General features: G+C 37.2%; 10 protein-coding genes and 2 pseudogenes across 22 annotated transcripts; 5 read left to right on the top strand and 7 right to left on the bottom strand.

Annotated features, from left to right (window-relative positions):
* The first annotated feature begins 64511 nt into the window (after nt 1-64511).
* On the top strand, nt 64512-72012 carry LOC306886189 (coiled-coil domain-containing protein 175-like). The gene is made up of 19 exons (XM_079443120.1): nt 64512-64788; nt 64978-65063; nt 65810-65921; nt 66068-66203; nt 66469-66697; nt 66776-66898; nt 66991-67100; nt 67190-67271; nt 68566-68702; nt 68806-68916; nt 69005-69076; nt 69599-69734; nt 69815-69943; nt 70049-70187; nt 70470-70549; nt 70626-70778; nt 70866-70968; nt 71064-71107; nt 71507-72012. Exons 1-19 carry the CDS (start codon nt 64722-64724, stop codon nt 71666-71668), a joined length of 2211 nt encoding a protein of 736 aa, XP_079299246.1. The 5' UTR covers nt 64512-64721; the 3' UTR covers nt 71669-72012.
* LOC306886190 (JNK1/MAPK8-associated membrane protein-like) lies at nt 71858-77616 on the bottom strand. The gene is made up of 7 exons (XM_079443121.1): nt 77477-77616; nt 77214-77293; nt 76066-76220; nt 74690-74896; nt 74427-74608; nt 73050-73126; nt 71858-72956 (listed from the first exon to the last, which is right to left on the bottom strand). The coding sequence occupies exons 1-7, from the start codon at nt 77478-77480 to the stop codon at nt 72738-72740; spliced, it is 924 nt and encodes a 307-aa protein (XP_079299247.1). The 5' UTR covers nt 77481-77616; the 3' UTR covers nt 71858-72737.
* An 899-nt stretch (nt 77617-78515) lies between these two features.
* Nucleotides 78516-82217, top strand: LOC306886151 (G-protein coupled receptor 135-like). The gene has a single exon (XM_079443050.1). The coding sequence runs from the start codon at nt 78661-78663 to the stop codon at nt 80008-80010; it is 1350 nt and encodes a 449-aa protein (XP_079299176.1). The 5' UTR covers nt 78516-78660; the 3' UTR covers nt 80011-82217.
* A 149-nt stretch (nt 82218-82366) lies between these two features.
* Nucleotides 82367-118653, bottom strand: LOC306886150 (disheveled-associated activator of morphogenesis 1-like; annotated as a pseudogene). Its single transcript, XR_013785948.1, has 25 exons — nt 118323-118653; nt 104279-104512; nt 101371-101460; nt 98674-98745; nt 98172-98266; nt 96921-97254; nt 96568-96678; nt 96378-96481; nt 96215-96281; nt 96016-96133; nt 95054-95192; nt 94066-94124; nt 93695-93882; nt 92867-93146; nt 92501-92608; nt 90994-91091; nt 90014-90098; nt 89109-89215; nt 87310-87398; nt 87029-87197; nt 86835-86942; nt 85524-85584; nt 85122-85253; nt 84510-84680; nt 82367-83718 (listed from the first exon to the last, which is right to left on the bottom strand). The product of XR_013785948.1 is annotated as a disheveled-associated activator of morphogenesis 1-like (transcript).
* Nucleotides 118654-133375: 14722 nt separating this feature from the next.
* On the bottom strand, nt 133376-135128 carry LOC306885985 (serine dehydratase-like; annotated as a pseudogene). Its single transcript has 7 exons — nt 134974-135128; nt 134682-134724; nt 134372-134488; nt 134185-134291; nt 133860-134087; nt 133654-133778; nt 133376-133566 (listed from the first exon to the last, which is right to left on the bottom strand). The product of its transcript is annotated as a serine dehydratase-like (transcript).
* On the bottom strand, nt 134826-181544 carry LOC306885983 (apoptosis-stimulating of p53 protein 1-like). Of its 5 annotated transcripts, none has more exons than XM_079442823.1 (18): nt 181344-181544; nt 169105-169252; nt 166853-166972; nt 164172-164239; nt 147009-147110; nt 143665-143839; nt 142379-142575; nt 141721-141861; nt 141329-141521; nt 140574-140705; nt 139493-139602; nt 138959-139391; nt 138101-138852; nt 137726-137863; nt 137495-137628; nt 137210-137376; nt 136899-137098; nt 134826-136770 (listed from the first exon to the last, which is right to left on the bottom strand). In XM_079442823.1, exons 1-18 carry the CDS (start codon nt 181350-181352, stop codon nt 136729-136731), a joined length of 3261 nt encoding a protein of 1086 aa, XP_079298949.1. In that variant the 5' UTR covers nt 181353-181544; the 3' UTR covers nt 134826-136728. The 5 variants fall into 5 exon arrangements, with proteins under 5 accessions (XP_079298949.1, XP_079298948.1, XP_079298950.1 ...); XM_079442822.1 differs by lacking the exon at nt 181344-181544 and adding an exon at nt 171749-172017; XM_079442824.1 differs by lacking the exons at nt 140574-140705; nt 181344-181544 and adding an exon at nt 171749-172017.
* A 1351-nt stretch (nt 181545-182895) lies between these two features.
* Nucleotides 182896-186769, bottom strand: LOC306886404 (protein tyrosine phosphatase type IVA 2-like). 5 transcript variants are annotated; one of them, XM_079443486.1, is made up of 9 exons: nt 186623-186722; nt 186104-186137; nt 185657-185733; nt 185122-185384; nt 184809-184958; nt 184638-184730; nt 184398-184528; nt 184042-184116; nt 183238-183954 (listed from the first exon to the last, which is right to left on the bottom strand). In XM_079443486.1, the coding sequence occupies exons 5-9, from the start codon at nt 184902-184904 to the stop codon at nt 183843-183845; spliced, it is 507 nt and encodes a 168-aa protein (XP_079299612.1). In that variant the 5' UTR covers nt 184905-184958; nt 185122-185384; nt 185657-185733; nt 186104-186137; nt 186623-186722; the 3' UTR covers nt 183238-183842. The 5 variants fall into 5 exon arrangements, with proteins under 5 accessions (XP_079299608.1, XP_079299612.1, XP_079299609.1 ...); XM_079443483.1 differs by having other exon boundaries at nt 184809-185384; nt 186623-186769; XM_079443484.1 differs by having other exon boundaries at nt 184809-185384; nt 186104-186140; nt 186623-186732.
* Nucleotides 186770-189361: 2592 nt separating this feature from the next.
* On the top strand, nt 189362-191932 carry LOC306886536 (gap junction beta-4 protein-like). Its single transcript, XM_079443722.1, has 2 exons — nt 189362-189483; nt 190642-191932. The coding sequence occupies exon 2, from the start codon at nt 190667-190669 to the stop codon at nt 191426-191428; it is 762 nt and encodes a 253-aa protein (XP_079299848.1). The 5' UTR covers nt 189362-189483; nt 190642-190666; the 3' UTR covers nt 191429-191932.
* Nucleotides 191933-200404: 8472 nt separating this feature from the next.
* On the bottom strand, nt 200405-225736 carry LOC306886503 (zinc finger MYM-type protein 4-like). Of its 2 annotated transcripts, XM_079443654.1 has the most exons (29): nt 225575-225736; nt 219530-219577; nt 219176-219388; nt 218616-218717; nt 218405-218460; nt 217841-218002; nt 217674-217749; nt 216183-216594; nt 215130-215292; nt 214296-214502; nt 213906-214053; nt 213157-213272; nt 212495-212836; nt 212185-212335; nt 211373-211545; nt 211016-211160; nt 210697-210813; nt 210565-210608; nt 209798-209945; nt 209560-209690; nt 209342-209474; nt 209037-209228; nt 206185-206279; nt 203813-203957; nt 203504-203655; nt 203244-203358; nt 202000-202248; nt 201755-201878; nt 200405-200946 (listed from the first exon to the last, which is right to left on the bottom strand). In XM_079443654.1, exons 2-29 carry the CDS (start codon nt 219543-219545, stop codon nt 200736-200738), a joined length of 4338 nt encoding a protein of 1445 aa, XP_079299780.1. In that variant the 5' UTR covers nt 219546-219577; nt 225575-225736; the 3' UTR covers nt 200405-200735. The 2 variants fall into 2 exon arrangements, with proteins under 2 accessions (XP_079299780.1, XP_079299781.1); XM_079443655.1 differs by lacking the exon at nt 200405-200946 and having other exon boundaries at nt 201789-201862; nt 201991-202248.
* Nucleotides 225737-231923: 6187 nt separating this feature from the next.
* Nucleotides 231924-238433, top strand: LOC306886538 (RNA transcription, translation and transport factor protein-like). Its single transcript, XM_079443724.1, has 8 exons — nt 231924-232276; nt 232517-232641; nt 232756-232855; nt 235310-235390; nt 236257-236345; nt 236431-236499; nt 236720-236768; nt 236910-238433. The coding sequence occupies exons 1-8, from the start codon at nt 232216-232218 to the stop codon at nt 237062-237064; spliced, it is 729 nt and encodes a 242-aa protein (XP_079299850.1). The 5' UTR covers nt 231924-232215; the 3' UTR covers nt 237065-238433.
* Nucleotides 237521-278540, bottom strand: LOC306886499 (nidogen-2-like). 2 transcript variants are annotated; one of them, XM_079443642.1, is made up of 28 exons: nt 278285-278497; nt 277629-277931; nt 273123-273364; nt 271645-272126; nt 271090-271239; nt 269847-270092; nt 269253-269453; nt 267899-268126; nt 262316-262462; nt 259555-259683; nt 254616-254741; nt 254299-254526; nt 253613-253849; nt 252595-252822; nt 251903-252139; nt 250860-251087; nt 250167-250403; nt 249138-249365; nt 248101-248328; nt 247412-247648; nt 246234-246458; nt 245874-246043; nt 245659-245788; nt 245423-245594; nt 242637-242794; nt 242321-242444; nt 241999-242108; nt 237521-238014 (listed from the first exon to the last, which is right to left on the bottom strand). In XM_079443642.1, exons 1-27 carry the CDS (start codon nt 278486-278488, stop codon nt 242000-242002), a joined length of 5634 nt encoding a protein of 1877 aa, XP_079299768.1. In that variant the 5' UTR covers nt 278489-278497; the 3' UTR covers nt 237521-238014; nt 241999. The 2 variants fall into 2 exon arrangements, with proteins under 2 accessions (XP_079299768.1, XP_079299769.1); XM_079443643.1 differs by lacking the exon at nt 251903-252139 and having other exon boundaries at nt 237523-238014; nt 278285-278540.
* Nucleotides 278541-282819: 4279 nt separating this feature from the next.
* Nucleotides 282820-287170, top strand: LOC306886530 (prostaglandin E2 receptor EP2 subtype-like; the record flags this gene model as incomplete). Its single annotated transcript, XM_079443716.1, has 2 exons — nt 282820-283626; nt 286871-287170. The coding sequence occupies 2 exons, from the start codon at nt 282820-282822 to the stop codon at nt 287168-287170; spliced, it is 1107 nt and encodes a 368-aa protein (XP_079299842.1).
* Between the last annotated feature and the right edge of the window lie 1188 nt (nt 287171-288358).

Below are 288358 nucleotides of genomic sequence, written 5' to 3'. Positions count from 1 at the left end.
CCTCCTCTTAGCTTAAACTATATCTAGCTATATCACCTCTTCATCAGTTCACATGCAAGTTCAGTCTTACTGTCTCAGTGATATAAGACCTCAGAGCCTCAGAGCAGAACTGTAAGAGAGCATGGCGGCATTGGCAAAGGAAGGTCAGAGGCCTCTACACAGCATGACCTATTTAGCATGGTGCTAATGAGCCTCGCTGACACCAAATGAATAATTCTAGGTGGTGTGAGGGGCCTCTTACCACGACCCTTCCTACTTTATACATATCAACAGCACCTGGTTGAAAATTAGTGGTCTTTCCCATCTACTGCCCTTGCTCCCTAGGCCTCTCCATGCCTGAAAGAGAGTCAGGCCTGTACCTGCCCTTCTCATCCCTGACGTACACCATGACCCATACAGCCCCCAAAGGCTCTGTTTAGCCCAATGACAATAATGTCAGGAATTACTGGAGACCGCAAAGAAGAGGTCATTAATTCATATGAGATTGCTTTAAGTGTCGCTTTCAATAGTCTAGAGAGCACTATCCAACATGAAGGTCAAATTAGAAGTGTCTGGCTATAAGAAACTGAATAAAGCATGTAAATGAACTCCAAAAGCTGGAAATCAGACTGGAAAAAGGTCACTCCTATTGCTTAACTAGTGAGTTCAAGTAGCAACATATTTACCATATAGCTATGCTATGCTCCACTCCCTTTGGATATTATTGTCAACTCAAAAAGTTTACACTGCAATATTAAAATTTTATTTAGTCATTTTCCAGTAGAAATATCTAAATATTCTTAAATTAAGATATATTTACTAGAGAGGTTAATGACTTAAGTTAAATAGAATAAATATTACATTAAATAGAAGTCAGAATCAAACAAGATAAATATTTGCAAAAACAAAATTAAAAATACGAAAAATATATGAAAAAAGTATTTTTCATACTTTCATAACAAGACTATTTTTCATATTTTATAGGTTGATTTAAAAAATTTGGTGAGCAAAAACCAATGATACATTTTTTCACAAAAGAAGACTTAAAGGGGTCATCGGATACCCATTTTCCACAAGTTGATATCATTCTTTAGGGTCTTAATGAAAAGCCTATAACATACTTTGGTTAAAATTTCTCAATGGTAGTGTAAAAAACACCTTCTTTACCCTGTCATTACTACGTCATTCTTACAGGAACCGCAGAACAGCCTGATTTGAGAAAGGGGATTTTAAAATAGGGATTTTAAAAAAACCACTGGGTGGATTTTTATCATTTTACCATTTTATCATTTGTCAAACATGACAAATCATTAACCTCTGAGCGCCACAAACCAGAAATGTCATTTCCAAACTGCACTGCTACGTACAAAAGATAAACCTTGTCAGATTCACATTCATCTGTTTCAGACGAAACTGAACATGATTTTAGCACCACTCACTGGATATTTCACTTTAAAAGTGTTGCGAAACAAGCAAGAAGTGGCCTAATATAATTTAGCATAAATTCTGCCACAGGCACATTTTTCCAATGAGCCTGAGTTTGTTTTGACATATTTGACATTTATATATAAATAAACATACTGTAAAATTCTCCAAACACACAGATCCTGTATATTTGAAAAAGAGCTGAGAAAATGAAAAATGCTAACAGCTGTATTGTAAGTAAGATATAAAGACTCATTTTCAGATTTAAAGGTATATTTCATCTTATGGCACTGACAACTTTTATGCTTGCTTTAAGTATAAACAAATTAAAAACAAGTGAAAAAAATATGACAGCGCAGTAAGACAAATTACACTAAAATCTGTGAAAACAAGTCTTAATAATGCAGTATTTCCTAAATAAACTGAACCTATGATTTCTTTTACTTATAGAAGTTTTAAGTGTTCCCATGATAATTGCTATGCTAGTCAAAGAAAGCCAGAGCAGATTCATCTACACTTAATGCTTACTTGCCTGTTTGTCACAGACACACATTTGAGAGCAAGACAGCAGCTTAGCCTGTTAAAAATAAAAATAAAATATAGATTCCAGATAACGCTTTAAAGCATTGAGGTCAAAACGGATCACTACTGCCCCGAGACAAAGCATTGCACCAGCTCTAACCATTTCATATACATCCTGTGTCCTTTAGCAGTTTACTATAGTGACTTTGCTTTCAATAATTGATGAGGAGTTTGAATGAGCCAATTTCCTTTTCCCTTGCTCTTTATTTTCTCTCTCTCTCTCCTCGTCCCTCACGCTAGAAGCAAAGTGTTCATGTTGGCATGTGGTGTCGAGTGAGGAAACTCTGCTTATACTGATGCTCTGATATCTCCATTACTGAGACAGTGATGACTTAGAGATATGTGATGTAAACAGAGCTGGCGAGGGAGCGAACACACACATTTTTCCACAGCCATTTATAATGTGGGTGCCGGGAATAGCCGAAGGCACTTTAACAGTGCCTGTCATTCCCGCTCCATCCCAGAGTTTTGCTTTATGATTAAGATGCAATCACGGCTCTTTTGGCAGACTGTGAAAGTGAAGTAAGCAGGCGTAAATGGATGGCGAGATAAGCAGCGTTTAGTGCCCGGAGTCAGCGGGGTGCACCGTGGACCTAATAGCCCCCTCTTACAGACACAGATCATATCACGAGCTTATGCTCGGGCCAATGAGGTATGGCCAATTTGGCCATGCTGCATCGTTCGGTTGCGAGGTTTGCTGAAAATGTATCCGAGCTGCAATTTTTGCAGACTGTGAATCTCTGATCTGAATCAGCACAGGTCAGGAATGACCATCACGATCAAATGCTGGGGCAACTAGGCGACAAACAAACAGAAAACAAAATATCAGAGCAAACACTTTTCTCAGTATTATGAAAGGAAAATATATATTGTTCTAAACCCATATGACTACACAAACCCATATGACGCTATATTCCAAGCCTTTTGATATGTGAATATAGGCAAATTCGAATGGGATTTGAGCTATGCAGTAGAGAAGGATTTTATGGCAATAACATTTCTCAAACAAAGATATTTTGAAGCCAACTTTCTTTATTCAATGGTTTGGAACAATATAAAGGCAAGTAAATAATGACAGAATATAGCTTTTAGGGGTGAACTATCCCTTCAGAGACATTGTGAAATTAAAACTGACGATATTTACTTTCTTTAAAAAATGAATGTTTAGAATTCATCGGTACATATTTATCTATAGACAAATGACTTTTGACATAAGTATTTTCATAATATTATATATGCATAAATATCATATATGCCCTTTCACAAAATAAATATAATAACAACATCAATAAATAATGATCAGAAATATTATAACTGTATACATTTCAAATATTCTCCAAACAAATAAATAAATACAATTATAAATGTTATAATTGTATACATATCATAATCATATTATTGCCTAATCAAAAAAATGTATATAAAATAAACAAAGCAATCAGTATAATATTATAACTGTATACATTTCTTAAATCACTAAATGAATAAATATAAATACAGCTATTTAGTAATAAATAATGTTATAATTATATAAATATTATTGCTTAATCACAAAATAAATAAAATAAAATAAATTACTAATTAAAAAGACTTTTCACGGTCTAATTCATGCAATTAATAATATAATTATGTTCCGCTAAAATATGTCTGAATCTAAAAAACATCACAACATGGCAAGCACTGCAGACAACCTAACAAAACATTGTTGACATGTTAAATCAACCCCAATGAGGACAAACTCCATCCTCTCTAGGTATCAAACACTTGTAGCCTATTTGTCTTAACAATACACATGATTTTAAGACGGATCTCTCACATCAACATGAAACATAACACTGCTGACTAACACAGCTGCCAACACACACCAAAGACACCACTGAAGATTACAGGTGACATTCCAGTATGTGTCCTTTCCAACTCACTTCCCCACTTGTAATCCTGAGAACAACAAAGGAAATCTTTGATGCTTCATTTGACGCAAACTCTTTTGATCAGCACTCACTTGTAAAAGTCAGAGCCAAAGGACACAAATTAAGCAGCGAGAAAATTAGCAATGGGTATTTTATGCACGTTTTTATATCGCTTTATTTTGAGAAAAATTCACACATTAGTGCATGAAAAATCAGTCCATTTTCCTCTGAAAGCTTTCATGAGCCATTTAGCGAAATTCCTTTACCAATGCACAGCGAGAAACCTACACAAAAGGAGCAGACCCATAATCCTCCATTTACTGTGAATTAACTACACGTAATAGCTCTCTAATAAGAATAATATATCATAGCAATTAGACTATAATCATCTAAATTTGGGCACTACCTTGGTGTTTAGTTGAGCCTCCATCCTAATTGCTCTTAACTCTTGATGTTTAATGGGAGTAAAGCAACTTAGGCAGCACCGTTTCATCTGAGGAAGGTGTTGTATCCTCAACATCTGTTCTCCTCTCTTCACTGTGCACCAGTCCATGATAAGCACTGTCAGAATGAACTACATGGTTAACCACGTCATATTTATCGGCAGCACAGCACATTTCTGCATGAAATGCCTCTCCACTTATTTAGTGGACCATATGCTGCTCTGGCTCACATTTTCTTGTGGTCCTAGTGGAGATGCAATGCAAGGAATACCAAAACAAGCTTTAGAAGATTGACAGGGGAGGGAAAATGGAGCATTCCGGCTGAGAAAACGAAACCACGGCTTGTCTCTTTTCCCAGAAGTCTCAGTAGACATGATCAAACCAGAAAAAAACACTCTGACATATTACTCCTCGTGCATGGGAGCATCAAACAAGTCACTGTTTCTGGCCAATTTCAGAATGTACCGCATAACGGTTCAAATGCACTAGCAGCGCTGGAAAAATATTTTTTGCTTTTTCCATGTCAGGCAACCAGCCAACAAACAAGTAAAAAGTGTCTGGCATATCTAAGAGTTCAGCTAATAGTAATGTTTTAGTCTTGCCAAACACAAGCAATGTGCACAATGGCAAAAGTTTTTGGCTAGATTTATTTTCGGACTCGCAAAATAAATCAATATTTAATACAGCGCATTTGTTTATTGTGGCAATAGGTCAAAAGCTGCAATAGCAAATCAGCAAAGTTTGAAAAAACTCTCCAGGCAAAAAAAAGGTCAAAATATCCAGAATTAGTAGAAAAGCAGTAAGTAGTCCAACTGACTTAAAGGGATAGTTCACCCAAAAATGAAAATTTACCCCCAGGGCATCCAAGATATAGGTGACTTTGTTTCTTCAGTAGAAAACAAACAAAGATTTTTAACTCAAACCGTTGCAGTCTGTCAGTCATATAATGGCAGTCAATGGGACTCATGGCTTTGACATGTCAATGTCCTCTGGCATAGTAGATGCATGCGTGTAAACGATCTAATCTATTCGATCTGATCTAAAACGTTCATCTATGCCAGAGAACGTTAACTCATCACGGGCCGGATGTTGTGAACGCGCTCAGGACAGTTGGACATTGCGGTGGATCAGAGGTACAAAATTATATAAATACTGTTCGGTTTCTTGCACAGACCGATTGTTCCGTGTCTTAAGACCTCAATGTGTCGTCATGAGCCGCAGAGTTTAATTTGGTTTTGCCTATGTGGTTTTTTTTTTGACTCCCTAAGCCGTGAGTCCCATTGACTGCCATTATACTGTATGACTGACAGACTGCAACGGTTTGAGTAAAAAAAATAAATACAAATCTTTGTTTGTGTTCTACTGAAGAAACAAAGTCACCTACATTTTGGATGCCCTGTGGATAAGCGGATAATATCAAATTTTCATTTTTGGGTGAACTATCCCTTTAAAGAACTATGAAATCTTGTCTCCACCACAGGATAACAAAAATAAAATAAAAAAAGTAATTGCAACTTTTTCGCAATCACACAATTTTGACTATGTGTCACAATTATGACTTTATTTTGAGATATAAACAGAGATATTCATGTATTATTCTTTAGTGAGATTGCAAAACATAAACTCACAATTTATAACTTGGATGTAAACTCAGAAAAAAAGTCAGAATCGTGAGATATAAACTGATTTGCAAGAAAAATAGTCTAAATTTCTGAGATATAAACTCATAATTACAAGGAAAAAGTCAGAATTGTGTGATGAAATCCATAGGGGAAACAGGCTCCCAAATAGAACCTGTTTTCAGTTATTCTACAAATGCTAAAAAGTTCAATTTAGTCTGGTGTTTCTGAAGACCACAAGCTATCCAAATCGTTTTACCTTTTCCTATGTGACATACAGTTGCGATTTTATAGCTCTTATATAAAGAGGTTTGGTACTGCGGAAACCCACAAAGCCAAGAACACAACTTGGTGATCTTATCAACTCTGAACAAATGAGGATGGTTGTTGGACTAAATTACTACTGTATAGTGCTGGGATATTTCTCAACAGTGTATTTTTGAAAGCTAGCAGTTTGGTCCCAGAGATCATTGTACATAATTTACTCATATGGCACCTGTCAAAGCTGCTGCTAAATAAATCAGTTTTTTATTTACGGGACTTTTTTTGCCTTTCTAATGTATAGATATAGAGAAGACAGTGGAGGAAAACAGAGGAATGGACTCAGGACTTGACCGGACTTGAACCTACAGTGGGTCAATGTGAACACAAAGTATAAGACATTCTCAGAAAACGTTTACTTCTACTCTATGCAATCCACACTACTGCAAACCAGAGATTTTTTGCTGCAGCATAAAAATAAATATGAGATCACTGAAACAACCATATTTGCACAGAGGCCAATAAAGCATTCTGATAGCAAACATATTGAGCGTTCAGCTACATGAGAAAAAAAAAGTCAGAAGATACTACGATGTAATATTTAATATTTTGGACCATTTAGAGGTAATTAAATTAAATGGATTTTTATACATAACATGGTGCTTTCAATGTAATACATTTGAACTGATAATTATTTTAAACAGGTTATTCAATTCTTAATTAAAATCATTTAGATTTTATTTCAAAATAAAATCAATTTGAATTATAAAGAAATATTCTGATTGTAAACTGACAAACAAAACAGCTAAATGGATTGCTGTGGACTGTAGGCGTGTGCTAGATATCTATTTCTATACAGTAATTAAACAATCAATATATACGTCTTTCAGAGCCACTTATTTGTCTGTTCAGTTCTTCACTGGTCTGCCAAAATAATGTCTTTGAATTTCTTTGGACTATCATAATTTGTAGGCTTTTCTCATAGGATGGAATTAAATGTGATTAATTTGTTTAATTAATCAGCATATCATGCTAATTAATTCAAATAAAACTGAATTGATTAAACGTGATAAAAGAAGTGTATTTTAAAAAGTGGCCACAATGAGGCAGTGCAAATAATATTAACTGCATGCATGCAGGCACAAAATCAATGGATTGTCCTGAAATTTCCCGTCCCAAGCCAAGTACCAGGTGAAGTGTCACAGTAAATGGGATATAAATTAGTGTTTTAACAACAAATAATGTGCATTCGTATACACCCATAAAATCCAAGGACTGTTTCAATGAAGCAATCAGTGGCTTTTATACAAACACGTCAAGGCTAAGCAAATGTTATCTTCTCTTCTGACAGGGAAACAAATGCACTCTCCACATTTCATCCGCATGATGGATGTGCAGAAGAGAAGGGGACAGACGGATTTTCCACTAACAGGCAGAAGATAATAACCAAAATGATTTAGAAGTGTCTACATCGTCTTGTTTCCGGGCAGGTTTTGCTAAGCAGTTAAAAAAATCATTGATTTATTGTGACTGACTGATAGACAGAAGAGAAGGAGCACGTCATTATGATATGTCACAGGGTTGCGTCATTTTGTTGTATATGGCTAAGCTCAAAGACATGCTAACAGAATTGTCTAAATGTCCATAAGCTTTGATTAGCAAGCTAGTAACTTTTTTCTATTCTGCATTCTTTCCTTTCAATAGCCTTCACACTGTCTTACTCTTTGACCTTCCTTCAATGACAATCATGTTATCAAAAGTCCTACTTTATATGTGTATAGGTTGATATAGCAGTATCAATGGATCGAAAAACAAATGGACAGAGCAAAAGATAGATAGAATGACATACAGACAAAAAGAGAGTAAAAGATAGATAGAATGATAGAACAATAGATCGATAGAAGGATAGATAGAAAGACAGAACAACAGATAGATAGAACGATAGATAGATAGGGAAGTGGTGTGTGGCCAAGCATGGTGACCCATACTCTGAATTTGTGCTCTGCATTTAACCCATCCAAGTGTACACACAGTAGTGAACATACACCCGGAGCAGTGGGCAGCCAATGCTGCGGCGCCCCGGGTAGCAGTTGGGGGTTCGGTGCCTTGCTCAAGGGTCTCACCTCAGTCGTGGTATTGAAGGTGGAGAGAGTGTTGGTTATTCACTCCCCCAGCTACAATCCCTGCCGGACCTGAGACTCAAACCCACGACCTTCGGGTTACAAGTCCAACTCTCTATCCATTAGGCCACGACTGCCCTAGATAGATAGATGGATAGATAGACAGACAGACAGATAGAACAACAGAACAATTTATATAATGATAGATGGATAGAACGATAGAACGATAGAACGATAGAACGATAGATAGATAGATAGATAGATAGATAGATAGATAGATAGATAGATAGATAGATAGATAGATAGATAGATAGATAGATAGATAGATAGATAGATAGATAGATAGATAGATAGATAGATAGATAGAATAACATTTACTGTATGGTCTTTGCACTACATTTTATAATCACATTGTGTCTGACTGTATTTGATCAATAAAGTCAAAAAAGCGGGTCCACAGCTGCCGTCCCTACAAGGGCTTTTGGCAGAGGCGTCTCATCATTAATAACCATCTAATGAAGATGTCACAGCACACTCAGTGCTGCTGGGAAAGCTTGTCATTGTGACTGCTATCCATAGTGGGCCTTTTCCCCATCAGCTCACATACATTTTTATCAGCACCATTTATTTTCTACGCGTGTCAAATAGAGATTTTGTAGTGTTAACACTGTTGGAGTAAGATTGTGGGCAGCTCCCAGGAACCATCAAGTTATTATCGTAGTCTTCATTCTAAAGAACTCAAAGTTCCCAAGAACCTCTCCTGAATACTAAACTGTCTTCTGTACCAATGCTGTACACTATAGACTCTCTAGAGAATACAAGACGTTCAAAGACAAATAATAAGGAATGGGCACCATGCCGGACTCAGCCTTTTAAATTCCTATTCAATACTTTATTTTGGACTGATGTAAGAATTCAGAATTCATATTCAAATGTTAAAAATAACTAAAAATAGAAGTGTATTTAAAAAAAAAGGATAAGATCAAGATAAATTACCTATAAACACACAACACATACATAGTGAACCTAAATGCATGCATATACACTCACCTAAAGGATTATTAGGAACACCTGTTCAATTTCTCATTAATGCAATTATCTAATCAATCAATCACATGGCAGTTGCTTCAATGCATTTAGGGGTGTGGTCCTGGTCAAGACAATCTCCTGAACTCCAAACTGAATGTCAGAATGGGAAAGAAAGGTGATTTAAGCAATTTTGAGCGTGGCATGGTTATTGGTGCCAGACGGGCCGGTCTGAGTATTTCACAATCTGCTCAGTTACTGGGATTTTCACGCACAACCATTTCTAGGGTTTACAAAGAATGGTGTGAAAAGGGAAAAACATCCAGTATGCGGCAGTCTTGTGGGCGAAAATGCCTTGTTGATGCTAGAGGTCAGAGGAGAATGGGCCGACTGATTCAAGCTGATAGAAGAGCAACTTTGACTGAAATAACCACTCGTTACAACCGAGGCATGCAGCAAAGCATTTGTGAAGCCACAACACGCACAACCTTGAGGCGGATGGGCTACAACAGCAGGAGACCCCACCGGGTACCACTCATCTCCACTACAAATAGGAAAAAGAGGCTACAATTTGCACGAGCTCACCAAAATTGGACGGTTGAAGACTGAAAAAATGTTGCCTGGTCTGATGAGTCTCGATTTCTGTTGAGACATTCAGATGGTAGAGTCAGAATTTGGCGTAAACAGAATGAGAACATGGATCCATCATGCCTTGTTACCACTGTGCAGGCTGCTGGTGGTGGTGTAATGGTGTGGGGGATGTTTTCTTGGCACACTTTAGGCCCCTTAGTGCCAATTGGGCATCGTTTAAATGCCACGGCCTACCTGAGCATTGTTTCTGACCATGTCCATCCCTTTGTGACCACCATGTACCCATCCTCTGATGGCTACTTCCAGCAGGATAATGCACCATGTCACAAAACTCGAATCATTTCAAATTGGTTTCTTGAACATAACAACTAAAATGGCCCCCACAGTCACCAGATCTCAACCCAATAGAGCATCTTTGGGATGTGGTGGAACGGGAGCTTCGTGCCCTGGATGTGCATCCCACAAATCTCCATCAACTCCAAGATGCTATCCTATCAATATGGGCCAACATTTCTAAAGAATGCTTTCAGCACCTTGTTGAATCAATGCCACGTAGAATTAAGGCAGTTCTGAAGGCAAAAGGGGGTCAAACACAGTATTAGTATGGTGTTCCTAATAATCCTTTAGGTGAGTGTATATATATACATATAGATAGAGATAGAGATAGAGATAGAGATAGATAGATAGATAGATAGATAGATAGATAGATAGATAGATAGATAGATAGATAGATAGATAGATAGATAGATAGATAGATAGATAGATAGATAGATAGATAGATAGATTTTGTAACATTATTAATGCCCTAACTGTTACTTTGAGAAATTTAATGTGTTCTTGCTGAATAAAAGCAAAATATAAAAAATAAAAAATCTTAATGATCTCAAGCTTTTGAACAGTAGTGTATACAGAAATATGTCTTAATGAGTTATGAAGAGAAATTACAGTATTCAGGAAACAAATAGGCATAATAAGTTATAAGTTATTATGCTAATTATGTCATTTTTAAGTATGAAACTAAAAATGTGAAATTCCTCTTCCTCTCAGTCTAATTCAGCATCTTGTGGGACAAGCCTAAATCAATTCAATGCAAGCCTATGAACTGAAAGAGAGCCAATTCTTACGTTTTGAATTTGCCTGAATGCTCCAAATAATACAGTGTGAAAGCACACCCTCAGGACAAGTGAAAGGGGACTGAACTGAACTTTGGTTTCAAGCAAGAAATCCAATCAATGTGAAAACAGCCTGAAAACAAATAGTTTTTGTCCTGGCACAAGCCCTAGAGCTCTCAAGACCTGAATAGACCTGTTAGTGGGGTGTGTGGAGAGCTGGAGCCCGGCTGAGCTGGAACTCTTGCATTCTGATTCTCTGGGGGCTGGATGGTCTCCTTTGAAGTGCATTTGAGTGACATTGACTGAAATGCACTCTGGTGTGAAGAGAGCAGCTAAAGCCTCTTTCTCTCATTCCCTCAGAAGAAGAAAGAAAATGGAGGGATGGAGGGGTGTCAGCAGCAGCTGAAGGCAAAAGAAAACACTCCCCTTGGGTTTGCCTGCACTCCGGTTTCGGCCTGTGTGTGTGTTTTGGACTCCTGATGCCCAGGGAGAAGGAAGGCAGGGGCAACACTCAATTCGGCCAATGGGACGTGAGCATCCTCTGATGAAATACCTCAGGAGTGTCTTTTATCTGTCCACTGCAGACTCTGCTTCCTACCTAGCATAGTTTTATCTCATTGACATATCGAGTGGACCTTGACAGGGCCTGGACTAGAAAACATATTATACCATTACTCCAGGCCACATGCTGGGCTCATCGCCTTTCCTTTCCCCTTTCCTCCCCAAATCTCTCTCTCTTTTTCCCTCCATACCCAGAAAGAAAGTTCAGGAAGCACAACCCATGGTGAGACAAACAGGTTTGATACAACAATTGCAGATCCCACAGTTATGAGGTAAAATAATGGCCCCAAAACCAATTTGGACATTTAAGACGCACTTAAAAATATAATATATTTTTATGTGCATATTAAATATGAAATTTATATCATACCAAGTGGGAATTATTATAAAGAAATAAAGCACAAGCTAAATTTTATACACGCCCTCAATTTTGTACACATTTTTTTTCACCAAGGCTGCAATTATTTGATCAAAAATACAGTATAAGAGAATTATTAATAAAAACAGTAATCTTAATCAATCTTATTACAATTTGAAATAACTGTTATACTTTAATATTTCAAATGTAATTTATTCCTGTGATGCAAAGCTGAATATTCATAATCATTACTCCATTCACATGATCCTTCAGAAATCATTCTAATACAGTCTGATTAATTTGTGCTCAAGAAACACTTTTATTATTAACAGTGTTGAAAATAGTATCTTACTGACCCCAGCATTTTGAAGAACAGTGTATATTATATTCATAATAAAAAAAAATTCTACTTTTTGATTGTCAAATTTGAAAATAAAATATAAAAATGTTTTTTTTACTTGCAGATGGCAATTGGTTTGATGTTTTGCATCTAATGCAATGATATTCATACATAACTGTGGCTTCAGTGTCAAAGGCATTTTTGGGATCTGTATAGGCCTTTATTGACTGTATAGATTTTTAACTGATTATAACACACAAAGTTAAAATGTAGAGGCAAAACTCCAGACAGAAGCTTAAAATAACCCTTAGGGCATTATTGTTAATATATGGCACTATTACAGTCAATAATATTTTTATGATACTTCAATTCATGGCAGACCTGCAACACCACAAATGCCCAAACTAACAACAAAAAAACCAACTGGCTATTTTTTAAGAGGAGCATACTAACTCAATTATTAAATATTACATTATTTATGGCTAAACTAATCAATATTCATGAGCTAAGCCCCTACATGAAACAACCACATTCATGTGTTCGTCTGTATGACAGTTCTTTACTCTCTGTAATAAGTGGCCAAAACCACTCACACATCGACCGCCAGAGTCCCTCTTTGAGCTTCATTCGATGCCCCTCCAGATAGCAGATAACCTTCTCAAACCTCTGAAATAAAGATACAGGTCAAAGCAACCTTTAAAGGCCAATTGTCATATAGCAAACTGCAGTGCAACACCAGAGCTTCCCCAGCATCCCGATGAGACCGCCTGGTCCCCAAACTCCACTGAGTGTCATGAAGAAACGAGTACAATAACGACTGCTGAAAAACATGTCTAGCTAGGTTTCTTGCTTATTGGCCCACAAATACCTTAATACATAGACATGGTTTATGAGAATATTGTCATCATTCAGGTTATAGCTAACAATAATTTTGTGATGATATCTAATACAGTAAATCAGAGTCATTGAAACGGTACAGGGAAAGGTCAGAACTATGTAGGTGTCATCTTGGTTAGTTAATTAATCTGATTTCCTAGTTGATTATAATAGAGCGGAGTTTAACCTGACTAAATGACTGGAGAAATTGATTCATTCATTCATTGATTCTTTTCTTTCTTTGTATTTTTCTTTCTTTATCTCGTTCAAAATCCTGAACTTCCTTCGGAACGTCCTTCCTTCATAATTTCCTTCCTTCTGAACCTCCTACCGAACTTCCGTCCTACTGCATTTCCTTCCTTCCTTCCTTCCTTCCTTCCTTCTGAACTTCCTTTCTTCCAACGAAACTTCCTTCCTTCCGAACTTCTTTCAGAACTTCCTTCCCATCAAATATCCTTACTTCTAAACTTCCTTCCTTCCAAGCTTCCTTCTGAACATCCTTCTTTCCGAATTTTTCCGAAGGAAATTCAATGTATCCAGTATCTTATACTACAAAAATATCATACAACAATAGAAAATCAGTGATTATAATTCAGTATCACATTCAAGTATACATGACCCAAAACTTTGACCCCAAAGTTTGGTCTCAAACTTCTGAACAGTAGTTTACATTATTGCTTTAGTCAGTGTATATGGCTATTATCCAAAATAATACAAGCAAACACACTACTTTCATCACTTAGAAGTTGTTTCAAAGAATAGCAGCAAAATAGGACAAAAAATTTCATTACAAACTTTCCAGAGAGCAACGGTAACAACATTTCATTTTAGCACTGGACCAGCACATCCAGGTCTGTGTGGGCAAATTGGCAATTTTTTTCTCCGTGACCATGACTTTATCTAAACCCGTCCAGCCTTTCTCTCTGTTTCTTTCTTTTCCTGATGCCACCCAGCCAACTTTTCACTGTCTCCTGGTTTCATGAGTTTCCTGCTGCCAAAGAGGGTTGGCACTGGTTAAAAAGCATCAGTTTTGTCCCAGTCTGGATGGAGGTCCAGGTGGGACTGTTCGCTTGCAGGGTCTGGCACAGATTCTAGGCGTCTCTTTTTCACTTCTCTAACCTTGTTTACCACCTCTCCTCTAACCAATCAGTTTTGAACAGCTGAATCAGATGTACCATTGATCAATTTCACTGAGTCATTGAACGTTACACCTTGATCTGGAGCTTTTAGAATAAATAGAAATTTCAGCATACTTTCATATACATTCAACTTGATTATGAATTATTCATTGTGATTACCAAACACTCCGAAATTGTCTGTTGAGCCACATTTGATGCATATATAAATATACACCATACAATATACACAGACTATAAACTGATAAATACTGTGTATACTCCATATATTCAATAAATGTTATATTAAAGAAAGTTGTATTGTTTTGTAACCATAAACAGCTAAACTCCACCTAACAACAACCTACCAGGCAAATGACGTCAAACAGGCCAGCACTAATAAAATCAAAGCAGAAAAATGCAACCGTTTAACAAGCACCTCAAAGTTTCCACTGCTTGAGCAAGCCTTGAATGTTGTCATCCCTCACCAGCATGTGTTTGTCTCACAGGTGACCTCCCTCCACCTCAGAGGTCAGAGAGCCAGAGAAGTAAGGATGTCTCAGCCAGAATGCCATTAACCTCATGAGCCTGGACAAATGGAGGCACTGTGATCTCACCGGTCTGCTGGACCCTGCGCCTGATTGCTGCAGCAGTACTCTCTGGGATACTGATGCTGAGCTGACCATTAAACCAGACATGGCCTTTCCCTTCCTGGACCTCAACTTATACGAGTGTACCTCTATTCCTGCATCGCTACGGTACAACTCTAGAGATCTCATACTGTGTGCCATTAAATAGAAACATATGGACACACTGAGGTAAATTCAATAAAGTCTGGGGTTGCATGACTGACTTTCTTCTGTGGATATATATATACACAGTATATATTGTACACACACACACACACACACAAATATTCAAAAACTTGAGGTCGAGATTTTCTTAATGTTCACCAAGGCTATAACTGAGCTAAAAAATAAAATAAATAAATATATAAAATAATAATAATACAATTTTTTAAACCATATAACAGTAATATTCTGACATAGTATTGCAACTTAAAATAAATGTTTTCTATTTGAACTTGAAAATGTAATTTAGTTACATGATCCTTCAAAAATCATTCTTACATGCTGATGTGCTGCTCAAGAAAAAATAAATTTCTTATCATCACTGTTGGAAACAGATTGAACTGCTTAATATTTGTGTGGAAATCATGATAAATTTTTTCAAGATTTCTTGATGAATAGAATGATTAAAAAAACAGCATTTATTTGAAACATTATAAATGGTATGCTGTATCTTTCAAACAATTTAATGAGAATAAAAATATTAACAAACATTACTGACCTCAAAACTTGTGGAAAATATGATATTTATATTTATGATTATCTTACACTGCAACAATTAATACATGCATTGCAAATATTATACATAAAATGTTTTTGAGCCGCAATTGTAAAGAAGTGTTCACTCATTTTCTTTGATTTAACAGTCTTTGTGATTTGAAAACTATAGCAATCATTTTCTCACCATTTCAAGTGTGTGCTGAACAGATGCACAAAGAAAAAAGAAATCCATTGCCTGAATCATTCCATGACAAACTTGTTGTTCTCAATTGGCTTTGAGATTATTCAGTGTTGGTTGTGGTTGTGTGTGTGTGTGTGTGTGTGTGTGTGTGTGTGTGTGTGTGTGTGTGTGTGTGTGTGTGTGTGTGTGTGTGCACCTGGTATTCATCACGTCCTGGGGACCAAATGTCCCCACAAGGATAGTAATACCAGTAAATCTTAATCTTGTGGGGACATTTTTTGGTCCCCATGAGGAAACAAGCTTATAAATCATACAGCATAAAGTTTTTTGAAAATCTAAAAATGCAGCATGTTTCCTGTGAGGGCTAAGTTTAGGTGTAGGGTTGGTGTAGGGCAATAGCACATACAGATTGTACAGTATAAAAACCATTACGCCTATGGGATGTCCCCATAAAACATGGAAACCCAACATGTGTGTGTGTGTGTGTGTGTGTGTGTGTGTGAGAGAAGATGTCAGGTTCAGGCATCTGGTAACAGGCCTTGGAGCCAGTCAAAAAGTACTGCTCTATTTTCTGTGCTGAATCAATGCGCTCAACCCTAAACCCAGATTAAAGTCAACTCTGATCAGATCCCAGCCTACGCCGAGAAGGAAATACAATCTGGCCACATAGATTCCTTTCAACAAATCTTGCTGTGTTAATGTGTCACAGTGGAGGCCAAAGATTCAGGGAAATGGGCGAAGAGAGCCAGGAAATGGGATTTTCTCCACTGCTATGTGCTGGCATGTGAGCTCTTCCCCTCACTGCCCTGATCTCTACTCAGGAAATTGAAATTTTAATTCTGTTAAGGCAAAGCTGTGAGGCAAGGTGCATCTGTGCTTGTGACTTATATTGCCGTGTAAATGGCATGTCAACCAGATCTAAACTCAACCTACAAAATCAAAGCAGATTAGAGAGAAAGGTCTCAAACCTACCCCATCGGTCCCTTCAGTCTATTTCTTTTCTCTTCCTTCTTACAATTTGATTTAAAAAAAAAAAAAAAAAAAATATTTAAATATTAAAATTAAAAAGTTGAAAAAGAAACTTTTATATCTATCTATCTGTCTGTCAATCTGTCTGTCTATCCATCTATATATCTATCTATCTGTCTGTCTGTCAATCAATCTTACTATCTATCTGTCTGTCTATATATCCAATCATTCACATGCTGTAAATGTTCATCACTTTCCACTAGTATTCATTTTTCTATTTCAGTAGTTTATTTATGGTTCTGTGGTGTAAGAAATTAATGTTAAGTACTAATATTTCATAGCTAATAGTTAGTGTTGATTGTTTCTCTATTAATATGAATTCATGAAAACTAATCATTATAATATTAAAAAACACATTTTAAATTTAGCTTATTTTAAACATATTAAATCTGCATATTTCTTGCCTTTTATCTTTCCCTCTTCTTAACTTAAAAGCATAAATAATGACTGACTCTTGTTGAGGCCCTGATTACCACAATTTAAAAGATATTTTCCAACAAGATGTAAAAAAAATATATATTTTGTGAGCATGTATGAGTTTTTCAACAAATTTGTCAAGCAGAGACAAACAAAGCATGTAAACAAGCTGTTCAGACACACTGCATAATTTTCATTTTGTGATCCACTCATTACCTGCTCTTGTAAATGACTTGTCACAGGAACGACAAGCACTATCAGAACCAATACTCACCCGGCAAGCTAGCTTACATTAAACAAAAGAAGGAAAGCAATAACGAAATGAGAAACCGCAGGATCAACAAGCCATTTCTGTGCAAAATCTGACATTTTAATGACAGCGACAACAAAATTCAGTCACTCTCGCTCTCGGCACTCTGCAAACAAAACAATTAATTAGGACACTTTACGTAGCTATTACAAGATGTGAGACACTTGGTCGACAACTACAGACACACCTGAGTGAAAATGAGAGCCGTTTTCTTTTCCTCCACCTAGAGTGTTGAACTTTACATTAGGTGATTGTGTGTTTGTCAAAGCAAATCTATGACAGTCTGCCAAAACAATATTCCACTTTAATAAGGGCTCTGACATTCGGTGAGGAAAAAACTAAACAATATTACACAGAGTAACAGGCTATAAATGTCTGATTAGATCAAATTAATGAGTGCTAACAGTCCCAAATCGATAACCAGTCAACAATGGCACCATGCTGACAGTTAAACTCCATATCAAAACTAAATACTTCTCCCTCAACAACAGTATAATGACCTGTCTTTGTTGTAAATCTGATTTTAATGCAGAAAGACAGGAGCGCTGACAGGCTCCAGCTGTGTGCTGCGCAAAAGCAGAGAGGAAAGCATATTTCTGTCACAGAAAATAGAAGCCGAGAATAATTTTGTAGCGTTTATACTGCTGTTGATCAGAGGCATGACCTTTATGCGTCTACAATGACCTTGATATCATTTACACAGAGAAAAATTGTGCAAACCAGGGCTGCCTTTTCTTAAAATAGACCTTTTTATTGGTGAGTAAAAATTATGTAAAATTATATAATATCGATGCATTCGTACTTCAACCTCTTAATGGCTATTCACATAAGAGTCTCATATGATGGGCAAACGTTACATAAAGATAAGCTCATTTGCATAGCATATCTGAGCAGAGAATTATGGGTAGGCGTCTGAATTGTATGTGGCTCAATTAGAAGTCATGCAGGCCTGAAATGTTGACTTTATAATACAGGAAAACAACGCTGGCCCAAGGTGAACAATCATGATATGAAAGAGCCTCGGAAGACGAGGGATAATTATGATGATGGATAAAAAGAGAGAGAGAGAAATTTTTTTTAATATATTTTTGCAAATATATATTGTGAAATACTATTATAACTTAAAATAACTGTTTTCTAAATTAATATATTAAAATGTAATATATCCCTGTGATGAAAAGCTGAATTTTCAGCATCATTACTCCAGTCTTCAGTGTCACATGATCCTTCAGAAATCATTCTAATATGCTGATTTAGTTAATATTCTCAATGCCACTTAATAATTTCATGGAAACCTACTTTTTTCATGATTCTTTGATGAATTCTTTTAAAACAGCATTTAAAAAAAAAAAAAAAAAGTGTAACATTATAAATGTATTTACTGTTACTTTGAATCAATTTAATGCATCCATGCTCAATAAAAGTATTAATTTCTATTGAAAAATAATAATAATAACCACAAAATTTTGAACAGTAGTGTAGGTATGAAGAGAATCATATCTATTGTTCCATTTCAGAGTAAAACTTCAGGTTAAGTTCATTTTAGTTCCTCTTTTACATGAAGAGATGAGAAATACACAGCTAATAAGCTGCTCATGTTCACTTCTCTAAATCATAAAGTGCCCTTTCAAAGTTCGTCTGACCTACAACACAGACCTCTGATCTTTTCTGGGGAGGAACTGTTGCTGCAAGTATCTGTATCGCATAAAAAGTGATCTTTGAAATTCCCAGCGCTCTAAAATGTTCATTAGCATTCAGTTACATGCAACAGCTATAGATTAATAGACAAGCATGCTAATACAGTGATTTGAGTGGGATCAAATGCAGCCTCTGCTGTCATACCTCTAGGACAAGCACATTTGATGCCTCATTAAAAGTTATCATTTGCTTTTAAAGTTAAAAGTTAATTAATTTACTTAAGTTAAAGGTGAATGGTGTAATGTTTTACGGCACTAGCATCACCAAACAAATCTGCAAAAATAATGAAAGACACTTCCCCTGTCTGCTATTGGTCAGCCAAACATATAGTTACGCCCTAAAATCACACCAGTGGATAAGTCAGTGCTGCTGTGTCAAGGTGATTAGGATGTTCAAACAAACAAATACATTAAAAAGAAGAAAACATTTTTTTTCATGGGAATCATGTTTTAAGCTGAGATCAAAACAAGCAATTTAACAAAAAAATGCATGCTTTATCGTTACATAAATTTAAAGGAATAAAACCGTAAATTTACTCACCCTCAGGCCATCCAAGATGTAAATGAGTTTGTTTGTTCATTGAAACAGATTTGGGTAAACTTAGCATTACATCAATTGCTTACCAATGGATCATTTGCAGTAAATGGGTGCCATGAAACATATTTCTTTGTTATAGACAGTTTTCGCTTGCAAACAGTGCTCGATCTGTGCATATTTCTCTCCTGATTCAGATAAGACAACTTTTTCAGTGTAGAAAGCAATATTTTGGAGAGTGGACTTGTATTTTATTCAGAAGCAATGAATTGAAGTCTAAATGGATTAGTTTCTTACAAACACACAGCTTTTCACTTTACAAGACATCAATTGATGGAGTCATGTAGATTACTTGTGGATTATTGTAATGTTTTTGTCAAATGTTTGGACTCTTATTCTGACAGCACCCATTCACTGCAGAGGATCCAAGTGAGCAAGTGATGCTAAAAATCTGTTCCGATGAAGAAACAAACCCATCTATATCTTGGATTGCCAGAGGGTGAGTATATTTTCAGCAGTTTAATTTTGGGTGAATTATTTATTTTCCCTTTAGGGAACGCTATATAAAAATCTATCAATAATTTGATGCATTTACTTTTGCTGTTTTAATATATGTTTGTTTCTGTTTCCTGTAGCAAAGGTGAAATCCATTTATGAAGCCGATTTAAAGCTCTGAGCCAAACATGCAGTCCACATTACCAGTTTTCCAAAGGGCTTTTCCCCCATGTCCTTTTTTTCACCGGCTCGGTGAAGCTTTAGTGTGCAGCTGGACTCATGCTGAGCTTGTCAAGAAAATCCAGTCCTCTGTTTCCATACACCACATACGCTTAACATGTCACTTCTGAGCCCATTATCCCCATGGCTGCACTGAAACTAAGACTAAGTGGAATAATGGAGGAGTACAGTCTCCACACGCCATGTGACACATTTTGAGGTTCAATCAAACACTGCAGCTCCAGAGACAATGCAAAGGTTTATACGAATTTGCACTCGATTCCAGTTTTTCAATAGATAATAAATAATAATTGGCTACAAGTATGAATCACTGCAAGATCAATATTGTGATTCATACAGAAAATTGTGTTCTTCATTAGAATTGTTACTTTAACAATAATGAAATAAATGAAATATCTACTGGATTTAGCCACAGACAAATTAACTCTAGACAGGAATTACCAAAGAGCCTACATGTGTCGAATAGTTGTTTATATTGAACTTAATTAAAAAAAGTCCTTAATATTTCAAATAAATAAATACAATATATTCATATATTTAATCAATATAATACAAGTATTTTAATACAATATAATATGCACACATAGTATATATATTGTGTGTGTCTGTGTGCGTAATACATATTGTTTCTCATCTGCACAGCCTTCAGTGAATAAATACAAATTTATTCAAACACAATTTTTTAATTAATTTTAATTATGCACACAGCTATAGTATATTTACAAATTGATATAAAATACTGTATATTTTTGAGCAATTTATTTATTGTAATACAACCCGAATTCCAGAAATGTTGGGATGTTTTTTTAAATTTGAACTAAAAGACTTTCAAATTACATGAACCAATATTTTTGTCACAATAGAACATAGAGAACATAACAAATGTTTAAACTGAGAAATTTTACACTTTTATTCACTACATGAGCTAATTTCAAATTTGATGCCTGCTACAGGTCTCAAAAAAGTTGGCACGCACGGCAACAAAGGGCTGAAAAAGCAAGAAACTTTGAAAATATTCAGCTGGAAGAACATCTAGCAACTAATTAAGCTAATTGAAATCAGGTCTGTAACACGATTAGCTATAAAATGGATATCTTAGAGAGGCAGAGTCTCTCAGAAGTAAAGATGGGCAGAGGCTCTCAAATCTGTGATAGAGTGCATAAAAAGATTGTGGAACCTGCTTTCAAATGGAGCGGCATTTATTACACGGATCCGTAGTTCACTGACAAGCTACATTATCGAAGGCGATTTATCTGCGATAATGAACGCGATATTCGCATGATCATCGCGTTCGATATATCCCCCAGCCCTACTCAGAAGATACTGCATAACTCATGGGCATGATTCTGTCATTGACATTACTAAATGGGCCCAGGAATACTTCCAGAAACCACTGTTGGTAAACGCAATCCGCTGTGACATCTGCAGATGCCAACTAAAGCTCTATCACGCAAAAAGGAAGCCATATGTAAACATGGTCCAGAAGCGCCGTCATGTCCTGTGGGCCAAGGCTCATTTAAAATGGACTGTTTCAAAGAAAAGGGATCTACGGTCAGACGAATCCAAATTTGACATTCTTGTTGAAAAACCCGGACACCGTGTCCTCTGGGCTAAAGAGGAGGGAGCATGTCCAGCGTTCAGTTCAAAAGCCAGCTTCTCTGATGGTATGGGGGTGCACAAGTGCATACGGTATGGGCAGCTTGCATGTTTTGGAAGGCACTATGAATGCTGAAATTTATATTAAAGGTTTTAGAGCAACATATGCTCCCCTCCAGATGACGTCTTCAAACTGTTTTGAAAAGAAGAGGAGATGCTACACCATGGTAAACATGCCCCTGTCCCAACTGTTTTGAGACCTGTAGCAAGCATCAAATTTGTTATGAGCTCATTTTTTGCATAAAATTGTAAAATTTCTCAGTTTAAAAAATGTATGTTATCCATGTTCTATTGTGAAAAAAATATTGGCTCATGTGATTTGAAATTCTTTTAGTTTTCATTTTATTAAAATTTATAAAACGTCCCATTTCCGGAATTCGGGTTGTGCATAGTTTATCTCACCTGTTGTAATTAATTAAAACAAAATCGAATATTATAATAGAATTATCATATATAATAATAATAATATATAAACATAATTTTCATATATAATATATAAATATAATATATAATAATCAAAATACATTTCAGTCTATTTTGTGTACATCTATGTTAAAATGCTGTATATATTTGAGTACATTATTTTTGTAATAATACATCTCAACTGCGCAGCAGTAAATAAATGTATAAATATATTCAAATATACTTTTCTTCAATCACTGAACCAACTGGAGTTATTGAGTCTGTATAGCAAGCAATGATTCGAATCAAGTCAGTTTCCTAAGACAAAAAGGTAGGGGAAGGAAGGGAAAGTGGTGTGTGGCCAAGTATGGTGACCCATACTCAGAATTTGTGCTCTGCATTTAACCCATCCAAGTGTACACACAGTAGTGAACATACACCCGGAGCAGTGGGCAGCCAATGCTGTGGTGCCCGGGGGAAAGGGGTATTTGGCAGAAAAGAAGCAACAGAACCTTTACACCTGAGCTCTTAATCATGAGAATCTTTACAACAGGTGTTTGATGTGAAAGGAAAAAAGGACTGACTGTGCTCAACATCTTTATGTTTTGAAAATGAAAAACGACACGGATGGACCGCTCTCTCACCCAAGCTGCTGGATCTAAGACAGGGCCCTGGGGTAAAGAAAGGGTGTTCAGCGATAACGATGTTGTTAGTCTTCGCTCCCCACATTTCACTTCTCCAGTAGAGTTCAGTTCTGATGTGTTATTTTGTTCTGTTTCTGATCCTGTGAAATCATGTGATACTGGCAGTAAGAGCGGTGCCTTTGAGAAGTCATCAGAATGCATCGTGAACGGTAGTCAGGCTGCAAATGGCAAACGCAAAAGTGCCTTTCTTTTACAAATTACCAAAGCAGAAAGCAGAGAGAACTCTGTCACGCCTGTCCTCTCGCTCAAGCCCCCTTGATCTCTCGCAAACTCATTCTCACTTTCTAAATAAAACTTATCCAGACACCTGAGTCATTCCGTCTGTGGAGAGAAGGGAGAGGCACAGATCTTGTGTCAGCAGTTTGCTGAAATTAAACAACTTTCCATGCTCTTTTTTCAAAATTTACAATCGCTAAGAATCAGTGCTCTTAACCAGCATTCCGGGGCTCCTTCAGGCCCTGTTTTGTTTAAAGCATTAGACCCAAAATCCTAATTATGATAAATGAGAACGAAATGCCTAGAGAAATGCCACAAGACTAGGAAGCAGAGACTGGGGTAAACTCACAATTCAGATGAATAAAAAAGTCATTTTATTGTAAATAAAGATAGATAGGGTAGAACTTTTAAAAAGAATCAAAGTTGGCTTAAAAAAAAAACTGCACACAAATCCAATCTTTAGGACTGACTGTGTGCAATATTTTGTAATTGATGAAATCCAATCCAGTTGCATTTCTTAACTCATGAGAAAACAACTGAAATGGTAGTTGTTATTGTCAACAAAAGTGTTGTTATTGTAATTAACTGAAATAAAAATACTATATAAATATCAGATGAAATTAAACAGTAGAAATCTTGCTTTGACAACTAACTGTACAAAAAACAACCTAAAAGTTAAAATAATTTGTGACCCCCCCCCCCCCCCCCCCCCCCAAAAAAAAACCAACAACAACAATTTTTGAAAGAATTTTCCCTCAGAAATAGTACATTTAAAGAAAAATTACAAACAAATTGAAAGTAACCGTGAATTTTTAGTAAAAAGATAAACGTCTTTTTCATTTTAATTAAAATTTAAAAAAAAAATTATTTCATATATGCGACATGCCAGGGTTTTTTTTCATATCACTACTTGAAATCATACATTTATGGTTTGGGTTTTCATAATGTCACTAAATGGCATTGCAAAAATAATGACATGTAACTTAATAAAACACACACACACACACACACAAAATACTCCCTGCCTGCAATTCGCTACACAAACAGATACTCACACGACTTGTTAGATTTTGGGGGAAATGTTTTAGTTGACTCTGCATAAAGTATTTTAGCAGAAAAAAGATCATATTCTTATTGTTGACAATTTGTTAAATAAAAAATACCATTGATATCTTTCAGAAGAAAACATTTACTGATATTTTAATACATTATATAGGCAAAAGCTGCCATTCTTTGAAATCTCTCAAGGAAATACCTGTATTAGTAGCACTTTAGGAGTATAATACACCTCAGCTGGTATCCCACTTCATCAACACATTTGTGATTCCGTTCACGCACAGTGAAGGTAATATATTCATGGACAGACAAAGAAAAATCCCTGACTACACATGAATATGCATTAAGTGAACATCTGAAGGAAGGAGGAGGGAGGTGGAATGATGTTGTACAGCCATGGCAGATATATAGAATATGACATTCCACACATGGCTAACACTTCAATGCCATTAATTTGCTCATGAGGATTCGCCTCTCCTGTTAGCCTGTTTTCATTTCCCTGACATACTTATGTGTACAGGTACATCTAAAAAAAAAATAATATCCTGAAAAAGGTCAATATTTTTTGTCACTCATTTCAGAAAGTGAAACCCATATATTATACAGATATACATATACAGACCCATATACAGACCTCAGCCTAAACTCCTCACTCCCACAATTTGGCCAGTTCACCTCAAACTCCATCACCCTGAACATAGGAGCCCCACAGGGCTGTGTCCTGGGTCCCCTGCTTTACTCTCTCTACACGCATGACTGCGTGTCCTCTCACAGCTCCACATCTATTATCAAATTCACTGATGATACTGTGGTTCTAGGCCTCATTTCCAACAATGATGAGACCGCATACTTGGATGAGGTAGAGAGACTCACATCATGGTGCCAGGACAACTGTCTCTCTCTGAATGTGAGAAAAACTAAAGAGCTGATCATGGACTTTAGGAAGAGACAGCAGCGGCCCTATACTCCTCTTATGATCAGTGGGACCCCTGTGGAGAGGGTGAGTAGCTACAAGTACCTCGGTGTATCTCCGAGAACCTGACTTGGACTACACAAATCCAAACACAGGTTAAGAAAGCCAGGCAAAGACTGTACCATCTGCGACAGCTGAGGAAATTCAGGGTCTCACCAGCAATCCTGAAAACTTTCTATTCAGGGACCATAGAAAGTGTATTGACTCAGTGCATCTCAGTGTGGTATGGAAACAGCTCCAATCAGGACTGCAAAGCTCTACAGAGAGTGGTGCGCCTAGCTGAGCGCATCTCAGGGTCTGCTCTCCCCTCTCTGCAGGACATCTACCTCAAACGCTGCAAAAGTAGAGCTGTCAAAATCATCAAGGACTCTAATCACCCTGGTACCCATATTTTCACTTTGCTACCATCTGGTAAGCGCTTCCGTTGCCTGATGGCAAAAACTGAGAGACTTAGGAGGAGCTTCTTCCCCCAGGCCATCAGAACTATAACGCTGTCTCATAACATCACATGACTCCATTTAAATATCACTAATATCAGTTATTCATAATTTTTTTCTACCTCGTATTGCTGCTATGTAAATACCCTGTACTACTATAACTTTTTTGTACATTCTTTTGCACATTCCTGCTTATATTATTATTATTGTTTAAATCAACAACATACTGACCTGCACATTTATATTTTTTATCTTTTCTTTTCTTTTATTCTTTTTATTTTTTTCTACTTTTCTTTTTTTTATATTTATGTATATTTTGTGTGTTTGTATTCTTTATAATTGCACTGTCCTTGGAGCGGACCTAACCTACATTTCACTGCTGGTTATACTCTGTATAATTGTGTATGTGACAAATAAAAATCTTGAATCTTGAATATAGGAAAGTTTCACTTTTTGAAATAAGTTACAAGATAAAATGAACTTTTTCACAATATTCAAATTTTTTGAGATGTACCTACAGTATATGCATAATTAGAGCATGCAAGTTCATTATTCTTTACTGTAAAAATTTTTGTTTTTGCAAGCAAAAGCCATCAATTACAGTATAATTTACAGTTTAAATAAATGGCAAAAAGACTGAATTCTCTGTAGGGCTGTTGGCATGAATTGTACTCGGGATGGAGCAGTGGTGGAACGAATGAAAACCAAGACGCTCCAACTTGTAAAAATATCCACTACTCGCTTCATTCAAAATCACACGCTCCGCTCACATACTCTGATTGAGAGTAACTGTTGCGGTCATGACAATTCTATTTCAGAACCAGCCGCTGTTAAAATAATCTGGCTGGGGGCGCGGGCCAGATATTATTGCTGGCGGGCCAGTTTTGGCCCGCGGGTCGCCTGTTGCCGACCACTGCCCTATAGGCATGATGGGAAATGTGTCAGTCTGGAGGGAAAGCATATAAGTGCTGCCACTATTCTATACAAGTTATTAAAACACTGTGACCGGGGCTTTCTCAAGACAAATTGAAAATATAAAAAATGTTAACTTTATAGTTTACATCTACCATCATTATCCAGTTATGTTAATGTTTTGTTTAGAATTTCAAGTAGGATACAATTTGTTAAAATTATCCTAATTTAGATGCCTGACACCAAAAAAAAAAAAAAATCAGACCATTACTGATAATTGTATTTACTCATAAAATCTATCTATCTATCTATCTATCTATCATCTATCTATCTATCTATCTATCTATCTATCATCTATCTATCTATCTATCTATCTATCTATCTATCTATCTATCTATCTATCTATCTATCTATTCTATTCCGTCTGTATGTCTGCCTGCCTGTTTGTATGTTCATCCATCCATCCATATACATAAATATAAAAAATAAAAAATCAATAAAAACATGTGACATAACCATGGCCTACCATATAAGCATTGTTCTAAAAGCACTTTATACCTTTCCACTTTTTAAGAAATAATTTGTATTGCAAATGTAACAAATCTTCTATACATTGTGCAGTTTTGTCAGGTCTGCAGAGTCTGCATAGTCCTAGAAAACTATAAAAATGTCATCCCATTTGATTCATACGCATCAATGCTATAGATATAATTTTAGAGTAAATTGCAGTTTACTATTCTTTAAAAGGTTCTGAAACTGTATACCATCTGAAAGGTTGTGCTACAACTAAAAAAAAAAAGCTTTCATATGCCCAAGCAGCTGCACCATAAAAAGCATGCTTGTTTTACAGCATCTGTTTGTTTTAGTGCAACATTTCCAGGACATTATTTCGAGGTCTACTGAGTTGGCAGCACTACTCTTTTATATCAGGCTTGGATAGCAGGCTCCCTATAAAACTCATTTGAATACTGCAGCGTTCTCCCATTCAGAGTTTAATTTATCACTGTGTGCCTGCCCAGCATCAAATATTTGCATTCTGACAGTTTTTAAATAACCAAGGCACTTCTATCAAAACAAAACTGTCAGTGTGATATGTAAATAAGAGACTAAAATCTACTTATGTGAACCATAAACATAAATATGTGCAACAATTTCTACTGCTTGGAAAAGGCATTTCTTAGATTTTTTATTAGATTTCATCTAAAGCCTTTATCTTTCAGCATCCTTACAAGCGACCCAAAACCATTAAAGGAATAGTTTACCTAAAAATGCAAGTTTGCTTAAAAATTTACCCTCCAGGCCATTCAGAATATAGATGAGTTTGTTTCTTCATCAGAACAGATTTGGAAAAATGTAGCACCACATCACTTCACCAATGAATTCTCTGCACTGTGAATGGGTGCCGTCAGAATGAGAGTCCAACAGCTGATAAAAACATCAGAAGTAATCCACGCAACTCCATCAAATAACGTCTTGTGGAGTGAAAAGCTGTGTGTCTGTAAAAAAACGAATTTATCATTAAGATAGATTTGATGACCATTGCTTCCAGTCCTCTATCCATAATATTGTTTTCTACAGTACAAGTCAACTCGTCTCAATCAGGAGAGAATTGTGCACAGATAAAGCACCGTTTACAAGCAAAAACAGTCCAAATCAGTTCTAAAAATATATATATACACATCAGTGGATTTTCATGTGAGAGGATGACAGGGGATGGACTTTTTCACTGGAGGAAGCGTTATTAAAGATTATGGACTTGGTTAAAATGTTAAAAAGTTAAAATGCCTTAATGATATATTTGTTTACATGAAGCTTTTCATTTCACATGAATTCTTGTGATGTTTTGATCAGCTGTTTGGCTCTCATTCTGACGGCACCCATTCACTGCAGAGGATCCATTAGTGAGCAAGTGATGTAATGCAACATCTCTCCACCAAATCTGTTCCAATGAAGAAATCTTGGATGACCTGAGGGTGAGTACATTTTTAGCAAATTTTCAATTTTGGGCAGATTATTTCTTTAAACCTTCGTCAGTTAGATCAAATGTTTTCAAAAGCTTTTTAATGACAAACAGCAAAGTATGTGAGGGACCCCTTTCCTATGTATTTTCATGTTTAAAGTCCAATTTGCATTGTGTTTGAAAAATGAAGCGTGATATAAAAGAAACATGCTTTTTCCTCAATGAAATAATTGGTTTCTGTTTTGTCATTGTAGAGTACAAAAGCCAAAACAAATTGAAATGTGATCTGCAACATACTTCATTTGTTTCAAGGTAAGATTACTTTTTTCTGTGAAATATTTGATATTGAATATTAGAACACAAACTTTAAGTTGAATTATGTATTAAAATATGCATATGCATTGCTGAATTCACAAACGGTGTAGGCATTTCATCTTGAATAACTCAATGCCATTCAGAACATCCAGTCATATTAGTCTGATTTGCCGTCCACAAGCCCAAAAGCTCCAATGCTACTGATGAGAAGACATACAAAGGAAACCCTCAAGGGATCCAAAAAGAGTTCAAAGTATTTTGAGGTAATTCAAATGTTTTCTTCTGTATCCCCGCTGCCAATTACTGGCTCTCCATGGCTGTGTGTAATTTCTTCAAAGGCATTACTGGTAAAATTTGCCTTTGTTTATTTGCAGTGGACTCATTTAAAATCCATTATTCTTCCCAGTTTCTCTGTCCTCTACTCTCTGTGTCTTCAATGTCACTAGCAAGTGTGGCCAACCAAGAGATAAACATCATTAAAAGAGCCAGTATCTCTGTATAAAATGAATATTTCAAACCAAAGCCTTCAAATTAGGGACAAAAACTGGCACTGAATACCGTGGACAGAAACCTCACGCTGGAGAGCAAATAGTTCTAATCACAAATACAAATTAACCGCATGCAGAGACCGCTGGCTGTTCGTAATTTCACTAAAGTCCAGGGGGCCTTTCTAAAGAGCAAATCTAATTAGAGCAATATGTTGTCTGATATTAGTACTGTTGATTTAATATATATATATATATATATATTGTGCAAAAAGATTTTGCGATAAAAACCATTAATCATGCACACTGACCATTCACTAAATTCCAAAAAAAAAACATTTTAATTGAAAGATATCTAAAGAGGAGGGTAATATATTATAACACTGCTGGTAACACTTTAGCATATAGGGACCATTTATCAGTAGTTGCTTATTAGCATGCCTATTATTAACATAATACCTGTTCATTAGTACTTATGAAGCACATATTCTACATCCCTAATCATACACAATACCTAAACTTAACAAATACCTTACTAACTATTAATAAACAGCAAATTAGGAGTTTATTGAGGCACATGTCATAGTTAATGGTATGTTAATAGCGAGATTTGGACCTTAAAATAAAGTGTGACCAAAAGGTTTGTTTCCACTACGGGATTTAAAGAAGAAAAAAAAAGGCAACTGCCTTTTATCACAAAGAAAAAAAGTAAAAAATCCAAGCTATAAAGTGAGAATGTGTGATATAAACTGTGATTCTGATCAATTCTGATAATTGAGAGATGCTAACTCGCAATTCCGAGATATAAACTTAAAATTCTTGTGAGAACTGAGATATAAAATCACAGTTGCAAGAACAAAAGTCAGAACTGTGAGATAAAAAAAAAAATTATAATAATAAAATCAATTACCCTTTATATTTTTATAGAAACTCAGAATTCAGAGGGGAAAAAATGCAAGATTTAAACTCAAACTTGCGAGATGAACTTCACTCTTAAAAATAAAGGTGCTTCAAGCGATGCCATAGAAGAACCTTTTTTATGGTTCCACAAAGAACCATTCAATCAAAGGTTCTTTAAAGAACCATCTCTTCCTTACCTTTTTATAATCTGAAGAACCTTCTTTTACTACAAAGAACCTTTTGTGAAACAGAAAGGTTCTTCAGATGTTAAAGGTTCTTTATGGAACCATTTAGACAAAGTTATTCTATGGCATCGTGAAGCACCTTTATTTTTAAGAGTGTTGAAGAAAAAGTCAAAAATTTGCAATAGAAATTACCTTCACAATTACTTTTTTTTTATTCCGTGAAATGAAATCCATAGCATATGGCTGATTTAATGCCAACGTATAAATTATGCTTTTAAATGGCATCACATTTGATCTACACAAAAGTGCATCTTTAGACTGGGACAATAGAAAGCATTTTAACATCAAAAAGAAAAAGGACACAAATCACTTTCAAGTAGACATGCAAGCTTGTCCTCAGCCATCTGGTTTGCTTTGAGCATTGTGCCATTAGAAAAAATATCTGGTGGTGAACAAGCAGAAAACCAGATTACAGAAACGTATGTAGTGTACATACAGCTCAAAATTGCAAAAATACATCAAAGCAGCTTTAAAAAAACACTATACTCTTGCCGCGTCATTACTTTTTCATTGCATCAATTTATGTCTCCATAATACTCATGAATAATGCAAAGAAACTAACATAAAGATGCAGTGTAAATATTGTTTCATTTCAGTCGGAAGAGATAGCATTCTTTAATCTTAATTAGACGTGAAGTGATCTATATCTGATTCATGAATAACCTTTTGCCTTTTCTTAGCACATTAGCCCAGACCTGCAGTGAGGAGCAGCAGAAGAATGACCTTAATTTCTAAGAAATATCATCCTTGTGAATAGCACCGCATGAGGTGTCGTCATATAGTCTAGTATACAGACACCACATAATAAATTGTCTGTTCGTCTGCTACATAACTGGATAGTTAATTAGAGAACGTCCTTGCCTGAGTAAGTACATAGTACGCTGCCATAAATTGTGTCCACGGTGCACTTTTCTCATATTAGACTACAGGAAATGGTGGCATTTGAGTATTCAAAGTCTAACTGAAAGTGCTGGCCTCTAAACTTTATACTTCCTCCACATTCTCTCCGGTCACATTGATCAGAAGTTTTCAAACTGAGTCTGGGAAAAGTTTGTGGTTGTTTTTTTTGTTTAAAATACAGTGAAAACAGTAGTATTACAATAACTGTTTTCTATTTAATATATTTTAAAATGAATTAATTCTAGTGATGGCAAATCTGAATTTTTAGCAGTAATAATTGAAATGTTAAAATTACAAAATGTCTTTGATGTATCTTTGCTAAATAAAAGTATTAATTCTTTTTTTTTTTAAGTCTTGCCGAGCATAAACGTTTGTGAATTCTTTTTTCTTTTCTTTTACGCAATATCATACATGTATATGAGTAGAAAATGTCAAATACATATCATAAACATTTTATACATTAGGAATTGGGTCCCTCAAAGGGGGATCATAATAACTGGGGGTCCTTGGCAAAAGTACCTTAAAAACTCCTGACTTAGATCATAGCCCACATAAGTCTATTGTATTTTAACGACTCCATTCTCCCCGTGCAGATAAATATAATAACCCAGTCTTTGATTTCATGCTTATGCTGCTGAGCAGCTCTTGCATTGCAGCGGTACAAAGAAAACTCATATCTCAGCCGTTCTGCTCGCAATCGATACACAAGTGTTGAGTGGAGACACAGACAGATCAATGCAGCAACTGCGGCTGTCCGTTTTTTTGAAGAGAATCCAGCAGGGCCGGTTCTGATGGATGAAACTGCATTTTTGGGGGTGCTTTCTTCCACTTCAAGAACTCTGTCATTCGTCATGTCGAACCTCCAGGGGTCATGAGGATGGAGATATTTTGCAGTTCATTTAAAAAGCCATCAGAACCCATCTCGGCCAATTAAGTTGTAAAGCAATCAAAGTAGATGAAGGACGCCGTGTTTTGCTACCGACAGACCTGAACAACGTACGTAAACGCTAGATCAATCTTAACACCATAACGCGATGCATTACCACCACATCGATATTTTGTGGGCCTTTCTGCTTCTTCGATCGCCGACCTTGATTTTTAGCAGCGTAATCATAAGTACACGAGAATGAAGATGCACTGTCCAGGATGCTGAGCACGGTTCCTCCAGGGCACAGTGGCATCTGGCCGTAGAGGTGAGGCAGTCGGGCTTGGGTTTGTGCTGGCTGAGCAACTTTCCATTATAACACAGAGGCCCCAAAGGAACACGGGAAGCTCATACAATACAGCACAATGTCCAGTTACAGCACAGGCTTCATTACTCATTTGGAAGAACTAGACTTAAAATAGAGGCAGGCTAGTTTAGGGCACTTACATTGCTCATCTGAGGACATAATCACCTCAGCAACTTTTCACTAATTAAATGCGTTTTGTTTCTGCGGCATTATAAGCTCATGATGGCTGTAATTCAGACAGACAGCCAAATTTCATTTCATGGCATATGGCAAATCAGTTTTTCAGATTTGTTTAGTTGCTTTGTAGTCTCAGCAGCAAATAAAGTGTGAAAACCAATTTTTACAGAAAATCTGATTTCTGGAAATGCAAAAATGTTCAGGGCACCATTTCATGTCATGCACAAAAACAGTAATGCCGTCACTTATGTTGTTTTGTGCACTTCGTGTGCTTAGCTTCACAGTTCAGGACAGCATGTAACTACACTATTAAAACTAGTGTATACAACAGTGTGATTGGTATATTACTTACTTCAGTATGTAACAGCACACTAAACTGAGTAACAGATTCCACAATGCAATGCTCTCAGCTTTAGCTTCAATTTACTGCATAGCAAATGAACCAGAAGCAATATCTTATAATATCTTGTTTGGTTTACATCTTATATCTTATAGTCTTTTAAATCCATATAGAAAAAAAGCAGCTGAGACAGTGTTGCACTTTATTTCTTGTGAAGTTTTGAACAATTAGCCTTAAAAGAGAAGTTAACATGAACAAATTTAATGCAGTGTGAACAAAGCCAAAAATAAATCGACCCCAAATCCATGGAATCCATGAATGGCCCGCATCCTGTTTTCTGAATTGACCCTAAATAAGAGATTTCCACCACACAAAACAAAACACTTCAGAAAGATATGCCTCAAAAAACACCATAATGCCATGGCCTTTAGCACTCACATGTCCCCAAATACGGTAGTCAGGACATCAAACTCACCTACTACGCTTTAAAGAAGCTAAACTACAGCTTAAATGTCAAGTAAGTCTTGGGTGTTGGCCTGCTGTAGTACTGACCACAATTATATTGACTATTGATCAATTAAATGATGTCTCATATAACACACTGATGAATCAGAGTCGGCAGCATTTTACTCTTGACCTAATGTGACTTAAAAAGGTCACTAACATCGGTTTCGGAAACTCTCTCCTCTCTACCTTTTCATGCCAAAAGATATCCATCAAAAGCCAGGCTGGCTTATCTCTTCCCAACACCATTCATTCCAGAGCGATCCGTCTCTTTAGTGTGAAGAAAATCCTCACCATCGGAGGCTTTAAAAGCTCCTTCTCTGTTTGTGTTTCTGAAGAAGAGAGACGATTTTAATCACAGCAATTCATCTTAGTGCCCTCTCTCTATCTCACGGGGCCGTTGGTACCTTCATATCCAACATACGACATCCAACCCTTGCTAAAATGGGTCATCAACCTTTCCGCCCTAATGTCTTTTTATAGAAACACAAAAGCCATTCTTTCAGACTCAGCCTTTGTTTTGTAGCTTTTTTTCCTTTAACAGAAAGATGCACTTTTCCTCAGCAATAAAAGCATGCATTTTTCAAACCTGTAAACCACTTTCATGAAGAAAAATGGGCCGAATGCAGTAATGGAGTTGGTTCTCAAAGCATCTCAGCTTCCTTTTCCCCTGTTAAGGGTCCAGGTATTGAATTAATAAGCATTCGAGAGTACTTATAATGAGAGGTGAGTGAGTGGATAGCCTATATCAAAGGGCACTTTGTCTGTCTATACCGCAAGAATTTCAGTAGTATTTGAATTCACAGGCAGCCTGCAAGGAAAACACAACTCATCTGTCAGCATGACCAGATTCTACATTCCCACACGCCACAGGGGAGGACATGAACAAACAAGAATATGCTAAAAATTCTGCCTGTTGATGGTGGTTTTAAAATGCACTATAGTAGCTTAATGCAAGCTTGACTGTAATGATTCCTTCAATTAAGCGTGATATTATGATAAAAAATTTATAAATCTTTGGCTGAGGCCTATTGTATGGGTGACAGGGGCAAGTTGTCACACAGGAAGTTGTCACAAGGGCTGTGCATCAGTAACTAGACTGTTTTGAGTCAACAGTTTTTCTGTAGAAGTCATTTTAATAGCTGGTTTCAAATACCTTTTAAAAAAAAGCTTTAATTTCATTTGAATATTTTTAATAGATCTTATTCTTCAAACCTATGGAGGCTCGTTTCCACTGAAAATGTAAAAAAAAAAAAAAAATTTAAAAAAGGTAGTTTCGATTTTTTTTTTTTTTTCTCTCACAATTCTGACTTTTGCCTCATAATTGCAAGTTTATATTTCACAATTGGCTTTTTTTTCTCAGAATTCCGAGATATAAACTTGCAATACTGACATTTTTTCTCAGAATTGCGAGATATGAACTCGCAAATGCAAGTTACAAATTCAGAATTGCAGGATATAAACTCGCAATTGTGAGAAATAAATGAAGAATCATGAGATATAAAGTCGCAATTGCCTTTTTTACCTTTTATTTAGTGGCAGAAACGGCCTTCCATACAAACCAGTGCTGTTATTAACTAATTCCAAAACTACCAAAAATCATTTTTGGTAATTGAAATAAAATAACTTAAAAAGATTGAAATGTTGTCTTGGCAACTAACTAAAATAAAAAAGTTGTAAAGTACTAAAATTACTAAAACTGAAATAAAATAATTGAACAATTAAAAATAATGTAAGTTTTAGTCCTTTTATGTTTTTGCCATTTTTATTATAGGCAAATGACAAAAATAAAATTACTAAAACAAACTAAAATTAAAATGAAACTTAAAATACACAAAAAAAACACTATACTCATGCACTAAAATTAAAAGTTCATGGTTTGGTAACACTTTACAATAAGGATACATTTGTTTTTAGGTATTATTAACTAACAATTATCAATACGTTTATAGCATTCATTGTATAAAATACCAGTAGTACATTTATTATTAAATACAAATACACAGTTTTTTAGTTTTTTTACATTAATCAAACCTTAAGTGATATCTATATTTGCTGGAAACTCAAAAAAAAGCAAAAAACACCAGGCTACATTACAGCAATGCTAAACTAAAACAATAATAATAATAATAATAATAATAATTTACTGCTTATAGCTGAAAAGCCATTAAATATCATATAGCATATGGCTCCCATTGTAACAAAAGGCCCCAACAGCTGGGCAGAAAAGTTCAACATGAGTTAAATTACTTTTTGTCTTGAGAAAAAATTGTGGAAATGTTATGTGAAGTCACCACAAAAATAAGACTGAAATTACAAAATAGGCTTTGGCTGTACAATAAGATTTTTTAAGCTTGACACGAAAAACACAGCTTGGTTTCTTTGTGCCATATGACTCATCCATGAATGACTCTTCTGAATCGAGTCTAAATAAGAGATTTTTATCATAGAGCACAGAGCACTTCAGAGACATGGCCTTTAGCATTCAGATGTCCTCAAGCATGGCAGTCTGGACATCAAACTCACCTATCACACTTTAGAGAAGCTATTAAACCTACTACTGCAGCTTAAATGCCAAGTGCATCATTGTGTTTGCCTGTTGTAGTACTGACCACATCATCTTGACTTTCAGCAATGAAGTGATGTTTACCTGATTTCTAGCAGTCAACAAGCTGAATCGGGCACCTATTTAAATGGATTCCCTACCTTATATGCTTTAAAAGTAGTCTTTGCTATCAACGTTATCTATTTACGCATTCATTTACCGCAATGCAATTTTAATGATTGGGAAGTGCACCTGTTATATGCTATTATCTACATTGCAGGTGATGCATCGGCATGCTCCCATAATAACAAAAAGCTGTCTGAACCATAAGAACACAAAGTTCATGATGTAGACAGCTTTATTGACTTTAATGGGAGCAATTTAGTTTTGTTGCATCCCGTCAAACTGCATACTTGCACTGTTGAATGGCTCTTGTTTCAGGACCTCATAATTTACAAATTAAGCACTGGTGTCTAGTAAAGTTGTTTGCTTTGAGCAATAATAAATGCTTGCTGTGTAGTTGTACATATTATTCATTAAATTTGAATTCAGTTTTAGTAAGTTTTTCTTTTTTATTACATCAAGTAAACTAAACAACGAAATATGTCAGCTTGGCAAGAAATCAAATATTTTGTGTTTTTTTATTAGTGCTGTCAAACGATTGATCGCAATTAATCACATACAAAATAAAAGTTTTTGTTTACATAATATACAGGTACATCTCAAAAAATTTGAATATCGTGAAAAACTGCATTTTTTTGTAACATTTCAAAAAGTGAAACTTTCATATATACTTTACATGTAATGAATCTAAAATAAGACATTTCAAAAGTTTTTTTGTTTTAATTTTGATGATTAGAGCTTACAGCTCATGGAAGTCAAAATCCAGTATCTCAAAATATTAGAATATTTCCTAAGATAAATCAAAAAAAGGATTTGCAAAACAGAAAAGATCAAGTTCTTTAAAGTATGTTCATTTATGCACTCAATACTTGGTCGGGGCTCCTTTAGCACAAACTCTCATCATCAGTGAGGAATGGCATGGAAGCGATCAGCCTGTGGCTCTGCTGAGGCACTATTGAGCCTTCAGCTCGTCTGTATTGTTGGATTCTCATCTTTCTCTTGAAAATATCTCATAGATTCCATATGAGGTTCAGGTCAGGCATGTTGGCTGGCCAATCAAGCACAGTAATATCATGGTCAGCAAAGCACTTGGAAGTGGTTTTGGCACTGTGGGCAGGAAGCTAAATTCCTGCTGGAAAAGCAAATCAGCATCTCCATAAAGCTTGTCAGCAGATGGAAGCATAAAGTGCTCCAAAATCTCCTGGTAGACGGCTGCATCGACTCTGGACTTGATAAAACACAATGGACCAACACCAGCAGACGTCACGGCACCCCAAATCATCACTGACTGTGGAAACTTCAAACTGGACTTCAAGCAGCTTGGGTTCTGTGCCTCTCCAGTCTTCCTCCAGACTCCAGATATTGATTTCCAAATGAAATGCAAAATTTTAATTTATCTGAAAAGATCATTTAAAGGAGAAAACTTTGGGTGCTTGGGTCCTAATTATCGAATCACAAATGGCTGATACACTCAAAGATTTCACCAATACCATGAGGAACTACCTGAGCATAAAGTTATGCTCAGGCAGTTCCTCATGGCAAGCTGAAGATGAACTAGTGCATCAGTTAAAAATTGATCTTCTGTTGGAAGCCACCACCTACCTGCTTGCTTTCTTATCTGTCCACAGGAGAGGAAGGAGGATTTTTTTAAAACCTATTCTCCAGCAATACACCCGGGGAAACGGCAGAGTTTGGCACATATACCGCAACACTTAGCTTTCATTACACCCTGCTGCTAGGCCAGGTGTAAACATGGGTATTAATTGTCAGAAGGCAGACTGTTATTGGAGATGGCGTTTCTGTTCCATCCTGTTAAAGGCTGGGTGAATTAATGATTCTTTCTGTTCTCGCTTGCTATTGGTGATAGTACAGTGTTAATACAAGTTAATACAAGTTTTTCCCAGACCTATCGTAGGGAACGACGGTAAAGCTGATGATACTTCTAGTCTTTCCCAAGAATTCCCGTCTACATTTCCTGTGTGTGCAGTGACCCGAGCACAGTTCAAAAAGTTTTGAAGACGTAAATCTTACTGACTCATTCTTACAAGTGCCCTTTGAAACTCTCAAATGTGAGTTAATGGGGGAAGGTGTTGATGTAAATAACCCACATGAGACTCTTGGTGTTGGCTGAGATCAGCTAATTGCTGCGCGAAAGGCAGACCCTATTATTTTATGTTTTGATGCTGCCCTTGACTGTAAGAAAGTGCACAAAGCTAGAATTGCCTACTACTGTGATAACGGGGTGTTAATGAGGAAATGGAAGCCATTTTGACTGCCGTGAACCGTTTGAACAGTTGATATTAGATTGTGTAGGTCCACTGCCTAAAACCAAAAGTGGTTTACCAGTATGTGTTGACCATCGTGTGCACCGCAACCAGGTTCCCTGAAGCAGTTCCTTTGCGCACAATTAAATCTCCTGCTGTGATTAAGGCTGTTGTGAAGTTTTGTACTACGTTTGGGTTACCCAAAGAGATACAAACAGATCAAGGATCAAACTTTACCTCAAAGAAATTCACGCAAATGTTAGTTGAAATGGGAGTGTCGCACCACATATCAAGTGCATATCATCCTGAGTCACAGGGGGCCCTGGAGCGGTATCATCGGATCTTAAAAGCCATGATTCGTGCATACTGTGTTGAAACTGGGAGAGAGTGGGATGAGGGGCTTCCTTTCCTTTCTGTTTGCCACTCGTGAGTCTGTGCAGGAATCAACCGGGTTTATTCCTGCTGACCTTGTGTTTGGCCACACGGTTCGCGGCCCGATGAAAATGCTCAGTGAACAGCTGCTTTCTGAGAATCGTTCGCCTGTGTCAGTGTCAGAATATGTCAGTTCTTTCAAAGAACGCCGGCATCGTGCCTGGGACATTGCAAAAAGGCATTTAAATGCTACCCAAGTAAAAATGAAGTCACACTTCGACATGAAGAGTGTTAACCGCAAGTTCAACCCTGGTGATCTTGTCCTTTTACCAGTTCCAGGTTCTGTGTTTGCAGCAAAGTTTTCAGGCCCATATACTGTTGAAAGAAACCTGAGTGACACTGATTATGTGATTGCCACCACAGACCGTAACAAGACGTAAATGCGTCTGTCACATAAATATGTTGAAAAGATATCTGAAACGTGGCGAGGAAACGTACAACTCTACTGCAAGTGTTACCTCTGTAGCTGCGGTCTCGACTGCCAGTTATTGTCTTGCCGAAGATGGATTGCTAGACAAAGTTCCTGTCAGCTCATGTGAAAGGCTTAAAAATTCAGTAATTCTGCAAAACTTGCCTAACACTCTTCCCTATCTTACAGTCTGCCAACGTAAAGAACTTCTGCAGCTAATAACCAAGTACCCTTCACTGTTTGCTGATGTGCCAGGCAGAACTTCAGTGCTGACCCATGATATTGATGTGGGTGATTCTCTGCCAGTTAAATAGCATGCCTACAGAGTGAGCCCAAATAAACGTGCAATAATGAAGGAGGAGGTGGAGTACATGCCCGTGGAGTTCCCCCTGTTTACTGGTGCCCAAGCCAGACTCATCTTTTCGGTCCTGCACAGACTATCGCAAGGTGAATAAAATCACCAAGGCTGACTCGTTCCCGTTGCCACGAGTGGAGGATTGTGTAGACCGGGTGGGCTCTGGATGTTTAATGAAACTCAAATATAAATATTCTAATATATCGAGATACTGGATTTTGACTTTCATGAGCTGTAAGCTCTAATCATCAAAATTAAAACAAAAAAACTTTTAAAATGTCTTACTTTACATGTTATGAATGTAAAATATATATGAAAGTTTCACTTTTTGAAATGTTACAAAACAATGCATTTTTTCACGATATTCTAATTTTTTTTAGATGTACCTGTATGTGTGTGTACTGTGTACATTTATGTATATATAAATACACATACATGTGTATATATTTTTTTAAATGTTACGTTAATTTATTAAATATATTTATATATGATATAATTTATATGAATATAAATATATACATGTAAATATCAAAATATATGCTGCATGTGTGTCTTTATATATACACATGATAAATATACACAGTACACACATATTATGTAAACTAAATATTTTATTTTGGATGCGATTAATCGCGATTAATCGTTTGACAGCACTATATTTTTTATTTAATATCAGTTATAGTTTATTTTATCTCAAGTAACATTTTATTGGCAACTAATCGGAATCAAATAAATTCTATTTTTTATATATATATATATATATTATTTTATTCCGAGTAAAGAAAATATATTTTTTTAAATAAAAAGTTTTAGTTAACTATTATAACCATAATGTGCATTGACTCAAAATGGTGGAAAAATTGTGTGTGGGGGGGACTCTAAAAATTTATTATAGTATTCTACATATTTCTAAACAAACATTGAGCAAAACAACATGACTCTAGACCTTATTTACAGCAGAATATTTTGATAATGTTTTATGCCATAGTGACAGTAACCCATTACGCATTCAATGAAGCATCGCAAAGATATGAACTCATGCCGTGTCATTGTTTATTCGTTGATGATACATGCAAACTGTATGGTATTTATCAAAAATATTTAATAACTATTATGCAGCACTGCCTCAAGAATACATTTGTTTAAGATGCACGTTAGCAAATATTAGAGATCAAATTAGATTGCCATATGGTTCTAGGGGCTGCCAGTTGGAATAGGCAGGAAAATAAGGAGAAAACTTTGGGTGCTTGGGTCCTAATTATCGAATCACAAATGACTGATACGCTCATAAAGATTTCACCAATACCCACTTTATGCTCAGGCAGTTCCTCATGGCAAGCTGAAGATGAACTAGTGCATCAGTTAAAAATTGATCTTCTGTTGGAAGCCACCACCTACCTGCTTGCTTTCTTATCTGTCCACAGGAGAGGAAGGAGGATTTTTTAAAAACCTATTCTCCGACAATACACCCGGGGAAACAGCAGAGTTTGACACATATGCCGCAACACTTAGCTTTCATTACATCCTGCTGCTAGTTCCAGGTGTAAACATGGGTATTAATTGTCAGAAGGCAGACTGTTATTGGAGATGGCGTTTCTGTTCCATCCTGTTAAAGGCTGGGTGAATTAATGATTCTTTCTGTTCTCGCTTGCTATTGGTGATCTCGTAGAATCCTCTCCCTCCACCGAATTTACCTTGATCTCCTCGGCCTACTCTTCCAAGGGTCTGGCTTCCAGATCAAAGATCGTGGACCTGTCATTAAAACTTCAATTACACTAAAACTGTGCTCTTTACCTACTTCAATGGGGATGCCCATCTGACTGTTACCTATTTCCGCTTACAACATGAAAAGCATAACATTTATTTTCTCTGTGCCGATCAAATCCACAAAACCTTTTATCTTTTATTGGACATTTCTAATGTAAGCCTCTTTTCCTGCCAACTTCTGCCCAGTAAAGGTACTAGATTTTCTACCTCGGTGTTCTCTTATAGTGTTAAATGTAATACTCTTAAAACAATTTTGTTTTCATAAAATAATCACTAGTCATTTCAGTGGCAGTCTAGAATAATTTGGCACCCCAGGGTATGAAGTGTAAGATGTGGGATCTAGTGGCGTAAGTTTCATTTAGCAAAGAGACCCTGCACGGGTTAAAAACAAAATAATATTTTAATGTTAAAATATATTTTCATGCATTAAAATATTAACATTTCATTATATCAATGAATAAAATAAAACAAAAATGTAGCATTACCAAATGGAATTTCAAAAATGTATCCAAAGTGTCTTCGTTTTCCAGTATTTTTGTGCATCTCCCAAATGGTATACATTTTGTCAGGCAACTGACATCTAACCATCCTGTTTAGCAGTTATGACAATCCTCCAATAATAAATGTCAAAATGATAATAATAAATGTGTTTAATTTATATCACTATTTAGTAGCCTCTATTAAAAATAAGGGTGCTAATCTAATTGTAGGTCTGTTGCTGTAGGTCATATTTAGGGGAATTCTTCCAGCTACAGAAGAATTACACTGTCTGTGACCATTTGCTCACCATCATATTGTTTCAAACCAGTAGGATTTCCTTACTTTCAAGGTACTGAGGACTGTGCTGGTCATTTTTTACTCAAAGCAATTACAATGATTAAGGACAGGAGCTTTCAAGCTTCATAATGGACCCAAAATACCATGGACTTCATGAATCTGAAGTCATAAAATAGGGTTTTGTGAGAAACACACTGAAATTTCCTGATAATCTTCCCCTCTAGTGAGCTTCAGCTGCTGGGACATTGAGTCAGTGAATTGAACCTGAGAACCAGATCAGTTTGAATTGTGAATAAATCATGGAAAAAGATCTTGTTAACTGATCTGGTTAAAAGACCTGACCCAAAAGAACAAACCATTCATTGCAACCACTGAGAGCTGAGGTAGACCTCAGCATTTTGAGGAAATAAAATCTAGTATTTTGATGTTCATCACACAAAGCTATCATATGACTCTATTACTTTGCATCCTTTTTAAAGCTCCAAAATATAGAAAATAAATATATTTGCATTGCATTTCTTCAGTCTCCAAATCTTTCTATGATCCATGGATGAATGTCATACAAAACAACATGAAGGTGAATAAATGATAACAGGATGAATAAGTGAATTATTCTGATGACTATGCAAAAACTGTAGCAGCATGTATAGAAATGTTAAATGCTTCTATCGGTCATTGTCTTATCATGGCGTTCTATATGCAGAGCGCTCAATTTAGAGGACACCTTGGGCACCAGAGATAGTCCTCTTGATCATATCATAAGTCTGGGTGACATTTCCAAACTCAGACTGGTGATCTCTCTGTCTCAAGGCCCTCCTTTCATTATGTCTGCCTAACTGCTAGAGTCAAGCTGGTTTTATGAGTTTCATAATTCCCAAGCCTAACAGTGGCCTGGGGGTCCATAAATGTCTGGCTCTCCATCAGCTATGCTACGTGACAAGTGCACACCCTCTCAATGAGCCTATTTCGCAATAGCAAAACTGAAAATAAACCTGATGGGGAGCAAAAATAACAATATAGATGCAACACTGACATTTTTCCCCCACTCCTGCAAACCAGACTAGGTGTTTTATCCAGGCTGCCTAAATTTGTAGTAATAATGTGGCTGGTCCCTACTGAGAATAGTCTTGAAAGGCGCAGTCGAGAGAGGTCAGGCCATCAGCAACAACCTGAAACAGTTACTTCGTCTAAATGACCGATATCTCGAAACACGTTCTGGATTGCTCTGAAAACCGGCCTTGTCAGAGCACATTTGCGCTTACATTTTTTTGCTTTTTCACTCAGCAGGATAAATTGACAGCCACTAAACTAAAGGTCATCCGCAAAATTGTCTCGGCAATATAGACGCTTTCCATTCCTCCATACCTCCCATAAAAAGCCAAGACAGGTTGTTTATGCTGACACAAATCCTAAATGATGGCTTTACGACAAGCTTCATAAAAGAACCGGGGCCCGAGTTCATCGATTTACGCATTTGCTTATTCATCTTCGACATTATGCGTCTGTCCCTCGGCTTCTCGCCGCCACACACGTCACATCATCAAAAGCAACCTCTTCTCATAGACAGAGTAAAATTATGCCTTTCTTTTCCTCTGGCACACAAACAAATGAGTGGCCCTGACTGTGGTTCCAAAAGACTAGCGACTTTTTTTTTTTTTCAACAATGCATTATTTATCATTTCTTTGTAATTGTTTGTAAACATGTACTAGCGATTTCTGAGTGAAAATTGTTTTAAAATAAATCCTGCAACAATTTATTCAATGTATGTGGTTAGTTGCATTTTAATATACTGAATTTTCTATACCCGCAACCCAAAATAGGTCTCAACAGATGAGAAACAATGTTTTTGGAAAATGGGTCATGCTTGGAATTGGTTAACATTCCACTGCAAAAAAAAAATAAAAAATTAAAAGTTGTCAATAAAACAAAGATTACTGGAGTATGTTTTGCTAAGATGTAGTACGTATGTAATGCTACGAAAATAGCATTTTAGTTCTTCAGCTTCAACAAAATTTCACATTTAATTCACTGCATTATTTATTTACCATTTCTTTGTAATTGTTTGTCAAATTTAATAGCAACTTCTGAGCGAAGATCCTACACCCATTTTTTTCAGCGTATGTGGTTACTTGATTTTTATTACACTGTAATTTCCACACCTGCAACACAAAAAGTGGGTCTTGTGATATTCAATGTACTCAAAGAACATTTATAGCTTAGTTGCTTGGATAAAATTGTATGGGTGCTCAAGAGCAAAGATGACAATCACATTGTGTACTTATGTGGGATCTATGAAACCAAGGAGTTATTCCAGTCCTCCTTGATTCTCCCAGCTCTCTTATAGTCCTATAAACAAAGACTTTTGGCAATACCCTGCAGGAGAAGAATGTAGCTTCTGTTCTCGTATCTAAATGTGTCATAGTCATAGATTTGTTTACTACAGCCACTCCAGACATTGTCTGGGAAAACACTGTGAAAAATGAGCCAGTTTCTTATAGTGATCCTGCCAGCCAGCACAATTAGATTAGCACCATCGTCATTATAATGCTTGTCCCTCCTACTCATCCTCTATTGTTTGGAGGCTCATGGGAAAATTCACAGAGGAGTAAAGCTGCCTTTGCCAACTAGTGCACTGACTGTCTGCAATATTACAGTAACAGTATCATGTAATCACATTCATAAAGTGCACTTTGTGGGGACTGCAGCAAAGGAAAATGATCAAATCAATATGGTCACAAACTGAAGTCATGAGATCTATAACCAAGAAAAGATAAGGCCATAATTAACAGTGCTGTCCAGTTTATGCATTGAACTGCATTGACAATTTCCTTTCAGCCCATGCCTGATGCTATTAATATTATTATTCAAACGACACTCAACTGCTAAATAAATCCATGTTGCTAGACTAACTTTGAGTTATCAGAGGATCTACAGCAAGAATACAATACAATTATAATTAATCTGGCCTAATCAATGCCGTCTAGACTTTTTTTTAATTGCACAGAAGCGATAGCAACACCAATGCCACGGGCTTGATTGCAAAGAAATAGCTAAATATATTTGCAAATATAAATGCAATTTAAGTCGCTTTGAATAAAAGCATCTACCAAATGCATAAATGTAAAATGACAAAAACAAGGAAGTTTATTGAACACTTCTGCATGTCATCACTACTTGTGGGCGGAGCTCCCAAGAACTGTGTTACACCACTGAGCAATCAATCAATTAAATTCACTGCACTGTCCAAAAATATGCTATATTACTATATGATTATTTAATACATAAAATCTTTGTTGAATTTCCAAAAGCAAAAATAAGTACACTCTGATAAATAACATTACCATGACATAAAATGACTCATACTTTGATATAATATTTAATGAGTATGCCCACTCATTGCATAGAGTAAGAAAACAGCCTCTGATTTGTAATCTCCTCATGATGATACGTGTGTGCGTCTTTGCAAGTGTTAAGTATGAAGATCTAAACCTGCAATGCAACGTGTGGGTGGATCACAACTGGCATTAAAACAGTGTGAATCATAAAATGAATCACTCAAAGAATGCTATCTTTAACAAGCACACATCTGTGCCTGGCCCATAAAATGTTAGTCATTCATTTTAAAGATACATTTAGCCTTAATTACACAGAATTTGTGATTCACTTTACTCATTAACCCTTGTGCCTTCCATAATTACCAAATTAAAATTAAGATATAACAAAAGACCAAAAAAAAAAACACAATAAAAGTATCATAAATGCATCAAACTTTAAGTCAGATCCTTTACATTCACAGTTTATTTGTTTTTTTTATCCATTTATGAATGAATCATTCAGACTAATTTGATTCTCAAATTCAACTCACTAACACAAATATCTTAATTAATAAGGCCCTATGATTTCCACAATGTGGAAAATGCAGACAGAATCGCGTAATCCATTCATAAAATTGGAATTTACTGTATAATGTGGAATTTGCCAAATTTTGGATGAATAAATCAAAAGTAGGTCAGTACACTTCAATCAAAATGCGATATGAACTAGTGTCCATTGATATTAAACCGTAAAAATACTATTTAAATATGAATCCTGCATCTTCTGTATATAAACATAACCTCTAGAACTGCTCTGAGAGTCACTTCATGAGCATTTTACTTTTTCTTTTGAGAAAAACTATCAACATATCATATTCAAACAGAAATTTAAAGGTCTTCACAGCAGCCCATCATGATAAAAGTTTGGTTGAACTTGAAGAAAGTGTAACAGAATATTACTTTATGTAATGATAGTACTACTACTATTAATACAATTATTAATAAAACATTATTTTTAAGGAAAATTTACCAGAAAAAGTATTTACCTGAATTTATTTATCAGAAAAAAGGAAATACACAACACAGTATTTATGAAAAATAATAAATATTTATTTTATAAAATCAATTAATTAGTTATGCTTTTGATTATTAAAATGAAATGAAACCATTAAAATAAAAAAAATAAAAAATAAAAGTTAATGGAAAAAAACGAATTTGCTAAAAAATAAAACTTGAACATTTGAGAATTTTTTTTTAACAGATTTCATTAGGGCCTTAATGTAATTTGTTAAGCTTTTAATAAACTGCTGTTAAATTGTTTAAGTTTCATGATTTCAATTAATTAGACATATATATATATATTTTAAATTTCACCAATCAAGCAGAGTCTAGAAAAATTAAAATGGAAAAAAAAAGGAATCCAGAAACAAAATCCACAGAAGAAACAGTCAAAAAAGTTTGCAAGGACAAGAAGGTGAGTAAATGATTAACAAAAATGTTTTTTTTTTAAATTACACTTTTTAGGTGATCTATCCCTTTAACCTTTCTGCTGTGCTGAAAATCCTTTACTTAGTTTGGTGTTCTGGGTCAAAAATAACCAGACTGCTTGAAAATCTCTCATGCTATATTATCACCAAATCTTGAATTATTTGTGGATAATTTTGGCAATCATCACTCAAAAAATGAGGAATATGAGCTCAGATCAATGAGGCCTTCGATCATTCAGTTCCAAAAAAATACAAAACCTGTGCTAATTGAAAGAAATCAAGATGACAAAATGGTTGAATATCAATAACAAGATAAGAATTTATGAGGGGGTTTTTTTGTTTTTTTTTTAAGTCATATTTGACTGGAATCACCACAAGTGTAACAAGGCAGAAGAAAAAAATTTAAAAGTACAAAAATTATCACCTTTTCTGGGGGGCTAAAAGCTGTATGAGCCAAGTCAGTAAGTTTTAGTCCAATGCAATAACATTAACAAGCATTAACAATCCTCTCCGGGCCAGAATGAACGGAACACAACATGAGGGTAAACCTTTTTTTACGCATTTGCATTACTCATTACGACATTTTCTCTCAGGTCAGTGACAGGCTATCCTCAGTCCAGCAGCAATGAGCTACAGTGCGAAACATGGGCTATCCAGGGCCTACATTATGCTCTCAACTCCCCTGAGGATTTGGCTAGAGAAAGTCATCCATCAAGAGGCGATCAGATAGCGTTCTCAATGACTGTATGGCCAAGAACTGCTCTGCATTGTTCCTCAGACACAAAGCCAACGAGTAGGGCAGGGACTCCTAGATCTCAGGAGAGCTCATTATTTCATTAAGAAGAGGGCACAGTTCATCTCATTCAACACTACTGGGGATATTTTTCATTAATAGAGTTACAAATACAAAGGGAAATGTTTGGAGTCAGTTATCCTTCAGAGACTATTATGAGCAGTTTAAGCACTGTACACTTCAGCAATCAATATGTCAGAATAAATGCACATGGGCTTCATGTCATATTTGGGAATGGCCATTTCTCATGCGCATGGTACAGGTTGCACTCGCTGTGATTCCTTAATGTGTCTCTTTGCGGTCATTTCTAAGCATGTTATATCCAAATTGTGCACAGCAAAAAAATAAATAAAAAAAAGTTTTAAAGAAGCCTCTTATTTATTTGATCAAAAATACAGTAAAACTGAAAGAAAAACAAACAAAACTGTAAATTTACAATAACTTCTTTCTATTTGAATATATTAATAAAATGTGATTTATTCCTGTGATGAAAGCTGAATTTCCAGCATTATTACTCCAGTTGTCACATGATTATTCTGAAATCATTCTAATATGCAGATTTGTTACTCAAGAAACATGTCTTAATATTATCAATACTGACAACAGTTTTGCCACTTAATATTTTTGTGAAAACTCTTGTACTTTTTTTCAGGATAAACAGAAATGTCAAACGAACAAAATCAATTTGAAACAGAAATCTTGTCTTTACTGTCACTTTAGATATATTCATTGCATACTTGCTGACTAAAATGTTAATTTCTTTCAAAAACATGGCAAAAAAATATTAAGTTATTCAAGACACATTTTCTGAAAACAAGTCTTAATACCTTTTTGGTAGATTTATCTTGTTTTTATGTATCTTCATAAAAAAATATCTGATTAGGGATAGAACAATGCATCCACAGATACGCCAATCCAACCTGAACAAAGATTAAAGTAATTGCACAAGCGAGCAGCACAATATACTGCACCTGAAATACATTTATTACAATCCAAGATGAGTAATTTGTGTACAGCAGTGAGATTTTTTTGTGAACCTGCATAAAAATGAATATCAAGCTTTAATGTTTGTGTTTCTTTAAAACAAGAAAAATTGAGGGCTATTGTTTGCACGGCCTTGTTACTGCTGTATTACTAATGGCCTCCCAACTGCCACATTTACAGATACACTTTCTTGAAGTCCGTCCAAAATTTGAGTCATCGACGTAAATGAGAGAACGGAATTAGAACATCTTGCAGTGTGGGATTTAATGAGTCTACCTCTCACTTCCCACAGACGGATAAATAGATGACCACAGATCATGTAGGCTGCTTTTCCACACGGGAGGCTTGACAAATCAAATGGAAGTCACAAACTTTTGCTTTGGATTCGCCAGGCTTTACGACTTTTTCCTGTAATGTGTCGTACTGCCTGTGGATTTCGATTTTACTGTCCCTGAACCCTGAGAGCTTCAAAGTGGCGCAAACAGGTTTTGTATAAACAATTTAAGTCCTGACAGATATACATGTCCTCTCAAATGAGAGCAGTGGCTTCATTTGGCATACATTTCCAACACTGGTTTTGCTTCTACCCTCATTTGTGGCTAAATAGCTTCTCAACACCATTACGCTCTTACACAGCCGAGCACAAACAAACATCAACGGGAAGCCAAATGCAAGAGGGAGGCTATGATCCATTGTAGTCAACAGTACACAGGATTTACTGATCAAAACACAGAACAAAAACACTCAACTATTAAAAGGAATATGATATCATAAGCTAAAAATCAAGTGTTGAAAATCTAGTTTTGGTCACATAATGGCGAATTGAATGCACTTGGACACTTTTTTGTATCAAGTACAGTGCTGTTCAAAAGTTAATTGTAATACAAATTGTATTTATTAAAATGCAAAATACATTATTTTAATAATAAGACAATCTAAATAAAACAAACAAAAAATGTATATACAATGAAATTAAAATGCATTCATTATAAACAAAGTATAATAATCAAATAATTAAAAACAAATGAAAATACAAATTATTATTAGTAGTAGTATTAGTATTATTATACAATTATATCATTCATTTTATGTTTTTTTTTTTTTTTTGTACCCAAAACTGTGTTTATTTCCAGGTATGAATGATATTTTCAATCAATGTGCACTAAGACTTTCGGACCCCAGTGTATATGTGCCATGTTACAAGTAATAAAAAATATAATCAAAAGGAATACTGGAGGGGAAGTAAAATGAAAAGTCTTTTAACAGTTTAGATTAAAGGGATAGTTCACCCAAAAATGAAAGTTATGTCATTAATTACTCACCCTCATGTCGTTCCAAACCTGTAAGACCGTCGTTCATCTTCGGAACACAAATTAAGATATTTTTGATGAATTCCGAGAGCTCTCTGACCCTCCCATAGACAGCAAGTATCCTAACATGATCAAGGACCAGAAACAAGGTAAGGACATTGGTAAAATAATCCATGTGACATCAGTGGCTCAGCCGTAATTTTATAAAGTTACGAGAATACTTTGTGCGCAAAGAAAAAAAAATAAAAACAATTTGTCTCCTCCGTGTCACCCTGCTGCCATTTTGGAGAGTATCACATATGCAAACAACATATGCAACGTATGTTTGCGGATACGTTGTTTACGTTCAGATCAAAGTGTAAACAACGTAAAAAGCTCTCAGAATTAGGGCTGCACGATTAATCGTATGCGATAGTCATGCACATCTTGTCAGTAAAGCCGGTTCTGTGATTAGTAGTAAATCTCCATCACCTGCTTTCAGATGGAGCAGCATTTACTACACAGAACCGTAGTTCACTGACAAGCTACGCAAAATCGCGTTCATAATCACAGGCGATATAATCGCGCAATAATGAAATCGAAGAAATCGTTCTGCGATTATGAAAGCTGTTTGCGTAGCTTGTCAGTGAAATACGGCTCTGTGTAGTAAATGCTGCTTCATCTGAAAGCATGTGAAAATACCACATTTTATAACATGTTTTGGTAACACTTTATTTTAAGGTCTCTTAACTAGTTGCTTATTAGCATGCATATTACTAGAATATTAGCCATTTATTAGTAATTAAGCACATATCAATGCCTTATTCTACATCCCTAATCTTACCCAATACCTAAATTTAACAACTAAATTACCTTACTAACTAGTGAAACGGGAAAAATCCACGGAATAAGAGATAAAATGTATTGTTGTGCCTTTGGATGTCAGAATCGGAATGCAAATCATTTTTATACGTTCATTACGTTTAAACGGACAGATAATGAATGAAATCTGCGATTAATCTACCATAAATTTGATTTAAACAATTGGTCTACATAATATTCACATATGCAGTTCATTTGGGAACATTTTATATTTGCCCTACAGTTACAACCTGAAATACTATTTAAACCTATAACATTTGACATTTAACGTTACATATTTTGTATATCACAGCTCCACATCTATTATCAAATTCGCTGATGATACTGTGGTTCTGGGCCTCATCTCCAACAACGATGAGACCGCATACTTGGATGTACTTGGATGAGGTAGAGAGACTCACATCATGGTGCCAGGACAACTGTCTCTCTCTGAATGTGAGCAAAACTAAAGAGCTGATCGTGGACTTTAGGAAGAGACAGCAGCAGCCCTACACTCCTCTTATGATCAGTGGGACACCTGTGGAGAGGGTGAGTAGCTTCAAGTACCTCGGTGTAAACATCTCCGAGAACCTGACTTGGACTACACAAATCCAAACACAGGTTAAGAAAGCCAGGCAAAGACTGTACCATCTGCGACAGCTGAGGACATTCAGGGTCTCACCAGCAATCCTGAAAACTTTCTATTCAGGGACCATAGAAAGTGTATTGACTCAGTGCATCTCAGTGTGGTATGGAAACATCTCCAATCAGGACTGCAAAGCACTACAGAGAGTTGTGCGCTTAGCTGAGCGCATCTCAGGGTCTGCTCTCCCCTCTCTGCAGGACATCTACCTCAAACGCTGCAAAAATAGAGCTGTCAAAATAATCAAGGACTCTAATCACCCTGGTACCCGTATTTTCACTTTGCTTCCATCTGGTAAGCGCTTCCGTTGCCTGATGGCAAAAACTGAGAGACTTAGGAGGAGCTTCTTCCCCTAAACTCCTAAACTCTAACTCTGTGTCATAACATCACTTGACTCCATGTAAATATCACCATATCAATAAGCTTCAGAATTTATTCTACCTCATATTGCTGCTATTTACATACCCTGGACAACTTTTTGCTCATTCCTCTTATTATTATCTAAGTCAACAACATACTGACCTGCACATTTATATTTATATTTTTTATCTTTATTTTATTTAATTTTTTTCTACTTTTCTTTTTATTAATATTTGTATACTTTATAATTGCACTGTCCTTGGAGCGGACCTGACCTACATTTCACTGCTGGTTATACTCTGTATAATTGTGTATGTGACAAATAAAAATCTTGAATCTTGAATCTACTTACTATCAATAAGCAATAACTGGGAGTTTATTGTGGGAAATCTCTTAGTTAATAGTTAATAGTATTCCCTAATTTAAAGTGTTTAAATTATTGATAAATTTAAGTAATAAAATAAACTTACTAGGGATATGATGCAATGGTGAACCATTTTCCACATGTTCAGCCAGCAGGAGGTTGGCAGTTATGGTCAAAATTTGTATCCTCCTCACACACAAACACACACAGCTACTTCTATCCTACAGCCATAAGTGTAAGAGTCAATCATACTGGCCAGCAGACATCTTGATCAGAGTGACAGGGTGGCATCACCCAGGCTAAACACAGGTGTTCGCTGACAGGAAGCTCACCATATTACCTATACATTATTCAGCACTGGCAGGCCAGGCTTTTAACCACAGGCCCCCGTCAGCACAGCTGGAGGCCAAGATGAAGCTCAGGGACTCAGATGACATGAAAAGTCAGCTACTGGAGTAACCTCAGCATCACTACAGCAAGAACATCAGCACAGAGCAGCATAAAAACCATTTAACCCAAAGTAAAAGACAAAACTTCCACGAAGACACTAAGATCTGAACTATAGTACTGTTTGTGCAATGACAAGGATGAACAATACTGAATTGTACTGCTGATTGACAAGAGGTAAGCTATCATTAGCAGTCTTACATTTTTCACTTAATTAGAGGATCCATCCATTGTTATTTTAAATTGTAATAATATTTCACAATAGACTGTATTTTTGATTGAATAAATACAGCCTTGGTGACCATAAGTGACCTCTTTTAAAAACATATTTTACAGACACTAAACATTTTTTTAAAAATATTAAAAAGGAATTTGATATAATAGGCAAAAAAAAAAAAAAAAGTAAAAAATGGTTATTGGAGAATTAAAGAGACATAAATCACACAGTAAAATTAGTTTTTTTAAATTTTGCATCAAGTACAGTGTGGTCCCAAAGTTTGAGACCTCTAAATGTAATACGAATTTTATTTATTAAAATACAAAATACAAAAGTAATTATTTAAATAATAAAATAATTATAAAAAAAATTAAATATATATAATCTAAATTAAAATATATGATAAAAAAAAAATAAATAAATAAAAGAAAATAAAAGAATAAGTAACAGTAAACATTAATTATAAATATAAAAGGCATATCTAGACCTATACATTAAAGTCATGGTCACACTTTATTTTAAGCACTAATTCTCATTATTAACAAACCATTAACTACAATTTCTGTCTCATTAAACTCCTAAATTGCTGCTTATTAATAGTTAGTAAGGTAGTTGTTAAGTTTAATTATTGGGTAGAATTAGGGATGTAGAATATGGTCATGCAGAACTAAAAACAGCTAATATGTTAATAATAGGCATGCTAATAAGCAACTAGTTACTAGTGATAATTGGTCCCTATACTAAAGTATAACCCACTATAAAAATCAGTGGAAGACAACATGATTAGCTTGTACTGGTTACTGGATTCTCATTCAAGAACACTGACAGCCTTTACATCCCTGACTCACACTCTGTAAATGGACCGTGACACCTTTCTGCTTCCATCATGTCATGCGGCCTGATGGATCTCCCTGTCAGCAATTCTTATAAATGGTACCACGTCACTTTACATACGTGTAAAACACATATCGTCCGTGACAACAGGACGAGAGCAAAAATTGTAGCTGCTGTCAACTTCACACATAGATAAACATCATCTTAGCAGATGCTAAAGCGGTTTTGTTCATATGCACAAAACGCCACCAGCAAAAAAAATCACAACTCTTAAGATTGTTATATTGCACCTCCTGAAGCACCACAACAGATACTGATACAGATTGATGTATACTTTTGAATATATACATTTGGCACAACCCTGATTAAATAATGATTGCATTAAAAAAAAAAAAGTTTGGTAATGTTACTAAAACTAATAGGCCACATTTTTTTAGGGGCAATATATTCCAAAGGTCTTTCCTGTTAAGTTAAACGTAAAATTACTTATATTTGTTGGAATTAATGACAGTCATTGTACAATATCCCATAATGCTGTGCTGCAGCTAAACATGGAGGTTTCCCTTCTTTGGAAAACTGGATCTCATAGAGAAAAAAAATCATCCCTAATGCTTTCCACCATCATCACACACATACACAATCTATTCATTAATGTTATTCTGCCCCCATGTGGTACAAATAGTTCTTAACTAGTTACAGTTACAGTTAATACTGTGTGAATAACAGTATTCTAAATCAATGTAGGAAACTACACCCTGAAGAAGTTAATGGATGAGGGTCGTTATAGACTGCACTGGCAGTGATAAATATGCTTTCGTATGTAACCATCAATAAATATTTAACTTGAGTAATGAGTAATAGCTGATTTTTTTCTGTCAGAGTCTGTGCAAGTGGCCGTTACAAACAAAAAAAAAAGAAAAAAAATATTGGCGTCATGAGAAGGTATTTTGAAATATGTATGGTACTGAATAATTACCACATTATTATGATACCACAGTATTATGATACTTCAAAAGGCTACTATGGAACTACCAAGCACCAAAAATCCATAGCATTACCATATTAAAATCTGTTCTTGAGAACGCAGAGTCCACTAGTGTCAGTCTGGCACAAACAGTTGAGATGTATCCAATAGAGGACTAGCTCACTATTACCCCGGGCACCTTTGTATATAGAATTGTTGTCATTGGGTAAACAGAGAGGCCAGTGTTTCTCCAGGTTAACCAGATCTCCATGGAGTGCATGACTCTGTTCATGCTGGGAAAAGGATAGTTTAGCCCAGCAAGGTTGGAGAGAAGCAAAAAAAATAAATAAAACCCACCTCAGATTCAATGTCCCACAGAGGTCTGCATGTTTAAGGTTTATGAAGAATCAGAATGAGCTTTATTTCCAGGCATGTTCACACATACGAGGAATTTGTTTTCGTGCCAGAAGCTACCGCAGTGCAACAGAATGACAGTGACAGAACAAAAACACAGATAATAAAAGAATAAAAATAGAACAAGTAAATAGGGAATAACAATACGATCTCGACAAATCGTTTTATAGATTTCCACCGTTCTACATTCAAGTATATAGGAGCTGTACTTGTAAGACCAAACAGTTGCCTGGAGGTGTTACCAAACTAGCCACAGAGTGAACTGACCTGCCAGAGGGACTTTGAATACACTGCCAAAAAGATTTTAAGAGTACATCCTTTATTTCGTGTGCAGTGCATACTGAGCATTTCCATCGACACATTCTCCTCCGGTTGTGTCTTTGGAGACACTCAGAGAAAGGTTTTAAATCTAACACTGCACTGGTGAGGACCTTATGAGGGAAAAATCTAATAAAACCCTGCTCCATAACCAAGAGAGGAAACAGCAGCCAACACAAACTCAGTTAAGCAGGTTTGAGAAATGTTTCAGTAAGAACTATTTGAAAATACATATGCCCAATTACAACAAATATTACTTTATGCAAGATCTTGCGACTCGGCAGACACTTCAACCAGATGATCATCATGCAAACACTGTAGAAAACAAATATGATTGCTAAGAACATCAAAGAAGAGGTCTACAAAAACTGCTGATGCTCATGCACACCTGCAATTCTGATTTCATTTTTGCACACTGGATCAGCTGTGATAAAGAAAGATGGTTAATTAATCTTAGAAGAGGCAAACTCATCTCATTTACTCAGCCAATTTTAGCTGGTGGGCAACTGTACAGATTTTACAAGTAACCATCTGATTAAACATCTGGATTGTGTAATTGCAAGAACATTAGATATATAGTGACAAAGTGCAATAATAAAAAATATATATATGTAGGCGTATGTTAGACTTTTGACTTGCAGCATAAAGTCTGGTCCAATCTGAAGCTCATTCTTGAAGAAATGACCCACCTAAACAAGAATGACCCTCTTAAAAAGACCATATGAGAAGAGAATTCTAATTATGGTGTACAATAAAATATTGCTGGGTAGATTACTTACAAATTGTAATCTGTTACTTATTCCAAATTACATGATAAAAAAAATGTTAGTACCGTAATCCATTACATTACACGTTTTAGGTAATATAATCAGACTACTTTTTAATTACTTTTTATTACTTTTAACGCAACTCGTTTATCACATTGATTTGAATAGGATAATATTGTACATACTGATATTAAAAAGAAAATATATTCCATTTGTTGTTATTAATAACAATTAAGCATTACATAATGTCAAGGCTTCCCGAACTCAGGTTCATGAAAGAACTGCTGGGGGTTTGTGAGTTTAATGAAAAGCTACTAATTAATTAAGTCATAAAAATGTAAAATTAAAAAAAAAAAAATCACAATCAAATAATCAAAATAAAACACTTACTAAAAAAAATTATATTTTTTTACCTGCATGTCGTGTAGGCAATAGGCATTTTAGAAAGAAAAATGTCAAAGATGAAAAAGAGTTAGGAAGAATCAATAAATTCTGAATAATTTATTGCTATTGTGTGAATATATGTGATCAAGTAATAAATAAAAAGTAACTGTAGTCTGATACTCTGATTACGAGTATTTTAAAATGTAATTTAAACTAAGTACAATACACAGACACACACACACACACACACACACACACGGACACAGTTAAGGTCAGAGTAAGATTCTATTCAGCAAGGAAGCATTAAATTGATCAAATGTGGCAAATTCTGCCATATTCTGCCACTTTTGATCAATTCAAAAAAATCTTAAAAACATGACACATTTTTGACTAACAAAACAGTTCAAGCCAACGCATTATCTTCTCAACTAACCAACCCAGCCACCATGAGAATAATGTGCCTGTTCTTTTGAAAATGGGCCCATACAGTTACATTTCACCGTAGCGGCAAATGTAATAAAACGATGGGAAGGCCTATCAAGGCCATTAGTTTCTGTTAAACCTTTCGTTTCAAGCACATCACTGTTGAAACTCCCACAGAAAACCCCTAAATGTGAACAATTATTTTCTTCATCTCTTTTCAACACAAAATGGCAACTCTGAGAATGACAAAAGGAATTCATTTTAGGCGGATCTGTAGGGCTAGAATCAGGTAGACGATCGATTTTTAACAGCGCACGGAGGACGGAAAGGAAGAACGTGTGCAGAGGCTTTAAACGAACAGGATTTGATCTGCTTTCTCTTCCTCCCTCTAAACCCTCTGCGTCCCCCTCGAACACAATCACTCTCTCATTCTCCTTCGGTCTCTCAGGCTACGCAGTCATTCTGTGAGGCTATTAGCGCAATCAGACAGCAGCTGCACACTTGGCTGTATAACAGGTAAACACAAACAGGATTAGACTTGGCAGAACTGTTATGGCTACGCTCCTAAGGACAACTAGCTTGCCAGTTCACTTTTGACGGCCCAAGCATTTCCCTCAGAGCGCCATTGTTTGCTTGTAACAGGCTTTCAGTTGTGCAGCCACAGAAGGGTAAGACATCGATTATGGCCCATGCGCTGTCTCTCCAGTCATTCGACCATTGTTAGTTGAGCTCTGACAACCAGGTGTATTCGAGGGCTGCTATAAGAAGGAAAGAAAATCAGTTGGGGCTGATTTTGCGTTATCTACAAGCCAACATTAAAATGCCGCTTGGAGTTTGGTGTACTTTGCCATCCATCAAAAGGCTGGAGAAAAACCAAAGCAGATGAACACAAGTCAGGGGGTAAAGGTTGCCTTGATTTGGAGAGTTCTCCAGGACAGGAAGTCTAAGGACAACAGAACATTCGGTTTGAGGACAGGTACAGGACGGCATCTGCAATGTGATGAATGTGCATCTGGGGCCACCGAAGAGTCCAACATCAGCAAATCAGACCGGCGCAGTATGCGGTCAAGGTAAGGTGAGCACATGAAGGGGGTTCAAACAGAAAAACAACTTTATTTCTTCCTTCCCAAAGAGCAAAATCATTACCCACAAGAAATATTAACGTGACGCTTTAAGTTTGGTGTATTTTGCTGTCTATAATGAGGCAAGAGAAATACCAAAGCAGATAAACACAAGACGAGAATAAAGACTCCCATGATTTGTGGTGTTCTCCAGCACAGGAAGTCTAAGGAAAACAGAATAGTCGGTTTGCGAACTCTTGTGATGCAATGTGATGAATGTACATCTGGTGCCACCAAAGAGTCCAACATCAGCAAATCAGACCGGCGCAGGTTTATGTGGTCAAGGTAAGGTGAGCACATAAAAGGTGCTTAAAAAGGAAGACAACTTTGTTCCTTCTTTCCTAAAGCAGGTAATTTATTGTACCTCTGGGTGACAGGGTGTCCTGACAGAAAAAGTCCTAAAACATGTCTGATTTAGCTGCTGTAGACAAAACCTCAATGTCAGCAAGTTCCATACCTACAAGCCATTTCATAAATCTCGACGTGCACCGTGACCAAAAGCGCCGTCAAACAAACTCGTTAAGAGTGAAATTGAGTTGTGATTTTGTGACATACGTACATCAAAGTTCTGCGATCGTGTCCAGGAGGGTGAAGCCGGATTTAAGTGAGTGCAGGTTTGGCCGAAGGGACGGATCTAGAGCTGGTCAAAAGGGACGTCGGGTGAAAGGCTCTTACACGCATAAGCTCTGCTACCCAAGCAAGAGACATGATGATGTATTACCTCTGGTGCTTGGGTTCCATTGGCAGCGAGCTCGCAGAGACTTCCAACACCAATTACAATTTCGGAGCATCTCTCGCCAGCAGGGGGCTTTTCCATTCAAGCTTCTGCCGTTTTGAAATGCACACAAAGCTTTGTGTTAATGCCTCACTCCCCAATCTGTCCACTCATTCACGTGCTGTCTCACTCACCCCACTCTTTCCCCAATCGTCACCTCTCGTTCCCTTTCACCAAACAAAATGACTCTCCCTTCCCCACAGTCTAGAGTGTCTCTTCAGCAAGGAAACTGTAGTTTATTGAAGTGTGGTATTTATTACTACATCATGCATTATGCAGACCCCATTTCGGCTCAATAATGTATCAAGTGAACAGCGTATCTGGTAGCACACGGCACAGCCTGTGTAGCCGTTCCCGGAGAATGCGGTTTGGAAAGCGGAACTCGTGAGTATTGTAGTGTCTGATGTCATAAAGACGCCCTTGTGTATGTATAACTTTCCCAGAATCACATTTGCACACGGCATGCATCTGAAACAGAGGCAGATAAACAAGTCTAAAAGGGTTACCTCCCTATCCTGATAGAAAAATACTAATCAAGATCAAGCCTCAAGCAAACTGTGCAATGGTTTCACATGAAGTAGTTCAATCATGAAAAACAAATTAGCAATTTGACATGTTAACTGATGCATGCCACACACTGTCTGAGACACATAAAACTCTATTTTTTCTTTACTACGGCTGCAAGTGACACTTATTGCGATTGCTCCTACTCAGTTGCGATGAAATGCAAGTAGCAATAGATCCTTTCTTCCATATTGTGATGTACATCTGAGTGAAATGTATTACTGAAAAATAAGAAATGTATGGTGGAGACGGGTTTCTATCCATAAGCTGTTGATTGGATGGAGGTAGATGACTGGAGAAATCCTATGTCACCAGGCAGAAGTCCACCATTTCACTGGAAGATCAAGTAAATACCATTTTGATTAAGGATTACAAGGTCAAAAAAATTATCAAATGAAATGTGCATCAAGTATGGATCGATCATAGATAGGGTACATTTTCTTCTCATGCTGGCGAATTTTAAGGCATTTGAACAAAGCCCTATCCAGGGATGCATTTCCTAAAACCAACTATTGTCACAATTTCTGTCGTTATCAATAGAATAATAGAATTTGCAACCATAATTAGGCAACAATGCTTTTGGGAAATGCACCCCAGGCCTGTTTCCAGCAACAAGCAATCATTCCACATTGAATGCAAAACTGCTGCTTAAAAAGACAACCACAGCCAATCAGACGTTTTTTAAAGTACAATTATCAAAAAACACAATTTTGAACCGTCTATGGATTTTACAGGAAAAGAAACCAGTAAATTGATAAATTACCCCATTGCTTGCCGCAGTCATGACTGGTTGAGACAAAAACTCAGATTAGAAGAGCATTTTTTGCTTGTCACTTTATCGTGGTTTCACACCGTTTGTGCTAAAGACATGAAAAATACCTGCAGCCTTGTAATAGCAAACTGCGTTATTATTTTACAAAGTGATACGACTTTTATCTGGAAGACTAGAGCCGCATCTAGAGACCATAATATCAATACAATATTGACTTAGACTAGACTAGTAAGTAACAACCATCATCAAAATCACTAATAAACATGCTAGCAACCATTTAGGTACAACCTGATGCAATACATTCTCACATTGTTGTAGAAAATGTAAAAATATAACTATATTATTGAACCGTTTTAGCTGATGGATACAGGTGCACAATTAAAGAACTTTAACTGTCAGGTAGACACTACATTCAAACATATGGCGGATACACATGCTGCATGAATAAGTGTTCTGTGTGTTCTTGATAAAAGATGCATTTTAAGTGTCTAATGAATATGGTTAAAAAACAACAACAACATTCAGCAGCTTTTAAAACACTTAAGAATAATCTGCCATCTGAGAGCTGTAGAACCATAGGAGGTCTTAAACACACAGCACAGTGACGAAAACACCTGCTCACCTGCTGCACTGACATTTATGCTAATGGTTTGATCCCATCTGTGGAGCAATAGAAATTACTGATGCAAACAGTTTACTGGCAAACAATTCTGTGTTCCCAACACATCCTTGCAAGCCTTGTGTGTTAAACATCCTATAGCTCTGTGCAATTATTCTTATCGTGATGATTCTGTAGTTAATATACATAACCTCTCCACACATCCTTTCACCCAGAGTCTGAGTTCAACAACCAACCCTTCCCTACGATCTCATTAAGTATCTCATTTGAATGGCTGTATAGAAAGTCTATACGGAGAGGTAAGGGTTTTCTAATTTGCCTGCAGCGCCCTGGCACAGCAGATGGGAAACGATGACAGCTCAAGATCCCTGCACATCTCTGCTCTCTGTACTGTCTGCATCAGAGACGTGGTCGTGTTGTAATCTTTTCTTCACATCGGTCACAAATAATAGTGTGTCAGCTACAATCCAGTGCACACTGGGCATAATAGAGCTGGGCAAAATTCTGAATTTAAGAATCGCCTTTGTTTCAATCCATTAGTATGACTGTGAATTGAATGCCCCACTGGTCAAATTGGAATATGAATGGAATTGGAATGACAGGAAGAGGAACAGAGAGAATTGCACCTCAAAAAGACACAACAATCTTGGGTGCTCCGTTTTGGTATATACTGTATACCCACTTTCAAAAGTGTGTGTTTTTAAAGAAATTAATACTTTTACTCATTTAGGACATCAAAAATGACAGTAAAACTTTATACAAAATGTTACAAAAGATTTTCAATTCAAATAATTCTAATTCTTTTAAACTTCCAATTCAAAGAATCCTGCAAAAATGTTTCGCCACAAAAATATTAAGGATCATTGTTTTCAACATTGACAAAAACAAATGTTTTTTTAGCACCAAATTAAAATATAAGAATGATTTCTGAAGGATCATATGACACTGAAGACTGGAGTAATAACTGCTAAAAATTCAGCTTTGCCATCACAGGAATAAATAAAATTTTTAAATATATTAAAACATTTTATAACAAAAATTTTATATTTAACATGTTAATACTGTGTTTATATAGACAAAACCAACAGATATAACATTTAAAATAATATACTTTAAAATACTATAAAACATACAAACTGCAAATCTGCATTCTTTTTACTCTGTGAATTTAAAGGCATTCTAATCAGAAACTACAGAATATCTTAAATCACTTTAGCAGGAGATACAACTGTTTGCATGCTGATTCAACAATATCTAAATGCTTTTATAAAGACAGAATATGCAATATTGAATAAAAGGATTATGCAATATGAGTCATGTGTTTTAATACAGCCTACTGTACCATCGAGTTAATCCTCCTGCTACATTATCAGGCGGAGAATTAAGCCCCATTATAAACAACCATTACACTGTAATCTGTTTTTCCTCATTTCCTCTTCCAACCTGGAACTGCTGATTTTACACAAAATAATATTAAGAGCAGCAATTTTGGAAAACAATCCTCTGCGCTCACTTCCAGAATGGGAAACATTAAACCCACTTCACGTACTGGTATGTTAGATATCATACCATTGCAGTAGCTTTTGACCTTGAATCATAGATAAATTATGCACGTGAACCGTAACGTGACCCTAGTCTGAAGCAAAGCCAAGTGCTTTAACAGTGTAACAGCTACCTGTTCCATTATGCACAATCAAGCCCCATAATGGGCCTGTCTGCAAAACAACACAGGAGACAGCCATGTGTGACACCGAACACTTTTGGCCTGGATGTGGCACCCCAGTGATGCTTACAAGGACAGAAGGGAAGGACACACACCTGAAAAAGCATATGGAGGGATGACTGCTATTTGAGAGAAGGAGTGATGTGCTTGAACCAAGAAAAAAGCAAGCTGGAAGCAGGCCTGGTTCATTTTGCCACTGTTGCAGCTGTCAGAAATTATAAGCTGGGGCCCTTTAGAGATGTTTTGTGGCCACTGAGGTCAGAATCAAAAAGGAAGAGTTGATGTGTTCCACCAGATAGGCTTTATTACGAGTCTGTGTTTTAAAGGGCTTTACTCAAGACCTCAGTGATCCCTGTTAAAGTTCTCCTAAGAGGCTACTAGCTGCGAAGAGGCGGCAGACAGTTAGCAGCTCCCATCAGAACATAAACTATGAGCCTCGGCCCTTTCCTTTCACTCTGCTGCCCACATCAGCTAGTATGTCGACTACTGAACCGGTGTCCAATTAAAATCACTCCGCTTGGACCGCTTCCCAGTTCAACTGCATTGGCAGGGAGCTCTAACGTTCAGCCAGACTAGCATTATCGAGCTTTCATCTTTTTTAGGTTTGAAAGGAGAAGATCATTACAAATCATCTTTTCAGAAACAAATAATTTCAAGTGTTTTGCATGGAGAAATATCCTCCTTTCTCACAATAGAGTCTACGGTAGAAGCTTGTGGTTTGTTATAACAGCACTAATGCAAACATTAACTGGTAAAAATCAATTATAAAGCCAGGTGTACGCTTAATAGACTTTTCCTGATAGCATTCTGGCCTAACCGTATGAACTCAAAGACTCAAATTGCAGTATCCACAGCCAACACAGAGATAGGAACTCCATATATTGTAAAAAAAAAAAAATCCACACACTATTTTCCAGATGCTGTGGTAAGGAAATCAATAGCAACACTGCAGTTCCAGCCCATTCTAATTGTGTTTGGGATGTTGGGCTACTGTCTGCTGTTTAACAAGGACCAACAGCGCTCTCTAAAGGACGTTTTTTTAAAAAGACACCCTCTCGAGAATTGGTGAACCACATCAAACTACTTCCTCTTCTTTTACTGTCTCTGAAGATTACAAAAGGGTATCGGATTCAAACAGGCCCAGCTGCTTCTGTGATCCATCAAAGCACTTCCTGTCTTCAGTGCTGTAATACAAGATATTAACCATCATATCAATGCCTGATAGCATGACCAGCTCCCACATTCATATCACTGACAAAAAAAATATATAAAAAAATTACTATTGAACCATAGTTTAATCCACATTAATAATCACTATGTTTGTTGTTAAAAGGACAGAACAATATATGGATTTTACAAAAGCAACAAAGTATTTTGGTGGAAACTATGGTTGCCAAGTGTTGCAGACTGTATATCACTTCCCTAAAAATAAAAAAGATAGATAAGCAAATTAGAAAATTAACTGAATACACGGGGTCTCTCTCGTGCACTTGCTGTGACGGTCGTCATGCCAACATGTTTAGTACACAGATGAACTTGGAGTCAAACTGCGGCTGTGTTTTCAACTTCAGGCTAGCACTTGTTAGTTCGTCCGTTTCCAGTTTGAAGATAAAATAATTTAATAATATGGCGGCTTGTTTGGTGCCGGATTTCCCAGCTGTAAGGATTGCCTTAGAGCATTTGGGCGAGTTAGGTAAGAAACCGGCTTTGTAGCCTATTTTGTGAACGCACGAATTCATACAACTAGCGGCAAAAAAGGCCTAAGTTACTTCAAGAACACCGATTTCAATATGAAGCCATCCTTATCAATGTATATTAATTATTTAAATTGACCTCTAATTTAGCTTGTCTGTGAAGTGATAAATTCTTTGACACCTTACAGATAAACGACTGAGGGAAGAAGGGGTTTCATTTAGTCAAGAAGCAAGTCACCACCTGAGAGAGACAGCTGAAGCCATTAAAGAGCTGGTATTTTCAATCATTTACATATTTTTAACTTTAATCATAAAAAATGACTCATTTATACATTGTGGGTTGTGTCATTTCTGTTACGCAGTCATGTCCTTTAACTTTATTGTATTACATTTACATTACATTTAGTAGACGCGTAGAAAAAAAGAAAGCTAGTGTTAGTTTTACAAGAAAAGCTAGCATAATAAATATGCAATTGATAGAGGGTCAAATGTGTGTTTTTTTGTTTTGTTTTTTTAAAGAAGACAGATTGATAAAATAAAATTACAATAGAGATTGCTAGAGTTAGCGAGTCAAATAAAGATGAAAGAAATGTGTTTTTAGCTGTTTCTTGAAGATGGGTAAGGATTGAGTTGGGCAGGTCATTCCACCTGATGGAATCATTCCACTTATATATTGTATAAATTATGAAATTCAGAATTTTAAAAGATGAAAATCATATCAAATGGTTTCTTTTGTCACAGTTAAGTCAACTTTGGGGTGAACTTTTTTTTTTTAGTGCAATCCATCTAACATAAAATAAATTGATAGTTTCAGGTGTTTCTTTTTATATTCCTTTCTCTAATCAAATTGTTTCAAGCTATTTTCTTTTTTTTCTAATTTAATTTTTTGTTTTTTAACTTAAACACTCAAACCTCAATATCACTTTCTATGCTGTTAACGGTACACGTTACAGAATTCAAATAATACTACTTGATAGGAATGAGGCTATGTGTTCATTTCACTGTGGTAATCATATTTAGGAATCATCTAGAAAATTAGCACGCGAGAAACTTGAAATTGAAACTATTGAGACGAGCAAGCTTCGACGTCGATCAATGAACCAAGAGGATGACATCAGAAGTGAAATATCAGGTGAGTTCCTCCACAAATCCTTGGAAAACTGTTGAAACCATGAAGTCTATATTGGGCCATCTCTGGCAACAACTCACCTGCAGCATAATGGTGTTTGAGAAACGGCTCAAGTAACTTCTCAAAGTTGTTTGTTGTTGTTTTTGAAGCTTGTGTCACTGCAGCTAGAGAAGGCAATACTGCAGAGATGAATCGACTTCAGTCTGAGCTGAAAACTGTAGTAGATGACATACAATCCATGGAGGGGAAGCAACAACTCCTTGAACAAGAAAATGCTGCTCTGATGTGAGTATTCAAACATGTTGACTGAAGGGGGTCATGGGAAATGTAGTTCACATTGCTATTTCTACCATTTACTTCCCTCATACTCATGTGAAAAGTGCATACATCAGTGAAATTGAAAGAATTTAGGGTGGGACTATCTTTTTTTCTGCCCAATGGCAGTTGAGGGGAGTGCTTGTTTGGTACCACAGAAATTACACACAAATATGATAAAATACATGTGTATACTATAATATATATAACATATAATCCTGTAATTATATTTCAGTCAGGAGAGAGAAAACATTAAAGGAAACTATGAAGATGATGTTGACCAGATGAATCAGCAGCTGTCAGATAAAGCTAGTATACAGATGTTGTTAACAGAAAAACAGAATCAGATTCAATCATTGAAGGACAAAATTGCCCCGGTGAAATCGGCCCAACAGGACCTAAAAGAAAACATGATAAAGAAGAATAAAACATTTTCTGAAAGCAAACATTCTGTGGAAATAGAGGTAGCCTGGGCTTGTTTTTTCAAACAGGATATATTTTCACTCAAAAGCTGTGATTCAGTTCATATTTTCCCTCTTTAGATAGAGGAAATTGCTCTTAAGATTAAAGAACAAAGAAAAATCAATGCAGGAACACGCAAGGAGGTGGATATCTTTACATCAGAACTCCAAGACAAGGAGGAGACAATCACACAGTGTGAAAAAGTAAGCATCTACATACTTTCTACAGTGTCTAAACAATATTACAATAATGTTAGCATAGAATGATTGGTATGGCTTGCTTTATCTGGTTTCAGCATATATCCCAGATTGAGAAAAACATTGCAAGAATGGCAGCATCTAAAATTATGTACAAAGAATGGCTTCATGAGGAGAAAAGTCAGAAAGAGAAACTTGATCGTCAAAAGTAATCAGTGACTGGTTTTAACATCAAGCAGTTCTGTTTCCTTCACCTCTGGTCAACAGAAATCAGCTTTTGTTATTCATAATCAACAGGGAGTCTCATGAGCGTGAACTTCTTGAACTGGCAGAAGCAATTGAGCAGAAAGTTCAGGTCCTTCAGGAGCAGATGATGGAGGTAAGTAGAGGTAGACATCTTTGTGAAACTCATGACACTAAACGAATGGCTGCTCCATAATACACTCTTTTTGGACGGGATCAAAATCCTCAAATCTCTGTCTTTAGATGTCAGATCTGAAGCATCGATTTCCTGCCTCTGGCCGGTCCCGCTGAGCAGCCATGACATTGAGCTTTTAAAATGCTTTCCTTCAAAGACACAATGTGCATAGATGACCTTTAATAAAGCTGAGTGCTGGACTGCCCTTAGATGTTAGATAGTTCAAGCAGTCAATAGATGTGCACCTGGTCTGGATACATGAACATCTATCTATCTATCTAGGCTAGCGACAATATACAGTGATGCTGGATATGCAAGATACAGGAGGCGATTGCAAAACTATTTAAAAACTTAAATTATGTAAGTTGGCCAGCTATATTATAAGTACTGAATTTACTAAAATTAAAACCTAACAATAAAGGCAATTAGGAATGTAAATAAAATAAAAATGACAAGAACACATAATAAAATAAAATGGTAAAAATGAAAATATAAAAATACAAGCTATTTCAAAATATTAATAAATAATATAATAGTATATAAGCAATATTAAATAACACCGTTACCTGTGCAAAATTAAATATTGGCTAAAAGAGGAAACATTATGAATGAAGCTTGCTTAATAAAAATAGTTTCTTAGTCAATAACCTATATAGAATAGCCTTAAATAAGGTATAGTTGGCTAATAAACAGTTTGCAGCTCATTCAGTTATTTAAACAATAAAAGTATTACTACAATAAATAAAAAACCACAATCTAGTGGTGTTTCAATTAAAAATAATTCTCTATATCTGGTGTTGTAAGAGGTTTGGAGATAAACCTTTTATCTCTTAATTTAACTTTTTTCAGTTTGATTTTAAATTTTATTCATTAATTTATTCAGAAAGAAACAAAGAAATTAAATTATCTATCTATCTATTTAAACTTCAGGGTAGTATTGATTGTATTCAATATCAGGATGGTTTTCAATATCAGTGACATTTTAATGACATTTGTGGAAGGTCCTTGACTGTCATGCATAAAAACTACATTTTAAGAATGCATATTAAAATATTTCAATATGTAATATAATGCTTAATATTAATGTATTATTTAAACATTGCATCATGTTTAATGTAACAGATCTTAACTTATTTTGATTTTGGGCGATTTAATCCATCCCTTATGGCTCGTTTCCACCGAGAGATCGTGGTGAAATTTAATCTGGGTCTAAATCCGTTCCATAACACTGTAAGGAGCTGTGATTGCTTCTCAGATTGAAAATGAGATGAAGGAAGAACAGAAAGTGAAAAGTGCTCTATCAGAGCCCCTCGCTAAACTGTCAGACATCTTTAGCAGTCAGAGGAAAGAGGAAGATGACATGATTGCTGAACTGCACAGTCTGTCCAAACGGTACATACATCTCTTTAATACTCTTTCTTCTTTGCTTTGCTTTTCACGATGACTAACTTGAAATGTTTAGATTTCAAGTGATCAATGTGTTCCTTTGTTTTAGGTTAGAAGAGAATAAATTGAAACATGATGAAGACATTATATCCATTGCCAAATGTAGATTTGAAATCAAAAACATGAAAGAAGAGATGAGACAGCTTCACGACGCTAACATGTATGACCCTGTCTTTTGTTTCATGACTTTGTCTTGCTACATTACAAGTAAATGGTTTCATGCCTTTATCTGTGTGGCTGTCTCTCAGAATCAATGCAGATATGTTCAAAAAAACTCTGGAGGAACTGGAAGGTCAGTTGGCCAAACACAAGATCAGCAGGTCTGTTCAACATCTTATTTTAATCTTTTATGATGTATCTTCTTCAGGGAACTAAACTGCAAAATGTTTTTGAGAAGCAGGATTGTGCACAATAATAATAAAAAAAGAATAAATTCATATACCCCAAATAAACAGTACTGAAAACATGAAAAACAAGCAGTTTATCTTGAAAAAAGCTTTTCTTTGTTAAGCAATTGGCATTTTTTCTTTATAAATTAATTGGTATTTTTTATTATCATGCACAATTTAGCTAACAAGACAACAATACAGTTTAATTTTTTTAGAGAGAAAAATCAATTAATTAACTGAAATAATAGAATACATAAAACATAATTTTACAAATTAACAAATAAGGTTTCAGCTGGTTTAATTCATGTTTAAATGTGGTTAAATGTAAAAATAAATGAATAATGTTTAAAAAGAGTTTAACTTGATCTACATATGTCACAGTTAACCATGAGAATTGTTATTCATCCTCAAATCATTGTTTACATGGTTATTATCACATTAACATATATCCAGGGCAGCAGTTGAAGCTGAGAGAGAGAAAATACGTCAATCTCGCAAAACCCTTAAAGAGGAACATGAGGAGTATGTAAAGGAGATCAATGCAGCCATCGAACAAACAGAGAAGAGACTTGGAGAGCTGCTTGATGAGGTCTGACAGAAACACTAGACAGTAGTGGTGGACATGCAAAGAGATATCACTGTATCTAAGGCATGTTGTTGTTTTTGTAGAAGAAGAAACTCCAGAACCATATATTATTGAATTCGGTGATAAAGGATCTTACAGAAAAGCTGGGAAATTTAGAGGAAGTGGGAAAACAAATGGAAATGAACTACCAGGCTGAAATTCAACAGCTTACAGTAAAAAAGAGAATCCATATTCATACACTTATTATAGGCTCAATAAAACATTTCAAGAACTAAGCGTGCATATGAAAACTAAAAATACATGTCTTGTCTCAAAAGAGGGATGTAGAATCCATCACTCAAAATCATACGGAGAAAGAGCAGGAGCTCAAGGACCAGGAGTTGATTTTAGAGACGGTGGAGTCTCAGTTTGACATTGACCACCTCAAACATCAGACTTTAAAAAAACAAATAACAGGTACAAACTTAATTTCTATTCTCCTCATGTAGCTCAACAATACCTGAACTATGGAGTCACGAACTAGCCACCTGTTGTTTCTCAGCTAGCATTTGCTTCTTTGTGAGATATGATTAACTGGGTCATTCTATAATTGCAAATAATGAGAAAGAATAGAGATTGACATTTGCACAGTAAATGGATGTTTTTGACAGTTTTGCATTGGCAAATTCAATGGCAATTGTAGGATAACTGAACTTCAAAATGTTTTTGTAATAAATTTGTGTTTTTCTTTTTTACCAGAGCTGGTAACCCAAAGAAAACATCTTGAGATCTCCATTGAGGAGGTCACAAAACAGACTGCTGCTCTCCTACAACCAAAGGTCAACATTGACAATGCATTTCCCAATCGTGTGCTAGTTTACTTGATGGCTTTAGTGTCCATTTATATGTTTGTAGGAAGATCTGAAAAGAGAGTTAATGACTTTGAGGGCCAAGCATATGGAGATGTTAACTGCTAACGCTGCAGTGATCAGTGAAGTCGAAAAAAGCATCTATGAGAATAAGGTCATGCTGGAGCAAGTCACGATGGAAAACAGTCGCCTGCATGTGGTGAAAACTCACACTAATCAGCACACAAACACATACCCTTGATAGCATGCCGCTTGAGATGTTTTCAAGTGTTGTTGTTTTTTTCAGCGCATTGAACAAATGAAGGAGGAAATATTGGATGCAAAGAAAGACAAGGAAAAATATATGCAGGAGGCAGAGTGGATGAATGAGGAAGTGCAGTCCCTCTTTAGTGAGTCTTTTGACAATGACTTTTAACATTTTAAAAAATATTCTGCTCTTAGTATAATGATCCGAAACAAATAATGTCTCTTTTCCATTCCTTAGAGACTCTAACAGACACCTGGAATACAAATATGTTGCTTACTGAGGTACAAAAAAACATCAAAACAATACAGTTAAGGAATGTTCCTAGTTCAATATAAATGTTCAATGTCAATTATTACTCGGTTTGTCCCTCAGTATATAACAAAATACAAATACATGTGTGTAGAGTAATGCACTTACAAAAGACGTCTAATGGAAGCGCTTCCTGCTTTTAGAATTTCCTGTAAAGTGGGGGATGCCGGAAATATTTTCCATGGTAATTGGCAACAGATGTTATTCATCAAGATTAATGCAATGAATCTGGAACATTCCTTAAAATAATGAACTTGCATGTTTTCTCAGGTGGCTATTAAAAACCTTTTTCTGAACTTGATGTTTTGCTGAAGGACTTTATCAGATGTTGCTGTACAATAAATTAACTAATCTAGACTCTTTTATATTAGGAATCTGCAAATCAAGATCAAAAGATTGTGGAGAACTTATACAATCTAATAGTGAGGATTCAAGAAAGAAAACATCACATCAGCGACATCAACAACAGACTGGAGAAAGAGTTAGTTGGCATGAGCTCTGTGTTAGAGAAGCCAAACTTCAAAAACACTTAGAATTGACATTAATATGGAACAATATCTTCTGACATTTAAAAACTATTTTACAGAGACTTCAATCATTAAGAGCAGGTTTTAAATATTTTATAATTTAAAATTTATGATTATAGAAAGTAATAAGGTTTCATTTGAGAATACATGAACTATCAGTGAGCAAAATATTTTCTACATGTATTAATCATTGTTAATTATATCACAACTTTGCAAAAATCTGTCAGTTTATTCAACAAATCAAACGCAGCTGACAAACACTCATTTTCATAGATCTGATGGCCATGAATGTAAATCACCACCATGTATAACATAACATACTACATATTGAATAAAACATTGATATCCCTAACCAGTTTGTTATATTCCACACATCACTGTAGAACTTATAAATATACATCCTTAATAAGAGAAATCTTTAGTCAAGTTGAAAGGATAAGTGTCTGAGAACACTGAAAACTAATTTTATAAGATAATTATTCTCACAATACAATGTGTATGCAGATTTACATATTCAGCAGCAAAACAATCATATAATGCCACATGCAAATGTCACAACATACCTTTTATAGTGTTAAGCTTTTATCCATGCATTAAAACAAAGCGTAAAGACATACAATTATATTTGGCACAACAAAGTTTGTCATGAAAATGGTTAACATTACTTCAGGGCTCTCAGGAAATTCACAGACCAGCTGTTTCATATTTAACACATAAAAAATGCATTGTACATTACAACAAATTGTTGATTTGTATCTATTCTTGACAACAAATCACAAAAAGTACCAAAACCTAAATGAGTCATATATACTTAAGGTTCCATAAATTTACAAAAACATTGACTACTACTTTCCAAAATTCGCTTTCAAGATTCAAAGAAAAACAGTTAGGAAACGAACATTCTTCATAAAGTATTTCATTTGATCTCTGTTCAATACAAGCAAACAACAAATAATATTCATAGACGTTAAAAAAAAACGTTATGGCTCTTTGGTGTCCGTGCCAAAGGTGTCATTAAATTAAAAGTCTCTAACGTGAGTTTGAGGGAGGTGATTCTCCTACACAGGAAGTGACATCAGTGTCCATTCCCACCCTCTGACAGAATTCTGTTTGGCTCTGTGAACCTGGCCGTCAGCAGGTAGAAGAGAGCGGGTCCGGGCACCAGAGCCAACAATGGCAAATCCTGACCCAGTTTATCCAGTCGGGATATGGAAATGATACCATATGCATGGAGGAGCCAATGGCTGAAGAGAACTACGAGGCGTTTCTTCTTAGCCACAAGGTTTTTGAAAGACTGTGGGTGATAAGTCACAAACAGTTTTAACATCTTTGAAAATTTAATAAAAGGCATTATGGGGGAAAAAAAAACAGTACACAATGTATTTACCTGTATCTCTGAAGCTGACATGTAAACTGCCAACGTGACCAACGATAAGACCAAAATAATATATGGAAATGCATAATCTGATGAAATAAGAAAGGGAAATACAAAAACCATAAGTGTCAACCAGCGATATTACAATTAGCTACAACTATAACCATAAAAAAAAATTGTTACTTAAGACACTAAACTGAAATAAAAATACAAAAATAAAATGTATTTAAAGGGGTCATATGATGCGATTTCAAGTTTTCAAAGAGATATTCTTTATAAAAGTGAAGCCTTGACCCCCCCCCCCCCCCCCCCCCCCAAAACAGCTCATTTAAACACGCCCCCACATCTAAGTCATGGTGTGGGACACAACTAGAAATCAGTGGTTAAGTTGTATTTACAGTTCAACCCAAATATTAGAGTGTGTGCAGCGCATTTTACGGAGGACTATTTCCTGAGCCTGAGAGTAGCCTGTCGTTTCTATAAAGTGGGGCAATTCCAAATTTGCAAGGACAATCTGGCGCTTCTGATTCACAGCCTGTAAGTACGTTTTCTTATTTAAAGATTTCGCCACTGACGATTCAATTGCGAGTTTTGAGCAGTGTAGAGTAGTGCTTGTTCTCCGATAACAAATGCAGACATGGTAATGTTTACACGGCGCGACGCGTAAAAAGACAGTATAAGTCATTATAATCAGTAATTATGTCCCCACTGGATGCAACAAATGCCTCGTTTATAATGGGTTTTATTGTTTTTGTGTCGTCGCGCCGGGACAAGGCATCACAATACGGTAAGGGGCGTAACATTTCCATCTCACGCTTGAGGTATTGGGCCAATGCACTGGAGAGCTGGCCAATCAGAGCACGCCTCGCTTTTCAGAACGATGAGCTTCAGAAAGGTGGAGCATTGAGGAGCATCTGGGAAATAATGTGTTTTTTGAACTTTAAACCGCATAAACACATTGCATTACACCAAATACACAAAATAATGTTCTTTTTAGCAACATCATATGACCCATTTAAAAAACCCTGAAATTTAATAAAAGCTAATAAAACTGTTATTAAATTTAAAATTAAAACAATATCAAAATAATTTTGATTCAAAAATTCAGATTTTAATTTCAATTCATTTCTGATTTTCAATTAGTTTAACTTGATCTATTAAAATAACTAAAACTGAAATAAAAGTGACAAAAACTACAGACATAAAAAAAAAAAAAAATTACTCAAATTTAAAAATCAACAAAATTAAAACAGAAAGAAATGGGGAAAAAATCCAGAATCAAGATATTATTCAAATCTATAATTAGTATCTCAGTGATAGTAAAATAATTCTGATGTCAACTAGGTACACTTTCGAATATTCTTTATAAAAGTAAAGTGTAACACTCACAAAGAAGTCCTCCTCCAACTGCCTGCAGGACAGTGAGGATCGGGAAGAAGTACAGTGCTGCGTAGATGCTCTTGAAACGATCGGTCTTGCCTAATCCACACGCAATCTTTTTAACCAGAAGTGGCCGCAGAAGCATCATAAAAACCAGACAGAAAGCGTAGTAGATCAACACGATGGTGTACCTAAAAGAATAGGTCATCAGAAAGCAGCAGAAATAACGTGTCTCAAATCAAATAAAATGTCATTTTCAAAAGGCCACTCACAGAGGGAACACAGCCTCCTGCGTGCAGTGCAGAGTGGTGACGTAGTCTGGACTGGGGTTGTACAACATGGTGTACCAGTCAGAAAGCATCTTAACCTCACAGGAACGAATAGACAGTTGGCCGACAGGATCGTTGAGAAGCAGAGTTCCTATGGCAGCAGCCGTGCACTCAAACAGAGCGGTAATATGCTGGAAAAGGGCACTAGAACTGGAGATGATATTAAGAGAGCAGAGGTTAGTTTGAAGCTCACTTTAAAAATGCATTATTCAAATTTAAAGGGACAGTCCACCAAAAAATGGAAATCCTCATGTCATTCCAAACCTGTATGACCCTCCTTTTTTTCAGTCGAACATAAAAAAGATATTATGAAGAATGTGGGTAACCAAACAGTTTTGACTTCAATTGTATGGACAAAAAATACAAAGGAAGTCAACAAGAACAGAAACGGTTTGATTGCAAACGTTCTTCATACCATGCTTCTCATGTACCAGAAGAGAAAAATGATTTCTGAGAATCTTAATTCACCCTTCCACAAATTAAGGCATAAAAAGATCTTAAATCACAGCTGAAACTCTTAAATTCATAAAGCTATGGCATTAAAGGTGGCATGCTCTACAAAAAAATAAAGAATAATAATAATCTTCCTCAGTATTTTTGCTGTTTTCCAATACAAATATCTAAAAATGCATTTGCTTGAGATAACAAAAAAAAAAAAAAGTGTTGTTTTCTGAGAAACTACACAAAATTAATCAAGTTCATGCTTATTATAAGAACAAACATGTCAACGGGGTAAGAAAATAGTTTTCCTTGTAACTTAAGTTAATTCTAAAAATGCATTTGCTTGAGATAAAAAAAAAAAAAAAGTTCATGCTTATTATAAGAACAAACATGTCAACGAAATATAACGTACAAATAGTTTTCCTTGTAACTTAAGTTAATTCTTCTGAACCCATTAGCAGATATTTGTTCTTGTTTTAATCACAAACTCACTTCTTATTTTATCATTTTGCTTCTCAAGTAAATTATTTTTAAAAAACACTGAACATCACTTTTTTGCATCAAAAGTTATTTCCATATTCTAATGAATTGCTACAAGACATTTACATTTAGAGACCTATATTGTGTTCAATTCAATTTATTCCTTAAATTTTCTTTACTTGGTCTTAAATGTACCTTCATAAAACCTGCAGAAACCCTGAAGAAAGAAAAGCATAAAGGTGTGGAAAGGTGAGTAAATGATGACAGTTTTAATTTTTGGGTGAACGATCACTTTGAGGGTTAATACTGCAAAACAAATCTCAAACTAATCAGATCCGCACAATAATATTGCCACATATATCCTACTATTGTTTAGAACAAGACATTCTGCCAGCTACCTTTTCTTCCCAGAATACCACTCAATAAAGAACCAGTGCAGGACCAGAGGCAGCATCGCCATGAAGCCCAGGTACAGCCAGTCATACAGCTCAGGAGATCCGCTGCATTCCTCGCATATCTTTTCATAGTTAGTTCTCTGGCCACGAGGACAAACCTTGATAACAAGAGTGATGAAGGTTATTACACCCCAAAAGAACTTCAAAATATTTAATCAAATTAAATCCAGTCCACAAAACACCACCAACTCTCCAATCATCCATCTAAACAAACAGAACTGTTCTCGAATGACCAGGCGATTACAATTGCATTACACTCTTAAAAATATAAGTTTACAAAATGAGGTTTTTGCAAAAATGCTATTGAAGAACCATCAGGTTCTTGATGGAATCATACACCTATAAAAAGCCTTTAGTGTAACTGACAGTAGTTCTCTTAGTTGTACATATGTGTGTAGAGCCAAAATAAAACTTATAATAAGGTCTCATTTGTTATAATTATCATAGAGCATTAACTAAAGTTAACAGATTCAGTATTTGTTTCAAAAAACATTAGCAAACGTTTAAATTAATCCGAACCAAGTTCAAATAAATGCTGTATAGCTTTTGTTCTTTAAAAGTGAAAGTGAAGTGACATTCAGCCAAGTATGGTGACCCATACTCGGAATTCGTGCTCTGCATTTAACCCATCCAACGTGCACACACACAGCAGTGAACACACACACACACACACAGCAGTGAACACACACACCGTGAACACACACCCGGAGCAGTGGGCAGCCATTTATGCTGCGGCGCCCGGGGAGCAGTTGGGGGTTCGGTGCCTTGCTCAAGGGCACCTCAGTCGTGGTATTGAGTGTGGAGAGAGCGCTGGACATTCACTCCCCCCACCTACAATCCCTGCCGGCCGGAGACTTGAACCCACAACCTTTGGATTACGAGTCCAATTCTCTAACCATTAGGCCACGACTTCCCCTTTATTAGTTTGTGTTAACACATTTAGTTAACTAATATAACCTCAATGTAAATTTAAATAAACAATTGTGAACTAGTAAAATGCACATCAGAGCATATGTACATAACCTTTTGCATTAGTACACATCATCATGCATTAAACTGTGTGTGTTATTTGGCCCGATTCATGCACTTACCCCACATTCTCCTTCAACAGAGTCATTTATGAAGGTCCTTCCACAGTACAGCCCAGGACAAGTGGAGCTCATTGCTACAGCTGCATTACACCCAAAAAACATCATTAAAAATAATAACATCCTTAAATTCAACATAAAACATTTGAATAGTGTTGTCATGGCAGTTACACTGGCGACTCTTATCAACAGCAAGACGCAAATATGGATTATAATTATATATTGTCATTAGCTGCCTGCAGTTATTCGTGATTGTTTTAACATACCCATGTTTTATGCAGCATTACAAAATATTCAATCGCTCAGTTTATTGGATTAACTTAGTTGATTTCAAGCTGTATGCTCAAAACGACGCAACAGAAACCGGAAAAACAAACGCCTCCGTCTTCTTCGTGTGATGTGGGACGTGCTGCTAAAAGTGAATAGTCACACAGCGCCACTCACTGGCCAGATTTACTTCTAGATAGATAGATAGATAGATAGATAGATAGATAGATAGATAGATAGATAGATAGATAGATAGATAGATAGATAGATAGATAGATAGATAGATAGATAGATAGATAGATAGTGCGTAATTCAGCTGGAAAACATCTGGTCCGGTGTCATGGCAACGGCTTCACACGTCACGGGGAGGTGCAGGGGCCTGCATCTGTATCACAGAAATTAAATAAGCATGTAGAGCGGCGACTGCATTGAAACGGGCTGACAAACAAACACATTTTAATTCACTGGCTATTAAAGTTTCACCGTGTCAGTAGTATTAAAGCCGTAAGGAAAATTGCGTCGCGAGTCACGTGATAATTGCTAGTTTTTACAGTGAATCAATCAGTTGTGTAGTAGCCTACTTTAATTCGCTTATATGTTAATGGGGCAGAAAAAGTAGTCATAGCTAATAAGCTTCGACAAATCATCTGAAAAAGACTTTTTTGTTTCAGCGGAGAGTTTGATGCTTTCAGGTACCTGTTACTTTTCTCAGCGCTTGTTAGAATGGACCAATCACAGTCGCTGATGCTCACTCGATTTGTACTTTTAAATAATAAATTAATGCTCTAAACTATGGGACAATTCCATTTGCGTTTCCGGTATTAATTCATTATATTATAAAACTTAAAAAATATTAGGGCGAAAGTATCTACAATCAATACAAAACGTCCTGATGTCTAAATGCGTCTCAATGGACAATTGGCTTTCTGGGCCTCCAAGCGCCCCCTCGCGGAATAACCGGGTTTCGTCTCGTGCAAGCAGTAACCCAGCAGCATTGTCCGCTCAGTCATCTGTAACAGGGGAACATTCTTTACTCCAAGCACAGTGTATGGCATCAAAGGACTACATAGGGGCCATCTGTGACACCGTAGCGCATACTCATTTTTACTGTGATACGGACACGGGAGACACTGACAAGGGATGAATTCTCTTCCACCCCGTGGATGCGCCCTAAACGTGTCCAATGGATCTCCCCGGCATCAGCAACGCGACCGCGGACAACATGTCGGGCTCGGGCTTCATGTTAGAGATTGTGACCATCAAACCCGTTGTAAACAGCATGAGCACTCAGGCCAGCAACTATACAGCCGGGGGCGAGATGCCCAGCGACACCCCAGTGAGGAGTTCGGAGGGGAACTCGGTTCTCCAGGGCATCGCGGTGGCCGCGCAGGCGCTGCTGCTCCTGGCCATCTTCTTACTGTCCAGTCTGGGTAATTCAGCAGTCGTGGTGGTTATAATCAAACACAGGCAGTTGAGAACGGTCACTAACGCGTTCATCATGTCCCTGTCCCTCTCCGACTTCCTCACGGCTGTTCTTTGTTTACCCTTCTCCTTCATGATGCTCTTCAGCAAGGATGGCAGGTGGCTGTTTGGGGAGCCCTTCTGCGTCGCCAACGGCTTCTTCAACACCTGCTTCGGCATCATCTCCACCCTGACCATGACTCTAATCTCATTCGACCGCTATTATGCCATCGTCAGGCAGCCGCAAGCCAAAATCGGCCGGAGGAGAGCGATCCAGCTCCTGGCGGCCGTTTGGGTCTCCGCGGTGGTCTTCTCGTTTCCTTGGTACCTGCTTATGGAGACCTCCAGGCGCTTGGTGGTGCACAAACAGGGCTTTTGCCATTGCATGTACGTGTTCCACTCTGGCACCTCCAGGATGGGCACTGCATACAGCGTAGCTTTAATAGTAGCGTGTTACCTGCTTCCCTTCGCCCTCATGTGCTTCTGCCACTACAACATCTGCAAAACCGTCCGGCTGTCGGAGATCAGGGTGCGGCCGGTGACCACTTACGCGCACCTGTTGCGCTTCTACAGCGAGATGCGCACCGCCACCACCGTGCTCATCATGATCGTGTTCATCATCTTCTGCTGGGGGCCCTACTGCCTGATGGGCATCATCACCGCGCTCGGGAGCTACTCCTTCAGTCCTGCTATGGATACCGTGGCAATCTGGATGGCGTGGGCTAACGGTGCCATCAACCCGTTGATTTACGCTATAAGGAATCCGAATATATCCATGCTGTTGGGTCGGAGCAGAGAGGAGGGATACAGGACTAGAAACATCGCTGCGTACCTGTCCACGCAGACGCAGCGCAGGGACGCGGTCCGGAACCGCGCGGACCGGATTAGAGATCGGTACGTGAGCCACCACGGCGCAAACAGCCGTCTGTCCTCCTCCAGCCCGGCCAACGGCGGAGATGTGGCCATGTGGGCCTGTAAAAACCCGGCGGTGTTCTTCTGTAGAGATGCGCATCCGGATACGATCACTAAACCAGCGGTGCCCAAAGTTGAGACTGCTGACACCAGTTTGTAACGCGGTCACACTTTATGATGACGATGGGAGGTGCTACAGGTGGACAGTGGCACCCAAAATAACTTGGGTCGCACTTAAAAATGTAACATTTCGTTTATTGCATTGGATAACAAAATGTCAAGTCAGGTTTAAACATTTAACACAAACTTTGCTAATACAATGATACTAATAGTACGTAAAGTGTAAGTATAACAATTTTTTTCAATTCCTTTACTTTCAAACTCATTTTGACATAGCCTATATATTTTTTAATAATTTTATGACATTCACATTGTTTGCATATACATGTTTAGCCTATTGATATTTTGCTCATACAATAAACATATAGCCTATTTTATTACAGACCCTTAATATCATTTTCTTGTTAAGTGATATTTATGCTGGCACTTTATAGTTTTTTATCTTTATTTCCTTTGGCCATTTAAGAGCAAACATATTTAATAAAATATTCTGTTAAATAATTAAGCTTTTGACAAAAGGAGCTGACAATCACCAACCTAAGTTGTTGATCACATTAAATAAAAATCTTTTCTGTAGGCTCTCACTTTTACTATATATAGTTAATGTGCAAATATGTACATATTTAATTAGATTTAATTTGCAGATTATTTTTGCATTTGTTGTTGTTGTTGTTGTTTACGTTTTCCGGCATTTTTTGCAAGTAAAAATTGACCTGTAGTACCTCCCTTCAGGTTTCAGTAAATCATATGCATTTAAATAAATTGGAACACTAATCAGTTTCATGTCAGTTCCAAATATTTGATTGCACATTACCTTATAATATTATTATGTTATATGATGTTTAAAGAAGCATTATTTTGTGTGTATTTTTTAAAGCTGAAGTATGTAGACTAATATAGACGTCACTAGCCAACTCTGAAAGTGATGCCCCCAGCTCACGCCATTGATCGAGCCAGTATTAGTGTACTGTAGAGCTAGGCTCGCTCTTTTCATAACACCACATTTACATTCTTCAGCTTTAAATATAAATAGGCCTATAAGTAAAAATATCAAAGTTCGAATTTAAGATGCATTATTATGCATTGTATTCTTTATTAATGATTAAGTATTTTTTACATTTAATCTTTTGATACCATTAACTTATATTTGAAACTAAACTCTCCAAGCATGAGTTTATTAATGTAATGAATCAGCAGGTGTAGTGTGTGTCTGTGTGTGTGCAAAGTGCCAAGATGAAAGTCAGTCTTGAGCCTAATGCAAATGCTTTCCAGCACTGTGAATGAACTGAAGGGTTTACAGAAATCTCTCTCACAGCCTAAAACCATATCCATGCTGTTCATCATCTACACTGACCTGGAATATTAACAGTGCAACGGATGAGAGTTGAGAGGATTTTATAACTCTTTAATTGAACAATCGGTCATAATGACATGGTCGTTTAGGAAATAGGGCTAACTCTTTTTTTTTTATTATTGTAAAATGTCTTAGCTTTTATACCCTTCACAGAACCATACCTGCTACACTGTAATAAAAAAGACCTCAAAATCTCACAAACAAGTCAAATAAAATAGGAATAGAATATAATTTCCTTTAATTGATCTGTAAACAGCATAGTCAAATATTTTCTCTGTGAATTTGGAAGATCAGCATAAAACATGTAAATAACACAACCAACTAACTGCCTTAATTGTTGGATGTAGCATGGTTTACAGAATACACAAATACATTAATATAAATATTTTAAACAATTTCTATATCAATTTTAAGCAAGAATTTATTAAATTGATTGTAGCATCAGACTGCCATTTATTAGTTTGATGCGAGGGTTAAACGGACATTCAGTGCTTTTATGTTTTATGAAAATGTGTTTGGAATGACTTTTCTGCACACATTCATCAGTATTTATAGAAATGTAAGACCAGCTTTAGAGATCTAGAAAGCTATATAGTGTTGATAATCCAAACTAACAAAAGCACAGGGTCTTTTATGTGAAACGTTCCTTGAAACATGTATTTTAGAGACAGTATAAGCAGGCATAAAAGAGTCATAGGCCTATTAAATATCTGTTTGTTTTTACCTTGTTGTGTTCAGTCATAGGAGAGAGATGCATTATCATTTTCAAATATTCAAATCATAAATCTTTTCAAATATCAGGCACTTCAGATTTGAAACAACCTATTATGAAATAAGCATCGCCATACATTGTCTTTGACAGCGGATTGCCTGAAATAAAGTTTGAATATGTTTTATCCATTTCATGCTTTGTTTGATTCTATTCACAAATCACTCTTGCCATTATAACTAATCCTTAAGTGCAGTATTGTTGTGTTATTATGGAGCATTTTGCTAACCTTAATAATTTCAGGTCACAAAACTGAAGACAAATCAGCAGTCAAACACCAAAGCAGGGACCCTCAGGGTTTATTTATTGATTACATCTCACATCCAAATGAATTCTTAAATTAAGAAAACAAAACATCCTGCCAACAGAGGAAACTATTACAAAGTAATATTACAAAGAACTATTAGTGAAAAAGATTTAATGGCATCTGATCAACAGGGAAAAAAGTTATTAGCACAAAATAGTAGTGTCAAGGACTAAGAAAAAGCCTTGGTCAGAAGAGTTAACAATGGGTATATGTACAAATATACAACCTTAAACGCAAACGGAAGAAATTACAAGAATATACATGCACGGCAGACAGTTTGGTTTTGCATCCACTGCTTTTAATGAATGTTCTTTTTGGTAACCGCAAAAATATTGCATCCTTCTGTCATCCTCTAACATCTATCAAAGTATGACCTTAGCATATTTTTTTCACTATAGTTCCTGTCGGTACATTTAATACATGGCATCTGTACATTTATAATAAACAATTTGATTTCAATAACATTTTATACAAGATGTTGTTTTGTGGATTTAAGTTGTGCATTGTGCTTTAACAGGTCTGGAATGAACAGTTTTTAACAAACAATCGCTTGTGCTTGAGTTACAAGTGTAACAAAAGGAAATACTCATTACAAACAAACCAATTACATCGTCCAATGATATACAAGTATCACTGCATCCCACAATTTGACAAAAATCACTTTTGCTTCCAAAACACTGACTTTTAGTGTTTAGTACACCTCATATTGCAAAACAAGGCCTGTTTCTTGAAAGTGTACACCGACAATAACTCAACAAGCAGTATCTGAGCAGACAGAAATAAATGGGGTTTATGGTTGCTAGGCAAGCAAAACTGTGAAAATGGGTGTTCCTGTATTTCAGCACCAGTTTGTAGCCCTTTCTGCTCATTATTTCTGAACTACGGTGCACAAGCAGCATACAAACTCCTGTCATCTTCAGCACAAACACTGTCACAACTGATTTACATGTTTAGAAAAGACTTTATAAATCCTTAAGAAGTATTTTGGCAGTCAGCACAAAACAGGGCCTGGATATCCTCTCCAGATCTAAACTGAGGTAGAGCTGTTGCACGCGTGTGTAATGTCTCAGCTCTACCATCAGAAGGCAGCACTCGCTGCGCAGCTTCCTCAGAAGTTGAGTTTGGTGATGGGCCTCTCTCTGCTGCTCTCTGCGCTCTGCTTGACGGGACGCTTGCGGTTGTGTTTCATCTTTGAGAGGTCTTTGTCAAACACCTCCCCAGATCGGAGTGCAGACACCAGATCGTCGAATTCTCCATCCTCCTCGCAGTTCTCTTTGGCCTTCCGGGCTTTTCTTTCCTTCTCACGCTGTTCCTTGAGCTGTTCACAGAATATATTCGATTAATCAGAACTGTGAGTTTTACTTTTGTCTTAATGTCGGTCATTGTGCTGCAGGGAGGTGTTTAGTTCGCTCAATGCGTACTACACAGTGTACATTAAAGGCAGCATACTTTTTTTGGTCATTTTGAGGGACTTATTTATATGAGCTCCCCTCCTCTCAATATGTTGCATGCCTTTATTCGGATGAATTCTCAGATTGCTAAAGAACAAGGATTTTTACTGGAGAAAATGACAGAAGCTGGATTTTGTCTTGTAAATGTTTTAATATTTAGGGTCTGTTTACATATTACACTTTCTTGTGCGCTTCAGATTTTAATTTTATTTTGGAGATGGACTCTTTTTTGAACTTTAAAAAATGGGTAGAAAAAACCCCAGACTTGACAGAATAGCTAAAGATGAGCATCCGACTTGGTTTACATAGACAAGCAATCACAAGTACTGACTAGATTTTTTTCCACATAAATATTAAGCAGCACAGCGGTTTTCAACAGTGATAATAAATGTTTTTTGGGAAAAACAGCATATTAGAATGATTTCTGAAGTATCATGTGACACTGAAGACTGGGGTAATGGTGCTGGAAAATTCAGCTTTTCCATCACAGAAATAAATTACATTATAAAACATGTCAAAAAATATTGAAATTGTAATAATATTTATAATATTACTGTTTTACTGTATTTTTGGTCATATAAATGCAGCATTGGTCTAGCAAGGGGATGCATGTGGATGTGTTTGAGATGGACACAATGCATGCTTGTTGACACATTACCTGCGCCTCCATGCGGGCTCTGCGCTCTTCCTCCTCCTTGCGTCGTCGCATGTTCTCATTGTCCTGTTTAGCTTCACTGAAGGCCTGTAGGAACTGATCAAAGATGCCAAAGAGCTCATCGGGCTGCATGCGTGTGGCGTCCTCACCGAAGTGCTTCACAGCCTTCTCAAACTGTGTAGAATGAAAGACAAAGACATTTAGGAGGGTGATCCCATCAAATCCATCCCATGTGCAGCTTCATGAGCAGGATCAGACTGGAAGAACCTGGCTTTTATACTGATCTTCAGCCTATGGCAGTTAAAGATTAAAGTCAATGTTTCCAGCGGTTCCAATGTCCACACAGACGGACAGAAGCCCATTAAACTCCAGTGAAAGCAGTGATTTAACATCTACAAGGCTGAGTTACATGTGCCAGCATGGAGCGGGGGAAAAATCTGGCACTTCAGATGCTTAACAGAGACTTCAAAGCTGCAGTGGAGCTACTTTATGTGAGCTCTCATATTTAAGTGACCAGATAGAGTGACAAGCCTCGCAATGTTCAAGCCTCTCATAAACCTTTAACATCTATTAGCTCCTCAGGCTCAGTGAACTGTGGTGCGCTTTCGTTCTTACCAAATCCTTGGCATCTTGAAGAGAGTCTTCCGCCTCAGAGAAACTGAAACCAGCCACAGTGATGAACTGACTCACAACAGACACAAACTTATCGCCGTGGATCTGAGGCTGACTCTTCTGGTACTCCAGCTCCTGTTGAGAGAGAGACAGAATTAAATAATAAATATTAAATAGGAAAAAGTGCATTTAATTCAGAGGAATCTCAAGAAAACACCTTAGAAACCTAGCAGGGGCTTCAAACTTCAAATCTCAAAGTTCTTTCTAGTTTTCATGTGTTGTAACCATAAATAATGTTTTCGCCAATGATACTATTGTTTAAATGGATATATTTGCTACACTGGATGACCTCGCAAGCTGTAGAGCGTGTTGTAATTGTAGACAAAATGAGAGAATGTCGCTTACCGTCTCCACGCTTTTTAGGCCAATGCGCAGATTGTTAATGTCTTTCTCCAGTTCAGTCATGCTGGGAAAAAAGGAAGAAAAATAAGTTGGAGAGAGAGAGATAATGAGAGATAATATTTCACTGGACTATTTGCAGACCCTTTAATCTCATTTCGAATGGCTGAGGAATGAATCACATCAAACAGTATCTTCACACAGTGACTATGGTTTTGCCAAATAGGACGTGTTCCTGGATCAACAACGTTTGTTGGTGCTGGAACAACTAACCCCATCCCAAACTATAAACTACCCCTAAAATGAGAGCGAAATGATAGGCTGAAACTGTTCAGGCTCTCAGCACTAACCTTATTCCTAACATCTGATTGGTTGTTAAAGGAATATTCCAGGGTTCAATACAACGTTCTGTTGAAAAGCTGGGTGTTAAGTATTTTATGATATATGTACAAAAATGGTAATACTGTGAAATATTATAATAATAATTTTCTTTTAATACATTTCCAAATGTAATCTATTCCTGTGATGCAAAACTGAATTTATCATCATCATTACTCCAGTGTCACATGATCTTTCAGAAATCATTCTAACATGCTGACTTGCTGCTCAAGAAACATTTCTTCTTATCAATGTTGAAAACAGTTGTGTTGCTTAAAGGGTTACTCCACGCCAAAATGAAAATTTTGTTATTAATCGCTTATCCCCCATGTTGTTCCAAACCCATAAAAACTTCATTCGTCTTCGGAACACAATTTAAGATATTTTGGATGAAAACGATCTGCCAGGTAATTACCACTGTCAAGGCCCAGAAAAGTATGAAAAGCATCGTCAGGATAGTCCATCTGCCATCAGTGGTTCAATCGGAACTTTATGATGCGACGAGAATACTTTTTGTACGCAGAGAAAATAAAAATAACGACTTTTTTTTCAACAACAATTTGTGTCACTACAAATTTGATAAAGCTTTATACAGAAAAGGTCAGTAAGTGAGTTTTTCATATTAAAATTATGCTAATAATGCATATTGTTTATGTAATTTGTTGCTGTAGTGTCGAGACAGTGAGTATTTTAACGTTTACAGACTGGCCCTTTTCACTTCCATTTTAAGTGCTACACTATTTTAGCAAAACAAGGGAAAAGTGGAAATTAATTTGTATGCTAATCAACATTGTGCCACAAAGTTTTGTCGATTAAGCTTATACTTAACACAGAATACTCCTTTAAAAGTGTTGTTCCTACATTTTTGTCTATTACATACACTCTTTTGGAGACACAGAAACTCTTAAGTGGGTGTAACAGTGAAACTTTGTCGCATACTTGACTTTGGCTGCTTCTGGCACATTGTGCAGATCCTCATGAATCAGGCTGACTTTAGGGTACTTCTGCTCAAGAATGGTAATCAGGTAGTGCAGTAGAGTGACGTTCCTATTGAGAAACACACAGCTTGTGTAACTGCATGGCTGGTAGAAGTTTAATATACAGAACTTGCACAAACAGAAGCCCTGTCTTACTTGTCGATGCTGGACTTGGTGTCAGCGATCTTGTTGAGAGAGGACACTTTGAAGCCAAAGGCATTGCCCCTCTGGCCTTTGTTCATGTAGTTACCAAAGGCCAGCACCACCTCCAGAAGCTGTCGAAGATTCTTGCTCTGAAGAACCTCCTTAGAGGCTTTACTGAGAGCTGAGGGAGAAAAATTGCATTTTTAATATTACACCTACACCTTGCATGACCTACAAGGTGTGTATATGCTTAATTTTAGTCTACTAGAGAACATAACTGTATACAAACTTACCTTCCACTTTCGGCTTGAGTTCTGCTATTCTTTCTGCAAACTTCTTTTTGAAGTAAAGAGACTGCAGTCTTTGCTGGTAGTGGTTGATTCTTGGTTTAAAAAGAGAATTTAAATAAAACACCACAAATTATATGATAATATTTCATTTCCAATTCCAGACAAAAGTCTGGATACAGTGTCTTGTGATTTTAAAACCTAAAGGTTTCTGCTTAAATTAAATTTGTTTTGGTGGTAAAAACAACAAATGGTCTAAATTTTATGCTAATGCTAATGTTTTGATTCATTTAACATAAAAAATATTTTTAATGACTTTCATGTTAAAATGTGGAAAAATTTTAAAATAATGTAATGAAAGAAAACTGACTGAGTCAGTTTACTAACAAGGGGTGTACGCATAATGCACTGCTAGAAAACATCTGAAACATTAACAGCCAAATATTCTTCTGTGGCTTTTCATTGCTCTGGTAAAGCATGCCTGTTCAATAGACATGCGTCCTGTTTGCTGTATTAAAATAATAATACAAAAATACACCTGCTACTTGTTTATTTTTTATTAATAAATGGAGCCGCCCATTCTTCATGGCTATTAATATTCTTTCTATTTAATAATAATAATAAACTTTATATAGCGCCTTTAAAAGTAGCGTCTCAAAGCGGTTTACATACAAATACAAATATGAAGTAAAAAAGATACACACAAAAGTTTAAAAATATAAAAAACACAAAGTAATTACATAAATCACAAAAGCTACCCTAAAAGTTTTAAGGGACGATTTAAAAACATTACGGGACTCTGCATTTCTAATCTTAGAGGGTAGGGAATTCCACAATTTAGGAGCCAATGAAGAGAAAGCCCAATCACCCATAGTTTTAAGTCGAGTTGATTGAACATTTAAAAGACCAGCTTCAGAGGAGCGTAAAACATGTGTAGGTGTGTAGGGGGTTAAAAGCTCTGACTAATATTGAGGAGCCAGATTATTCAAGGCCTTTATAAGTAAGCATGAGCATTTTAAAATCGATACGAAAACTAACAGGAAGCCAGTGCAATTTTTCCAAGACGGGTGTAATGTGCTCCCTTCCACTGGTCCTAGTCAGTGTTCTGGCAGCTGAATTTTGTACCAACTGTAATTTACTCAGGGTAGCTTTTGAAACTCCAGCCAGCAAAACATTACAATAATCAAAAAGCGAAAACACAAAAGTGTTGATTAATTTTTCAGCCACAGAAAAAGTCAACATGGGACGTAATTTGACAATGTTCCAGAGATGAAAAAAAGATGTTTTGACTGTATTACGAACATGCGGATCAAAAGTTACGTTGGCGTCAAATATCACCCCCAGATTTTTTTTATTTAGTTTGAAACTGTAAAGCAGAGCCATCCAGACCTAAAGATGTGGACTTTGCGCAACTGTTGAGGGGAACCAATAAGCATTTTAGGTCATTTATGTCCTTGTGGGCTGACATTGTACAGAGATTAAGGACAATGCACAATGAAGAGGTCAAAAAAATGACGACATGTTTCCAGCCAATTTCAGGCTTTATGCCAAACTGAGGAAACTGCATTTGGTAACTGAAGTCAAAGATTATTATAGCATGAAACTAAACAGACCAAGATAAGAACGTCATTCTGTAATACAGTTTATTTTCCACATACGGACCTCTACACCACCTTTAGCTTTGTGCGGAAACACCATTTATTAGATATTGTGTGTTTTGATGGCTCTGTCCAGTCTGATGAACGTTATCTCTATTTAATATGTCCCAAACTAAGTGGCTTTTCGTGACCTTATTTGATGGTTACCTGCTCATCTCATAAAGGAAGCGATCTGCCTTCGCCATCCGCTCCAACTCATGTTTGTGTTCCTCCAGAAGGTCCACATCACTTTTTTCTGGCACGAACTTCAACAGCTGCAGGGGAAGAAAACAAGCATACTAATGACTAAATTGGGCCAACCAATCAGAAATCATTTTGAAAGAGATGTCTTAAAAGGTACAGTACCAAAACAGCTTGTTTGTTCATAAAATAAAATTCAAGGATAAATTATGAAAAAAGATATCCTGGCCCTTTTACGTGATTTGAATGCGATGTGGCCCCATTAATAGAATACACATCCTCGTCACACTACAATAACTGTTTGATTAAACTATTTGATACTGTTAAGATTAAAACAACAGCAATCAGAGGAGTTATAAAACCTGATTGCCATTATATTGCTTTTCAAGTGCATTTGGAAAATGTTACAAACATTTACGTGCTGCTCTTATTTGGTGATTTGCTTTAAAGTTTAAACAAGGCGAGGTATACAAAGCTGCATTGTATTACTAATACAGCTAGGTTTTAATTACACTACAAAAAGCCACATTAATGTGCTTCACTCGCAGGATACACACAACTGACTTTATTCAGACACGTGAAAAGCTGGTGCAATATTAAAAGGCTTTGGTATGTTTTATATTTTTACAAACTACAGCAAATTTCACCATCAGACAGAATGACAAAAATGCAAGGATGATATGGTGTCTTGCCAAAATTGCTTCTGCAAAACAATAATTACATGCTGGCTAGGCTTATGTAATTACACTTGCAGACGCTGTATCAGCTAATCACAGTTCTGAAATATTTGACGTCAATCCACTGCAGTAAAACAGGTTTGTTTTAAGTTAAAGTGTGAGCTAAGTGATGGAGTATGTGGTGATGCATCTCACCAGCTCCAGCATATCCTTAGGTAGGTCTTCCTGTTCATCCATGGTCAGTATGGCTCTCTTGATCTCCTCATTGGAGAGTTTTAACCTGCAATAAGAACATTTGAGCGAATCAGTGCATGTGGTGTCCTCATTTTTTGAGTGAACCGTACATAGAAATAATCTGGTCATATTTCCATATCGTTTCTCTTTTGAATTTGGAGGGATATGACAGGTTCCTAGAGATTCACCTTTTTGACATCTAATACAACTTCAGCAAAAAACAAACAAAACAACACCACACACACGCAAAAAGATAGATAGATAGACAGACTTCAAAACAGATAAAATAAATAAAACAAAATAAATAAATGAGGCCAAACAAAAAGTAAAAAATAAATAAAGTAAATAAAAATAATAAATAAATACAGTAAATAAATAAATAAATACATACATAAACTAAAAGGTCAAACAAATAAAATAAATAAATATATACACCAATAAATATAAAAATAATTATATACACTAATAAACAAACAAATTGATTAATAAATAAACCAAATAAATAAAAACAATTAAAATCATACATAAACCAAAATAAATAGACAAATGCAGAGTGAACAAAAAACAATGTTCTGAAATAACTGAACTAACGTTTCTTGGTGCAGTAAATGTTTAAAATTGCTGAATTCCAGGTTTTATTAACATCTGTACATTTTAATCAAACACATAAAGTGAGCTTATGGGAGAGATCACAGGCGTCTCTGTTTATTGCCGCTGCTATGGCGACTTGTGATGCAACATAAAAAAAGCCTGGCTAGGATCATCTTATAAATAAAACGCTTGGCTGCAATTGGGTTTTAAACACGTCGTCAACCGTCAACAAAATGGCTTAAGTAAACAAAGAATTGTTCTATAGTGAGTCATGCAGGAAGGTTTATTACTGTGAATGAATCTTAAATGGTCAAAGATGGTGGCTGTGGGTTCCTAATTTACAGACTCACTTGGAAAGAAGAATGTTGCAGTTTTGTGCACGCCGTCCATCGATGACAGACAATTCTCTGACCTTTTTAGAAGTGACGGTGTCATCCTCTGATTCTTTCTGCAAAGAAAGGAATGCATTGAAGGTCAATATCAAACTGAAATGAAGAGCAAAATACTGAGAGAGCAAGCTAGTGATGATTTCACACTTGAGGGTTTTAGTGCGAATCGGTCAAAAAGTTTGAGTGCTTATCAGGTGTGAAACTTAGAGACTAAAACGTTTGCAAATATAGCGTGGTTCAGAACACCATAAAAGTCAAACAGCAGAACCATAGTGATTAGAAACAATCAAATGCAGGTTTGGACTCCAGCAAAAACACCGAATGCGAAAACAAAAAGAAGCCTGCCGTCTCAAAAGTAAGCCAAACAGAGTAATTTTTCAAATACAGGACAACATGCTCATGACACAACCAGACATCCACAACAACAGAGGACGAAAATAGTCATCTCTTCCTCTTTAGTGCCAGCTGGGGAGCAGACAGCGAGAAATTGAGTGTTTAGATGATGGCACGTTGGGTTTTATTTGGAGGAGGAAGAGGGTGAAAGGGAATGTGTCTAAAAACAGGGGGATATTTGTTTTTTAGTTGGTGGAAATCTGTCTCCTTCAATGTTGCATAAACTCCAGATGCATGAAAAACCAACTGCTTGCCTCATAACCAACTTGGCTAATTACGAACAGAGACATCTTGAAATGCTGGCTAATAAACTGAAATGGGTCTTTTGGTTCATTGAGTTTTAAACTATGCTACAAAAGGCAACAATTTGGTGATTATCTGCATAAAGAATGCACTTAACATTACATAAAAAGCACTATGCAATAGATGGTACTTTGACACCAAATTACTATTGATTACAATATTTATGTATGGTATTTGGGTAAATCTCACAGAAATGCAAGAAAATGTCATATTTCATTTCAAATGAAAATAGATATAGAACAAAACAAAAATAATCAAGATTAATATTTTTTTTTTTACATTGTGACATTTAAGCACAGACAGTTTAATGCAAAAACTCTTTTTAATCTATCAAATATGATTTTAATGGTGATTTTAGGGTGAAACATGACCAGAAAATTTATTTGTAAGATTCAACCATTTAAATGTCACTACAACAAAAGTACTCCAAAGAATACCATGTAGCTACATGTCCGAAAAGCATGGCATTACACTGGTATCATCACCAAACTAAAGACCGAAGACCACTTACCCGTCTAAAAATATTCAACAGAGAGTCCTTTATGGCAAGCGAGAAGCAGGAAAGTGTTAGTTAGATCAGGAAATATAGAAAAGGGCAGGAGTAAACACCATGCAGAAAAAAAGGGTGATACAATACAGAGGGATGGATAGAAACTGCCTGACACCGCAGTATTTCTCATAGAATGCATTTGGAACAATGTGTGAGATGTTTATAATAAAGGAGCAGATGTGTAAGGATTCTCATCGTTCCTTTATGTCACTGATGAGTTACCTGCTGTCTCTGGTAAGCAGAGAATGTTTTCTCAATATCCTCCAAGTCCAATTGTTTGAAAACTGTGACGTCGTCCAGGTCCAGCCACACAGTCCCTTCCAGTTTATTCTGCGATACAGAAATTGAAACAAAATAGAATAAAAATTAATATATTTTTTAAAAATAATAATTAATTAAATTATAATTAAAGAGTTTAATTACAATTAATAAGAAGAATTTTAAAAATATGTATAAATAAACACACATTTCACACACACTGCAGTGTTGTAGTATTAAACTGTTTTTTTTTAATAGATTGTTTCAATCAATCGTTTCGATTCGAACTTTGTGTGAGTAGGTCTTTAGCAACAAACTTTATGTACTCACTTCACTGAGTTTGGTCCAGTTGAAAGACTTGAGCGGATTGGACGGCTGAGGGATGTTCTTTTTCTTAAGCGTGGAGCCCAGAAGTCCTCCAAGGGGAGGAGGAGCACCAAAGCCGGGTAGGCCTGGTGGAGGTGGTGGTCCACCGGGGGGAGGGGGGTGGTGGCGGAGGTGCTCCACCTGGAGGTGGTGGAGGAGGAATGCTAGCCAGACCAGGTGGTGGAGGTGGGATATTACCAGGGGCCAATGGGACGAGTGGGGGGCCTCCTGGGATATTTGTCCTCTAAAAATACAAGACACAATAGGATTGTGAAGCAAAACTGTTGAGAGGCTTTGAATATGAAGAAAAACAATGCAAAACCACATTTCGGTCTGATCCAAAACCCTGTTGATAATGCATTTTTAGGCCCTGCTGAAAAGTGTTCCCAGACTCTAGTCTAGACATTAGGCTGTTTCAGTTATGCTGCCACAAACTAGTAAGTACTACTGGAACTACCATGATTATTCTGGATATGATATATGCAACTATATTTTATTCAGAACCAAAATGTATGAAAAACAAGTTCAAACTAATTAGAAATCAACAATTTCACACCAATTGTAAAAAAGTAAACCATCCTATAGTGGTTTTCTGGTCTTAGTTGGTTTAAGATGGTCTGATCTCCCAAACTGGCCAAGCTAGGGTTCAGCTGGATTATCTTCTTTAATCTTCTAAAGATTAGTGCTTGTTCCAGTTCAAACTCTTATAAGTTTCCATTCCAGTTAGGTTGCTGTAGAGAGAAAACAATTCACTGGGTTTTGAAAGAGGCACATTGTGCGTATGTAACATACATTACTCATCTCATGTAGCCGGGCAGAAAGGTCAGCAACTTGCTGCTTAACAAGCTTATGTTCGCTGCTTTCCTTCTCCAGCTTCTCTTTCATCTTATTGAGAGTTTGCATCATTTCTTCCTTCTCTTGGGCTTTTGCATCACACTCCCTTTCTTTCTTCTCAAGCTTCTGCTGAAGTTCATTATGTTCTACGATTCAAGCCAGAGAAAACAGAAAAAAAGTTGAAATCAAAATGCACAAACACTTTAGTATTTGACAACATCAGCAATGTCATCGCTGATTCCCATGCAGATGAAGGCACATGTAAACACATTCAAGGCCTCCTGAGGGTAAACAGTCACTTATATTCAGCTCATAGAAGAGTAATGTACCTTTTCTCATTTTTTCTGCTTGCTCTTTCCATTGTTTCACCTCGTTCTCGTTTACCAACCTGTAAAAGCAAACAAGAGAACAGTATTGGGCACTTCTGAATGGTAAAAGCGATAGTTCACATAAAAATGAAAATCCTGTCATCATTAACTCAGCTTCATATCATTACAAACCCATATGATATTCTTTTTTCAGCAGAAGACAAAAGGAGAAATTTGTGTTCCACACAAGAAAGTCAGTGTTTTTTCCAACATGAGAGAGCAAAAGATCACAATTTTCATTTTTGGGTGAACTATCATTTTCTATGTGTCCCTAAACCACAAAACTTCATTCATAATTCATAAAAAGCACAACGATGACTTCATATTAGTCGGGTAGGACCAGCAGGAAACCAAGGAACCTCGGTGCGAAATGTTGAGCGATCAGAGATGCCCCTTAAAATGAGAGTCAAACTTCAGCTCTGTAACATTTGATCAAACCACCAAATGTTTTCCATATGCATTCTGCATATTTGTTTTTATTTGACTGAAACTGTCCCAGACCGTCTCTCAGCTTTCGACTTGTTTGAACTAGAGTGAAGTTGTGTCTCACTTCTAATTAATCCCATGCAGAAAGATGACACAAAGATGTGTTTATTTTAACTCTTGTACCACCAAAAGGAAGCAACTTTCAGTCTGTACACACAGTTCTGCGACTGTCCTGTTCAAACATATTCTGGATGGGTCTTGGTTTATAAACATCAAGCAACAAAATCTGAGGTTTGGTGCTTTCCTAAAATGTGATTAGATGCAGGTGAATGGTTACATGCTTAAAATTATTTTGGGTCTGGATTATGGATTTGGGATTATATTTTTCTGAGCTAAATTACTTGAATCAAAAAATTATAATGACAGTTTTGGACAGTATTAAAAACTCAGGATATTAATAAATGAGAAATAATGAGGACACCACGGTACAGTTTTGTTATATGTAAAGACATTTCGCACTCACATTCGCACTACATTCTTCACGTCGAAGTTCTCAAGGGGAGCCACATCGGGGTCATGACCCTTGTCATTCTGTAGGACAATCTGCTGGACAATTCGGTCGAGGAGGAGCCAATACTGCACAGTATTTCCATTTCTTTTGTCTGAGCAAAGAGAAGAGATGATGGTCAACACTTCCAAGCAGACTACACAACATTTACTATAGTGACTGATATAATGCATATATACTGTATACACTACCATTCAAAGTTTTGGGGTCTGTAAGATTAATTTTTTTTTATTGCTTTTGAAAGAAATCTCTTGCATTCACCAAAGCCGCATTTATTTGATCCAAAATACAGTAAAAACTGCAGTATTGTGAAATATTATTACAATATAAAATAACTAACTTCTATTTTTAGTATATTTTAAAATGTAATTTATTCTTGTGATGCCAAAGCTGAAATTTAGTGTCACATGATACTTCAGAAATCATTCTAATGTGCTGATTTGAACATATTTCTTATTTTTAATCAATGCTGAAAACAGTTCTACTGCTTAATATCTTTGTGGAAACTGATTTTTTTTTTTCAGGATTCTTTAATGAACAGAAAAAAATATTAATCTTTTGTATAAATGTCTTTACTGTCATCAATTTAATGCATTCCTGCTGAATAAAAGTATAGATTCCTTTAAAAAAAAAAAATAATAATAATAATAATAATATCTTATTGACCCCAAACTTTCGAATGGTAAATGTACAATGAAATTTAATGCTGACTAAAAAACTATTGCTTTTTCATTTAAAAAAAAAAAAAAAAAACCTTGTCCATGTCCAAAACACATGGTATTACTATAGGGCCATGTTCAAAACTATATACCATGAATTTATTTTGTATTCTTTAGTGGCACTAGTTGCAATGCGGTAATATGATGTGTGTTTGTTTACACTGTTATGGAGGGGTTAGGGGAAGTGGCATCACTCACAAGGCATATGAAGACAGTGCTGTAAGACGGACATAAAGTGTGGGAAGGCGTCCGAGTGGTTTATCCTCTTCCGGATAAGGTCAAACACCTGAGTAGCACTTTTAGTGTCTATATGAACCTGACCCAAACAAAGAGACAATGAAATTACTATTGAAAAAAAGCACCTGTATTTAGAGGCAAATTAAGACAGCAAGCATACATTTTCAAACCGCTTAGCGAGGGCTAATTCATCTTCATTTCGTAGCATCTCAAAGAAGTCCAAATGCCTGAAAAGTAAAAAAAAAAAAAAAAGACTGCATGTTAAGCTCAACAAAACCCAGCCAAGTACTTGAGGATGATGTGTCTCAAAATACAGCACTTACCGATCTAACGTGGAGTTTTCATGGGACCGTAATTTATCAATCACTGGTTGGATGCCCAGCATTAGAAATTCATACCGCAAATGAATTCTGAACTCCAAACTGGTCTGTAAATGAAACGTTGGAAGTCATGGAGAAACTCTTGGATGATTTGAATCTAATGAGGTGCAGATGTAGAGAAAGTAGCGCTAACCTCCCCTGCTCCTTGACTGAGGACAGCGTTGATGAAGGACATGATTGCCGTCTTGAGGTTCACCTCATCTCTGTAGCGGCCCGTACTCTTGTCCAAGTCATTTAGAAGGGTCTGTGTGAAAACCGAGAAGATGGGGAGAAAGAATGAGAACAACAAAGGCGAAAGACCTCTTAATATTTCATTCATAAGTCTCAATAGCCTTATTTGTGAAACAATAGCAGAACGAATTTCTGTGTAAATCGTTGCATTCATTTCAAAGGAACGATTTATGAACAACTGGTTTCATGAATGATTTATGTTTAAAGAATGAGGCCCAGTGAGGGAAACCACCAAGTCTTGATTTTTCCTCCCACCTGAAATCGCGTCCGCTCGCAAGTGAACTTCTGATAGTGCAACATGGCTTCCAGGATTTTCTTGTGTCCTCCGGGCACCAAGCAAACAGCACCCATGATCTCCAGAACGGCCACTTTGGTCTTGATGTTCTCGGTGGCCAAGCTCTGAGCGATGATGTTGATGCTTTCTGAATGTGCGAGCACATGGGCACGTCCCTGAGAGTTGTTCATCAGGGCTTTAATGCAGCCGATCAGCGAGGTGTGGATCTGAGATTCGGTGGTCTCGTAGTCCATCGTTTTCAGGAAGTTCAAGATGCACGTCAGTCCATCGAGGTCTATAAAGCGTGTCACAAACCTAGAGGAGCACCACAGAGGTCAGGCCAAGCAGATGAAAACAAATATGACTCAGGTAAAAGAACGCATGGAATATTTAAACTTAATGTCCTGAATTTTAAATGCAATTTCTGCTGTGGCTTCAGAGACGTTTGCATGAGAAAAGTTGCTGAGGCCTTTACCACCATGATGGTCGGCCAAGCAAAATTAAGTCGCTGGCCTTGTAAATGGTCTCTGGGGCACAGCGATACAAATTCGTAATCATTTTAGCAGCTGTCACGGTGCCTTTAAAAGCGCATGTTATTTTACTAAACTTGGAATTAATCTAAATAATTCAGTAAAATATGCTCAAAAGTTAAAATTAACATCTTTTGTACAAGCTTCTTTTAAATTTCAATTTTACTATTGAGATGACAAATTTTACATTTGTAGTGCTGAAGCATTTTCATACAGATATGCTAATCACCAGAATCACCAGAAGTTAACTGAATATTTTGTGCGAAAACTGAAGAAAAAAAAAAGGAAAAAGATAACTGAATAGTGAAGAAACAAAGAAATGAACGACTATTAATGAAAATGTATGTTTTTTTTATTTTTTCCTACTGATTTTGGTGAGTTATCAGAATTATTTGTGAGATGCACTTCATATTATTATGCAAAGAGCATAAACGAATCAGTCTCAGCACAAGAGGAATAGAGCAATAGATCTAATACTCTGCAAAGACAAAGTACTGTGTGCAATTTAATGAAGCACTTAGTGAAAGAGAGACGCTCCATTTGCACACAGCCATGTGTAAGGCAATGTGCTTAATCAGAGTAATCAAAAAGAATTATACTGTCATGGAATGACCCATAGATTGTGTGTGTGTGTGTGTGTATGTGTGTGTGTGTGTGTGTGTGTGTGTGTGTGTGAGAGAGAGAGAGAGAGACAGGCAGTACCTCATTGGCTGTGTGCGGAGAGCAGTTTTCAAGCTCTCTATGGTCTTATTCCTCTCCTCCTCATCCTCCTTGTCTAGGGCCAGCAGGGACTTCCTCTGGTGGTGATATTTAACATAGAGGCAAATAATTAATGGACTGTCCAAAGTTTGCCATGTAAGTGTTTTGTTAAATTATCTAACTGCATATAAACTGAAAAAAAAAAAAAAAAAACACAAAAACAGTTTTAACTGTAATACAAAAGGAAAAGTATTCTATAACATGTGAATGAATTTATAGTTTCACCAATTATCTGAGCATCAACACTCTTTGCCCTATGAAATATTTATAGTTGTTTACCACTCGATAAACACCTACATCCCCAACAACTTCCTTAAGGGCAACATATGTGAGTTTAATGACTCACTCTTGACTAAGAGATTTTATGTCCTCAGGGCACAGACGGAAATGAGTGTGGTCAGGGAAGTGTTCATTATTTGCTGTCTAGTTTGTTAGTCATACTTACAGCGGCCATAGAATTGATCTGATCGATGTAGAATTCAGGCCAGCTGGTCGCCCCCTTATTCTCTTCCTGTTCCTATAAAAAAAAAAAAAAAAAAGATTAGCCTGGATACGATAGACAGACAGACAGAACGATAGTCACTGTCCTGTCCTCCACACAACACAGATCTCTTTGTACTGCCAGGTTCTCAAGCACTTCCACAGCCGCAATGTGTGAGAACATAGCTTATCTAACCACTGCGACACCCACAAAATCGCACCCAACAATCCAAAAGCGCTTGTGAACTGATATATTTTATGTGTGTGAGTGTCCACAGCTGACACCTTGCTTGAGATGCTTCTTGTTACCTGAAAACAGACACAAGGCACTGAGCTTCGGCACTACTCCACTCCTAATGTTGAGTTAAACACTCTGGCAGTGTTAAAAGGCTACAATTCAGTCCAAAACATGCCTTTTCCCAGAGTAACTGATTCTTTAAAGCTTTTAATACAAAGCCTGGGGTTGGGAAACAATACCACAGTGTTTTGTGCTATGCTCAAGTGTCTATAATATAGCAGCTGCTTGCTCTTTCAGGTTAAGATTGACTTGTGCTGGCCAGGGTAAGTTTGGAATTGGGAATTGGGGTTGTTTTGGGGGTTTCACGCACCACATGAGCCGACAAGCTTCCAGGAATCCTATTTAACAAGTCCCCCCATTGTTTTATAACCACAGTCTGCAATTATACAATTGAACTAAACTATTTTGGACTATAGGGGTTTAGAGATTAATAAAAATATAGCTTGAAACCAAAACGCAGGGTGAGAAAGATCTCATTTTGGTTATTATGAACACAAATACTTCATACCAGACATTCACATGTACTTTGGCCTCAACATCTTGACGGTAGTTTTAGCACTCATTATATTGCACGGTGCCGGTTCCACATGTTGCTCAGACCCCAAAACTCCACTGGGAGGAGATTTGATTCAGGCCTTGCAGGTGTAGTTGGCTGACATGCTGCATTCAGTGTTTTATGGAGCTGGGATAATGTAGCATACTCGTTTTTCTGAGACAGGTTGGGTGTAAAATAAAATAAAAATAATAAAATAAAATACAGTGAAAGTTATGGAAGTTTTTTTCCACCATGGAATAAAAAATAAAAAAGGTAATTGACAATAGATCTCACAAAATTAAGACTTTTCTTCTCAGAACTTTGAATTTAAAACAAAAAAATGTTAGTTCTAAAAAGTTGTATATTTGAGTTAACATTTTTTTCTCTGAGTTGTGAGTTTATATCTCACAATTTCGAATTATACACTCACAATTGTAAGTTAAGTGAGTTGTAAACTCAAAATTGTGAGAAAGTCAAATAAGTCAAAAAAGTTTGAATTGTGAGATATGCACTTGTAATTGGGAGTAAAAAAAAGTCAGAATTATGAGAAAGTCAGAATTGTGAGTTGATATCTCGCAATTTGGATTTTATTTTTTCAGAATTGCAAAATATAAACTTGCAACTGTGAGATTTAAACTCACAAATGGGAGATATAAATTACAATTCTGAGAAGAAAAGTCTCACAGAATCTCACAATTGGCAAGAAAAAAATAATTGTGAAATGTCGCAATTACCTTTTAATTTTTTTTCTTCTGTGGTTGAAACTGGCTTTCATAGAAGTATATGAAAATTAGTAAAACATTTTTTTTTTTTTTTTTACCATTTATTTGTTGCATTACAAATACGATTTGCCAGTAGCCGTGTTTCCATTACCCCTCAAATTGCACAAATTGAAATTGCAAATTGAAAATACGGCTAATGGAAACATAATTTCGCAAAAAAAAGTCCCATATCTCACAAAAAATCTGAACCCTACTGACTTTCACTCTATGACTAAAAATACTCTTTATTTTTTTATATCTTTTGTGCTCCATGGAAGAACCAAAATCATACAGGTTTGGATGGACATGAGGGTGAGTAAATGATGCCAGAATATAACATTTTTGAGGTGAACTATCCCTTTAAGCCAGACATAAGCTATAAAAGTTTGAACTGAATTCCATCTCTACCAGTGTATAAGCTTACAAAGCCTTGATCCATCACACAGAACATCAACATTTGCTTTAATATATGAATAAGAATAAAAGTTCATTCCTAACATCATAATGATTGACAGTATTATTTTTTAAGTGTTTTAGAGGACAATAGGTCAGCAGCTGTAGAGCGCTCCCCTGGTGGGTCGTGACCAGGTAACTGGTCATACACTCCAGCAGCTGTAGAGAAACCTCAGACCACTGCGGTGTGGTTTGCTCTTTAGTTCCACTGGTGTAAATGCCTCCTATAAACGAGGGTTTACAGAGTGTGTCAGGACAGCCTGGGTTCTGTTACCGCTCACTCCTCAGACCCAAATCACACGTACTGTGAAAATAAACCCTTGCACTCAACACCACTTCTCTATCCCAAACCCAAGCCTGTGCTAGAGCAGCAGCGTTTACATTAGGTCCTTTTTTGGATGTACAGTACTGTTCATACATTTAGCTGTTCAGTTTCAAACTCCACGGTCATGCCAGATAAAATGTCTCCGCAGGAAACAAGTTGTTTTAGGAAACTGCTATGCATGGTCAATGCCAGGCTATATGTTCAGGTCTTTCAGAAAATGGAAAAGGTCCATTTTGGACCCATCTGTGATGGGAGTCCCTGCCCAGTCCCATCTAGTGTCAATTGCTTACCTTTTTCTTGCTACAGTAGATTTGCCATTTCTTCTCGGCAGGAAGGGCAAACATGGCCTCTCTATGTTTTTCTGTGAGATCCAGTTCATCCTGTGGGAGAAGGAGATGACAGGTTTTAAAATAATGCATTCTTCGTCATTTCAAATCCAATGAACTCCAACACCAAATAGCAAAAAACATTTTTTGACACTTTAGGTTGCTTATTTGGAATATAATACTATTACAATAATAATACAAACATTAATATAATATAATGGTACTGAATATGTATTATATTTATGCAAATAAATAAATAAAAGGTATTAAATAAATACATAAATTCCTTACAAACTATGATTGCACAATTTTTTAGACAGACAGACAGAGAGAGACAGAGAGAGAGAGAGACAGACAGACAGACAGACAGATAGGAGAATGAAAAATGAATGAATGAACTGTATTGACTGCACAAAAGAAAATATATAATACATAATAATATTTGATTTTGACAGTAACGCACACAGGCATCCTATCCAGTCAGTTATAAGGCCTGACAAAACCAACAAATTCTGGCATCAGCCTCTGGATATCACTGACCCTAAAGCGGGGGTTAATTTCCCACAATTCTGTATGAGATAGAGAGTCCTTGTTTCCTCACGGCAAAGAAAAGATTTAGTCATGTAAACCATCAATTAATGCCTGTACACTCCTATGACCTCCGTGCATTCCCATGATGCAGTTCTGGCCTGAGTTGGTCATATTCAGTCCAGATGTTCGGGCACAAGTTAATTAACATCATGTGAGAGACACATACAACGAGCAGGTCCCGAGACCACTTTAACAGGCTGCATAAGGAAATAATGAGGATAAAAAGAATGAAAAATACAGGAAAATCGTATAATCCAATGTATATTTGAGCAGAGATTCCAGAGAGAGAACATCACATGCAGACACCACATCTATTGCAGAAGCAGGCAGGTCAAAATCTGATCTTGTTCAGACTGTTCTCTCATAGTTTCTCCCTCTTTATGTCTCTGTAGGAAAAACCTGAACCTGAAATTTTGTTCTGCTATCCCTCACACTCACTAAAAGTTATTTAGATGGAAGCAGCTATCTTTCAACTTCATGATTAGGACTGCTTTCTCACCTTAAATCGACACATAATCAAAAGCCTGCTAGAAGCATTTTCCTGTTAAATCAAGTCAACATGACACTGATTGATGTCTCGGTTGTGGCTCACTGTGAGTCCTCAAAGACTCGGCAGGGGACAGGCTGCGTTTGGGATGGAGTCTGGCGCATGTAAGTCATCCATGAGCCCATCTGTGCCAAATGCCTACTGGTCACGCGCTGGTGGGCATGAGACATACAGACATTTACTCAATGGCGTCTGCAGAGCTAATGAGGGAACATGCATTGTCTAACACTCTTTACTGGACCATTAGCAGAGAATGCTTGGATTCCCCATATTACGGAGTCCAAGACAAGCACTGATTCACTCCACAAATGGAGGGATGGTAGAGCAAAGTAGTGCTCAACCGAAGAACAAGCATTTTTCTAACTATTTTGATGGGATTATTGTGAATGAACCCACTTAACAGGCTCCATTTGTGATTTTTGGCCATGTGGGCTTGCGTGCTTATGAACTCTGTATGTTCTGTCCCAGCAAAAAATGCAATGGTGGAAAATCACAGGATACAAAGACAAGTGTTGTTTTAATAAGTTATCCTTAACATGCCTGCCAATACAATGTTTGACAAAACCAAAGACCAGATTTGACTTTCAAAGTAGCTTGTGTCCGAAGATCTACACTGTAACAAAAAAGCTGTCGTTTCAACTTAAAGAAAGTGTATGTGCTGCCTTCAAATATTAAGTTTAGTCAACTTGAAATGTTAAGTTGTACTAAGTGACAACTTGGATATTTGAGTTGACAAATTAAAAACACTTATATTTTTAAGTTGAAACAACTATTCCTTTTACAGCAACTAGACCGTTGAATAAAATACATAAACCAAAAGAAAATTAGACTATAATGAGTGCTCTATATACCATCCATCTGTCCGTCTACCCACTCATCCATCTATTCCTCTACCTAAGTGGTTCCCAACCTTTTTTTCCAGGGGATCCCTTTTTTAACATTCAATTTTTTCTTAAGACAGTCGTTCCCTTCAGAGATACAGTCATATAATTCATTCTAGGGGTGGGCGATATGGAAAAAATATCATATCACGATTTTGTTTTGTTTTTTAGAAATATCACGATTCACTATTTTATCACGATTCTTTGTCATGTTGGTTTTACTATTTTGGACAGCAAATTTACACTGTTATACAACCTGTACACTCACTACTTTACATATAATAAAATATTTACAAAAATGTGAGGGGTGTACTCACTTCTGTGAGATATATATACCTACCCATCCATCTACCTACCTATCTATTCATCCATCTATGTATTTATCTATCCATCTAACCATTTACATACCCATTCATCCATCTATCTGTCTGTCGAACCATCTACCTATCACCAATCTATTCATGCATCCATTTACCTACACTTTCATCTACATATCCGTCTATCTACTATCCATCCATCATCTACCTGCTCATTCAGCAATCTATCTACAGCAGGGGTAGGCAACGTCGGTCCTGAAGTGCCGATGTCCTGCAGAGTTTAGCTCCAACCCTGAAAAAAACCTCACCTGCTTGTAGCCCTAGTAATTCTGAAGACCATGATTAGCTTGTTCAAGTGTGTTTGATTAGGGTTGGAGCTAAACTCTACAGAACAGCTGTACTCCAGGACTGACGTTGCCTACCCTTAATCTACAGTATCTACCTCATCCATCCATCCAGTTAAGAGTTTGGGAAATAAATAAAACAAAAGAAGGAAAACAAAAGAAAGAGTATGGAGGTCATGGTACAACACATACCACCAGTTCAGTGAACATGGCATCCAGTTCCTCGGTGGGGGGCATGGGCAGGGTGGGCTCCATGGTTTGCAGAGTGAAGTTGCTGTCATGGCGGAGGCGGTAGGTGATCTCGGGATGGTCGCTCTTCTTTAGACAGCAACAGAGAAATGACAGGCCCCGCCCTCCTCGCTTACGTGGGGCCATCATGGCCAGAGGTCCAGCCAGTCAAATGTGTCTCGCTTTAGCTACGACCCCCTGTGCAAGAGAAAACAAAAAGAGACAATTAGGATGGGTGACACTGAAGCTACAAATGTACAGTTTATAATTTCTTAGTTCAGTGAAAATGTGGGTGGCTATGCTGGGACAGAGCTCAACGCAAAACAACATGACATCACAAACTGAAAATCATACCGCCACCCAGGGCTATTTGCAGCCATATGTTACATGAGATGTGTGATGTATTCAAACTAAAATGTTAATGTATTAAGTACACTCCTGACTAACAGGTTACAATGTACCTCCCACTGAAGACCAGTAGCGATATGCAAAGTATCTGTACTGGTGCACAGAATCTCCCAGAAATGAATCACAATCAAGGCTTTGATTTACAATTACACTAGCACTCGTAAGTTTTGGTTCATTCATTTTTTTTAAAGAAATAAAAACCTTTATTCAGCAAGGATGCATTACATTGATTTAAAAAAAGCAACAGTAAAAACTTTCACACTGTTACAAATAAAAAGTACTCTTTAGTGACACTAAAGAGTAATTCCTACTGAAAATTCAGCTGTCATCACAGGAATAAAATACATTTTACAATATATTTAGATGAGTAGTTTTAAACTGTAGTAAAATTTCAACATTGTTTTTACTGTATATTTTATTTATACTTGTTTAAAATGCAGCCTTAGAAAGGATAATAAATTATTCTAAAAAAATATAGAAATGTTAGCATCCCCAAACTGTATTTACTACAACAAATGAGAAGTGGGATTATCAATGTGTTTGTGCAGTAAGACTCATAATGCCAGCACTGTATGATCTTATAACCCATTACAACACTCACATAAGCCTCATAAACTCCAGGAATACACAACGGCATGATTCAACATGCAAATAGTCATGCAAATAGATAAAACCGCCATAAAAGCAATGAGCTATCACATTAAACTAGGTTATTTTATATGTGAATCACTTTACAGAGAGAAAACAAAACCTTGCTGGTAATGTGCATTACGAGTGATATCATTCAATATTTAAGTGGATCTGTATCTATCAGTGAAAGGCAACTGCAAAGGAATATTGCATTTTAATAGTGGAAAAACAGAGATGCTCTTCACAAGGACTAAGCCATACTGCTAAAACAACAAACTTAGTCAAATCTAAAATCAGAATCTGATGAACTTTTCTTTTTACTCTCAAGAGTACACAGTTGTTTTTACAAAAACCAAAGTGTGGTGGTGTAGTATGAAAAGATCTAGGATGGGAACCAAAAGGTTGTTGGTTTAAACACCAAAAAGTCCAATCCATGAGCTATAACCAATGTGAAAGAAGAAAATTAAAAATGCTCAAACAGTTCCTTTACATGCAGTGAAACCAAATCAATGAAGGCATGAGAAGTTACAAAAAGCACCATAAAGGTAATGCAGCACTGTAGGTCTTCTAAAGCCATTTGATAGCTATGAAGAACAGACCAAAGTGTAAAGTTTCTGCACAACAAAATATATGGTATGTTCTTCACACAAAGCTATTGTGTGGCATAAGATGACTTGAAAGACCCCCCCAGGTTACTCCAAAGGACTGTCCTTGTAATCTGTTTCTCTTCATAATAAAAGCGTCTGCCAAATAACTACTTATTACTCAGCCACAACATCGTTTTGTTTGATCTACATCCCCAGATGTCCCAGATTTCATAAAACAAAAGACACACACACAGATATGTCTGTCTATAGTCTTTCTCCTCAGACCTCACACAATGGAACTGGCCCTGACCTCTCAAAAGACTGAACCGTGTTTATCTCCCCTTTCTCCATATTAGGAATAACGGAGAAAGTTACCGTGCCCAACTTTATCTTCATCCAGTTCTGTTTTAATGAGTACACCAGCCTGAGCTCCAGTGCTAAGGCCATCACGACCCCGAAGAAGTCAAACATAAACTTCACTCTGAATTTATGATCAGTCCCAGAAGCTCAAAGTGACCAGATGTTTCCCTTTAGAAGAACAGGGACATAAAGGTTTAAATGGCTTGAGGATTAGGCTGGAGTTTATAGTACGTGTGTTTGTGTAAAATCTGCTCAGTGTACTTGACCCTGCAGAGCAGGTTTATGGTGCCATCATACCCAAACACAGACTTAAACAGTGATGTCCAAAATGATCTGACCTCTGAACGTTTGTCTGCAGCTCATCTGATAAAAGAAAATGCTGAAAATGATTCCATCAATTTAAAGTTACACTTTGTTTACTTTGTAATTATACAAACATCAGAATCCAATTATTATGTAATTTTTGGAGGCTTTTGTCTCTTTTATTTAGAAGACGATGGAGAATTGACAGAAATTGTGAGGATAAAGAAGGGATGGATTAAAAAAAAATGTCCCGAGCTGTACTCAAAACTCAAATTTAAATTAAACTCAAAGAAACTAAATACATACGAAAACTATTTATCGAACTGAATTTAACATAATACACAACCGTATTTAACTGCATGCTTATTTACAAAACAAATGCAATGTCACACTTTCATAATTCAATTGAATCAGAGAATCATTTCTGTTGAACTGGTTCTTTGAGAGGGATCTTCAGAATGATTTGCTGAAAATCAAAGAGCATTCCAATACTTTGAAATGAAGAAACGATATTCTTATTAAGATATAATTAGTGGTCGACCGATATTGTTTTTTGTTTTTTTTTTGACAGCCGATGCCGATATCTTAGAAAACATGGTGTTCAACATTAATTTTAATTAAAATAAATTTTATTTATTTTAATATTTAAGAAATTTTAAATCATTTGAAAATGGATTAAAATATAAGTGTAAAATAAAGGTAAAAAAGTATTTTTCACAAATAAATAAATAAAAATAATATTAAAAATTATAATAATATTAAATATTTTTTTTTATAAGAATATAATTTAAAAAGGAAGTAAACACTGTAACCAACAGGGCACTCAGTATTCTGGGATGTTTGTGTGCATTGGGAATTATATTTTTTCAAATAAAGCCAAGGTAACACTCATTTTACATACAGCACACAGTGAAAATGACATGAATATGACAGTGGGCAAAAGCATAAAGGGCAGCATAATTTGAAATCACAAGTTTAAAGTTTGTTAATCGCGCGTTTCCAGTGAAGCTGAACGCTCCTCCTGTCCGCATTCAAATCGCACGGACCGCCCATCATGCAAAGAACATGCGATCATGCAGGATACAAATGCACATTTTATAAGATCTCACAGCTGGATTCGACTAGTCAGCAAGGTTTGTGAAATTAAATGTTCATTAGTCATTCAAGGATTTGTTTAAATTATATAAATGTCCATTTGCTGAATGCTGAAGGCAAACAAGTATTATACTGTTTGCCTTTCTATTACTAATAATATAAAAGCAATTGTTATAATACTTTTTTGCATACCTTTTAATTCCTCTGTTTAACGGTTCTATCTCATTATTAGACAGACTTCTATCCATATTAGATAGAACTGTTAACGACGACAGTGAACTATGAGAATGTGAGCGCTGTGTGCTCAGGCCCTGCCGTTCTCAGTGCCATCAAAATAAAAGTCAGAAAATTCCCGCCTCGAATGCATCGGCCAAACAGGAAAACCTATCAGCCGAAAAAGAGATACTAGATATGAGATACTAGATACCACCACTAGATATAAGGCTGCATGCGCAGTATGCATTAAAACAGTTTTGTCAGCATTGTGTTACACTATATCTATACCACATACTTTTAATTTAGTTAATCTTCAACTCTTTTCTCAAGGAAACTCATTCAGCTCAAACTAAATTCAAAGGTAGAACTATGACTCACATCCAGATGAGAAAGAGAAAAAAAGAAAGGAAGGAAACAGAGAAGGAAGACAAAGAGAAAGCAAAATTGCAGAGGAAACACTGTGTTTTTCTAAGCGCTGAAACGAATGATTCACTCGGCCATGTCAACAATCCAAATGTTCACACTAACATGGTCTTGTGTGAACGCGGAAGAGAATCTCGATTCTCACACTATAACTATTTAGCAGCGATAACCCAGCAGAGCAGACACAGCTGTTCTCCTGAGCAAGGCTGGGAATTTTCTCACCACTGGGTTTATATCATGGTGTGAAAATAGCTCCAGCCTGGCTAGTTGGTCCAACGATCAGTGGGCAGAGACCACACACTTCACACCATAAGAATGGATTCCACGTCTATTATTAGATCAACTTGACAACTTGAACTGCATTAGGTTGCTCTTTTTTGAATTTGTACCATAAGAGCAGGATTTGAGAATGAAGATGTTCTCAGCAACATTACCATTTTTTAATTTAGCAGATGAGTGAATTTCACTAAAACAGGTCACATTTCGTCTTTTTTTATTTTTTGGTGAATTTTTTTCAAGGGAATAATGCAAGTGCGCAGTGTGCCAGTAAATAATTCACAAGCTGAAGATTTTAATCGATGTCCTTGTTCACAAGGTCTGATCCAATCTGACCCACAAACACCGCTAAGCAAATATTCTCCTCCTTTATTCAAACCGCATACAATGCAGGAGCTTATCTGACAAATGTCAAAATAAAAACGGGTAATCCAAATCCACATCTTGTCCAAACGAAGCACTGGGATCGCCTGGGAGTTAAATAATCTTTAGATCCTGGGAAACCCCTGAAATGTAAGCATCTTTAAAAAAAGACTAGCATAGGAAAGTTATTATTACAAAACCAAAAAATGTGTGAACGTATAAAAAAAAAACACTAAAAACTACAGTCTGCCCCTCATCTTTCAGCTCATGTGCTCATGGGATACCACAGTCTGTACCGAGACAGGTGACTCAAAATATTTACAACTAAAATAGTAAAAGAATCAGCAGCTAGCCTAAATGAAAGCAAACATGTGCTATGAACGGAGCATAACATTTTATCCCTAATAAAAAATGATATCTTTCCCGAAGCCCAAATGAAATGAGAGTCTCGCTGTGCTTGTAAAACACATAAAACAGACAGTTTGTTCATGTATAAGCTTGTCTTTTCTGAATGGACGTCTGTTAACTGAAAAAAAGCATGTTCAACAAATTCTGACCTCTACAGCTCTGCCGTTGTTCAAGTCAATTTAATTTGACATGCATCCTTGAGAGGGTCGTTGTTGTTGTTAACTACAACTAAAACCATTAATAAAATGTTTGGTTACACTTTATATTAAGTGGCCTTAACTACTATGTACCTGCATCAAAAAATATGTACAATGTACTTATTGTGTTCATATTGTATTGCAAAACACTTTTGCTGCTGTTGAGGTGGGATACAGGTGAGGTTAGGGTAGGTTTAAGGGTGGGTTAAGGTGTAAGGCATGGTTCAACCGTGTAATTATAAATGTAATTACATAAATTAATTACAGATGTAATTACATATAGGTATTTTTAAAAATATAAGTAAAATGTAAAAACATGTATGTACTCAACAAGTGCTTTGTACCAAATGATTAATTTAAATGTAAGTACATAGTAGTTAACGGGGACCTAACACACAGTTTCACCCAATCTCATGAGTACCTATAGAGTAGTACTGCATCCTTCATATCTCCAAAAAGTCTTTAGTTTTATCATATTAATAAAAGAAAGATACAGCTTTATGATTCTCTCCGGAAAAAGCGGAGCTCCTGGAGGCGTGCCGTGTGGGCGGAGCTAAAGAGTGACGAGCACTTGCGCCGATCGCCATCAAAACAAAGACATTTGATGCCGTTTTATAGCTGGGACTGCTCCATCTTTCAGTATTAAAATATGTGCAAATCCAGTGTCGAACTGGTCCTTGTTTATAAAACGTTCGTCAACAAACACACTTGAGAAACTCCATTGCTGCCCCGAAAGAACAAACTGTATCCACTGTTCACGTAACGGTGGGTTCTTTTGGGAAGCTGAACAAGGTTATCTTTCCCTCACAACCAACAACACACTTCTTTAGAGACACTCTTCCCGAGCGAGTCCCATGCAGTGCTGCTGAATGAAATGCGTTGATGAGCGCACTCTCACTCTCGCTCTGGTCGATGCATGCACGGTCGCGTTCTTCAGGGAGAAATGTCCATATAAGGAGTTCCACCGTCGTTTACGTCAGCAAGAACCACGATAAAAAAAAAAACTCTCCGAAACTTGTCCTAACCCAGAAGTGAGATTTTTGGCACAGAAACTCTGTGTTATACGTCCAAATAGTTTTTTGAAACTTTGTCCATGCTTAGCATGCGAATCCAACTCTTTAAAAGTGTAAACAACTCTGAATGCATGAAACAGCATTGCACCCCCCCTTTAAGGCCACCTAATATAAAGTGGGACCAAATGTTTTTGTTAATTGAAATAAAGCTGAAATAAAATAAAAAAATGAAATGCATTTAAATACATTACCTTGGCAACTAAAATAAGTAGAAGTGCTGAAAACAAATAAAATATTAGTTATATACAGTAAAAAAAAAAAAAAAAAAAAAAAAAAAAAAAATCACAAGCACATAAAATGACTAAATCTTAACACTAAAATTAAAACTAAAACTAAAAACATAAAAAGAAAAGCTTATTTAAAATATTAATAAATACTAACTATAATTGGCATATAAAACAAAAATACCAAAATAACACTCTCCTTGAAAATAGTTAACACACACTCACAGCATTAAGTACTAGTCCAGATACTCCCAGACTACTCTTCCAAAGCAATTCAGATAAATTGTTGGAGGAGAATGGTATCAAATTCTGCAAACCTTGTACTGTCTCTATTAGGAGGTCAGTCTCAGGAGACTAAAATCAAGGTCTACCCATGACAAGACTGATATTTTGCTACAAAAAACATGCACGCAAGGGTTATAAGTGTATAGAGAGTATAAAAGGGAATACTGACAACAAGCACATTGAAGAAAAGTGGGAGGGAACACCTGAAGGAAGGTAAATCTCAGGTAATGTGCATGTCTGTGCAGCAACTGGCATGAAAATGCCTCCATAACACTCTTGTCATACACCAGTGGAGTTAATCCACGAGACACCAGCCCGCGTATCACCATGCTCCACCCAGGTGGCCAGGCCTCTTTATGTAAGCAAAGTTCGGTCTTTGCATATAGCATTTGTTTTAAAAGACAAATAGTATACTTTTCATGCAAAACACTTCACAAAAAAGAAGCTTGTGAAAATATATTTGAATTAAACAATACATAAATGTTCAGAATTAAGACAATTATTTGGACACATTCTGCTTGGTCAAACGTCCATACATAATCTGACTTTATACATCCGCTATAATCACCTTGAGACCATTTGGTTAAAAGTTAATTGCAAAAAATGGCTTAGAAAAGTGATGTTGCTTCTAAGGAAAGCTCTAGCAGCATTTGTTTGTAGATACCACTTGGTTTGTGACTTGAGATGCAATGACATTCAGACATTTTAAATCTGATTTCACTGTTCAAAAGTGACCTTTTGGGGCCACTGTAGATTTTTTCTTTCTCTGAAAAGCATTTTGGCATGTTGTGAGCATCTGTAGAGCTGCATGCGGCTTCTATACCAACAGTCATTCAAATCAGGATATCTGGTGACTAGAACTTGAACAATGGCAGGATGTTAATTGTTTTTATACGCTCTGACAGAAGGGTTTTATTTGCCTTAGAGAGCTATAAAATGAACGTTCTTATTATCTTCAATCCACATACAGATCTTAGGAGAAATAAACTAAAAGAAGCAACTAACATTTTTGCCAGTCTTGCACAAAATATTGGTTAATTGTGGTCATGAACACTTCCACCGCTTCAGCTCACAGAGCGCTTTGTCTTCAGTTGTCGACAAAATGTGTTGTTGGTTTTAACTGCAAACAGCTGAATGTGAAGACAGAATCACTATTTGCTTATCGGTCAATCGCCAATGGAATGAACAAATATGATATGCATATCTTGCAAGCAAATTATTCTAAATATTATTAAAAAGTGTGCATTCTTCAAATACAGTACATGGAAAGACAAGTGTGCCTGTTTCAGCTTTGTATGCTTAAACTAAAGAGTTGTAATCGCTTTCATTAACAGTCTCACCACATGTAGGCACCGACTAAATAGTTTGGGCGGTTGGATTTGTAAAAGAGCGTTCTCAAAGAGGCACACAGCTCAAGTGATGTCATGGGAAATGTACTGCTCATGGGCAATTTGCATTTTCTTTATTTGCTGGTGCAACGGTTGTAACAGGAATACGATATTTGAATATGTAGTCTTAAAATCATTTTAAATTGTGTAAATTTGAAACGTCAACAACTGTAAATAATTTTTTTTTTTTTACTACACTGCTGATTTAAATAAAACTACCCAGAAGGCCTTCTATATGGTTGGCTTAAAATGAACCTAAAATAGGCTGTAAATTAAAAATCAGACAAAAAAAAAAGCAATTAAAAAAATAAGCAATTGAAAAAATATATTTATTTAGTATTATTCAACTTATTAATAGATGTTCATTCATTGAACATTAATAAATGTTAATTTCCAACTTATTTTGGGTTCAATTTGAGCAAGAAATATAGTAATTTATAAGGAATATTTGAGTTAAAGGGGACCTATTATGCAAAAATCACTTTTATAAGGTGTTTGAACACAGTTATGTGGCTGCAGTGTGTGAAAACAACCAGCCTATAATGTTAAAAATCCACCAACTAATTTTTTTTATAAAACCAATAAATCATGAACAGTCTCTCCAAACGAGCTGCTTCAGATTCTCCCTCTGTTCACGTCACAGAGTGAAAAAAGTCCCACCCATTTGTGACGGTCTCTGCCCTATTAGCATAAACACAGCCCTGAGTGAGAAGCTGCGGTCCGCCATTACTGGAGACAGATACAATGTCAGCACCAAAGAGGCATTACAAGCATTGTGCTTTGGGATGCACTAATAAACATAGGAGTCGGCATAAACTCCCCCATCTGAGCCAAGGACAATGTTGTTAAATTTCATTTTCGAAGTAAATATCCTAGAAAAAAATCTGTAACGTCCCCTAAATGTTTAGGAATCACTACCAACGCGTTGTGTACGAACGTCAGCTCCAGACAAAGTAAATATCACGTGTTTGTTTTCCAAATTTCCTTTCTGAAAAGCCTCGTTCAGACTGTCAGCCCAAATCCGATTTTGTGCATATCCGGATGGAATCTGATTTGAATAACTGACTGTCCACACAGCATATTGCAACTGTTCATATTCCATTTGTGTGTCCATAAGTGCTCTTTTGTTTTTACAAAATGTGCATTGGTTTCTATGGTAATGCCATTGCCATGTTATGCCTACGCTAACAGCAATACAGATGTCTTACCGTCGCAATTGCGCAGTAGTATTATATTTCATCTTGTGAGGCAGCAGCAGAAATGCAGGAAGCTGTGCGGCTTTATTCCGTGCTGCCGTCTCCGCTATTTTTCTTTTTTTTTTTTTGTCTCCGCTACTTTCAATACACAAAGAGGTGCGTGTACTAGCGGTATATTGTTTTTTCCCACTTGACTTGCACTTCGCAACGACACAAGCTTGTTTCTGCAAAGATGTTCAGCATGTTTTCTGCAAAAACGTCTGACGTATTTATGTTTTACGTGGAGTGAGGATGTGAAAAAGCTACGCTAAATCCGATCTGACCGGTCAGACTGAAACGGTTTTCCAGAAATGCGATTTGAATAGGATTCAAAGCCACATACGAATGTAGCTCGAAACAGATTTGCACAAATCGGATTTCATGTAATTTGTTGCCATTCAGACTATCTAAATATGATCAGACTTCAATTGGATTTGCACAAAAATCGGATTTGGGCTGACAGTCTGAACAAGGCTAAAGAGCTTCTTGGCACTCTGTAAGGCTAATTGCTCTCTGTCTGTTTTCACTGATGCTGCATTCAAGTGCTACCAGAATGATCGTGAATAGGAATGTGGTTGCTCAAAGTTGCATACGAAAGCAATGTGAGTCGATCGCTTGAAGTTGTCGAGCTCATAATCAGAAGTGGGACTTATAAAGTTTGTGATAGCATGTGACCAGCTATTGTTATTTTTATCCCGCCGTGCTCCCAGTCTTTGTAATTCATAAATTCATAAATTTATTATGCACAGTATAATCAGATGACAGACTTTGAAACGGAGTATGTTTTCTGTAAAGATAACAGGCTTATACTACTAGTGAAATGTTTATTTGTAAAGGCTAGCACTGCTAACTCTTGAAGCTCCGCCCTCTTCTCTGGGAGCAACAGCTCATTTGCATTTAAAGCAACATACTCCAAATTAAGGCGTTTTGGCTCACACCCTAAAAGTGGCAATTTTAACAAGCTATAAAAATTTATCTGTGGGGTATTTTAAGCCAAAACTTCACATATAGGCTCTGGGGACATCATAGACTTATTTTACATCTTGTAAAAAGGGGCATAATAGGTCCCCTTTAAATAAAACTACTCAAAAGGTTGGGTCAAAACAACCCAGTCGCTGGGTTTGTCCATATTGTTTTTAACCCAGCATTTTTTTTTTTTAAATGTAAGAAATCGCATTTTAGGTTGTAAGAACGTACAAATGTAGGCCTATGTATTAAACACAGCACCAGTTAAAGTAACAATATTAAAATTGTCAATGCCAAATATATATTTATCTCAAATCATTATTTTAGTCATCAAGTATGTATTAAATTGATCAAAAGTGACAGTAAAGGCATTGTTATATCAATACAAATTATAATAATAAATGTGTTTGTTTCATTTTGTTTTTTAACACCACATCAGCATTTCTGAAGGATCATGACTCCGAAAACTGGAGTAATGGCTGCTGAAAGTCAGCTTTGCAATCAGAGAAATAAAAAACATTTTAATTCTTATTAGAATAGATATTTTAAATTGTATTAATATTGCACAATATTACAACCCCAAACTTTTGAACAGTGCATGATCGCAAAGAGCACAATCGAGGCCTGCAAAGACAATCCAAAGATACTGTGCCTTTAAACCAAACCAACATTAATGCATACATCCCAGAGCAAACATCACTCAAGCACTGGAGCTCCATAACAACATAATTGAACAGCAATTGTGTGGACAGATGAAGCAGGATTTTGAGGTCCCATGATGTAGCCAGCAGTCATATCTCTTCCAGGATATGACCTAAAGAGCTCTTTCCCTGGGGAAGACAACAGCACTTCAACACCAGACCTCACTGAATAATCTAATGAGCGTGTGGCTGTTAGTCTGTCTTTCCTTATTTCCTCTGTGACATTTTCTCCCGCAGTGCCATTAATTTTGTGTGTCATCTGCGTGGAAAAAATCCATCATCATCAGTGCTCTGACATGAAACGCAGTCTTGAAACTAACACTAAACCAACAGCTCCACAGGCTTGTGACATTGTCTGTAATTTTCTGCCTCTCTCATTAAAAGCTAATCCATAACTCTGGAAGCCTTGGCCAGTGGGCCTGCGGAAGAGCGAATGGGTTTCCATTTTAGAGTTTACATAATGGAGGTCATCCAGTGCAGCTCTCAGGCCAGTCTAGAAAACAAACTCTGGCCTTTGGTCTGTCATCCAGCAGTCACAAGCCAATGTTCCTAATGGCAAGTTACAGTATTGATCCCTGCTGAACTAATCAAAGCGATGTTAAGTCTGTTATTGACATGTGCAACCACGAGATTCATCCAGCATGCAAGTAAACAAGATGGAAAAAGCTAATGAGAGCTTTTAGTAAACAAATGCTTTGAAAGAATGCTTAAAAAGAGTAATCGCATTACATGTAACAATAAAATTAAATATGAAACAAATGAAATAACAAGAAGCAAGAAAACAATAAAGGAAGATATATGCAAACACAAATGAAAAAAGTCATTAAATGTCAAAACTTAACATGTGCATGCATGTGTGTGTGCGCACGTGTATGCGTGTGTGTGCGCGTGTTTGATTTTGATCTGATAAATTACAAAATATATGTCATATCGATTTCCTAGATTAAATTAAGATCAAATGTCTAAATTATTACATTCATTAATGATTTTCATAAAATTCATATTTATTAATTTAAAGCCATTTTAAATTCAATCAAATTCAATAAAACAAAACTAATGTAACTGTTTGTTGTGTAGCTGTTTACATATATTTAGTTGTATTTTTCATGGATTTACAAAACATAAATTTAAAAAAATTATTAAATAAATATTACCCCTTCAAATGTATACATTTTGTATATTCAGATTTAATTACGATGCAAGTTTTAATTATTATAGAAGTTTGTTAATATTTAACAGAGAAAGAGATTAAGACTCTTATCTATGCATGAATAAATTCATGTAAGATAACCTAAAAATGTCCAAAAACAAGTCATTTTATTCACCCACATGTGAACATTATCTATGTTCCTGTTAAGTCAGATAAATAGTAACCTTGTTGTGTATAACGGATGCCGCATAGCCACATTTAAGCTCAACTGGACTATATGTGTGATCAATAACATCAGGACAGTAGCAACGGTGTCCCACAGGGGTCACAGACCGCACCCCTCGGGGATCCGAGCACTTAGACAAAACAAGAAGGGCAACTAGAGAGGAAAGATGCAAAAATGTTGTCCATCAGGCAGACGAGTCAAATTGTTTTTAACACAGACCCCTGACCCACATTAACTATATCCCAAAGCCACATTAAAGCCTGATTCCCCAGAGTCAGTCTCCTCCAGAGTCCAGAGAACTAGTATTATCCAGCACATGCACACGGTCTGCTGTTGCCAGGCGCATTTGTGATTCAGCAGCCTGCATTACATGTGCTAATCCCGTGGCTTCAATACTGGGGATAGCAGTCAAGCTGAGTATATAATGACTTTCTCCGAGTTCAACTGGGATTGGACGAGAGAACACCAAATCACGCATGCTGATACTGGTTATTAATTATTACTGGAGGGTCATCAACAGGTAACGGTGGTTATCAGAAAGTAAACCACCATCCAAATGGGTTTCCAAAAGAGCAGTTCTTAAAAGAACCATTTTTTTTCTCAATGTCAAGAAGATTTGAAAAATCTAAAGAACCTTTTTCCACTATAAAGTACCTGTTGTCCACAGGAATGCTAAAGGTTGTTCATGCACTCTTAAAAATAAACGTTCTTTATTGGAATTTATGGTTTAGAACCTTTAACATCAATTAAAACGTTCCATTTAGCAAAAGGTTCTTTATAATGGAAAAATGTCCTTAAGAGTTTTAAAATGTCCTTTACACTCTCTTATGAACTGTTAACTAAAAGGTTTAGTGGGGAAGCAAAATCTTGGTTCCTCTTTTTCTTATTTTTGCAGTGATGCCATTAAAGAATCATTTTTGGTCCCCCAAAGAGCCTTTGATTTGACAGTTAAAGTGTTATTAATATTTTAACAATCTAAAGAACTTTTTCCCTAATAAAGAACCTCTAATGGTTTTATTTGTTGTTAAAGATTGATGTTAAAGGTTCTTCATGGAACCAGAACATTCAAAATGGACACACACATAAATAAAAAAGGACAGTAACAAATTAGATGAATAAATCATCGACAGGCTGTTTATGTATAGCTGATTAAGTATGTCATTATGCCACTAGGCACACCCACAGGAAATTGCACACAGTCTCATTCCATTCATAAAACTTCCACAGCTGAGGTCAGAACTTTTCGGCTGTTTCACCTGACTCACTTAGCTAGGGGCCTGGGATGAAAAAAAGACAAAAGCACACACACCAGTTCATCTGAGGCCAAAGGGTAAGTATGCATAAAGCTTATCGGCAGCGATCCATGTATCTTCACATGTCAACCCACACAACAAACTCTAACAGAGCTACGCTAGCAGAGACAAACATCCTCAAACATCAATGTTAAAGTGACTTCACATTTTGATTTCTCTAAATCAAAGACAGCACGCTCACCTCTCAGAAAGGCACGTCAAGAGCACATCGTCGCGTGAAATCCAGGCAGCGAGAGCTGTGTTGATCTCAGCCCTAAATGCTGCGGTGTGGGAAGCACGCAGACCGCAACGGCTCATACATCTCTCACCATCAAATCTGCTCCTGAAATAGCAGGCGAAACTCCCTCTACTCCACAAGATCAACATAAAATGAGTCTTCTAAATAGCACAGCCTCGGGTTTAATTCTCCACTGGATTTACAGTATAAGCAGACTGAATATATGACTACAACTGTAAGCTTGAGCTCGGAGTCTGAATAAGTGCACCGTCCACACACACACCGTCAGACAGATGTTCCCCGTCTGACTGGGACTGCCCTCTTCCTGTATGCCACACCTCCTTTCTGCACTGTCCAATGGGAGGGCAATAAGAGAGATTGCATTGAGTTTGACAGAACTGACAAATGTAGAGTAACAAATAGATCTGAGATGTTAGAGTGAACAAAAACAAAAAGAATAACAACAACACGGATTACCGAACAAATCACCAGTCTAGTATTGTGCTTACAAAGCATTTTTTTATTTGAGACATACACACATATATATATATACACACACATATGTATGTATGTATGTATGTATGTATGTATGTATGTATGTATGTGTGTGTGTGTGTGTGTGTGTGTGTAAAAATTACAAAAGCCCATTACAAAATGTCAAAAACTAAAATTTAAAATAAAAACTGAAAGTACAAGAAATAAAAGCCAAAGATTAATAAATACTACAATAATAAAATAATATATAAATATTACCAAGATCAAACTGAGGCAACTATCACTTTGACTGAACAATTATTGTGATAGACATGAATAATACCTTAAATCTCACTTAGGATTTTCAACTAGTGGCCATAAAATGACCAAAAAACAAAACAAAAACACCATAAACATAAATATCTTAAAGACTTGGACAAGCACACAGCAATGTGCCAAAACAAATTCAGAACAACTTAGAAACCACATAGCAACACACATTTTATGCAAACAAGCACCACACATATTCTTCAGAAAACATAAAATGTAGGCCTAGTTTAAACTGTTTAAACCATTTATAAACATAATAAACTAGCTTACACATGCCAAAAAAGTACAAATCCCCACAAACAAAGATGTTTTCTTTACTAGCTTTCTCTGCGGGCCTACAAATAAAGCTTGCTTTTGTTAAAGTGGGTGCAGTGAAGATAGTAAACAAGTTAAAGCAGATTTTGCAAGACTTGATTTGAAATGCTCATAATTCTGAATGCCTTCTGTCTATTAACAGTTTACAAAGCTTTGGCTTCAAAACACAGCTGGAGAGGACGATTAAAAAGCGGAACAGCTGTCACAGAACATCTTTACTGCAGATATGTTAGTGATTATTTCCATTTTTTGGAAATATTTCTGACCTTCTGTAGCAAAGCACTATAAGCTCTCAGGCATTTTAGGCAAATAGGCCCTTTCAGGCAAATAAATAAATCAAACGTTTTTGGTACTGATTTCAAAAACACATTAAATTTGAAAAGATACGGCATCTGCAACTAATTTTATTTCTGTAATGGCTTTTTTGAGTTAAAATGGACTGATTAAAGTGTGAAAAACAATCACTTCATACCAAAATGCAGCCTAGGCCTGGATGAGAATGCTGTCGATATTGGTTATAGACATTGAAAAGCTATTGGTTAACATTCAACAGCTGAAAAAGGAAGTGGTTTCAGAGCCTGACCAAGTTAACAGCGTGCACTGCAAAAATAATCCAAAATAAGACCAGTAAAGTGTGACTTATGTTGACTTAAACTGACATTCACACAGAAGATGTCTGGTCACATATTGCATCTTAACAAACACTGATTGATCATTCACCGATTTAACATCAGCCATATCACTCAGCAACTGATTAATCACTCGTTAACGTCACTCAATTGATCTCCATCATCCAATCAGCTGTACTTACACACAGACACACACAAAAACACGAACACAATGTCTGGTTGCATTCCTAGAGCACTCTGTTTCAGATATGAAATGCCATTATTTTCCCAGAATACTACTTGGAAGAAATAATGATAGCCTTGGTTTCCAAGAGAAGATCAAATTTCCTGTGTTTAAAGGACACGAACCAGAGTGCATCTGGCTCTTTCCTCTTCTGTGCTGAGCACAGGTCACCGAGGTCCGGTTAGGGTCATCGGCAGGAAGTGTGGGCACTGCTAATGGTGATGTATGTCTGTCGACAGCAATTATTGATCACGAACTTTGCTCTTTGCATCAGTGGAGCAGGCAAATACATTCACTTCCCTGCATCAGCACAACAACCGCTACCATCTGAGGTCAGAGTCTATGCCAATTTTGTAAACATTAATGTTTTTAATAGAACAATCTGTAATATCTTGGTTCTATATTGGAACGTCTCTATTTACTGACTACAACTGCATTTCCTGAAAGAAACAGCAGTGCTGTCAAAGCAACAAAATATGCTCATTAATGCACTGGCTGAAAAGCCACAGAGACACATCTCTTTATCTATCAGCCGTTCATTAACACATAATGTGTTTTTATGCCTATGCAGTGTAGATGGCATTCTGTATGCAAAAACATGTAAGAAATATCAACTGCAATTCAGAATGCAATATTACTATGATATCATATAAATTATTCTAATAATGGGAATTTAAAATGTAAATAATAAATTAAGTGGTGCAAATTCATAATTAAATTAATTTTTTTTTAAGTATAAAAGTTATTTAAAAAAAAGATAATGATGAAACATTATGAGCTTATCTAAAAAAATAAATAAAATTAATTTAGATGAGATTTTAAAATTGCCAGGTGTTTGAATGCTTACATGCAACACTGTAATTTAACTATATTTATTTTAATGTCATATCAGCATTAAATGCTATTATTCATTGCAAAATAAAATAATTTGCTGACCTTTTGCACTTCCACAACACATCACCAGCCTTTCATTACCCCTCAACATACCTGAACTCCGGCACCTTGACAAGGGGAAACTATTTCAATGTTTTCACTTTCTTTCTTCTATCTGTGTGGTGCAAAATGCAAAGCATCTGATCAGATTCAAACACACAAACCTGATATGATTGTTCAAGCGTAAGGTGCGTCTCGAGTAAACTTTCAGTGAGAAAACATACAGCCGTCTCCTCTCTTAGGGATTTCTCACACCCTCAGACTGTCAGGTAAAGAGACGGGTGTGGGAAAAGGGTGTGCCTGATGACAGGATGTACATCACGACCCATGGGCCTATGGGAAAGAGTTTATAGCATGACCACACATTAGAGGATTATTCCACCACCCACCACTGACCTTCCCTCAGATTATCCCAGAACAACCTCCACGCTCCTTTCAAAATACTGGAACAAAGTGAAGAAATATCACTGTTCCCTTTGGCCCGAAAACCTCTTATGATGGAATGGATAAAAGCTTGAGAATAAATCAGAATTGGAAAACTATAAAGGCTACAAAAGCCCAGAAGAAATCACTCATCTCATTTACACGAGTCATATCAACACACCCACTCATTACACAGCTAAATAAGAAGGGATATCCTGTTTCCTCAAAATAGAAATAAGCACAAAGTCACTGTCCAAACAGAAGTCAAAATTCTAATAGAAAAATGTTCCAGAAAGATTTTGGAAGATGCAGCAGCCAGTCCAAACCAGTGAAAGTGTCCTGTCCTCTTTATATGATTCGATCCAACTCTAATCCAAAGCAGTCAGAGCCTTACATTCAAATAAATCCCAACTTTATTTCCTAAAAGTCAAAGGTCTAAAGTTTTATGGACAATATAGTCAATGTTTTGGTCCATGAAGGAAAAATTTTTTTCATTATAGGCGTCCCACACACAGGCAGATGAATTCAAGGTGTGACAACTCAAAACCTCGCCCTTTAGAAACAACCTGTAATTTATTTAAACATATAGCTGTATATGACAGCCAGTGTTGACAAGCACCATTTAACCATCAAGTCTGACAGCTAGTGGTAGCTAACATGGAAATAATTAAGTTAGAGACATGACCCAGCATTCCCTTACCCTACCGCAACTATTATCGGCCTCATTAAATACGGCAGAAAGTGAATAAATCGTTTTTTTCAAAAACAGTTCTGGCAAGAATGGCAGCACAAACACTCGTGCTTTTGTCTGTAGTCGAGGGGATGAAGCTGAGAGCTCTGCGCCCTTTCTTCCACGCCGCAGGACAAATGTAGTCAGTTTTCCCCACCATTATTGCTCTAATGTGCGCCCCGAAGGACTTCTAGTCATTGCCAAACCCGAAGCGGCATACTGGTTCACCCTGGTAACAAAAAGGGCAATAAAATTCCCCCTGCCACTGGCTTCTGTTTGGAAACGCCCTACCGCATGTGCCGGCACCAACCCAGAGCCAATTAGAGACCTTCAGACTTGATTGCATTTTCAGCCTCAGCGGTCTTGTTGAGAACGTGCATCTCCACTTAAGCTAAACCCACATTTGCACACATTTCATGGCCCACTGAAATGTTTAGTTAATGCTGGCAGGTCGCAGGCATTCCCTTCTGCAAAGCTACCTAGCGCCCTCAGTTCTCAAATACAATGACCTCCAAAACATCTTTGTTTCAATCCCCAAGCGTATTAATTGTCAGCCTGTCTTCCTGGTGCAAGTGGAGTTCAAGGCTACATTGTTTCTGCTGCTACAGTAAACTACTCGAGCCTCTGATGTGGATTCAAAGGACAACGGCTGTTGGACGCCACCTTCTCCATCTGCTGAATCCATTACTAAAAACCCATTTTGTAACTACGTCACGCTTCCCCATGTGTCACTGAAGCTAAAGGACAGGGGTTTTCTAACTGGATAAAAATAGTGCAGAAATAAAATTTAAAAAATCTCTTGGCTGTCCTAACAATGGATCAAAAAAGTGAACAATCGAAATAAGTTTTTTTTTTTTTTTAAACTCACTTACTTTTACCTGCTCCCACAGAAAATAAAATAAAAAACTCTCAGCTATATAAACAGTATCAATAGGTCTTTATGCAATGGGTCTCTGAGGGGTTTTGGCATCAAAAAGCTTGAAAACCCCTGGCATAGGATAATAATTCAGTATTAAATGGCTACTTATTTTTTACAAAAGCAAAATGAATGGTTTCATGGTTGAATTGTATAAAATATCACTATGAATACTACATGCTCTGAAAACTTATATGTTCAACACCTGTCCTGTGTAAATATTAGATTGGCCCTTGCCATTTTTGCCTAATTTGGAAATGGTCTAGGATTTTGTTTATCTAAACTGGCACCATTCCACCCTCCGTCAAGCTCAAAGTCTACATACTGTATCTGGGAATACTTATACAGCAAGCAACCTTCATGAATGCCAGTCAAACCGCACCGTCAAAGGCAGACAATTAGTTGATCTCCATTATGGAATGTTAGCTCCTGCATCAGTTGTAGATTGCAACAGGATGCCATGGGCTGTGGCAATGCTCGATACTACCGGAAACTGAAAAAAGGACGGATTGGTTCAATGGTATGTGTGTCCCATGCCGATCCTGAGAGCCCCCTACCAATGCTTGTTGGAGCACTGGGGTGCCAAGCAAGACTGTAACATGAATAACATGAGATCAGAGCATTGTCTGAGTTTTATCCAGGAGAGAATGGCAAATTTAAACAGCTACACTGGGCTTTTGTTCCGCTACACTGGACAGAGCTGGGATAGGCCTCCCAGAACACCTCCTTTATCCGAGTCGCACAAACCCTGAGGCACGTCCACACACACGCACACACACAGTCAACTACTTCTGCAGGCTTGTGCAGTGCAGTACAAGTCAAACACCACCTGACGAAGAAGAAGCTGGCACCAGCACTAAACGACAATCAAGACACCACTGATAAAACCGATCGAAAGGAAAACAAACAGAGGGTGTCTTTACAGTGACAATATATAAAGTTTGCTCATAATGAAACTGAAGTGGGTGAAATGAAAATACGGGTCATATTTAACCACTAAATAAAAAAAATAAAAAATATTGTATTTGCATTAATTTGATTATTTTATGACTATTAAGCCCTTTTTCTTATAAATAAATAAATACCAAGATTGTAATAGTAATGTAAAAATTCTAATATAGAATATTTAAAAAAACATCATGGATAATATAAAATTCTAATATGAAATAAATAAAAATGTATTTAAATTAATTAAAATATCATCATTGCATTATGCTGTATAAATCACCAATGTTTGTTTGGTTATTTATTTATGTTTTAACGCTATATCAGCAACAATGGCTATATTCATGGCAACGTTAACAGTATCATCTAAACACATCATTTACAATAATATAACATTTGCTTAAGAAACAAATCACTATACAAAAAGTAATAACAGTACTAATAAATATATCAATATATAATTAATCAATATAATCGACAAAAATTCAAAAATTCAGGAGAGACTCACCAATGATTATATTAAATGAAATGCGATATACTCATACATTATACAGCATAATTCAATGATATTCTAATATAATATTTTAGAATATATTGTTTTTTATAATATAATATTATAACATAATTTAGTATAATATATTTTTTAAAATACAATATTTTCCCCCTCCACTGTTATATCATTTAGATATATGTGGCAAATAGAGAATATCAAACTGGGAAAAAAATAAAAAAAATAAAAGGTGTACAGCATAGCACTTTAGACAAACTAGAGACATCCTTCACAGTGCTTTAAAGACATCTCTGTTGCCATGGATACAACAGAGGGGTTGTCATGGGCTTGAGGGTTTTGGGTGTTGTCTTCAAACTTGAAACAAGAGTACTGTTTCTCTATCTTATCAAAGCAGCAAGAGCATGTGATAATCAGACCAGAATATCCTAACCGACTCGTCCTTCTCTTACTTTCAATTCTGTACACACAGCAAAACTAAAACAGCTCCAAACCCCACAAAAGCAGACATATTACGTGTCTTTCTATTTACAACATATTTCATCATACATTATGCACTCGGGAGACACAGAAGGCTCAGAGGCAGAGCCCATGGGAGGGTGGAGTCTTGCGTCTGGTATCGGTTGCACTCCCGGTATCAAGTCTTGGCGATACTTTGAAATTCTCTAGCACTGAGATACTGCAGATGTGTCAATGTGACCCCACCTCGGTAATTAAAGACATCTCCCACACGTCTAATGTCAGCATCTCTACCAGCCTCCCCAATTAGGCAAAACAAACTCTCGTTGCTGTGCACGACACTCACACACACACCCTTCACATAAACTGTCAACCCTCTCCCAAAAAAAAGACCAAGGGCTGGGACTGCAGGCATGCAATTCTGGGCTATGCTGGAGGGATTTGGCTTATCGCCCAGCATGTTAAGCACTAGAGGTGTGACTAAACGTGAGACGCTGAACACTGCACGGTGCAACAAATTAATAAGGTCAAACAGCCCCAGATGGATCAAAACAGTCGAGGATATAAAGGAATGTGGCAATGATTTTCGATGCGAACGAACCTACATTACATCCATGAGTGAGCAGTAAGTTCAGTCAGATCAGAGACGCTTCTTTGCTTTAATACTTACACTGTCGCTGCAAGTCTGTGCTTGTGAGCTTGATCATAGAAGAATGCTATAACTACTTGTTATTGCGATAATTTAAAATGTTGAGGTGGATTGCGTGCAAACGTTACCAAATGCATAATTGTTCAACTTTGAGTGAAATTAATGACAAAGGAGAAAATAATCACATATATCCCTAGAGGATTATTTCAATCATCCAAACCATCAGGAAACAGACCCCACACAGCTTCAGTATCAGTCTATGATCTTTGTGGTGAAGCTACGGCATGTAAAAGACCCCATGAAATTGCTTGACAAGCAGTCTTTCTTGCCAAATTTACATATTTCCTTTTGAAGAAAGGAAGAACGTTAGAACCAGGGAGATGATTTAAAGGAATAACCCAGAAATTTAATTTTGCTGAAAATTTACTCACCCTCAGGTCATCCAAGATGTAGATAAGTTTGTTTCTTCATTGGAACAGATTTAGCATTACATCACTTGCTCACCAATGGATCCTCTGCAGTGAATGGGTGCCGTCAGAATGAGAATATTTTAACCAAAAGCAACAGTTTAAAGTTATAACACCTTAATAATGGATGTTTCTTACAAACACACAGCTTTTCGCTTCACAAGGCAATAACCAATGGACTGAAATTGTGTGGATTATTGTGATGTTTTTATCAGCTGTTCTGACGGCACCCATTCACTGCTGAGGATCTACTTGTGAGCGAATGAGGTAATGCATAATTTCTCCAAATTTGTTCTAATGAAGAAACAAATTAAATAACAAATACATTTTCAGCAAATTTTCATTTTTGGGTAAACAATTCCTTTTACTGGACGAAAACTTGGATAGTAGAAATATTTGTGCTCCTTTTTCCAAAAAAAGAAAGACAAAGTTTAGATGCATACATCTACTAAATGTGAACTTTTACAATTTTTTTTTAGGAGAACACAAACACATTACTACATGACCTCAAATCTAGAAGTCCAAATGCCATAAAATCCATAAGGTCTTCATGGATCAGATCATATTCCAAAGAACACCATGGCCTCAGTTTTGTCCTCAACAACCACAGAATCAACCCAGGAGAAAAACTACAACAAATGCGCCCAAAACCAATACATACTCCATCAAGACCACAAGTTACTAACAATCACTGTGCTCCAGTGCACTAAACTTCTGTTGTGAATAAACACCATCTTGCTCCTGATATTTTAGGTCTCACTTCGTAAAACATTTCATTTTTTTCAATAAGCATTTCTACTGCCGTGCATGAAAAGTAGATCTTCATTTGGTTACTCATTAACTTCCCTTTGTCCTTCATGAACTGTAGCAAAACAGTGACAACTACTGTCTGAATTAAACTGAAGTAAATCTAGCGTGTAAATTAGTTTTAAATGGCAACATTGTATCAAACTGTCATGAGTTGGTAAGTAGACTAAAGTAAAACACTATGAAGTGAACTAGATCAAATAATCACAAACAGACTGTGTTTCGATACAAACAAACGCATCGAAAAAGAAACATGTTTTTCATTTGTTTTATAAATTAGACGAGAATCATTCGCCCATTGAACCGCCGAACTCTGTCCCACCCTATAAAGCCAAATCACTTCAAAAGAAGTCCAAAGTCGGCTGAATTTATACTTTTTCTGGACGTGTCATGTACTTGCCAGTTTGAGGTCTGAGATTGAGAAGTTACCTTGTAAACAGTCCCATCCTCCCCGAGACCACTCTGGGCTCGTGCGCTCTCACTCCGCTGTGCAACAATACAGCACGATCCGACAGGCGGATGACGTCATCCCATTAAGGCTTGGGGCTTGGCGTCAGTGCGCATGCGCAAACCTTGGAGCGCATATTTATATGGGAAATGTAGTTAGAAAACGACGATGAGCGAAAACTGTTTGAACATTTAAACCACAATGAAATAAATATTTATGGACATGCAATTCCCATAGATAGATTAAAAAAAATAGACAGGCTGTACATTTTTATTATTTATTTATTTATTTTTAATTGTAAAATAAAATATTAAAATATCGATGAGTAATTTACTCAACTCATAAATTCTTCTCCATTCTGTAACATTGAATTACTATGATCATTTCTGTTCTAATATGAACACCTGGAAGTCCTCTCAGTGGTTGATTTGAGTAGAAAAACACGAAATTAATTCACAACAACACACAATTATGTGACCATTAAAATAATGAACACTAATTAGCAAGCAAATCTTACATTTTAGACCAGTTTGCATTATTATATAGGGCTGGATGAATACATCACTTCAATTTCTTTCTTTCTTTCTTTCATTCATTTATTACAGTTAAGAATTAAAACATTCTAGAAAAATCATACAAAACAAACCAAAAAAAAGTATTTATACAATAAGGTGTAAATTCTAATGCAATGATCAGAAGCATGGTGTGCAATGAGTCAAGAAGTAAACGTCATAACATATAAAACAATACAAATGAAGAATATTAACTTATTTTTTTATGCATGGAATAACAATTGAACACTGATGTCCCATTAACAGACTTTCCCAAAACTCTTTGTATACATCACATGAGGCTCAATGTAGCACTCATTGCACTTAAAAGCAATTGAGGGAAGAGATCCATAGGATTTGTTTAGGCAAAAGCAGGCCACAGACAGACTTACAGAGGATTATGGGAACGATTGTTCATGGTGGGCTGTCTGGTGGAATTACAGACATGGCAGCAGCTGGTGGGGCCACACTTTAATTCCCAAAAACTACAGTACAATAGCAGAAATACTGCCTGGTCTTGTTTCCAGGATTCAATGTTACTAAAAAAAAAATGAGGGCTCACCAGAGTTCCTCTCTAAACATGAGAGTCAATGCTCGATTATTATTTTTAATTAAAGTGTTGTCTTATTGTTATTTATTATTATTATCACTATATGTCCTGGGGCCTGTACCATGATGGTAGATGAACAAATTCAGAGTTATAGGATAAGTTTTGAGTTGACAAATCCAAACCACTCCAATCTGGCTTTGTCGGTACCATGAAGCTGATCATCAACTTTCTCTGTCAACTCAGGCTTAATCCTGAGTTAATGGAGCGCGTGCACATGAATGTGTGACATCAGCGGCGAACAGCCAATCACACCACAGCGCAAGTGTGATTTACTTCTCGCGAGAGCCAGCGAGATTCAGAACTATTTTGTTAAAGGTTAAGAGATTAAAGAATATGAGGAATTTAAACGTATTTCCACTGAAGTACTTGTCCATGAAAGAGGACAAATAAAGTAAATTATCTTGCTCTATAAGTGCAGTCACAAGTTAAACTTGTGAAGTTAGTTTATATAGTTGATAATATATAGTGATAGAGACTCAAACATGTAAGGTCACATTTTAAAGCATTATCTATTGATTCTACCACTTATTTATATTACATATGATCTGTATATATTAATATTTATTTAAAATGAATGCTTTATAATAATTGTTAAACTAAAGGTGCTTGTGTGTAATGGAGTAATAATAATATAAATCTTATAATAATTATATAAATCATACGTAAATTGTAATTATCAGTGAAGCCAGACAATTTTGTTGTATCTTTTTTAAGGTACTTCATAGTGACCTTTAATTTGTAGAAAGAGAAACTGGGGGAGTGACTTTTTTTGTGTCATACATGTGTCACTTTGCTCACATCTGATTGGTCCAATTTCAGTTTGCAATCTCTAACTCAGAACATAACCTGCCCCAGAGCAGGTTAGCCGTGGAGTGTAAATTACTATGGCAATGAACGCAGCTAAAAGCCAAGCCACTTTCATGGTATCTAAAACCCAGGATTGGTGCAAACTAAACTGAAACTTACCTGGCTAGCCAGCTAATCCGGCTTCATGGTACAGGCCCCTGGTGACTGATATAGCTAATACACTGTGTATATATTATTGTTGTTGTTATATTGGGGGTAAATAATGTAATAATACTGAGTATTAACTTGTAAGTTTCATAAGAATATCTCATATTTCATAGAAATATTTTTAACTCAGCATGTTTAGCAAAGTCTACATACAGTATGCATCAGAGAAACAAGTGTGCAGCCACCTTTCGAATTTTGCCTTTGAACTTCCATTTTTGCGGCTGCGATAGCATCACTGTTAAAGTGTAATTAGCTGGTGAAGAAGATTTCATTATTTTAGAGTTAACGAAAGTTATCATGAGCACTGCAATGTCCAAAGTGGATGTCATAATCGATGTCAACAGACCGGCAGTCTGGCAAGATATTAATAAGATTGGTTCATTAATTATGATGATGTGGTAATACATACGGAAGACAGAAGACAAGGGGATTGTCATCATGATGTTTTGACTATGGCAACCAGAATAAGAACTCAACAATCCTCCATTCTCACTTCTCTAGGCAAACTTTCCACATCTTTTATTTATATTTTTATTGAAACAAAAGAGTCATACTGTTTCTGTCTCCACTCCCTGCTACAACTGTACATAATGACTACATCTCCTTCAGCTATTTTGGCAAAAGATCTTTAGTCCTAAAAACTCACTAAGGACACGTAACTTGGCTTTCAAAATGCCTCATTGTCTTGGCAGTCAGTAAATGTCTTTTCAGAAGCCAAAGCTGTTCCTTTCACTTCAGCTCAGAGTCAGTACGCCAGACTAGAGCCGTCATGGTTGGAAGGACAGTCTGTTTAATGTATAGAGGGCAGCACTTCTAAAGACTGAGGTGTGTAAATATTTAAGCAGCCCAGGTCTGCATATCGTTACTTGCACAGAAACTAATGGGAACAAGTCTATGCTCTCTATAAGCAGCTCAAAAATAAACTGCCTAAGCCAGAAGGATTCGATCCAAATTCTGTCTGGATTACATGATTTATCTATATAACACCTGTTTGACCCTTAAACTAACACTGTAATTACTGATTCTGAGCATAATTCGTTACAAAATCCCTGTAAATTGCAACAAATTATACTGAGACATTTTGGATCAGTGTATTTTTTAAAGAAATCTCTTATGGTCACAAAGGCTGCATTTACTTGACAAAAATACAGTAAAAATGTATTGTAAAATCTAACTGTTTTCTATTGTAATGTGTTTTAAAATGTAATTTTTTCCTGTGATGTCAATGGTGAATGTCCAGGCTGCTCTTTTCCATTCAATGAAAGTGAAAGGAGGCTGTTGAGCTCCAAAAATGATATAAAGCACAATAAAAGTATCTACAAGTAATCTATACATTTTGTGCACTATATATATATTCTATGCCTTGTGAAGCCATTATGTTAAGAACAGACCAAAAAAATGCAAACGTAATTTGCTCCAAAAACGTTGCCTGTTGAAACTTTTGCCACATTGAAATAAGCTAGATCAAAACAGGTTACACCAAGTTTGCCATTAACAATGAGACATGCAAGAAAAATTGGCATCTGACATCAAACCTGGGTTTATATACATCATCTTTTCCTGTGATGTTTTAGGCTGTGACAGTCTCATCCTTCATTGTATGGAAAAGAGCAGCCAGGATTTTCTGCTTTGGGGTCCACAAAAGAAATAAAATCACATGGGTTTGGAACGGTATTCATTCATTTAACTCCTCACAGAGAGCACAAAAATTCATTACTAAGGCATCAACTTCAAGGATTAACTTCCTCTGCAGTATATCATTGCCTTGTGTATTTAACAACAAGCTACTCTTGCTGTTGTGTTTGTTTCAACCTGAAATCAACCTTAAGAGTACAGATGAAAGGAGCCAGAAGTAGAGTAGATTATGGGCCCTCTGTGGGACTCAAAATCAATCTCGTAGCTTTGATCTGCATTTAACCCTTAAGACTGAGAACTGTGAGAAGCTTAAACGCACTCTCATCGCAAAGCCGTTTACGTCTGTTTAATCTTGGCAGAAACTTTTATACCCACAAAGAACTGGTTCCCTAAAAGGTTCTCTTATTCAAGCTATTCAATAATGTATAACTAGATAAACATTCTCATATAGCAGTCATTTCAAACAATCATCAATCAATGCAAAAAGAACGTTGCTCATGTCAGAAACAGTACAATATCTTAACCACAGTAAAGTATCTTGAATGCTGCCCGGCATTCCCAGTGCACCATAAAGCATTTACTGTAGCTACTACAATCACAGTCTTTGTTCTAACACAATTACCTACCTTTTTCCAATCACATGACAAAGTACTTGGTAATTTCTTCGCTATTAACATGGATCATGAAGTCCATTTACAGCAGCCTTAGGAAACAAAGCGGCTCCTGAGGTACAGCCGGCGGTTTGCATTCTACTGTTGCATGTGCAATTTTCTGTTCCAAAATCTGATATGGAAGCTTATTTCTGGCACGAAATAAAAAATGGTAATTGTGCCTTTTTATCTCACAAATATGACTTTTTGTCGCAATTCTGACTTTTTTCTCATAATTGAGACACAACTCACAATTGCCAGAAAACTTGCCAGAGAATTACGACAAGCTTGCTTGCACAAATGAATTAAACAAATCTCACAATCGTGAATTTGTATCTCACAGTTTCGATTTTTTTTAACAATTCTGAGTTTGCATCACAATAATTCAGACATTTGTTCACAGAGTTGCAAGTTTATGTCTCGCAGTTCCACTTTTTTTCTCAGAAGTGTGAGATATGAACGCGCAATTGCCAGAAAAAAGAGCATTGTGATAATTGTCATAATTGTTTCCGCCAATAATTATTATTTTTTTTAATTGCAATATCTCACAAATCAGACATTTTTCACAATTCAGAGTTTATATATAAAGATAAGATATAAGATATAAGCTTAGAATGGCAAGAAAAAAGTTTTGAATTGAGATAAGTCACAATTGTCTTATTTATTTATTTATTTTAAATTCTGTGGCTAAAATGAGTTTCATTAATCTGAAGACTTTGCATGAGCACAAGAAAGTTCTCGAGCGAACAAGAGAAATGTATTTTCTGCATGTCACTTTCACTTTTACACACAGGTAATAGTTTAATGTATCTGTCTTAGATAATAAAATCTGTTTTATTATGTAGCCACGTAATTATCATGCAAGATAGTTGAGTCAAGTCCTTATGATTTGATTTATGTTGCGATAATGACCAGATTACAGTTAATTTTTCCTTGCATACTTTATTGTTTACTTATTGTAGTGTGAACACTAGGACATGAATATCAAAACAACAGACATTAGCACCACCTGCTGGTTACAGGTGGTAAGTGACAAGATTCTGAGATTTAGATTCTTTACATTCTAAAGGATTTTATTACACTATTTCACTAAAACAAGATGTTACAGAAAATCTTAAGATTTTGTCAAGTTCTGAATGTTTGCTCAAAACAGACTTCTCTGATAGACCGTTTGCTCTCAGCTGTTTGAAATACAGTAGATTATCCATATTATCTTTTGATTTACATAACACAACATGTCAGCGCAACTCAAAGCAGATGCTTTGACCATTTATCTCAGATGTGAGAATCTACAGATGTGGTCATTTCCGTATGACTGCCTGTAGATGCTGCAGCTGAGCCAGGTTCACGCTGCCACCCCCACACACGATCATTACCAGTGAGTCGAGCGGTTTAGGGAGGCGTCCCTCTTCCTGTAGCCTCTGGATGACACCGCTGTACACTGCAGCCAATGACGCTCCGCAGGCCAACTCCACCTACACACGCTCCTCATCTGAATACAGTACACAGTGATCAACTGCAAAGCAAGCTTTGTTGTTATTGAGCTGTTTGATGGCCTTAATCACAGTGATGAACTTACCCAGGAACAGTTCCACTGCCTCCAGTGCCTGTAGATCTGTCACCACCTCTGAAATGACTTTGGGCCGTTTGCTGTACTCAAACGCTTGCTGGCATGCCGTTTTTGCTCCCAAACACGTTGCTTCACTAGCAAGCGGAGATATGCAGAAACATTCAAACATTTAGTGCCAATTGTTCATGGATTCAAGATGATTTCTTAATTCGTACCTTGTAATGTCAGGCAGTGTAACCAGATCTCTGGCTTTCTGAGCAACATTGAGACAGTCAGCACCCACGGTCTCCATGCACAGGACAGGCACATCTCCCCAGCCCACCTAATCCAGACCTTCCATTATTCCACAAAACAGACCTCCACCTCCTACGGACACCACTATCGATCCAGGTTTGGATGGCAGTGAGGCCTTGAGTTCATGCACAATACTGGAATGACCTTTCCTAAACGATTTGAACAGCTTTTCCTTCTTGTGAAGCCCAAAAATATGAAAGAAATTTAAGGTGGTACAGTTTTAAGGTGCTATATGTACAAACTCACCAGACTAGAGGATGGTTGAAGGGGTGTATTACAGTAAGACCTTCACTTTCAGCCAAACGTAGGGCCTCAGCATTTGCATCATCCCATATACAATATCAGATAAAGATCTATATGATTTAGACCTGGATAAGATAATGTAACTGCGTCACATCTAGAATAAAGGTATTTAGGATAACTGTGGTGGTACTTTGCTCTTGCCTTGCCCACAACTTTGACCGTAGCACAGTTGCCGAGGGCAAAACAATGGTGGCTGGCAGGTTGAGTTTTCTTGCTGCATATGCTGTGGCCATACCAGCATTACCACCTATACACACAAAGACAAGAAATGTAATTTTAATCCAAGAATGCTGTTAAACACAATGAACAATTTGATATGTCCATGTTAAACTGGTGAGAGTGTGAAAATTGCATTTTAGATTTGTCTTTAGAGCCCCATGGTCAAAAGAGCCTGTACTTGTATGGAATAGCTACAATTAAATGTTTACCATTTCACTCACCTGAAGAACAAATGACACCTTTTGACTTGTTTGAACTTGCAACCTTATAAAGGAATAAAAATACATTTGAATGTCGTCCTTTAATGAGCGCTAGATGGCAGTGCGAACGCACAATATACTGTACTGGAGGCAAACGTTTGTTTTAAAACTTGATTTAATAATTGATATACAATCCATGGTAAGCTTGAAATGCAACTTACTGCGTTACAACATTTACGAGCTATATATGTTAAGTCAAAAATAATTATGGCTATTCATTCATTTTAAGAAACGCAGCCATATTTTTCCTCACATTTTGACACATGTATCCTATTCCACGGATTTTGAAGGAACCGGTGGGTTGTGAGCTCTCCATCTTCAGATACACGGTGGTCCCGATCCGCTTAGACATGCCGGTGCTTTCGATAAGTGGGGGGTAACGACGTGAAATCCATTTTGCGTTGACATTTTTCTCCAAATTTTCTGAAATGCATACAGTTGGTAAGGAAATGTGGACAACAGTATCCGGTCACGGTGGGTAATGCACTAAACGCAAGCAATTGCAAGTTTTTGATAGGTTTCCCGCGTTTTAAAGTAGGTTACCTCAGGTTTTCTTTTGTCTTAGGCAATCATATTCAGTTAAAACAAAATATACAGGCAAACCATTTCATAGTCTACTAAGACAGCTTGCAAAATTATAATGTAGGTTAAACTTTTGAGCAAGTTATTCATTCATGAGAAAAAGTGTGCAATGATATCCTGAAAGTGAGAAACTGTTAAAAGACAGGCTAAAATATTAAATACCATATGGACATTTTTGTAAACGTACACAACTACTTGCTAACAGCTTGCTATTTATTTATTTATTTTTTACTTTGAAGGTTATAAGCATTTTGTTCTCAAGCTAAAATTAAGCAAAATAAAACAATACAGTACACATTAAAACACTTAAGGATTTTCATGTACGAACTTCACAACAAGGCATCAGTATTTATTGATATTTGTCAATATGAATTTTTCATCTGTGCAGCACACAGCATATTCCTGTACAGAACACAGAATGTGAAAAATCCAGTGAATACAACATGTGACTTTGTCCCAATGTGGAAACTTTATTGTGCACATATACATGACTTTGCATAAATGGCTCTTTTATAGCAGCACAAACACTAGGCAGATCCTGCCGGTTTTGACAGCCATATAAGCCTATATCAAGCTGTTTAAAGAATTCATTTATTTTATTTCAATTAAATAAACATCATGTAGCATAAAAAAAAATAAAGCCTGACTTAAATTAAGCATAGGAATATAGGTTTGTGATATATTGTCAATATCCCCTGTTTGATGGAAAACAGCCACTGCATTAGTTTTTATGGCATCAGTTTTCCGCATCCTTTTAAAACTCAGTTCCTTGTAGACGACTACACAATTTCACTTCCTCAAGCCACATAATCCTCCACACTTAAACATATACATGTTTCCAGACCAGGCCACTTTCTTATTATCCATCAGTAGCTTGACCAGCCTCAAGGCCTCTTCTAAACACTTTCCAGCACCTTCCTTCCTTTCCCCTGAATCAGCCACTTCTTAACCATGGGAAATTAAACATCAGTCCCTTCGGTTTCCTTTTTGCCTGATAAAAGCCACAGAGCACGAAACACTGGAATCCAAGACTGCATTCTCTGTCACCACCTCTTATTATCACATCCACGTCCCATTCTGACAGTCACATCCCACACTGAAACACTCATACACGCACATATTCTCAGGAGGTTTGCACTGTGGATGAGGATAGAAAAGCTAACATGTTCCTCAACAGAGAAATTGGTAAGAGGGACACTGCAAAAACAACACATCATAGTGACGAATAAAATCTGGGATGCAAACAGAAGACCACTGAATTCCCCACTGTTGGTTAAATCCATCTTGTCTGACACCAGACGTGCTCCATCATCTTGCCACCCCTGTGGGCTCTGTGTTGTGGTGACGGCAAAGACAGGGCAGAGCGCCATCCCGTAGCTTCATGCCAAGTGCTGTTATAGGAGCTTGCGCTGTCTCTCCTGGCCACCTATGCCAGGGAACGTTGCCTGGGTTTGATCCTTGGGTACAGCTACAATGACAACAGATTACAGATTTACAGGATTTGATTTTTCTCACTTTTCAATTTATATTTAAACAAAATATTTTAATGCAAAACAGTGCCGTCTAAAAATAAATGTGCCTATACAGATATCCTACCCCTAACAAGTTGCGTGGTACGTAGCCTTCCTTGTCATTAAGTCTGGCCCACCACCACTCTGTCTCGCTGTCATCCCTACGGCTCATGATGGTGACAGCATCGCCCTCATGGAAGGACAGCTCATCTGCACTCTGAGCTTCATAGTCCCACAGGGCATATACTGTCCCTTTATTCATTACACCCAGTTTCTCCTGCACACCTGGAAGGGAAACAAAGCAGAGTAGGCTTTCAGAATCATTTACAGCCATTATTCGAGAAACACACTCTTAACAATAAAAATAACAACACCAGTGATTGCTATTGACATTACCATATAGAAACTGAGAACACTGGACATAACCCTCCTCCATTTCTTCACACTTGTCTGCTGCAGTCTCCACGTCACTGATAGTGGTGGCAAAAATGGCAGCTCCAGACTCCACCAGCAACTTGCAAAGATGAACATTGTTGCATGACGCTGCACAGTGCAGGGGCGTCCTGATCACAAGTGAGAAAGAGTTAACAACTGCAAACATCACTTGATAAGTAAGATTTGGTGTTATTCCCTAATGCAGACAAGAGAGATAAACCATCAGACAAAAGTGATAGTCCTCACCATCCATCACTATCTGCTGCGTTGACATTGACCCCAAAATCCAGCAGGAATTTCACAATATGGTGGTGACCTGCACATACTGCATTATGGAGAGGCGTGATACCTTCATCATTTGGAATACTAGGATTGTTCACCTGAGGATGGAGACACAAGTTGAGGAGAAAAACTCCTACCGAGTCCAGTTCAAGCGTACAAAGTAAGTGTAAGGGGCGTATGGCAGCCGAATTGTACCTCATAAATAATCCTTTGGACCAAATCAAACTCGCCCTCCAAAGATGCATCCAAAAGCAGTGCAAGAGGATTGAACTTGACCCTCAAGCCATGACCTGTCCTCTCAGAGCCGGGCTTCTTCAAGTTGGTGCGCTTAAGCTGTAATGTGAAAAATTCTATTAGCCTTCATAATTTGAAGAATAACATGTCTTTTGAGCAAAAAAGTCGAACAATGAATGCATTCATATGCAGAGTAGAGTACTGTCTAGATGTTACCAAGGTTAGGGTTAAGGCTTGCTGCAGGACTCTTTAAATGAATTTTGCTTGTAAAGAATTTTTCAGAATAAGAGGCTACATCTAGACATAACCCTAGCAAAAAAGCTAGTGCCAACTCACCGTAGATACACCAGGAGGAGTGCCTGGGTGTGCTGTGGTGTCCTGCTCTGTAGGGAAATGAGGTTCTGGTACTGGGCTAGGTTGTGTGTCTGTAACATTTGTGTGGTTGTTGTTATGATTGTCCTCATTGGTGTCCTTAAAAGAATGGTCTGAGGCATCAGCAGACTGGGCACTCCCTGAGTCACTAGATAGATGTGTCAGCTGGTTCTCATTATCATCAGCTGTCGGTGACACGGAAGAGGTGGGAGGAGGGATTGGGATTTTTGGCTCTGCTGAAGGTTCAGCTAAAATGCTTGATTCCATCAGGTTCCCATTGGCAGTGTCCACATCGCCCAGGGTTGTGGCCATGTATTTCAGAGGACTGTCAGGCTGGTAGAAGGGTGTACCACCTACTCCACTCTCAATTCCTCCTGCAAGGGTGTTGAATCGCTGATAAAGGAGCTTCTGGATGTTAGGTCCACTGGGACCTTCTGGTTCTGTGATGGAACTTCGCTTCTTTAAAGGTCGGGGAGCATTGGCTAACTTCCTTCTCAGCACCTCCAGGTCGATGTCACTTTGGTAACGGAGAGGGGAGTGGGCCACAGGGGTCAGTTTAGTAGGACTGAGAGGGCGAGGAATGTTCTCCACACTGGGTGGAGGTAAGGGAGTGCTTTCTTGGGCCGCCTCTCTGTCGACCTCATCTGTGGAGGAGTGCTGGTAGAGTGGAACTGGAGAAGGAGAGGTGGAGCCTGGTAGGACTGGTTTTCCATATACTGGAGGCCAATGAAGAAAAATAAAGTTTAAAAGAAGGGACCATATATAATCAAAGCTATACCTATGTCTGGAACCAATTCAACATTCAACAATTCAATTTCTTACCTGCTTTAACTGCAGCTCTGCTGCTGCTGGAGTAGTTTTTGGCTGTAGGCTGCTGCAGGTACATATTGTAGATTGAGCTGGAGTTCATAGTGGCAGGGCCCTTCCTTGGAGACTGGGGCCGGGACCCCCTGTCCGGAATAAAGGGACGTACTGCCACAGCAAGAGGAGGCTCGGTCCTCTCACCCTGTGGGAACAGGGCTGACCCGGAGTATGGTGTAGGACTGGGAGGCACTGTTATCCGCTGTTGGATCTGCTGTGAAGAGGAACCAGAGGCAGGGGGTGCTCTCTGCCAGCCTAAGTTGCCAGGAGCAGAGCGAGGCAAAGAGCTGGTGGCACAGACTGTGGAGTGATGGCCTGCACTGGGATAGGTTCCATAGATGGGTGGAGGCTGCTTAGACAATGCTGTTACTGTCCCTAACAGCTTAGGGGCTTCCTGTAAAGAGACAAAACCACGAGTTAAACATGAACAAGACTCAAAGATGTCTTTCACAAGAACACGTGTGCTTAAGCACTAAGGAGACTGTTTAATCTCACCTTGTCTGAGGTACCCATCTTGCTCGTATGATCTTGACTTGTGTCCTTCCAGTCTGGAGGTTTTAGAGGAACCCTATTATTGCTGAAGGAGGGCCAGATTGCATCATTAGCTGTGGGAAGCGCAGAAGTATGAGTTAGATGGAAAGAGACAAAGACGTATATGCTCTTTCTCCTGTCAGGCTCATTATGGCACAGATTGACCTGCTCAATGGGTCATTAAAGCAGGAGATGAGTCTCAAATGGGACTACACTCACATCTCTGACCCCTATGACATCAGGACACTTCTAATCATGGGTTTGAGTGAGGAATATTTTTGTCCTGTCCTCTGCACAGATCCAGCTCCGTTTGGGTTAAATGGATTACTAAGCCTATGTGTCCAAGTCCACTGCTCTGCTTGTCAAAGCCATGGGCGATGACGCATGTTTATCCCATTCGTCTGACAGACACGCCATCAAACTCACTGGCAAGTCGACTGCCAAGTGCCACAATGGAAAAATGCAGTTAAACAAAGGATTAAACTACATCAAATATGGGGTTTTCTTCTCTCTAAATAGGTCAAATTCTGCTAGTGATTAAATATTCTAAATGATAAATACACACTTTTGTTATGCATTCGCAAAGCCAGCCTTGCATCTTCATGACTACTTACAAAAATAAACATTACATAATTGCTACTTTTTCCACCAGTTCAGTTCAGGGTTTTAAGAGTCCTGTGGATCCAACTTCACTGACTACTAGGCTATGGTAAGTGTACTGCTTTTTAAGATGAATAATGGGTGGGGTTTAATTCACATTTTATGCACTTGGTTTGTCAGTACCTATGAGGTAAGACATTACAGTATGTACAGGACTTACGTCATCGGTACTGACAAACTAAGTGCAAGCTAGTGTAGATCGATTATCTCAGTGTTTGTGAATAATTTATGACTAAAACAATTCACAATGTCTTTATATATTATTTAGCTACAACTGAAAATAAAACATGTTTTTAAAACCGTTTTCAAATGGCAAACAGTTTGCATTCTGTTTTATGCATTCTGATCAAAACTTTCTTCTTGATATCATGCCCAAAAAACTCACTAGAAGCACAGTCGGAGTCTGTGGGGGCCTCTGGCCCCTCTCTAGGCTCTGAGGATGGCACCAGAGGGTCCACTATGATGTCTAAGTCTGAGACCTTCCATGGGCCTGCAGGCATCCTCACCCTCTCTTCCTCTGTCCCGCCGCCCCCACATATGTGACACACAAGCATGACAAACGAATAGGGGGAGGAGTAGAAAAGGTGACAGACATGAGAAAATGGAAAAGCATGTTAGCAATAAAGGCTGGAAAAAACAAACAAAAAGATGTTTTAGTGTGACGTTAATGGGAGTATCTGAATAAAGATATGTTTCAAAAACTTGGTGTTCAGGAGCTGCCCCTTTTAGATGGAAAGTGATACTGACATCAGGAAAATGAGAGAAGCATAGAAAGAAATCTGAACTGATCTGAATGAATGATTTTACAGCAGTGGTGAGAAAGAAGATTCATTTTCAGAGCCAGCTTTCTGCTCTCGAGTGATAGCTATACGCAGCCTTCAAGATGCAAACATAATGATCTGATACGTCTTTCATCATATATGTAGTAGTATCTTCCTGAATGGGGTCATGAACCTTGTAAACCCATTTGATACTCATCATTTTTACCACAGCGAGCTTTTGTATGAATGTTTTCTGTGTGAGAGTACCAAGAGTGTTCTCAACGATGAATTCTTTGGACAAATCTCCAGAATTCCTGCAGTATTTTTGATTACAGTCCTGGAAAGCAGCAAATGCAAAAGTAGAGGATAAAAGACTGACCTGACTTGGAACGAGCATGGTTGACTGTAGCAGAGGTGGAGAGAGACTGTGGCTTCAGGGGATCAGGCGGTAAACTGTAGCATCCTTCTTGTCCCCCGGGCACCGGGACCTGGATGTAGGGACAGACTGCTGCCACTCGCCCGGAACTGCCTGGGGTGGGCTGAGGGGAGGGAGGACCACTCATTCGCCCCAGCTGTAGAGAAGAGGATTATTTAATTAAACCCCATACAGACAAGGGGGTCAAACTTTTTGCTTAAATTGCAGGGTTTAATGAATTCTAGGGTATCTTTAAAAAACAATTAAGCAATGATTTACAATCCAGCTCAATGTAATATTACAGATCTAGTGCACTAACTGTACGTGGCAATTTAGTTCCAAGCTGTTTGACTTGCCTCTGCTTTTTTCTTGTAGAGACGCTCTCTGAGGTCCCCAATACGCTTGTCCATCATGGTCACCTCCATGTTACGCTTGTTAAGCATATCCTTGTGTTGCTGTAGCTTGCTGTTCTGTTCCTGATTTAGCTTGTTCCGGATCTAAATGTTAATACAAACATACATGTGTCATACACACGCATACAGAACCGATGATTTTGCATCTGAATATTTTGCCATCTCATCAAATGTCACAAGTTTATGCAACTAATATCTTTGGAGTTTGAAAACACGCTTGATAATCTGAATGTTTTATGCATTATCACTGTGGGGCACAAAATGTACCACAAACAACTTCAGAGAGGATTGAGGAAAGAATAAACGAAGTGTGGCAAAACAGGAAAGCGCATTAAAATCAAAGTCTTTCAAAAATTCACTGGGGAATGAAATAGTTTTTGATGATCAAACAGCGTTAATGGATTAAAAGAAAGTTTATTTCCTATTATATTTCCCAAGTGAGACCAATATATTTAACAAACTGAGTTGAATTTTTTTCAGAAAAACTGTGGCTAGTTTTTGGTCATTAGAGTTATCATGAGTTGACTCCAATTGAACAAAACCAACAAACATCATCACCACCAACAAATAGTGTCTATCTCTCTTTGCAGAAAATGCCTACCTGCAGTTCCTGGTAGAGTTTGCGTAGTTCTAGTGCAGCATTGCCGGTCACCGGTCCCCCCAGAGGCTGCAATCCATTGAGACGCCCCCGTCGCAGATCATCTAGCTGTTGCGTGAGCTGGTCCACCTTTACCATGGCTGACTGCAACTCTGCCTGCTTTTCCTGGAACAGGCTGCTAACATGCTCAATTTCTGCAGCTGAAAGACACACATGAAGCATTCCTATTATAAAAGCACTATCTTTGTGTGCAAATGGATGCACGATTGTTGATACACTTCATACATGTGTCTGGATTTTTCAAGTGGGTGTGTGTTCGAGCAAGTGTGTAGGAGTGAGGACCAGTGCAAATTGCTGCTTGGCCAGATGTCCATTCCCCAAGTCCACATGTCATAAGACAAATTCTAAATAGAGAGGAATGGTATTGTGATCTTTGTTTTATCTTATGAATGTCATGAGGGGGTGAAATCCACCCCAGGCTCTTCCACACCCCAACCAGAACTCCTCGTTCTACAGTTCAGAGATGTTCTTACTGACTGATCCACTGCCAGGAACACAGAGGGAGTGGATAGCAAAAGCAACTGGAGCAAGGGATGAAATTCCACTGTGTGGTCTAACAATAGTAAAAACTGTTAGCTTCAGAAGTTTGATTTCTTTAGAGTAACTTTCTTGTGCACAGTTGCCTTGGAATGGTGATATGAACATATTACAGGGACAATCCCCCTAACAAAATATTTCTTGCTCAAGGGCATAATAGTGATGGCTTGTGACTCGATACTTGTGGGGTCTGAACAAGCAAGTATCCAACCCTAAGACTTAAAGATGGCACAACCCAGAATCTGTGACATATATGCAAGTGAAATTCCTTCTTAAACAAGTAAAAAATGTAGGGCGAGACTTGATTTTGTCCATTGGGAATTGATAGGATCAGTGTCATTTGCAAATTGCTGCGATCGTCATGTGATTGAAAAGTAAAGGGGGAGAGGTTTAAACTTGTTTGACCGTTGGACAAATTTTTGCCCAACCCTCCTGCCGATATATATTCATAATCAGAGAAGAGTAATCAGTCATTGCAAGGGGTAAAGGACTGTGTTAACACAGTCCTTGGTTAATGGACATATCCAATACTTAAGCAAAAAACTGATATTGTACTTGGTAGTATAGTTGGTCATCCAAATAAAAAACATAATTTACCATTTATACATCATATACCAACATATAGTTAAATTAATTTGTAATGTGAGCAATCTCTAAAGCATTTTGAAATCTGTTAACATGGCTGTACATACACAGGTTGCCATTGATGAGTTTGCTGTAGTCCACTTGGCCCCTCATGGCACGGACCTTCTTGAGTTTGGCTTCTTGACTTTCCACTCTTTCCCTCAACCTCTGGAGCTTCTCACTCTCAGACACGGACTGGCCCTGATGTGGGTCCTGCTGCTTCAAATACCGCAATCGTTGCTCCTAAACACAGGGAGGAGAGGAAAAGGGAGGAAAGGACAGGAGAGGGTCAATTTCAAAATGGGAGGGAACATGCTCCAAGATCATCAAAACAAACACATCACCGATCAACAAAAGCCCTTTCACACACCTCACTACGCACAGTGGAGAGCTGTGAGAGAATGGGATGGAAACAATAAGGAAGGGCCAGGTAAGATGGTAAAATAGAGAGAGGAAATATAGAGACAGGAAATAAAAGAACATTAACTTCATTTCAGAGCCGTTACAGAATATGATCACGGATGTTTTCTATTAGCAGAGAAGAGAACAAATAAAAACACAAATAATAGTGTAATTACTCCAACTGTATGATAGTTTCAGTTATTCTGGGTTTTTGTAATATAACACCCAAAATGTGAATGTATGATGAATGAGTCTAAAATAGAAAGTGGAGGGAAACACAGGCGTTCGTGCTGACTAGCACTTTCAGGTCTGCTTCAGAATGAGCAAATACAAAGCCAGGCCTAACAGTCCCAGAGTGCTGACTCGACACAATCCAGTGTTAAATGAACAGATGAATGAACAAAGCATGTTTTTAACTGCAGAGCTACAATGTTTACAGCTACGTAGAACAGGTATGTAGAAATATGCACTTTTTTTCATATTCCCTTTTTTCACTCTACAATCTATAGTCATCTATGCACACACAAAAAAATCTATTAGCAATATAAAACCAAAATTATCCTAATAAAATGTGATCTAGGACCACAAAACCAGTCATACATAACATGGGTATATCTGTAGCAGTAGCCAACAATACATTATATGGGTCAAAAGTATAGATTTTTTTATGCCAAAAATCTTTAGGATATTAAATAAAGATCATGTTCCATTAAGATATTGTGTAAATTTCCTACTGTAAATTTGTGAACTTGATTAGTAATATGCATTGCTAAGAACTTCATTTGGACAACTTTAAAGGCTATTTTCTCAATATTTGGATTTTCTTTTTTTCTTTTTTCTAGATTTATTTTTTTCTGATTTTCCAATCCTAACAAACCATACATCAATGTAAAGCACATTTATTCAGCTTTCAGATGATGTATAAATCTCAATTTAAAAAAAAAAGACCCTTATTACTGTTTTTGTGGTCCAAGGTCACAAATAGCATTTCAACAAACACCTGAAAAGTTCAAAACAAACATGCATTATTATTTTTTTACCTTACAACAACAGATGAGTTGATGACCTCTTGATACTCATTCATGGAATACACAGTCTCATATACTTCAGAGATCTTAGCTAGGCCTCGTGTCGCTTGTCTGCAATTTCCAGAGCATTCTGGTACTTTTTCCCAAGAACTGACTACACCTTCGTGAACACACGTACATGAACACTCAATCTCCAGTGGTCTTAATGTCCTTCCTCTTCCTGACAGCTGCAGTTCAATGCTGATCTCATTTCCTATGTGAATGGAGTCTCTTTCCTGTTGTTGTTTAAGGAAAAGAACTTTGCGTCCAGGTAACATGCACAGTTCCCTCTGCTGCTGACCTAAGTGTGATACTCAAATATCGCACACTGACCTAAGACAATATATTAATCACAAAGACAAATGGTTCTCAAAACACAATATCTAGGGTGACCATACGTCCTCTTTTTGGACCTACAAAAATGCATCCAGCCGGGATTTCTTAATCGCCCAAAATGTCCGGGATTCAGCTGTTTTCTTAATCCCGCTCCCGCTGAATTTCTGACCATTGCCGCCTGCTCCCGCAACTTGTGTTTCACTCCCGCGATTTTCATGTCCACTCCTTTAAACATTCTAATATTGTATATAATTTTGGCGCATCAGGGAGCTGCTATCTGTATGAGGTGTATTTAAATTTTTTGAATGAGCATATGTGCTGTTTACTTTCACTTTCGATTTCGCGATCACTGGCACTCTGTGTAAAGGCAGCACATCTTACAAGATCAGATATTTGTCAATGAGCTCAGGATATTTTGAGCAGCAAATATTCAAGCATGGTCTTGTCAGTCATCTCTCCTTATTCTCCACCTGTGATCAGTCAAATCTGACTCCTGCAGCTATTGTTGGATGCAGGGTTGCCAAGTCTGTGTTTTTTCCCCACAGAATTGGACTACTTTTAAACTGTTGCCATGGGTTGATTTTCCCAAGTGGGTTAAAGGTTTGAAATATTGCATAAATTACATTAGACTGAAACGCTTTTGAAACATTTTGCATTCTACCTATGATAAAACTTTCACTTTCACATTAACTGTTCCCTCCTGGTGGAATGACCTGCCCAACTCAATCCAAGCAGCTGAGTCCTTAATATTTTCAAGAAATGGCTGAAAACACATCTCTTCCATCTTCATTTGACCCTCTAGAATTAGCATTAGAATAGCGAGTGCTAGAGTTAAATTTATCTGCTTTTTTATTAATTAAAAAACTTGACCCGCTAACATTTGCACTCTATTCTATTTCTATTCTAACTAAGAGCCTCTAACACTAGCATTCTCTATTCTTTCTACTTATTTTCTTTTTATTTATTATAAATAATGACCTTCTAACACTAGCATTATCTATTCTTTTTCTGTTCTATCTACTTGTTTTCTCTTTATTTATCATAAAAACAAAATAAGCAAACAAACACAAACAAAAAACCTTTCTACATACACTGTTAGGCGAAGCCCCGCTCATGTCCCGCCCCTACTGTCCTCTTTTTGGAAAACTCATCAAATATGGTCACCCAACAATATCAAAAGAGATGAATAACCAAATTATGTCAGGCTTGAGTGCACTAGCTGCAAATTTAAAATGCAAATCTTTTAAAAGGTATTTAGAAACTTCCTGAAATGGCCACATGGAACCAGGCTAGTATAATTAATCAAACATGACAGCTCATGCACTCCAGATGATATAACCATGTGTTCACGTACAGTATGCCCCTTATGCATGTGTGTACACCTGTTTATGCCGGACCACAGGGGTCTTCGTTTTAAAAGTCAGCAGACCAACAGAGCACCATTAACAGATCTGAAAATGAAAGATGCATATCCTGGCCTAAATAAAAGTGGCATTTTGGAATTTGACAGTTTCTTCTCTACTGAACAGTTCAGACATAAGAAGAGAAAAAAGATCTGAAGACATGGATAAATAAAGAGATATGAGGGTTCATATGGTGGTGCCTACCTTAGCTATCAGCATCTGCTGCTGAGCTTCGATCTGCTGCTGCTGTCGCGTTGCCATCTCCTGCAGCTCTGACAGCGTTAACTCCATACGTGGATTCCCCACCTACATAACATATGATACAAAGCATCATAGAATTAGCTTTGCACACAAACAAGCTGAACTTCACTTGTTCAAACAAGTAAAATGTGCAATTATTTAATTAAATCTTTACAATAAAATGAAAATCTTTTGAATTAAATGGTGATGAAGGTAGTTTCAAACTAGTAGTCAACAGACATAGCCGGTGCCAACAATATGTGTAATGCAGACTAATGATGACGAATGAGACACATAAAATTGCTGAAATTAAATAAAAAGGTAACATATTTACTCAAAAATATTAATATTTAAATAGGATCAATTTTGTCTGCTTAATTGTTGTTAAATTGGTTCATCACTGGATCATGTCAATTTCAACCTTTTTTTCATTTAAAAAAAAAAAAAACAGTATTCAAAATATAATCAAAGAGTCGTTTAGGTTAATTTCATAATTTATTTTTAGACACATTTTATACTGGTATTTTATACTGGTACTGTATGTCTGGTTCCATCCTAGACAAGCTAAACTGGTTCAGCCTGTGGTAAACTTCTTAAAAGATCATTATATGTTTTGTTTTGTGCATCTTCACACTAGTTTAAGCCAGCAACAGATCACCATTGTCCATTTAAAACTAGTTAAGACCAGGTTAGAATTTAAACTGGTCCAAGCTGTTACTGGTGGACCGCTGTGTGGCATTGGATAATAGAAATATCTGCAGTAAACAACAATTCAACAGGTACAGACAAACAAAAAGACACGTCTAGAAAATCACCACAGAATCACAAGGGAATGCCTAGAGAGAGTGAACAGGATGCGTATACTTATATAATGTCCTGCAATTGTTTGAACTCACCTACACACTCTATAACATTCACTCATACTTAACAATATACAGTGGGGGAAAAAATTTATTTGATCCCCTGCTGATTTTGTACGTTTGCCCACTGACAAAGAAATGATCAGTCTATAATTTTAATGGTAGGTGTATTTTAACAGTGAGAGACAGTGTTGCCTTGGCCGTGTGTTTTGGGTCATTGTCATGCTGGAATACCAATCCACGACCCATTTTCAATGCCCTGGCCCTGACGGTACATGGCCCCGTCCATCATCTCTTTAATGCGGTGCAGTTGTCCTGTCCCCTTAGCAGACTGTTTCCACCATGTTTTCCATGTTTGACGGTGGGGATGGTGTTCTTGGGGTCATAAGCAGCATTCCTCCTCCTCCAAACACGAGTTGAGTTGATGCCAAAGAGCTCGATTGTGGACTCATCTGACCACAACACTTTCACCCAGTTCTCCTCTGAATCATTGGCAAACTTCAGACGGGCCTCTACATGTGCTTTCTTGAGCAGGGGGACCTTGCGGGCGCTGCAGGATTTCAGTCCTTCACAGCGTAGTGTGTTACCAATTGTTTCTTGGTGACTATGGTCCAAGCTGCCTTGAGATCATTGACAAGATCCTCCCGTGTAGTTCTGGGCTGATTCCTCACCGTTCTCATGATCATTGAAACTCCACAAGGTGAGATCTTGCATGGAGTACCAGACCTAGGGAGATTGACAGTTATTTTGTGTTTCTTCCATTTGAGAAAATCGCACGAACTGTTGTCACCTTCTCACCAAGCTGCTTGGTGATGGTCTTGTAGCCCATTCCAACCTGATGTAGGTCTACAATCTTGTCCCTGACATCCTTAGACAGCTCTTTGGTCTTGGCCATGGTGGAGAGTTTGGAATCTGATGGACTGATTGCTTCTGTGGATAGGAATCTTTTATTCAGGTTTATTCTAGATGAGATTAGGAGCACTCCCTTTAAAAGAGTGCTCTCAACTCCTTTCCCGTATAAATGACACCTGGGAGCCAAAATGATTGATAGGGGATCAAATACTTATTTGACTCATTAAAATGAATTAATTTTTTTTAAATGCGTTTTTTCTGGATTTTTTGTTGTTATTCTGTCTCTCACTGTTCAAATAAACCTAGCATTAAATTACAGACTGATCATTTCTTTGTTAGTAGGCAAATGTACAAAATCAGCAGGGGATAAAAATTATTTTTCCACCACTGTAAGCACAACATACATACTCAAAAATGCAAGTAACAAGAGTATCAGAATATTCCTAAATTTCATAAACAAATCCAAGATTGTTTTTCTGTCTGACGCATCAGTATGGCACAAATTAAAAATAATTGAATCATTGGCTTCTCTAAATTCCCATAACTGGCTCACTGCACACGTGTTATACTTATAATGACTAAAACACATCTGACAGGCCCTAGTGAGTCATTGAGGCAACACTGAAATTTTATAAGAAAAGTCAATGTGGCAAGTCCATGTTAAAATTGGGGTTGGCCAGTTAAGATGGAATTGGCACTAGATATCCTCTGAGAGGTCTCTGTGCTGTCAGATAAAGCAGAAATGCTCAACTCTGAAAGAATTTTTCTAGTCAATATAACTGCAGTGAGGTCTATAATAACTGGACAAAGCTAAGTATTTATATGCTCATTTCATCCTAATGGCTGTTGACTGACTGACTAATGCAGGAAGTCAGTCATATGAAATCAGCCATTATTGCTCATGGGTGCTCAGTTCTGCTGACAATGAATTAAATGAATCACTTGATTAATTGATAACTGGTACATTAAAGTCCTCATGGGAAGTTTGAATTTAGTTGGGAATTCGTAATTACAATGGCAGATGTATTCAAGTCACTTGGTTTGAGCAAGATGATGATGTACCATTTTTTTTATTATTTGCACTCTACTTGTACAAAATTATGCTTTTTAATGTTTTTCTTCAATTTATGATGTTTTTAATTTATGATTTCAATTTATGGCTTCAATTTATGATTCTCTTCAAGATGGTGCAGTGTATGGCTACTGTGGTGTGGAACGTGTCCATTCTTTTATTGTTTTTGTTTGTTTGTTCTGTGTTTAGTCATTCTCTTACTATCAGTTTTACCAGAGACGAATTACTGGACATAAGGCAACACACAATTTTTTCCCGGTTTTTGATTATTCAGACGTTTTGTTGGATGTAGTCAACCACACGCTCAGACGGAATAGAGGGAAGCGCGCTGGTTAAGCTCCGCGAACGCGGCTTCCGAACAGCGCTCCCTAGTATCCATCTAGCGAATCTCCGATCCCTTCCTAACAAAACGGATGAACTATTTCTCCTCACCCGCACAAACATGGATTTTTCAAACTTTGCTGAATTGTGCTTCACTGAAACCTGGCTAAGTGAAGCCATTCCGGACAACGTGCTTCATTTGCCGGGCTACCAGCTGTTCAGAGCGGATCGCATCACAGAGTTAACGGGGAAAATGAGAAGTGGTGGACTATGTTTCTACATAAATGAAGGTTGGTGTAGAATCAGTATCAGAATGAGCTTTATTGCCAGGTATGTTTGCACATATGAGGAATTTGTTTTAGTGACAGTAGCTCCACAGTGCGACAGAATGACAGCAACAGGACAGGACACAGATAATAAAAATATAAAATTTAAGATAAAAATAAAATAAATAATGTACAAATATACAAAAATGGACAATGTGCCAAATAGCACAAACACAATATACAAAATAGACAATTCGGTATGTACAGGTATGTTAGGTGCAAATTTGAAATGTAATAAGTATGTGTGTAAAATAAAAATAAAAAAGTATGATAGTGTTGTGTGTTTCATGTTTATTGTTAAGAGTTCAAGTGTTCATGAGATGGATTGCCTGAGGGAAGAAACTGTTTCTGTGTCTGGTCGTTCTGGTGCACAGAGCTCTGTAGCATTGACCAGACGGCAACTGTTCAAAGAGGGAGTGTGCTGGATGTTGTTACATGTTGGGTTTTTCGTGACTGTTCCATGTCGGGTTTTCTGTTTTCCCCTGTGTCCTAGTTCAGTTTAATTAGTCATTGTGTACACCTGTCCTTCCCAATTATCTGCCCCTTTATAAGTTCCTGTCTTTGTTAGTCTCACCGTCGGTTATTGTTTAATTTATGGATGTGTGTGCACTCCCCTGTTTGTATCTGCTCCTGGAATCCTGATTAAAGGAAGGACAATTGTATATCCTCGTCGTGCGCTCCTTGCTCCGCACCACACCCGTAACAGAATAACCGACCGAAACAGTAAGATTGCGGCGTGTTTTTTCCCCGTTTTGTTTCCCGTTTTTTGTCAAGTTTTTTATTTTTTATTATGGATCCCGGTGTCCTCGTCCTCCTGTTGGAACAGGGGGATCGCTCTCTCGAGGACCACACCGAGGATTTTTTGTGTCTGGCCAACAAGACACACTTCCCGGACTACTGCCTCTGCACCTTCTACAAGGCTGGACTTAACATCACCACACGTAGGCAGTTGTCCGGGGACGGTCCTCGAGAGAGCCTCGCCGCCTTTATCGAGTGGGTGCTGGTGTCTTGCAAATCGCAACTCACCGTGGACCTCGCAGAGAATGACACCAGCCCCACTCGGGACCCAGCGCCCAGTCCACTACCACCCCGCAGCGCGGAGCTGCCCGAGCCCACCGCAGACGGAGAGCCAGAGCCTGCCGCGGTCGTTGAGCCATCGCCATCAGGAGCGACAGAGCTGCCGATCGTCCCGGAGCCCGAGCCCCAAACGTCTGACCAGGTGCGAGAGCCGGCAGTGCATCCGACGGTGGAGAAAGCTGTGGAGATCGCGGGGGCGATGGAACGCCCCGCCCACGGCGCCACCGCTGAGGGTGAGCATGAACTGGACCTGGGAAACCTCATTAACTTTCACACTGACACAATCATCCTGAAGCCAGCTCCTGTATTGGATTTCTGGGGAATTATCCCACCCGACCTCCCTCTCCCACCGCCTCTCATTGATCTGGTTCCTACTCCAACACCCTCATCACTGGAGTTCGTCAGCCCCTCTGCTCACCCTCAGCACACCATCTGTGGCGTGGGCTCGCCGCGGGTCTGCCGACCTCCAGCTCTGTTGGCGTTGAGTCTGGAGGACCCCTCGTCTCCGCCCTCAGCCTCCGAGACCCAGACTCCGCCTCAGTCCGGCGACCCTGCGGCTCCACCATGCCTTCAAGCTCCCTCGGCTCCACCGGATCCCGTCTGTCCACCAGCTCCACCGGGCTCCCTCGTCCTTCCGGCTCCGCATTGGTCAGTCGTCCCCCTACCTGCACCTCAGGACTACTCTCCTTGGGCTGCGCCCCGTCCCTTCGTCCCTCCGGCTCCGTTGGGCTCCTCCTTCCCTCCTGCTCCACCTATGTCCTCTGTTGCTCCGGCTCCGCCGCGGCCATCCGGATCTCCGCCTGCGCCGAGGTCGCCGAAGACATCTGCTCCGCCTTGGACCTCCGGATCTTCGGCGTCACCCTGGCTCTTCGGCTCTCTGTCTCCACCTCGGGCTCCACCACCACCTGCTCCGCCGCCGTTGGTCGGCCCCATGGAGTCGGCGGTCCCTCCTCCACCATGGCTCCTCCCTCCGTCGGCTCCCCCGTGGGCCACCATCTGGACTGTGGCCTGGGTCGTCATCTGGCTCCTCCTGTTCCTGGCTCCCCCTTGGCTCCTCCCACCCTCCACTCCCCCATAGACTTACTGTTTGGACTCTTATGTTTATTCCCTGCCACCCTCCGGTTCCACATCCTCCTCCAGATCCCCCACCCGCCCTCCTCAGTTGTTACGTTACGGCGTGAGGCCACGCCTTGCCGGGAGGGGGCGATATGTTACATGTTGGGTTTTTTGTGACTGTTCCATGTCGGGTTTTCTGTTTTCCCCTGTGTCCTAGTTCAGTTTAATTAGTCATTGTGTACACCTGTCCTTCCCAATTATCTGCCCCTTTATAAGTTCCTGTCTTTGTTAGTCTCACCGTCGGTTATTGTTTCATTTATGGATGTGTGTGCACTCCCCTGTTTGTATCTGCTCCTGGAATCCTGATTAAAGGAAGGACAATTGTATATCCTCGTCGTGCGCTCCTTGCTCCGCACCACACCCGTAACAGATGTGAGGGGTCCAGAGTGATTTTACCAGCCCTTTTGCTCACTCTGGATAAGTACAGTTCTTGGAGAGTGGGAAGAGTTGTACCAATGATTCTCTCAGCAGTCCGGACTACCCTCTGTAGTTTTCTGAGGTCAGATTTGGTAGCTGAGCTGAACCGGACAGTTATTGAAGTGCAGAGGATGGATTCAATGATGCCAGAGTAGAACTGTTTCAGCAAGTCCTGTGGCAGGTTGAACTTCCTCAGCTGGCGAAGGAAGTACAACCTCTGCTGGGCCTTTTTCACAATAGAGTCAGTGTGAATGTCCCACTTCAGGTCCTGAGAAAGAGTGGTGCCCAGGAATCTGAATGACTCCACTGCAGTCACAGTGCTGCTCATGATGGTGAGTGGGGGGAGTGCAGGGGGGTTTCTCCTGAAGTCCACAATCATCTCCACAGTTTTGAGCGTGTTGAACTCCAGGTTGTTAAGACTGCACCAGACAGCCAGCTCCTTAACCTCCTGTCTGTACGCAGACTCGTCACCGTCCTGAATGAGGCCAACAAGTGTGGTGTCGTCTGCAAATTTCAGGAGCTTGACAGAGGAGTCTTTAGAGGTGCAGTCGTTCGTGTAGAAGGAGAAGAGCAGTGGGGAGAGAACACAGCCCTGAGGAGCTCTAGTGCTGATGGTGCGGGTGCTGGATGTGTATTTTCCCAGCCACACTAGCTGCTGCCTGTCTGTCAGGAAGCTGTTGATCCACAGACAGACGGAGGTGGGCACGGAAAGCTGAGTTAGTTTGGGCAGGAGGAGGTCTGGAATGATAGTGTTAAAGGCCGTTTGAAGTGTTTGAAGACCTGGTGCACGTCATCTTCACTTATCTGCAGTTCAGGTGTGGGGGAGAGGGGGGGTTGCAGGAGGTGTGAATGGTGTTTTTCAAACCTACAATAGAACTCGAATAGAAAGATCGTCTGCCAGTTGTTGATTCTCCACAGTGCTGGGGGATGGTGTCTTGTAATTGGTGATGTCTTTCAGACATTTCCACATTGAAGCCGTGTCACTGGAAGAGAATTGGATCCTTAACTTATCGGAATAATTCCTCTTTGCCACTCTGATCTCCTTTTCCAGTGTGTATTTGACCTGTTTATACAAGACTCTGTCCCCATTCCTGTAAGCATCTTCTTTGGCCTGACGGAGCTGTCTGAGTTTTGCAGTGAACCACGGTTTGTCGTTGTTATAAGTTAGATGAGTTATAAGTTATAAGTTAGATGTACAGACGTAACAACTCTGAAGAAGATGCGTTCTCGTAATTTAGAGGCATTCTTCATCAACTATAAACCGTTCAACTCGCCGCGGGAGTTTTCCTCTTTCATTCTCGTGAATGTGTAAGTGCCTCCGGACACGTGCGTGAGCGCCGCGATGCAACAACTGGCAGAACAAATATCTGAAACGGGGGCAACGGTAACCGGATTCTCTTTTAATCATTCTTGGAGATTTTAACAAAGCAAATCTCTCCCGTGAACTGCCAAAATACAGACAGCACGTTACATTTCCCACCAGGGACAGTAATATATTAGATCACTGTTACACAACAATAAAGGTTATCACCCTGTCCCACGAGCAGCTTTGGGGCTCTCTGATCATGGTTTGGTTCATCTTATACCGACCTACAGGCAGAAACTGAAATCAGCTAAACCTGAATTAAGAACGGTTAAAAGATGGACTAATGAAACAGAGCGGGTTTTACAAACCTGTTTCCACCTCACTGATTGGAGTGTTTTTGAAGCTGCTGCCACCAATCTGGACGAGCTCACAGAGACTGTAACTTCATATATCAGTTTCTGTGAGGATATGTGCATCCCCACCAGGACATTCTTATTATTACGTCAGTATGGACTGGTCTGAGGAAAATCACCAAGTACAAGACACCACCCCCACAGTCTGTGGAGAATCAACAACTGGCTGACAATCTGAATGTGTTTTACTGCCGATTTGAAAAGACTAGACTGACACCCAGCACCCGCTCTGATCTGCACTCCACACATTCACCCCCCCCCCCCCCCCCCCCCCCCCATGCATGATGTTGTCAATATGGGACTGCATTACATCCTGCAGCACCTTGACGAACCTGGGACTTACACAAGGATCTTATTTGTGGACTTCAGCACGGCCTTCAATACCATCATGCCTGACCTTGTCTCCTCAGGGATGTGTTCTCTCCCCACTGCTCTTCTCCCTCTACACAAATGACTGCACATCTAAAGACCCCTCTGTCAAGCTCCTGAATTTTGCAGACGACACTACAGTCATCTGCCTCATCAAGGATGGAAACGAGTCTGCTTACAGACAGGAGGTTGAGCAGCTGGCTGTCTGGTGCAGTCACAACAACTTGGAGCTCAACACGCTCAAAACAGTGGAGATGATGGTAGACTTCAGGAGGAACCCCCCTGCACTCCCCCCACTCACCATCATGGACAGCACTGTGGCAGCAGTAGAGCCATTCAGGTCCCTGGGCACCACCATCGCCCAGGACTTGAAGTGGGACATTCACATTGACTATATTGTGAAAAAGGCCCAGCAGAGGCTGTATTTCCTCTGCCAGCTAAGGACGTTCAACCTGCCACAGGAGCTGCTGAAACAGTTCTACTCTGCCATCATCGAGTCTGTCCTGCATTCATGTTTGGTTTGGCTCAGCCAAAACAGACATCAGAAGACTACAATGGACAGTCAGGACTGCTGAGAGGATTATCGGTGCCCCTCTACCCAGCCTCCAAGATATATATCTCCAGAGTGAGGAAAAGGGCTAAGAAAGTCACTCTGGACACCTCACACCCAGCTCACTCTCTCTTTGAACTGTTGCCCTCTGGCCGGCGCAACAGATCACTGAGCACCAAAACAGCCAGACACAAGAACAGTTTTTTCCCCCCATATCCCACCTGAACAACACATAACACACCCCAGTACTGTACATCTGTAAATAACTCAAGCCTTTGTGCTCTTTGCAATGCGACATTGCCAACTACTGGACTGGCATGCATAACAGCATTTTTAGTAGTTTTCGGGGATCTGTGTGAACAAGGAGGATCATCGCATAAACGTACACTTAGTCTTATTGTAAACATAAAAAAATTATAATATCGCTCATTTCAACAAATTTACAGTCAATACAGATGCTGCATCTGATGTGTTTTCTCACCAACAGGTACCCAACTCAGAAACTATGGGCTTAAAGAAAGTTTAGAGTTTGACTTGTGTTGAGTGCGTTCAACTCGTAAATACAATCTTTCTGACATGACATGAACACATGAGGCAATCCTGGGAAAGCACTACTGGAAAGGAAACACTTAGCAAAGCGTCAGACAACACGTGTCAGCCAATTCTGTTTACATTGCAGATAATTTACCACCAAAAAACAAATGCCTGCACTGCCATACAAAACACACATTCTTACAAGGAAATACCTCAATTCTTTCAGGGAGTGCCGTTCTTAATAACCTTGTATGTTCACTCTGTGGAAGGATTCGCGTGAAATGTGGCTCTAGCCACAGATAATGAGGTCACCCCTGGGGCCGTTATGGTGTTGGTGAGCACCTGGTGGCTCTGAGGGAAGAGGCCCTTTTCAGAATGAGATCATACGCAAAGTATTAAACACGCTCACCCATTACATTATGAACCCACATGGCATTAACTGAAGCATGTGATAAATGTTTTGAAATTTTACAGCAGAATGAGCAAATCTATGACTAAAGCATATATGAGAAGTGTTTACATTTATAGCTAATAGTGCCTACTACAGTATTATCTACAGGAGACATAATTCTCTTATTACCTCCCTCCTTTTCACCCTTTTTCACATATGACATAGTCCATTAGGTCATCGCCTGCCCGCAGCCACTGCTATTCATATCTTGTCTGACAAATGAGCCGTAATTAGAGTACTTTTAGTTCCCCCTGTCACAAGAACAATTCTCACAAATGCACTTTTTGAGGTCTGACATGGCAGCTACTGAAAAAAAAATGTCAGTTTGCACCGAGATTCAATTCATCACACTTATTGTATCCCAATTTTATAGAAAGGAGAACCTGCTTGATTCTGGCACATCTGTAAATGGGTAGCTGACAAATAACATGTAGGGGAGAGAGAGGTTTAATAAGTTTTAGATTGTGAACTGAGCACAATTTCTATCTGTATGTGATTAAGAGATTCAAAAATGATATAGATTTTATAAAACCAACTTATTTAGGAATGCCAAAGTAAATCTTATATGTGGCAAGTAACAAGATTTAACGTCATAGCAAATGTATTATATTTTATCCAAATATATCAAGCATATTGGTGCATTTTTGATATAAAAATATGTAATCTATAGCTCATGAATTATTAAATAAAAGCATTTTCCCTAGAATGTCAGCTTTAGGGTAACCATTAGTCAACTATATGAGCTCTGATATTATAAATTAGCTACAATTGCAAAATAATGACAGTTGTGTCGTCATGGATATTTCAATAATTTTAAGTGTAATAATACAATAAGTGTTTTTTATTTTATCACCTTTTTAGAGCTGCATAAAAGGTTAAAAGCACAATATCCATTGCAGTCTCTCCACTGAGATCTGCATGTATAATGATTATACATATCAAAATGTTGTTAAAAGTAATTGCAGATTAACTATTCACACTCACTGTTTGAAATATTACGTCAACTGGCAGCATCCCTTCCCAATACAGTACATACAGCTGTGATCTATCAGCTCATGTAACTAGACAACAAAGTAACCTGATCCAACACTTTGACACTTATAACAACTGGTCAATCCTGCTTCCTATTGATCAGGCTGAAAATCTGAGTAAACCGGTTCTGTGCTTCACAAATCAATGCTACAGAGCAACGCATAAGGATCCACTTAAAAGATGAGCGCTAAAATTACCTGGTGAGAGTCCCAGGTTATTCTGCATGATCGGACCTTAATTTTGCTGCATTGTCCTTCAGCTGTGAATTCCTGCACAGTCTCGACGTGGTTCCACTCCATTTCTAACAGTGTTTCCGAGTCTCTAATGTGAAAAGCATCGGTGGTGCTGTGTGGACGGATGCAGTGCAGCTGTAGTATCTGCGGTGTTGTGCTCGTTATGAGACCCCAGAGTCACACTCACAGCCGCATTCCCCTCTCCAAAAAGCAGGAGTGAAGTCATCCAGCACATTAGCGATGAGTCAGGCTGTCATCCCCACTCAGCGCGACTGACTTTGCGTGTTTTTGTTTACTACATAATTAGTCTCGTGACTCTGATGAGCAATTACAGTACATTAAACAATAAAATGTTGGATAGAAACGCGTGACCTTTGTAAAATGTTAACGTGCATGTGTGATGATGGAGACTGCGTAAGTTTTCCCCCCCTCAAGCTCAATTTTGACGTGCAAGCACTTCTCTCGCTCTTAATGTGTGCGCGCGCTTCTCCTGCCCAGAGAGTAGACTGCAGTAGTGATGTCCGATTCCTGAACAAATCATTCGTGGGAGTCGGATCTTTTCAAAGAATCGGTTGAACAAATTCTAAAAAAAAAAAAAACATGTATAAATTATTAATTTAAGGGTCTGAGTAAATCATTCCCAGTCTGGAATCGTAAACGAGTCGAAAATAAATGCTAAATAATTACACTAAGAATTATCTCGTTCATTTCAACACTGATAAATCCTTATTTATCGATAAGATTTACATTTACGCATTTAGCAGACGCTTTTATCCAAAGCGACTTACACTACATTCAAGTTACAGTTTTTACATTTTATCAGCTCTTGCTTTCCCTGGGAATCAAACCCATGACCTTTGCGTTGCTAGCGCCATGCTCTACTGTTTGAGCTACAGGAAAGTTGACGTAAACCGACCTGAATAATTTTCTCTGAAAATATTTAAGCAAACAAGTCGTGTCAGCTGTTTAGAATCAGATCTAGCGATGCCAAATTCACCAAACTATTTTGGTCAAACGAGTTGGCAAAATGTCTGACATTAATCGCCGATTTGATTCATTTGGACAGTTCACTCACTGAATCGTTTACAGTGGATTCTCACAACGAAATTGTAAAAGGATGTTTTATAAAAACAGAAAGCAAAAAAAAAAGAGGAATGAGGATGGATAATTATACTTTAGGCTACTTACAATCCATTTTAGAAACCAAAGCTTAGAAAATGTCTTCTATCGTTTGTGAAGGAAGAGCAGCTTGGGCATCTTGTGGACGATTCTGTGACGCAGCCAGGTAAAGAAAAGATCACTCAATATCACAAAACTGTATTTTAAAAACAGTATTAAAATTTGGCAAAACGCCCCTGGAACGATTTAACAATTCATTGACTTATCGTCAATCTTGAATTTACAGAAAGAAGGAGAATTCCGATTCATTTCAGTGAATCGCTTTGCATAAATGGTTATATTAATTTCTGTAATCGCCGCAACCGGGAAAAAAACTATATCCTAATCAAGTTTATGATTTCAACGTGACATATCAATTTTCTACGCCTAAAGATCGCATTTACAGGGAATTTACAACAACAAAGCAAATCGGTTCAAATGATCCGAGTCAATCGGTTCAAATAATGATTCATTCGCGAATCGGACATCACTAGAGCACGCACACACAGACCCCTCCTCTCCCGGGGACTGCCCGTTCTGCGCCACAGCTGCCCAGCACTCACTTACTCCCAGATGCGTGACGGTCTCCAATCTGCCATTAATGTCTGCAGCTCTGCGACACAACTTACAGCATGCAGGTGCTTTCAAATGCACCATGCATTACAGTGCACAAGAGGAGGCTGATGAAATTAATGTTTAACAAGAAAACAAAAAGTACCATTGTACATTGACTATTCTTTACTTCAAATAATACCATACATGTCCAAATAAAAAGTCAATGGCCAATATAATGTCATAAAGTGCATTTGTATTAGCTAAAGTTTTTGTCATTATAGATTAAAATTCTGTCAGATTTCAATAAGTAAGCAACAAGGAGTTAAAATGCGCAATTTTGAAATGCATGTCTTTCGGCAAGAAGTGATGCTCATGGGCTAATCCATATTAGTTTTCCAACAGCGATGAGCAATTGAACAAGACCATTTTTGTGCCAGTTGGGTGAGGTATCTTGGACAGAAATGGGTACAGTCAATAAGTGCTATAATAACACTGAGACAGCCATTTAGCTCCCTTCTCATTTTAATAGCTCCTCGTACTGACCACGGTCACTCATGACTGACCTTCATATGTCCATACGCTGAAAACAGCCAGTGCCACAGGGCAAAATCTGTGCTGTCAACTTCAGTGTACACACTGAACAATATGCATTAGATAGGCATGTGCTTTAGAGCAATGATTTGATTTGGCGAAATAACAGACGTTTTAGTATCCACTATATCAATATTTATCAACTGGCGGTTAATGACAAAAAATGTGAAGGTCTGTTCTGATATAATGCAGGGATATTATTGATTATTGATATTGATGTAATAAATAAATGACATAAACATTAACTGAAATAAAAAAGAATATTTAAAAATTTTAATTATTTTTAATTTAATTATTTTATTTTTCTAGTTGCCAAGACATCATTTCTCATATAAATTTAGTTTAACTTAGATTAACTAACATACTTTTTTATAAATAACTGAAATGGAACGAATACGATCTATATATAAACATTTAAAAAAACTAATAAAAATGACAAAAACAATTAAAAAAAACAAAAACTTTCAAATGAAAACAGAAAATATACAAATAAAAACTAATTCAAAATATGAAATTATAACAGTATATATAAATGCTAAAATAACACTGGTTTTGGAAAGCACTACAACAACAAAGCATATGCTTGTACTTAAAACAATTAAACTATTTGATTTTAAGGACATAGCATAAAAGTCTTGTTCAGATTGCAGCTCATTCTGGCCAAGAATCGCCCACTTAGTCTGACTTACAGTAAAGACACCAACCACCGTTTGTTTTGCTTTTACATGCCACTTAAGGATGGATTTATTTAAAACTAAATGGCATTAAAAATTTATTTTAACATGCTGTTGTAAATAATGGTCTTAAGAATTAATATCTAATTCTCTGCCTCAAAACAAACTCTGATTTGTTCATTTGTTTGATGCAAAGTTGCATCAGATGATAGAAATTAAACATATAAAGGCATAAATTAAACATATAATTTAAAGGAAAATCTGACATTTTTGATACTTAACATTAACAAATCATAGTATACACTACCATTCAAAAGTTTGGGGACTCTTTTTTAAATTAAATTAATTATTTTATTTAGCAAAGATGCTTTCAATTGATAAAAAGTGACAGTAAAGATTTTATATTGTTAAAAAGAATTCTGTTTCAAATAAATGCTATTTCTTTTGAACGTTCTAAAATGCATTGCAGTTTCTACAAAATTATTAAGCAGCACAACTCTTTTCAACATTGATAATGACAAGAAATTATGAGTTATGGCTGCTAAAAAATAGCTTACCCATCACAGGAATGAATTACATTTTAAAATACTGTACTACTAATATTTTAAAGTGGAATAATATTTCACAATCTTACAGTTTTTACTTTATTTTTGGTCAAATAAATGCAGCCTTTTGAAAGGTAGTGTACATCCATCTTTAAAAATACACACAGATGGGCAAACAACACATGCTGACGTGCATAATGACTCAAACCATCCTGAATAAAGTCTGATATATTCTGACCCTGAGAGAAATACTATATAAAGATAATACATGGCTGTCAAATGTACACAGTCATTCTCAGCTGCTCGGCTGTATTATCAGGGGCAGGAGGAGACTTTTGGTGTTCTGAACATGTAGCTAACATTTTGCCTTCTGGCCCTTTGACCTGGTTTAAAGTGGAGCACACTTGCAGACTTGCAAATTACGCTGACAGTTTTAGAGTAAGAGTATACAATCAGGCCAGCGCAGGAGTTCAGAAGTCCTGAAGTTTATTGGCCGGATGTAATTAAAATATCATCACATGATACGGCCTGAAAGACAAGCCCCCGCTGCTTGGATTATCAGTAATAACAGCTGCATAATGGGATGCAGGGAGGGCCGCATATCGGGATGCCGCAGTGAGCGTGTCACTCATTTATAACATAACTGATGATGCTGGGAAGGTCCCAATGACCACCTGTTCAATAGCTGTGCGGCTTTATGGGTTTTATGATTACAGTCTTGTGGAATGTTAATCAGTCTGGAGATCTGGAATATATAGCTACAGACATCAATTTCCTTTTTCTTAAAATACTGACATGGATACTGGCAGAGGAATGTAGACGTGCATTTCTGAGCTCGGAAAAAGAGAACACTACCTCCTTTTTTTCTGCAAGATCGGTATCAAAGGCAGACATATGGAGTGGAGGGAGTTCGCCCAAAAAAAATGTCAATTGTTTCAAAAAAATAACTGTTTCAAACTTGTAGAACTTTCTTACTTCTGTGGAACAGAAGTAGTTTTCTTGCAATAAGAGTGTAGAGTTTTCTAAAATTACAAAAAAGTACCAAAAAGACTTTTATACACTATATATACACTGAAGCAGTGTTGAATTATTTTAAACTAAAGCTAAAACTATTAAAAATGGGGCTTATTAGGGAAAAGACTACTAAAACTACAACGGTAATAAAAATACATTCAAGTTAAATAGAATCTATTTAAAAAAAAACAACAACAATTCTAAAACCAAAAACTAAATGAATCAAATTAATTTGACAAAGAAAGTCATTTTAATTAAATTATAAAAATTAGAAGTAAATTCAAAGTCATTTGCATTTCAAATGAAAATGAAAATATAAAAAGAAAGGTTAATTCAAAATATTAATACAAATTATAGTTGTACATAAAATAACATTTAAAGTATATAAAATACATAAAATAATAAAATATTAAATAATAATAAAAATATATAAAGTCTAATTTTCTCGCAGATGACTCTAGAATCATGAAAGCTTTCTTTTAGCAAACAAGCATACAAGTAATTTTGTAATGAGTAATTTAAATTATCATGCAAATATTAAATTGCATGTTAATTTTGTAATGAGCCTGAGTTGTGTAAAGGGTAAGAGTCTATTACAGTATTACAGAAATACCTAACTGTAAGTTATCTGCACTTTCAATATCAAGAACAACAAAAAAACAACCAATCTACACTGATTACTATGTACTGTAAATTTTATTTCTATGCACTTTCAATGTTCATTGCACTAGTGTTTATATATCTTAATTTATAGCTTATTCATATCCATTTGTAATTATTTTCATAGTTTTTGCTCATAGTGTACATACATTTACTGCACAACCCATCTGTATAGTATGTTCATATCACCCATCTGTATATCATACTGATAGTATTTAAAAACTTGTAAATTATGTCCATAGTACTACTGTACATACATTTACTGCACAACCCATCTGTATAGTATGTTCATATCACCCATCTGTATATCATACTGATAGTATTTAAAAACTTGTAAATTATGTCCATAGTACTACTGTACATACATTTACTGCACAACCCATCTGTATAGTATGTGCATATCACCCATCTGTATATCATACTGATAGTATTTAAAAACTTGTAAATTATGTCCATAGTACTACTGCCTTATCTGTATATTTCTGTACATATGTAACATATTGTAGGCACTGTATATCCTGTACCTCTGCTTATTGCACTTCTGGTTAGATGCTAACTGCATTTCGTTGCCTTGTACCTTACATGTGCAATGACAATAAAGTTGAATCTAATCTAATCTAATCTAATCTAATATGACAACAGATGATCATCCAAAGTTCATTACATTGTCAAGTGTGCATGCCCAAATATAATTTAATTAAAGCTCAAATTAAGGAAAAGTGGGCCATAGAAGCCACAAAAATGAAGAAGAAAAAGGCTGACAAATAAGAGAGGTTTTCAAGTTTTTTTAAAATCATTTTATAACCTTTACAGCAGTAAAAGGAAAAACAAACGTCGTTTGCACTAAAAGTAGAGCATTGCTCAGTTAAGTGCTGAACTTGTGTTTTGTCTACACAGTTCCACCGTAATTACATGAAGCCTATAGTTGAGCAGCCCTCATTACGAGTCTCAAACAGTCCAGAAGGAAAGTGTGACTGAGAACAGCATGAATGTGAACGTACCCCATTCTCGCAAGGCTTGTCCGGGATCCCCTTGCGCTTCCTGTCGGCCTGCTCTGAAGTTTGACTTCCTGGAAATAAAACAAGATTACATCATCACCCCTGCACTCCAACAATGTCCAAACGGTTGCAGAGCTTAAAAACTCTCACTGTGGGCGAACATAATCAGTGCTACTGGACAGAGGGGCATTTTTGTATTGACGAAACATAAAATAATAAAACACCAGTCACACGTATGGCTGAAAAAATAAAGAAAAAGGGTAGCTTTGAATCTAATGAGCTTATGATCCAGAAGTGGGATTTTGGCTGGCATATTTACCCAGATCAGTCTGTGCCGAGACAGTGGGTTGCTTAACAACGTTTACCAACCTCCAGCCATTTCTCTTTTGTGAGCCTTTGTTTCACCAGCACTCCCAACTGTGCCATCTATAAATAAGCAGGTGCTTAATTCTCTAAATCCAGGGCTGTGTTATTATGTGTAATCCTGTCAGAGGCTCTGGAAATACCAAGACCTTCATGGACCGCGCTGCCTCTGATAGGCCTGTACACAATCCTACTGACCGCCCTCTGCCCTCTCAGACTAATTTAGAATGTAGTGATACGATGAACTAGAATTTCACATTTTCACATTTCAGGGCTGCTTTCCGTGCAAAAACCTACTGCCACAATGTTTCCATGGTGTTACTATGAGGCTGCTAAGGTGTTATGAGTGGCTTTAATGCATTGTTATGCAGTTGCTAAAAATTAAATAAAATAAATGCAAGCTTGATAGTTTAAGAATTATTAAGTATTAAGTATTAGTAAGTAAGTATTAGTATTATTAAGTATTGATAGGTTAACTATTTTAGTATTGTAATTTTCATGGTTATAATTAACAATCAAAAATGGAAACCATTTAAATATTGCAATAAATATTAATTGAAATAATACAGTATAATATAAATACTGACAGACAGACAGACAGACAGACAGACAGACAGATAGACAGATAGACAGATAGATAGATAGATAGATAGATAGATAGATATTTTATAGATAGATAGATAGATAGATAGATAGATAGATAGATAGATAGATAGATAGATAGATAGATAGATAGATAGATAGATAGATAGATAGATATTTTATAGATAGATAGATAGATAGATAGATAGATAGATAGATAGATAGATAGATAGATAGATAGATAGATAGATAGATATTTTATAGATAGATAGATAGATAGATAGATAGATAGATAGATAGATAGATAGATAGATAGATAGATATTTTATAGATAGATAGATAGATAGATAGATAGATAGATAGATAGATAGATAGATAGATAGATAGATAGATAGATATTTTATAGATAGATAGATAGATAGATAGATAGATAGATAGATAGATAGATAGATAGATAGATAGATAGATAGATAGATAGATAGATAGATAGATAGATAGATAGATAGATAGTTTACTTGATGTAATAAGATAACTAAAATCTAAATAAAAAGGAAAAATTTAAAAATAAAAACTGATTCAAAATATTACCAAAAACTATAGTACCTCAATGATACTAATATTTTACGGTTGTACTTCAAAATATCAAAAAATATTTATATTAACTATTTGGGTTTTTTTTTTGGTTTTTTTACAATATAATATATATTGGGTTTTTTTGCTTAATATTTTTTATTTAATAACAATAAAACCATAATTATTATTGTATAGTCATCTATAGCCATATCAAATGGGTCAAAAAATAGTGGGAATGTAGCCTATAAAACTGGAAAGAGTTTTATTTTTTTTAATACAATTTAGCCCTAAACGCATGGTTTGCACTCAAAAAGTTAAAAGTAATTTTTCAGCTGTTTAAGAAAATCTTTAAAATTTTCTGTGCAGATGCTCTCACCTACAGTTTCACCCCAATCATTCATTAATAATGTCTTCATAATAATATTTTTTTTGTTTTTTGTTTTTACTGTGCAGCCCTAATTCAAATCACTAATCCTATGTATGAGCAATATAAATAGTGATGCATTCTCTCATTTTATTTCTCTGTGGAGGTCAGACAAGCATCCGTGCTCCTCATCTCCTCTAGTCTGATGGTCTGTCTCAGGTGCAGACATGAGCGCAAGAAGGCGGGAGACCAATTAATTACACACAAAGAGGATTAGTTACATAACTGCAGAGAAAAACTCTGCAAAGCCCAACGCTCACAGGACTCTCACTTAAAACAACTGAAAGTTTTAATAGAAAGTTACTAATCACAAAACTCAACTACAGATTAGCACGTTGGTTCTGAAGGTAAATCTTTCCAGCCAGTAAGGTTTTTTTAAAGAAATTAATACTTTTATTCAGCAAAGATGCATTAAATTATTCAAAAGTGACAGTAAAGACATTTATAATGTTACGAAAGATTTATATTTCAAATAAATGCGGTTCTTTTGAACTTAATATTCACCAAAGTATCACTTTACACAGCACAACTGTTTTCAACTATGAATGATTTCAGAAGGATCATGTGACACTGAAGAAGTTGTGCTTTGGGTGTCCCGAGATCGAATCTCGCCTTGTGGACCTTTTCCCATCTCTCTCTCTCTCCCACTCGCTTCCTGACTTCTCTACTGTCCTGTCAAGGAAAAGTGCAAAAAAAAAAAAAAATTCATGGACGTGAACAATCTCGTGTAGCTTTTGCCCACCTTGAGAAATGTTTGCGATGGGAGACTCCTCATGCCGCAGGTAGAACTTCACTTCCTGTCTCCTCTGACCCCATTTCTGTAGGTGCTCGAACATCAGCTGATCAAAAGGGATCGCTCTCTCTGTGAATAAGAACACAGACACTCTTTGTTACAGTCAGGCTATAAAACCATGCAGTCTATGCTTAGCACAGAGAATGTGAATGTCAAAACTGTTATAATACTTCAAGGAAAAGATCTTGGAGCGCTACTTGCTGAAAGGACCTCCATTTAATGATCCCAGAAGGTGCTCTTTGGTTGGGTTCAAAAATATATCTATAGAAAAAACGGATCCAAGGCACTTCTTCCGGTTCCAAAATGTAAAAAGCCTTTATTCAAACATGGCTCACTCTAGGAACATTAAAAACTGCACACTGATGCATTTCGGCCTTCCTCAGAGTGTGTCAGATACAAAATTGATCACAGGTGTAGATATAATCAATTGCTCAGTAAAAAAATGAAGATACCAAAATAAAAAAATGTTTCTACTGTTATAATACTTCTGTTTTAATCTAATCCACATTGTATGAAAACTTAAAAAAAGAAAATGTCCTTTCTATTATGCAATAGCCCCGTAGCAAAACACGGTGGCGTGTCCAGATGAAAAAGGTCTGGCTATCCTTGCTGAAGGCTATCTTTACTGTCTTTGACAGTGCGGGCCGCGTGCCATGTGTGGGACACTAGAATAACAGACCCGCAGGAGCCATGTAAACAAACCTAGAGGCTGCGGCCCAGGCCCTGAGACGTTCTGACCCACATACTACCACCCACTGTCTAGGACAGACTCTGACAAGGACGTCATTGTTGTGTGATGGACAGTGTTGCTTTCTCTGTGGCATCTGGTCCATGAACGTTTCCATTCAGTGATGTAACAGAGCTAAGCAATACATCTGTATCTGTCAGCCATATTGAGCAGAGCATGAAGAAATCCGACTGCACTGTACATATGGCATGTGTCTGTATTCACTGACTAAAGAACAGGTGATTCATGAGACTCGACTAGAAAGTACTAAATCATTTTACAGTACTGTGTAATATGTTGAATCAACATTAGTCTCAGACTCATTAGTCTCGCCTACAGGCCCCCATGAACCATTTAAAGCAATGTTGTGCTGATTTATTAAAAGAAAGCTGAAATAAAATTAAATATAAAAATGATAAATAAATAAATAAATAAATATTATAATAGTATATAAATAATACGAAAATAACCTTGGTTCATGAAAGAACAGTACAGTTAACACAAAAATAGTTGTCCAAAATGTCAAGCTGTCCAAAATCCGATCTGGTTTTCTGCAAATTCTGGCATTCAGGGTGCATCGATTTCTTTTTCTTTCAGTTTTTAAAATCAGGTTGCTAAAATTAAGCAATTAATATACAGAACTAGTCACTGGATAGTTAATATAGCATCAAATTGCTGAAAAATATTCAGACTCTACATCTAAATTTGCATACTATCCATCCGAAATTTTATGGAAGATTAAATAAAGTTAAGACATAGCCAAAAGAGCTCAGACGGTGCAGATTCATGCATACTCAACATGGCCCACAATGCAATGGTTCTCTTTTGACTTTTTCAGCTAGATGAATGCATTTTAATGGATTTCATTTAGCCAGATGCTAACACGACTAACTAACACAAACAGTGAATGACAAGGGACTTGTTCAGATGACTCTTTTCCACATTAGTAAAGTGGTTCTTGGAAAGAATAAGATGAAAAGTGGACCAGACTTTATGCCAATTATCAAAAGTCTGGCTCTACAATAATAAGTCAACCATACTAGGTAAAACTGAAGAGTTTATATTGTCTAAATTAAACTAAAGCAACAGACTATTTATATTTCAACTCGCAAATTAAAATATACTACCATTAAAATGTTTGGAGTTGGTAAGATGTTGGTAAAGAAGTTTCTCATGCTCACCAATGCTGCATGTATTTGAGGAAACATTCAAGAAACATTGATTATTATCAGCAGCAATGTTTCATATTTTTGTGGAAACCGTAATGCATTTTTAAATTCAGTATTCTTTGATCAATAGAAAAAGAAATGCATTTATTTGAAATATAAATATTTTGAAACATTATAAATGTCTATACTGTCATTTTTGATCAAAGTAGTTCATCCTTGCTGAATAAAACTATTTATTTAAAAACCATCTCAATGACCCCAAACTTTTGAATATTAGTGTACAGTATGTGCCAACAGACTCATACCTTTTCCTCTCCAGACCTCAGCGAGGTGGCAGCCGCTCTCCCCAGCCTCCTTACAGAATTCCACCACATCCTTGCAGAGCGTCTCTGGGGTAATGGGCACCTCGGTCAGCAACTGTTGATTATCACTCAGGAATACAGTCAGAATCATCTGTAAAGAGGAAAGAATAACATCTTTCTTTGAGTGAACTTCCAGCCTCTCATTTTGACTGTGTGGGCTTCTCCTTAATCTATCTTGCCTGGTCATAATTCTTGAAATGTTTGTTAATTTTCCCTGTCGTCTCATCAAATGAGTGCCAACTGCACAGACAGATGAGAGCTAAATAAAAGACATTCAAAAGTTGAGCTGAAATCAAGGGAATTGCATGTTTCTTCTACACACTGCCAAGAAAAAGGCATCATTATGCCTGATCTATTATCTCCCACGTACCACAAAATATTGGCAAGGACTTTAACCACACACAAAATGGAAAATATCTAAGGTTTCTAGGAGATTTAGGAAAGAAACCTTCCAGCAAAGTCTTTGTCATACATCGACGTCAAACAAGTTATTTTATTTAGTCATTAGATGATACTCCATCATTCAGAGGGGTTTCTATCAAAGAGGATTAAACTAATGAAAACTGGATTAAGAATTGGCCAAAAAACGTATGAGAAACACTGATGAAGAACGAGACAAAAAATAAACTGTTGGTCAAATGGCATTTGTCAGATTTTGGGTGCTGCTCACCTGTGCAAAAGACACTGTGGTGAGATGTCAAGTGGCATAATAAAATAAAATAAAATAGCTTTAAGCACTCCTTATAAAAAATAAAATAATAAAATAAAATGCCTTTAAACACCCTTTTAAATAAAATAATATTTAGATTTTTTTTTGAAAAACATTAATCTGTCATTTTAAATAAACAGAGTACAGTAAGAATGATTGCAACAAATAAATCTCTTCAGGTATCTTTAGGTATACCAGGCATTTGGGAAATGCATGTATTTTATTACAGCAGTCACCAATAAAATGTAAACACATTGATGTATCCTTCATCCAGCTTCACTTCACTTACAAATTTAAAAATCTTATAAATCCATCTGAATTCAATTCCCACAGGCTTTACTCCTAAAGTGTAACACAATCCCTCCAAACAAGCAAGCAGCCGATTGAAAGAGAAATTCTGTGAGGGTTGGATTACAGGGCAGAGCTATAATAATCTGATTAGACGGGGGTGCAAACATGAGAGCGTGTGGCTAGAGAGCTAAGGAAACTGTTTCGCTGGCTGAAGCCAAACAAATCCAGAAAGGGAAATGCTGCTGTGATCTGTGAAGACAGCGGATAATCCCGACCTGGACAGCTGCCTGGAATTTTATTGTCACGAGGTTTCATATTAGAATAGCACAGGGCCAAAAAAAAAAAAAAAAAAAGTCAAATCATGCTTACACTCTATCTGAACAATTCAATTGCATGGCCAAAGACAAACATTGTAAATCAATTAGAATTAAAGGAATAGTTCATCCAAAAATGAAAATTCTGCCATCATTTACGGTCAAAACCTGTGAACCTTTCTTTCTTAAGAACACAAAAGGAGACATTCTGAAGAACTGTTTTAGTCCATACAGTGAAAGTCAATGGGAACTAAGACTACATTGGACAACTTTGTATAGACAAAAAAAAAAAAAACAGACATTTCTCAAAATATCTTCTGTGTTCCTCAGAAAAAAACAGTGGAAATGGGAATGACATGAGGGTTGATTTAATGAAAACAGAATTTAATTTCTTGGGTGAACTATCCCTTTAAACAATGAAAAGGTAACACTTTACATTAAGGTTTTATTAGTTAATAACATTAAAAACAGCTAATAATGAACAATATTCTACAGCCTTTATTAATCTAAGTTAATTTCAACATTAACCAATCAATTTCTAAAATCAAAAGTTGTATCTGTTAACTAATATTAGCGAAGATGAATACATGCTGTAAAAAGCATAATGTTCATTGTTAGTTCATGTTGTCTTGTATATTAACTAATGTTCACAAATTAAACCTCATGTAAAGTGTTACTGAAAGACAGTCTGTGAATGCTGTGAAAAACTGAAATATAGCATCATCTTTTACTGAATGAAAGTTCCATTCTATTTTTTTTAAAACACACACAAAAAAAAAACGAATTTAAACGTTCCTCAATTTGCATAAACAAACAAAAACATAGAAATTATGTACTTATAATGGATATAGGAAATACACCCCAAACTCATGTTATACTTCCATTTTAAGTAGATTTCTGTCAACATATTTTTTGTTTGTTCTAACAAATTGAGAGAATTTTCTCCTAATCAACAGCATCCCACAACTTTTCCAAACTACAAAAGTTTGCATGCAAGAAATAAACAACAAGCCTATCTCAGCATGCGACAAACATGTGCGTGAAATAGCACCCTTTGATTTAACATATCCGCGATCCGTTCCAACTTTAGCAAGACTCCATTTAACACTCCTCACTTACACATGCACTGAAAAACAAATGTCAGTCTTCTGAAATCCACCATGCCCCAGACATGTACCGCTATTTTAAGCCATACACAAGTGCCTAAACTTCTATCCTCGGCATCCCCTCGTCTGCCCCTATCTCGCTTGTCTTAAGCCCTCTGGACTTTTACCTTAGTCGCCCCGTGTGGCACCTTGAACTTCCGGTCTTCCGTCCCCTGCGTCCACGCTCTCTTTTGCAGCCAGGGCCTGGCCTTGGAGGCGCTGACCAGGCTGTGTAGCACCATACTGATGAACCTCCTCATGGAGCTCTGAGGCTGGGGTTGATGGATTGGAGGAGCTGGGCAGTCCAGGCACTGGGGAGCTGCCTGCTGCCACTGGAGTGTGTGTGTGTCTCTCTCTCTCTCTCTCTCTGGGTGCCTGGCTGTCTGTCTGACTGAGAGTGTGTGAGTGGAGATACTATAGATTGGTCAAGGAAGGGGAGGGGGTTTGGGGGCATTTTGGGAAGGGGAGGGGGGCCGGTGAGGGTGGGTGAGCTCTCTTTCCCAAAGTGCATTCCCTCAGGAACAAGCAGAGGTGCCAGGGGAAGATAAGAAGTATCTGATGACATTACACAGACCGTCCTGTGACATGTCACTGATAGAGCGGACCGAACTCCACGTCACGCTCACTCAGACCAAAACACACACTTCGGCATAGGAAGTCACACTCATGCCACTTACGTTATCGAATTAAGAAGAAAAGATAGACTATATGCACTTAATGTATACAAGGGCTTTAAAGCCTGCCGATCATCCATTCAGATGAAAGTGCTCATGAAATCAAAATTTACTTTGTTAGTGCACATTGCTAGTCTTGAGGTGAACAATTAATCTGTGCAAGTCAATCCACTTAAAAATTGTCTTGGGAATTTTTTATCAAAATCTGAACATTTACTTCAGCTCTGGAATGGCATTCCTTCTCTGATGACGTCAGTTTGACGGTTTGGCCATAAAATCCTTAACTGGAAAAATAAAACCTTGCACTCTCTTCAATATTCTGTTTCAGTTGGAAATCCGTCACAATACTGAAGTAAAGTTGGCAGCAACTTCTGGTCCACATTTAAAATACAAACCACATTTTACCAAGGTATTTCAAAATGGTTGCTAGTGTAGTTGCCAGAGTAGTTTCTGGGCAGTTTCTAGCATGTTCTGAATGGTTGCCAAAGCTTTGCTAAGCAGATGGTAGGGTGTTCTACTGTAGATGTTTACAGAGTGTTGCTAAATGGATGCAAAGGTGTTCTGGGTAGTTGCCAAGGCATTGCTAAGTGGTCGATAAAGAGTTCTGAATGGTTGCCAAGCAGTTGCTAGGGTGTTCTAGGTGGTTGCCAGGGAAAGCAGTTGCTAGTGGGTTCTAGGCCGTTTCTAGCATGTTCTGGATGGCTGAAAAGGAATTGGTGGTTGTTGCTAGGGTGTTGTAAGTGATTACAAAAACACTGCTAAGCAGCTGCTAGGATGTTCTGGATGGTTGCTTACTTGCTCATGTCAAAAGTGCCCGTACCACCAAGATATTCTGGTCTCTAAATTTGACTTGAATCCCTCCTTAAAGGGATAGTTCACACAAAAATGAAAATTCTGTCATTAATTACTCACCCTCATGTCGTTTCAAACCCATAAGACCTTCATTCATCTTCGAACACAAATTAAGATATTTTTGATGAAATCCGAGAGCTTTCTGATCCTCCATAGACAGCAATGCAACTACTACATTCAAGGCCCAGAAAAGGACATTCTTAAAATAGTCCATGTGCTGGAGTTCTGATGTAGACCCCAGATGCGTTGTGCCTTTTTTACAAGCAGAGTAATAAACATGTATACATCGTGGTACTGTTGTGAATGCGTGAGCTGACTGACAGGGAAGAGAAGAATTGTTGAATAAAGTCATTGTTGTTTTCTTTGCGTACAAAAATTACTCTCGTAGCATCATAAAATTACGGTTGAACCACTGATGTCACATGAACCGTTTTAATGATGTTCTTACTTCGTTTCTGGGCCAGTGTCAGTTGCAATGTTGTCTATGCAGGGTCAGAGAGCTCTTGGATTTCATCAAAAATATCTTAATTTGTGTACCGAAGATGAACGAAGGTCTTAAGGGTTTGGAATGACATGAGGGTGAGTAATTAATGACAGATTGTTTTGATTTTTTTTTCTTTGATGTCTATTGGATTTTTGTTGTTTTGTCTGCCAGAAAAGTTGAATATCTGATTGCTTTGAAAACTAAGCTCTGGGAAAATTAACCCTAACATTTATAAGTATGATAATCATAATAGTGATGCATGCTTTAGCATTAGCACCACTAATAATCAATATGGGCTCATCTCTGTCCACTATGATTGTGCAGTATCTACAGAAGGTTTTCTGATTCCAAAGAAGGAGCTGAAGTCGCAGCACTCAATGCTTTGTCAATAATAAATCTCAGGACACAGCCAGGCCTTGTCACTGTGGGTCTTGGGCGTCCTGACAAATAGAGCTCTGGCTGGGACACGTCTGACCGGGTAAAGCTGCCCAGTTTCCACTGTACAAACTGTTATTGCTTCCTTTAGTTTGTAACATCATTAAATAAGAAGCTTCTGTATGAAAAATCCTAAAAAAGACATCAAAACACTTCTATGAACATCATATAATACTATCCAACTGATTAACACCCAAATGTCTGAACATACAACTCAAAGCATTTTTAATTCATTTGATACAAATGGTTTATGTGCCCCTGCTTAAGCATTGTGGGATTGTTGACACTGTGAATGCTCACCTGATTTACTTTACTGAGCCATCAATAGGGTGTCCATAGCAATGACTGCATCCATGGAAACATGTCAGTTCCCCTCACTTCACTGCCGGTCAAAGACTTGCATAGTTAAATGCAGTTAACAGCAGTAAACAGCACACTCAATCTAAGAGCATTTAACGGCCCTGACAGCTCCTCGCTCTCATGAGTCTGACACCTGGACCTGTCCTGAGCTTGAAAACAGACCAGAGTATGTTTGGATTTCACATTTAATGGAAGTTTTGGCTTTGATGGCATGGAAAAAGGACTAAAAGGAAACTGAAATGAAAAATTAGGGAAAATGAGAATAAATCATCATGAATTCCAAGAAAGAATTCATAAATAACTCTCCAGCCTCTTACTCATAATCAATAATCATTAGTCACAGTTTTATTTAATTTTTTCCATGTAGACAGACAGAAACAATTGTAACTATATATAGAGAAGTATATATAGATTTAGTTATAGATAGTTACAATATTTACAACTACACAAAAATGAAATCTACAGTTATATATAGAACTACATTATATTTAAGTTTACTGAAAGAAATTAATACATTTTTAATGGTCGATATATCCAGAGAGCAGGTTGGTTGATATACACTATACCCATCAAAAGTCTGAGGTCAGTAAGATATATTTTATAAATAAATTAATATTTTTATTCAGCAAGGATACATTGAATTTATCAAAAGTGACACAAAAGACATTTCTAAAGTTACAAAATGTTCTATTTTAATAATAATAATATGGATATTTATATATTTATACAAATGTTCTGCCAAACACTATATCATGTAATAATGTGTGCTAATGATATTAATTATAAAATATATAGTTTTCGTCCTAGCTTCTGATTCGTCAATACAGCATTTCAGCAGAGCTGAAATCCACAACATAGTAATATCTATGACGTATGTTTACCTTATTGTGTTGCACCCATAGAGGACACTGACATCATATTATAACTTCATAAGTTTACTGCCCTCTCGTATTGATATATAAACAAACCTAATCACAAAATAATCTAAGTAACCATTATTGCAAAGGTGAAGCACAGGAGTCGATTCCCTCAAGAGATTTAGAGATTCAGCGATACTGTGAGGTCGTAATTTCAATAATGCGTCTCAGGGGAGATGTGAGCGACACTAGTGAGGACTAATAACTAAAGCACACACTGGCTCAGCTTCCTACTACAGTGACGTGGGACGTATTAAAGATCCTGAGCTGCCAACACTCTCTGTTCTGAGTGCAGATGAAGTTGTAATCTCACAACCAGAAAACTGCCAGCCAGAGTGTAAAGGACAGACAAAAACACACGATGAGACAGTCGAAATGTGTGTGCGTTCACCTAGGGCACAATTTGTTCAATCCATAACTGGAAATTGACAAGAAGAGACAGATTCATGTTCTCTCAGCAAATGAAAATCAGTCATGTTTCATCTAGAAGCTTTAATACTCGGTTCTATAGGAAATGAACAAGCTGTAAGGTAAACAGAGCACATCTTCCTATTTACTGCTTCAATATGCAAACGTAAACTCACTTGTCATAGCTTATAGCTGTCATAGACTTTACATTTACATTTATTCATTTAGCTGACGCTTTTTTCCAAAGCGACTTACAATTGCTATATATGTCAGAGGTTGCACGCCTCTGGAGCAACTAGGGGTTAAGTGTCTTGCTCAGGGACACATTGGTGTCTCACAGTGGATTCGAACCCGGGTCTCTCACACCAAAGGCATGTGTCTTATCCACTGCGCCATCACCACCCCACCCACTTTACACTATGGGCGGCATAGATGTTTATGAATATTCAAAATGCTGTGAGCGATTTTACATAGCAAAACAGAATAACTCTTGCTTATTGCAAGCGGCAAGCTTCTGAAAATTCTCCAGACTTTAATTAACTTAACACGAAGACATTTCTGCTTGCTTATCATATTTGATATTTTATTTATCTTGTCCCAAAGGAAGAAAATACTTCCGGCATTTCCCATCTAGCACTTCTAGAGTTATAAATATTCATATGCACGGTAAGTCAACATAAACCCCAGCTCTGAAAATAAAAGACTGATCTGGGTTAGTGATCGCAAGGATCGCAAACAAAGTTTTTTAGTAAACTGGATGAATCAGTTCACCAAATTGGACTGAATTGTCTGAAACAGTTTGCAGCTCGAGTCAGCACGACTCTATAAGTTACTCAATCAAAACTCACTCTCAGATGTGCCCAACAGACACTACAACTCAAAATGAGCCAATATCCAAGAGTATATGATCCTACTATGCCGGCTTTTCCCAACTCATTCGGTGCTCCTATGAAGGTGTGCGGTCAAGTCCAACTTACAAACTGTCTGCCGAGGGTTTAAAAAAAGTATGTTTCCACTTTATGACGTAATTGTGTGGATAAACACCACCTCCACAGAAGAAGATCAACGCCTGCTTCTACATCGCTGCCTGTTTAGCCCCGCCCACTGATTCATGCATGCAGTGTAAATAAAGATAGGGGCGAACGAAGGTCTACACAGAAACCAAATGATAAACTTTATATGATGAACTTTATTTTTAATAAAGTGCCAGACCCCGTAAGTAAGAACTTTATTCACTTTATTTTACCATGGATTTGTTTACGAACAAAGCACAATTCGACACAAGATTTTCAGAAAGATTGAAACTAATAAAATGATGCTGTGCAACTATATTGGATCCGATGTTGCACCACACAAGTGTGAGTAACTGTTTTTATTACGTAATCACTATTGCTTTGTCTGTTATTACAGATCATTTGATATGTACTGAACATTTATGAGTTTTTAACCTAAATCACAGCAGCATCCATCTGTGAAGGATGTAAGCTCTCAAACATACACAACTATTAGCTAATCGTAGCAGTAGTGATTTAATTCTGACTCTACAATCCGTCACACCTATTCAAACAGAGAGTTAAGATGAAGGGTGAAAATAGCCTATTACTTTTAAATTATGATGTTTTTGAGGTAAAAATCTTGCATTATAAGTGGACCTCAGAGAACAGTACAAAACAACAAACAAAGGCAGTTCATGACCCCTTTAATTGAAATGTGCATACGTGACATTAACTAACTGGTCAATCGGTTATTTATACCAGTTCACTGAAACAAACTGTATGAAACAACCAGTTCGTGGGAAAGAATCGGACTTCCCATCACTAATCTGTGCCTGTTGGTTGTTTGGCAGATCAGTTCTCAAGCTCGAGCAGGATTTAAAGACATCTAAGCTGTAGTACTTTTATAATTACATGTCAGTCTGAAGTCCTGAGGTTAATCGCACATGTCTGCGTTGGAGTTTGACATGTCATGGAATCCTTCCTGCGGTACTAAAGGCAAAAGAAGGAAACATGCAGCCAAAAGTGAGGGAATCTTTAATTCTCCACAGGAGAAGTGTGTAGTCCATTAGCTCTGTTAGTTAACTCTAAATCCACTCTCAGTCCAATCTGTCTGAACTCAAAATGTAACTGCCTGTGCAAAGGTGAAAGGTTAACTTCAGTACAGAGGATGCTCCTTTCATTCACCTTTGATCTTTGACCCCATCTGGCTCTCCCTGTAATCTGTGCTCTAATACGTCCTATTGTGGGACAATTCTGCCTCATGGAGAAGGAAAATAAGATGGCAGTTTCTACTCTAACAGTATTCTGTTGGAACTGCTGGAAAAAGTGCTCCAGGATTTGGGGTGTTGGGGACTTAAAAGCACACAACCCTGAGTGTGTCACAATTCAGGAATTCTGACAACTGACCCAAGCTTTCCACAGCTCACCGCACAGCGCCTTAAAATACTCCCAGCAGGCTAATGTTTCATTCAGCACAGCCACAAACTGCATCACTCTCACACAGAAACAATGACAGAACAAGAAATCTGACAGGATGAGGAATGCGAACACAACCAGAATGTAGAATAAATATCAGTAAAAGTGGAATGAATGAAAAATACATAGCATTTTATAGTAATACTAACACTTTACAATAAAGTTTAATTGGTTAATATTAGTAAATGTATTAGCAAACATGAACTAACAATGAACAATATATATTTAGCAGTTTATTAATCTTTGTTAATATTAGTTAGTAAAAATATAATTGTACACTGTTTGTTCATGTTCACAGTTCATTCATTAAAGTTAAAGGTATAGTTCACCAAAAAAATTAAATTCTGTAGTATTCTGTAGTAACTTTAACCTAAATTTGTTCCAAACTGCTAAACACAAAAGAAGATATTTTGAAGAATGTTGGTAACCAAAATGTTCTCCACACTGTGGAAGTCAATGGCTACTGGCAGCTGTATAATTACCAACATTTTTCTAAATATCTTTTTATCTTCAACAGAAGAAAGGTTTTGATCAACTTGAGGATTAATAAATGACAACAGAAGCTTCTTTTTTTGGAAGAACTATTACTTTAACAAATACAGTGTTTGATTTAAAACAAAATGTATTGTACGTTCAAATTGACTAATTTCATTGACTGATATTAATACATTTAAAAATTACTTATTGTAATGTGCTACTGACAAACCTTACAGCTACAAGGAAAATAAACCAATATTGACAGAGTGTGTGTATACACAGTGCCTTGCGAAAGTATTCATACCCCATAATTTTTCTCACGTTTTGTTATGTTGCTGCCTTATATTAAACCGCTTTAAATTACTTTTTTCCCCCCACATCAATCTACATTCCATAAACGATATGGACAAAGCAAAAACAGAACTGTCACAACTTCTTAAATTTAATCAAAATAAAAAACTGAAATAAGTACATTGCATAAGTATTAATACCTTTAACTAAATATTTAGCTGAAGCACCTTTACAGTCTCGAGTGTTTTTTTGTTTGATGTGACAAGCTTTTCTCATCAGCATTTGGCAATTATCTGCCATTCTTCTCCTCACCTCTTCACCTCTCAAGGTCTGTCAGGTTGGATGGGAGCAGATGCACATTTTCAGGTTTCTCCAGAAATATTTGACTGGGTTTAATCCCAGGCTGTTGCTGGACCACTCAAGGACATTCACAGAGTTGCCTATAAGTCACTCTTACTGTGTGTTTAGGTTCATTGTGCCATTGAAAGGTGAACCTTCTGCCCAGTCTGAGGTTCTGAATGCTTTGGATTGGGTTTTCATAAAGGCTATATCAATATTTTGGTGCATTGAGATTTTCTTCTACTCTGAAGAGTCCCTCAGTACCTGCTGCTGAAAAACAGCCCCACCGCATGAGGCTGCTACCTGCACACTTTACTTTTGAGATGGTACTCTGCAGGTGATGAGCAGAGCCTGGTTTCCTTCAAACAGGATGCATGGAATTGAGGTTCATCAGACCAGAGAATCTTGTTTCTCACAGTCTGAGGGTCCTTTAGGTGCTTTTCTGCAAATTACAAGTGTGTTTCATGCGTTTCATGAGAGGATTGAGTTTTGCCACACCGCCATAAAGCCCAGATCAGTGGAGTGTTGCAGTGATGATTGTCCTTCTGTAAGTTTCTCCCATCTGCATATATGATCACGGAGCTCAATTAGAGTTACCATCAGGTTCTTGGTCACCACACTAACCAAAGCCCTTCTCCATCAATTGCTCAGTTTGGCCAAGAGGCCAGCTCTAGGAAGAATCCTGGTTGTTGCAAACTTCTTATATTAAGGGTAACAGAGACTACATGCATTTGTGGCCCTTCAATGAAGCAGAATTTTTTTCTGAACTCTTCCCCAGATGTGTGGCTTGACACAAACCTGTTTCTCTACAGGCAGTTCTTTTGACCTCAGGGCTTGATTTTTGCTCTGAAATGCATTATCAGCTATTAGACCTTTTATTAAGACGTGTGCCTTTCCAACTCATACCCATTCAATTGAGTTTGCCACAGGTTAACTTCACTCAAAGTGTAGTAACATCTACAAGCAATATGAATGCTCCTGAGCTCAATTTAAATAGTCCCAGATAAGGGTATGAGTATTTATGCAATTGAATAATTAAAGTTCTTTTATTTTTAATACATTTGCAAAGACGTTAAAAACCTGTTTTTGCTTTACCATTATGGTGTATGTTGTGTAGGGTGACGTGGGAAAAAAAGGAATTTAAAGTAGTTTAACATAAGGCAACAACATAAAAACAATTATGGCATATGAATACTTTCGCAAGGCACTGTACATACTTTTACTTAGAAATAATTTGATGCAAAGTATAAAATAAAGCAAGGTGATGCTAGAACCTCAGTGCAAAACTTTTCTAAGCCAGTTTAAAAATCACTATTAGTATTAAGTAACTGGTGCACTTGTGTTGCGCTTCATATTAAAAATGTACATTCATACATTTTAAGAGTGGATAAAGTGTCAAAATACTTTTGTGGAATACAAAAAAAAATAAAAATAATAAAGTGTAGAAATTATTTTCAGTCAGAAATTGCCAGGTAATTTGACAAACAAAAGAAACGCCAAGTAACAAATCTTTAAAAGAAAAACTGAAATAAAACATACTCAAACGACCTTCCTTCAAAAATATAATTTATATAATCTGTAAATATAAAGAAATCATACATATTGCGCATGTAATTCACTCTAGGTGGAAGCTAACTCCATTCAACCAAAATCTGTTAAACCACAAAGGCTGCTGTTTTTTTGTACTAATGGCATATAGGCTGTGTGACCAGTAACTTATCTCTCATAACAGGCAACCCACAATTTAATATTAAAATCCATACTACACCCATTTGATTATTATATCTGGCACATGCAATGATTTCTTCAGCATGATCGCTTCTCTAACTCGATCCTTACTGTGACTGACAAGCCATAAGAACCGCATTCCTTCATGATAGTAACTGAATCCCGCAGCCCAACGCAAAGCATACACAATTTATGAATGATGTTGAGTGCGAGCTGTCAATCATGCTCCTGACCGACAGCTCTGAGTCTCAGCGGCAGTAAAGTATCATCAGCTGCTACAAACTTACCGGCATCATGATTGAAGAATGGCGAAATCAAACAGGAAGACCTGAATTAAAAAAAATAAGTCTTTAACTTTTAAAGGCGAGTGAACAAAAAGTTAAATGAATAATTCTGCTATTCAAGCCCTTTGCCCGTTATGAGTTTGATCCTGTGGATGTGGTGAAAGGATGAACTGGGTCATTTACGTCACAGCGGCGTCCCAATCCAGTGGCTTTGGTGTTTTGTGCAGGGTGTTATGGCAAGCCGTTTTCACATTTGTGTCTTTAACTCGGATTTGTTTATATTCTACTCATATTTTTAATTTACATAATATTTACAAACTGCCCATTAGATTACTGTACGGCTATATGAGAATACTGGAATTCATAGTGTCTGAAAACTCGTCCATTCATCTTGTAATAAGGAAATCCTGGAATAGATACTGGTAAATATCTGAATGATTACTAGTGATTAAAGAATAAGTACTAATGACCACAACCTCTGGACTACATACTAGTCAGAAATGAATAGCCTAATTCAGGGGTGCCCAACCCTGTTCCTGCAGAGCCGGCGCCACGGCACCTCCATCAGGGGGGCATTTAAATTTTTCTAGGGGGGGGCACAAGCCACGTTGTGTGGGGTGGGGGGAGCGCGCAATCTGTGATCGCATGCAGTTGCTGACGCTCGCTAAAGCGTGCAATCGCTTTCTTATTTGAGCTGTTTTATTGGTAATTTCGCTTTCGAAATCGATCGTGTTCAGCAGGGAGGGGAGAGGATGGAAAGTGTGGGGGGGGGGGGCACAGTAACTCGTTTGGGGGGGGGGGGGGGGGGCACGGCCCGCGAATGCCCCCCCTTGGCGCTGGCCCTGTGTTCCTGGCGATCGACTGTCCTGCAAAGTTTAGCTCCAACTCTAATCACACACACCTGCCTTTAATTTTCACACGATCCTGAAGACCTTAATTAGTTGCTTCAGGTGTGTTTGATTAGAGTTGGAGCTGAACTTTGCAGGACAGTCGATCGTCGGGAACAGGGTTGGGCACCCCTGGCCTAAATGATATCTGAACCAATGTATTTAACACTGAAAATTAAATAAGTAGGTTTACACTGGGTAAGTGATTAAGCAATAGCATGTGATGAATAAGTACAAGATATGAGTCAAAAGTGTGTTTGTATTGTACACGTATTAGTAACATAAAATAGTTGTTTTTAAGGAGCAAATGTTAATTTGGCTTGCCATAGGCGTAAAGAGTCCGAACAACGGAATTACGAAATCTACTACTGCGAAGGTTTATCTCATGAATATTAAATATATCATGCTGGGCAAAACTTCCTAAAGTATCCAGTTCAGTCATGCAACGTAATTAATATTCATAACCTAAGCCTTTACCATAGTATGATTCGCGTTCAGACAAAATCCATTTGATAACCTGTCCAGTGAATCTGCATTGCAGCGACTCGTGGTCAAGAAAAGAAAACAACACCGAAAGAGCTCTCTCTCTCTCTCACACACACACACACACACACACACACACACACAGATATATGAAAAATTCTATAAAAGAAAAAAAGGGATTTTTTAAAATCAGATTTTATATCGATAATTATGTATATTACTAAGCAGTTCAATAGATTATTTGTTATAATACAAGATGCATCATATATTATTTTCCAACAAAAAAGTACCATGGTATTGCCATGTTTTTAAACATGTCCTTTGGCAATATCATGGTATTTTGATAACTTTAGACCACACATGAATACTAAAGATATTTACAACCATGACATACTTTCTATTGTATTACAATCTGACATCTAATACATTGTTTCTTGCACATATTAGAGTGTATCAGATGTCCGTTTATGCCAAAAAAATTTCAGTTTTCCACCAGCATTAAGTGAAGAGAAAAAACAAACAAACTTGACAATAAAAATAAAATGATTTGATTTTTATTATTTGAATTTGACTCATTTCACAATCAGTTTGGAGAGGAAGTTTTGTTGATTGGACTTTCTAGGATTTCATTCATCTGTCCTTTTTACCGATGACCATAATCTAGCGTCCAACAGTGCTGTGAATCTCTTGGAATGTTTAATATCTATAACATTAGATACAGTAGTTGTGCCCATGTGACTTTGGAGAAGCTGACAGACTTCAAGAGAAGCACCAACAAAGTGAGTTTACTTACTGCAGGATGCTGATCACTGCAGGATGTTGTTACACAATCCAGAAAACTGGGAACACCTAGTCTTACATAGGGCATAAAACACTAACAACTGCAGTCAATCATTATAGCAATGTGTTTGTCACAATGAAAAACATCACTAGTGAGACCTGTGAGTTTACTATATTGGCTTGACTGTTTGGTCAAAGAAACACTAATACTGCGTAACCTGTTTGTGTGCTTGGCACTGTAGTACAGCAAAATCCTGGTCCAATATAGTAATCAAACAAAAACGGCTCATAACAACACTAACAATAATAATTATGTCAATAGTTTCCAAAGATCCTTTGGATGAATGTTTATTTACTGAATGCAGCAGTTTTGACCATTGGCATCCTTGAAGCGCAGGCGCATCTTGGGTTTGTATTTTTCAAGGTACATAAGTTGTTTGGCGTTAAAAGCCCCACGCCTTTTCCTAAAAAGAAAAATCATTCACATCACAAAATGACCAAAAAATCATGTCCCACGTAAAAAGAAAAGAAACTTAGATTGTGTGACTTACTGACGAATATACTCGACAGCATCTTCGTACATCATCCCGCATTCGATTAAGGCTATGGCCACCAGGACAGGAGCTCTGAATACAAAAAAAACTGTTCTCATTTAAAACTACTTAAAAGTCAGGTCACTGGTTATTAACCAGGAATTTCCCTGACTGATTTAGATAAATGTTGAGGTTCACACCATCACAGCACAAAATGTTCTAAAAGAATGACGTGTTTCTGCACATCAGGTCCAAGATAACTCCAAAATGACACAGAGTAATATCTCAGTGAGCTACAATCAGAAAACCACAAACCAATATTTCATATCTGTGTGTGAATCTGACTGAATTACATTTGGCCTGATAATACTTACCGTCCCAATCCAGCAACACAATGTACTGCGATGCAACAGCCTGGTTCATCTTTAAATTTACATTTGAGAAGGTTCAACCAGTCATCAACAATTTGGTCAGGGGGTGAACAACCATCATCAAAAGGCCAATCCTAAAGGACAACACATTTCTGCATTAAATCCTCTGCAATAAACGCACACAAAATACCAAATTCCGTCTGAATCTTTGGGATATTTAAAGAGGTTAATCACAAATCTCACCAAAACTTCAATGCCTTCTTTTTCCACTGGTGTTTTGTCATAAGTTGCATCACAAACCCGGACAAGCGTCTGCACTCCAAAACTCTTCAATTCCTAAAAGACATCAATATCGACTTTTACCCTATTCTTAATATTGCTATTCATATGAACTCCTCCCATCTTAATCCTTACCTCTGTAAACTTGACAAGCTGTGAATTGGTGGGATTGTGGGTGATGAGAAACCTCATGCATTCGTAGGTGATCTCAACAGGAGCAGGGCGATTCATTTTGACACTCAAATTTAATTGGACTTGATGAAAAAACAACAACTTCTGAATCTTCTATAGGGGTAGAAATAATATCGAAGAAATTTGACTTTGAGGCAAATCTCTCTCAAAAAAGGGGGGAGGGGGGCAGGAGAAGGAAACAACTTTCACGCTCCCACGGTTTTAAATTAAAAACTAAAGAAGGGAACTATCCTTCTGATTCACAATTTATAATTACCCCATTCAGGAGAGGAGAGATGATCAGTTGGCACTAGAGAGAAGGAACAACAATTTGCTCTCTAGTACCTGGATTGGCTCAAACCGATTCATACACTAACTCTGGACAAAAAAAGATGCTCCCCGAAAGTGCAGAATTTAAGACGGGCAGTCAGGTAGTATAATCTTCATATGGCAGGCCCTCTGTTCACTTGTCTACAATGACCAGGTGCTGTGCCTGGCAGAAGTCTCCACTCACACTGACAAACGCCATAAATGTACAGCCTGGAATAAGAAAAAGATGGCGACCAATAAATAACCAGGGCAGTGGATCCTAAGGCACATCACAACCAGAAGTGCAGTGAATCAAAACATGTCACCATTAACACCAAATGATTACTGGATATAGCCCACAGCTGAAGAGAGACCTCATTTCACTGCAGATATTGACTTTGGCCATTGGATGGATTATGAACTCTCATCATAAAATCATACAGGCCTTGCACAACATCATAACAGTTCAACATCAGTTTATATATTTCCCATCATGCACTTACTTTCAATAAGTGAACAGAAAACAAGTTGAGAACTCTGCATTCTATCTTCACCATTCGTGATGGTCTCTACTTTGCACCTAGAAAAGATAACCGAAATAAAACACGCAATAAACAAAACTTTTCTTCATTTCAGACTATTAATTTTTAAAGAAAGAATTCCAGAAGGGAAAATTAAAAGAGCTGATATGTGTCTATTTGTGTTAGTACAGACTTATGCTATAAAAGCTTATCTTATGTAACATTTGACATTACATTCAAATATTAATACACCCTCAGATTATCTTATAAAGGTGGATATTCACGTGTATATATATATATATATATATACTGTATGACACATATCTCAGTCACCACATCCACTGCCCATATACTGTCTATTTTTGACCATTATCTCATTCTTAAAGGGACAGTTCACACACACAAATGAAAAATATGCTATTTACTCACCTTCATGTTCCTTCAAATCCCTATAATTTTCTTTCTGCTTAGGAAAACAAAGGGAGATGTAAAGCAGCAAGACAGTCATCTTTCACTTTCATGACATGTTTTTTTCCCATACAATGAAAGCAAATAGTGACTGAGAATGTCATTCTGTCCCTTTGTATTGTTTTCCACAGAAGACAGAAAATCATATTTTGGACTGGAACGACATAAGAGGGAGTAAATAACAAAATAAAGCAGAGAAAAATCTGCATATCTATGCGTGGAACACAATGGGATCCATTTGCTGACCACACATTAATCTATATTTGTGGTGGACGATTAAACAACCATTTAATTAAAAACATAAAATATTCAATTTGTTCAAATGTTTTACGGGATTAGTTCGCTCTTGTCCGGCTAGCGTGTTATAGCTGCTAAATGCGTATATGTTTAAAGACACGCACAATTTCACAATCCATCAATAATTTGGATATTCATTACAGAAAAAGGTAACGTTAGATATGATATCGTATAGATACTTACAAAGAGCTGACGGCAGATATGAATACCGTGACAATGAGAGAAAGGATTGAGAGACGCTGCTAGCCGGCTAGCTCTCCCCGAGCATAGAGCTCCCGTAACCAGGCGACAATTCCGGTCCGCGCAGATGACCGCTGATTGGCTGGCCGCAGTCACGTGGTCGACAAACCGCACCTTTCACGGAGTGGACAGATGTTACATTTTTCATTAGCTAATCGGTCTCGACCAATCACGTTGATTCTTCTAACAACTATACTATACATTTTTAATAGTTGTTTGTGATTATTACAGCATATATAAAAAGTTTCGGTGGTAGATAAGATTTACTTTAAATAAAATAAACAGGAATTAATATAACATATTTTTTACATGAATTAAATTAGGTTAATAATGCAAACGTCTTTATAATGAAAAATAACCATCTAACCCTATCAAATAGTAACACATATCATTAAAATATTTCTTAATATAGTTTATTAATTACAGTCGGCAAGAAACACATGACAGATTTTTTAAATGAAGTTATGCCACCATCTCATGGTGAGAAAGAGTTATAGCATGAATTATTATTTTTTTCTATTCATAGCAACAATGTATACCTAGAATCTGCCTTTAAAAAATTGATCTTAAGGATTAAAAAACTACCTTTCTGAAAAATATCATGTGTTTTTATGTATTATATAATATTTGCAGATTGCTGGGTGTGGTGATGACATGAGACTGCAAGGCTTCAAAATGTATCTTGTAGGCCAACTCGCATTACAGTCCCTGTCTGTAAGATGATATTCAATTCAATTCAATCCATTTCAAGTTTATTTGTATAGCGCTTTTTACGATACAAATCGTTGCAAAGCAGCTCTACAGGAAATTAAGTTTCCACAATATATTTATATATTGCAGAACCTTAATATATTTAACTTATGGCAAGATTTGGTAATTCTGTATGTTGCCTGAGCTTTGGCATCCTCTGAGGTCCTCTGAGGGGTTGGCATCATCTTTTCTCAGGTGTTCGATCATCTCAGATCATTTAAGGGTTGGATCCAGACTGAAGCTTCTGTAATTCCTAGTTACCACGGGATGTTAATCAGAAACAGAGAAACAAATAGAGACATAATTAGTGTAGCTGCTGTTCCATCTAAGCAAAAATGATTTGTTCAACCCAAGCTAAAGAATAATAATAATGTACATTTGATCAGATATAACTGCAGCACAAGATTATAAAATGTATTATGTGAATGCTTGGCTAAAGAGATGTGTCTTTAATCTAGATTTAAACAGAGAAAGTGTGTCTGAACCCCGAACGTTATCAGGAAGGCTATTCCAGAGTTTGGGAGCCAAATGTGAAAAAGCTCTACCTCCTTTAGTGGACTTTGCTATCCTAGGTACTACCAAAAGTCCAGAGTTTTGTGACCTTAGGGAGCGGGTTGGATTGTAGCGTGGTAGAAGACAAGTTAGGTACGCAGGAGCTAAACCATTTAGGGCCTTATAGGCAAGTAATAATATTTTCTAAATGATACGGAACTGAATAGGTAGCCAGTGCAGAGACTGTAAAATTGGGGTAATATGATCATATTTTCTTGACCTGGTAAAAACTCTAGCATTTTGGACTATCTGTAGCTTGTTTATTGAAGATGCAGGACAACCACCTAGCAGTGCATTACAATAGTCCAGTCTAGACGTCATGAATGCATGAACTAGCTTTTCTGCATCAGAAACAGGTAGCATGTTTCGAAGCTTGGCAATGTTCCTGAGATGGAAGAATGCTGTTTTTGTAACATGGGAAATATGATTTTCAAAGGACAAGTTGCTGTCTAATATAACACCCAGATTTTTGACTTTAGAGGACGTAACAGTACATCCGTCTAGTTGCAAATTTTAATCCAAGAGATTTTGTGTACTGTTTTGTGGTTCAATAAGTAATATCTCTGTCTTATCTTAATTTAATAGGAGGAAATTATTGGTCAACCAATCTTTTAAATTTTTTACACAATTTATTATCTTAGTTTAGAAGTTTCACCTGGTCTTGTTGAGATATATAGTTGAGTATCATCAGCATAACAATGAAAACTAATCCCATATTTTCTAATAATATTACTAAGAGGCAACATGTATATTGAAAATAGCAGAGGACCTAGGACAGATCCTTGTGGTACTCCATACTTTACTGGTGATAATTGAGATGACTCTCCTTTTAAATGAACAAAGTGGTAGCGATCGGACAGGTAGGATCTAAACCATCTTAAAGCCTGCCCTTGAATACCAATATAGTTTTGTAATCGATCTATGAGTGTGTCATGGTCTATAGTTTCAAACGCAGCACTAAGATCAAGTAATACTAGCAATGAGATGCAGCCTTGGTCTGAAGCAAGAAGCAAGTCATTTGTAATTTTAACAAGTGCAGTTTCTGTGCTATGGTGAGGCCTGAAACCTGACTGAAATTCTTCATAGAGATAATTTTTTTGCAAGAAGGAGCACAATTGAGCAGACACAACTTTTTCTAAAATTTTAGACATAAATGGAAGATTTGAAATGGGTCTGTAATTTGCCAGTTCATTAGAATCTAGTTGTGGTTTCTTAATAAGAGGCTTAATAATCGCCAGCTTGAATGGTTTCTAATGAAAGCACGCACCACCCAGCCACACTCCAGCACCACACCCTCCTAAAGCAGCTCCATCATCACAGGTGTCTCATGTGAGTAAACCACACACACTCAGGTATGATGGCGGCCAGGCCATAGATCAGGTTGGACAGGATATCTTAAGACTTTTACTGTAGCTTCGCCCTGTCCCTCTTTCTGGTGCTTTTTGTTTTGTTCTTTTTTGTGCTTGCAGTTTCAATGTCTATCAGTTTCGCGGCAAAACACGGTAAGATCTGATTTTAGTACTTATTAGTTATTACTGATTAGCTTATTAAATAGATAGGTCTTATTAAAAATAACAATTATGCAAAACAACATGAAATTGCTACATTTTAGTTCGTATGTGTATATGTGGTTAGAAGCACAAAGTGAACTAAGAAAAATGTATTTTATTGCATGTATCATTTTGTTAATATATAGCCTAAATTTACTGTTTTTATATTCATCAAAGAATTCTGAAAACAATGTATCATCCACAAAAATATTAAGCAATAACACTGCATAATGATTTCTGAAGGATTATGTGACAGTGAAAAGTGCAGTAATGGCTGCTGAAAATTCAGCTTTACCATCACATCACAGAAATAAATTACATTTTATTAAAGTAGAAAACTGTTAATTTAAATAATATTTCACATTATTACGGTGTTTACTGCATTCTTAATTCATATATATATATATATATATATATATATATATATATATATATATATATATATTGTCATGCTGGATCACACCTGATCACACCAAAAAAAAAAAAAAAACGTATAAACATAAAGAGTGTGTGTGTGTGTGTGTGTGTGTGTGTGTTTATACTTTTTTTTTTTTTTTTCAAAAAATGTAAAAAACATGTAGGAAATCTTATGAGACATCTTAGCTGTGACAAACCCAGGTGTGATCCAGCATGACAAATCCACAATTCTGTCTGCAAAATCAAGACAGCAAGGATTCATAATGAGCAAGCTTGTCAACACAGTCTTGTTATATTTAAATGTGTCACCCTTGTGATTGCACAAACTCTTATTATAAGGTTACCTGTCATAACTTCCATTTAAAGCACTTGGAACAGAATCAGATATCGCAAACCTTTTGATGAGATCTTTGGAAACAATCTGGAGTACCTGTTATGCATGGCTGAACGCCTCCGGAGTTTAAATACTAATCGAAGGCAAAATCTCCACTGGCTAATTAAAAAAGATAATCAGCAACACAAAAAATGACATGATGAAAACCTATTAGGTTTTTGGTTAAATTTAGAGCATACTTTCATGACACCAGTTGTCAGGAGATTCACTGACCCAAACTAGAATGACCTGTTTCTGTGATTTTATCCTTGTCATTGTGCAAAAGTTTTGAGTTTCATATGTAATTGTGTTTGCTTCAGGACATCGGGACGTTTGTGATCAGCGATGAACTGGTTAGGCCTGGAGACCCTTCTTAGCGGGGTCAATAAATATTCTACAGTGTTTGGTCGAGTCTGGCTGTCTGTGGTGTTTGTGTTTCGTATTCTGGTGTTTGGGGTGGCAGCTCAACGCGTTTGGGGCGACGAGAGCAAAGACTTTGTGTGCAACACCAAGCAACCTGGCTGCAACAACGTCTGCTACGATAGCGTGTTCCCCATCTCTCACATCCGTCTGTGGGCCTTGCAGCTCATCTTTGTCACATGTCCATCACTCTTGGTCATAGCCCACGTCAAATACAGAGAGGAAAAAGACAAGAAGTACACGACCCTCCACGAGGGCACCCATTTATACGCCAACCCTGGGAAAAAGCGTGGGGGTCTTTGGTGGACCTACCTGTTAAGCTTGATCTTTAAAGCCTCAGTTGATGCTGCCTTTCTCTATATTCTTCATCACTTGTATAAAGGTTTTGATCTCCCTCGCCTCACCAAGTGCTCACTGGATCCTTGTCCAAACACGGTGGATTGTTTCATCTCCCGTCCCACGGAGAAGAAAATCTTCACTCTCTTCATGGTGGCCTCCTCTGCTCTCTGCATATTCATGTGTATCTGCGAAATGACTTATCTCATTGGAAAGCGTATATTAAAATACTGTATGATGCAAGAAGCACCACCGCAAAGATCTAAAAGACCAGACCCGACTCTGTCCAGCAGCCAAAACTTGAGTTCACAAAAATTAAAAGACACCTCAATGGACAAAACTGCTATTTAATGACAGCAGTGTGCCACCAAACCTTTACAACCTCAGTGAGTTCGGGATACAGGATAAAAAAAAGGCCCTCTTTTTCCATCATCCAAAATTGTAGCAAACAAATGCAAATGCAAATAAAGTAGTAATCTAAGAATGATAATGTTGCTTTTAAACATATTAAATATATGTTTTTATATCAAATATATTTGTATTTATTATCATGTCTAGGATGTGGTAGCCAGGATTTTCCCCAGTTTTTTTTTTTAGATATGCACTTAGAAAGTTTTGAATGAACTTTAAAACAAAATGTATTTGAAAATATGTTAAAAATCTGGGTGAGGTGAGCTGGGCTCTAAATACTTTGCAATCAATGTCAGATGGCTTCATGCAAATGTGTTATCGACCTCAAAATTGACATGTCTCCTACAGTACAATGCATTTTAAAGTTGTTTTTTTTATGATGATATCTTTTTTGTATTTGTATTCCGTGTACATATCAAAAGTATCAATTAAAAATTCATTTAGATGCAGATTTGCCTTGGTTTCTTTGGTTTTATGGAATTGACAGAGGATGCGAAAGATTAGTATTTTAATAAAAGTATCAGTCACCCAAAAATGACTTAAGTTTTAACACAAAAAGAGAAATTTATAACAGAATGTCCAAGCTGCTCTTATGCAACCTCTTTTATTTTTTAGTTTGACACCCCCACTTTCATTGTACGGAAAAAAGCAGCTCTGATATTTAGTTTAACTCCGAATTTTATCTTCCACTGAAAAAAGAATGCATACTTTAAATAAATGATGGTAGAAATTAATTTGTGGGTAACCGTTCCTTTAAAATGACTTGCATTAAAGCCAAATATGCTATATCAAATCTCTTAACAGTGTTTCAAACTCTCAGTATAATTCCTCTGATGCTCTCTGGATCTTTTCAGTCCTTATTTCTGACAGCCTACACTGCTTTTGTACCTAGAATGCATATAAAAATAAAAAAAATTAGCACACAGTGCCCAGTGCATTTTCATTTACATGTTGTATAAGAAGCACCTCTTGATCTTTTGCCTTCAGCATTCAATGATTACATCCCTCCTACCTTTTCTATCTCACTCACACACCACACACAAATATATCACACTGCACACTGAGGGCAACAAAAAACTGATTTAGTGTATACTTAATTGAATGTGTTTCAATGATAATGTGAGAACAAAACGTTATTCTTTTATCCTAAGCATTTTAAATCATCCCAAGCACTGGCAAGTCACTAACCTGCATATAATATTTCAGTCTTTAGCACATTGACCAGAAAGAATACAGCAAATGTCCTACTGTATGATTCACTCACTCTGCGCTGCTCCTCCTACACATGTGCCCTGGCTTCGGCTCAAATGCACACAGCAAACAATCCATCCCACTCACATGAGCACACCAGCTCACACACACTTTTAGAGATACCACCACAGACTCAAACACATTCAGCTGTATTCCTTCTATACTGCTATATAATGTTTTAGAATCTGACTTGTGCACCATTCAGAATTCTATCGAGAATGCTTCATATTTAACAATTTGAATTGAATCTGGATTATAGCAAACAGAAACAGAACTGTAATTTTTGTTTAAGGAAATAGTATTACATTGGATTTTTTGACAACACATACCGGATATTTTTCAGAAACATTAGATTTTAGTCTGCGAATGGGGACTTGAACTTGGGACGTCCGAAGTGCAACAGCGTTACCTGTCAGCGTGATTCCCACAAGGCTATTGGTGCCGACAGAGTCAAATAACTATTAATAAAAGTCATAATTATTCCAATGTTTCCTAGAGAAATTTGTATGTAGATTTAGAAATCGATATATTTTTTTAGAAAGGATGCCTTAAATTGATTACATTGATGACTTTTTATTTTAAATAAATGCTTTTTTTGAACGTTATAGTCATAAAAATAATCATGAAAAATATGTATCATGCTTTCCACAAAAATATTAAGCAGCACAATTGCTTTCAACATTGATAGTAGCCTATTAAGAAATGTTTTTGAGCACCAAATCAGTGTGGAGTAATTGCTACTCAAAATTCAGCTTTGCTATCATGGGAATAAATTACATTTAATAAAAAATATTGTATCAGAAGATAGTTTAACTTGTAATAATGTTTCACAGTATCACTATTTTTACTGTAATTTTGATCAAATAAGTTCTTTAAAGAGCATATTTCAAAAATATATTTTTTAAAATCATACCAACCCCATACTTTTTTAAGGGTAGTTTCCAAAAACTAAATAAATTATACAACATACGTTATATAAACAATCTAGAATTTGGTCCTTTGACCATGGTGGAAGGACACGTCATTTCTGAGAATGGTTCAGTTTACCGACAAATCTTCAAAATGAAACCAAACACGAAGCAGCTTACAAGTTTACAAGCAGCTTAGACCAACTTTCTGTTCTTGCCCATTTTGTTGTTGTGTAACTGTGACATGTTGATTTTCCCTTCCTGTCATTCCAATTCACTGTACTTTGGGGTGGGGCCAGTTATAGCCACCCCATTATTGACAAACTATTTTCCTGTTGACACTGTAAAGCTGCTTTGACACAATCAATATTGAATAAAGCACTATATAGATGGTTATATAGCACATTAGCATACTTTTTCTGCCATATATATAGATGAGTAGTATTCCATACTCATGAAATGAAAGGAAGAGTTCTTAAATTATGATTTTGCCCGAGCTTACTAAGAATTCTCAAAATCATTTTGAAACCGTTTTGAAAACCATAATAGAGACATCATTGTGCTGGGAATGCATGTCATGTGTTGCTGCAGGATATTTGGTCAAAGCCAAAAGATTCAGGTTAGACCCAGGAACAACAGTGAGGTTCTTGATGCATATTATGCATAACAGATGGAACAAAACGAGCATAATGTATAGACACCAGGATATAGTGTGTCCGCTGACACTCGACCCACTTATGTATTATGTTGGCACACAATGCATTCAGTTTGGCCTCATTTACACTGAACTAATTAATTTAACTAAAAATAGCCCATTTGGCCCCTACCAGAATTTCAGGCTCTTTCACTCTGATCCCAAATAATTCACATGAGAAATCATATATATATAGGCCATGAGACAGATGGAGAGATGGAAAGGAGGCTAAAAGGGGGGGGTGGAGCCTGAGAAGGCTATCCAAAAGCATGCTAAGTAAACAGCCAAGAATGACAAGAAATTAAGTGACAAAATGAAGACTTTGATCCTCCACATTTCATTTATTGACAACCCAGGCGAAACGCATTTCCTTTGCAATGTGTTAACAGGTGAAACAACTCTCCCTGCTGAATTTAAACTTTATAAACTGAGCTAAGCACACACATTTTTACTGCATATTAATCATTATTTGTGCTATAAACTGTGCTCCTTCATTGACGAGGTCAAAATTTCAACATCAGCCTATTCACTATTCTTCACTCAGTACTTTATCACAGTCAGTTCTTACCTCAGTAACATAAAACATTAATTATTGTTATACAGAGCACACAGCATATAGCAAATAGAGTATCTATTACTGACATAATGTAAGTGTGCAATAGATTTTAAGCTCATGTGCTTGATCTCTGATAGTCATATTGCATCCACGATCACCTATTTAATAGCCAGACTTATCAGTTAACATAAATACTTACTGGTCAACATAACATTGAAATCAATAACAACTTAATAAATCCATAAAGCTGTCCACCATGACATAATTTTTAAAACAGATGCAGCTTGAAAGAAAGACTTAAACTGTGCTTCAACAAAACTGCAATCAAAAACACATCCAAGATTTATTGTTAATACTTGTAGATGTTGGAGTCATGACTTGGAAATAATATGTACATAATGAGAAAGAAAGAAACGAAAAACTAAAATACCTGTTTATGATGTTAATAATTCTTAAATGGGCTCTAATACAATTGGTTTGCCAGTGCAGTAATAAGAGTTAGGATACAGACTTCAGCTCAGTGTGTGTCTCTGCCCCCTGTGTGTACTGTGAGGACACCTCTTCCAGCTCAGCTCTCTCCTGTACAACAATAGCAGCCAACTCCCCAGGCTGGCAGGAAATCTGCTGAGCTTGGTTGCCATGGAGCAGTTTGTCTGCATCCGATTGGTCCTCGCCGAATAGCTCCTGCAGCACCCCCTGCTCTAGCTCCTCCCAGTAGTCCCACGCAGGCTTGGAAGAGTTTGGCTCGGGTTCAGAATCAGTCAGGTCTGAGTCCCAGTCGCTATCTCCTCCTACAGCAGAGGCCAGAACAAAGTCTGCCTTAGAACCGCTGTCCTCTGATTCAGAATCTTTTGAGTCATATACGGAATGTCCCTCTGTAACCAGCAGGTGGCAGTCAGGAGCAGCCAGGTAAACAAAACTATCTGTAGAGAGGAAGTCACATTCATCAGGGTAAGGGCAAGGTTTGGCGAAGGAAGTAGGAGGCAATAGCTCCTCCAGTGCAGGTTTGGTCACGCTTTCCTGTGTGGTTGGGGGCAGCACTGACACTGCCAGGTAGACAAAACTATCTGTGGCAACGAATGGATCTGCATCACTCTTGACTAATAGCGTTTCTTTATCTTCATGTTTGGAGGGGGACAGTGGTAAAGGCACATCAGTCTTCGATGTGTTCACAGTGTTATGAATCTCTAGGGTTTGAGATCCTGTGTCCACAGGTTTCAAGCGTGCTTGTATTTCTGTAGCTTTGATTGTAATCTCTTTACAAAATGCTTGCCTTCCTAGCTCTATGCTATTAGCTCTCAGCCCAGAGGGATCTTTTTGGTTCAAAGTTGCCAATTTATTTGCTTTTGGAATCAAAGAGTATGTCCCAGTCTTTCTGACGTCGACTTTTCCCTCTTCCCCTTGGCTAAGAGATGTAATGCTTCCAAGATCTGACATAGTGATGTCCTCTCTACTGGTTTGGCTGGGATTTGACATGTAGACACCACTTGAATCTGAGTCTAGCGTCAGGTTGGAATCTGGTGACTCGCTATGGCCGTATTTGTTTCCCATTTGGGCATCAATGGTGGCGAGATCTAAACTAGTTGGGACCTTTTCATGAGCAAGTTTAAGGCTCCCTGGCTGAGTCACAATGACATTACTTTGACCTTTGCATGTTTGTAAATTGTACTGAAATTGTGGTTCGTCATCATCTTGGCTTTCCGCAGCCTCTCGGTTCATTCTCTCAATCTCCAACATATCTTCAGCACCCAGTTCTGAGCTTGTACCTGACGGAGCTTGTGAGCCACCAAACCCTGATGGAGGATGTAAAAGAGGCCAGCGCCTTAGAGAGCCAATGCTTTGCAAATCTTCATTCCTCGTCTCATCCCAAAGCGAATTAACCATCTCTAACACAGCTTCCCAGTTCTCTTCCTCACATTCAGGATTGGTATTTTCATCATTGCCTGACTCAACACTCTCCTGTATGAACACAATTTTGCTCTCTTCTTCTAAAGCTTCCTCAATCACATTCTCAATTTTGGATGCTTCAGGTTTACATTCCTCTTGCTCTCGCAAGAGCTTCCATTCCTGTAGTGAGCAATCCTTCAAATCTCTTGTTAACGTAGACTTGCCAAGCTGTCCATCCACATTCCCCTGGTGCTCGGGGAACGGTGAAAGACGAGGAATGGTCTTTTTGTTAGAGACACTCCGGATTAGCAAAGAGGGTAGTGGGGGAAGAATCGGGAGGTTATGAACTGCGCCACCTTGTCTTACCGTCCTCCTCCTCCCAATAAGTCGCCGGGGCCAGGTGGACTCCATTGGTGTTGGGGAGACGGCAGGTCTTTTTGATGTTTGGGAGCGCAGAAGGGGCGTAGTGTCTGTTTCAGGTTCTGGGGTGGTTGGTGGTGGTTCTTTCTCTGGCTCAATGTTCTGGGGTTTAAATGTCAGAAACAGGTTATCTTTTGCCATGCCCACATTGTCCCTCGTACCTTGGCCAATCTCTAGTTTGTCTTGGTCTTCTTGACCACACATCAGGGCACTTACTGATAACTCTGACAGAGGTGGTCTCGGTGAAGATGGTTGGGTTGGTAAAGACTGCCTGTTGAACTGCTGATGGTAGGGCAATGGTGAGGGAGAGAAGAACACAGAAGGTGTATGCATATCTGTGGAAAAAGGGGACCCAGAGAAGGGTGAAATCTGAGGGGAGGTGAAGCTGTTTGGAAAGAAGGCAACTCCTGGGTTTAAGTAGGTCTTTTCCCCTGGGGAGAGTTCGAATGTTTCTGGGAATTTTGGTGGAGACAAAACCTTCCAGGAGTGGCGGCAGAGGTTGTCCTTCTTGCCACTTTCTTGGTGATGATGCCTCTTGTTCATGGATCCGCTTGGAGCCGAGCTGCAGGATACGCTTGGGGACGCTGACCTCACAAACCCTCTTGGTGACTTGCTCAGTTCATCATTTGCTAATTTCAGAGAATCAAAAATGAACCTCTCATCCAGTTTTCTGCCACTACTGCCTAGCACAGAAGACCTTGTGTCAAACATGTCTCCACCTGCTCCCAGGGAACCATTACTGGAGAAGTCAGTTTCTCTACCCCTTCTTGAACCCAGAGTGCTGTGTGCTGAACTGTGGTCGATCTGTTCGTTGATGCACATTGTGTCATAAATGGAGCGTTGAGGGATGTACCCATCTTCATTGTAGCCCTCTCTGTCATCCCCTTTTTTCGAACAACAAGGGCTCTGCCGTAAGCAGCCAGGTCGACTTAATGGCTTTCCCATTGTGTCACTTCTTGACGATGGCCTCCTACACAACCTCCAATACAATACTCCAGAAGTCTATAGCATGATGTCGCCAGAGCATGTGTACCAGATCTTCTCAGAAATTATTGGAGACAGACATTTTTGATTTATTCAAAAACTTCTAGTGTCAGCAAGTGGTTAGATGCTCAAGAAATGGCTTCAGTATCTCCACTGGAAATAAAAATTCAAAAAATAAAACATGCTTCCCTTACACGTATAGTTTGACGGCAACATCAAGTGGGTAGAAACTTTGTGAGTCAGTTGGCATTACGTAAACAGATTAGCTTTTCATTCATAGACTGACAAAGAAGCTGTATGTCTGTCTATCCCCTCCGTTTAGATATAAGCAGTTCTGTTCCAAATTTAGAGCTCCCATTCTCCTGAGGCAGCATCTTTACACTTCAAAAATGCACAGCATTAGAGCAAAAACTCACATCTCTTCCTCATTCAAATGTGACATAACACTTCTCCATGGTCTCTTTGCATTGCCCATCTTCATGTTGTTAATCACTGACGTAACTCTAGCAATCAAAGCATTGCAGGATGACAGATGGTCGGTCCAAGTCCCTTGTGCTCCGGTGGTCCAGGTGTGAAAAGTGTACTGGAATCCAGGCATCCAGTCTGTATTCCAGCATTATCTTGCAGCTCTCAGACTCTTGTCCTTCGTCACACAGAAACACAGTTGGTTTGATAAATAGCCTCTTATTTCAACACCAACGGGAGCTCTTTCTCTCCCTCCTCTCTCTTACTGCCTCACTATCACTCTCTCAGCTCCCTCCTGAGTTTTGAGGCTGCTTCAGGGCTTTAGCACTTATCAGGAGCTTAGGACTTTTTTGCCTCACTCATTTCATTTCCTTTCAGTCACTTTTATCTCCATTTGGTTTGACCTCTAATAAAATGGCTTAGATTTTCATCAGATGTTATCTGCATTTGCCAATATCCTTGTCTTATGTGTGTAAATAAAAACCTCATTTAAATTAAACGTTTAGCACAAATTGCACCAACAGCATGGCTTTTAAAAAAGCAAAGTTTGACATTGTTTGTGCATTTTTCCAACGACGATTCAGTCATGCACTGCCAGATTGTCTGCCTTTGTTGTACTTCTCTCTCCCACACACTCTCCTCTCATTCTCGAATCACACCTCATCTGCCCGGAGCACACCCACACACTCTTTTTGAACAGGCAATATAAACGTGATCTGTCCCTGAGATGCGCTATCTTTCTGTCCACCATGACCAATTGTAGATGTACAAACAATTGGTAGGAGATATAGGCGAACAGCGTTTGCCCTTCAACATAGATATAAATAGTTCAGCTGCCTCACTTATATATTGCTCCCATTATGTTAGCCAGACAATGCTGAAAGTCAGTACAGGCTAAATTATAGGTCCTGATGTGGGACGTTCAGGTTAAGTAATACAATAATTGCATTACTAATGGCTGATGCATATATATGTGCTTTTCATATCTGAATTGCATGATTCTCAACAGCAGCAGCACATTCAGAATCCAGTTCGAAGCACAAGCAACAGCTCTCGTCTCTGTTACCATGGTAGCGAATGACAATTGGCTTTACATAGTAGGCTGGCGTTGCATCTATCTGTGCAAATATCAGCATAATTATGTGGCTAAACATTGCTGATTTGATTGCCCATTGTTGCCCTGTCAAGGTCCTGTCACTTGAACTAACAAAGCAGGACTGCCCTCTATTGACTGAGACACGAAACTTTGACTCCATGAATGCATCACACTTATGAATGTTGCATTAACATCTTTTGTAGAAGCAAGACATCTAATTACAGAAACCAAGCAAGGTCTTGACTGTCAGAAAGAGTACTTTTTTAAATATCTGTTTCTTAAAGAGCCAGTGAAATTAAAACTGGAGCTTTGAGGCCATCTGTACCTGTATATCTGTGGTCTAGAAAAAAAATATTTCAGCAGATATGAACATTCAAAATTGTAGTTTTCTTCCATGCATCTTATGCACATGGGAATATACAAATTTTCAAAATGGGATTTTTATCTTAACTGTCTGTCCTCTCTTAGCGGAGTGTTTTTATATTTGTAGCATCGCCAATAATTGCTCAAATCACCAATACTTAAACCGAATGATTTCTGGTTGCAAATTGTTTTCAGTGCGAATGATCCTTTACGTCAAAAGTAGCCATTGTGTAGAAAGCAGGTTAAAATCAAGGGCAACCCATATAAATCGTACGAGAAGTAAACCAGTCATACATCTGAGAATTCATATATATTTTCAAAGGTTGCCAACAATGACATGATGAATGTTTAAACTTAAAAAGCTTTCACTAAATAATACTAAATACTGAGAAACAATATCTACTGTGACTAAAAACCAAACAATTCTCTCCAAATTTCATTTTCTGTAACATTCATGATAGAATAAACGACTTAAGGAATGTCTGTTGAGCTTGTGCACAATTTCAGTTTCGTTCATTTCTGTTTGTATTCCATTCCCGCCTGAATAAAAGTAATATGATCATTAAATGATGGGTTTTTTGAGCTCTTTTTTAAAGCAAGGTCTCAAAGTTTGTAGGTTTTCATTAAGAGCTTTCTTCATCTGATGAGTCCAGGTACTTTTGCTGATGCTTAAAGTCCAGGTGAATGTCCCGTATAGCTAGGATACGTGCGAGCATGCTCTCCATCATGGTGCTATCCAGTGGCTGGGCTGAGTACCAGACAGGGCTGCTGGGATGGCAGGAGGCCTCGGGCTGCAGGTAGAAAAGATCTGGACGCTGCTTCACAGAGTTTGAGCTGTGAATATACAAGAGAAGGAACATTATAAAGTCTTCTTACTAAAAGAATTTGAATGAAGCTCATTTTGTGTGCAAAACTCAAGCTGCATCATTCAAAGATCTGCATAATTCAAATCCAGTCACAAAAAGGTGATATAAGAAGGGAGTAATAAACTACAGTAAATGAATAGTTCACTCCAAAATTTCAAATGAGTGTTATTTTCATTCCTCTGTGAAACACAAAATGAGATGGAAGGTAGAAAATCCAAGCAAAACAAATAAATAAATTAAATAAAGACGATTCAAAATTTGAAGCTCTAAATTGTAGGGTAAAAAAAGTGTCAAAAAAAAAAAAAAGAGTTATAAAAGTAGCCCATATTTTTTGCCGTTATAGTTTTTCTAAAGCCATACAACATTATGTGATTAAAACGTATGCTAATTTAGCACTAAATGCCTTCATTTCTCAATTTTTTTTGTAACCAGACATAATGAAGTCCAACCTAAACCATATTCGGCATATGCTATTTAAAAGCTTTAGCAACAGTGTTATGTTAATATTATATAATAGTATTAATTAATATTTTGAATTAGCTTTTATTTTTAAATTTGTTAGATATTTTGGTTTTAGTAATTTTGTTATAAGTGGCCATTTTTATTTGTTTTATTTTATTAGTTTTATTTTTTTGGCAGTAAAAATTACCATCCACTTTCACTGAATGCATTCTGCCTAACATTCCACTTTCATTGAAAACAAATACAAGGCTGGAATGGCAATGTTAAGTGATTCATGACAACTTGCATTTCTGAGCTAACCCTTTAACACTAACCATTTCGAGAGATAAAACTCGTAGAGTCTGACAGGACAGCGTAAAGGGTTCTCCACATTCTCAGGCATCTCCAAAAACTCCTCTTCCACCGTCTCTTCCTCTCTCCTCCTTTTACCAGCTGGTGCTTGATGTTCAATTAACACAAATCAAGAAATATTATGAGCACAGATGCACACTCTCGTGACTAAAAGCTCTGTAAAAATGTAAACACCATGTGGTCATTGCATTTTCAACACAGCCCTCACTTTTTTTGTCCTTTTCCTCTTCCTTGCTAGGTAGTCTGAAGCGAAGATAAGCGGTCGTGCCATTTTTGGTGGTCTTTGAGCAGTGGGAGACATTGGAGAACGCAAGGCGTCGATGCTCTTCAATCGTTTTGAGGTTGAGCATCTTGAGTCCAAAAAACAGCAGAGTGTTGAGTAGAACAATAGGAGACAGAGCGCCCAGCTGCTTGCATTCCCAAAGGTACTCCTCCTCAACCCGCGAATGTATATATCCTGAAGAAACAGAAAAACAGACGTCATGATCGCCTTAAAAGCCTATTCACAACAAGAGTGAATTTTTAAATCTTGTACTAGGGACAAAAAAAAAAAAAAAAAGTTTGTGGATGTAAAAGTTATTTATTTGGTCAAAATTCAGTAAAAACAGTAATATTGTGAAATATCATTACAGTTTAAAACAACTGTTTTCTATGTTAATATATTTTAAAATGTAATTTATTCCTGTGATTTCAAAGCTGAATTTTCAGCAGCTATTACTATGTTTTTTTTAATGAAGAGTTCTCACAAATTTGAACTAGTCATATTTTTAAATCTTTTACTAGTCAGTTTCAGGGTTATTATAGATTTACTAAAAAAAAAAAAACAACCTTACATTCAATTTCAGCCTGTTCCCAAGAAAACATTTTTAATTTTGTTTAATTTGATGTAGTAAAATAACTAAATCTGAAATAAAAACAATCAAATTCCAAAAAATATAAACTAAAAATTTTAAAAATTAACAATATATTGATAAAAACGATAACATCTCAATGACACTAAAATAACACTGGTTCAGTTGTATTTAAAAAGAAGAATTTTTTTAAAGTATAAATATTCCATGTATTTTTTCAATTGAAGCGATCTCAAACCGTGCACGATATTACAATTACAAAAATGCAATTTCAAACATTTTTATTAGCAATGCATGACATTTCAAGGTATTAAGCTGATCAGCTTTACATGTAAACAGTCAGACACTCATATGCTAGCGTGCATACAAATAAGTAAAGGCTGTGCTTATAAATACTGAAAAAATCTCTGAACGACAATAATACATAAGCTTTTGAATGATGTGTCCAGAACAGCCATTTAATTTATTGAGCTGTTAACATGGGCTCAAAAGTTAGTCTAAATTTTTAGTTTTTGGAATAGGCAATATCTCTGATAATCAATTATGCTTTTGTTTTTTTAGCATGTAACAAAAATTATGAAATTCTGAAAAGGACATTTACCTCCAGGAGGCAATGAATTTCCCCAGTCTTTCAGCAGTGTGGTGATGTCAGTGATGAACTGACTGTAGAGTGAATCCGTGAAGATATTTTCAAGACGCTCATTTTCAAGCAGGCACTAAAAATCGAGTGAAGACAGAATGTGTCATTGAAATTGCTTAATAAAATAAAATAATTACATGTAATTACATTTATCTGAACTGAAGCAAAGGTAAAGGATCAAGCTGGATTTAAGAGCAAATGATTTATTTTTAAGGTCAAACCTGCTGAATGCCCAGGCACAGGTAGTAGATGCTATCGGGTTCATAAGGCTCGCCGTTTGGCCTGCGGACCTCCTTGATGAAACGGCACAGACCGTAACTGAGATCTGCAGAAGTGCACTGCAACACATCCTCCTTCAGAGTCATGGGGCCTTCTGAATAAAACACAGTGGGAGAAGAAAAATTTGCTAAGGCACATGGTGGGTCAGCGCAATGTCACACAAACTGTGACGGTGACCTTTACGCTGCGTGAGTCATCAAGCAGACGGAGAGGTAGCGACTCCATGTTCTGACCCATATGTGTGAACTTACGGGACTGCTGCTCTTGTTCGCTCTGTCCTGTTTTCATTCTCACCCAGCTGGCCCAGGCTTTGACTCCGTACATTTGGTTGAGCTTTGTGCTGGCGCTACTGAGCCAAACACCGCCCGATGTCTCAGTGCCAGATCGCTTACGACCCTGAACGAGACACAAAAACACCATTTTTATTACTAGACAATCTTTTTGAAAGTTAACTTAAGATTAAACCAAATAAAACAAATGGAGTATGCAATATCTGAAAATATGCTGTTTTATGGCTCTTTGGAATAGGAAAAAAAATAAGTCTAGTATGAAATAAGAAAAAAAAAACATTATTACAAAGTAATAGAAAGTACAAAATTACTAAAACGTAAAATGCCTGACACTAAGCAAAAACATAAATGATAACATTCAATTCCAGTAAAGCAGGCGCAGACACTTCAGACTGTAAAAAACCCACAAAAACATTTTGACAGATGCCGACACATTCATCTCCTTTTATGGCGACTTTCTTCAACTGCAACAGCCTCCATGGCAACCACTCCTCCATCATCATCTCCTTCACTTTCAGCTTCTTATTCTCCCCATCTGGCCTGCATTCAGTCTCATTGTATTTGGCTGCGCGGTGTTATGTACAAAGTTCTTGGTATCTTTCAGTGTTCTTTTCTAAACAGCCTCTGCTTCACACTTTAAACAAGCTAGACCGTTCCTATTTGCCAGGTTCCCTCCGGAGGGAAACAAACCTTCCAAATGCCATCTGACGGCATCACACTTCTCACGGCACCCTTTTCTTTCCTTTCAGGATAAAAATGTTCCTGAAGAATTCTGGTGGCAGTTTTGGGGTCTCTATCAATTCCCCTCTAGCGTCACTGACACTTCAAATTTACAACTTTTGAACCACATTTTCCATCACATTTCTTTTACGAAAATACCCTTTTCAAAAGTCCTCCTAGAGATCACCAAATCTTCGAATTCGGGGATTGGATGTGATGTATCAAATCGCTCACATTTTAATTTTTTTCTCTGCTAATTTTTACTTGTGGGGTACCAAGTCCAAGAAATGAGACTTAAAAATTAAACGACCAATTCTTCATAGATTAAGCTAAGCACACACAGAAATTGAAGCCGGTATTTTAAGCTTTGAAAAAGGAGGAGTTTTATTTCTGTCAGTAACCTAGTAAAGCTCTGTAATGAGCGACAGCTGTAGGGATGATGGGACTATGACATCTACACGTGTAATTTCAGCACACGACACATCTGAATAAGAAGTGTTAGAAGGAATGGATCATGCACAAATGAAATGTTAGGAGTTCATCTGTTTCACAGAAGAAAGAAATCATACAGTTAAGAATTAGATGGAGTAAAAGCCATTTCTGACAGATTTGTAATTTTTTTGTGAACTATCAATTTAATGAATGATATTTTTTTCATAGCACATCCAAAACCAGGGATGATTAATATTTTTCTTAGAGCTTTTCGATTCATTTTTCAGCCAATATGGCACAAACACTGCTTATTTCCAGGGATAACAGTGACATTATTTATTAAATTAAATACTTTATTGAATTCATGTACCCAGATGTACACAGATTCCTCTGACTGATTTCATGTTTATTAAATAGTCCACAACATTTGAAATTTAAATGGGAAACCAACTTTTTTTGATCATGCCCACAGTCCACAAATTAGCCCATTTATCGACAACAGCAATTACATTTGTTCATCTCCTTGTGAACTTGAATAGTTTATTGCACAATGTCTTGTATAACCAAAGGTACATATCTCTATATAACTTTCCACAACTTCTCTATGTACAACGAAAGATAAAAGAACACCAAAACAGCCTTGTGATTTGCCATTGACAAAATGGAAAACATCAGTCCCTATATCTGTCATGCATAAATCATTTTTAAAATGACCAGTCGAAATTGTAAACTACCAATATAATACAATTCAAGAAATTATACAAATGTTTGGAGCAATTAAGATCCAGATACAGCCAAATGATCTTAAATGTTACAAATCTTTTTTAAAAACTAAGCTTTGTAGAGAGAAATGGTCTCTCTGAAGTCAATGTGCTGATATTGATCAACTTGTTATTTGACATGAGTCTTTTCTAAACCACACACTTTACATTATGATAACCAATTCAAGTAAAAAACAAGACATTTAAGACTTTCAGCCTTTCATTTGGCAGACTTCATAACTGGACAAGAGATTTTGGAAACAATTCAGTCTTTATCATACATCTAAAAGTTGGGAAACCACCCAATTCAACAGACTTCACACTTCAACCTTCCAAACTGTGAAAAGACTCTGTCGTTCCGTCGCTCGTGACAAATGTCTCCCCAATAAGCCAGGAATCTGATTCTGTCAGATTACATACCCTTTTTCTGGGAGGGTGGCCGTCTCTGCCCCTCTTACGTCTCTTCAGCGTCAATACCAATCTGTTCTCTTTAGCTGATCCAAGGTCAGCTGTTGCTGTGAAATGACATAACGCGTTAGAATTTTGGGAGATTTTACACATTACAAAAGCACAAAATCTGTTGTGTAATGTCACTGAATCACGTATTACTAGATTCCAGAATATCACTTGTTTTTTAATTAATTATCATCATAACTCATCAAGAATGAAATCTTAACCACATTTGTTTAAACATGAACAAAAAATGGCATCAGAACATGCTATAAATTAAGGCTAAAGGCCTTGCACAGCGAGTCCGATATTTTCGAATGCGTTTTTTTCATATTCGTCATCCTAAAAATTAGTCACGCAAAGAAACCTTGCACACGGAGTCCGATGCTTATTAAATGATTTGCTGCGAAAAAATTCACAGAACAATACAAAATGGAGTCTTCAAGCAGTTGACAATTTTATTGTCCTCTCTTTTCTTAAAAAGAGAACAAGAAAGAGGAAATATTGGCTCCATCCAATCCCGGAAAATTCAAAGTTTACTTCAGGATGTCAGTGGCTCAGTTTGATGCTTTGCTAGCGACACTGGAGCCACATATTAAAAAGACGACTACCAATTTCTATGAACTCAGTGTCCAAGGACCTTTACAGTGCTTTGTGCTGCAAGACGAAGTGGATCAACTTGTCAGACACCATTCTGGATTTTGGCGTTCACTTGTACGGAGGCTGAATTGTCAAAACACCTCTCAAAATGCTTGCTACGGATGCGAGAAATGCAGAAAATCAAACACCATCCAAATTTTTAAAGACGGATGAATGTTTCGGAGGCAGTGTGTAAACGGGATTGACAGAACATGAGGTTGTATTTATTTTTAAACTGACTGACGCCCCCACATGTCTACGTCACGATGTGGAAATATTTGCGTATGGCGTGGTTTCAGTAACTGCAGTAGTGTTGACTCAGCCATGACAGGGAGAAGCTGTGTGTTTCTAGGCGAAAGCAAAAGCACTTTATTTGGCCTTCCGGAAGTAGATGCAACAGAACAGCAACGCATTTTATGGACGATCTTTTCATGAACCTAGGAGAGGAGGTAATTCTGACTTTGTTATGACAATCTGGTGCTTCTGAATCAGCGACTGTAAGTATGTTTTGTTATTAGTTTAAGTATTTGCTATTGACTGTTCAAATGCGGAGTTTTGAGCGTCGTGTGTGTGAGAGAGGGAGACACAGTCACACAACTGCAGCTTTTGTGTGTCTGTGTGTGTGTGTGTGTGAGAGAGAGAGACACAGTCACACAACTGCAGCTTGTGTGTGTCTGTGTGTGTGTGTGTGAGAGAGAGAGAGAGAGACACACACACAGAGTCACATCACAGAGGAGTGTATAGCCCGTCAGACATAGTCTTAATCGCGGCTTGTTTGCAAACACATACGAGCATCATCACTGTTGATCAGCATCTGTTCCCCTCTCGGGCTTGAACTGATGGTAAATAAGGACATTATTTTCAGAGTCTTCACATTTATTTTGAAAGCCAAAGCTTGTGATTATGGAAAGGGCGTTACATTTCCGACGCGGCTTGTGGTGTTCGGCCAATCACAATGCACTGGGTCAGTTGGCCAATCAGAGCAGACTGCGCTTGTCGGTAGAAAACGAAGCGTTTGAGAGAGGCGGGGCATAGAGGACCTACAATAATGTACAGTATTTGAAAAATAATGTGTTTTTTGATCATTAAAGCATGTCAACATATTCTGTTACACCAAATACACAAAATAATTATCTTTAAAAAAAGCATCATATGACCCCTTTAACATGCGGAAATTTTAGACAAAAATTTTGGACTCTGTGTGCAATGACCTTAGGCCCATAAAGTGCAAGAAAAATTAAAATTCAATTATTTGTGACCCTGGACCACAAACCAGTCATAAGGGCCAATTTTCTGAAATTGAGATTTATACATTATCTGAAATCTGAATAAATAAGCTTTCTGTTGATGTATGGTTTGTTATGGTTTGACAATATATGGTTTTGTCCTGCTATTTACAGCTATTACAATCATTTGAAAATCTGGAATCTGAGGGTGCAAAAAAATCTAAATATTGAGATGATCACATTTAAAGTTGTCCAAATGAAGTTCTTAGCAACGCATATTACTAATCAGAAATTAAGTTTTGATATATTTACGTTTGGAAATTTACAAAATATCTTCATGGAACATGATCTTTACTTAATATCCTAATGATTTTTGGCATAAAAAAAAAAATCAATCATTTTGACCTATACAGTGTATTGTTGGCTATTGCTACAAATATACCCTTGCTACTTATGACTGGTTTTGTGGTCCAGGGTCACATTTTAAGTTAGCACTGAGTTAAAGGGATAGTTCACCCAAAAATGAGAGACCGGAAGCTGCACATTACAGTTTATAAAGTTTTAAGAATCAACATTTTTCTTAAACTAAAGCATCGTTTCGCTTCAGAAGGCCTTTATTAACACCCCGGAGCCGTGTGGAGTAGTTTTATGATGGATGGATACTTTTTTTCAGATTCAGAAACAGGGGCACCATTCACTGCAATTAGACAGATTGGAACAGACAGGACAATGTGGAATATAACTCTAAATGTGCTCGTCTGAAAGATGGCCTGAGGGTGAGTAAATCTTTGGCTAATTTAAATTTTTGGGTGAACTATCCGTTTAAGTCAATGTGTTTCGAGAAATATCGACAAAAACACAAAGATGTTGGCATGTTTAACTGAAGAAAAAAAAAATTGAGGTTAATTGCAGCTAAATATTTGAATCAATGAACAAATTTCTTAAATCTTAACTTACAGCGAGGAAAATCGTTTTCCAGATCTGGCTGCTCTGATGACAAAGACATGGTCGGAGCAGCTACAGGCTCCTCTAGTTCTGTCGATGGCACCAGTGGCTTCATGTTGGTTCCAGGATCCTCAGCATCTGCCCAGCTGAAGGGTGTTGATCTGGCCTCTGACTCCAGATCACCACTGTAAGTGCTGCCCTGGTCTGAGCAAGACAATAAGTGCAATACAGTCAAATACTGAATTGCTTAAGGAGTTTATTTGGATAGAAATGTTTGGATAAGCAAAAGGTCCAATAGAAATAAAATGTTTACATACCATGTGACGCAGGCTTGTCTTTTCCCTTCTCCACATCGTCGTCTTCTACTGAGCTCTGAGCAGGCAGGCTACACTTAATGTCTTTCTGTTCGGCCGCTTCTTGAGATCCTGGGATGACCATGGGAACAGGCACCTGGATGGTAACAGTACAAAATGATTCAAGATGAGCTTTAAACTATAGCACAGAATCATTTTAGATAATTACAAAGATGACATACCGGTAGAGGAAGGCCCAGTGGAAATGGTGTGTACTGGGTGTATAGATGCATTGGCACTGGGATGTAGACTGGCACTGGAATGGGCACCGGCACCGGCACAAGCTTCACCGTCTCTCCGTTTCCATCAACCACTAAGGAAAGTGTAAATGCAATGTCATTTCAACATATTTTGTATTGCTTATGATGTATGGCATAATGACTACTGGCAGGCGTGATAGTAAAAGTGAGAAAAGCCAACCTGTTTCATACAAATTTGGAGGTACTGGAGGCTCTGGCTGACACTGGACGCCTTGCTCTTCAGTAATAGGTCTGCACATGAGAGCTTTGTTCTTCAACATTCTTCGATATGGAATACCAGCCACTGCAGCGTCGGTTTGTGTGCTGGCCTGTTAGAAAAACCATTGCATATAAGTGCTAAACAAAATTCACATTTTGGCAAAAAGAAGCACATTATGGAAGATTGTTATGAAACCAAAATTTCAGTAGCCAATAGCAATACTGTTAATACTAAATTTTTACTTTAAAGTTATTTTAACTTTAAACTTTGATAAATGCATCTTTACATTCACTACCATTCAAAGTTTTGAGGTGTTTTTAGTTTATAATATTTAATTAAAAATTCAGTGATATCATTACAATACAAAATAAATTTGTTTTCTATCTTAAAATATACTAAGTTGTAAATTACTCCTGTGATGACAAAGCTGAATCTTCATCAACCCTTACTTCAGTCTTCAGTGTCACATGATCATTCTAATATGCTGATTTGCTCAGGTAACATTTATTATGATAGTTAGAAAACTTTGTGGAGATTTCCTACTTCAAAAATGTGAAAAGTGCATTGAGTGTCAAGAAAAGTGCCATATAAATGTAACAAATGAATTAAACCGTTATTCTGCTAAATATTGTTGATATTAATACATTCTGTAACATTATCTTAATATATCAAATTTAATGCATCCTTGTATTTTATACAACCCTTTGTAAGTGTGCATCAGTACATACTTCACCAATGTTTTTTGAGCTGGCATTTGAGGTAGGTAGAGCTCCTGCAAAGAAAAATGTATATAATTAAATAGTAAATTAAAAGATTTTGCAGATTCCATTTAAAGAAAGAAAAACATGACAGCTGAATACCTGTGAGAGCAGTATTTCCAGGTAATGTGGAGGCCAGCGACACCACACCACCAATTACAGGCATGTCTTTCGACAGAGATAATGGAGCTTGAACTGTAGTGGTGTTGGACACAGTACCTTCAATCATAAAGCAACAAGCGTGAGTCCTTCTCATAATAAAATCAGTTTTGATAATTAAATTTTACAGTAGGAACATTGCACCGCAGGTCTTTATCAATAGGTTTCACTTTGCTAAATACAGTAAATAAATGTGTTAAACACAATGTCAACTGGTAGTTGTGCTATACAGTTTTACATATAGAACTACATGGTGACACACCGTTGCTTGCCGGCTGAAGAGGGGTAATGCACTTTGAACAGAACTGCAGCAAACAGGCCAGGTTACAGAAGTGTCTTGTTGTTCCATCCCAAACGAGGCTTTCCTTTAGTGAGCCTTGATTCTTACAGCCATGACACTTGGCCATCTGATATAAATTCATGCAGAAATGAAGCAAAAATTTGATAATTAAAAAAAGCTATAAAGAGTTCAACAGTGTATATATATTACATTCAAAAGCAAACACTGACAATCAGTTGGCAATATAATTTAACCCCAAATAAAGAGATGATTGTAATGCTTTCTTGAAGAAATGAAGAACACCTACAGCTAAAAGCCCCCAAAAATGTTCTCTCTAACCTCATAAAAGAGCACTGTGTAGAGAGACATGCACTCCTCTGTGCAAAACTCCTCAAGTTTGCCCCCAAAGAAGTTCTGAATGGTTTTGTGGGTCATGTTTTGACAGTAAGCACAAACCCTGCATTGACCTCCATGTCGTTTGGCAAGGTCATGTTTAAAAAGCAGTTTACAGCCTATAAAAGAAGAAAGAATGAATGAAAGGCATGTAAATGTGGAAAAGTGAGGCATAAACACCAACCGTGATTTTGAAAAGTCCTTGACTTGTTTATCGTCAAGATTTTATATTATATATCAATTGGCCATCCTAAACATGAAGTAAATTATTTACTTTAAGCAAGTAAATGAAAGTGTAGAATGAAATGTTATAATGTTATGTGAACTGCATAATCCTAATAATAAGCAAAACAATAAAGATCACTTGAGCTAGTTTAAGAACTACAGCACCCTGCACATGACAGAAAAAAAATATATACATGTATATCGTGGCCACGAATTAAGAATTTGCTCCCACAACTTGTTTATTCATAATTTACTAATTCATTCCCTCATTTTTGTTCAATTATGGCCCCAATTTACTAATTCTTTCCCACACTGTATTAAAACGTTACCACAATTTACCAATTCATTCCCTCGTTTTGAACTAAAATTAGGAAATTGTGGCCACAATTTACAAAAATGAGGGAACAAACAAGTAAATTAAAGCAGTTCTTAATTTTTGGCCATGATATACAATTCTTTTTCCCCCCACGTCATGTGTGGGGGCTCCATAAAGAACCACTGATATAAGAATCAAGTAAGGAGGTTTCACAAACCTTCACAGCAGAAAGGTCTCGGCTGCTTTTCATATGTGATGATGTCTTTGACCACTTTTTCTATTTTGCAGTATTCGCATAAAGCTTTCACACTGCTTTCCCTCTTATATGTGTCACAACATGCTCGAGAACAGAACAACCCTGCATGACCCTAAAAAAGAGAAAACGTTTTTTTAACAATGTTTTTGAAGAACGACAAAGAATAATTTCACAAAATAATGAACTGGCCAATATTGTCTGAAGCTTATAGAGGTGCTGTATAAAAAGCCACCGATCCTGTCACTCTTGCTCTTGTTTTTGGAAGCCGTACCTTGAACTGGAAAGCCTCAGGCTTTGAGCTGAACTGATTCTGGCAATGCTTGCATGTCAGCCGTACTGTGTCAGAGGATGAGGGAGGCTTGTTTGGCCATTGTTGCTGGACGTCTTGTGAGTTTACCACACCAGGAGCCGGCACGTAAGTCGAAACCGGATTTTGATTGGATGGTGGTACAAAAGGTGGGGGAGGGTTGTGGTTTGGGGCAGGAACAATGGATGAAGTTTGAGTGGGCTGGAGATGATCGGTGGTGGGTCGAGGTGGTGCAGCGCTCTGAAGCTGAGGTCCATGTGAGTTTCCGTTCATCTGGTTATGAGGTACAGATGCATTCAGTTTCTCCTATAGATTAAAAAAAGAAAAATTCTCATCTGATTTACTAAGACCAATATAATTGTGTAGAGGAAAGAGAGCACAAACTTTTTTTAAATGACAAAGAACCAGAAGTATACTTATATATATATATATATATATATGTATGTATAAATCCTAGTATATATATATATATATATATATATATATATATATATATATATATATATATATATATATATATGAATAATGTAGATAGAAATAATGTCCATCTCGTCACATTTATAAAAAACATTTGTAAAAAAAAATTAAATAAAAAAAATACTGGTAATAAAGACAGAATGCAATACCTGGAATTTGCCCACACAATCTAACGAGCAGAAATTCCTGATGGACCCATCAGAAATGGCAAGGTGATACTGAGGAACGGCTACCTTCTTGCAAGTTGTGCATGGAAATGAGGTGCCTAAAGAGCAGAGCAAGACAGATTAGTACAAGAAAACTATTTTTTGGTGAACCTCATGTAACCTCAAGTCAAGATCTGAACCTCAAAATCTCAAGAATGTGTTACACGCTGAACACAATGCAATTTTAAATAATTTTATTTTAAAAATAGTTAATTTAACTTTGAAATAAGTTATGAAATTGGTTTTGAATAATTTATTGTTTTATTAAAACAAAGTATAAGACAACCGATTGAGAATTTAAATAAGTTATAAAATAAATTAAGATTCTAAACTTATTTCAAAATTGAAGTCTAGCTTAATTTAAAGTCGTAACATGCTTTGTTTTAATAAAATAAAATAAACAATTACTAAAACAAAGCCTGATAATAATACAAATAATAATAATAAATTAAATGCGTTTAAAAATCATTTTTAAATTAATAAAAGAAATCACTAATGAAAAATGACAAAAAAAGTAGAAGTAACACACCATAATGAAATTTCCATAACTTTATGACTTTTTTCATATTACAGTAAAAATGTGCTTAATTTATTTTTAAATGTGTTTTTTCCTCTTTTGATTTTGGGTTAAAATGTGACCTGGACACACAGAGGAGGATATTTGTCATGGTCTGTTACCACACAATACTTACCTGTCAGACTGGGAGATGCTTGACTCAGGGCCACACATCTCTGAGAGCAGAAGAATTCTGTGACACCCTGTATGTTTGTCCCTTCCATCATTTGTTCAATATTTTTGATATCTTGGCAGTAGGGACAGTGAAGCCTCTTGTCACTTTTCTGCAACACATTGAGAAAGACAACAGCTTTAAATCCACAAAATTATTTTGTTTTTAAAACATATTTTGGGCTTTTTATTTTTAAAGATTGCAAAGGTATAGCAGAGAGGAAATGGGATTGGGAGACAATTCAAATTAAAATCTGCATATCCCACAGAATGTAAAAATGGATGACTCAGACCATGAATAACAAACACAGCTTGAGCAGAGAACAGCAAGTTCATTTGTGTATCGGTGGGGTACCTGTTTGTAATTGGCGATGCATTCGGTGCAGCAGAACTTTTTAATAGTATCTTCTATCTGAACCAGGTGATAGTTTCCTGAGGCTGTACAGTTGCCACAGTTCTCACAGTAGCTCATGTAGAGGTTTCTGGAGGATCTGAAGCGTGCAAAGCATTCATCGCTGCACAACTTGTGCACGGCACCCAGATGAGTCACTTCATGCTGAATCTGTAAAGCAAAGAAAAACAGTGCATGTCTTAAACGCAGCATTTAACTGAATGGATTCCAAGTTGCATTGACATTCTATGATCTTGCAATGGGCTGAAGAGAGGCTTACACAAGAACGCTTACACTACATTCCGCATCATAAGCTTTGAGTTTTTAAGATCACTTTAAATTCTGAGGACAATTATTTATGGATTATTTTACCTTCTATGGTTTATTTACACTTCCCTGGTGATATTATTTTTAAAATCAACATACTCAGTACATTTATGATTGTTAATGTGGTAACTTTAAAAAAACAACAACTCTTAACATATCAAACTGTGCAAGAGGCTCATTAGCTCATAATGCAAGATATCAGCAACAAAAATGTGTTTTCAAGATAATTGCCCCTTCGAGCAGGATTATACCATGTTGAGAGCCGTAATTCACCCATGTCTGTTCTAGTTGTTTGTGAACATGACATCTTGTACTCTTTATTTGGAAAACCGAATGCATTTCATCATATTGTACTTACAAATAACCTACTTCACAATCTGCATTTATCAAAAACAATTCAACTCATAAGGGAGCAACAAATTATGCAAAAAGCTATATAAATTTACATCACGTGTATAGTTTAAGCCTTACCTCTTTGACCAATTTACACACGCCGCATTGTGTATATATATCTGGAGGTGCATCTTCATATCTATCTTTATAAATATTTAGACAAGCTAGGCTGCAGAACTCCTTTAGTGTGTTCATAGGGCCCACTGGGATGGTTATCAAGTCCTTTAGATTGACAATGACCCTTTGAAACAAATAAAGATAATAAAAAAATGACCACATAGCATTTGTATAATTGTATTAAACTATGCAAATATCGGAACCATTATCAAGGTTATATAATTGATTTACACATTTTTAAAGGTAGCTGTTCATCCAAAAACTTCTAGCACTATTTACTCACCGTTTTGTTATTCATAATATACATTTTTCTTCCTTGGAACATAATAGTAATTGTTTAGATTTTCTCAGCTGTTGTATTCCATTCAAAATAACCTCCAAAAATGACTATGGATCACTATGGGTCAGATTTACCAACAGCTTGTGTCATTGCAAACTCTCTTTTGGCATTAAAAAAAAAAACTACAGTCAGGATTTACACACAGTGAAAAAGGCTTGGATGCAGTTATTTTTGCAGCTGACCTTATTGCATATGCATTTGTAAGAGTTTCCCTTTCAGATACCAAATTAATTTGGAGGAGAGCATTTACATAAATCATGCATTGTAATTTACTAAAGTTTGCAGTTGTTTAATGTCCTGCTTTTGGTAGTTCACGTTGGTCATGAAAATTAAAATGAGCTGGCTGTACTTATTAATTTGCACATTGTCAGAAGGACACCTGCAGAACTTTCCACTCCCATTAGCACTTTTATGGAATTTGGATATACATTTAATTTTCCCCGTTTAGTAAATCTGGCCCTATATGTTTTCATGATATGGAAAAGAGCAACTTAGATTTTTTGATGAACATCTTTTGTGTTCGGAACAACATGAGGGTGAGTAAATAACAAATAACAATTTAGGGGTAAACTATTCCTTTAACACATTTTTTTCAGTTATCGATAAATTAATGAAGTGACAGGATGGATTTATTATAAAGTAAACAACAAAGTATATAAATAATCAGAACTCACTTAAGGCAGAGGTTGCAGGTCTTCTTAGGGGCAATAATGGGGGTAAACTGAACTGAGGGTAAACTGAAACTAGTTAGACACACGGTGGAGCAAAACAGCTGGTTGGAGCCTTTTCGCTGGAATGCTGTTTGACCTTTCTGGAGGACTTTAGAACAGCCCGAACAGCAGATCCTCACTGTGGGTGGAGGAGCATGGACCTGGGGCGGCTGGGCAGGAGGCTGTAGGTGGGTTTGTGGCATCATCTGCATTCGTGGGTGAGTCTGGATTTGAGAATGCATCTGGGTCCTGGGCTGCAGCCGGAGCTGAAGCTGAGTTTGGGTTTGGGCTGGCAGAAGTATAGTGGTTCCTCTGAGTGAGGCAGTGTTCTGGGACATCACTGAGAATGAAGATGCATGGGAGGGTGCCATAGATGCTGTGTGAAATAACAAAAGTTGTTAAGTTTGATTCATTTCTGTGAATCAGTTCAAAGGGTCAGTTTCATAAAACTGATTCAAAACTAATTTTTATGAACTGAAATGTTTTAGAAAGAATACGCACACTATTTTTGGAAAGATTAGGGTATTTTGTTTGTTTTTTTAAATAAGAGAGTGTTGTTTCTTATTTCTCTTAATTCCTAAAGCTGCATTTAATTGATCAAAAATGTAGTAAAAACAGTAATATTGTGAAATAGTGTTACTATTTTTACTGTATGCAATATTTAATTAATCATACGTCATTTTTAACCATTCTTTAGTTTCACATGATCCTTCAAATAACATTTCTCATTATCATGGCTGAAAACTGCTTTGCTGCTTAATATTTTGGTGGAAAACCATGATACATTTTTTTTCCAGAATTCTTTGATGAATAGAAAGAACAGCATTTATTTGTAATAGACATCAAATTTTGTAGCATTATAAATACCTTAATAGTCACTTTTGATCAATTTAACACATCCTTGCTGAATAAAAGTATTAGTTTTGTTTATTTTAACAGTATAGGTATATATTATTGATTATTACATGAATTACAAACTGCTGATTTTGTCTGGCCAGAGGAGAATGACACTATTTCGACAAACTATTTCCCCGTCTAAATACTGTAAAGGTTATATAAAGCCACCCAGCTTTATATCAAGCTGATGTAAAGCTGCTTTGGCACAATTTGTATTGTCAAAAGCGCTTTACAAATAATAGTGACTTGACTTAATTTTTTTTTTTGAACATTTTACTTGTGTTTTGAAAGTTGTTTCATTAAACATTTGCTTTAGATATGAATCTATTTTGCTCTAATGGCTGGTTGGTGAAATTAAGGTTTCTTAGAATGGAAAAAAGCCATTTTGAAGCAAAACACATAAATATTAAGATCTTTATCAACCAACATCAAAAAGCTGAAAAAAAAAAAAACCCTGCTATATCACCCAGATCTTATGTCACACAGTTATTACGGAGGGTAACAGTAAAGCTGATGATAAACAGTGATGTGACGAAAGTGAAATCTTTATGCACTCACCAGAAACTGCATCGCTGCTGTTTCCACTAACAGAGAAAACAGAGCTAATCCTCAGTTCATCTGATGCAGAGGAGGCCTGAAATGATTCAAAAGTCATTTATTACCCATGTAATAATAAATATGTTTTCACAACAGATTGAACAACACAGAACAAGACCAAATCTTACCTCATTCTCATTATTTTCAGAACTGTCAAGCTCCTGTTTAATACGGCTCATGTCGGACGGCATTAATGCTTTATCATATTCTTCATCAATAGGCTCATCCTTAATTTGTATTACAGGTGAGAAACTTGTTTCTCTGTGTGCGTTTTCAGAAGTAGGCTCCGGCTGCAAAAAAAAAAACACTTATCAAACATCATAGTCCTATTTAACACTGGAACAACACTATCAAGCAGCCGAAATTGTGAAATAGGACTAAAACTTCTCCTTCAACCTCATAAACTCAGAGGCCACTTCATTGAGCCAACCATATGTAAATATCAGCATCCTGATGTGCAGAATTTAAAGAAATAGTCCCCCAAAATCGAAAATTTGCTTGAAATTTACTCCTCTCTCTGGCCATCCAAAATGTAGAGTTGATGGCGAATACATTTTCAGCAAATTTTTAAATTTTTAAACTTTAAAATGTTATGGGAGCAAAAGTTAGTCAATATTTGAGAACTAATAAAGTGGCCACTGAGTGCACGTTTCTATTAACACCTTGTCACTGTTTTTTTCACCTATACTTACAATAGCATCACTTCGTGATGACTCGATCCTAAGTTCAGACTGTACGTCTTGAATATCTGACACAGGAGGACAAAAGTAGCATTTTGAAATTCTCTTAACATGGCATTCAGCTCATCACAAAACCAGTAAACTTATACCAGAGTAAATTATTCAGGAGAAAAAAGCAGAATTACTGAAAATAAATTGTATTTAGAATAATTTCATGTTTTACCTATAATAGTGTCTGATAAAGGGGTCACGGGGGTGTCCTCGGAAACTTTCGCTCTCTCCTCATCCATTTCTAAAGATCCATTGATAGAGGAGCCGTTCTCTTCTGTAGTCAAAAAGGATCCCAATTTTAAAAGAGTCCAGAAAAGTTAAACTACATTCTGATTTATAGCTAACTCACAATAAAGAACTATTTCCTTTAAAAAAAAAAATAAATGATTTACTGCATAATTATATTAAAACAATGGGTCTCATTCACTAATAATGGCATGGATTTCTTTGTATTTATATGCAAAGCTGAACTTGTCACAAAAAAATCTGCCTAATTCACTATATATATATATATATATGCACATAAATTTTGTTTGTTAAAAATTAGTTCTTAACCACATTCTAAGGTTAAGAAATTTGAACTATTATAAACACCCAATAATATGTGTGGTTTCAGTTGTTACATTTTTTCGCAAATACATGCACAAATTTGTTAGTCAATCAGACCCAATATCACTGCAGAAACCTTTTAGCATATGACAGTTTGTCTAGTAAATTCATTTTCAAACTCGCCTGCATCTGCACCACTAGTTGGCAATCCATCTTGACTTTCATTTTTATCATCGCAATTCTTTTCCATCTGTTCCAAAGCCTTCTGAGCAAAACTACTGTCTATTTCCCAATCATCTTCATCTGTTCCAAAGACTGGAAGTCCGTCGAGCTCATCATCCACTGGCAGACCACTGCTGCTCTCACCCTGATCAGCAGATGTTTGGACTTCAAGCTCTAAAGGATATAGAAAAAAACAAAGATGGTTTAATACACCAACATGTGAGATGAAACTAATAAAAACTGACTAATAGAAACACCAAATGGAGTTCCAAGTGGAGTAAACTGAAGGGAAATTTAGGTATTTGTGTTTCATACCTGATGACTGGTCCATCTGGCCAGATCCGCTAACAGTGCGCTGACTTTCTAGAAATCAAAATACATGGGAAGAGTGAAATTATTAGTTTTGGCATCAACATATTGGAAAAAGCAAATAAAATTTAAGGAACAAAAGCACAGTTGACACACAACAAAAACTCTCTTTCATTGTGACATTGACATCATGCAGAAAAATGCAGACTTTCCCTTACAAACCATATTTATTTACAAAACACATTTCATACAGAATAGTAATTCAAGGTATGCTACATTCACAAAAAGAGGAGTAACACATTAAGTTGTCAAGACAACTGAAATAAAATAATCAGGTCAAGATTAAATGTTAAAAACATTTAAATGCAAACTGAAACTGGCTGTTTTGTACATATAACTGTGAAACGTACCAGTTACATTTACATTAAACTTTGATTTATGTCACATTATTAGCAAAACAAAATTAGAACTGGCAACAAACATGCCAGCTTTTCTTTCTCCAACTTCTATTTCTTGTACAATGGTCTCTGGTTAAGAAATTACAGCTACAGTTTTTCATCTTCAACTTAGTTTTTTTGTTTAGCATTATGTTGAAATCAGTGTGCTCTGTGCTGCTTTCTTTTTTTTGATGAACAAAGTTAAAAAGAAAGTTCTTTGCTTTGCTCACTACTGGGTGTGTGTGTGTGTGTGTGTGTGTGTGCACTTGGATGGGTGAAATGCAGAGCACAAATTCTGAGTATAGGATAGTCATTTCCTTTCCTTTATTGCATAAGATGACCTATGATATTAATTTCATAGGTTAATAGGTAATTTCAATAATAAGTTAATTTCAAGTGTCAAGGCCCTATGAAAAACTGCCTCTATATGTATCATCACCACCTTTTTCATCTCTTTCTCAGAATTTCCTCCCTCCATTGAGCAGTGTTAATTCTCTCTCTGTATCTCTTTATTCTTACTCTACTGCTCATGTTTCAGGCTAACTGACTGCAAAACAGCTTTTTTAACAGAAATTTAATATGGGATACATTTAGTGCCACTATTATCTTTTGGGAAATCAAATAAATAAAATGTCTAACTTGTCTTTTAATCTACTTTGACAGTTTTCACAAAGTGACATCTTTATTTTAAAAAGGGATCAAACTTACCCTTCTATTAAATCTTGTTTTTGAAAGTTGCATGCTTTTCTTTGTTAAGAATCCCAATTTAAAAACAGATTGTGGCATTTTGCAGGACTTCATAATTAGCAACAATGTTGCATAGACTTCTAAATATCATCAATATTTAGACAGACTGTACATTTTAAAGGTGTCAGTCGGCAAGAGTTGAATTCTGCCAACTTGTAGGACTACACTAGCATATAGACATCTTATGACTTTTAAATTTTCTTAAGTCATTTTTGGTATTTTATTGACAAGGACGGAGACAGAAAACACTGGAAATTATATATATATACACATATATACAAGTCGCAGAAATACCACAATAGCACATGCCGGAGTACTCGCACTACCAGGCCTCTGCTCAAACTTTTCCATCCATTCAATGATTGAGTTTTATATTGAAGCCTAGCTGATTCATTCCCATGCCATATGGAAACCAGAGATCCAGATGAACCTGACAGCAAACCTGCACTCTCATCCTCATGTTCACACTTAGATCTCTGTGACATTACGAACCAAAAATATGCTGTAGTCAATATTTAGCACTGCAAAACAGCTTGAAAATGTCAAGAACACTACTGAGAATAGATTTTGAATACAATGAATGTAAAACTAATGAAAGCAATTATTATTTTAGTAGTTTAGAAGAATGAAGCTGCAAGGGTTTATATAGAATTGCAGATGAGCTTCTATTACAAATCAAATAAAGTCAAGTTTTATCACAAAAATGGAAATGCGCAGTTTTTCTGCATGCTAAATTACACCGACGTAGCTGTATATCTGTAAATAATAAAACACAGCACATAAAACAGGAAAAGTCATGCTAATTTGTATAGCAAACAAGGACTTGTTGACAGTGGTTAACATCAATAGCAAACAGTTTTTGCAAGCCATTTATATTCCATAATGTGACGTAGGACATTTACAGAGAAAAATCTGTAGGTCAATTGAATGTTATTTATGACTAGTTTTACATTAAATCTATCTAAATTATACATATTTCTACAATGCTTATAATCTGATTGTCATTTGCAATGCTTTATGGGATTGCAGTTCTTTCCATTACTGAAACTGTTTAGTACACAGTCTTCTATCTTTGTCTTTTTGTCTGATTTTCAAAGACTTTTTTGCTTCAAAATGTTTTGCTTGTAATGTTGTTATTTAGCTGGTTAGTTTGGTTCATGGCTTATAACTCTTTAAAAATCACTATGAGAAAAACACCTCCAGGACCTCCAAGGACTCTGAAAAAGTAGGCCGGACACATTCTTTTATTTTTCAATAATCTGTTACACTTGGAAGTATGTCACAATATGAAAGAATACAGTTCTTAGTAAGGCAAGGTACACAACCAGTCAAACGTTTTTGAACAGTAAGATTTTAATGTTCCCCAAGCCTGCATTTATTTGATCCAAAATACAGCAAAAGTAATATCGTGAAATATTTTTACTATTTAAAATAACTGCTTTCTATTTTAATATATTTTCAAATGTAATTTATTCCTGTGATCAAAGCTACATTTTCAGCATCATTACTCCAGTCTTCAGTGTCACGTGATCATGCAGATATCATTCTGATATGCTGATTTGCTGCTCAAGAAACATTTTTCATTATTATTTAAAAAATTTAAAACAGTGGAGTACATTTTTTCAGGATTCTTTGATTTCAGGATTCTCTTTCTTGAAAGATCAGCATTTGCTGATCTGACTTACGGGGAAGTCGTGGCCTAATGGTTAGAGAGTCGGACTCGTAATCCTCGTTGTGGGTTCGAGTCTCGGGCCGGCAGGGATTGTAGGTGGGGGGAGTGAATGTCCAGCGCTCTCTCTCCACACTCAATACCACGACTGAGGTGCCCTTGAGCAAGGCACCGAACCCCCAACTGCTCCCCGGGCGCCGCAGCATGGCTGCCCACTGCTCCGGGTGTATGTTCACGGTGTGTGTGTGTTCACTGCTGTGTGTGTGCACGTTGGATGGGTTAAATGCAGAGCACGAATTCCGAGTATGGGTCACCATACTTGGCAGTATGTCACTTCACTTCATTTATCTGAAATAAAAAGCTTTTGTAACATTATACACTATACCAAGTCAGTATGTGTGTGTGTGTGTGTGTGTGTGTGTATATATATATATATATATATATATATATATATATATATATATATATATATATATATATATATATATATATATATATATATATATATATATATATATATATATAAAAAAACAATAATAATAAAAAAAAAAAATATATATATATATAAATATATTTTTTTTCTTTTCAACAACATAATAAATGTTTATTAATAATAAAAGTTATTTTACTGTTTTTGCTGTACTTTGGATCAAATGCAGGCTGGTCAAAACCTTTTGACTGGTAGTGTATATAAATGATATAGCATTTGCTTTTAGCTATTATTACTGTTAATATCGCTACAACTTTTACACACAATTTACAGGTGCATCTCAATAAATTAGAATGTCGTGAAAAAGTTTTTCTTGTAACTTATTTATTTTAGATTCATTGCATGTAAAGTAAAACATTTCAAAAGTTTTTTTGTTTTAATTTTGATGATTAGAGCTTACAGCTCATGAAAGTCAAAAAACAGTATCTCAAAATATTAATATTTATATTTGAGTTTCAATTAATGACCATCCATACAGTATAAATTCTGGGTATCTCTTGTTCTTTGAAACCACAATAATGGAGAAGACTGCTGACTTGACAAGAAGATGAACATTGACGCCCGCACACAAAGAAGGTAAGTCACAGAGGGTCATTACTGAAAGGTGTGGCTGTTTACAGAGTGCTGTATCAAAGCATATTAAATGCAAAGTTGACTGGAAGGAAGAAATTGGGTAGGAAAAGGTGCACAAGCAACAGGGATGACCGCAAGCTTGAGAATACTGTCAAGCAAAGCTGATTCAAACACTTGGGAGAGCTTCACAAGCAGTGGACTGAAGCTGGAGTCAGTGCATCAAGAGTCACCACGCTCAGACATCTTCAGGAAAAGGGCTACCAAGCCACTTCTGAACCAGAGACAACATCAGAAGCGTCTTACCTGGGCTAAAGAGAAAAAGAACTGGACTGTTGCTCAGTGGTCCAAAGTCCTCTTTTCAGATGAAAGTAAATTTTGCATTTCATTTGGAAATCAAGGTCCCAGAGTCTGGAGGAAGAGTGGAGAGGCACAGAATCCATGTTGCTTGAAGTCCAGTGTGAAGTTTCCACAGTCAGTGATGATTTGGGCTGCCATGTCATCTGCTGGTGTTGGTCCACTGTGTTTTCTGAAGTCCACAGTCAACGCAGCCATCTACCAGGAAATTTTAGAGCACTTCATGCTTCCTTCTGCTTACAAGCTTTATGGAGATGGTGATTTCATTTTCCAGCAGGACTTGGCACCTGCCCACACTGCCAAAGGTACCAAAAGCTGGTTCAGTGACCATGGTGTTACTGTGCTTGATTGGCCAGCAAACTCGCCTGACCTGAACCCCATAGAGAATCTATTGTCAAGAGGAAGATGAGAGACACCAGATCCAACAATGCAGATGACCTGAAGGCCGCTATCAAAGCAACCTGAGCTTCCATTACACCTGAGCAGTGCCACAAACTGATCACCTCCATGCCACGCCGAATTGAGACAGTAATTAAAGCAAAAGGGGCCCCTACCAAGTATTGCGTACATATACAGTAAATGAACATACTTTCCAGAAGGCCAACAATTCACTAAAAATGTTTTTTTATTGGTCTCATGAAGTATTCTAATTTGTTGAGTGAATTGGTGGGTTTTTGTTAAATGTGCACCTAAATCACAATTAAAAGAACCAAAGACTTCAGTCAGTGTGCATTGAATTTATGTAATACACGAGTGTCACAATTTGAGTTGAATTACTGAAATAAATGAACTTTTCCACGACATTCTAATTTATTGAGATGCACCTGTATATCAAACCGGTGTAAAAAGAGGAGGCTGATAACAGATAATTTGACACACCTGACGTGGCTTCATCAATGGAGCATCATAGCCAAGCCACTTCTCCGGGTAGGGATGCTCTTTTGTTGGCTTTCTATCCACGAAGTGGAAGGAACATACAAAAGGACGTTTGGGTGTATTTTTCAGGTTCAAAGCCTTCAACCAAAGTCTGAGAGCACCACCCTCCTTTGGAGGTGGATGCAGGTTGTACGGGGCTCCACAGGTACATTCAGCCCGTAGTAGAGGTCGAGGTTCAAAACATTGCTGCTGTTTCTTACAATTATTATGGCACCCTTTAACTGAACATACAATACTTGACATGACTGAAATGAATAGACTCACTATTTAACAACTTCCGGTGTTTAGCCACATCAGCCGGAAGTTCAAACACAATCGGTAAGAGTCTAAAAATTCTTCAGTGACAGGGGCGGGGCTAACGCAGCAAATTACGTATTTCCGGTTCCCTGGTTTGAGAGCACGCGTGATGTCACCAGAGGACTGAGCGTGCAGGTCTGCAGCTAAAACATACACACCTCAAAATAAACTCAAATGAACCTAATCGGTGTATATGCCCATTTACTTCAATATTATTGTAACCAGCATTGCCATGAAAACTAATCCACGCGTGCACGCGATGTTCTACAGTTACTGCGTGAATCTGCATTGAGAGATGCCTGCTGCAGACTCCCTGCATTGTTCCGCCATGTTAATAATGCAAACCAATATATTTTTTATTTTTTTAAAGGCAATCTCGTGTGCACATGAGCGCGTAGTAATGGTTTTACCATAAGATCTATGGAAGAAACCACTGATCTTCAGCATCGTACTCAGACCCGCGTTATGCATTCGCGAGCGTGCTAGCAGGCTACATATGAGAGGAAATGATGCTTTACATTGAAACAGAGCTGTAAATATATACTTACGAAGAGATAAATATCAGCTGTCAAACGGGGGGGTTCATGCGCTCTCTTGATGTTTTAAACGTCTTTCGATCTTCACTGTTGTATTGTACGTACAAAGCCTTTCGCCAAGAGCAACAACGCGAATCGAGCTCCTGCTGCTTCCCAGCAAGCTCGAGATGTTCTTCTTCTTCTTCTTCTTTGGTGTTTATTGGCGGTTGGCAAACCAACTTGTAGGTGCATTACCGCCACCGACTGGACTGGAGTGTGGACAGGATACATGTTTATAGGATTAACATAATATGATAGATGGGGAACAAAAAAAAAAAATTAAAAAAAAAAAGAAATTAAATAAATAAAATAAAACAAAAATTAAATAACTGTCTAAATTCTTTTACTTAATTCCGTTTCTTTAATAAACTTAGTAATAATGTCATATATAGCCTTTTCTTTTAGTATACCTATTATTGAAAAATCTTTATGCTCAGCTTTAATTAGTGACTGAATAAAATTATGTCTTTCTTTGTTGTATTTCCTGCAGTGAAGTATTACATGTTCAACTGTCTCTTGCTGACTACAGTGATTACATTCCCCAGTTGGATGTTTGCCGATTTTAAACAGTGTACTATTCAATCCTGTGTGACCTATTCTCAAACGGGTTATTATATTCTCTTCATTTCTGTTCCTGCTCTCTCTCCTCCCAGTACCAACTTGTTGTTGAATATTATATAAGTGTCTTCCTGTTTCAATACCATCCCAGTGTTCCTGCCATATAGATTGTGCATATCTCCTAATGAACACTTTAGCTTCTGCTTTACTTAATGGAACTTGTAAATCTATCTGCTTTAATTTTAAAGTTTGTTTAGCCATAACATCCACCTTCTCATTTCCTACCACACCAACATGAGCAGGAACCCAAATAAATTGAATTGATATACCCATAAGCTTTAAGTTATACAATTTATGGAATATATCATTAATTATATCCATCCTAAAAGATGAGCTACCAGATTTTATGCTTTCCAGTGCTGAGTAGCTATCAGATGCAATAACTATGTTATTCATTTGCTTTTCTTCTGTCCACTGCAGGGCCATTAAAATTGCCAATAGTTCTGTAGCATAAACTGATAAATGATCTGAAACTCTTTTCTTAATGTAAGAATCATTCATTGGAATATACACAGCTGCACCGGCATATCCTGTCTTCGGGTCTTTTGATCCATCCGTAAATAAAAACACTGAATCATGGAAATGTCTCTCAATATACTTCCACACTATATACCACACTGGAAGTTGTTTGGATTGATCCTTTATTTCCTGTTGTATACTGAGGTCAACGGTTGGTAAGGGGAATAACCAGGGAGGGATGGAGGATATTGAGACTGTGTTGCTGTACTGTACTTGATTTAGTCCTATATACCTCGCCTTTGCGTCACCTATCCACCCAAAACTCATAAAATTTGTTACATTATGTTCCCAACAGTCTGTCAATACACTTTTGACAGGATGTAAAACACTTTGTCCCTGGATATTAACCCAATATGCCAACATTAACTTCATTCGTCTTATACCTAAAGGCATTTCTCCCATCTCCACCTGCATAGATGATACCGGCGATGTTTTAAATGATCCACTGCAGATTCTTAGGGCTTGTGCTTGCAGTATATCTAATTGTTTGAGGTTTGTTTCTGCTGCTGACATATAGGCAATGCATCCATAATCAAGGACAGATCTCATGAGTGCCCAGTATATACTCTGTAGGGATGTCCTACTAGCTCCCCACTCCCGTCCTGATAAACACCTAAGAATATTAATAATATTTTTACACTTGTCCTTAATTTTATCCAGATGAATTTTCCATGTAAGTTTTTCATCAAACCAAACTCCTAGAAATCTTATAACTTTAACTTGCTCAAGAGGATTCCCATATAATTTCAAAGAGAGGGGTATGCTTTTAAGTCGCCTTGAGAAACAAATGACCTGCGTTTTTGATACAGATAATTTAAACCCCCATTTATTAGCCCACTTTTCAACTTCCTCTATTGCCTTTTGCATTTTTTTATGAACATATGATATATTGCGACCTCTAGTCCACAAAGCCCCATCATCTGCATATAAAGATTTTCCAATATTCTGTTCAACTTGTGAAAAGATGCCATTAATCATTATGTTGAATATTAATGGACTGCACACACTACCTTGTGGTGTTCCATTCTCCACTGTATGCATTCTAGAGTATTCTTCACCTACTTTAACTTGTATTTTTCTGTCAAATAAAAAGTTCTGAACCCAGTTATATGCTCTACCACTAATTCCTAAAGACTTTAACTTGATTAATAATCCTTCTTTCCAGAGCATATCATATGCCTTTTCCACATCAAAGAAGATAGCTACTACTACTTCTTTGTTTGTCTGTGCTTTCCTAATGTCTGATTCTAGACATAATACAGAGTCCATTGTATTCCTGCCCTTACGGAATCCACTCTGATAAGGAGACAACAGATTTTTACTCTCTAAAAAATATGTTATTCTTTCTGTAATTATTCTTTCCATTGTTTTACATAATTGAGAAGTAAGTGCAATAGGCCTATAACTAGAAGGATCTGATGGGTTTTTTCCAGGTTTAAGAATAGGTACTATTATTGCTTGTTTCCATACTGAAGGGAGTTGACCAGTTTCCCATACTAGGTTAAATAATTTTAGTACTTTTTCCAGTGTATTATCTGTCATATTTGCCAGCATTTTATAACACACTCCATCTCTTCCTGGAGTGGTCTGCCGAGCAGTTTTGATTGCTCTTTTTAACTCAAACATGTTTATAGGCAAATCTAATAAACTATCTGACATCTCATCTTTCTTTACCAAATTAGGATAATTCATTAATGTGTTACTCCTACACTGTTTTGCTTCTTCTGAAAGATTATCTGCGCTATGAACTTTCTTAAATGTTTCTACTAGAAGTTCAGCCTTATCTAAATTGGTGACAGCCATTTTGACTTTGCCTATAATCACTGGTAACTCATAATTCCTTCTAATCCCCCCCATTTTCCTAATCATATTCCATACATCTGACAGATGTACTGTTCTTCCAATACTATCACAGTACTGTTTCCAAAAAATACGCTTTTGTGTTTTTATTGTTTTCCTTACTACTGCCTGGGCGCTTTTATACTGAATCAAAGCCTCCATAGAATGCTGCTTTTTAAGTTTCTTAAATGCTTTATTCCTTACTTTTATAGCTGCTTTACAATCATCATTCCACCAAGGTACATTCTTTACATGTCTTATTCCTGTTGTTTTAGGTATAGTTTGTTCAGCCGACTGAATTATTTCATTAACTAACTTACTATTGAATATATTTACGTCCATCTGGTTTTCTTCTTGCAGAGTCATACATCTATCTTCACAAATTACTCGAAAGACTTCCCAATCTACTTTCTCCAACTTCCATCTAGGACTTCTATTTTCTTTTTCATGACATATTTTTGTACCAACCGTAGTCACTACCGGATAATGATCACTCCCTATTGTAGTATATTTGTTTACATTCCATGTAGTAATCCCTGCAATAACAGAAGACACAAATGTTAGGTCAAGTGCAGTTTCTGTATTTTGTATACTGTTATATCGTGTTCCCTCTCCATTATTAATACACACCAAGTGATTATCATCAATGAATTCTTCAATTATTTGTCCATTCACATCAGTATTATTACTTCCCCATAATGTATTATAGGAATTAAAATCACCACACCACACTACTTTGTCATGCAAATAACCTACAACAGCTTCTAAAATAACTTGACTTAATTTTTCACATGGATTATAATAATTAACAATATCTATACTCCCTCTTTCGGTCCATATCTTAGTTATGATTGATTCATACTCTTTATTTATTTGTTCTACCTTATATTTCATCCCATTTTGTATAAATGTTGCTACTCCTCCTCCTCTGCCAGATTCTCTATCTCTTCTAATTATACTATAACCATTTATTATATAATCCAACTGTGGTTTTAACCATGTTTCCTGAATACATATTACATTAGGTTTCACTGTTAACATATCGATGTATTTCTTAAGCTCTTGGCCATTTGCAATTAGACTCCTTGCATTCCACTGTAGTATGGTCAGTAACATTAAGAAAATCCAACACATGCCTGAGAAGATTGTGTCTCTTCAGTAAGGGAGTCTCTTACGGTCTCCCATTGCAGCCCTTTAACATCTAGATATCTCTCTGCAGATTTAACAATTATTTTAATCCTTTCATTTCTACTTTTTGTCTGTGCAGAGCAATTTATTATTTCTGCCATGAACATTACAAAATCATTCTTTTTCACTATCAAAGTTTCCTCCTTCAATTTATTACATCCTTGACATTTCTTTCCTTGATTAATTTCTTTCCTGATAATTTCTGATTGCTTAACTACTGTCACATTCCCTGAGACTTTCTTTGCAGCTTCTGCATAACTGATTCCCTGAACAACCTTGATTCGTTGCACTTCGGTCTGCCTCTTACTAACTTCACATCCTCTGTAAGCGGCACTGTGTTCGCCCCCACAATTGCAACACTTCAGCTTTGTACCCTCCTGGCATTTTCCATACTCATGTTCTCCACTACATTTTCCACATCTCTGCTTTCCCTTGCATACCGCAGCTATATGCCCATATCTCTGACATTTAAAACATCTGATTGGAGGGGGAATATACAATCTTACGTCATAGCACATAAAGCCAATGTACACTTTTTCTGGAAGTTTTTCCTGATCAAAGTTGATCATCACCGATAGACTATCCTGCATATTACCATTTCTGTTAATTTTAAGACGTCTAACTTCATTTACTCTAGCATTTGTTATGTTTCTCTTCACATCATCAACTGATACGTTTACCGGAATCCCAGTAATGACTCCTTTTGTAAATTTCTTGTAAGTCTTGGAACATTCCACTTTCTTTCTGTTGATTATGTTCATTTTGATTGCTTTCCCTTGCTGTTTCTCATCCTTACACACAATCATCAGGGCTCCATTTCTTAGTACTTTAGCACTCTTTATTTCACCTATTTCCTTATTTAACGATTTTGTTAGTTGAATTGGATTCATACCTCCAAACGAGTCCCCTTCGTCCATAAGTTTTGCAAAAATTACATACTCCTCCCTCCGCTTCTCCTCCGTATTTGATCCCCTGTCTGAATCACTTTCATCGGTTTTGTTTTTCCTTTTCTTTTTCCGTTTATTATTCCTAACCGACTCCCAGCTTTCGTATATCCCGCCACCTACTTCCATCTCTCCTAGTTCATTTCCTGATCCGTCACTTCCTTCCACACGCTCCTGTCCATTCACAGTCCAGCTGTTGCCAACCACCCTGGGAATCGACATCTCCCCCTCCTCCATCTTCCGCTCCGCCCTCTGCAGCCGCCAACTCCGCCTCGACCCAGTCTCGAGATGTTCTGCTGCACCCACGTGTCCAGGAGGGAAAACACAGGGCCATGAACAAAATACAAAACACAATGGGAATTATTCATGTGCAGTTATTATTTAAATAGCAAATATTTATAATAATATAAATAATAAATTATATCATTATAAATTATACTAAATGTATTTTTGTATAAAGTGTTTTATTATGAAGCTGCCACGTATTAAGCAATAATTTACATGAGGAGAATAAACAGTTATTTTACGTGCGTGACTACTGTGGGAAGATAAATGGGGGGGGGGGGGGGGGGGGGGGGGTATGATAAATAAACTTTAACTTTAAATGTTTATTTAAATACCGAGTGTTTTTCAAACCTAGAAGTAACTCAACATAATATAATATAAAAACATTAATATATATATATATATATATATATATATATATATATTTCAGTGCATAAAAATGTCTCCATGATAACCAGGCTGAACAGTGTCAAACAGCGTTGTGTGTCATTTAGCAATTCATTTAGAAAATCGATGTATACCAGAACAAAGATTCTCATTCAGTATAAGAACAAATATAATGCCGTTTTCCATCCATTTATGGAAACAGCAGAGTCTCTCAATTCAAGTGTATTATTTACTGATATCAAAATTACATTTTAGGAGAAATGTGCCCCTCACATTAAATAATACTAAGAGAAAGAGGAGGAATAAAATAATAAGATGATGATAAGCGATTAAATATTATATATTTTTCAAATATCAAAGCCCTAAAATGCAGCCTGGAGCAATGGGCGTGCTGAAATGAGGCGTACCGAAAGGTGAATCGGTACAACAAAATCTACCCCTAACCCTACCCCCACACCCTGACAGACAGCTTTGTCGACCAATCATTAAGACCTTTCTCCAGGCCCCTACCTTTTGGCACGCCCTAACCTTTTGCCACGCCCATTGCTCAAGCCTGCAGTTATCCCTACTTGCTAAAATGGCAAGTAGGGATAACTGCAGGCTTGAGCAATGGGCGTGGCGAAAGGTTAGGGCGTGCCAAAAGGTAGGGGCGTGGAGAAAGGTCTTAATGGTTCTAAAATGGTGATCTAAACAGTCACAAATACGGACCTTTATTTTGAAAACCGAACATAGATTATTCTACTTCCGCTATTCCCCTGCCATTCGAAGGCTGTGGCTTTACAAGTAAAATTATTATCTGTTAGCTTCTTAAAATAGGTTTTTCATTTGAAAGGGATGTTTCGTAGAAAGCTTACAGCCTTAGAATATCACAGCCCAACTGGATTTGACTGTAAAGGTAGGAATGTGTGTAAAGTCATCGACGTGTTGCCACCTCATGCTCCTAATATTGATAACGTGCATTCACGATAATAATAATTAAGCATCTCACTAATTTAGGTTTGAATTGACTGTCTGAGATAGTCATTCTGTATCATAGGGCATTTAGTCTGTCATATTGCCTTAGTGTTGTATTGCTATGAAATGATGATGGAAATTAGGGCTTAATCCATATGTAAAATATATCTACTTTACCCAGATGAAACTGAATTCAGAAATTTCATAGTTTGGCTGGAAGATCAAAAAATCAGACACTACAAAATTGAAGACCGAGGAAATCTCAGGAATATTCCCAGCTCAGACTGGCCTAAACATTTTGAAAAGGTGAGACAGCTTTATCTTCATATGTATATGACTATTTGTATTCCTAAAGAAATTAATACCCTCAACAAGTTCATCATGTCCTTTGTTGTAATGTATAAATACATATGTTTACAGTACCTTCAAGATGTGAACTGTCCATTCAGCGCCCTGGAAAGACAGGAGACTGTTGACTGGCTGCTGGGTCTTGCTGTTCGTTTTGAGTATGGAGACAATGGTATGATTATTATTTATTATTATTATTAACCAGTGGTTATACTCCACTATAGCTCTTATAATAGCTGATACAACATTCAGAGAGTAGGCTGAGAGCACACACTATACATTGGATCAAAAGTGCCAGTAATGACATTTATAATCTTACTGAAGATTTCTGTATCCAATAAAGATTGATCTTTTGAGCTCTCTATTCATCAAAGAATCCTGAAAAATATTTTTTATAATTGATGATAATAGGAAACGTTTCTTGTTCACCAAATCAGCATATTAGAATGGCATTAGACATGAAATGGAAATTCAACTTTGCCATCACAGGAATAAAATATGTTGTAAAATGTATTCAAATAGAAAACAATTTATTCATTAACTAACTGTCTTTGGAGTCTTGGTGAACATAAGAACTTATATAAAAAATTCTTACTAATCCTTAACTTTTGAACGGTAATGTATCAATAAGAAAATTAGATGAACACTTACACACTACTCTTAAAAAAACAAAAAATAACTTATGTTAATTAGCCAAGTGAACACAAAATGGCCAGTTATTGGGCACCTTATTAACCTGGTTGATGCATTGATCAGTAACTAATTATAGCATGCCTGTTCTGACTTTATCCCATATCACTAGATGGCAGTATTTGCAAAGCTTGCAGCATCATGTAACTTTTTTTTTATTTTTTTTATGCTTTATTAAGAACAGGTAGCATGTACAGTGCCATATCTCAATATATAACAACAACAAAAAACATTTCATATGCTTCAACAAGTAGGAACAAAGAAGAGAAAAAAAAAAAAAAAAAAAGAGAACGAGAGGGTACATAAGTGAAGTGACATAAGCAGTAATGACAGATATCCATTATACATATATTAACAATTCCCTAGAATATTACAATGCAATTTAAATACCGACAATATACTTTGCTGGACAGCACCATTCATTTTCTTTTATTTTTTTATATTATGTGAAAATGTTAAAGGAGGAGCATATATTAATCGTTTTAATTGCTTTACTATTTTTAGATTTTGATATCACATCTACATACATTTCAATCTCCTTTTCAAGCACCATAAAAAGATGTCTGCTTTTTGTAAACTTGCACTTATGAATGTGAAATTTACATAAAAATCAAATAAAATTTATAATAAAACCAACATCCTTTAAAGAGCGATCCTTGATATAATAACCCATAATTAAATGTTTATAAGATAAAGAAAATGTTTTTAGAATATTATCAGCAATGAAAACCTTCACATTATTCCAAAAATCCTGGGTATATTGGCCTTTGAACAGCATATGTACACCTGCAGGTATGGCCTTAGTAAGCACCTTGAATTCTTTTAAAGTGATAGAGATTTTGTATCTTGAGACAAAGTCTGCAAACGTAAATAAATTCCCTTCATTATTAAATAACTGATTCACTAATAACAATCCATTACTAAACCAGTTATGAAAAAGCAAAAACAGAATATTGGCATTATTCCAAATAGGAAAACTATGAGGGGAGAAGTTGTGTTTATATATAAGACTCCAGGCAGCAAGTACTTGTTGGTGAAATTTAGAAAGTTTGACTGGAAGTTTTTCAGTTTTATAATTGCACATCAAAAGAAATTCTAATCCACCCAAATAAGAAAAAATAAACCGAGGAATTATATTCCAAATAAGATGAGTTTTGAAGAAATTGTCTTATCCAATTTATTTTAAAGTTACTGTTTAGAGAACTAAAATCAATAAAATTCAACCCACCATTATCATATGAATTAAGTATTACTGATTTTTTAATATAATGAATTTTGTTTTTCCACAGGAATTTTGTCAACATACCGTCAATTAGTTTACACGTGTGTTTGTCAACCGAGATCGACTGAGCGGCATACGATAATCGAGAGATGCCTTCTGCTTTAGTAAGCAGTACTCTGCCTTTGAGTGATAAATCTCTTTGCAACCAATGGTTTAACACCTTACGTGTCAGTAATCGGAAGAAAATTGGAAGGACATCTAATTTGATCATCTTTGATTATTTTAACTCCCAAATAAGTCCCAGTCTCTTTTACAGGAATATTACAGATTAAGGATTCCAAACTATTACCAACTGGGAGTAACTCACATTTGTTAATGTTAAGGCGAAGACCTGAGGCTTTAGAAAAGGGCTCGAGTCTCTAATGCTACCGCAACCTGAGAGGCATCCTTCAAAAACAAAACGGTGTCATCAGCTAACTGACTTATTACCACTTCAGTATCATCGACGGTTATTCCTTTTAAAGGGCTTTCTCTGATATAGCATCATGTAACTCTCGCAGCTGTCCCACACATTTGATTGCACAAACTTGATTCCATTTATCCTCAGAAATGCTTAGTGCAAGATGTTCCTAGATTTCCTACCAAATAAGTCTGACAACTTGAGACCCCTTGTTTGCATTGCACTGACCGCTAATGCTATTTTTCCTCCCACAGTGGAGAAATATCGAATCTGCAAACCTGTATCCGAGGCCAACGATGTTCAAAAGTCTTCAGACCCCTTAATTAATCTGGACAGTGAGTATTCCCTCCCCCGTCCATCTTTCCAGTCTGCAGTCCTGTTGTTATGAGACGGAGGAGGCTGATTAAAGAAACCATCTTGAGCACTAAAGTGGCTTTCCAAGCATGTCCGAACAAACTGATTACACACCCACCTCTCTTCACAACCCAAAATGAGTGGGCTGAACCGAGCCAGTGACCCACAGCTGGAAGAACGCTCCAGATGTCAACTGAATGATGACACACAGGGAGGACAGGGTTCACTGAATAGAAAATTTTGGGCTCCGCTGTTGTTGTTTTTTCTTTATTACAGTCTTGGTCTAAGTAGTTGGTTTCTATGGAATCATGTTTACACCACGAATTAAAAAATTGAATAAGTAATAGCGACTATTTATTTCACAATTCAGACTTTCAGTACTTGCAATTCTGAAAAAAGGTCAAAATTGCGAGATATTCTTAGTTTACATCTAATAATTCTGAGTTAATATCTCACAAATGTCTTTTTTTTTCCCTTTTTTTTTCAGATTCTGAGTTTGCATCTCACAATTCAGTTTTTCCCACCACGGAATAAAAATTAAGATATTTGCAAGTTTATCTCACAATTCTGACTTTTTTCTTGCAGCTGTGAGTTAATATCTCTGACCACAAATTGCTGTTTTCTCAGGATTGTAAGAATAAAACTCAAAATTGTGATAAACTCAGAATGACAAGGAAAAGGATCTTTAATCTTTTTAAAATTCCATTGTGGAAACAGGCTGTTATATGTTTTCTTTTTGTCATCAGCAATTAAACCAGTTCACTGGTTGGTTCAACAACAGTTTTGCATTGGGAAATGTTTTTTTAAAGTATGTGTTGGACTGAAATGAAGTGATTTCTCTCTTTAGGTAACAATCCAGATTTTAAGGCTGGTGTCTCGGCGCTTGCTAATCTACTCAAAATCCAGCGACATGACGACTATTTGGTAATGCTTAAAGTAAGTATGGTTCAATGTGACAATTGTATGAGAAATAAATGTAAATCCAATGCATTTAAACTAAAGTTTTTTTTTGTCATCACAGGCCATTAGAATCCTGATACAGGAACGTCTGACCCCTGATGCTATTGCAAAAGCCAGTCAAGCAAAAGAGGTAAGGTAGTTAACAAACAAAAACGGTAATATTGGGAAATATTATTACAAATTCAAAAAACTGATTTGTAATTTATTTTAAAATGTAATTATTTCTGTGATGGCAATTTAATTTTCAGTCTTCAGTGTCACGTGATCTTTCAGAAACCTTTCAAATATGCTGATTTGGTGCTCAGTTATTAACTAAATTTTTTAAATAAAACTTATTTGTTCTTTCATAGGGTTTACCAGTCGCTCTTGACGAGCATATTTTAGGATTTGATACCGGAGGTAGGTTTGCATTTGCAAACTGTTTTGGAGTTTTCCACATTTGCCTATTGTTTTTCCATGTTTCTTTAGGACTCAGTTAGTGCATCGGCATGTTGACATTCTGCATTCAAGTTCATGTTGTAAAATGTTTGACTATTCCAGACGCAGCTCTGAACGAAGCAGCCAGGGTTCTTCGCTTGCTTCACATCGAGGAGCTCAGAGAGTTACAAACCAAGATCAACGAGGCCATCGTGGCAGTTCAGGCCATCATCGCCGACCCCAAGACAGATCACCGCCTCGGAAAGGTGGGCAGATAAAAACATCTGCCTGGACGTTGCTGCAGAGACCACAAGACATGCTCTGTCAAGTATGCTTGTTTTCATTAACCACACCACAGGTATTTTGTTTAAATTCGAGACGTTTTTGTGGAAATGCCAAACTGGACTTTTTTTTTTTTTTTTTTATCATTCATTTGCTTTGCCCTGTAGTAAAAAAATGTGAAGATTTATTACATAATGTAATTTCATTGTAGCCTTATGTGGAGGCACTTTTGAAAAGTTACATGGGTTACCATAAAAAGTTGGACTATGTTTTTGTTGCATAATAAACCTTAATGCAACGCAGAAAAGTTTTATGGCTGGGTTTGTTTTACCCTTGAGCAAGAAATTCAACCTGTTCTGCTTTATACCTCCAACTGTGCATACTGTAAATTTAAGAAAATAATCACTGCAGAGCCAGAAATATTTGAAAATCTGAAACATAATGTGAGCAGGCAAAGTTGTCAATCTCATTTTATTGTTATAAATATCACATCTTACAAAAGATAAAAAAGGATTAAAAAATGACGGTTGGTAAAAGACTACTTTTGGTGTTCCAAGCAATTTCACTTAAAAATGTTTAACCTTTTTTTCCCCAAAATACTGTTTTAGAGTATTTAAAAACATACAAATTACACAAGTAAACTCTGAGGGTATTTTTTTTTTTAATTTGTTAGATTTTTTAACAAAAAGTCACATACAAAAGTACAGTAGAAAGAAAAAAAATGAGGTATAAAACAAATTTACACAACTATTTTGAGAAAATATTCACGCATTCATGTTTGTAAATTTGCACATTGGCATTGACGGTGACGTTCGTCAAGACTTGCGGGTTCTGTGATTGGCTCTCTTCTGAGTCCACGTCTCCGTCTCCATTCCCACAGCACACGCTCTCCAAACACTCGCCCAAAATAGCACCATGTAACGCTGGCTCTGTCATTAGCGTCTCCCTATAACGCAATTTGTTGGAAATCCTTAGAAAGCCACGTTTGGGCAAACATGACAACATTTAATTTTCTACCAGGGAAATTGCCTGCTTTCATATGCTAGTCCAGATATACAAACACTTACTCTGATCTTGTTTGACCGTTTTCTGGTTTGTAAGGAACCGACATGCTTTGAAGCATGTTTCATCGTCTCTGTTAAAACTACAGTGATTTGGCAACAGGTGCCTTGTACTTTTCTCTTAAGTGCCTGTAGCTAACAGCTCATGTCTGAAATATGTTATTCTGTTATTTGTTTGAAAAGTGGTCACCCACGATTTGCTACATGGTAAACGTGATGTGCTTTCAGGTGTATCTGTACTACAACCCGAATTCCGGAAATGTTGGGACATTTTTAAATTTGAATAAAATGAAAACTAAAAGACTTTCAAATCACACGAGTCAATATTTTATTCACAATAGAACATAGAGAACATAAATGTTTAGACTGAGAAATGTTACACTCTTATCCACTAAATGAGCTCATTTCAAATTTGATGCCTGCTACAGGTCTTAAAAAAGTTGGGACGGGGGCAACACATTTTGAAAAGATTCAGCTGGGAGAACATCTAGCAACTAATTAAGTTAATTGCCATCAGGTCTGTAACATGATTAGCTATAAAAGGGATGTCTTAGAGAGGCAGAGTCTCTCAGAGGCTCTCCAGTCTGTGATAGAGTGCATAAAAAGATTCCTCAACATCAAATTGCAAAGGATTTGCATATCTCATAATCTACAGTGCATAACATAATCAAAAGATTCAGAGAAACTGAAGAAATCTCTGTGCGTAAGGGACAAGGCCAAAGACCTTTGTTGGATGCCCGTGGTCTTCGGGCCCTCAGATGACACTGCATCACTCATCGACATGATTCTGTCATTGACATTACAAAATGGGCCCAGGAACACAATCAGCCGTGCCATCTGCAGATGCCAACTAAGGCTCTATCATGCAAAAAGGAAGCCATATGTGAATATGGTCCAGAAGCGCCGTCGTGTCCTGTGGGCCAAGGCTCATTTAAAATGGACTGTTTCAAAGTGGAAAAGTGTTCTATGGTCAGACGAGTCCAAATTTGACATTCGTGTTGGAAATCACAGATGCCGTGTCCTCCGGGCTAAAGAGGAGGGAGACCTTCCAGCGTGTCATCAGCGTTCAGTTCAAAAGCCAGCATCTCTGATGGTATGGGGGTGCACAAGTGCATACGGTATAGGCAGCTTGCATGTTTTGGAAGGCACTATGAATGCTGAAAGACGTCTTCAAACTGTTTTGAAAAGAAGAGGAGATGCTACACCATGGTAAACATGCCCTCGTCCCAACTATTTTGAGACCTGTAGCAGGCATCAAATTTGAAATCAACTCATTTTGTGCATAAAATTTCTCAGTAACACTTTATTTTAAGGTGTCCATAATAAGAGTAATTACCTAGTTAAGTACTTAGTAGTAGCCGTTGTACTTACATGAAACAAAATGTACTTACCATGTAACTAAGTTATGGAACAGCCTGTACTTACAGTTTGTAATTATGTAGATGTAATAGGCAGTTACTGTTACACATATGTAACAGATCGAGTCTGTTACACAGCTTATGTATAAAGATTGTTACATATGTGTTGCGGACTTTATACAACGTAATTATAAATGTCAGTACACAGACATAAGCTACTTAAAGTGCATCAAGATTGTACTTAAGTGAATTTTCATGTGCATCTGTACTGTACACCTTCTCCAGCTGCACCTTAGTTTGATTTAAGCCACCAGTACACAGCTTAAATACATGTAATACTTTTCTAATTACATTACAATTACATAATAATACACAAACATAAGCTACTTAAAATAAAGTGTATCAAGATTGTACTTAAGTGTACAAGTAGCTGTGTAACAGACTCGATCTGTTACATAATGTAACAGTAGCTGCCTATTACATCTACATAATTACAAACTAAGTACAGGCTGTTCCATAACTTAGTTACATGGTAAGTACATTTTGTTTCATGTAAGTACAGTGGTGTGAAAAAGTGTTGGCCCCCTTCCTGATTTTTTATTTTTTTGCATGTTTGTCACACTTTAATGTTTCAGATCAAACTAATTTAAATATTAATAACACAAGTAAACACAACATGCAGTTTTTGAATGAAGTTTTTTATTATGAAGAGAAAACTAAATCCAAACCCACATGGCCCTGTGTGAAAAAGTGCTTGCCCCCTAAACCTAATAACTGGTTGGGCCACCCTTAGCAGCAACAACTGCAATCAAGCATTTGTGATAACTTACAATGAGTCTGTTACAGCGCTGTAGAGGAATTTTGGCCCACTCATCTTGGCAGAATTGTTGTAATTCAGCCACATTGGAGGGTTTTCGAGCAAGAACCGCCTTTTTAAGGTCATGCCACAGCATCTCAATAGGATTCAGGTCAGGACTTTGACTAGGCCACTCCAAAGTCTTCATTTTGTTTTTCTTCAGCCATTCAGAGGTGGATTTGCTGGTGTGTTTTGGATCATTGTCCTGCTGCAGAACCCAAGTTCGCTTCAGCTTGAGGTCACGAACAGATGGCCGGACATTGTCCTTCAGGATTTTTTGGTAGACAGCTGAATTCATGGATCCATTTATCACAGCAAGTCTTCCAGGTCCTGAAGCAGCTAAACAGCCCCAGACCATCACACTACCACCACCATATTTTACTGTTGGTATGATGTTCTTTTTCTGAAATGCTGTGTTACTTTTACACCAGATGTAATGGGACACACACCTTCCAAAAAGTTCCACAGAGTATTTTCCCAAAAGTCTTGGGGATCATCAAGATGTTTTCTGGCAAAACTGAGACGAGCCTTTATGTTCTTTTTGCTCAGCAGCGGTTTACGTCTTGGAACTCTGCCATGCAGGCCATTTTTGCCCAGTCTCTTTCTTATGGTGGAGTCATGAACACTGACCTAAACACTTTTTCACACAGGGCCATGTGGGTTTGGATTTTGTTTCCCCTTCATAAAAAAAACCCTTCATTTAAAAAAGACGTTTTGTTTACTTGTGTTATCTTTGATTTAATATTTAAATTTGTTTGATGATCTGAAACATTAAAGTGTGACAAACATGCAAAAAAAATAAAAAATCAGGAAGGCGGCCAACACTTTTTCACACCACTGTACAAGTACTTAATTAGGTAATTACTCTGTATTATGACACCTTAAAATAAAGTGTTACCAATTTCTCAGTTTAAACATTTATGTTCTCTGTTCTATTGTGAATAAAATATTGGCTCATGTGATTTGAAAGTGTTTTAGTTTTCATTTTATTCAAAAAAATATATAAAAAAATGTCCCAACATTTACCGGAATTCAGGTTGTAATATGCAATCTTTTTCAATCATGAAGGTTTACTAAACTACACTAGCAGGAGTCCATTGGGAGCAAATTCAGAGCACTTAAATAAACCATTCAAAAGTTTTAGATTGTTAAGATTTTTTTTTTTAATGTTTTTGGAAGATATCTCTTATGCTCACCAAGGCTGCATTTATTTGAAGAAAAAAAAATCAGTATTATGCTGAAATATTACAATTTAAAATAACTGTTTTCTATTTTAATATATTTTAAAGATGTACTGTAATTTTTATCCTGTGATGGCAAAGCTGAAGTTTCAGCAGCCATTACTCCAGTCTTCAGTGTCATATGATCCTTAAGAAATTCTGATTTGGTCCTTAAGCAATATATTTTTTATTATTATCTATGTTAAAAACAGTTATACATTTAATTGAAAACGTGATAGATTTTTTCGGATTCTTTGATGAATATAGAGTTCAAAAGAACAGCATTTATTTTAAATAGAATTTGTTTGTTTATAACATTATAAATGTCTTTCGTGCTACATAGACTGCTAAAAGAATAGAAATAAAGTAATACATTTTATATATATATATATATATTAGAAAGACTAAAAAGAGTTAAATACTTTACCAAAGTACCTTATAAACAGTGTGGAGGAGCAACTGTAATGCCATACAAATGAGACCTTTGATCAGGCAAGTGCTCATCTGTTGACTGGTTTTCTCGATTGAGAGCAATGACCCCATCCCTGAAACACCACAGAAGAAAATATTAAATAAGTTTATTTTTTATAGCAATTCAACTGATAAAGGCACAGTCCTATTTAACCTTAATTGGACCTCATAACAAATATAAATAATCTCCTGGGGCTCTGTTTTTAAAACATTTTAAATATCTGGTAGGTAGTTATGATTCTGGTGGTCATATGGTTTTGTACATGCATGTGCTATCCTGCTTTACCTCCTCCAGTCTGTGTAATAGTAGTGATTGGCGAAGGCGACCATGCTGAAGGGGTAATTCAGGTTACTGTGGACTACACGTCTCCCTGTCCCATTAGGTGATATACACTCCAGACGCTTGGTTCCTGTCCAACACACAAAAAAAGACGTTATTAATTGACTTTTTCATTTCCAGTCTGTTTTGGTATCATCTGATTCAGATATACAATGTCGGAAATGCACCAAACATACTATGTTTAAGCAAAAACTAGCCTACATTGTAAACGGGCCCCAAAAAACTGGTAGTTCATAGTCTGGGTTTCGAGCGAAGCACATACCTGCATCGGCCCAGCAGATCTGGCGTGTGGTGGAGTCGTAGGTCAAAGCATTGGGCAGTCCAATCCCATCCTGTACCAGGACTCTTCGGTTTTGTCCGTCCACAGAGGAGCTCTCGATTTTAGGAGCTTCTCTGTTCCAGTCAGTCCAGTAGAGTGTTCTGTGAAAAAATGAGATTAAAAAAAATAAATAAAAGATTTTATAATAATAATTATTAATATAATACTATTTAGAATGTGTTATTTACAAAAATTAAATATGATAAAATGTATATAAATAATATAGTATTTTATTATTCATTCAAATTTAATGTTATGCTCATGAAGACCGCATTTGATCAAAAATACAGCGAAAACAGTAATATTGTCAAATATTACAATAAAAAACTATTATATTTTAATACATTTTAAAATGTAATTTATTCCTAAAGCTGAATTTTTAGCAGCCATTAATCCAGTCTTCATTGTCACATGATATTTTTAAGTGCTTCTTTTAAAAACGTTAAGAAAATCATAGTTATTCCAAAGTTTTGACGAGCCATTCGGTGTGCATTTGATGCATTAGACTGAGATGTAAGGCTTTTATATATGGGTGGAGAGATGGCAGAGTTTAATTTCATGCAAGTGTTGAAATTCATGTTTTCCTAAATCTAGAAACACAAAACTGCTCTGCTCTATTTAGCATTGATTTAAGCAAGATGTTTTAAAGCAAGCCCTATGAGAGGAACTCAGCCCCTGAGGAAATGGTAAATATAACTAGCCTACACTATGGCTAAGCTGAATCACTCGCTGAAAAAAAAAAAAAAAGATTTCTAACCATAAATTGTGTTTTCTCTCCCTGAGGATTTAGAAGCACAAAATCACAATTTCAGGCTATTTAAGGTAAAAGATATTTACAAGACCAACTCCGTTGTGCAGGAAATCAGCTGACATTGCAGCTTTACTCAACTGCTTGTATAATTAAATATTTGTTTCGTAAAATTCCTGACTAATGGATCAGACTTAAACCCAGATGGCTTCATGCAATAGCACAAATTGCAGCACCGACAAACACACATTAGCAGCTATTCTCATGGCCCATGAGGTTCGTGTTATATCTCCTGTCCTCCACCCTAGTTCAGTTGCTCCAGATGGCTGTGTTTGTGGAGTTGCTGGCCCACACGTTGACTACCCTCCCCCGAGACCCAAAAGCCAGGCCAGACACTGAAGCAACACCAGCATCTGGGCCAATTTGTAGCCTTGCCCTTTTATTTTCTCTGCCTCTCATACACATCCTAACCTCCTCGCTCTCTCGCTTCTCTGCGTGTCTTGCACTGTTCTCTCGCTTCCCCTCAATCACACTCTTCACAATGATAACAGATTTTAGATTTTGAAGCATTCATGTAAAGGAAGCATGGGAATTGTGATGGAGGGGAAATGAGGGTTCATTAAAGCTGCCAATTACAGGATCAATTAAGCAAAGATGCCCTTTTTAATGGTCTTAATTGTGGTTCTAATGGTGAGCGATCCAGTATGCTCAAAATAAAAATAATCAAAATGTGTAAAAGATACAAAAATTGTATAGTATTATTGTAATTCATTAATTATAATTATTATAAAACATATTATTTAAAAAAACATTGTTTGATGAATTGGTGGCATGTATTAAGGATTATTTGAGAAACTAAGATGCATTAGGCTTAAGCATGGAACATAAGCATGGAACATAGAACGTCTATTTATAAAATAAATAAAATAGAACCATACAGTATATAAAATAAATAGGATATAAACATCACAGATTGACCTCTTGGCAAAATACATAAAATTAGACCAGCTTGGGGTGTGTGTATACAGTATACACACACACACACACACACACACACACACGCATAATGTATATGTCTGTACATATATGTATATATACATAATATATATAAATACATTTTTAATATTAGCTAGATCTATTAAATTATGTTTATTAGCTATATTTATTATTAAATTATTTGTTTATATTTTATATGTACAGATTTTAATATTCACTATGTATTATTTTATATTTGTATACATATGTATGTATTATTATAAATAAATATGATAAAATCTAAAATAATATACGAGATTCTGATCTAACATTATATATAGCAGTTTTTATTCTATACATTTTGCCAAGAGGTCAATATATTAAAATATTTTTGCTTATTCTAAAATATTATAATAATTATATATGATTTACTACAGTTTGTGTGTGTGTGTGTGTATGTATATATAATTCATATAAATGTGTTAATATTTTTGAAAGATGTGTCTTATGCTCATGAAGACTGTATTTGATCAAAAACACAGAAAAAAATATTTTGTTAAATATTACTACAATAAAAAACACATAGTTTAATACATTTTAAAATTTAAATTATTCAGTATGTATTATTTAAAAATATAAATATGATAAAATATAGAAAAATAATATATAGGATAGAATATGATTTTGATTTTACATTCCAAGAAGTCAATTTATATTAAAAACATATATATTTATTGTTTATTATAATAATTATACATTATTTAATATAATGTAGGTTGTGTATACTGTGGTACACAATCAGAAACTCAATTTCTACACATACACATTATCCTTAAATGCAACAAAATCTAGTATTCACATACATGACCAAAAACTGACCAGCTTTGATCAGATTAGTAAAATCAAAGCTTTAAATAAGATGCAGTACTTTTTTATCTCAGGTACTGATTTAGGTACTGAGATGGCAAGATGCTTTTGATATCTTTAAGCAATCTGAAGCACATACCCTGTAGAGGAGTCCACGATGATGGCTCTGGGATTTACTAAGCCTGTGTCAAACACAACACGCCGGTCACTTCCATCAAGGTTCGCTGTTTCGATCTTATCTGAGGTGCTGTCCACCCAAAACAGTCTCCTTCGGGTGACATCTAAAGCAAGACCTTCTGGACTCGTCAGAGCTGAAAAAGATTATATATTACATTATAAAATATTATATTATATTCATTTGTCAAATAAACATACCTGTGTTGATGATAATCTCAGGTTCTGATCCTGGCTCCAGACTGGCTCTATTGATTGTCCGTCCAGCCAGATCAGTCCAATAAACTTTCCTTTCTCTGCAGTCGTAATCAATGCCGACCACTATAGACCCCTGAGAATTTAAACAGGAGAGAATTAGTATACTATTCTCAAAGCTGCAGACTTCAATATTTCAATCAATAATGTGCAATTCTCACATGTAAAGCAAGCAGCACTGAAGGTCTCTGCTTGTCCATCTGTGTGCCATTGAGAGGCAATACTCCAATCTGCTGGCCCTGGGCATAAAGCAGGGACGTGCCTGATGGAGGCGGGGTCACATCTGGGCGTGGCAGAGGGTGCAAGGTGGGAGGGGCCACAGTAGGTATACCTAAAAGGCAGCAGATCATTTTAGCTTGGAAAAACAAATCATTTTGTTGGCCTTTATTCTGAATGTAAATTTGAAAATAAAATAAAAACAAGGAAATAAAAATAGAATAAAATAAAATGTCCAACAACTGAACCATTTAACCAGTGTTTTTTTCATTAGGAAACTGGATCTCACAGCAAGCGACACTCACAGGCAGGTTTCACAGCATCGTGTGAGCGGGTTCCTGGTACTTCCCGCCCGTTTTGGTCCACACACCAGCAGTAGCTGCTGTCTCCGTAGCACTGAACTGGGTTGAACTCCCCGGCAGAGTCACACTGAGGTAGATAATGGTGGGAATCTGGCTGGCCTCCATATTGCTGCAACAGACTGGCTCTCCAACGCTCACAGACGGTCTCTGGACGCTGGACTGGAGGCACTGGGTGTCAGAGGGGAAACCAGGAACATATTACTGCACAATATGGGGATATTTATCCATAACCAATAAGAGATTAATCAAGTGAACAATGAAAACTGCTAATGACTAATCCAGCATGAAAAAAGATATTTTAAACTACTGAATTGATTTTATGATGATGATAATGATGATAAATAAATATATTTTTAAATAATTCATATTTTTACAATTACATTTATTTATAATCTAATATTTTAATGATTGTTGTTAATGTTGATAATATTATTAAGAAATATCTAATCTAATATAAAATAATAATATTCTAAATTTGAACCTCTAAAATCCACTAAGAACTACATACTAGAGTATTTTCTATATGTTTTCTGATTCATATAATCTAATTAAATAATCTAATGAGAGTTCCAAAACATTTTTCCGTCTTTATCAGTCTCATTTTTGGCTACAAAACAGTGAGATGAAAAATGAGGCATTTCTAACTATGGTGTGAAGAGGACACATTCATTGGACTAAACTTGCTGCTCATATTTTCCTCCTGCTCTGTAATGTGGATGAACACAGGGCAGACCGGACTTTGTGAGCTCTGCTACAAATTAGAGTGATTAATTACAGATGATGTGAAACTACTTTGCAAATTAGAAAGCCTATAATTGACAAGCAACAGCATGGTGCCCATTTCTCACACTTGTTGCCCAATTGCCCAATGTGAAAGCTGGTGCTACAATGGTATTGTACAACAGTATTCTGGTCTGTTTATATGGCTGTAAGGTATATGGCTGTAAGGAAGTCTATGGGATTTTATTAGCTGTTTTATCGTTCACCAATACCACTTTGTAAGTTTGATTGCTTAGAGTGGCAGCCCCATCCACAGTGAAATCTTATTAGAACAAAATTCCACTCCACATCGATATATTAGTTTAGCTGTTATTGTATTGTTTTATGCATTGCTCTCTTACCTGACTCATCACAGTTAATAGATGGGGTTCCGGGTGGAGTTCTGGTCCCCGCTCTCTCCTGTCCTCTACTGTCCACACACCAGCAGTGACCTGTGGACCCGTGGCACTGCCGCGGCCTGTACTGACCCTCCTCATCACACTGAGGGATGAAGGCTCCTGTCAGAGGAACATCACCATCTCTGCTACGAAGACTGTCTCTGTGCTGCTCACACTGGGTCTTGGGACGCACTGGACGCACTTGGGATAGAAAGGAGGTTTGTTGTCTCAGTAGAAAAATCTTGCAGGTGGTTCTGACAAATTTCAACCTCCCCTTAAGTATTTTATTAGAAATGAACAGTGCTGTTATTTATAACTAAAATGGAAACTAAAATTACTTGAACAGAAATAAAAAATAATTAAGGCTATATAGAAATAGAGGGAAAAAAGCAAAAGCACAAAAGAAAATTGCTAAAACTTAAAATAAAATTTAAATAAAATGAAAACTGAAAACAAAATAATAAAATATTAATAAGTACTATAATATATGTTAATAATAATATATAAGTACATAAATAATAATAAAATAACACTGGTGAAGTAGAATCTAGAATTTAAGGATATATTTCGACAAAGAACATTTTCTACCCATCTATAAAAGATACCATGAGAAAATAAATTGCTTAAAAAATTAAGAGAGGCCTATTTCTTACCAGGCTCATCACAGTTAATAGATGGGGTTCCGGGTGGAGTTCTGGTCCCCGCTCTCTCCTGTCCTCTACTGTCCACACACCAGCAGTGACCTGTGGACCCGTGGCACTGCTGCGGCCTGTACTGACCCTCCTCATCACACTGAGGGATGAAGGCTCCTGTCAGAGGAGCGTCACCATCTCTGCTACGAAGACTGTCTCTGTGCTGCTCACACTGGGTCTTGGGACGCACTTGGAACAGAAAAGAGGTTTGTTATTCTCTCATCGCACCCCTCAGAATAAAAATCTCAGCCATAAAGTTACTTCAATAAAGTTACAGAGTTTTTGATCAAATTAATGTTTCTGGTGGTTCTGATGAAATTCAACCTCCCCTAACTAAAATAAAACCAAATATTAAATAAAAAATGTAAACTTAAAACTCTTTAAAATTAAAATCAGAAATGTTGCCTTGGCCACTAACAGAAATTAACAAAGTTTGAGTTGAAGTACTAAAATTGCTAAAACTTAAATAAAAAATAAATTTAAATGAATAGATATATTTATAAAAGTTATACAAATGACAAATACACATATGAAAATCACTAAAACTTGCGCTAAAATAATGACCAAATTTAAACTGAAAATATAAAAATAAAAGCTATATCAAAATGTTAATAAATACTAAAAAAGTATATAAATTATGTTAAAATAACAGCATCTGAAATTTGCAAAGCATTTAGAGCAGGGGTAGGCAGCATCGGTCCTGGAGTACAGCTGTTCTGTAGAGTTTAGCTCAAACCCCAATCAAACACACCTGAACAAGCTAATCATGGTCTTCAGAATTACTAGGGCTACAGGCAGGTGAGGTTTTTTTCAGGGTTGGAGCTAAACTCTGCAGGACATCGGCACTCCAGGACCAACGTTGCCTACCCCTGATCTAGAGTTTGGATATAGTCCAAAAAAAGAGCAACTGCTACCGCTCTATAACAGATCCCATGACAATTAATAAAAATAAAAAAAAATAGGACAGATGACCTATTTAAGAGAGGCCTATTTCTTACCAGGCTCATCACAGTTAATAGATGGGGTTCCAGGTGGAGTTCTGGTCCCCGCTCTCTCCTGTCCTCTACTGTCCACACACCAGCAGTGACCTGTGGACCCGTGGCACTGCCGCGGCCTGTACTGACCCTCCTCATCACACTGAGGGATGAAGGCTCCTGTCAGAGGAGCGTCACCATCTCTGCTACGAAGACTGTCTCTGTGCTGCTCACACTGGGTCTTGGGACGCACTGGATAAAGATGAGATACACAAGGGATTGTTATTCCTTCATTACACTCCTTTGCACAACCCTTTGTTTATATGAAATGAAAGGGTTTGTGCAAGTTTAAGAGTTGCCAAACTATAAACTCCAATAAAGTTATTATCTGTTTTGATCATAATATTGCAGATGTTAATATTGCCCATGTAAACAAAGGTGGGTTTTAACAAATCTCGACCTTTCCTAAAATCCTATATTTTTCCAAAGACAAATACAATATATCTACAACAATAAAGGTGTATCTCTTCACATTTTTATGCTATCCTCCTTAAACTCGGGGTAAGGGCCTGTTTTCCCAGACAACTAGCCTATGTCGAATTTGTACTGAGGATTTTTTTTTATTAAAGAAATTTATACTTTCATTAAGGAGAGATGCATGAAATTGATCAAAAGTGACAGTAAAGGCTTTTACATTGTTACAAAAACAAATATTTAAAGTAAATTATGTTCTTTTGAACTTTGTTCATCAAACAATCCAGTTTCCACAAAAATATTAAGCAGCACAATTGTTTTCAACACTAATAATTATAAGAAATGTTTCCTGAACATAAACTCAGCATATTAGAATGATTTCTTTTAAATGCAAAAATAATCACATTTTTGCATTTAATTATAGAAAAAATAAAAATAAAAAATAAATAATAATAATAATAATACAAAAATACATGTGAAAATAATACAATTAGATATAATGCTAAATATACTTTCAATTTGATTTTTGGCCCTTCATAGTAAAACGTATGGACACCTCTGCTGTAGACAATTTCTTACCAGGCTCATCACAGTTAATAGATGGGGTTCCAGGTGGAGTTCTGGTCCCCGCTCTCTCCTGTCCTCTACTGTCCACACACCAGCAGTGACCTGTGGACCCGTGGCACTGCTGCGGCCTGTACTGACCCTCCTCATCACACTGAGGGATGAAGGCTCCTGTCAGAGGAGCGTCACCATCTCTGCTACGAAGACTGTCTCTGTGCTGCTCACACTGGGTCTTGGGACGAACTGGACGCACTTGGGATAGAAAGGAGGTTTGTTGTCTCAGTAGAAAAATCTTGCAGGTGGTTTTGACAAATTTCAACCTCCCCTTAAGTATTTTATTAGAAATGAACAGTGCTGTTATTTATAACTAAAATGGAAACTAAAATTACTTGAACTGAAATAAAATATAATTAAGGCTATATAGAAATAGAGGAAAAAAGACAAAAGCACAAAAGAAAATAGCTAAAACTTAAATGAAAATTAAAATAATTAAAATGAAAACTGAAAACAAAATAATAAAATATTAATAAGTACTATAATATATGTTAATAATAATATATAAGTACATAAATAATAATAAAATAACACTGGTGAAGTAGAATCTAGAATTTAAGGATATATTTCGACAAAGAACATTTTCTACCCATCTATAAAAGATACCATGAGAAAATAAATTGCTTAAAAAATTAAGAGAGGCCTATTTCTTACCAGGCTCATCACAGTTTATAGATGGGGTTCCGGGTGGAGTTCTGGTCCCCGCTCTCTCCTGTCCTCTACTGTCCACACACCAGCAGTGACCTGTGGACCCGTGGCACTGCTGCGGCCTGTACTGACCCTCCTCATCACACTGAGGGATGAAGGCTCCTGTCAGAGGAGCGTCACCATCTCTGCTACGAAGACTGTCTCTGTGCTGCTCACACTGGGTCTTGGGACGCACTTGGAACAGAAAAGAGGTTTGTTATTCTCTCATCGCACCCCTCAGAATAAAAATCTCAGCCATAAAGTTACTTCAATAAAGTTACAGAGTTTTTGATCAAATTAATGTTTCTGGTGGTTCTGATGAAATTCAACCTCCCCTAACTAAAATAAAACCAAATATTAAATAAAAAATGTAAACTTAAAACTCTTTAAAATTAAAATCAGAAATGTTGCCTTGGCCACTAACAGAAATTAACAAAGTTTGAGTTGAAGTACTAAAATTGCTAAAACTTAAATAAAAAATAAATTTAAATGAATAGATATATTTATAAAAGTTATACAAATGACAAATACACATATGAAAATCACTAAAACTTGCGCTAAAATAATGACCAAATTTAAACTGAAAATATAAAAATAAAAGCTATATCAAAATGTTAATAAATAATAAATACTAAAAAAGTATATAAATTATGTTAAAATAACAGCATCTGAAATTTGCAAAGCATTTAGAGCAGGGGTAGGCAACATCGGTCCTGGAGTACAGCTGTTCTGTAGAGTTTAGCTCAAACCCCAATCAAACACACCTGAACAAGCTAATCATGGTCTTCAGAATTACTAGGGCTACAGGCAGGTGAGGTTTTTTTCAGGGTTGGAGCTAAACTCTGCAGGACATCGGCACTCCAGGACCAACGTTGCCTACCCCTGATCTAGAGTTTGGATATAGTCCAAAAAAAGAGCAACTGCTACCGCTCTATAACAGATCCCATGACAATTAATAAAAATAAAAAAAATAGGACAGATGACCTATTTAAGAGAGGCCTATTTCTTACCAGGCTCATCACAGTTAATAGATGGGGTTCCGGGTGGAGTTCTGGTCCCCGCTCTCTCCTGTCCTCTACTGTCCACACACCAGCAGTGACCTGTGGACCCGTGGCACTGCCGCGGCCTGTACTGACCCTCCTCATCACACTGAGGGATGAAGGCTCCTGTCAGAGGAGCGTCACCATCTCTGCTACGAAGACTGTCTCTGTGCTGCTCACACTGGGTCTTGGGACGCACTGGACGCACTTGGGATAGAAAGGAGGTTTGTTGTCTCAGTAGAAAAATCTTGCAGGTGGTTCTGACAAATTTCAACCTCCCCTTAAGTATTTTATTAGAAATGAACAGTGCTGTTATTTATAACTAAAATGGAAACTAAAATTACTTGAACAGAAATAAAAAATAATTAAGGCTATATAGAAATAGAGGAAAAAAGACAAAAGCACAAAAGAAAATTGCTAAAACTTAAAATAAAATTTAAATAATTAAAATGAAAACTGAAAACAAAATAATAAAATATTAATAAGTACTAAACTATATGTTAATAATAATATATAAGTACATAAATAATAATAAAATAACACTGGTGAAGTAGAATCTAGAATTTAAGGATATATTTCGACAAAGAACATTTTCTACCATCTATAAAAGATACCATGAGAAAATAAATTGCTTAAAAAATTAAGAGAGGCCTATTTCTTACCAGGCTCATCACAGTTAATAGATGGGGCTCCAGGTGGAGTTCTGGTCCCCGCTCTCTCCTGTCCTCTACTGTCCACACACCAGCAGTGACCTGTGGACCCGTGGCACTGCCGCGGCCTGTACTGACCCTCCTCATCACACTGAGGGATGAAGGCTCCTGTCAGAGGAGCGTCACCATCTCTGCTACGAAGACTGTCTCTGTGCTGCTCACACTGGGTCTTGGGACGCACTGGATAAAGATGAGATACACAAGGGATTGTTATTCCTTCATTACACTCCTTTGCACAACCCTTTGTTTATATGAAATGAAAGGGTTTGTGCAAGTTTAAGAGTTGCCAAACTATAAACTCCAATAAAGTTATTATCTGTTTTGATCATAATATTGCAGATGTTAATATTGCCCATGTAAACAAAGCTGGGTTTTAACAAACCTCGACCTTTCCTAAAATCCTATATTTTTCCAAAGACAAATACAATATATCTACAACAATAAAGGTGTATCTCTTCACATTTTTATGCTATCCTCCTTAAACTCGGGGTAAGGGCCTGTTTTCCCAGACAACTAGCCTATGTCGAATTTGTACTGAGGATTTTTTTTTATTAAAGAAATTTATACTTTCATTAAGGAGAGATGCATGAAATTGATCAAAAGTGACAGTAAAGGCTTTTACATTGTTACAAAAACAAATATTTAAAATAAATGATGTTCTTTTGAACTTTGTTCATCAAACAATCCAGTTTCCACAAAAATATTAAGCAGCACAATTGTTTTCAACACTAATAATTATAAGAAATGTTTCCTGAACATAAACTCAGCATATTAGAATGATTTCTTTTAAATGCAAAAATAATCACATTTTTGCATTTAATTATAGGAAAAAAAAAAAAATAATAATAATAATACAAAAAATACATGTGAAAATAATACAATTAGATATAATGCTAAATATACTTTTAATTTGATTTTTGGCCCTTCATAGTAAAACGTATGGACACCTCTGCTGTAGACAATTTCTTACCAGGCTCATCACAGTTAATAGATGGGGTTCCGGGTGGAGTTCTGGTCCCCGCTCTCTCCTGTCCTCTACTGTCCACACACCAGCAGTGACCTGTGGACCCGTGGCACTGCTGCGGCCTGTACTGACCCTCCTCATCACACTGAGGGATGAAGGCTCCTGTCAGAGGAGCGTCACCATCTCTGCTACGAAGACTGTCTCTGTGCTGCTCACACTGGGTCTTGGGACGCACTGGACGCACTTGGGATAGAAAGGAGGTTTGTTGTCTCAGTAGAAAAATCTTGCAGGTGGTTCTGACAAATTTCAACCTCCCCTTAAGTATTTTATTAGAAATCAACAGTGCTGTTATTTATAACTAAAATGGAAACTAAAATTACTTGAACTGAAATAAAATATAATTAAGGCTATATAGAAATAGAGGAAAAAAGACAAAAGCACAAAAAAAATAGCTAAAACTTAAATTAAAATTATTAAAATGAAAACTGAAAACAAAATAATAAAATATTAATAAGTACTAAACTATATGTTAATAATAATATATAAGTACATAAATAATAATAAAATAACACTGGTGAAGTAGAATCTAGAATTTAAGGATATATTTCGACAAAGAACATTTTCTACCCATCTATAAAATATACCATGAGAAAATAAATTGCTTAAAAAATTAAGAGAGGCCTATTTCTTACCAGGCTCATCACAGTTTATAGATGGGGTTCCGGGTGGAGTTCTGGTCCCCGCTCTCTCCTGTCCTCTACTGTCCACACACCAGCAGTGACCTGTGGACCCGTGGCACTGCTGCGGCCTGTACTGACCCTCCTCATCACACTGAGGGATGAAGGCTCCTATAGGACGAACACCACCATTTCCGCTCTGAAGTCCGTCTCTGTGCTGCTCACACTGGGTCTTGGGGCGACCTATAATGCAAATGAACCAGATATTATAGAATTTGGGACTTTACTTGAATAAAACAATGTTAAAAATCCAAGTAACTACAAACAGCTACCATTTTGAGGGTGGCAATGGAAACCATTCCCATGGTATCCCGGTTGGCACTGGCACTGGAAAGATCCCGGACTGTTTGAGCACAAGGCCTGGGTGTGGCACGGTTGGGCACGACACTCATCCACATCTGCACAAACCACAAAACCCCAACACTCACTCTAGAACGCAACAAACAGCGGATTAACCACATTTCTCCGGATGTTGGTCTGAGTCATTCTAGCTGTTGCCTGAAGGCTCCAAATTCCCACAATCCCGTCAGAGCGTACTGTACAGGAAGGAGAAGAGTTAACTGTCCTCTGACACCCTTGTGTTCTTCAGCTGCGCGTCTCCTACGCACATTCCCTGAGCGAGGACATTGGGTCATTGTTTCAATATACCCTCCCTTCACCAGCGTTACCCATGCCTCTCTCTGCACTGCAAACCCTTCACCTACAGCATTCAGCTGAGAGAATGAGCCTGTGTTTTACCAACATTTAACCTCTGCAACACATCACATCCCACTGACAGCACACAACTCAGACTGAGTCACATATAAACTGCTGACCGTGTTCTTAGAAGCTTATATAGATATGATGCATGCTGTGCAATATAGTATGTAATATAGTGCACAGTAGAATATATAGCAATAAACATTCAAAACAGTAAGATGGAAATTTTTTTTTGTCACATTATGCACGTTGAATGCCACAAGCAACATCCAGTTTTATATTGGATCATTCAAAAGGTTGGTGTTGCTCACCAAGGCTGCATTTATTTGAACAAAAATACATTGAAAATAGTAATATTGTGAAAAAGTATTACAATTGAAAATAACTGTTATATTTATATAATAAATGTAATTTTTGTGACTAAATTACTACAGCTGTCACGAATCCTGACCATGCTCTCCTGTTTTACCACCACCAGAGGTCACCCGTTCACCACATTGACTCTCACACTACACAGCACACTGGACTCCATTTCCCACCATGCATTGCACAGATCACAGCTGTCACCATTCACTCATCACACGCACCTGATGCTCATTTCACAATCACACACACTATTTAAACCATGGACTTCCTCAGCATCAGGGCCGAGTATTGTTAGCCCGTCTACCTTACAAAGCGTTCCTAGTTTTCATAGTCTTGCCTTGTTTTCCTTTCCGTGTCTGACCCTGCCCGAGTTCTTGGATTATTCTCTCTGCCTTGCCCTGTCTGGATTTTGTACGCCGATCGTTGACCCACGCTTGCTCCACGGATTGCTCTGTCTTGCCTCTGCCATACCTGTTTGCTGTCTCTCGACCCTGCCTGTTTGACCATGTTTTATAATAAAGCCTTGCGAATGGATCCGCACGTCTCACGTCTCGTCAACCCCGTAACAGAATACTCGGCCACACAAGGATCCAGCGGCTTTTCAAGAGGACATTGGCCAGGTATGGACTGTGCACGACTGTTATTAACCCTCGAGCAGGGCTCGCGACCGCTCGAGGATTATATTCAGGAGTACTTAGACCTCGCCTATTTTTCTGATCTGCCGGACTACGCACTTATTGACTTTTTTTGTGAAGGCATTAATCAGCCGCTCCGGTCAAGGTTGATCCGCGAGGGTCCCCGTTCATCTCTCAGTCAATTTATGGACTATGCTTTACTGTGTGTGGGCTCCTCTTTTACTGTGGGTGTCGCGGAGGAACGCGACACCTCACTCACTCACAAAATGGCGGCAGCAACAGCACCCCTTCACGTCGCTGCCAAGCCAGAGTCTGCTCACGTCGTCGCTGCCAAGCCAGAGTCTGCTCACGTCGTCGCTGCCAAGCCAGAGTCTGCTCACGTCGTCGCTGCCAAGCCAGAGTCTGCTCACGTCGTCGCTGCCAAGCCAGAGTCTGCTCACGTCGTCGCTGCCAAGCCAGAGTCTGCTCACGTCGTCGCTGCCAAGCCAGAGTCTGCTCACGTCGTCGCTGCCAAGCCAGAGTCTGCTCACGTCGTCGCTGCCAAGCCAGAGTCTGCTCACGTCGTCGCTGCCAAGCCAGAGTCTGCTCACGTCGTCGCTGTCAAGCCAGAGTCTGCTCACGTCGTCGCTGTCAAGCCAGAGTCTGCTCACGTCGTCGCTGTCAAGCCAAAGTCTGCTCACGTCTCAGTGCTCCAGCCAGAGTCACACCACGTCTCAGTGCTCCAGCCAGAGTCACACCACGTCTCAGTGCTCCAGCCAGAGTCACTTCACGCCTCAGCTCCTCAGCCAGAGTCTGTTACCACAGATTCAAGGTCAGTCCTTCGAGTGCTGATATCCAGTGTGATGGACCCACCACTGATGTCAGTGCGAGTAGCTGGCATTCCCAGGGCCTCAACCCTGTCTGTTACAGAGACTGTTCCCCTGACCTCAGTACTTCCCGTTATGGCGGTTGCCATTTTGAGTGTGTGGGCTGCACACTGTGCTCCTGAGGCCTCTCCTGTCCACGAGTGTGCTGCTGAGGCCTCTACTGTCCACGAGTCTGCTCCAGTGCCTCCAGAGGTGGCGGCTTCCGCTGCAGAACCTCCCGAAGTGGTGGCACCTACTCCTGAACTTCCTGTCTGCCCTGTCACGGCCACGGAGGCCGTTCCTGACCTCATGGTCTGCCCTGTCACGGCCATGGAGGCCGTTCCTGACGTCACTGTCTACCCTGTCACGGCCACGGAGGCCGTTCCTGACCTCATGGTCTGCCCTGTCATGGCCATGGAGGCCATTCCTGAACTTACGGTCTGCCCTGTCACGGCCACGGAGGCCGTTCTTGAACTCACTGTCTGCCCCGTCACGGCCATGGAGGCCGTTCCTGAACTCACTGTCTGTCCTGTCACGGCCAAAGAGGCCGTCTGTGAGCTCACGCCCTGTCCTGTCACGGCTAAAGAGGCCGTCTGTGAGCTCTCGCCCTGTCCTGTCACGGCTAAAGAGGCCGTCTGTGAGCTCACGCCTTGTCCTGTCACGGCTAAAGAGGCTGTCTGTGAGCTCACGCCCTGTCCTGTCACGGCTAAAAACGCAGTCTATGAATCCTCGTCCTGCCCTGCCACGCCCCCTGAGATCATGAATGCTCTCCCTGTATTGTCTGTCTCTGCTCTCCCTGTGTTGTCTGTCTCTGTTTCCCCCAGATCTCAGACTCTGCCATGGTTTCCTGCCCAGTCTGCTTCCTGGCGAGGGTCTTCTGCTCAGGTCTGGTGGTCCTCTGCCCCGCCATGGGGGTCTTCTGCTCGGGTCTGGTGGTCGTCTGCTCCGCCGTGGTGGTCTTCTACTCTGGTCTGGTGGGCTCCTGGTCCGTCTACTCCGCCCTGGTGGGCTCTTGCTCGGGTCTGGTGGTCGTCTGCCCCGCCATGGTGGTCTTCTGCTCGGGTCTGGTGGTCGTCTGCTCCGCCGTGGGGGTCTTCTGCTCGGGTCTGGTGGTCGTCTGCTCCGCCGTGGTGGTCTTCTACTCCGGTCTGGTGGTCATCTACTCCGCCCTGGTGGGCTCCTGGTCCGTCTGCTCCGCCCTGGTGGGCTCTTGCTCTGTCCTGGTCTCCGGTTCCGCCTGGGTGTCCTGCTCTGCCGGTTCTGCCTCAGTCCCCGGTCTTCCCACTTCCTCACGGACCTGGCCCTCCATCCCTCCCCCTGTTCCGCCTCCGCTCCACCGCCCTCCTGGACTATATAGGAGCGTCTGGAAGCCGCTCCTTGGGGGGGGGCTATGTCACGAATCCTGACCATGCTCTCCTGTTTTACCACCACCAGAGGTCACCCGTTCACCACATTGACTCTCACACTACACAGCACACTGGACTCCATTTCCCACCATGCATTGCACAGATCACAGCTGTCACCATTCACTCATCACACGCACCTGATGCTCATTTCACAATCACACACACTATTTAAACCATGGACTTCCTCAGCATCAGGGCCGAGTATTGTTAGCCCGTCTACCTTACAAAGCGTTCCTAGTTTTCATAGTCTTGCCTTGTTTTCCTTTCCGTGTCTGACCCTGCCCGAGTTCTTGGATTATTCTCTCTGCCTTGCCCTGTCTGGATTTTGTACGCCGATCGTTGACCCACGCTTGCTCCACGGATTGCTCTGTCTTGCCTCTGCCATACCTGTTTGCTGTCTCTCGACCCTGCCTGTTTGACCATGTTTTATAATAAAGCCTTGCGAATGGATCCGCACGTCTCACGTCTCGTCAACCCCGTAACAACAGCTATTACTTCAGTCTTATTATTTTCAATGTTGAAAACAGTTGTGCTGCTTAACATTTTTGTGGAAACCGCGAAACATTCTTTGATGAATAGAAAGTTCAAAAGAACTGAATTTATTTGAAATCATTTGTAACATTACAAATGTCCTTATTGTCACTTTTGATCAACTGAAGCCACTGTTGCTGAATAAAAGCATTAAATTCATTCAAAAAAGAAAATCATACTGATTATAAACTTTTGAAAGGTAGTATATTTAGCATGTTTTAATTAGATAATAATAATTTTTAAAAGATTTAAATAATTGATATTAAATTTAAAAATCCTTTTAATCCAAACAAATAAAAAGTCAAGAAATATTATGTATTTTATATAGGTATTCTATGAATAAATACTGTATTCTGCAGAAGTAGAAGTATAATTTGTAATATATACTTCCAAATAAAGCCATTGACTATTTTATTTAAGATATCAACACAGATAACTTTCAGCTTTAGACTTGGGCCAATAAAAAAAAAATTAAAAAATCAATAATGAAATCATTTCATTTAATATAATAATAAAATAATTACTTATGGCTGTTTTTGGGAGTTTAATTTTCATACAGTAATTTTATATGAATAAATGCATGACATAACTTTTTTTTTTTTTTCATTCAAAGCTGCTCAATTCCTTTAAAGCATTAAATATACATTTGTCTCTGAAAGATAAATAAATATATCCAATGTGGAATACACAAGTTTGGTAGACTGCACAGGAAATGAAGATGTTTCTTACCCTGACATGTCCGACCGTCAAATCCAAACTCAAATCCGCTCTCACACTGACATCGATGGCTTCCAGGCAGGTTCACACAGTAGGAACGAGCACCACAGGAGCTCAGACCTTCTACACACTCATCCACATCTACAGAGAGAGAATAACTGCTCAATTTCAACCCATAATGCTCTAATGTTAACCAATCACACTACAAGATTCATTGTTTTGGACACCGGGTGTCTAAAAGGCTATAAGAGGTGCCTTGGTATGCGTCAAACATGGCATTCAGGTGCTGGAGAGATAAAGCATGCCTCGATCCTGCCGTTTGTGATGACAGAGGAAGATAGCGAGGGATGTCGTCCCTGTCGGAGTGCGTGGGAACAGGCCTGAGGCTCTGGGTGGGTTAAGAGCTGGTCAGCAGGAGACCTGGTTTTGATCATTGCTAATTACAGGGAGGGTAAGGAACACACGGTCCCCCTCTCTGTCTTGGTTTTTCCTCTGCTCTCTTTCCTTGACCCCCTTATTATCTACTCTAGAGTGAAGAGTTAAGACAGGTGATAAAATTATCCTCTAATAGGAACATGATGCAAGAAAACACACTCAAACACACATAATCAAGTGCAGACAGCCGCACTGGGAAATCCAAATCATTTTGATGAATCGCTTTGTTCGGATGTTTTGTTCCAAAGAAACACTTCCAAAAGAACTGATTCACTGAATCAAATAAAATGAATGAGCTTACAAAATAATTAATAATTACATTAATATAAATTATTCTGCAATATTCTTTCCAACTTTCCTGGTAAAAAAAAAAAATCATCCCTTATGGGGTGTTCACATATATTCTGATTTACAGAGACAAAGCAGCAATAAGTTATTCATTTCAAAATGAGAAAATAATTGTTTTTTGTTTTATGGGCATGTCCAGTGATGTACCAATGCTGAGAAAAGTGCAACTTTATGCAAATGAGCTTTATAAACATAAAAAAAAATTAATTGTCAAATTTGAATCAATTTGTTCCAAACAACCATTTAAAATGAACATTTAAAAAAATTCAAATTTTTGTAGTAAAATTGCTGTTTAGCACGGAGTTTCCAATTAGGTTGCATCAGGGAATTTTTAACAACAACAACCAAAAATTGTTATTAATAATAATATTTTGAAATATTATTTTAGTATTAGAATTAATTACTCCACAATATTCTTTCCAATTTACAGTTTTACTTGTAAAAAATGCAATGTTTATTAAAAATGTTGTGTTCAGCAATGTGACAGCTGAGAAAATAAGCTTATGAAAATAAGCTTTAGTCAGTCGTGACGTATTGTCAAGTATGGTGACCCATACTCGAAATTGGTGCTCTGCGTTTAACCCATCCAAGTGCACACACACAGCAGTGAGTAGTGAACAAATGCACACACACACACACACCGTGAACACACACCCGGAGCAGTGGGCAGCCATGCTGCGGCACCCGGGGAGCAGTTGGGGGTTCGGTGCCTTGCTCAAGGGCACCTCAGTCGTGGTATTGAGGGTGGAGAGAGCGCTGTACATTCACTCCCCCCACCTACAATCCCTGCCGGCTGGGGACTCGAACCCGCAACCTTTCGATTACGAGTCCGACTCTCTAACCATTAGGCCACGACTTCCCCCCAGGGGAAGGGGGAAAGGGACATTCTCTGCATTTAACCCATCCAGGAACACCTGGAGCAGCGGGCAGCCATCAATGCGGCGCCCGGGGAGCAGTTGAGGGGTTCGGTGCCTTGCTCAAGGGTCTCACCTCAGTCGTGGTTGCCGGACCTGAGACTCGAACCCACGACCTTCGGGTTACAAGTCCAACTCTCTATCCATTAGGCCACGACTGCCCCCTTATAAAACTTAATGCAAAATAATGCATGGACAACTTTTTAAGAATTTGTTTAAATGATTTTGAATCGTTCATCTCGTTTCTGATATGCACTGCTGTAGTTGTCAAGTCAAGATTCCCTGTCAAGTTAGAAATATGACATCTTAATTTTTAATAATATGGCAATACATTCTATTTGTGATCAGTCCTTCACAAGCTATTTATGCATCCCAACAGCTACAAGCTCTATTTTGCTTTGTGTATCAGTTCAACCAAATCACTAAATCAGAATCGACTCAAAAACACAATTTGATCTCAAATCAGACATCATTACGTCTCTATGTCAAATATAATCTGGAACAAAAAAAACACACATCTGTATTAGTACATAGGGAGTTTTCTGCAGGGGAGGTGCGATTTGCTCTCCCCACTCTTCAAACGTGGAAATATCAGGTGGTCTGAGCCCCCCAACTAGCTTAAAGCTGAGGATGTGGCCTCTGCATGTGCAGCTCAAACAGAAATGCCACAGAAATGTGTCTTCGCTTACAAATCTTCCCCAGACTCACCACAAGCTCACAGATCTCCCACATTCCACCTAAAAAGTGTTTAGTCTTTCTGTTGTTTGGCTTGGTAACAGTGGGAGGAAGAAGATGAGAGACAGCAGACGGGGGGAAAGACCCCTGGGCACATTCATGATTCACTGAGGGTTTCCTCTACTTTGCGACTGCCTCACTGGATAGGAAACGTCTGGTTGTGCTAATGTACTACAGTGGTGATGACCCCACTTCTGAATGACCTGCAATGTTGATGTTATGCAGACGAAGGTTTTGGGTTATTGCAGAAGTATTCCAGACCCTCGACTGATTAAACAGAGTGTCAAGGACCTGGAATTGTGTGTTTGTGCAGGAAGATGTTTCCATATAACTTCTCTTACCATAACAGTTGCGACCGTCTCCTTTGTAACCTGTGGCGCATTGGCACGAAAACAGCTGTCCCTCGCCCGGCACGCACTGTGCGGTTGTGTCACAGTCATGATTTCCAGAGTAACAGGGATTTACATCTTCTGGCTCTGGGTCTCCAGCTGTGAAAAGAGGTGAAGGCAAGCAAATTATAAATAGCAATGCAACAAACTGAGCTAATGTCACTACAAATAACTTCTTATGTAATCTCCATAGACCTCAACTGAATCAGTCCAATAGAAAGCAAAGCAAAATAAAACACTTCTATAAAAGGGGGGAAATACAAGTTCAATAGTTAAAGGGATAGTTCACCCAAAAATGAAAATTCTGTCATCATTTACTCACCCTCAAGTAGTTCCAAACCTGTATGAACGTCTTTGTTCTGCTGAACACAAAAGAAGATATTCTGAAGAATGTGGGAAACGGGGCAGTTCTGGGGCAGAATTGACTTCCATAGTATTTTTTTTTTCCTACTATGGAAGTCAATGGTGCCCCAAAACAGCCTGGTTACAAACTTTCTTCAAAATATCTTGCATTGTGTTTGGCAGAACAAAGACGTTCATACAGGTTTGGAACTACTTGAGGGTGAGTAAATGATGACAGAATTTTCATTTTTGGGTGAACTATCCCTTTAAGGCACGTTCACACCAAGGATGATAACAATAAAGTTTTTAATAATTATTAATCCTATGAGAATAAGGAAGTCCTCATCGTATCGATAATGATAATGACACAGAGGAACGATGTTGTTGGAATCACTTTCAGAACAAATTTTTCCAGCTGATGAAAAATAAAAATACTGGCAGCCAAATCATGCTAACTTTCTCATAATCTGTTCTGATGAAGAAACAAACTCGTTTGCATCTTAGAGGTCCGGAGGGAGAGCAAATTTTCATTTTTAGGTGAACTATTCCTTGAAATGTTTACCGAAAGATTATTGAGGGAACCAAAATAGGTTCTTCTATGGCATCGCTGCAAAAATCCCCTTTCAGAATCTCTGTGTATAGTGAGTTGTGCCAGTTTATAATACCGATCGATTGCATTACTGTTTATTCAAGATATTAAACTAACTCACCAATGCGGAACATGCACTGGAAATGTGACTCACTGATGAGTGAGTTACTGCAGATGTTTTAAAACCTCCAGCCAAAATCAGCATCCTGAGTGGAGGCTTCATTAAAAAATGACTAAATAAAAAAAACGGAGGGAACTTTACTACTACAACCATCACAGCCAGAGGGAATTCAACAGACATGACTATTCTGAGCGAAGTTATAAATCCACAAACCTTAATGGTAATGAGGGTCTTTGTGATAAACATGCATTCAAAGGTGTTGACATATGGAGAGGTGTGAACACTTTGCTTCCCGACAAACCTATACGATTTCAAATGGTCTTTAAATTTGACCTTGGAAGTACTTGACCTGGAAAACACAACACCTTTAAAAGGGTCGTAAAACTCAGGGTGGTTCACACCATTACTAAAACTATGAGTGACATTACCAAACCTCTTACTCCAAGACAACAGGACTTCATTGTGCTCTTACCCATACGGCCTACCATCAGGGACCCATTGTTGGGGCCCTTGGGCCATGCGGACCACCTTCACCCCCACCCAACGCCTACTTATCTCACATTAAAAACAGCTTGATTTCCTCACCCCGGGCCTGGGACCAATTTGGCCTATTATCAAAGGCAGACAGGAAGACTTTTGTTTGTGAGAGAGAACGAGAAAGACGGTCCCCTTTAAAGTGACTCCACAGGGGAGGGGGAAAAGTGGAGAGAAACTACAGAACAAACGTTGGCAAAGTGGGTCGGGGGGTTCTTTTAAACTTTGTGCTAATTAAAGGGACCGTGGCACACCAGCGGGGTGGAGAGCTGGTTAATACAAGACTTTGAGGAAAACGAAGGGGATGGATGGACCAGGTGGGAAACTGCTGTCCCAAATTGGAGAGAAACACTCCTCGTGTAGTTCACACAACAATACTTATCTCAAGAGTGTGTGATGGGGGGTTTTGGAGCTCAGGCCCATTAAAGGTGTTAGGACTTGTGCCAGAAGAAACAGAATGTGATTGAATGACTTAACACACTGACCATCATTGTTCTACAGACTCATCTAATCAAACCTAAAACTCAAGTATAATTTGATTTACACAAGACATGTTTCTAGACCGACATCAATCCATGCTACTAAAAAATGTTGGTCAGCTTAAGCATAAAAATGTTCCCTATGGTTCTACATTTGAAATGTTCATGGTTAATTAGTCTTAAAAAGTTGAATATTTTCTTTCAGTCCTGTATATAATGTTTATTTATCTGAAGTGATCATTTATGAATGTAGAAGTTATTTTATGTTAACCTGCACTGTGGGTAATTAAAGCTTTGATATCAACAGAATCAGGTTCTTGTGTTTGAGCATAATTCTTCATGTAAAAATAAAAATAAATAAATAAAATAAATACAAAAAGAAAAAGAAAATTAAACTAAACAAAAAAAAATCAAATTAAATAAATAAAAATTAAATTAAATAATGGTGGTGCCAGAATAGAAGTTTTAACTTTCAGGTAAACTAGAGATATTCCTCTTTTTCCTAGAAATTAGTTTAACCAGTCTGGAAAATACAGTTTGATTTGGTGCAGAAGAAGCAGAATGAATCATATCATCGATGTATGCGTGATTACATTGTTTCAAGCATTCCTGTAGCTCAAACATTAGATCATGGTGCTAACAATGCCAAGGTCATAGGTTTGATTCCCATGGAATGCATGAACTGACAAAATGTAAAACTTGCAGGCATAGATAAGAGTTGTATTTGCATGACGAGAGACAAGATTCTAGGGTGTTACCAAGACGGCCACCTAGAGAACCAACTTTGCCCTGAATGAATTCCATCAGCCCAGGTTGTGGGAAAAAACATCATCAACCACATTAAACACTAACAGCTGCTCTGAAATGACTGAGAACTGAGATCCAGCTCTTTATATTCACAGTCAGCAGGACCATAATGACATGATATACGGTCACATATAAGCGTGTGTCAGCACTGGTCTAACTACCATACGTCAGTTGTGCCGGACACACTGGACAGACAGTGACAGCTGTGTTTTCCAGCCTCGGCCAGAGACCATGCATAGCTCTCTTTGGTTCAGGGATTCTGGGGTGTCCTTCTGTTCCCACAACATCACTCAGCAACTATTCCTCTACCCACCACCCCATTATGAATACTTTATCTGAGTGAACATAATAATAACAGCAGTATGAGATTCATCACCCTCACTATCTAGGCTATATTTCAACATCTGGAGGAGATTTTACTCACTAAATACTAAACACTTTAAGACCGCATGATCTGGCTTATTAGGTGACGAACCACAGTTCATCTTACTCTTTGTCATAAAATCCAGCAACTAGTTCCTATAAAATAAAATACAATTATGGACTTTATTATCCATAATCCAATTTGTAAAAAAAAAAATGGATTGATTAAAAACATTAAAATCACATATTTTAAATGCCACAAGTGAATTTGACAATCACAACATTATAATGTATAGTATGAAAACAAAAACAATTATTAATTTTTGAGATTGGCTAAAGATTACAAGATTAACTTCAAGTGTGCATTAGATAACGATAAAGGTAATGTTTATCATGTTTATCAATTATGTGTTTATCATCTAATGGTGAAGAGTACATTCATTATGATGCAATGCAGGGATGCTCTACCTTCACATATAAACTTGCAATCCATTGCGAACGAAAGCAAGGTCACATCAGGTTTTGACGATTGTGCAACTCTAGGAAACTGGATCTTATTCGGCCCACTGACTAGATACAACACAGCTGGTGATATGCTCATCCCAGCCCCACTTATCATCCTAAAGTCAACATTTACAGCACCAGCCAGGAACCAGAGGGCCATACAAACCACCGTCGTCCCACTAAATCCTTTTTTGGGAACTACATAGCCTTACAAGGTCACAAATCGAGGGGCTAAAAAAGAAACGTTTGATTTACTCCTTAAGGGAACTCGCTGGATAAAGGGATTCGTTACAAACTGCACACACAAAGCCTTGTAAAATGCCACAGGCTCACTTCACAGACATAGTAAATTTAAAGTGCAGTCCTCCTCTCTCTCCAGCCCCTGGGTCTGCTGTCTAATGCCGGGCTGTGGTAGAAAGCAGCAGGTGGTTCGGGGTGGTCATCTTAGACCTCCTATTTTGCATGATGGGAAGGCAGCTGAACTCAAGCCAATGTAAGTCCTGTGTGAGAGCCAGACATCTCATTGCCAATTCAGTCAGCATGTTAATAAAGAAACTATGCCAAAAATGAGGGTCGGTCTAAACGAAGGACGAGCAGGAGGCCATATATTGGGAGAATAAGTAAGGAATGTTTTATGCAGACGGCATCAAAATAAAACAAAAGATGTGCTTTTCCCACACTTGAAACTGTAAAGCTGGTGTAATTCCAGATCCTGAGTTTATATAATCCTGGGTTATCTTGTAACATGCTTCACATAGTTCACCCTGGGATAGTAATTAGTCATGGGTAGTTAGGTTTCAAAATTTAGTTCTGAAGTCAGGTCCTGAAAATTCTGAAAAATGTTTCAGAAATATTTCTTAACGTTCTTATTTGTATATTAATGAGTCTGAAAAACTTTGAAATAACTGCTTGTTGAATGGTGAAAGTGCCACAATGTAAATCAGCTTCTGAACAAAAACAAAGCAAATACAACAACAACAACAAAAAAAAAATACAAGCTCGGCATATGAACCTTTCTGTAACTACACAAAGCTCCTGAATAATTAATTAGGCAAGAATTGAGGCACTTTACAATTGGTTGTCTGCTGCTAAACAAAATACTTTTGGCTTTGCAATCCACGGTTAAAAGATATGCTAACCCTCATTAAAAAAAATAAATAAAAGTAGCCTGAACCCAGTGTTTTTTGAGACCAACAAATTAGTAAAAATAAAAATGTTGTTTTAGAAATCTCATACTTATGTTTCCAAGCTAAAAAATGCAAATGCTAAAAAAAATTCCAAACTGGTATATATTGGTAAGTGCTGGTCTAGCAGATGGACCAGGATAATTATGGTGTTCGCCAGCATAGTTGGTGAAGCTGGTTGGCCATGGACATTTTACTATGCTAGTTAAAGTAAACACAAAGTCAAAATTTAGCCTATCTATTTTCTAAATGCATGCTATAGATCTTATTATAAACAATTAATCCATGCACAAATGATAGACCTCTCTCTGGTAACATGTGCTGGACTTCTCCAAACATTTAGTCTGCTTAAACCCCGCCCCTTATAGTTCACATACACGCCCACATCTCAACATCCAATCAACGACTGATGCAAAAAACAAATGCCTGTCCTATATTTTTGAATGCACGTCACAATACGGAAGAAAAGATCTGTTGCTACTTTCATTTCATCCTGACTTTGACTGGGACATTAGCACATTCACATCAAAATGATAACAACATACTGTAAAATAGTGACCAGCAATCTTAATGTTTCCATCAGGGTATTCATTCCATATGCTGGCAGCCTACCTCCAAGAGGGCCGATCTTGTTGGTGATGGCGTATCGAAGGATGCGCTCTTCTTTGACATACATAACAAATATTCGCTCCATTCTTAGTTCCAGGGTCTCCAGTCCGTTGCGGGGCCCGTGAGAGCAGTCCCTGTATGTGATGTTCTGTTTGACCTGGAAAGTGTGGGTCTCTTCTCCGTTTTCAGCTGACACGACTGTAAACTCACGCACGGATGTGGAGGTAATCACTGAGAACAGGAAAAAAGGCAAGAGTTTAGAGGAAAGCAATTCACAGCAAACTTTGGCCCAAAATCCCACAGGATTTGATTGTTAAGCAACCTCATGTTCAGCAACATGAGAACAGCTTTTATTTAGGGTGCATCAAGATCAGACACAGCTTCCCGTGAAAGGAAGTAGAGGAGACGGGAGACGACAAGATCTTTCTTTTTTTAGCTTACATTTTCTTTTCTTTTTTTTTTATAACTAATCTATTCTCCACAAGTCCATTAACTTATACCATAAAAGTTTGGGGTTGATAAAAAATATTTTGTTTTTGAAACATTTTTTATGCACACCAAGAAATGTATTTGATCAAAAATACAGTGAAACAGTAATATTATAAAACATTATTAAAATGTAAAAATAATCTTTAGTGTCACATGATCTTTCAGAATTTATTCAAATATGCTGATTCGGTGCTCAAGAAACATTACTTATTATCTATATTGAAAACTGTTTTGCTGTTTAATATTTTTAAGGAAACTGTGATACAATATTTTTAGGATTCTTTTTTTCAAGTTCAAAAGAAAAGCATTTATTTGAAACAGAAATCTTTTGTGACATTATAAATGTCTTTACTGTAACTTTTAATCAATTTAGTGCATCGTTGCTGAACACAAAATTTCTTTCTTTTTTTTAATTCATACTGACCTTCCTGAACTTCTGAATAATTGTCCTTAATTTGTTGCTATGTGTGATCCTGGACCACAAAACCAGTCATCAGTAGGACGGGTATATGTAACAACAGCCAAAAATACATTGTATGGGTCAAAATTATCGATTTTTCTTTTATGCCAAAAATCATTAGGATATTAAGTAAAGATCATGTTCCATGAAGATATTTTGTAAATTTCCTACCGTATATATATTAAAACGTAATTTTTGATTAGTAATATGCATTGCTAAGGACTTAATTTGGACAACTTTAAAGGCGATTTTCTCAATATTTAAAAGATTTTCAAATAGTTGTATCTCAGCCAGATATTGTCCTATCCTAACAAACCATACATCAAAAACACTCTGAAATTGAATAAGGGTCATGAAACAAAGATGTACAGATATATTTATTCCCCAAATTCTTCCTCCAGAACTTACATGAAGGATAATAATGGTAGGTGTCCTTAAATGGCTCCATCTGCACCGTGGCACCAGGAGGGATGAAGGGAACACTGCCCTGTATATGAGTGTCCACATTGAGGTGGTTCTGGGTATCCAAACCTGTAGCTGTCTGGACGATGCTGAGACGCTGGTTACCGGGATAGAAGGTCACATCAGCACGGTGAGTGAATTCGGCACCTGCGAAACAGAAATGTTGGTTTTCAACATGATTAAAGGTCGTTAAAGAGCAGTGTTGTTACTCACTCATTTTACTGCAAACAAATATCACAAAATAAGATCCAGATGGGGGCCGTGACCCTTATAATGGTGCTTGATGAACATTCAGGTGTTTTTCAAAAAAACAAAAAAAAAAACAGGCTTTTCATACAAAGTGAAAACATATTATATAATGGAGCACCTGACTTAAATTAGGGGAAGTGGTTGAGTACATATCAGACGAGCAAAGCCCTTGTGGGACTCTATTAGCGAGAACAAAACCTCTAAGCCTAAAATCTCTCAGCAGGAGGCCATATGTTTAACAAACATTCCACCCCATAAAAGAAGTAGAAAATGAGAACATGACGGCCTCACCGGTGATACTGAAGCCATTAAGGCTGTTTGGCAGCTCCAGGGCGAAGAGCCAACCAAACAGACCTCCAATGGGGGCCACGGGCATGAGGGCCCAGCCCACCAGCTCTGGGACCTCACTGATAGCAGTGTACGCTCGTCCGTCACCCACCACGATGTAGGCGTGCAGGTCGATGCTGTCCAGCTGCACTGCTGTGCCACCCACCAGTAAAGTCCCTCTGACCTTTCCATTCACACGATGAGGAGCACCTGAGGACAAGATGGAGATAAAATAAAAAAAAAGAACTTATAATGATCGTTTGCAAGTAATTAAATGTGCTGAAATTCATTAAAAAAAATAGAGTGCTGAAGGGATAAAGTATTTTAGGCTAGTTCGGAAGTTAGGGGTTTGGCAAGGTTTTGTTACGAACAATAAAACCATTTTGGGGTGAACTATTTCTTTAATCTACAAGCTGCTCTCAAAAGCTACAATTTCTCCAGTTTCTCCAGTCCAGTTACTTGCTATTTCAGAGTGGTTTTGGATAGTTTCCCCTCTACACCACCTCCCTCACCGGCCACACAAAGCTCCTACTGTATACACATGCATATCCAACAGCTGAGGAAGCTTCTCCACTGAATATTTTCTCTCAAACACAAATGTCTGTCATTCAGCACAAGCCAGACTTGACTTTGAAACAGGGCTCAAGATTTCTTTCACACATAAGCATGGAGTCGATGTTCACAGGTAAATTACAGTCATACAAGGCCAATGTGATGTCATTGTCTTGAAAAGATCCTGTCTCTCAAGCCCCATGAGGGCCGCTGAATGATTCACTAGGGAAATCCACTCAGGTTTTCCAAAAGATCAAGTGTTTCCAACATAAAACCTCCCACAAAATTGATGTGGAAGCCACAACTCTTAATAAAAAGACTGTGGAATAAGTTGTGGGTATTACCGCAGCCAGTTAACACAAGCGTTCGCCAATTACAGACAATTAGCGGCCACTCGGCATGCAAGTGAAGCAGTCAGTAAGAGACCAAGTTTGACAGGAAATAACTGTAAATAAAAAACTCAAAATTTTATCTACAAATTCCTGTGTTACAAAAATATACATATTTACTCTTAAAATGGTGTGTTGGAAAGAGAAACACTGGTATTATATCCCCACAGATGTACTGTGAATGTTGTTCGTACTTTCAGAACAAGGTCATGTTATGTGTAGCTTTTACATCGGCTCTTTTTACAGCATTCCCGCCCCAGTCTTACCGTTTGGCAGGCAGTGGCGGCCGTTGCCGTAGAACCCTGAGTTGCAGTGACAGCAGAAGCCGCTGGAATAGTCTGTGCAGCGTGCGTTCTGACTGCACTGCTGCTGGTAGCGCTCACATGTCTCTTTATTATCGGTTGAGTAATGGATGACTGCAGGAGAGAGCGGAAAGAGAGACAAATTGTTCTTAAATAGGCTAGTAAAGTCAAAGTCATAAGTCATAGGTTAACTCATAGGTCTTGAGTTCTCTCTGGATTGTTTTGATAGATAATACTGAATAATAGGAAGTCACAATACTGAATCAAATAATGTATGAATCGAAGTAATGCATTAAAAAAAGACAGACTTATAATAATAATACGTGCATGCATGCCCATGTACAGTTTAACATAATAATTAACATACATTAGAAATAGGCAAAAGTCTGTCAGAGATGGCAGATGGCAACAGTTGCTAAAGTACAATTGGTCAGTAACATTTTTAGGGGGCGGCGCTTAGCAAGGGTTCATTCGATATATATCAGTATTGATTATGGATCACAATCATTCTACTCTCACCTCCAGAGTCAAAGTCCACTTTCTCCTCAACACTGAACACTTGACCACCAGAAGGTGGGACGTCCTTCATATGGTTCGGGTACACCTGCAGAATTGCGTGCTTTGGTAATGGCCGCTGGGGCTGGGTCACGTCCTCCGGGGGGAGATTATGGTGATCCGGCTGAGGAAACTCACCTGGACCAGACTCTGAGGGCTGAGGGGGAGACTGACCAAGGGGCACCTCCTGGTTGAGACGCTCCAGTATTGAGGAGTCCTGCTCTGGCTCAAGAAACTCCGTTGTGGTGGGATCTTGGAAGTCAGGATCGATGGGATCATACTCTTCCTCATCTGTGTCTGTATAGTCTTCATCAGGGAACACAGCATCCAGGACTGGGGGAGCTTTGGTGAAAACAGCCTCATGCTGTGCAGGAACGACATTCTGGAAGGAATATCTGTTTCCAATGTGGAAGAGCCAAACTCCACGTTCTCCTATGTTTCCTTTTCTGAAGAGAGTTGTAATATTAAATTATAGAATTATCATTTTAATCATGGCAATTCAAATTTATTTAAAAATTAATCAAAGAAAACTCTTTAAATTACTGTTTTTATTTTATAATATAATATAATATATCTAAATTTACAATATAATATAAAATATGCAATATTATTCATATAAATTCATAAATGTATATCAAATTTAGTATAAAAAAGATTGTATTGTTTTAGTTTTGTTTTCAGCAAAGATGCATTAAATTGGTTAAAAATGACAATAAAGATACTTATAATGTTACAAAAAACATTTTCAAAAATTTTCAAATAAATGCATTTTTTTCAACTTGAACAAAAATGCATCATGGTTTTCACAAAATTCACCACAACTGTTTGTAATATTTATAATATAATTCAGCATCCAATGCACATCCTGAAGGTAAAAGTAATGACTGCTGATAATTCAGCTTTGCCACCACATCAATAAATTACATCTTAAAATATATTAAAGTAGAAAACAGTAAAGTACAATTTCATATTGTAAAAACACTTTTATTTTGAGAGTTTTTTAAATTTTTATTACATAAATACAGCCTTGGTAAGCACGGTACGGTAGTGTATAAATAAAATGTTTATGTTACATTAGATTTTTATTTTTGGAAAACACTAATTAATAACATTTAATAACAATCAAATAATAAAATTGGGGGGTGGTGATGGCGCGGTGGATAAGACACATGCCTTTGGTGTTAGGGACCCGGGTTCGAATCCACTGTGAGACACCAATGTGTCCCTGAGCAAGACACTTAACCCCTAGTTGCTCCAGAGGCGTGCGACCTCTGACATATATAGCAATTGTAAGTCGCTTTGGATAAAAGCGTCAGCTAAATGAATAAATGTAAATGTAATGTAAATGTAATATAATAACATTTTTGTATTATTTCTAAAAGAAAAAGTGTTTTTATTTGAACAAAGCCCCATTTTAAAATGGTAATTCCTCTGATGCTTACTGATAAAGGTTTTTGACGGACTGCTCGTCGCTGGTGACGCTGTAGTATGGCCCGTCTGTCCGGGAAAAGAAGAGGAAGGACAGCTCTCCTCTGGTGAAGCCCACACGAGCTGGAAGCTCAATTTCCACATTGTAAGATTCTTTGGGCCGTGTCCCAAAAAACTGCAGGCCATCCTCAGGATATAGGAAGAGTGCATAAGTATCCTTCTCATTGTATGCAAGCACCACTTGGAATGTGTTTACCTTGAAGAGAGAAGACCATTACTCCAGAATCTGTGCAGCACTTTAGAAGGTAATAAAACCTTCAAAACATATCACCTGTAAATATTCCATTATATACTGTAAATCTATCTAAAATAGTTTACTTAACTTCCTTCTCCTTACTTTTGGACAAAGTGGTCTCTAAAAGAGATTTGTTTTCTGTATATCGTAAATCAGTCGTGAAAACCTCTACCATCTAGAGCTTCCAAATATGGTGTTTCTAACAACTTCACTGATTTTACAAGCCCACCAAATGTGCCTCAGTGCCGTCTCTTGCCCCCTTTTGTTGTTGTTCACACCTAGTTTTACTGCATTTAACAGATCACTAAAAACATTTTAGGAGCCTAGTTTCACCCTTGGCCATGTCAAGTTATTTTAGTATTATTTATATACTGTTACAGTATGCATTAGTATTCTGAATTAGCTTTAATATATATATATATATATATGTGTGTGTATGTGTGTTTATATGTATTTTTTTCATGTGAATTATAGCTCAAGTCATTTTGTTACACTTTTGTCATTTCTATTAGTTTTATTTATATTTAAATATTTCTACTTAGCTTTAATTTATTTATTTTTTCATCTAATATTTTTATTTTATTTTATTTCAGCTTTGTTTCAACCGCAATTTAACATATTTCCAAGTGAAATACGATATATAAATAAGGATTTATTTATAAATAAATATATAAATATCAATTTTATGTTGATTTAAAGGGATAGTACACCCAAAAAATCAACTTCTGTCATCACTCATGCTCACATTGTTCCATACTGTACCACCATTATTTCTTTCATAAAAGAAGATATTCTAAAGAATGTTGGTAAACAAACAGTTTTAATTTGTTCCATTTGACTTAAGATTGACCACTGTATGGACAAAAAGTCAATGGGAACCGAAACTGTTTGGTTACCCACATTCTTCAAAATATCTTCTTTTTGTTTTGTAGAAAAATAACTCGTACAGGTTTGAGGGTGAATAGACCTAAATGATGACCGGATTTTCATTTTTGGGTGGGCTATCCCCTTAAGTATAAGCTTTTCTAGCAAGACATCCTAATGACGTTTCAACACAGATATTAAGAAGCCCTTCCCCCTTTCCAGTCTCTCACGTAAACACACCGAGGATGTGTGTGAAATTCCTCTCCTGTGTTTAGTAATCCAAGCTGTCCCGGAGAGGAGCCATCACCTCCACGAAACAACCCCCCAATTCGAGAGAGACAATGAGGCATCTGGCTTTCAGAGAGCCTCGGGCTGCCTCATTCCCCAGCATGCATCACTCCTGGATCCCCTCACCCAACCCTGCTGCCTTCAGCTTCAAACTCCTAATTGCAGCACCACACTGCCTCGAAGCAGTGTAGAAACACACCCATAAACAAGATTGTTTAAAGAGGTTATAGTACCAAAAGAAAAATTAGGACCCCACAATGAAGGGGTCTATGGACTTGAGATGGTTAATATTACCAAAACTAAAACTTCAACATTATTCAACAATAATTTACACTATTACTGTTTTACTGTATTTTGGATCAAATAAATGCAGTCTTGCAGCCTTTAAAAACATTAAAGAAAATCATAATCATTCCAAACTTTTGGCCTGTTTGTTTATTTATTTATTTTGATTCATTTTTTCCCTTTTTATTTTTATTGTTCTATTGTACATTTCTATCTATCTTTTATCTCATAACTTGTTTTGTGCATAATTATTTGCCAATACTGTACGTAAATAGAATTGTGCCAATAAAGTACTTTAAATGAAAAAAGAAATCGAATACTTTAAAATTGAATGAAATTCCTTTCATGAAATATCACATCCATAAGCTCCTACTTCTTCTATCTATGAGATGTCTGCAGACAGACAGACATGTGGTGGACTGGAGGAGACACAAGACTAGATAAAGTGGTTTAAATCCCAAAGGCAAACATAAGATATCATCCAGAGATTTCACCATTTAGACCCCCTGAGCTTCAGCAAACTCTCTGTGGAGAGACTAAACGGAAACGTAGTAAATCAACTCAAGGATGTGCTTTCTTCAAACAAGCCCTTTGGCTTTGCAATCAAGTCAAATTTAGTAAGCAAACATTGCTTAAGATAGTAAACAGTTCTGAAAGCATGCAACTCTTTAGTCAAGAAAGATGACTGCGGTTTGACTTTTCACCCCGTGACCCTGCATGAGCCAAACAGCACGAGGCCAATAGTATTGAGCCAATTTATCACAAGTATTAAACATCTAAATGTGGATGATCTATTTTTATGACAGCTTAAATGCCACACTCGTATTTAGTATATTCTTTGTGACATTTAGCTTTGACTGTGATGATAAATATTGTAACATGTAATACATACTTTAATAGTGGCTTTTATTATTTGCATTTAACATTGTTCTTTCTCTGCAAGTCTATCAGAACATCCACCAGTTGTGAGCCAGTGCCATAGAGTATATTCCTGATTATATTTACTCTGAGAATACAAACATGAACATGGCCTTATGCAGCCCAAACAAGAGAAGAAATGCTGCTTCCGGAACCAATGAATAACAAATGATAATACTTCATGAGCGGTGCAGCTGTTTCTGCTCAGCTGTCTTAACGAGAGAGCCGAATGTGCATTAGAGGCTTGAAGAATGACCCATTCATTAATGCCCATAAGAATACACCAAATACATCATTCAGTTCCATCTCAGCTGAAATCACCCCACTTACACACCAACAACTGTAGACTCCTGTAACATCGCTGAACTAATACACTTAAGTATTCTTTTGTGACATTATATACAACACAAAACGGGCTTTTGAGCCTATAAATATTTGACAGCACATACGTACATGACTGTCCGGGGTCGGTAAGACTTTTTTATAATATTTTTGAAACATTTATCTCTTATGCTCACCAAGGCTGCATTTATTTAATCAAAAATATAGTAAAACAGCAATACTGTAAAATATTGTTAGAATGTAGTGGTTAAAAAAAATGCAAACCATTATTGTTTTAGGATTCTTCAATGAATAGAAAGTTCAAAAGAACAGCATGTAATTAACATTTCAGTTGTCTTTACTGTCACTTTTGATGATTTAACGTGTCCCTGCTGAATAAAAGTCTTACTGCACTAGTGTCCACTTCACAATTTACCATCAGATTTTGTGTCAAAAACTATAAAGCAACTGCAACTGGTGGATCGTGACTCATAACGGATTGCAGAGCTATTCTGATGGATATTAGAGAAAATCAGTGCTAAATGCAAATAAAATGCACCATAAAATTATGTATAATTGGCATAGCAAATAAACTAGGATTGCCATTTTTTTAAATGTTACACTAAAAACAATTTAAATTTATTTTGTTATATTTTACTGTATTATTAAATATCATCTTTATTATATTACAATATTTTATTATATTAATAGACAATATTAATAGAAATAAATGTTTGATTTTAGGACATTTTTGTTTGCACTTGTACAGTTGTTAAGACATCAAGCACATTCAGGTAATGTACTGTACTGGATTCAAAAAGCCCATCAGACCCCTGAGAACCGCCGTGGCTTTAATCATCTAAAACATTCCCAAGCATTTGTGGTATGTGAGGTGTTGAGAAGACTTAATCACTAATCACTGTGGTGACATGGACAATTAGGAGCAATTCGATCCCACCAATTGTTCATGTGAACGGCAGGTAAAATTAAAAGCTTTGGGATAGATTAGCAGGTAAGTGGGAGACACTATTGTATGTTCAGACACCCTCTAGGCCTGAGATTAGGACAGACCACAGATGACCAGCTTTGATAACCCCAAGCCAGACCTCCAGGGTCACATTCGCTGGGGTATATTTGTAGTAATAGCCAAAAATACATTGTATGGGTCAAAATGATTGATTTTTCTTTTATGCCAAAAATCATTAGGATATTAAGTAAAGATCATGTTCCATGAAGATATTTGGCAAATTTTGTACTGTAAATATATCAAAACTTCATTTTTGATTAGTAATATGCATTGCTAAGAACTTCATTTGGACAACTTTAAAGGCGATTTTCTCAATTTTTGATTTTTTTGCACCCTCAGATTCCAGATTTTCAAATAGTTGTATCTCAGCCAAATATTGTTCTATCCTAACAAACCATACATCAATAGAAAGCTTATTTAGCTTTCAGATGATGTATAAATCTCAATTTTGAAAAATTGACCCTTATGACTGGTTTTGTGGTCCAGGGTCACATTTAGTACCGCTCTAAGAAGTTCTCTTACCCGATTGGATGGGTTGGAGCTGCGGGTGACCTCCTCATAAGCAGACACATTCTCCCAGGTGGCGATAAAGGCATGGGTTGGGGTGAACGTGGCATCTGGAAAGCCTCTCTTGACATCCACTTCCGCCCGCTTCAGCACAGTAGGAGACTCCGTCTGCCGGTAGAAGATGGATCCTTTTCCTTTGCTGGTGTCAATGTCCGCCAGGAAGGGGGCGATGACAGGGAAGTCAGTGGGGAAGCCGTCATCTACATACTGCTTCTCCATGGGAAGATCCTGAGTTGAGATGATTCCATTGGTGGCCAGCTGACACAAAAAAGAATGAGAAATGTCTATAATTATCTAATTTTGGAGTCAAATTCTTATAATTAGTATAAAACCAGAGTTACAACTTATAGCAATAAGCCCGTTTAAGGTTTTTAACCACTTTGAATTTAATTAATGATAAAAGAACTATTGTATTTAAATTTTTAAATTCTGAAAAAAAGAAGGAATGACATTCTTACTTTCTTAATACAAGTTATGCAGACATTAAATAAAAATTGAATTTCATACAACATAGCAATGACATTTTATACAGTTTTATTCATATTCCCAGAGGGATATGATATTTTTTAAGGCAAATAAAGGCAAAGCAGCAACAACAGCAATGTACTCACATATAAGTTATTGAAGGACGCTTCATAGAAGAACATGGGTTTGGTGAGCGTGATCACTTTAGAAGTCTCATCGTCTCCTTCTTGCAGAGCAACATCGCCGTAAAACATCCCATATGGATAGATGTCATGTCTGTGAATGGCTGTGACATGCTGAACTGTCCATGAAAGTTGTAAAAATAAGACTGTTATTTTGTCCCAGGTCATTTTAATGAACAGTTGGTACACATACAGCTTGCATTCATGCGGCACACTCAGTTTGAATGAGTTGAGTGCGCGCTGATGTTGAGCATGAAGCTGGGAAGATTGTGATGCATGCTTTGAACTGGAGGAGGGGGGACACGCGGAAGCTGATTGGCTGACGGGTGACACACGGGACACCATCTGCATATCATTACATTCATAAAAGAAGATACTTTGAGGGAAAAATATGTTTTTAATAGCGAAATTTATTAGGAATTCTATTTAAATGAATGCCTTCTTATATAATTCTTATAAAATAGATAAATACAGTTTCGGTGTTATATAATTTATATTATATATCAAATATATCATAAAATGTAGGTGTTATATTATATTTAAGTTTTATTTTATAGAAACGTAGCTATAAAATATCCTTTAATAATCACTTTTCCTGTTTTTGCTGAGTCTAGCTTTAAGATTGCTTTAGGCTAATCCAATTATTCAGTCTTTAATCAATTTAAGTGTAAATACTGGATAACAAATGGATGAGTGTCACAAATCACTGCTGAGGCTCAGACTGTGAATATTCACACTGCTCGTTTTTTAGTTCAATTACTATTGTGTTCGCATTTGCATTGTGAATACTGCATAATACACCTTCTTTCCTTTGTGTATGAGGCATATATTGTGTAAATGATTTCTTATTTTTGACACATTTCGCTGTTGTTCATTCATCTTGAAAACTACTTACAATCTCTTTCTTGTTTGTGGTGCCATCTAGAGGCTATTTCTATATGAATTTTGGACACTGTTGGAATAGGGACAACGAATTTGAAAATTGGGTAACTAACTAAATAAATAAATAACGTTTGGAGGTCTGTGGCACAAATCATAAAGTCTAGAACAAGAGGATATTTCTGAGTTGTGCTTAAACGTGCTTAAAGTCTTTAAACCAAGAGTAAATAAATAAATAAATGTAAACATTTAAATAAAAGAAATAAAAACAATCAATTACATTTTATTTTTTAATTATTTGCTTTGTAAATTTTTCATGCTTACTAACTGAAATAATTATTACACAAATAAATTAAAGCAGTATCCAGGACACTTGTTTGACTACGAACAAAAGATGTTTAGTGTCCAACAGGGCAAAAGGCAAATAAGGGTGAAATGCCATTTGGATTTTATCTTCTCTCGGATCACTAAATAACACCAAACACCACCACAGCACTTTCCTAAACACATGTTTGTCAAACAGTTCAAGCAATGACAAAAGATCACATTTGAGGTCATTTGATTTAATACCCAATAATGTTCAAAAGTTTGGGTTGGTAAGATTTATTTGATCAAATATATAGTAAAAATGGTAATATTGTAACATAATTACAATTACAAACAACTGTTTTCTATATGCCATAAAAAAATATGCCTGTGATAACAAAGCTGAATTCTCAGCAGCCATTACTCTAGTCTTCAGTGATCACATGATCCTTTGCTGATTTGGTGCTCAAAAAAACATTTATTTTTATTATTATAAGAAAACAGTTGTGCTGTTTCGTATTTTCATTATTATTATTATTATTATTATTTTAATTTAAGAAAGGTCAGATAAACAGCATGTATTTGAAAAATAAATCTTTTGTAACATTATAAATGCTATCATTATCATTTGTGATCAATTTAATGCACCCTTGTAAATATATATATATATTTATTATTATTATTATTTTTTTGTTTTGTTTTTTGTTTATATATATATATATATATATATATATCAGTACCTTATTTGAAATATAGAGGGCGCAGGATGAAAACAAATAACACCAACCTAACTAAACTATTAAGGTCAGATAAACAGCATGTTTTTGAAAAAGAAATCTTTTGTAACATTATAAATGCATTTACCGTCATATGTGATCAATTTAATGTATCCTTGTTGAATAAAAGTAAAAAAAAATAAAAATAATTTATAGATATATATTTTTTTTCTTTGTTTTTTAACACACACACGTTTGAATAAATAAAAAATAAATAAATATATATATATATATATATATATATATATATATATATATTACTTTTTTTTACTTTTTATATATATATATTTATTTATTTTTTATTTATTCAAACGTGTGTGTGTTAAAAAACAAAGAAAAAAAATATATATATGTGGGAAGTCGTGGCCTAATGGTTAGAGAGTCGGACTTGTAATCCAAAGGTTGCGGGTTCGAGTCTCGGGCCGGCAGGGATTGTAGGTGGGGGGAGTGAATGTCCAGTGCTCTCTCCACCCTCAATACCACGACTGAGGTGCCCTTGAGCAAGGCACCGAACCCCCAACTGCTCCCCGGGCGCCGCAGCATAAATGGCTGCCCACTGCTCCGGGTGTGTGTTCACTGCTGTGTGTGTGTGTTCACTGCTGTGTGTGTGTGTTCACTGCTGTGTGTGTGCACTTTGGATGGGTTAAATGCAGAGCACGAATTCCGAGTATGGGTCACCATACTTGGCAGTAAGTCACTTCACTTCACATATATATATGTGTGTGTGTGTGTGTGTATCAGTACCTTATTTGAAATATAGAGGGCGCAGGATGAAAACAAATAACACCAAACCTTACTATTAACGCCTGGATTAATGAGTAACCCCGTAAAAGTATTCCGGGTTTTTTTTATTGCAAATAAAACTTCTCTTAACACTCCTCTATTGTTCAAATGCTTTTGTTTTAAGTGACTTGTCTGGTTCATTTATTCATCCTATAATTATAAATTGTACAAAAAGGCTTCCTTGTTTTATGGTTTTGTTAGTGGACATGTCTTTTAACGTAACTGGAATTTGATCTTGTCCTGATGTTCCTGTGATGTTCCTCAATTTCAGTGAATCTGATCCAGACGTTTCAAGTTTCACGACATGTTCATAACCATGCTTGGCCTGTCAGTGTGAGCATAACAAGCTATTTGTGCTGTAACCATTCAGTGTATTTACATATGCTTATTAACATCAGACAATATGGTGCAGGACTCAGGAGAGCTCTACAAATACAGCCATCACTGCCACAGCAGGCCTAACAGAAGTTTCACAATCAAGGAAAAAATAGTTACTTGGGCGGAAATATGCCTACATAGTTAATAATATGAACAAAACATTTAAAACAAGGTAGTATATTGAAGAAAATTTTATTGTAAATGGTGTGTTATCAAATAATAAAACATTGCACAGAAAGGACCAGGAAGCCCTAAAGTAAAAAAGCACAAAATTCCCTTCTGGCAAGACGTGTAGCAGCATGTTGTGAGCTCAGATATGTACATGCACAACCTTAACGCCATGGAAACTTTCTGCTCTCACAAACCTCTGTTATAGCAAGTGGAAGTGGGTTTAATTATGCAAATATAAAGAAAAGATGACCGCAGAAATTATAAATTGGGAAGATGCCAACTGAGCTGTTGGGTATGAAGATAAACTTTCATGGGCCATTTCCAAAAGGTCCCAAAATATAAATCATTCTAATATGCTGATTTGGTGCTTAAGAAACATTTCTTATGATTAACTATGTTGAAAACAGTTGCGCTGCTAATATTTTTAAGGAAACCACTATAACTTTTAGGATTCTTTAATTTAATTTCTTTTGAGAACTCAAGAACAAATACGTTTATTTGATTATTATTTAGTTATTGGACATTTCACGAATAGTGCTCATTGTTTAATCAGAGGGCATTTTAAAGCTCATTCTTTCATAAAGGCAAATTTAATTACTTATATCACATGTAACCTTTAAGAGACTCATTCAAGCTCATTTTTTAGTATTAGAATAGCTATTTTAATAATATTATTTATTTGGACACACACTGCACAGAGCACTTTGGGACCACAAACAATCAGGAAATAAAGTCTCAAGGGAACACAAGGTTTTAAGGAAGCTCAAATTTCTCATTGCTGTGTCTGCATCAGTGTGTGTGAGTGTGTGTGTGAGTGTGTGGAGGGTGGGGTCAAGACAATGACGTTGTTTCACCAGTCAACGGCTCATTCAGCGGAGGAACTCATGGCTCACACTACATTCTCCAACTGCCTCTTTGCCTCTGAGAGCATGGGGCAGGCAAAGAGGCAAGTCTGTCTGACTCCAGAGGCACTGAAATACTTGTATGGATCTGTTTTTTGGAGCACACCATGCTTACACTGATAAACTCCATTCCTTTACTTTGGTGAACCATTCTAGACAAGAAACACGGACTAAATGCAGTTTTTCTAATGTAGAGTTTGCTTTCAATCATGCCAACCTAAGCTAATTCTAGGAAGCTTGGGGAACTTTGAGAAGAAGTTCTAAGAAGATCTACAACAAGAGTGTCAGCACATCTCTGTCAGTAATGGGCACAGAAAAACAAAACTGTACTGAAAGTGTGAGCGTGGAGCAGAACGGTGGCCCGGCCATCAGCGCGATGATGTTTGCAGCTGGAGTTCTCGGGAACCTGGCTGCGTTGGTTCTCCTGGAGTTCCGCAGGAGGAAAGAGAAGAACCGGCAGAGACAGTCTCTGTTCCATTTGCTGGTGACTACGCTGGTCATTATGGATCTAATGGGAACCTGCTTGATCAGTCCCCTGGTGCAGACTGCATACTTAACCAACACCACACTGGTTGGGCTGAGCGAGACTCGTTCAGTGTGTGAATATTTCGGATTTGCCATGACTTTCTTCAGTCTGGCAACGCTCTCCATCCTCCTCACCATGGCACTGGAGAGGTGCCTCTCCATCGGGTACCCGTACTACTACGGGAGGCATGTCACCAAACGCTGCGGATACATCACCATCCCTTGCATTTATCTCGTCTGCTTTTTATTTTGCTTAATGCCATTTGCAGGCTTTGGGAAATATGTGCAATACTGTCCCGGGACGTGGTGTTTTATTGCCATGAATCCAGAGGGGATTGAGGACCGGGCGTATGCCAACGTTTATGCCACTGTGATGCTGCTCATTGTTATAGTTATAGTGGCATGCAACTGTTTTGTAGTTTACCATCTGGTGTTAATGTACCGGAGGCGCAAATTGAACCGAGGATCAGTGCAGACCCGGAGTAAAAGGGACAGGAGGTACTTCTCATGGGCAGAGGAGGTGGAGCATCTCATTCTCCTGATCTTCATGACAGTCATATTTGTCATTTGTTCCCTGCCATTAATGGTAAGACTTACAGTATATTATTAGGATAAAGAAAAGTGATTTTATTTACAAGCCCAGGATGCATTTATTGAACTTTGCCAAATGTAATAAAAAAAACATATAAAAACATTCTATAAAAAATAATAATAAAAAAAAGATTAAACTACTTAATATTAATATAAATTAATTACACAAGTAAATTACACAAGAGCTATTTCTACTTGATCTATCCCATAAAAATGTAGGTTCATTTAGTTATTTTAAATAATAATTGATTAATTGGTTGAATAATTGACTTGAATAAAACAATTAATACAGATGTTAATATAGATATTAAATATAATTTAACGGCAATAAATTACACTAGAATTATATTTTTTTATTTATATATTTATGACCCTGCAATTGACCACAAAACCAGTCATAAGGGTCAATTGATTAATACATCATCAGCTTTCCACTGATGTATGGTTTGTTATGATATGACAATATTTGGCCGAGATACAATTATTTGAAAATCTGGAATCTGAGGGTGCAAAAAAATCAAAATACTGACAAAATCGCCTTTAAAGTTGTCCAAATTAAGTTCTTAGCAATGCATATTACTAATCAAATATTAAGTATTGATATATTTACGGTAGGAAATTTTCTAAATATCTTCATGGAACATGATCTTTACTTAATATCCTAATGATTTTTTGGCTTAAAAGAAAAATCGTAGCTGAATTAATTGTAGCTGAAGAATATTTCTAAAATATAACTATTGTTTATTTTATTTGTTTTTGTCTTTTGATTTGAGGTTTAAGAAAACAGATATTACACTGCTTGCACTGTTTGCCGCATGAGCCTGTTAAAAGAACAAGATGTACAACCAGCTGGTTAGAATTGGACAAAATAAATCAAAAGCAAAGAACATCATGGATGCTTGCATTTTATAGTTCGTGTCACTGGGCATGGGGATGTTAGGGTTTCTAAGTAACCACATATTTAGTTCATTGTCAGAGAGAAATGGTGATAAAAATAATGAGGTTTTGACCCGTCTTGGAGAAGCTGGTATTCATGATACCAAATGCCAGAGAACTTTACCAGTGCATGAAAGCATTTAGCATTTTGAAAAAGACACTACAGCTGATCTTGGTGGCACATGACATGCTTCCATAATCCTTTCATCTCCCACAGAGCTTGTGTATAAACAGTAACTTCCAGTGTGTGATTTAGATAGCTGCAGTGTTTTTTTCTTGGAGTGTATTAATTCTTGTGAAAATCAGTTAGACTGTGGTTGTCACACACAAACACTCTTGGTGTTGACAAACTGATGTTGTTTTATAAAGTCTTGCTGAAACCAGACTCAAACACCCTCACCCTTCAGTGATCTGGAATAATGCTACCCATGTTAATTATTTACAAATGATAATTAACAGTAGGTGAAAGAATAATAAAGTATTACAGTGGCTCATTATGACTCAGAGCTCATTGCAAATGTATTGCTGATTCACTGGTTTGAATTGAGTTTATAAAGGACAATTGAATTTCAGCATAAATTACAAGTAATATAATTTCACATCCCAGCAGCCCTCTGACTAAATTTGTGAGACGGGGTACTAGCTAAATGCAGTGATATACGGCTCCAGTCTGATAAAAGGTTAGGCATAATCAAAATCGTCATATTTCATGATAATACTCATTTGCACTGACTAAAAAGAATTCAAAAAATGTTTTAGTATCAGCGTTCAGTTTTTTGACTGACTTTCGGTGGTCTCTGCATGTTAAAACCGGATGGAAGAAAATATCTTAACATGCAAAGAGATGATCACAGCTTTATGATTCCAGTTTGATGAAACGCAGCACATGAGAATTTCATAATACTTTCATCATACTTAATGGTGTGCAAAAATAGTTTTCCTGACCAAACAAAAGTATTAGTCAAAATATAACTTCTTAAGTAAATCTGCACTTTTGTGTTTGATAGAGGAATAAAGCAAAACCAAGACTTTTGTCATGAAAGATTATGTGCAGAAGTAAACAAAGTTAGAAAAATAGGAAAATAATATGAATCATTTCTGCTCTGTTATGTGTCTGTTATTTTTATGCGAATAAACTGTGAAATTATCTAAAGTTTTTAAAATGACCTCATGACTCATTGATGGGAAGTCCAAGATGAAGACATCTAGAAAGCGGATTATATTTCTGCTTCCATGGTTGACAGAAAACACAAACCCAAGCTTTGTCAGACTGTGTCGTGGTTATGTTTATGTTTTTGAGTTGTTCAATGCACACCCAAAATCTTATGTGCCCACTTAATTGTCTCATTCAGTTATAGCTGAAATCTTACTAAAAGCAAAAGCTCCTTAAATTGGAATCAATGGGGAAAACGACTGATAAGTTTCTTGCTTTTTAAAGTCTTATCTGTAATTTTAGAGTAATAACTCGCTGATGAGGAGTAATGCCATTTGTGCACATTATCTTGTGCGTGAGATGAAACACATCCATGCTGTCATTAATATTGATAAATGAGCACTGAGTCTCATATCAACAACTATAATGGTTTCTCACTTAACCGACTGGCTATGATTTGTGGGATGTGGAAAAGGACATGAATTATTAAAATCATAAATGCAAAACTATACTTTGGACCAGACAGTGTATACAGAGGCTCCAGATATCTCTCCACAATGCTTTCATTACAGTTACTGCTAGCAGCTGTTACACAACACGATTATTTTACATGCTGCTTATCTGTGATATGTAGAAACTGTGATTAATTATTAATAATAGTCAATTATTTTTATTTTATAGACTTTTAAAATGAGCATTTTAAGGAATCTATCTATCTATCTATCTATCTATCTATCTATCTATCTATCTATCTATCTATCTATCTATCTATCTATCTATCTATCTATCTATCTATCTGTCTATCTATCTATCTATCTATCTATCTATCTATCTATCTATCTATCTATCTATCTATCTATCTATATTGATCATTCTCTCTATTAAAGCGAACTTAATTCATCTAGTCTGAGCAGCATTCAGATCTGCAGTTGTTGCTATTTTGTGCTGAAAAATAAATATCCTTTTTTCCAGCTTGACATTTGATATATGATTTATTGAAAACAGATATGTGTCTTCATGCTTCTCTGCTTTCTTTGGTAAATCTTACTGTGCTCGGAACAATCAGTGCCTATGACAGCATCATCTGTCAAAGTGCCATGTGTGGTTAAGGATGGATTACACTTCTGAATTACCTTCTTCTTCTCTCTAGATCCGCGTGTACATCAACTCCATGGGAAAGTCTAGAGGCAGCAACAAGACTGATCTCATAGCTCTGCGGTTCCTCTCGGTAAACTCCATCATCGACCCCTGGGTCTTCATCATCCTCAGCCCCTCGGTTCTGCGCTTCCTGTGGGGGGCGCTGTGCAAGACCAGCTTCATAGCTTCCAGAAACTCCCTGTTCAAAACATCCATTTCCAAAAACCCAGCAGGCCAAATCGAGCTGTACCAACCCACTTCCACCTCTGTGGAGAACACACACCTCAACAAGTCAACCATTCAGATGATCTGACGTGATGAGGACAGTATTTATGGACTGGACGGATCCATCTAAAAATCAATATGCTTTGGAAGACAAGGTTATGATTAAGTTCTTTGATAGCATTCTCTATCTATCTATCTATCTATCTATCTATCTATCTATCTATCTATCTATCTATCTATCTATCTATCTATCTATCTATCTATCTATATATCTATCTATCTATCTATCTATCTATCTATCTATCTATCTATCTATCTATCTATCTATCTATCAATGGTTCTGTCTATCTAAGAACATCTTAAGTGATTCGTCTGCCATTAGAAAGGGTGATCTGGTTTGTTTGTTGATGTAAAAACGGATTTAGAAACCCCCTGAGGTCGTTTAACTGAATGAGATAAAGCCAACTGTGATGTCAAAGGGATAAGTTATTTTCCCTCAACCACTACAATAATTGTTTTAAGACCGAGGGCCCTGTCATCTGTGATCGCCAGAAGAACTTGAAAAATGTTCAAGGCATGTTCAGTCATGGAGGATATTCCAGTTTGGAAAAGGTTATTCTCTGTTTGGACTGTCTAAAAACAGAGGAAGCATCCTGAAGCAACCGTTCAACAATCATTGCTCATCCAGGTTTCCTTTTTAAGAGGGTCATGCTTTCAAACAGGTCAGAGGTTAAATGGCATGTTGTCCCATGCAGTATGTCACTTTTGTTGTCAAGTGAATCATGTGACGAGGTTTCCTGCATTTCAAGTCAAGCAGTTCTTCAAGTGTTACATATGAAAGCTGCCTGCTTGTATTTATAATATCAACATATTTATTGCTGTTGTATCAATTTATGTTGATACAACAGTAAGTCAGTGACATATATGTCTTCATACATATGTAGGCTGACACGATTCAGTGGTAATTAGTAGTGTTGTCAAACGATTAATCGCGATTAATCGCATACAAATTAAACGTTTTTGTTTGAACAATATATGTGTGTGTTCTGTGTATATTTATTATGTATATATAAATACACACACATACAGTATTTATTTTGATAATATTTACATGCATTTACATGTCTATATTTATATTCATTAAATTTATATTATAAATAAATATATTTAATATATAAACATAACCTATTTTTCTGAAATATATACATGCATGTGTGTGTATTTATATATACATAATAAATATATACAGCACACATACATATATGATCTAAACAAT

This window comes from Barbus barbus, assembly GCF_936440315.1.
Source record: "Barbus barbus genome assembly, chromosome: 20".
NCBI lineage: Eukaryota > Metazoa > Chordata > Actinopteri > Cypriniformes > Cyprinidae > Barbus > Barbus barbus.
This window is presented reverse-complemented; position numbering and strand designations above follow the sequence as displayed.

Bases quoted from the DNA above. Each gene is read 5' to 3' on its own strand.
- LOC306886404 (XM_079443482.1), bottom strand. From the start codon at position 184,904: ATGAATCGCCCTGCTCCTGTTGAGATCACCTACGAATGCATGAGGTTT. The intron at 184,529-184,637 runs GTGAGATTTGTG...GTTGTCCTTTAG, and splicing joins AAGAAGGCATTGAAGTTTTG to GATTGGCCTTTTGATGATGG. The intron at 183,955-184,041 runs GTAAGTCACACA...TTTTCTTTTTAG, and splicing joins GCTGTCGAGTATATTCGTCA to GAAAAGGCGTGGGGCTTTTA.
- LOC306886503 (XM_079443654.1), bottom strand. The intron at 209,691-209,797 runs GTTGGCTTTTCT...CACTTTCCTTAG, and splicing joins TCCAAATTTGTATGAAACAG to TGGTTGATGGAAACGGAGAG. The intron at 200,947-201,754 runs GTTAGTGTTAAA...GTATATTCACAG, and splicing joins GAGTTTTATCTCTCGAAATG to CTCAAACTCTGTGAAGCAGC.
- LOC306886536 (XM_079443722.1), top strand. From the start codon at position 190,667: ATGAACTGGTTAGGCCTGGAGACCCTTCTTAGCGGGGTCAATAAATAT.
- LOC306885983 (XM_079442822.1), bottom strand. From the start codon at position 171,880: ATGAGGAGGTTCATCAGTATGGTGCTACACAGCCTGGTCAGCGCCTCC. The intron at 142,576-143,664 runs GTATGTACAGCC...TGTGTCTTTCAG, and splicing joins ACTCATCAATGGCAACCTGT to CTGCAGAAATTGAGCATGTT. The intron at 140,706-141,328 runs GTCAGTCTTTTA...GCGGCGGGACAG, and splicing joins CCATGCTCGTTCCAAGTCAG to AGGAAGAGAGGGTGAGGATG.
- LOC306886190 (XM_079443121.1), bottom strand. The intron at 74,609-74,689 runs GTGAGTGGCCTT...CTATTCTTTTAG, and splicing joins CAGGAGGCTGTGTTCCCTCT to GTACACCATCGTGTTGATCT. The intron at 73,127-74,426 runs GTGAGTGTTACA...TTATTTCATCAG, and splicing joins AGTTGGAGGAGGACTTCTTT to ATTATGCATTTCCATATATT.
- LOC306886151 (XM_079443050.1), top strand. From the start codon at position 78,661: ATGGATCTCCCCGGCATCAGCAACGCGACCGCGGACAACATGTCGGGC.
- LOC306886538 (XM_079443724.1), top strand. From the start codon at position 232,216: ATGTTTCGTAGAAAGCTTACAGCCTTAGAATATCACAGCCCAACTGGA. The intron at 232,856-235,309 runs GTATGATTATTA...TTCCTCCCACAG, and splicing joins TTTTGAGTATGGAGACAATG to TGGAGAAATATCGAATCTGC. The intron at 236,769-236,909 runs GTAGGTTTGCAT...TGACTATTCCAG, and splicing joins TTTAGGATTTGATACCGGAG to ACGCAGCTCTGAACGAAGCA.
- LOC306886499 (XM_079443642.1), bottom strand. From the start codon at position 278,488: ATGACCTGGGACAAAATAACAGTCTTATTTTTACAACTTTCATGGACA. The intron at 242,445-242,636 runs GTATGTGCTTCG...TGTGTTGGACAG, and splicing joins GATCTGCTGGGCCGATGCAG to GAACCAAGCGTCTGGAGTGT. The intron at 242,109-242,320 runs GTAAAGCAGGAT...GTGGTGTTTCAG, and splicing joins TATTACACAGACTGGAGGAG to GGATGGGGTCATTGCTCTCA.
- LOC306886189 (XM_079443120.1), top strand. From the start codon at position 64,722: ATGGCGGCTTGTTTGGTGCCGGATTTCCCAGCTGTAAGGATTGCCTTA. The intron at 66,698-66,775 runs GTAGCCTGGGCT...TTCCCTCTTTAG, and splicing joins AACATTCTGTGGAAATAGAG to ATAGAGGAAATTGCTCTTAA. The intron at 67,101-67,189 runs GTAATCAGTGAC...CATAATCAACAG, and splicing joins GAGAAACTTGATCGTCAAAA to GGAGTCTCATGAGCGTGAAC.